Source organism: Oenanthe melanoleuca, chromosome 14, assembly GCF_029582105.1.
Source record: "Oenanthe melanoleuca isolate GR-GAL-2019-014 chromosome 14, OMel1.0, whole genome shotgun sequence".
Taxonomy (NCBI): domain Eukaryota; kingdom Metazoa; phylum Chordata; class Aves; order Passeriformes; family Muscicapidae; genus Oenanthe; species Oenanthe melanoleuca.
Window position 1 is genome coordinate 9,051,013 of NC_079348.1, and position 288,358 is coordinate 9,339,370.

The 288,358-nt window shown below is 39.0% G+C and overlaps 2 protein-coding genes across 6 annotated transcripts; one reads left to right on the top strand and one right to left on the bottom strand.

The window, feature by feature from the left end:
- Positions 1-775: 775 nt before the first annotated feature.
- CPPED1 (calcineurin like phosphoesterase domain containing 1) lies at positions 776-39,596 on the bottom strand. Of its 4 annotated transcripts, none has more exons than XM_056503612.1 (5): positions 39,456-39,554; positions 31,350-31,410; positions 29,677-29,895; positions 15,267-15,689; positions 776-2,064 (listed from the first exon to the last, which is right to left on the bottom strand). In XM_056503612.1, the coding sequence occupies exons 3-5, from the start codon at positions 29,828-29,830 to the stop codon at positions 1,832-1,834; spliced, it is 810 nt and encodes a 269-aa protein (XP_056359587.1). In that variant the 5' UTR covers positions 29,831-29,895; positions 31,350-31,410; positions 39,456-39,554; the 3' UTR covers positions 776-1,831. The 4 variants fall into 4 exon arrangements, with proteins under 4 accessions (XP_056359587.1, XP_056359588.1, XP_056359585.1 ...); XM_056503613.1 differs by lacking the exon at positions 39,456-39,554 and adding an exon at positions 31,753-31,901; XM_056503610.1 differs by lacking the exon at positions 31,350-31,410 and having other exon boundaries at positions 39,456-39,596.
- Positions 39,597-58,241: 18,645 nt separating this feature from the next.
- On the top strand, positions 58,242-230,649 carry SHISA9 (shisa family member 9). 2 transcript variants are annotated; one of them, XM_056503616.1, is made up of 5 exons: positions 58,242-58,259; positions 59,361-59,960; positions 67,100-67,227; positions 210,010-210,165; positions 227,954-230,649. In XM_056503616.1, exons 2-5 carry the CDS (start codon positions 59,437-59,439, stop codon positions 228,319-228,321), a joined length of 1,176 nt encoding a protein of 391 aa, XP_056359591.1. In that variant the 5' UTR covers positions 58,242-58,259; positions 59,361-59,436; the 3' UTR covers positions 228,322-230,649. The 2 variants fall into 2 exon arrangements, with proteins under 2 accessions (XP_056359591.1, XP_056359590.1); XM_056503615.1 differs by lacking the exon at positions 58,242-58,259 and having other exon boundaries at positions 59,176-59,960.
- Positions 230,650-288,358: the final 57,709 nt, after the last annotated feature.

Here is a 288,358-nt window from a genome sequence, read left to right on the forward strand (position 1 = left end):
TTCTTGACATAAACAAGATGGGGCATAGTCACAGCAAGGACCTCTGCCATTTCAAATTAGTTAAAGCATCAGTATTAATTCTACATTAGCTAATTACACTGAGAAAAGTGAGGAAACACAATTTGTCATTTATACTGGTAAAAAACCCAGATTCTCAGCTTATTTTTGTAACTTTCTACTACATACAGGATTGTCCAGCCACAAACTATGGTTAAATATCCTTCCCATGATTGTATTATATGACTATAATATGTTCTCTCATTTTCCACATTTTACTGAAAATAAGACTGTGAAAACATTCAGCTAAGCAAAGGCAGCTGGAGAATAAAAGTAAAATCACTTTCTTTCTCTCTGAATCCAACATTACCTCTGCTCAAGCTGCTGCCATGGGGCTGCAGTCCCCAGGTGGCCCTGTCCAGCTGCAGGTACAGCCACTTCACTGCTGCTACACAGGCAATGCTACAGAGGTGATTTTACAGTCTCAGCAGTTCTACAAATCAGGCTTGAAGGAGACTCCTTGATAAACTGTTGTGACTAAAATGTAATTAAACTGACTCTTCAGCACAGCATTTCATACCTCTCACCATATTTAAATACCTGTAATACCCTCTAGGGAACACTGTTGTATGTGAGTACATACATAAAACATGACAGAATGCATTAATGATGCTGTGTTCCTCCCTTGTCAGGTGCCAAAGCTGCACCAGCTCCAGTTCCAGATAACCCATGGTATGGATTGTACTGTGTTCAATTAGGCACTTAAAACTCCAACAGGTATGAGTTAATTACACAAAGACTTTATTTGAAACCAATTAGATACACTTAGTAAAAAAAGAGGTGGATTGCAGCATGTAAGCTATTTTATAAATTTGTTTTTAAAGACTTATTGCAGTGAAGAAAACATACTGTTTAAGGTTTTCAACAGTCTGTAGTATTCTGTACTGTCTTACAGTAAGGCACTCTACATTGCATTTGGAAATCAAAGCTCTCTGCTTGTCTAGGAATCAACAAAGTGACTTCTGATTGGAGTATTCTGTACAGAATTATTCTCCCCATGCAATTATTCCAACTTCTGTAGCTAGAGCCAGGATATATGCTAATTGAATGGTAGTGTAATTGCAAAATGGAAATAGTTGTTTCACCTTTAGTTTCTGTCAGTGACATTTATATCAGCCTCATTTACAGACTTTTCATTATATAAAACTATATAATGGAAACTATAAAACTATATAACATTATATAAAACTTTCTAACAGATATAACAGAACCCAAGCTGTAACTGCAAACCAGAATATGTCTGCTCTCCTATTGCTCCTGGCTCTGAAGAACTAAGAAAATAAAGTGTGGGAAATGGGAGAAAATATGACACCAAGGTAACAGGCTATGATCCAAAAGCTGCTAAAAGTCAGCAGAACTCTGATGATTTCAAATTTTTTGAGATTTGTTTCTGTAAAAATGTGCCCCGTTCATTGTCCAGGAGGCAACAGAAATTACTAAATTTATTGATCTTGAAATACCCTCTCAAGTTAAAGGGTTATACAGACACCAGTTTCTCTGTAATAAGTAAATATTATCTAGGAGCAAAGTGAAAATTCTCAAACTGTACTCTTCAATGACACATTACCATATTAGCTCTGCTCTTCTCCCATATTCCTCATAGGTCTCATTTTCAGAAAGAAAAACGCTGTCAACAACTTCCTTGTTATTTAGGACAACAACAAACTGAGAGCTGTTCTGGGACACTGCAGTCAGAAATCTGTAATTCTGCTTGGGGAAACTTTATGAAACTATTTATATTTATCTAATATGGAAAAACAGCTTTTGGTACAGCCTACTTTTGCTTAGCAAGCATATCCAGCAACTCCTTCTCTATGCCCTGGCTGCCCAGTTCAGTTAAGCTGTAATATCTGTGCACCACCTTCTCCTCTGTCACAACCACCACTCGAAGGCCGTGTGTATCCTGTCCCAGCTGACATCCTATGGCTGATGACACCACCATTTCCAGGCCTTTGTAGGACCCTCCAGCATTCCTATGGTAATGCCCAGAAAATACAGCTGTAATGCCTGTTAGGAAAACAAAACAGAGAGTATGTATTTATTTAGTTACACCTTACAGGTGTCACATTTGCCTTCCTTCTTTAATGGCTCATCGAGCATAAAGTTAAAACTAAACCATTTACCCAAACCTGCATTTTCAACAAACCATTAGTAAACAGTAGTAAATAATTCTAATACTAATAAATAATTAAACAAATTTTACTGTCTCCACCAGCTGTGTTTAGGGTAACTGGACTCTGAGTTCTTTATGCCCACTGCAAGGTGTGTTTGTTGTCTCCCCACTCCTTTGCCTAGAAAGAAGGGACAGTGCAGAAACAGCTGGTTAAAATCAGACACCTGCCTAGAGAATGATGGGACTGAAACACAGGTTGAAAGGCCAAGAGAGCAGAGCTGCATTTGTCAATTAGCGAGAAGAAAATTTACTAAGGGTAGCTTAAACTTGTACACCCAAGTCAGTGACCTTAAAAAGTAAAAGGGGCAAGACAAAAACATGCATGAGAAGGTAAACTGTAGTAATTTCACAACACATTGAGGGTATCACAGATGGAACAGAGCTAGGTATATCAAAGAAATCTAATAAAGCAGGAGAGGTTGTGAGTTTTTAAGAAGAGGGGAAGAAAAAGAAGCAGCCAGGAAAGGAAAGGTTGACACCTGCAAGAATGAGGCTTGGAATGACATGAATTAACATTTATCAGGTATGAGGACAAACAAAGCTTCCCTCTCTATTTTTCACGACTTAAAGCTGTTCTGTTTTTGGTTTTGTTTTGTTTGTTTATTTTTTTTTTAATAGATTACTAATTTTGGACTTTATTGGAGTAAAAAATATGGAGTTTTTACGGAAATTTTGAAACAATTTGAAATTAAATGAATTGTGTAATCCTTACCTCCAAACCAGTAATTTCTACTTTTTGTTTCTGCTGTCTTGCAAGTACATAAACAAACAAATGGGTAGAAGCTGTCCTTGTTACTCTGAATGGCCTTTTTTGATTATCTTTACAAGTCAGATTCATGCTGCCAAATAGATTATCTTCCCCTCCCAATATTTAATAAATTTTAACAAAATGTTTTTATTACTACAAAATGATTAAACCTCCTTGAGTATGAGTTTAAAAAAAGTAATCTTGTTACTTCTCTTTCCTGTCAAAGTTTGCAAACCTCACAAGAGAGCTGAGAATGCAGCTTCTTCTCCAAGAGAGAACGTTCTGAGCTAGACAAAGCTTTTCATTCACAGCTTATTCCACCCTCCTTTGCCATTTAGCCTTTCCATGCTTTGGCCATTGGTACAGCTGAGCACCACATTAAATAGCATTCAGAGTTTAGTAAAAAATATTCATCAGTTTTCTTGCTCATTTAAGGGAGTGCATGTTTTATTTTGAATGGGAACATGGAGTTAGTTTAAACAGCTAATTTTACTAACAGGATTTGGGATTATGTTTTGGCATGTTTAGCCTAAGGTCCTTGGACCTTTGTTCCAGACTCTTACAACTTCCTGAAGCTGCATCTAATGCTACTTTATACTGTTGTGAAACAAAAAAAATACTGGACCAGATAGCTAAAAATACTGAAAATTTTGTTGGCAGGCCAGATGACATTTAAAAAATAAAAATCTATCAACAACTGATTTTGCTTTCAGACAGCAGAAATCCTGGAAAACAGAGGCAATTTAAAGTCAGAGAGTTGCAATGAGGAACATGCTACAACTTCACATAGAAGTCCTTATTTCTCTAGCCAGAAAAAACCTTCCACATTTTCTCCTGCAGTAGATTTAGACTCTTTCACAGAGATAAAGTGAAAAGGGAGGTAGGTGAACCCATCTTAAGGTAGCTGGCTAACATCAATCCTTTGCTTTTGTGGGAGTGAATGATCTGAAGACTGATATAAAATACATAAACTTGGCTCAAAGTATAGTTAAAAATTAAGCAGCTTGGAAAGCAAAATATAAATTATTCTGCTGTGGTACGAGCTACATGAGCTTTCATATTTCAAATCTAAGCCCTCCTCAAACAGCAGATGAGGCAAGATAGAATACAGAGAAAGAAGCCACCTTGTCACTGAGCAATGGTACAAGGGCCTTGTCAGCTCCAACTTGTCTGTTCCCCTGGTTTAGTGTCTCAGGGCTGATTGTCCTGCTGCTGGAACCACTCCTCTGGCTGCTGCATGAGGTATACTGGTGAGTAAGACTGCAGAACAACTTTGCGAGCTTGCTTTGACTCAGGTACACAAACCCAGAAAAACTGGTGAAGTGTTTTTACATCTTTGGAGAAAAAAGTCCCTCAAAAGGCAGTGGTGGAATACAAAAGTCAGTGCTGCTGCTATTGTAATAAGGTAACAAGGCCTTTTCAGTATTTTCTGCTTTTTCTGTGGGTAAGCAGAACTACTTTAGTCTATGAAAAAATTAAGAACAAGTAAGAATCATAAACCCATAGTGAGGTGCAAACCCATGTGACACACTTTCAGTGATATAAATAAGTACTTTGGAAGGGAATTAAGTTCTCTCTTTTTACTGGAAGAATCTGTGTCCTAAAGCAGCATCTTCCCAACATCCAGAGAATTTAACATCTTGATTTAAAAGAGGAAAAGAAGCCAAGACTTTGTGTCATCATATATGTTAACCAAACCCTGACTTAAGTGTAATTAGGACAATGGATACAAAAGTCATAAAGGAACTGTAGTTATGCTAAAGAAAAGAACGTTCCACTTGTCTTATAATTCAAGGAAAGATTTTGATAAACCTATCCTAGACAGAGACAGAGATGAGTAAGAAATTTAGCCCAGACTTCAGTTTTCAGAAACTCTTTAGTGCTAGTATTAACTCTAGTTATTGCTGGGTTACAGGATGTTACACCTTGAACAAGGAAACAAACAGGTCACTGCTGGGTACTGACAGGAGGCTCACTGATGGGGTTTTTCTGCAGGAGTCCTTGCCTGTCCACTCAGCTGTACTGCACCCACTCTGTGAGTTAGCACAAGGAGGAAAGCTGAACCAATCACTGCAGTAACACCAAGATGACAAGCAGGCAATTTACTTTGCTCTTGCTTTTGATCTTTAACATAAAAAGGATCTTAGAGATGTGGGCACTCAAATTTAATTCATTAATTTCAGATGTTTTTCTGAAGTAATAATGTCAAGTTGCTACAAACTCCCCCACCCCTTCCCCCTCCCAAACTCTGTGAGGAATGAACAGTGTCCTGGCAGATGTCATTTTTATAGCCCACCTTAATGTATCCCCAAGTCAGTCAAATGCATCCAGATATACAGTAAAACATACAGTCCCTTCCCACTAAAACAGAAGAAAAAAAGGTAGAACATTGATTTGTTTTTTATCACTGGATTCTTAAACAGCAGCTGGAAGCAGCATTGATATAAAAGCTGTATGAAGTACTAAAAAATTCCTGTGTAAATAAATATACAAAGAACAGCACCTTCACAAGCATTCATTATTTCATTTTTTATGAAATACACTGTTACTTGAATTTAAATGTGACTGGAGGTTTCAAAGTATCCATTTACTAAGAAAAGCAGGATCCATTACTGCAAGACACTATTCATATCTAATGGATTATTCATTAAAGAAAAAATGGATTAAAATCAGAATAAAGTAAAAAACTGTGCAGACACGCTAAAAAAAAAAGCAAAACAATTCACACATCCTGTATCTGTGATCATCATCATCATCATGATCATCTGGTGTCAGACTGCATAACAACATTGACACAGATTACAGAGTATCTGCTAAGGAAAAAAGGTCTGAACTGCTGTGTTGGTTTCATGACAACTGCCAAATCAATTTTTGATCAGGACAGGACTGAAAGCCAGAGATACAGGGCAGGCTCCACCCAGTGCAGGGCACCAGGTCTTGTTCTGTCTGTACTAAAACTGTTCTTGGATCATGAAAACACCTAAACCCACTGAGCTTCATGCCTCCTACCAAACATGGTTTTATGAATCAGTCAACATGTGAAAAAAACACAGTATCTTTGTAAAAAAAGGTTTAGATACAGGAATTGTTTCTGATTTTTAGTAAACCAAAGCTGCTCCCCTGCCATGCTATTTACCATCATTTTCTGATCAAGCATGAAATGTCCTTTTTAGTTCTGATCTGAAAAAGCTGAATCTGAAAGACAGAAAGATTTTCCTTTTCCAAAGATCTGATGATAACTCTTTTTCCCTTCAGAATAATGCCTCCCTACTAAAGAATGAAATACCTATTTTGGTACAAGTTCTTTGAGCCCAGAGCAGCCTACTTAGCAAAAATAATTCATGATGTAACAAGAAACCCAAACAAGGATTGTTCAAGAGTAATGTCACAAGATGGAATACTTAAATATGTTGATAAGCCTTAGACTTTTCATCAGCTCAGCCAAACAAGCATATAAACACTTTGGTTTTATGCTAATTCACAGACTGCATTATGGCCCTTGGGGCTGTAAGGCCACACAGTGGCTGTGGCAAGGCAAGAGAGGAGTGCTGAGGAGGGGAATTACCAGCTCATGCAGTTCAGCCTTTGATGCTACCTGTTTCACATGTAGAATCTTTACAGCAGAACTCTATTTTAATAAAATTTCAAACTAAGATCATATTTTAATTTGGATACCTTTTCCCAAGTCAAAACCACATTATGAACACTTGACACATGGTTTCTATTGCAGACATTTTTTAAAAGGAAATTCAGAAGCGCCTCTGAAAACTTTCCTGCTCTCTCATTTGTTTCCTGTGTCTGTTCTAAAGCCACTTCATCAAACAAGCAGAGCTTCACCAAGCTCTTGTTGATTTCCATCTTCCTCACTTTAACAGCTCTGGAAAGTTCTACAATTTTTACCAGCATTTCCCATCTTCACTTTTTCTGTTGGTTCTCTCTTAAGGCTTTCTGATCCACACCAGCACAATGTATTAAAAGGTGCTTTTCTTACAGAGAGGGTGTAACAGGTACTGTTCCACTGCCTCACTGGCCTGACAGGGAAAGGTGTCTACACAAGTGTCTGAGACCTGCTCTGGACACTGCACAGAAAAGGCTGACACAGAAAAGGATCACGAGGCTCCAAGAGATCCAAGCAGGATCGGAAGCAGCTGCCTATGTACATCTATCACATCCTCACAGGCTGCAGCAGCTCTGATTTTACAGATTATTCTCTGTAACTGTGGCCATCTTACAGCACTTAGGAGCTCCCAAGTAATCCAAAGCAGACGAACATTATGAAAGAAACCAAGTCCTAACTGAAATGTTCACCACCTTTTTCAACCCTGGAGATACTGAAGAAAACGACAAGAAAACTTTAGCTATCCAGTGTTGTTAGCACACTGCTGATTATATTTTTGACAAGAAGGTGAGAAAATACTTCATTACACAAAAGGAAACTACAATTGAGTATCATGCAGGAGCCGGTTTGTTTGTTACCAGGAGAAGCTGAGGTTACTTTACAGAATTCTGAAAGTGCAGCAGACTCCTTCTACAAATTACCATTTATCACTCAGAAAAACTGTTCTGTGACACCAGGAAAGAAGGTCAGCATGATTTTGATGCAACTGCATTGTAAAAGAACAAAGGCATTTAGCTGTGTCTCATGGACAACTCCCCTGGGAGTGATAACATCCCTGTCCTAGCTTATTGTGCAGCTGCAGTCCTGTAATTCCCAGACTCCCAAGTTCCATTACTTGGGACTCTACTGCTGTCTTCTGTAGCTTAGAAAAGGACATGAAACACTGGGCATGATTTCAACTCCACTTGGGCAGGAAAGAAAGGGGACTCTGGTCTGCCTTCACTGTGTGGCCCAACAGCCACATCTTTTCTATTCAGTGTTTTGATCAGCCATTCTATTTCAAGAATAGTTACATCATGTTAATGTCTCCATTTTAAACAAGAAATACTAGCCAAATAATCTCTTTGCTTTGTTAAAAAAACAGGTGTATTCTGTAACCATGTAACAGTAAAATTTTGGGAAACAGGTACATCTCTTAACTTCTTCAAAAATTTACTGTTTTATAGTTTAATTCTAGAAATACAGACTGAGCCCCAGTCTCTAGGGAAACTGAGTTGCACATGACACAGGATGGAATACAATGCACCCACGTTTACCTTGAAATATAAAAAAACATCCAAAGAAACATGCACCTGGAAACAATTTTTTTCTAACATAATCAGATAATATTGGGTTGTAATTTAGACTTGAACTAGTTTAAATTCCAGGGGTGTCTGACTTCAATTTCTGTAATTACACTCACTTCTACAGCTTGATTCCAAAATCCCCTGAACTCAAAAGAAGCTGTTTTCCAACTCTAGTTCCAAATGTACAAACCCCATTTCTGAGACAGGTCTGCTGTGTCCAAAACGTGACCTGACCTCGCCTTAGCTGGAAATCAAACTGCTCAACCCAGCACTATGGACAGAGTGAAAATATAGGAAAAAATTGCCAACATAAAAATAAACCAAAGAAAAGCAAGCAGATTTTCCAAATTAGGAGGAGAATGCCTGGAATAATCAGCATAGGCAATCAGTAGCATGCTTTATTTAGACTGAGCCTTCAATTAAATAAATGCTTTTCTCAGCAAAAGCAAATGAGACTGTAAAAGAAGGAGAAGGCTAAATTAGTGCAATATGAATGACATAATAAATATGTAATGGGTACAGTACAGACCTTGCCTCTCTTCCCATGCTCTCTGTAGAGAATTTAGGGAAAATAAGGTGGTTCTGACTGAACAATGAAATTTATCACATGGTTCAGATTATCACCTTTTAAGTGCTGATTAATGAACTATTTTTTACAGTAACTGCAGACATGAATCAATGCTCACTGCATTTCAAGTACAGGTTGATGGCTCTCCACCCAGACTGCAGGTGAAGTTCAAAGCAAACAAAAGGAGACATTTCTTCACAGAGCTGTGAAATACGATATTCCCCCCTGCAGACCATTGTGAAAGCTGGCAGTTTTCACAAATCAACTGAACAAATCCAGAGAAGAATCACTAAATTGTATTATGTTAATAACACTAATATGACACAGTAAGTCCTTGAAACAAAAATTCTTGGAGGTGAGAAGAAGCCTGGAAAGAAATACTATTACGCACTTTTCTATCCTGTGCCCTTCACAAGAGTTTGGGGAGTAGAAGCAGCAGGAGACTGGGCTATTGAGACCCTCATTCTGGTCCCATTACTGTTCAAGTTTAATGATAAAATTAGATTTAAATAGAGTTATGTTTATCCAAAAATCTTTGTCACCACACAAATCTCTTTCTCAGTCAAGGACTGAAGAAAGAGGACAGACTAGAAAAAGCTGATCCTAGATACATTTGTCCCCAAAAGTGCAGGAGCTAGAGAGGAGCACCAGGAGAGAGCCAAAATGAAAGCAACAGGTCGAGATGCTGTTCTGTAAAGCCATTAAATTGTATTGGAAGATCTGAATGTTATCAACACTCTTGTACCCTGTCATAGTTTTTTCCAAGAGAGGAAAACCAAGTATCCAGGCCCAGGGAGATGCTACTTTGAGATGTGTGTGTACACCCCCAGATGTAAGAGTACATAGGTATTTTGTAAAATGCAGTGTTTCTGGCAAATACAACCATTTAAGTCATACAGATAAATTGATCTTGAACATTTTCCCTGGAGAATCAGGCACAAACTGGCTTTTCTTTCTTCCTTTCACTTACAGAGTACAGCTGCTGTCTGAAGTGCTGAACAATGTGGTCGGTTCAAGAGTAATATCTGTTCTCACAACAATTCTGCACTCCAAAACGACGTTCTTTCAGCTTCCCTACAAGAGCCACATTAACCATACACATTTTTTGTTGCACCTTTTTTTCTCCCCTTGGGCACATGGTGCACCTCATCTTTTCAAGACTCCAGTGCTACACAAGGAATGATAATATTTAGAAGTCTTTGAAAACAAAATCTCTTCAGTGGAATAGAATTGATTTTATCTCACTGCAATTTCAGAGTGTTCACATTGCCTCATCTGCTAAGCAGGTGTTACAGCAGCAAACAAAGATGTGAAAGCATCAGTCACAGCACTGTTAACTGCTCAGTGTTCTGGCAGTTCTCACACCCTGTTATCAAAAAAAGCCCCAATAACTTCCCAGCACCAGTAGAAGGAAACAGTCCTACTGGTAAGTATTTGGGATCAACATTCTTGCTTTCCTAAGCTCTTTGGTCAGCCCTCAGTAACATACAGAATTATTACATGTAGCCATTTTAAAGCTCTCTGTTATCCCTCCTCAGAAGAGCTGTATGAATAAAAGAGAACTGAGTAATTAGAATTTACATTGCACAGCTCTATAAGCATCTCAATAAAAATATCCCATGGATTCTTGTTTGCAAACATTATCCTGCAAATGTGCAGGAAACCTCTGCCTTATATTTGCTTTGTACCCTAAAGAATCAGGAGTTTCGTGTGGCTGGTGGTCAGTGGGTCTGTGTAAGTAGAAGACAAAATATAATTCTGAAAAATGTATTTATGTCAAAAGCTTCTTTCTATTAGACAATACTAAATAGAGCTATATAGAAAAGTATTTTAGTGTCACTTGTTTTTCCTATATAATTCCGAAAAGCAACTGGCACAGCCAAAGGGTGATTCCAGATCACCTAATTAGAGCACTGGTTTAAATAAGCCTTTAGAGGTCCCATCTTGAGAAGGTCACTCCAGCCTTCAAATTTCTTTTTGTGAATGCCTCTTGTGACCTTTCAGTGGAATTTACTTCCTGTTTTTGTTACTTTTTTTCCATTTGAAAGTGATGCTTTCTCAGAGAGCTGACAGAAACCTCAAAAAGTCCTGGACTGCTGTGTGCTCTAAGCATCAAGGAGTAGCTTTAGCCCAGTGGATAAAACTGATTTCAAAAACTTATTTGAGAACAAATATTACTTAATGTCCTTATAGACTATATGTATTTTGTACTTGCTACTGATACTCTGGAAAAAAAAATTTAAAATCTATGTCTATGTGTTATCTCCATGCAAGATTTACATTACCATACCTGGGGAACTGTTCTTACATAGAATATATCACATGTCGTCACTCTACCTGGGCCATAAGGGCATAATTACAACCTTGAAAGAGGTTACTCTAAATCACTGAAGTTGAAAGTATTTAAATTATCTTAAATACTGACACATAAGAACTGAGATTACTCACTCAATGTATGGGCTTTGCCAAAATCAAGGTCTCAATGGCAGGAAGATGAAAATATTACTCCCCTGTCAACTCTGATTACACAACAAAGAAAATAATGAAACATAGCATATGTTGTCTGGTAAATTTTAGAAACAACAGCTTTCAACACTCCATGCTTTAATTTTGTGCTCAAATATATCTCAGCTGTAGATGTTCTGAGAGCTTCTTCTTCCTTTAACACTGCTCTCCTGTCACAACATTTCTAAGAGGAGAACGTAGATATATCACACTCTTTTAATGAGTAAAGGTGTTAGAAGTTACAGCACCTCTAGTCACAAATATAATGAAAATAATACACCATTTAATGAAGTTAGTTATTTTTGCCCCTATGTGCATATTAAGTACTTTTAACCACATCTGAAAAATTGGTTTGAAGACATTTGGATGAATTTAAAACTTTTTAATTAAAAGAAGCTGAAGACTGTAGGGAATTTCTTTCTGTATATTTCTATCTCTGGTCTAGTTATTTTCTCTAAGATGCATCATCTCTCAGCTATATAGACCACTTATATTCTTAATCTAACTCTGAAACAAGATCTTTTTCCAACACTTTTGTGAAAAACCATTGTGGAAAACCATAAAACCAATTTAGGCTTTATTAAACAGAGCTTCTAAACAAGGAGCTCACTTAAATGCTTTAGCTGATTTGTGCCATTAAGAAACATTTATTACTATATTATATTAACTAATAAAAGTAATGCTCAGTGATGGTTCTAAGGACAAAAAGTCTGTCTACATATCACTAAAAATACCCCTACTTTTCAGTTCATAGAAAAAAAATATTTAATGCCCTAAGAAAATTTTACTGGAATGAGATATGTAAGAAAAAGTAGGTCTTCTATTACATAAACTGCCTAATTTGAAAACTAAATTTTCTGCTTATGTTTATCAAACACACATGACTTGCAGACCAGATTTTTGGCTAGACCATTACTACTTCTTTATTTTCCTTACAGTGCTATGAGGAAATCTATTTATATCAGCACTGTAAAATCCTTAAAAGCTGAATATGCATTTCATGCAGCAGAGTCGAGTGACTCCAGCAGATCTTACTGATGAGAACGTCAGGTCAGCTCTTTCACAGTTCTTGCACACAGTTTTTTTCTGTTCTTAACATCTGCATGTAGAAGAGACAGAGTTTTGACAACTTAGGCTTAACTTGAAGAAGTTGTAACAATATACCTGCAAAAAGGTATCTCTACTTAAATGCTAAACTCTGTTCTCAATTAAGTTGGTTTTCACTGCAACTGAAATCACATTTTCAAGGACAATAGTCATAATACATTTAAAAAAAACATGGTCTAGCAGGATTTCTTACACATGCAGCTTATAAGTATGGTTTAACTTTGCACAGTAGTAATACATATTTACAAGTGCCAGATTTTCAATTATAAATATTTATCATAAGGACATGATTTTATCTTTAATTAGCCCAACTGTTAAGGACACTTCTAATGTGAGAAATGTAATTCAGTATTTCATACCAGATGTAGCCTCTACAGCTAGTCTTTTATCTCTGCTTGTAATGAGCAGATACTTACACCAAAACCATTACGTAACAAGGGGTGATTAGAAAGGAATAACTACAGAAGATCTGGGCTTTGGAATTAAAATAAGAATTTTCTGAAGTTGCATACCTCAGTTTAAAGTACCTGTGAGCATGTGACCATATGACCAATATGACCATACTTTAAGTATGTGACTATTTCCTACACAATCCATATGAATTTCTTTGCTCTTGGAAGGACCTGAAGTACTAAATTATCTTTCCTTTCCTTTCCTGTATGACTCCATGTTTGACACTTCTAAAAAAGTTTAAACAAGAGAACTGGGGTAGTTCCAGGTTTGATCCTGGGTATAAACAACTGAAATATAGTGCCCTTCTAATAATGCCAAACACCCTAAACCATGCATGTTAGTGACATAATGACACAACAAACACGGTTACAAGCACTGAAAGCTGCAAGAGGCAGAAGGGAGGAAGGAAGGACTGGAGAGAGGTTTGGGAGAAGAATAGTGGCAGCCTGGTGGTCTCCTAAAAATGCAGACTGACTTTCTTTTTCCAGAATAAATAGTTATACCAAATTTCTATATTAAAAATAAAAGCAAAGTATGTTGGGATTTCATTAGCAATATTTTGTGTTTTAATCCTCCAAGAATGTATGAAGTGAACGGAGGGGAAAGCAATTTCATGTCTGATGATGTGCTAAACTTGATCATTCTTTGGCAAAGCAGAGGTTCAGAAAGCAAGTGGTGTCCTTGTATCTTTGTGCCTCTACCCCACCATGCCAACAGCCTCTATGCAACCCGCGGAGACCTCTGTGGTCTCACAAAGCCTGCTCTGATATGGAATAATAAAATGGAAACAGAATGCACCTGTTACTAAGGTAACTCTGAGCCAACTTTTGATTCAGCTCATTCTTCTCAGCAGTCTCAGTTACTGAGCTGTCTGTTCTCTGTATTCATTTCATTAGCAAAATGTTTGATTATTGACTTGCAAATGTTACCTATTGACTCAGTGTATACTAACGAGCATGCCACAGATCAGTGTTTAAACACACTCATTAAGGAACCAAACAACTTGTAAGAGATGGGAATGAGGGACACAAGAAAAAATGATGGAGGGAACAGAAAAGTGGCATAGAAATTGTTTGGGAATTTCTTCTCTAGAGTTGTATTGCTCACTTCCCACTCCATTCCTTTCCCCCATCATTTGAAGCCTTCCCAACTTCAGGTTAAACTCTGGATACCCTTCTAAGAAACATGACAATGCAACAACAATATTACAATGATAATGTTTCTTTTACCTCTTGATGAATCCCAGTGTTGAGCGTTGTCAAATGTTAGTAAAACAACTGGATGACAGAAAATCCTAGAACAGAACTGCTTTGGTTCCCACATTAACATAGGATACATCCATGAACTAGGATGTGCTGTAGTCCATGGTACACAGGCAGTCACAGCTGCCTAGCTCTTCAAGAGCAACACTTCCCACTGTATTAACACTGACACAAAAATGAAAAAAGATATAAGGTGCTCTCAGTGTGTCTCCTTATGGGGAAAAAAACCCCACTTGCAAATCTTGAATCTGCAGATATATCAGTGCCCTGGAGAGCCCTCAGATAGCTGTGAATTTTGGCCCCACTGATTTGAAACAGTAGGAGATTGAGAGCTTGGAAATTAGGCTGAATTAGATGAGGCCAGGCTTAACAATTAGATGGTAAATTAGGAACAAGATCATAAAAAATTTGCATTGTTCAGTAATCCAAATAATGTGCTCTCTTATAGATACAGAGAAAATGACATTCTGACGCAGTGATGGCAGGGTGGCAGGAAATTTTGAGGAACTGGCACACTCCAGGAACATGAAGGCAATTACCAGAAAACAATGGGAACAGCATGGAGGAGTAGCTGCATACTGTGTCTGTCTCCATGGTGCTCAAGTGGCATCACACAAAGCTGGGGGACTTGGTACAATTACTCATGTAGCACATGCTTCACCTGCCCTCCATCCCAGACATGGCCCCTATTAGAAACGGATGTGCAAAGGATTGATTTTAGCAGAGCAAGACTTGTTTTAACACTGAATAAATCTGGGGTGCATTACACTCTTGGTTAAAATTGGTTCAGTGTGGGAGAAAGCAACCTCCAAGGTAATTGTGAATTCTGTTTCCATGTTTTATGTAAAACATGAATTCTGTATTTTTCTCCTATGGCCATACCTGATCTTCCCCTCTGTAGGCAGGAAAAACTTAGGTTGTCTTGTATCTGTCAGTACTTGCAAAATAGAACCCTTGCTATTTATGTTAAAGAACTTTTCATGTTTAGCTTTTTACTTTTCACTCAGAGTTTTAAATTTTGTTTGGTACTTTTTACAGGTGAGTAGATTCAGTTGATAATTCTGATTCTCAGGAAACAATGAGGCTTATAAGCTGTATTCAAAAATTCCTTGGAAACAGTACCATTTCAGTTAAATGTATTTTGTCTGGCAGCAGAGCCATTAGCAATTTGAAACAAAAATTCAAGAGTAGGAAAGTTTGAGAAAATACCTGCTTTATGAAACTTTTCCATTATCTCCTGACGAACTGATTTATCCAAGTTGAAATAATCGTTGTCTTCATCAGGTTTTCTCAGAAACAGAGGAATGTGCTGAAATACAATTATATGCTTGCATTTCTGGTTTGCAGCAGCAGCAAGCTGCTCATCAAGCCAGGCATCCTGGGCTTGCCTTAACTCAGGGCACTTGGAAGAATCAGAGTATAGCTGAGAATTCAATACAAGAAAGAAAACACCTCCAACCCAAAAGCTGAAGTAGTCATCTCCCCAGTTCTTGCAATAATCATCTATGGTTTCTCTTGTTGGAGTGTTGCCAATATCATGATTCCCACTGACAAATACCAGTGGTATGTCCTGGTCAGTGTTTTTCAGAACATCCTTTAAATCTTGCTCTTGGTTTTTTTTCCATCGACTTCCTAAAGGAAAAAAACAAACCAAAACATTTGAGTATTTATGTTTTTTTTTTTTTTTTTTTTTTCTCACCTTCATAGTTGGCTTTTGTTTATGGAACTGTGCATAGTAAGAAAATATTGTGTATTAGATGTGATCATGAAAACATCTCCACTTTAGCCCTGTCCCTCCTTTAGCAAGGCCTCAACCATTTTCAGCAGCTGGCCCGAAGGCAGGCTCTGGACAGGACCTAGCAGAGAGCACAGCAGTAGCTGATGCCATGGTCACTGCTTTGCACTAGTAGGTTCAGCTGATTCTTTTCATCTACAGACTGATGATGTGGTGAAAAAATGCAGCAGCCTTGGATGGTGTAACAAGGGTAAAAACCAGGTCAACTTCTGGCTTATATTTTATGACTGTGCAACAAAACTAAGGGTTGTTGGGTTTGAGGTTTCATTTTCTTTATTCATTACATGAACTATTTTAACAGCAAAAATTTAATCAGTGTCTTGTGGTGACTTATTTATATGATGAGTCTCTTTTAATGATAAGCATGACATTAAATTTAAAAAAAATGTAGTTGTGTACTTTGCTAGTTTTCCCTGCATCTCTGCCTTTATATTAACATGCATATCCATGCAGGTACTCTTCTGGATGTCAGGAATTTGTCCCTGCCTAAGAAGATTTATCTTATTGACAGATTGATTTACAGTCACTGAAAAATTTAGAAAGGAAGTTTTAAAGGCCAGTTACTTTCTTCTAATGATTACAGAGGTTTTCCTATGTTTTCTCAAGACTAATCTTTAACTAGAGGCTACTGATATGATTATTATTATTGAATTAAATGAACATGTATACTACACACATGCCTTACACACAGAAATGCCTAAATGGGTTCCTGTATTGCAACTATGAGATAAAAGGAGTTTTTACAATTTCTTCAAAATACTTTGATGAATATGTTGAGAAACACTGACCCTTATTAACAAGTATTTTGTTTTACATACCCTGCAGTTACAGGCTTTAGTACCATCTTATAGCTATTACCAAAATCCTACAGCTTTTGAAAAATACTGAGAAAAAAACCAAACATATTAGGTATAAATTATGGCTAAATGTAAGGATATTGATATGAGGTGCATTAAGTCAGAATCCACAACTCTCTTGGGTTTAACTGCTGCAGAGGATGGAAAGCTATTGTAGGAAAATCTTTGAGTAACTTGACAAACAGTGGGCATATGATACCCAGGGGACTCTAGAAAGTAGTGGAGAGCAGATCACTTTTTGGGGTATATTAATGGTCAGTTTAGGCTGTTCTGGTTAATCTCAGAAAAAAACCAAGGCAAATAACATCTATATTACTTGGAGACTCAGAATTTTAAAAAATAATACCAAAAAGTCAAATAAACCTGGCACACTGCCGTCCACAGGGTAAGAAACCTGGCTGAGAGCGCTACTTTTACTGCAACTTCCCATTTTCCTATGGAAAGAGTTGGAAATTTCAAGCTCTAAATATGAAAATGTATGGGGAGGAGGGCAGGGAAATCCAAGAGGGGAAGGCTCTGTTCAGATCCATGTAAACACATTACACCATGTTAAACTCCACGCTATCACTTTGGGAAATTTAGCTAACAGCTGCAAAGTATAAAGACATTTATGCAGAAGTTACAGAAATAATTTGCAAAATTATGTATACCCCTTCCCAGCGGTGAAATTCAAGCTCTAGAGACTAACATTTAGATTAGATTTGTCGACAGCAGGGCACTGATTCCCTCATTTAATGAAATATTATTTCTATAGCAACAGAGAAACATACTCAGTGTTTATTGCAGAAAACAGATTGCTCAAAATGGAAAACAAGGTCTTTGCCCAAGAACCTAGGAAATCCTCCTAAGGAGAGACTGGCTGAGAACAACTGCATCTTGGCTTGACCTTTTCTTGGCAGAAGGTCAAAATAACTTCAAAAGAAGAGAATCCCATAGAGATAAAAGTGGGAAAAAGTAGATGAATTTCTCAGGACCCCTTAGTGCAGTGCTGGAGAGGAAGGGCTTGGATGTCCCACTGGCCCTGAGCTGCACGACCACAACATACAATGTGTGCCACAGGAGCTCTCCTGAGGCACCTCCCCCTGACTTTACAGCCCAGGTAACAGGTAAAGAAGATGAAGACAGGGGTAAAGAAGGAAGCCACTAGAAAATTAAAGTGGTCCTTGCCACAGTATAAAAAATTATCCTTTTAATCTCTCTCAGGCACAGAGCTATAATATCTAATTATTCCAATTTTTATGAAGAACATTTCTGTTTGATGGACATGCATTTCTTTGGCTTAGAGAGAGCTTTTTTGTAGGTGAGCAGGAAATAATATAGTGCCAAAAGGCAATACAAAAAAAAATTATTTGTGAGTGCCAGGGTAGATGCAATTGAAATAAATTTCTGTGATGTTTATCCTGGCATCATGTGCAGTGACATTTTTAAATCCCGGGCCACAATTTTCTGTCTTTATGTTAGGTTGTGTAAATAAAGACTTGCCCTGAGATAAATGGCTTCACAAATTAATAGCCCATAAAGGGCAGCTTGGCTTTTATGAAAAACATGAAAGTGAGAACTGTTGCTGGTGCAGTTGTATAAAATTTCCCACAGCTTCCAGTCTATCATTTTTGGAAGCTGAGTGATGTGAACAGGAGCATGAAGGTGCAATGTCACTGTGCCTGTTGTTTTCTGTTGTGTATCCCTGTTTGCCTTGCACTGGACAGTACTTTTACAGCATTTTTGCTGGAGCTGTCTTCAGTCAGCAGAATTACAGATTATTCTGCCAAAGAAATAATCCTTTATCTACTAATCCTTAGTTACAGTTTCCTTTGGTATACCACAGAAGGGTGCATCACTCTAAGATTGGACTGTTTAGTTTTTGTAAGGCACCAGCTATTAAAAACAACTTAAAAAATTGTTTCCCCCCAAGCTGTATCTGCAGTGCTGACGGCAATTTTTGTATAACACAATCCTTCCCATATAGTAACCTCCATCACCACTGTATCTTTTCCCCTAGAAGTATACAAATGAAAAATTATCAATTAATTAACAACAGCGCCAGTTTTTCTACTGATATGAATCAGGAGGGGGAAAGAGGGGTGGGATTATGATGGCATTATGAGGTGGTACCCCCAGGCATTCTTGGCTTGGTGTTAGGAGAAGTCTAAGTACTTCCCCCAAGACAGGAGAAGCCTTTAGCTCAGGCATCTTCAAATAATTTAACAACATGCAAAAAAGTGGCACAATCATTTCCGGGATTTCTCATTACTTGGTCTCAGTATTTTAATGTATCTTAAGTGTCCCAAAGGACACTCCTTAGAGGAGCTGCAAACACATTGTTTTTTAATGGAAAGAACAAATTTTCAGTTTGAAGAAGAAAAAAAGAGAAAAATTAAGTTTTATGCCAGCAACACTCTTGAAAGGCCCTGATATGACAACTGCAATCTGTTTAACATTTAACCCAAGAGACTGACTATCAAAGAACAAGAGCTACATTGCAGACAAAAATACTATACAAAATATCATATAGAAATAGTAACTACATTTGATAAAAGCAAAATAGAAAATGTCAGAACACCACCAATGAAAACCAGATTTAGAAAAACATTGGACCCATTCTTCTGTAATTTATGATACCATAAGTACTCTGACATCAAAAGACAACTAATTATTGTTGAAAACAATCACATGACTGTTAAAAAACAACAGGTAGATTGTTTTCCTGGGCCTTACAGTGCATCACAGTTGCTTAAATCAAAGAGTCTAACTATTTTGAGCACTTCCTGTTCTTGAGACATTTGTCCTATTTTGTGTGTTTTCACGACTGTCTGCAGTTGCCCTACTCCTCCACTGAGAGGACCTCCCCTAGCACTATTCCTTAAATTTCTAGGGAGGAGGAGAGTCCACGCCTCAAACAAGCTCTTTTTTAGCTACACTGGAGGAAATGTAACTGCTACCTCCATGTCTGTGGGAAAGCAGCCTCCTCCTGTCTATCCAGGACTGCCTTTCATCTCTGCTCTTGTCTTGGATACCTGGCTGTTGGCTCCAGATTAAGAGGGCTACAAGAAAGCTCCTACATCATCCCTGTCTGCTGACCCATCCCCAGGGACAGCCCCACTGCTGCCCCTGTCACTTGGACTTCACAGGTCCAAACCTAATGGTATCACCAACACCACATTGTACCTGCCAGGCTCCTTCTGCAATTGCATCTGATTGCTATGCACAACATGAACAAAAATCTGAGCTCTGATTTTGTCCCTTCTCAAAACACCAACCCACAGCATCCCTTCAGAGCACTGATGCAGATGAAGCTTCCCCACTCCAGAACTCTGACACCATTCCTCACTGTGCTGCCTTCTCTCCTGCCCTTCTCCATCTCATTAGTACAGGTGACTCCTCCTGACTGCCAGGGCCAGACTCTTCCCTCTGCTCATCTGTTCACAACTGATCATCCCATAAAAGCAGTGATTCACTCATGGGCCATGAATGGAATGAAACACGATGATCTTCACTTTTTTTTTTTGTCCTAGGATTCTACAAAAATGTGATAACGGACAGGGCACTGCATAGAACGGAAAGACCTCTCTGGCCACCCAGTTCAGTCTTACTGGTGCTCTTCATTGTTTCTTCCTTTAATCTTAAAGCTTTCCCTCTGGTGTCTGCTGTAATGAACTAATGCAACACACTGCGTCACTCCAAATTATTACATGCAAGAATAAGCTGATCCATTTTAATAAACCCATTATGGTCATGTTCTGAAATAGGTTTTTTGCTTTAATCTGCGCTGTAATAGCTAAAATGTCTCCTCTCTCTTCTTTAGACATATATATTTCTAATCTTCAAATAGCCTGAAGACAATTTTATGATGAACAAAAAATTATGCAGTTAAAAATAAATGTAAATATGACTGTATTCACTCCTGAACAAACTGACTGCTCAGTCTAACTTACAAAGAACCTCATTTCATTAGTTCCAGTGAAAAGCAGAATCTGGAATACTCATTTGTCTACAGCTGTAAGCGACTTTTTCAGTACATTCAAAACAAATAATAATCTGTTCTGAGACTCAAAAAGTGATCACACAAAAATCTCCCTACATGAAAACACAAATTAATTTTATTATATAACTTTGGGCATTAAAACAAGAAGAAATTTTAACTCTAGTTTAAGCTAACAATTATTACATTAAAGCAATGACAAAATCCCTAACTGAACAAGGAAACCTATTAGGGGATCAACTGCTCCTGGTTCCAGTGCATGACATTAGATATAATGACTGCAAATGCTGACATTTTTCTGAGTGCCAGCCACACAGGTGCCCACTTAACAACCTAATTCATGGCATTTACTGCTCCATGTTCTACTGTGAAAATAAGTATTATCCTTCACTTAAGCTCAACTCTGCTCTTATCCTTACTCATCTCCCAGCAACGCAGAGCTGTCACAGCAAGCACAGGCCACCACTGCTGTTGAGTCTGTGCTTCTGATGAAGTCATCACAAACAGGAAAAAAACCTCAAAGCTACAGTACCAAAAACAAACTTAATTAAAAAAAAAAACAACTTCATACCAAGATCTAGTACTCGTACTAGATTTTTAGTACTGTCTCTAGTACTTGTATTATAAAATATAAGATCTGAGAAAATTGTGTAACTAATTACGTCCCCAAGGTTTTAATATTCAGAGATACCGATCTGCCAGTCGGATTTCTAAATTCAACTGTAGACTAGACTAGAGAACGTGGTCTAAAATACAAATAAATATATACAAGCTGAAGAAGAAACATTTGTTTCTGACAGTCCAGTGTTTTCTCTGCAATATGTGAAGTATGTGAAGATCTCTGATGCTTCCCTACTCTGGGCTGATTAGAGCAAATTTAATTTCACAGTAAGCTGTTTGAGGCTTTGAACGCTCCATTAGGTTTTACTAGAATCAGACAATTACTACAAAATGTTTATTTATGCAACCACAGTGGCATTTCTTTAAACAGTTATTATTAGATATTTAACAAATAATGTGCTGCTTACCCAAATTCTTAGCTATTATTAATCAACACTGGCGTAAGAATTTGGAGAAGAAAATAGCCAAGAATCATTCTGGTTTGGATACCATCCTACCAAGCATATCAGAGTTAGGCTACAACAGCAGAAGAAATAGATGCAGTGAGTTTATTCAGATTAAGCTACCTTGTGGTCAGGAAATTAGGTCACACCTAAACACTGCCCTATTGATCAGGCAGTGCTATATTAATAGAAATGTTACTCTGCACTCAAACAAATACAAACTTTACCTATATCCTGATTCAGTTATAAACATTTTAAAGCCTCTGCTTTTCTGCCTTGCACCTAAAAAGTCGATCTGTGTCTTTTCTACTTCATGCTCTATTACAATTCTCCACTGACAAAGATTCAGGAATTGGGATTTAGCTGACAATTTTGCTGAAACTGCAAGTGACGCTGGAATACAGCTGCCTCCACCCCAGCTGTGCCACAGCTGCTGGGAGTTAAAAAAATACACAAACCTGCTTTTGTTAGTCAACCAAACAGCCAGTTCAAATGGCAAAAAAAGCAAATAAAGGTGAAATGCTTACAGTCATTTTTAAAGGTGGAACCATAATTTAACACTATTTTTTAAACCTGCTCATATACCCATTATAAGGACAAAACAAATCAAACATCAGCATTCATACTCTTGCCTTCTAGATGAGAAAGCGATTTTTTTAAGAAGTACTGTATTTTTAGTTAAAATTAAAACTTGACAAAATATCTCCTTACATACAAGCCTCACTTAAGGACTAGCAGTGCAGCCTAATTTTATCTGGGCATTTTTTATTTTAAATTAATGATCCTTCATTTCAGCAAAACTGGTTATTTAATGGTAGTTTAAAAGCAGTATTAAAAGCAGTTCATAGATTTTTTCCTTTGTGGAATGTCTTACCAGATCACTGTATATAGCATTAAGAACTTGAATTGGACCTGACATTTCTCTGTAATTTATTCAGTTCACAAATGTATAAATGGCAGCTTGTGCATTTGCATGTAGATTTCAGCATTACATTCCTATCTCATCCTGTGTGCAAAACCCACCAGCAGCAGATCTCCAGCTCCCAACACCTCGGTCCCTGCAGTGTGACCACGCCAGTCCCACGTGACGCAATAAAGCACGAGTGCTGCACCCGCCTCGCCAAGGACAGACTGCTCAGCTGGCTGCAAAGCAGCTGCAAATGCACAGCCCTGCACACGCTGGGCAACGCTTCCTAACGGAACAACACACATGGCCAAATGACCATGGACTTTATCAAGCGCAGTAAAACGGAACATTTCCTCAACACACCTTTCCAGTAGATCCTGGACCAAAAGACAGGTAGGATTTCCTGGGACGTAGCAACTTCAGCTCTTACACAAACCAAGTATTCACTGACCTTTCCTGGCCAGCACAAGATGGTTTTTTAAGTAAGGAAGTTCAGAACATTCACAAATAGGTTTTAAACAATAGTGGTTTGACTAGGAACATTTGCTATGGTGTGTGCTTTCCCCAGTTTAGAAAATTAGGCAAATTAAAAAGGGTTTTTTTTAGCTACTCTGTAAGGTATTTGCAATTATATGCTGCAGCCTGTGTCTCAAGATTTATTGTCTATATAAACTACACTTTTAGGAGGGAGTCACTCCATATTTAACAGAAATAAGAGACAAATATTTTGGACCACAGCAGTTGCACATCCAACTTGGGCAGGAGAAAGAAGCTCATGCTAATCCACTTGTGATTCTCCCAGGAGAGAGGATGCCTTCAAATGCTACAGTGATTATAAACAGAAATGAAGCCATCCTGCTGTCTGGCCACCAGAACCATCAGCTCTCATGTTCCTCAGCTCTGCAGCTTGCCCATTCTGAATGTAAATAACTTCACTCTCCTCTGCGGATGTGTCACAGTTCGTAAGAGGGACTAACTGTATAAAAGCCAGTATGCCCATATCATCTCATATTCTGATCATCAAATTGTCAAGCAGGAGTCAAAGTACTGATTTGAAAAACTGTCACTTAATTGCTGTCTAAATATGAACTCAGAATCCCAACATTTGGCACCTGTTTTTAAAATCTTGTTGCGCATCATTGCCTGTTTTATTATATGAAGAAACACTGCATGGGAAACAGGATAGGGTATACAATTTTGAGGAGACATGCAGCCAGCAGTTTCACTTTTCACAATAAGAACATACTGTTGCCCAAAATTGTAATTAGCTGAACTGAGCTGATGTGCCTTATTGAGGCTTTATGGAGGAGTTAAGAGCGTTAGCGGAACGTGTGAATTCTTGGGGGAAAACGCAAACTGGTGATGCACACACACAGAGATACACACAGCACAGCATGCAGGCAGGGGGAGCTGGCTGGCACCAGAAAACGTCCCAGAAGATTTGGGGCCCCTGGAAGCAGCAGCAGGACAGCCACAGATCCTGGCTGCAGGCAGGGGCCCTGGAGGCTTGAAGGAGAAAAAGCAGGGAGAGAAACAAAGGAAGGATACTGGGATAGGGAGAGCACTTGCATCTCCTGCAGTCCCACAGTGATTCTGTCAGTGACAATTCTTTCCCAAATTCCCTGCTTTTTACAGGATGCCAGATGTCGAAGGTAAGTCTGTACCTTTCACCAGCACAAGCTGCTGCAGCTCTGGGGCCTTGCCCAGCTGGTTTTCCCCCATTATACCAAGCAATCTTCTGGCAGCTCCCAAGGCTGCAGTGCCTCAATGACCACGAACACATCAGCAATGAGCTGTGTATAGTTTGGGCACCTCTGTTTCCAGCTTGTCTATTGTCAGGGCCTTTTCTGTCACCTCCTGTTTAAACTATTCACGGTAACAACACATGCCTGGGCTCAGAGCCTGAAACACACATTAGATGGCACAGTAAAAACATGAAAATATGTAACAGACACAGTCCTGGAAGATCTTACAATCCAAGAATGGCCCAACAAAGAGAGTGAGAGACACAGACAGCAAGCACACCAAGGAGCAGTAAGAAAACATTATTAAATAAGACTACAGCTCTGCAAAGCTGATTGAAACAATCAGATGTTTTAGCTCATTCCACTTAGAAAAGATGCATTTATAAAAGCACATATGGTGAAACAAATATAAAACAAAAGTAGAAAAAATTAGAAAAATGTCACTACTTGGGCTTAACTGACAGAAAAGGCTGATGTGAGATTACAGAGCACTGCATGATCTGGGTAGGGAATGTGTATATTAGAGCTTATTATACCTTTGCATTAACTAAAAGAATTAGTACAAGTATTCACAGTGTATTTCAAGTGCCATAATAGTAATTTCCAGTGATTTTGATTTCTTGTAATTAACATATATACACGAATGAATTTAAAACTGCAAGCATAAACATTACTTGCTCACTGATCCATTACCACACTGCTAACAGATAAAGCTTAATCAACTTCTATTAGGTTTTTTGTGATTATACACATTATTACACAAGTCTCATTTCATTTAGTCTCTGAACAGTTACATTTTATTACAGTCAGATCTAAGTAAGTTTGCAAGAGACTTGCTGTCTTGTTCTTTTACTCATGTAGCCGGAACAAAAAATTAAACACCTGGACTAAATACATCATATAAAAATCATACTAAATACATAAATAATTTTCCTGGCTAGAACTATCAAGTTACTGATAGCAGTAGCATCATTAAAATGCAGCTAAACAATTTCCTCTGAAGGAATTCGGCCACTTAAAAATAGTTGCTGGATTCTCAGCCTCACAGTCAGTGTTCCTCAGTGTCTTCAGCAGGGTGACCTTGGCTGCCAACAGCTGAATTCTCTGCTGCTGTAACAAAGGTGTTGAAATGCTGATGCTGTTTCCTGGACACCAATCTACACTTGAGGTATGGGATGGAGAAGGAAGCAGAATGTTCATGTTAAACTGGAACAGGAAGGACAGGCAAGAAAGAAGGTGGGGGAGTTTGCCCCATGTTTGGAGGGCACTATTCTATGGAACAGACACAAGCTTCATTGAAGAGCTCAGCCACTAAAAGTGGGATTTTGCTACAGATCACCCCACAAGGCCAAAAGAATGGATTAAGTCTCCTATGAGCAACTTGAAAAAGTCTTTAGACCACCCTGGCTCTTATGGGATACAAACCTCCCTAACACCTGCAGAGAGCAATCCAGATGTGGAACCCAGGAGGCAGTCTGGGACAATCCCTTGACACAGCCAGGGCCTGCTCTCCTGGTCCCAGTACTCGCAAATACAGCAGTGTTAATCCTGGCAGTTTTGGCTGTAGCAGCCTCCAAGGTGGAGTTCAAGATCCCGAGGGGAGCAGGAAAAGCAGAGAGCACATTTGGCGCCTCAGGACAGCACACTGGCTTATTCAGGGATCAGCTACAGGATCCTGCGTGTGGCTGTTCTGAAAGCAACAGTTTGAGAGGGTTGGCAAGTCTTCAAAGACAAGCTCCTATGAACACAAGAATGGTCCTTCTGGATACTCAGGGAAAGCAAGGGGAGAGAGAAAATGCAGTCTGTAATGAGAACGATCTGGCTAAATGAGGAACTCATGCCTGAGAACCAATGAAAAAAGGACACAAAAGGGAGCAGGAACTAAAGACATACTTGAAAGGAAGAATACTGATCTGGGTTGTAGGGCTGCTGTCGAAAAGCGCTCTGAGGGCTGCAACTAGCAGGAGGGCAGCAAAAGCTCCTACTGCTACTTTAGCAATAAAATAATAATTAAAAAAAAAAAAAAAAATACAGCCCACTGCTGTGTGAGGCAGTGCAAGGTATCCAGAGCCTCCTTTGCCTCCCTGCACTGAAATGTTCTCCCAGAGCTAAAGAAGCACAGGAAACACCAGGGATAGAACAAGTATCTCCTTGAAGGTTTCAACCCAGGCCACCCCACAGGACTGATGGGATGAATCCAAGAGTTCTCAGAGTGCTGGCTGATGTCACTGTGAGGTACTGCTCTATAACCACCAAAGGGCTGTGGAGGTGGGCTGGTGCAGCTTGGATGAGTGGAGAACAAGATGGGTGAGGAAATGGCTGTTGGACTAGAACTGGACTGTTGGGCTTGTGGTGTATTGGTAATGGAACAATATGGGAAGTTTTCATAAAATAAAATAGAAGGTTTCAACTTGATATAAGAACAGCACCATTTTTAGAAATAAATTTCCAGAGATTTAGAAAAATGAAGTCAAATAAACACATAACCTGATTGACAGTACTTTACAGATTACCAGTTTTATCATGCTAAATTATATTATATTTAATGCACACAAATGCCTTCAGAAGGAAGTCCTTCATTGTTATGGTGTATCCAAGTGTAAGCACTGAGTTCATAGAAATTATTTTCAGTGACATATTTGCACTATAAGGTATCGCTTAAAATTCTTGATGTGATTGTATCACAATATTAGTGTTACCAAGAATAGATATCCTATTCTTGATTATGTAATCAAGAAAAACTTCTGGAAATAATATTCAGAGTACAAACTACTTCTAATCAGCAGCTAAATACCAAGATGTGATTACTTCGTTGCTCTAATGACATCTGTAATGGATTCCAAGTACTGTGCCTGATTGCTTCCCAGCTGATCAGGATTCTGTTCATCACTTCTAGCTGCTGGAACTCTGAGATTTCTTGGAGTTCCTCTGCAAAAGGCTTCAATACTGGATCAGCTAAACGGCTACAGTGCATGCTTTAAAACAGTCCATCAAAAACTATACCCCTAGTACTCCATGATAAAATGTTTTAAGAGAAGAGAGGAAGATCTGTGTTGCCCACTAGCTTTGTACTGACAGGCATTGATTAAAAAGCTGTATAATCTCCCTGTCCTTTCAGGCAACAAGTCCAAGACTGCTAATCCACAGGTATCCGAACCATAGAGCAAGTTACTGTTAGTTTAGACAGAAAGACAAAGGGCTGTAAAATTGTACTTTTATGTACAACTTAATAGTTCAATTGTACTTGTATTTTTATCAACACACGGCAGAGCAAGCCATTTGTATAAACACAGTGGCAATAACGAAGTAATTGTTCCAGCTGAATATTCTACAATTCCTTTTAATAGTGCATTTCCTTAACCACTTTGTATAACTACATGATAACACAGGCTTGAAAAGTATTAACATAATTTCAATCACCAAGAAATGACTAGAGAAGTTAAAATATGGTGGCTCAAGTGAGGTAATCATAGAATCATTGAATCATTTAGCCTGGAAAAGACCTTAAGTTTACTGAGTAATGAACTGCTCTTTCTTGCAATTTCTTGGAAATTGCACGAAGCAGCTTCAAATATTTATACAAGACACGGCACATCCATCACACAACGTAGGTGATCTCACCAGTACAATCCACTCAGTTTCTTTCACGTCTGTTAGCAAAATGAATAATGCTAATGTTTCGCAAAGCCCTGACAGGTTTGTATTTAAAACATTACAAAGTCTGAGACACACACTGGCAAGAGGGACATAATGATTATAGAGAACTAGGGAAAAAAACCTCAACCAAATACAAGTAGTACCACACACAAGACTTACTGTATCCAGCCATTCAGTACCCAGGGTAAGTCAGAAGATTGCTGGCTCTCTAGTTCACACTTAAAACTCTACCAACAGAGAAGCATTAGAATAATGTTGTTTCAAGTCAAAAGAGACAAAAGAACTCAGAACTTTGGACTGTTTTATGAGTATTTGAGAAATATCCAAGTTAAAAGAAACTAACTTAACCTCCTGGATGACGAGTGAAAGATTATTTTCAACAGGATATGTAACACTTATTATTTGTCCTGACTTTTCTTGCTCTTCCAAGGGATACTGAAACCAAAATATTTGGAACACCTACACAAATTAGAAGTCCTAATAAAAAAATTTATTAAAACTCTGCTATAGGAAGATGATTCCAAAATTAATGGAAGCATGTAAGCCAATAAAACTGCATCTTTGCACACTTTATGATCAAGCTACTGAGGTGTTACACAGTAGATTCAATCAAGCTTAAATCTGTTGGTTTTTACACTTTCCCACTCTTTCAGCAAAACTGTGCTCTGATCAAAAGAAAGCCTATAAATACTGTCAATCAATTTGACAGCTAAAGTCTTAAAATTAACACTGTGGGACAGTGAAGGAATTAGTGAAAGGTCTCCAACGTGCTTGAAACCCTGCTGTGTGAGCAAGGGCTGGAAGCAGCTCCTCAGGTGCAGGTGGAGCGTGAAGCAGAGAGAGCACAAGGCACAGGATGTTTGCAGGCTCCCTGGGTAGATAGTGCTGCTGGCAGTGATAGAGCCAGGGCTGTCTGCAGCTCTGCTGCTTATCAGGGCTAACAAACGTGAGACACTGTGCTTAGATCTGCTTTCCAGACCACTTCTCAGCACATAACACCACTTCTAATTTCACTTCCAAGAAAAGTACTTCTCTTTCTTCTAACTCACCTTTCTGGGTGGTTTATTGTTCCTCCTCTCAGCGTACAAAGAAACCCACTGAGCTCAGAGTCCCACAGCCATAAAACAGAGCTAGAGCTTGAAGTCACTGACCTTTAGCATTTTCAAAACTTAAATACTTGCATTTATTAAGCACTAGAAATCTACAGAATTCTCTGAGCCTTACTCACTTTAGGTACCCAAAAAGCCATATCTAACTTATGCTATTAGTTTTCCCTAGTGGCTAGAGCCCCTCTTTGTCATCTCAAAGCAATTTGTTTAGGAGAAAGACTTTTATTTAAAAAAAAATTTCCTACCGAAAAGAAAGCAATTAATTAATCAACGTACAGCTTTAAGATGAATGCTACAGGAAGTCAGATGAAGAAATCAGAATAATACCTCAAGAATAATTCACAAATCACAGTTTTTTTTCCCCCCAAAACACCAAGACAGGACCTAATACTAATGGTACTTATGAAAGACTATTTTGAAGTCAAGTAAATCAGCCTTATTGCCAATATGAAATATATTTGAAAAATGGAGTTAGTACCTCAATTCTGCACTTTTAACTGCCTTACCTGGCATTCCATGGACAAGGTCTCCACACAGCACAAAAAACTTGGGTTTAGGGTTTAGTTTGTTAATGGCCTGTACTGCTTGCTCTGCTAATTTAATTTCTTCTCCCCATTCATCATCTCCATTCTCAGTGTCTCCATATGCCCAAGATTTCATCAGTCCAAACTGAGGATCTGCTCCCTGGATGAAGTAGAAGGGCCCCTTCCATTGGTACTCAGCATCTAAGAAGAAAAAAGAGGAAAAAACCCCAGTAGAGACACTTAAAAGAGAATGAAAGCTTCCATGCATCATTAAACTGATTGTTCTTCACCTCAGTAGGTTGACACTGCTTTAATGCAAGTACAGAATTCTGTACTCATTCATACAGGACGAATATAAAGGCAGAAGTACAAAATTCTCCTCTAATGTGTAGCTGTAATAAATGAAAGTATATTAATTTAATTATACCACATAGTAATTACAGACTGATTAGAGAAGAAGTATGTGAAGAATTCAGCAAATAGTGCTGGAAATTACAAGACTACAACACAGCACAAGTGCGTAACATTGGATTTCAGTTGGCTCTTTTAAGATTCCAATTATTGCTTCTTTAATTAACAAGTTAAAACATACACAAGTTTCACATTTTATGGTTCCAGTAGACTTTTCCTTAAATTATTAAGGAATTAGATGCTTTTTTTCTAATAGTTTTAGAGAAAAGTTGGATGCAGCACATTCTTTGGAGTCAGAACTGAAGCCACTCAACAGGACCAAGGTCAGTAAACACTAAACTCAGCAACATATCATCAGCAACAATCAGTTGAAATTTAAGTACAACATAAGTTCACTGTGGTTTCTCCAGCAGTTGCATTCATTTGCAACCTGAATATTTTAGTTGTGACAGCTCTATTTGGTTTAATACATTTACCATTATTTGAGGTTTTTAAATAGCATTTAAACTGTTAAAAACTCACTGACTACATCCATCTATAGCTGAATCTAAAAAGAAAAGACACAAATTATTCAAAATTAAAACATATTCCATCAATATACTCTCATGTCAGTCTGATCTGAATTCATTTTGAGCAAAACTGGTCATCTAGAACAGCAGAGAAATAGCATGTCCAACACATGAATGTACTTTTGATTTCCTTCCACAAGCTCTAGAACTGAAGCTTCACACTTCACAAGAAGGGGAGTGTGTTTCTTTCAAGCAAGGTGAAAAACAGAGCTCAGAATTCATCTCTTGCACCATGGATAGGCTGGAGTGAGGGATGAGGAATGCGGGCAACTCCCGGAAGCTGCTTGTAATTGTCATCTGTTGCTATGGCATCAGATCATTTTGCCAAATGAAAGCTTCTGCACTTTGGTTAAACTAACATTTAATTTCTAAACAAAATTATTTATATACCAGCACCGACTTACTCTTAAATACTGATCATGTATTTTATAGACAGAAACTTCTAGCTACTCATTGACTTTTAATTCTGAAATAAAATTCACTCTTCAAGTTACGCAACTGTTCAGAGAAGTGAAATTTATCCATGAGGTTGCAGTAGAAGCCTCATGGAAACAATTGAATGGCTCAAAGTAATTTGGATTTTTATTTTATAACTTGCATGAAAAAATACAACTGCCATAAAAGCAGCTTATATGATGCAGTAAAGGCACTGTTTGTGGAGAGAAATCAACTTACAGTTTTTATAGGTGGGAAAAAATCAGTTAAGGAAGCTTGCATCAGAAACCCTTTACGACCTCTACAAAACAAAAATGAAAAAAGGCAATGTCCAAAACAGGAACTTGGTTTGGAGGTGTGGCACAATTTATTCATTAAATGGGGAAAAAAGATCAAATTTTGTACAATATGGCAGGACTACTAATACCTGTCCCTTTTCCAGCAACTTGATAGACAATACTAATAAATCAATGCTGAGCAAAATTTACTTGTTTCATATTGTTTAATCTGAAGCCAGTATTTTTACCATAGGAGCCTAAGTAAAATATAGTTAGATTAATTTCTTTTTACAGAGACTACTTAGAAAAAAGAGCAAGCATTTGTTTTTAAAGACTGTGTTTCAAATATGGACAGACTGTGTTACCCTTTCAGAGCCCCAGCAATGGTGTGTGGTGGCCACAGGCAGCTGGAGCACCTGGAGCAGTCCTGGCTGGTGGCACAGCAGAGGGCTGGCCCAGCTCCCAGCGAGCATCAGATGGAACACTTGAACATACACAGGTCAGGCAAGCAGACAATGCACTGTCAAGGGAGTAGGTGGGAAAGCCAGACTAGGGGTTATTCTAATATATATTTCAGGGATATTTTATTTTCCTCACTTATAATCATGCCAATACAGCAACTCTCTAGGTTTTGAGTACCTGAATGTTTCTAAGACTGTGCACAGATGCTCTGGTTTGAGTGGGTGAGTGATGGTCATGTGAGGCAAAGAGAGAGACTGATAAGATGAATTTCAAAAGAGAAGTTTAGTACACAGACAGAATCAAGAAATGGCAGAAGAAAGGAGAAACAGAAGATGCAGGGGTGGAGGTGGTGAAGAGTGGGGAGAAAAGGAAGGAGATAGGAGGTGAAAAAAGAAAGGAACTGAAAATTATGCAAAGGTATATGCTATATTCGCCTCTAGGAAAGAAAAATAGAAAATGAAGAACGCGAAGCAGGGATATCAGAAGAGAGCCAGGAATCAGGGCTACATAAATAACATTTACTTAAAATGTTAGTTTAATTAACTGGTCTTAGTCAAATAATTCAGTCAATACCTATTTCTGTGGTAGTCAATAACTCATCAAAGAGTTATAAAAATAACAGTAAGGTTGAATAAGTATTTTCTACCTTTGTCTTGTTATTTGACCACTCCAACTGGAAACACTAGAAACACATAACCTTAGTACTTAAGTACTTAGTACTTAAACCCAATTCCATTAACTTATTACTTATCAATTGTTACTCACTGCTTTTGTTTCCTATGAAACAAGTATATGGGAACAGAATAATATAACAACTTAATTTTCTCCTTAAAATCAGCAATGTGCTTTAATTACTGCAAAGTACTATAAATATAAAAACAGAATATCATGATGAGAGTTGTATAAGTACAACACCACTGGCCTGAACTTGCACCTGGCACCAATCTTAAGCCAGTTCTGAATTTAGTTCATCCAGGAGGTAACTCTTGAGTGCCCTCACTGGTCTGTCTTCAGAGTTGTTTTTGCAAGTTTTTCCTCATCTGTGCAAGCCATGACACCAGTCCAGCTAAATTTTCAAGTGTTGCTACTAGTGCAATTTCACTAATTCTGGTGAAAACCCCAGGACTAGGTCTGCACAAGTGCTCTTCCAACAAACCAACATGGTAAGAGGGTGGCAATGAGAAACAGTTGGGAAAAGCATCTTCCACTACCACAGATGGATCCAGAAGTCTCCTGCCTTACAATGAAATGGTTTATCAACGGACCCTGTTCAGATCATTGTTCTGTACCCTCCTTTTCTCCCTCACCAGCTGCTTGTTGGCACCCACAGAACAGGTCCTGTGGGCAAGCAAACAAACCTTGTCTGCCCTGTAAGTCAGGCCCCATAAAGCTCCTGGTTGAACCCTTTCCCTGGCCTTTGCACTGGATCTCAAGAACAGTGCTCAAGGAGATCATTCTGCTCCCATGCTGGGGGTCTGCCCAAGTCTGACAGAGGGGAACTAACAAACACCACGGGGCACAAGTGGTGGGAGGGTCAACAGCTGCTTTTGCAGCAATCCTCTAGTCATGATACAGGTCCCAGCTGCTACTTATAAAGGTTTCAATTAAACAACACGTACAATGGCTATCATCCCTTCAAATGTAGCAAATGACTTCTGTAGGAACAACAATAAAGCCATCCTTCTCACCAGGAGATTGATTTTCAAGCCTTTAGATGAGCTATGCAGTTGTATTAGACGAAGTGCATGCTAGGTAAAGGAATAGAAAATCAGGATTCAATTAATAATTTCTTCTGTTTTCTCCCTTCCATCACAAAATTGAATGAAGTGAGAATGCCTGAATATTGGCTCTTCACCCTTATAGACATTGAAGCTGTTTGCCACTTTCAGAATTTACCGTAACAATAAGAAAACACAAATCCAGAACAAAGTTGACAGACTTCTCCAATAACTGATGCATATCTGGTTTCCATTTCTAAGGACAAACTATGTCTGTGTAGCTGCTCTTACACACCAAGCAACAGAAAACTCCTATTTCAAATCAGTTTTGGTTCCAGACCTCCTTAAAAGCACAGCTGACAGCCATAGAAGTCCAACTTCTGAACACATTGTTATGCCTCAGTTTCAATAGCTTCCTATTCTTTTTCTGCTCCCATGCATGCCAAGGTACAGATAGAGGATCAATGCTAAGTATTTTTAGTAGCATTGGCTGAAAAACAGTGCCAGCTTCTAATTTTATCTAAGGATTAATTCTGTGAAGGAGCGAAGAAGTCAGCAACTCACCAGAGAAAACCTCAGCCATGTATTGTAATCACAGGCAAAAAGACACTTCAAGGACTTAAGTGGGATTTCAGCTGAATCCCCCAACTTCTAAAGGACAACAGCTAATCTCTTGCTGTGCCTTCATTTCTTCCCCTTTCCCCATCTTCAAGGATCACAAACACATCTGTTGAGATTGCTCACAGAAACCACTGGCCTCTGACAGGCACACAGTACTGCTGAGATTTCCAGTATTTCCCTAGTGGGATTTTCTATACATTGGTTGGGTTCAACAGTATATCGGTATTCTTCTTCCTCTAAACTCTGCAGAATTTAATGGAAAAAATTAGTTATGAAAAGTTACTCCTGTCCATAAGCTCTCTTTAGACACTACTGTGTCAGAGCAGTTTGGATATGGACACATCTCCAGTGCCTGCTCAGTCCATCGTGGGCAGTAGCAAATACAAAAATGCCCTCATTGTCACGTTGTGTTTGACAGGAGAATCAATACCACTTCTCTGAAAATCAGATTACAGCAGAAATAGGAACATGGTTCCCTGCTCTGAGTTGTCTCAGCCTACAAAGCGTGCCTGTGAGGTTTTTTTCTTGGTAAAATTGAAAAGGAAGCACAACCTTGGTTTTCCAAAGAAGCTCTACACAGGAAGGAAAATGGAATCTCTTTAAGTGAAGTGAGTACGTATACATCGCAGACAACACAAAGAGTAACAATTTTTTTCCATTACTCTCAGTCCTGAAATAGCTGGAAAACTGATAAAGGAATTGCTCTACATTCTTAATAATTCCTTGTTATATATTAAAAATATTATCAATAGATACGCTTAGAAAACTCATCATTTTTGTATGTCTAAATACAAAATATCTCAGCCTAAAGAAATGTACATGTCTTTCAGCTGTTTTTTTTTCCATGTGTAGCCAGGAGTGTACCAATGATATGACTACTGAAGGTTCTGCTGAATGACCAAGGCAACCTGTCATGAATTATGCAATTTTAAGTACTAGGGGAAAAAAAATCTTCAAAAAAGGTATTAAAACACATTTTCACAGAAAAAATAAAACCTTTTAAAGAGCAATTATTCTAGAAGTTATGTACTATAAAAATACTGTCAGTAGAAACACTAAATGACAAAATATGGTTTCTCAAATAAATGAAACAGTGCTACTGTTATCAAAATACTTTTAAACTTCTTAGATAACCATCAAGGTAAAAAATGCCCTCTCAGACACAGTTTATTTGTACTGAGGGCTACAGAAGCTAAATTCTAGTCATGCCTTATGCCCACCCCCAAATTTAACATGTAAACTCATTACAAAAACTTTACAGCCCAGAACTGTAGGTGTGAAGGGGGGTGGCTTGCATAATGACAAGGTGGAGTCACAGAAAGTTTCTGAAAACCCACGTAAAAATTTCCTTAATCCATATGAGAGTTGGAGACAGTACTGGGAATGGAATTTGCAAGCTGGAATGCAGTTCTGATCAGTGCTCAAAAATATTACTCTTGAAGAGCTCTACAACAGTAATCATAATATGCCAAGATCCAACACTCTTCTGAAAGCAAGAAATCAACTATGGTTGTATTTAATTTCAAAGGAAGGCGAATTATATATAATTATGATGCCTTTAAAACGTGCAAAAATCCTTCAAGGCAGCACAGAAACTATTCAAAGACACTATCTTGGAGACTCAGACCATATGCACAGCATTTACTAAGGACTTCAGAAAGACCAAAAAGAATCCAGACTGTCTAAACTACTTAAGTAACAGCCATAAGGAAGCTAGTAAAAGAAGGACAGCATTCTTTGAAAAGTGAAAGCATTCAAATAAAAACAGGAAAGATTTTATATACTGAAAGAGTAGATACTAAAGTCCAAGAAGCCAAGCTAAAAAAAGTGAAGAACTGGAAACAGCATAAATCTGAGAACTAATAAAGCACTTTTAAGGGGAATTAGGAGCAGGTAGCTTGCCAGACACTAAGGTTAACAGATGTTCCAGACATGCAAGATGCACCCAGAAATAAAGGCTGAAAAGAAGAAAAACAAGATATATTTTTGTATGCACATGTATTGTGAGGAACTTGTGATCTAATGTGATAATTCCTCTTGACAGACAGCACATCAGATCTGTATCAAATCAACATACCACTAGATGATTCAACAAATTGACATAGGCACTAACAAACCACTCAGATTAGGTGGCACCCACAGAACTCCTCAAAAGTGAAAACTAGTGAACTTCTAGGGTGCTATCCCTAAAAAGTGCACTTACACCAAAGAACAGGGAGGTGGCCACTACTGCATCTACATTTAAAGAGGTCTTCTGAGCAATCTCGTAACAACTGACTGCAAAAGTGACATCTTTACAGAATAGTGATGGAAACACTAACCAAGACAGCAGCTCTTGTGTTTACTGATTCTTCAGAAAGAGTAATCAACAGCTTTTACAGGGACATTTGATCCCATTTCCAAGGGGCATCTAACAGTTACTCATCAAAGACTCTTAAGGAAGCCAAGCTGTCTGGAAATATGAAATGAAGTCCTTGCATGCATAGAAAACTGGTAAAAAAACCAGAAATGAACAAGAAGACATCCAGATCCTACCTGGATCTGTACTGGGACCTATACACTGTTCAACAAACTCAAAACAATCTGTCACAGCAACACAGCAAGGAAGTGGAATTTGGTAAAATTAAGCAACTTGGTAGCATGAGAATCAGACCTGGTTGCCAAGAGCTGAGGAGAGACTTCCTATGCAGTGGCAGTTCAAAAAAGGATGAACTTGGTGCAAAAAAGAGCAGCATAGTTCACATGGGAAAAATACCACCAACTTCATATGGGTTTTACCAAGTTCTAACAAGAAGGCACCCCAACACTCAAAAATGGAAAAAACCCAGAGATTGGAAAGGAACAGAAAACAGAGCAAAATTAAAATATGAGAAGTAATTGAATAAACTTTGAGAGTATGTAAAAGATTGGTGAGGGAGGCATGACAGAAGAACACAAAACCACATGAGGAACTGAGACTGTGAGGATGCAATACTGGTTATTTGCATATTCCAAAACCATCAACTAAAACTAGAAAAAGACAGGTTCAAGACACTACTCAACCAGTTAAAATGACAGGACTATCACTTGTTTAGTTACTTGAAAAAAAGTGTTCCACCACTTTCACAGAAATTCTTTGCACAGCATGCTACTGACATACTTGGGACCAAAAAAAAAACAACCAACCAACCAACCAAAAAAAATAAAAACCAACCCCAAAAAATCCCCAAAATCAAACCAAACCAAAATAACCCCCTGACTTCTGGAGAGAAGTGGTAAAGACAGCACTTACCCAAACATATGGTCCTGTTTTTTCACTCAAATACTAATAGAAGGAGTAGACAGCTGAAGCAAAATTTCACATGGGTAGAAAAGAGATAATTTATTTTAGAAAGTAAAGCCAAACCATACAAAGGTCTCTTGCCAATAAGGTGGGGTATTTATACACTGTTTACTACTATGCCTCATTGATTATATGGATCACTTCAATCCCTTACCTCAAGTTCCTCATTCATGTCCCACACCAAGGGCAGATTTAGAATAGGTTACAGGCATAACCTCCACATTATGTAAAAGCAGACTGAACAAATTACCAGTATGGAAGAGGAAGTTTGCAAAAAGGGTAGGAAGGAAAAAAGGAAATTTAGGTCTCAATAGTGGCTTTCAAATTTTAAAAGGAAACAGTGCGCCAAGCCATAGCAGTGGCAGTAAATGCTTTATGGGTAGTGGAACCTTAAGACTGAGAAAAGCAACAAAACAGAGATAACTGATTTTTGTCTTACGCTGTTTGAAAATTTTCAACAGTTTTAACAGCCCTTGGTTCTCCTTTTTTCTAATCATTGTTATTAAAACATTGTGTTGACCTTTAGCCTCTTAAGAAAGATGCAAGTAAATTATTTACAAGAAATATTGCACCCGAAGATGGTAGCTGGACTATGATAGCCTAACAAATTTTGAACAAGATTAAAACCAACTGGTAAGAAAAGTCATAAAGAATTCCAAACAAGGACATTTCAGGAGAAAGAAGCACACCTGGAAAACAGATTCCCAAATAATTTTCTTCCATGTTTAAAGAAATTTTCAAGGAGTTAGATACAGTCTTTATTCAGAAATTTTTACACTGCTGTTGAACACTCCTTTTGTCAAAATTTCACTATACAGTTGATTTAACTAGATGGTTTGTCTGCCATCTGTCCCCTCAGCAAATGTTAGGCATTCTGTTTCAAACCAACCAGACCATCTGCAATTAATAGGTTGCCAGAATAGCAGTATACATATACTTCACATGCTCTGAGTTGGTGATTTTTCTTTATTTGGCAACAAGCAAAGCCAAATATTTCCAGTGCAACCCAAGAAAAGATCACAAAATTGTTGGGATAGAACAGCCTTGCTGACCTCACCAAACCAATACAATTTGAAATTCATAAACACAGAGAAATAGGAGACCATCTATGTGTTGCCTTAGGAAATGATTTCTTAACAGAACTGTGTCCCTGCAAAACCCCAGCACACTGTAGAACCTCCGTCCTTGGGAGAGTTTTACAAACAGGTGCGTACAGTGAGCTGTTCAGTGCGCTCCTCTGTGTCCCGCCACAAGCAAGAACCAGCAGTCACAGGTGGCTGCCACCTTCGGCTGGGCCTCGTCCCCTTTCCCAGCTGGCAGGTGTGGGCGCACGGCTGCCTCGGCTGGCTCCAGCCCAGGCTCGCAGCTGCTTCTGCACAGCGGGGAAGGGCCAGGGGAGCACCTGCGCTGCTGACCCCCACCCTGAGGCACACTGAGCACCCCAGGGAAAGCAGCATCTCACCAAGCTGTGAACCACCCTACGGCCGCCCTTCGTTTGAGCACCACCAACAGCGACCCAGAGGTAACCTGCTAGGTCACCCCTACAGGTACAAACAGGGCAGCACAGGGCTGGCACCAACAGTTTCACAAGCTATGGAGACGGGGTCAGCAGCACGGACAAGCATTTTAAAACGAATCCAGTGCTGGTCACTGCTGTCCACTGCTGGACATGGGAGCCGGAGCGCGGGGACAAACTTGGGTGGCTCCGGGCGCGTCCCGGCACAGCTGGGCGGGGGGGGGCACAGCTGTCCGTGTACCCCGCGTCCGTCGCTCCCCGCCACGGGCTCGCCGGCAGACGGCCCAGGCCCGGTGCTCCACGCCTCCCTGTCCCCGGCAGCAGCTCCTCCCGCCGCGGGGAAGCCCGGGGCCTCCCTCCGCACGCCCCTCCTGCCCGGAGGGAAAGGGCCCGCAGGCGATGGCGCGGCTCGGCCGGCGCTCCCCGTACCTGGGCGGAAGGCGGTCAGAGTCCTGCCGCGGGCTCTCAGGAACGCATTCGTCGCCGCCGCCGCTGCCATCGCGCCGACCCGCGCGGCCGCTGCCACCGCCGAGCCCGGCCGCCGAGGGGGCGGCACCGCCTCCGCCGGGGGCGGCGCCTGGCGCTGGCTGCCGACCCCGGGAGGCCCCGCGGGCCCGGGCGCCGCGGCCGCGCTGGAGGCTCCGGGCGCTGGCGTGAGGGCGGCGGAGAGCGCTGGTCGGGCGGCTCTGGGGCGAGCCTGGGGTAGCCCTGGGAGCGGCGGGTGCTGCGGGGCGGCTGCCGGCCCCGCCGTGTGCGGGGGGGCTTCGGGTGGAACCTGCCCCGAAGATGCGCTGGCTTCTAAATGAATTATAATAAAGTAATAGATGGCATCATTTTCAGCTTGTTCCTAACCTGCGAACTGAAGTAACCCCGTGTCTAAAAGCATTGGCAGCCTTCCTTTGTTCCTTCATGGTTTGTTCTTCTCGTCAGGTTTCCTCAGTATTTAAACGTGCTCCCGAATTTAGGTGTCACCAGCAACTACTCTCTGAAAAAGAAAAGAGGAGTTAGGCTAAAAAAAGGCTCAGTGTCTCCCCGCTGTCAGTGGCCCCCACTCGGCCTGCCCTGCCCATGGCTGTGGGCACTGTGGGGGGCACGGACCAGGCCCCACGAGGTTCCCGTTTCTGTCAGAACCAAGCTACACAGTGAGGTAATGACTGAAATATATGGGTGACCCTCACAAGGCAATGCTTTCTTCATCTCTTCTGACCTAGAATCCCTTTTTGACCCAGCCATAAAGGAACAACAATACGGTTGCAGTTTCCCAGATGAACAGCTGAGACCCCATTATTCTGTGTGGTTCAACATGCAGAGTTCTGAGTGCCTCTATTCATCGTGTGAAATTTGCAGCAATGTGCTGGTAAGGTTAATGTTGTCAACTAAAATACATTTCTATGGCTAGATGGCTTTTCCATCTGTAAAATGTGGGTATTATTATCCACAAGTAAAAACAGCTTCTTCAGTCCTACTTGTAAACTGCTTGATGATCATTAGATGGAAAGCGCTAGGGGAAGTCTTTTTTATTACGTAGTTTTTGTCAATTCCCCTCTTCATGAGGCAGCATGTGGTATATTAAGCAAATAAAAACGAATGTGCATTTTTAAGTCTCAGGTGCAGCCTATCTAAATATCCCAACACCATCACAGGAAGAGGTGATCACTGTCTCATGGTAGAACTGCTAATGCTAATAGAAGAGCAGTTGGCTCAGTCATGCAAAGAAATTTTTTACCTTTTCTGTTTCTTTTCTATTTTCTTCTCATCTGCTTAATAGGGCTGAGCAGCTATAAACCAGAATATATGACTGCTGTATGACTTCAGCTAAACTCAAGATTAATTTTGCAAGTGAAATAATATCAAGATCAGGCCAAAAACTGTAGGTTGTTTTGGCAAGGCAGTATAGTGTGGTTCTGGAGCACAAGGACATAAGATTGTGATCAACACCTGCATTACCTTTGTCTTACTTAACCTGGATGTGTTGCTAAAGGCAACCATGTTTCTTGTCAAGTTATGCATGTCTGAAAGATTGAATCACACCTGGCAGAAATGGGGATTGTAAAATCTTCTAGATTTATCTAAGTGTGTAATTTCCCACCTCTTTTTCTCTAGACATGTATAGGGTGCTCTCCTCTACAAAATTCTGTTGTCAATACTGTGTTTGATGTATTTGCAGGATGGGTGGTGGATGAGCCTCAGGATGCTCAGCTCTTTCTAGATGATGATGATGGTGAGTGTGCAGCCTGCCTATGTTGCCTCCTCTTCAAATGGAATCCTTTGATCTTAGATCACCTTGAGCATTACTTATGGCCACGAGATATTTTAATTTTGTAATTTAAACACATTTTCTTGTGATTTTACAGCCTAAGTGCAGAAGTGTTTTCAACTGCAGAAATAAAGGAACATTTGCTTATAAACATGAGAGCTGAGAATCAGAACTGTGTGTGCAGGAGGGGGATTTCAGCTCTCTCCTGCTTCCTTTACTCTGCCAAAATTGAAGTATGCATTTTTGAAGCCAAGCAAGCTCATGGACCAAATGCTATGCAGTTAAACTCTTTTTACTATGACTAAGTCATTTAAAGTTACTACTGATCTATGTTGGTTTAATTATAGATTTTCATGGACTCATTCCAGATGGGGCCTAGATAAAGAATCAGAATTTTGTCATAGGACTTGATTTGTTATACAAAGTGTCATGAATATAACGGCACTGAATAAATAATTTACAGTAGCACGTGTCTTCTTTTATTTATAGAGTATAAATTGAGAGTTTTACTAATTTTATAAAGTCAGTGTGAACATACAGAGGGAAATGTACCATTCTGGGAGGGCATGCAGTACATTGAAAAGAGGAGATTAAAAGTGGGAAATGTAGGCATTGAAAATAAAATTCTTACATAAGGTTTATCTTAGTAAGGACAGTGAATAGAATAGTGCAGATCTGTGGAGTCCAGATCTTGTAAGACTGACTTGAGCGTGCTTTAGATCATGCTGCCAACATTTACAGTTCTTGGAAGTTCTGAAAAATCCAGTGAAGACATGCTACCTTATTTTTTACTGCAGTTTAAAGTAAGACTATGCACCTTGGGAGACCTAGATAAAGTACTAATAAAACAAGTAAATGATTCTAAAAATTACTATCTCTATTGAGAAATTCAAATAATGAGCAAAATAGTCAAGGCAGTACTTGAAGAAGGGGAATCTTTCTTCTAATCTCAGCAAATGACAAGATGACAAAGAACAAAACTGGAAGAGTAAGGATGAAAAGGACATAACAACGTTGGTCTAGACATTGGAATTAAAATTGCAAAGCACAGACAGATATGCAGGTTTGAAACTAAACCATTTTAATCTTATATATAGAATAGAATGACTATGTGCCATCTGGAATTCAGGGAATCCAGTGAAAGTTGGAGGTGTAAACAACACACACAGCAATATCAACATCTGTTTTCAGTGCCTGCTGATATGTATGAGTCCTTGAGGGATAAGTTGGAGAAAATAATGGAAATTGATAAAATCTGATGATAGAAAAAGGATCACACATAATTATATTTGTTTAGAAAGAATATGGATTTACTCATGCTAAAAATAAATAGTGCAAACAATGTATTGCCTGTTTTTTAAAGAATCTCTTCTTCCTGTAAGTCCTTGAACAGGACAGCATTCATAGCAGATGCAACATTTTGGAAGATTTGGCATAGGATACAGCTCCTCTCCTTCTTCAAGAAGAGCTAATGGATAAAAATCAATAAATTCTGAAAACTTACAATAGAATCTGTTACAAGTTAACTCCTATGTCCTGCTCCATTGCTGAGACTCAAGGATGGCTAATGCCATTACAAGTAAATTTAGCAATCTGTACCTGAAACATTACAGAATATGATAAAATGTAAGGTCTGATGTTCAATACAAACAAAAATGAATTACTACACTAAAAATTACTTACTGCACTGAAGAGTGCTAGCAATGTTAAAAAAAAGGCTCTGTTAATATTTGGCCTTGATACCAAACCAAATGGCCTTCCATTTTCAAAGGGCCTAAAAAATAATGTCAAAAATATTAAAAATGTTTTGCACAAACCAGCTTAGAAGGGATTGGTTAAACAGGACCAATATTTTGTTGCTAGGAAGGGAACAATGATGACATTGATTATTTCCACAGCTAAAAATCCACAATGTAATTGATTTTTATCTGACTCATTTAGTGTGGGCAGGCTCCATTTGTTCAAGAAACCTGTAATATATTCCTTGAATCACTGTAACTATGAGAGATATAAAAGTTGACGTAACAAGTTAAACACACTATTTAACTCAATTTGTTTTGCCCACTGAATTCCAATTTCTGACACAGATACAGGTTCTATCTAGAGGTACTGCTCATTTTTCAAGATGTCTTGTTAATTTTCTGTGCTCCCAAATACTCAAGTTCTACTTTATCAGGGTGCCTCTGATTTTAGAATTCTCTGTGCTGATATTTCATGTTCAAGTACACTGAGAACTTGTGTGATTGATTGACATCTGGGCTTCCAGCAAATTTGAAAGTCCTGACTAGTAAAGACTCCAGTGAATGAGAGAGCCAGACTAGGAGGAATTATTTGATCTGGTGCATATCTTTGACACATTCGGTGTCTACTCCTGAAAAGTCATGGATATTTGGGTCATGGAATTGTATTGAAACTGCTAGACACATAAAAATTGCATAGGAGTCCAGCAGAGCTAGAGCTGAGTGAAAAAAAAAAAAAAAATATCAAGGTTTTAGATGAAGTACCCATTTCCAAAGTTATGCAGAGTATTTGTGATTGACTGCCACTTCATCCTGAACTAAGAACTTTCTGACTTGACTAATCTCTAGAATTTTTGCTGTCAGAAAAATGGGGAGCATTTGCCCACTATCTAAAGTTTATGATTTCTGCTGCTCATCAAGACCTGTCCAGTCACAAATGGAAGGGAATTAGGAATATAAATAGATTTGAAAAAACAATTTATTATATATATACACATACATATCTGTGTGTTTTTATACTACTACAGGTTTCAGGTATATACTATTTGACTTGGTCTAAGAAGAAAATCTAGGTTTAAAACCTTTTATATCACAACTTGGTCTCAAATTTGGACTTGTCGGACTTTTCTTATTTTAAATAAATAGATTTTCTATTAATCTACAAGCAAAACCAGAAAACTGGAAGAAAAATAGTATTTAGTTTATGTACCTGTATGCATGTTGAGAGTGCTTTCTCTTTCTTTGCTGAAAAATGACATTTTATAAAAAAAAAATAAAATCCCTGGTGATCATTAACCACAGTTGCTATTTCTGCCAAAAAAAGAAATCATTTCAAAGAAGCAGCAGTCTTTCAATTATTAAAATTCAATAAACAATCAGAGCACTTTGATATTTTTCTACTAGGCATACAACAAAGGCATTAGTCTTTTCCTATTACATTGGTTAATCCAAAATGTGTTGTAAATGTACTGGATGAATTTCTTTGTTTCCTTGCTCAAAGCATTTTTTTTTCAGACTGAAAAAACCTATTTGTACATTACAGGTGACATACAAGCAATTTGGATGTTTTGCAAAAACTGATACCCCATTTTTCTTTCCTTCTATAAAGATTTCATCCTCTGTCAGAAAAGGGGAATTTTTTTTACCAAATTTTACCCAAATATATTTCTCAGAAGCACGTGTACATCACCATCTGACAGGATATAACAAACTGGATATAAAGAAACAGTGACATCAGATGACTCTGAGAAGAAAAAAGAGTGACTACAAAAAAACTGTGGAAGAGAACCTATTGTCATACCACTTTGCAAAGATGCAGCTTCTGCTAGAGATTGAAGTTTGACATCACAGAAATGTCCTCTAGGTGGACAAAGTTCCAGTTAGGTTTTTTCAAGTGGAAAAGATGGATGTACATCTATCAGGCAAATAAATCCTCTTGTTGATTTGCCTTCCTGAGTCCCTTTCTGCCACTACTCTCCCTTCAAAAAACAGCCTAATAAATTGCATCAGTGGGTCAGAGAATCTTTGCTGCTTTGAAGAATGATTTATTATTCCCTAAATTTTTCATAGAACTCTTATACACATTAGTATTCACTCATATTGTGTGCCAGGTTTTGCATGTGAAGTAGATCTTAAAATTGACTTTACCATCTGTGATGTCACTAATATAGCAGTCATGAACTTCCTGAAATAGGATGACTATGAAGGATGCATCTATTTTGCCACAGATTTCTATAAAACAAAACGTTTCTCAGTAATTAAAGCTGGAGGTGAACAAAGGAGGTACTCTGGGAAAAGCACAGATTAATTTAACCATAAATGACCCATTTAAGTTTGTTTTTCACTCAAGTAATGACTGAAGAAAATGAGTTCAGAGACTGATGAAGGATGCTGAATAGGTAATTATCGCTATTACAAACCTCTTATTTTAATTTGTAGGAAATGTGATTTGAAAATTAAGTAGTACTTGATTTTTTTTAGGTTTCAGTGTGGACTCTCAGCTGTGTCTAGCACTTTTGTTTCTCAGAATTTCAAGGACCTTTCTTTTCCCTTTAATGATTGTATTAGATAACCAGAAGGATCCATTTTTCAGCAGTATTATCTCAGCAATAAATTACATTTTCCACTTCCCTCAGATTCCTGGTCTAAATACCTGTAGGTGTTTTACAGGCCTTGGGTAAAGAGTGATAACAGAAAATTTGGATACAGGTAGAGGCAGACAGAGGCTGATTTATGAGTGAAGACATAACTTGCACCACAAAGCTTCTACTTTTAAAATTAATAATAGATGAGGACAAGATTGCATGCCCTACAAGGCAGATGTAATCCACCTGTTTTGTACTACCCTTCACTTCAACTACCAGCCTCCTTCCCCATGTTTGGAATGATTTTTTTCAGATTTCTTCCAGTTATACTTATTCATAACAACTAAGTCAATGACAGCAAACACTGTCTGTATTCCCAGAGTGTTCTTTCAAATTTTTAACGCTCCAGTATTTTTCAAATCTCTGTTACAAATATAACAGAGTCCAACGTCCAAGCATAAAAATCCAGACTAATTGACACTAGAAAAGTGGCTTTCCCACTCTTTGAATTTCTTCTGGTTTTGAAACAAGGGAGAAGTAAAATTTTATTCACAGAAATATTGCTTAGTCTTATTGATCTATTTCTACATTTGCTGAAGGATGTTCACAATAAAGATATGTCCCCTGGACATCAGGCAAAATGTAGGAATTAACTGAAGTGCCTCTTCTGCAGATGACTTGGAACTCTTAAAGATCATTTTGAGGTAGACAGTAAGGAATTGCAGAAGGCTGTGTAAACAGTAGGCTAAAAATAAGAAGATGCTACATCCAACCCTTTCAAATGTACTCTATGGCAAATAAACCCAGGGTCCTTGCAAAACGAACTGTGCCACACATCTCTGCTTCAGACACTCTGGCTTTAAAATTAGACAGAGCTAAGACCTTCCTGCTGTGAAGCATAGTCAGGCTCATTCAAAAAGCATGGTGGCCATTGCAAACTGTCCCAGAGTGGGCCTGAGAGTGAGCAAATGGCACAATGCCAATCCTCTCAGTAGGGACAATGGAGGCTGTTTGCCTGTAGGGATGTCCTCACCACAGAGATGTAACAAACCCTCTCTAGCCATGACATCCTGACATGACTCAGCTGACAACACAGAGTGTGGCCACAAACCTGTGGTCATGAACTTAAACTGTGGACTTACTTTATAGACCATGGTACTGGAACGAACGGTAAACTAGAAACAGCTTAAAAATAGTGGAAGTGTGATTAGCACTTTTTTTTAAGGCAGTTGGATGGATTCATCAACCATAACAATTAAAAAAAATAATTAACTGTGATGAATTTTTCATTAAAATAATTCATATGGAGTAATTACTGCAGTGTGAAATGTTTGAATTAGAACAAGACAACTTTGTCATTGGGTAGGTAAATTCATAGTGTCAGGAAATGTTCTCCTCCCAGGTTCTAGGAATCATGTTCCTAAAAGTCTCCTGCTGCACACAGTACAAGCTACTATTAATAATATATCTAGAGCTGAACATAAGGTATGGAGGGAGTTTTTAAAATATTTAATTATTCAAATGAAGGAATTAATTGACTGTGCCTTTTTTTTGCAGTTCACAATATTTCTAAACATCTTAAGAACTCAGCATGCAAAGAAGAGTATAATAATGTATCTGAATCTGCACTTCAGTTTATTTTCCAAGACAAGCACTATGGAAAAACATTTTAAAATCAGACATTTGGAACAGAGCAACTGACTTTGAGGAAAAAGCATATCTATGTATATATATTGTATATATGCAAGAATATGTATACAATATATAAAAACTGTGATGAATTGGATTCAATGGATGAAGACCTTACCATGCCTATTTGATGTACAAAATATGATGTAATACTGTAACACTGAAGCTACACTTCACTACAACATTTATGACAGTTCCTTTTAAACTCATCAGTTCTCAAGCAATTCTAATCTAACCTAGTCTTATCTATAATCATTTCTGCAAAAAGTATTAAAAGAATTCTGAGCTGGTGAGAATTTGCCAGTGCTGAACTTCTAGCAAAAGAACATTCATTATTGTACTTTCAAGCTTACCTAGATGGAGATCATTGAATTCCTTGCTGGAACAGGCAGGTGGGAAAGCAAATATTCCATTTGCTTCTCTAAAAACCTTCAAGACTAATTTGTCTCCAAAGAAGGTCAAAACCAGGTTGATTTAAATATTTATTTTCAGCCTAACTATAGTAAACTGTAACTTCTCCTTGCCCTAAGCTTTCTCCGACAAATATTTTTTGGGCTGAACAAAGTGTTTAACACTGAATTTCTTTCCTGTGCAGGTGCTATTTTGTAAGCCAGTATTGTTAAACTGTTGTAGGGACCTTCCCACTATGCATTTTAAAGGATTGAGAGATCTGCACGTAGGCTGTTCATGCCCTTGATGTGCCACAAGAATTGAAGTCCAGCTAGTGTGAAAAAGGATGGAAAGCTTGCCTAAGAACAGGTTGGGCAGCCCTGACCTGAAGAAGCATCTGTTTCCTTGCTGTCAGCCAGAAATAATTATATTATATGCAAGCTTGCACTAGAATTTCTGTTTCTCTTGGCCTCCAGAGCCAGAAGAAATCTGTGTAGTTCTGGTGTTACACTCTCTTTTTCTCCTTTAGCTCCTCATTTCTACTAAGAAAGAGGGATCAATTCTTTACTAGCAACCAGCAGGGAATACTTACTATTAAGGTTTCTGCCAGGTTTGCTTAATTGGACTCTTTGAATAAAAAAAGCCAGCATAGGGCTATGATACTAAATCTCAAAGCTCTGTTTTTCACACTTCAGCACTGATTTGCTTCTGGATAAACTTTGGTTAATCAAATTTCTGCAACTCAAACAAATTAAGAGTGAAATTCACCCTGGCTGAAAGGAGCCCTGTCTCATTAGATCCATTAGAATTTAACCTACTAATATTCTCCCAGTACCCAGTGCTTCATCTTTTGAAATGTAACTGGTTTGAAAGCATGCAGGTATGCAAACAGATAAAACATTTCAGTAGCTAAAGTAATTTCAAAGTAAATTTCTCAGTGAAAAACGTTTAATGTTTAATTTTAATACACTCAATAACAGATTTATAAACCTTGGTTTATAAATGCCTGCTTTCCTTGCAACAACAGTTCTTCCACTTAGTCCTAAGAATACTTGGCAGCTGAAAGATTTGCATCTTGTCCATACCCACTTAGCCTTTGACTTATAATGAAGCTGGCAGCAAGGACAAAAAGTAGTGTCAAGCACAATGGCATTCTTGTACAGTGCAACTGGAATAAACTGTAAATTTAAAATAGCAGTGTTTACTATTTAAAACTTAGAGTTAGTAAATATCTTGAGAAAGATTTAGTGAATCAATGAGACTGCTATTATTTTTCACACTTTTCCTGTAAGAAAAGAGAATTGTAATATTTCTGGGTTATTACATAACTTGGTCTAGCAAGTATTTATCTCATCTTCTGTATAAAAAATCAAACCTCCTCATCCTTAAATAAATCCGATGTAAACAGAAAAAGTACAAGGTAGAAGTTAACTTAGAGGACTTTCTGTATGAGCTTCTGAACAATAAATCTCACCTGATCAAATATAATAATACCATCCTGGGTAAAATGTTCCTAAACTGACTGAGCAGACAGGTATATAATGGTTTTTCCCAAGAAGGAGAATTCACATTTATTTATCAGGTAGGGTTTTAGAGCAGGTTTTTTTTTCAAGAGAATGGTATGGGTGTCAGTTCTGAAAGAAATCATGTACCTCTCATACAGTCTAGACTAAATCAAAGTGAAGAGAGCATTTTGTGATTTTTGCAAGTAAATTCATAAATACCAACAGGACTCAACAGATTTTTAGGACAAAATCCTAAAGTTGTTGTGGTGAATACCATGATGTGTGGGGGAGGAGGGAGAGGTGCCAGCTGGATCCATCTTCTATCTTGGCATTTGTGCTGTGTTCATCACCATGGTATCAAAACACCTTTACAAGTTCTAAGTGTAACCACAGTAAAGGATCTGTAGTTTCTCCTTGAGTCCTAGGAGGGATGGCTTTGTTGTAGTTGCTATAGTTATTATTACTGAACAAGAAGGTGAAAATAAGGGATTTTACATTTTATTCTTAAGAAGCTGAGATTCCTCAGGGAATCAACTCCACAGCTGTATGCCAGTTGCCAAGACAATTGTATCTGTACATGATACAGAGATTACTCTTCTCTTGTCCCAGAAAATTCCAGCTGGAGTGAAAGGTCATGAAGGGAGTGAGAAGGAGCCCTCATCCTCTTACACAGGGCACAGAGAAGATGCTCAGGATGGACAGAGGCAGGGAGGTGGAAATAAGAGTTGTTGAATACACTGCTGATTTTTCTTGGTTTCCCCAGCAGTGCAGGCAGCTTCCCTGAGCGTATGTGCCAGAGAGCTCTCCTTATCCCTGTGCCAGCAGAACGTGCCTCCCTTGGGCTTCCATGGATTGATGCACAGAGACACCTGAGAGCTGGCTGAATACATTTTCAGGAATGTACAGCAGGTGCACTGGAGCTTAAAGCTGTATTGTATCTGGAAATATTATTTCCTTAAATATTTCTACATTTTCTCACATAATAAGCATCAGACTGTGGCCTTTGTATTTTTGTCTTTATCTTCTCCTGTATGTTATTTTTCTGTAGCCTTTAATGTTAGATTCTGGGTTTGCTTTCATTATGAAGAACTCTAGCATTACAAAATAATCCCATTGAAACAAATAGAATATTATGTCCTGTAAAGACCATGTCAATGAGAATAAACTTATAAACTCTTGTACCTTAGGGTGAAATCTTCACTCAATTGAATTTAATGGTAATATTCCTGTTAATAATAATGAGTCAAAACTCTGCATACAGCTATCAATAATTAATTATTGATAGTCAACAGACCTAATATTAAAAACATCCTGTGCAATGAAACAAAAAGATTGAAAACTGGACCCAGGCTGAGGCTTTACATGGCAGATCTATTTCTGATCTTGTTGTGCAAGTGTTTTAGTGTTGTTTTTTGTTTTTTGTTTTTTTGTTTTGTTAGCTGAGCTAAACATTATGATAGAAACAAGTGGGAAAATTGGATATTATGAGATATCTGCTCTTTTTCACTTATGGTCATTTTATGTGTTGAAATATTTTCATTGTTTAAGTAGCAAAGTATCCTATTGTTCAGCCATCTAAATTATCTCTTTGTTATCATATTATCAAGGATCATGTCAACTGTTCTAGTTTGCATAGAAATTACAAGAAATTTCCTTTTAAATTTTGGGGTTTATTTGTGTTTTTTTTTAAGTAGATCAATCTAAATTCACAGGGAGAATTTGTTAAGCTGGAAAATCCTATTTATGGGTTCAAAGTGTATAGAGATTACAAAATTGCCTTTCAAAAGGCCAGCTTTCTGTCAGGTGTGTAGGAATGAATGACACTAATTCCTGCACACATCCAAGAAAACTGAGAGTTGTCCTCTTGCCTTATTAACTATTCTGTTACAACTGGCCCTATAGATGTGCCTCTGTGTGTGTATATATATATATGTACCTACATATAAGTATAGACATATATATATTATTTCCATAGCAGACTGAAATATTCCTTTTACGGCTTCTTTACATTTTATACCTGAGTTACTTGCCTATATTGATCACAGATTAAACAATCCATTCTGAAACTGTACTCTCAGATACCAGTGTTTTGTGATGTGTTTAACCTTATTGTACTCTGGAATAATCTCCAAAATATATGTATTAGGGAACAGATATCCTAAATATGTTATTAACATTAGATTATATTTAGCAGGTTAGATATAATCTGCTGATTTAAGTAAACACTACAACAAAATGATATCACAAGATTCTGCTGTCAGCATCTTTTTGCAGCACTTCTTAAGACTCCCTTATGTGCATTTCACATTGCAGTTAAAATCCTTTTATTTGTCCTATTATTTATCCAGCTGTGAGATCGCTGCACTTTCACAATAATAAAAAAAACCCTCTAGGCAAATCTGTGTTATAAAACCACAAAAAATTATTTAAAATGTTCTGCTACACATTATTTACTCTAAGCATTAAATTTTCAGTTTAATATTGGCTTTATGCAAAGAGCAAGGAAATTAGATTGATGATTTTCATTCAAGATAGTACAACAGAATACCTAGACAGATGTTCTAGATAGATATTGCATTTATGTAGGTGTAACAGAGTTGTGCTGTGCTCAGAAATATCAATGATGAATACTGTTAGCATTATCAGAATGCTGTCTAGAAAGAAAACATAAGGAATGGCATTTACTCTTCCACCTTGAAATCTTCCTGGGTTTTTGACCCATCTGTCAGTATACCTGGTTTGTAGGTTATTTCTCTCACTGGCTATCATGCTAAAGGACAGAGAAGCAAATCCCTTTGGAGCCAGCTTTAGCACTGCTCTTTACAGTTGGCTGTCAAATGGAGTCAAGAAGGGACAGTTGCTACCATCTGCCTGAAAGCATGGTCTGGAACCTGTGTGTGTATTTGTGCATGTCAACAGCTTTCCAACATAAGGGCCTAAATTTAACTTCTGAGTTCATTATTGGGCTTTCAAATATGTGACCTGGTTTTCAGATGTACTGACCACTCAGACATCTGGTGGTTTCATGTAAACTGTGATTATTCAGCATCTCTTGAGCAAAACCACTCAGTGCAGTGTAGTTTCCATTTTAAATTAGTGAGAAGACAGTTGTTGGATTTAGTAGATAGTGAGTTGGTCCATGGATGTTTAACCTATAGCAACCTCTTGGCCAGGCCTACAGTCACATAAGTAAATCTGACAGTCACCTAAAAACTGGTGATAGCATCATCTGACACTGATAACTGTGTCATAGAATTAAAGGTATCACAGAACTCTGACCATTATTACTTTGTGCCACTTATTTCATCTGTCTCGTGACTTAGCATTTTAAAATCCTGAGCATCTTTTGAACAGTTAGCATCCTCTAAAAATGGAACTGTCAAGAGAAATTTTCTTATTCATAAATCTGAAAGTTCCTGCATCTATATATTAGTACTATATGTAAGACTCAAAATACATCAAGCTGCTGATGGGCATGTTGTGACAGTGATACAGGGAGACATCATTAAAGCCTATTATCAGGGAAGCACACTAAAAAGGTCTAATTTTCAGTAAGAATTTTTGATTTTGGTTGCTTGACAGAACATTTTGGAAGACATGCAAAATATATGGTGGCTAAAATATTTTGTTAGTTAAGTGATACAGCAACTTCACATTTCTGTGAACAGCAAGTTCTTCACTTCTGAGGTTTACAGCTCACTTCTATAGCCCTTGAGGGTTATTAGTGCTGAAACTGGCAGACTTTAACTGACTCATCGATTTGACTTCTTGTTCTGCCTTCCATCCATGGGTGTTCCAGGCCTGAAGAATGCACATTGTAGACTAAACTTGTCTACCTCCTTATCTCAGTTGCTGAGGAGTTTCAGAAGAGGTATTGGTTAGATCAGCTCCTCAGCTGGTCTAACATATTCCAGAGTCAAACAGCAGAGGATCAGAAAATTTTCTCTCCTATGTGTCCTGTTTTATATCCAAGCACAGCTTCTCTATACTCAGGCACAGTATACAGCCTATTATACTCCCTTTAACCTTGACAATTTTTAATGCTATTTTAGGCCTGTTTAGAAAGGCTTTCTTTCTGCCTTGAAAAATTGAGCTCAGGGGAACAAAGGTGATTTGCTTTTCAGTTGGAAAGATACAAAAGCAGTTCCAATTTTTTGATCCTATGTAACCTTTTTTTTCAACTTTTTTTTTTTCTTTTTTTTTTTTTTCTCTATTTTTTTGTTAACAAGATAAAGATTTTGTTGGCAGGAGTTTGCAATGATCTGCAGAGCCTTCTTTGTCAGCTGCAGTAATCCTCAAACACCCGGTCAATCATTCCGGATCTAAATTCCATGTCAGTCTAATTTAAAACAAGCAGAAACGTACCTTGTTCACAGGTACTTGCAAAACTGCTACAATTCAAAAGTAACATCAGTTTTACCAAAGAGAGAAACTGGCTGTCAGCTTTCCTTGCTCAGGATCAGAGGAATAGCTGTGCAACAGGCAAACCCGAGGGCACAGCTCATTTTCTAGCTACACTGCTGCAAGCTGCTTTAGACATGTCGGCACTTTTTTCCCACTGCCGTATACTGAAGACATTTGCACTTACATGTATTTCCTCTTGTATGTTTATTTGCAAGTACTCTATTTACCTTCTACATTTATCTGATTTTTATCTAATTTCTGAATTGACTTTGAATTAGCTACAAGAACTCTTGGGATTTCATAAAGTCCACTCCGAATGTGGTTGATGTTACTGCCTCAAATCCAACCCATGTCATTGCTACAGTTTAGGTTTTACAAGAACGCTGAAGAGAAAAATGTTAGGTTATAAAGGTAATTTCTACATTATAAATTGCAATAAATTATATTCCTCCTCAGTAAGCCATAAAACCAAGTCTCTCATGGTTATTCATTCATGCAGCGCCTCTTAGCTTATTGATGGTGAAAATCTCTTGATGGTGATCCCTTTGCTACGTGCAAAGTTTATTTTTTGAGATCTGATGACAATAACAAAGAAATGCTCAATGTTTATGAGATGTTCCTGTTAAAATTGCTGTAAATCCATGAAATTATAAGAACAAGCTGCTTCTGTCCTGGCCTGTATGTGTATCTTTTTAAATGAAAAGTTAAAGGTTAGTTAGAAGATATGTGCTCACTATTTATAAAAACAGAAGTATATTTAGTGTCAACACAATACAGGTTGGGATTTCACCCATTGCTGTACTGATACACTAATGATTGCAGTTATTGGTAAAAAGAGCAAAGGCTTATGAAACCAAATGGATTTTAACCACCCAGCAAAACTAATATCACTGGGGAAGGACACTGCTCATTGAGGACTAACAGAATTTGGTAGAAACAAATGGGGCTGTCTGATCTACACAAATTCATGAATGTAGAGCTGTTGAAAACAAACTTCTGTGTTGTGTGATTCAGGGTGTTTACAGTATTTGTGAATCATAGGACTTTTTTCAGTATCTATAAACATTATGTCACTTGTAACTTCCCTGGTAAAACACACTTCTTCAACTCTTTCTTGAAAGAGTTCATTAACTCATGTCTGCTAAGACACTTCTTCCAGGTCTAAGCTTCCCTGGTGCTGGCCAGCAGACATCTTCCACCACTGAACTAACTGTTCTTTTAAAGACAGTGACTGCAAGCCTGGTGCCACTTGGTCTGGCACAGGAGAATCATCACTTCTGTTGTCCAGCCAGAAAACATTTTGTATCTACATCCAGACACCCCACTACAGCATGAAATGACTACCAAGGAAACAGACGTTGACTGCTTCATTCCAGTTTCCACATGACATTTCTTATCACAAAATACCTTTCACATCAATATTGCCTGAGATCAGGCCTGTCTAGCTGCTTTGTTTTGACAGATATTCACAGCTCTGGAATGTCTGTTAATAATAATGATTGAGCTATAGGGATTTTATGGGAATTAATGGTTGGCTAGAAAGCTCCATTGACTCAGTGCTCAGCAAAGGACTATTCTCTCTGTAATCGAAAGGACTATTACTCTCAGGTAATCAATCCTAGGGAAAGACTCAAAGGTTGCATTGACACTGTTATTATCAACAAAAATGAAATACAGAATTTTGAACATAATAATTGCAGCTGCTCCATGTGTGTGGAAACTGGGGTGGACAGGGATCTGGCTTCATCTGCAGATGCAGAGAGCTTCAGCTTCAAACCCTGGGAGACACCTAGCTAGGAGAAAGGACATCCTTTACATCATGGTAAGAGAACAGAGAGAAGGGTTGTCTCATGGAAGCTAACATGTTAACCAGTTTGCTACAAATGGGGTGTTGTTCTTGGTTTTGATATATGGTTGGTTAATTGCCAGCTACATCTATGGTTCTGTTCCTTATCCTCATTATTGATTGGATCCTGTACCCTCCATCCCATCTGTACCTCTGTCCTTACTGGGTTTCCAGGTCTTTGGAAGTTGTCCCTTGCAGTTTCTATGTTTGTTATTTTTACATTAAATGTTCTTTGCTTCGAGACAACTCCATGGTTCCTGACTCTCTATATATTACACCACAGACTCCCTGACTGGCCTGGTCCTGTTGTGGCCACCTGCAGCACCCATACATATGGTCTATTTGTTCTGTACTTTTCATATTTGATACCACCCCAACATAATTTTACTCTTTCAAACTCTCTTATTTACATTAAAAACCCTGCAAGAATCAGTTCTGTGTACAATTCCACACAGAATTCAATAAACAGAGTATATGCAGCTTCCATGTGACATGAATTTACTGAATTTACATTGCTACTGAATTTACCAGAAGAGAAGCCTATTTTGTAGATTAAAGTTGAACCACAAGCACTGCCATTGATTCACATCATCTTGGTGAAAACAAGTCAAAGAAATTAAGGGGAAAATATAACAAGAATTTTGTATACAACTGGTGTTGTCTAAAATAAGAATTGCACTTAATTAAATGGATATTCACTTGAGTAAAGAGAACTCTGTAAGTTCAGGTTGAAACATTCATCCTCTTAGTTATTTCAGAGGTAAAGAGCATTCCTTATGGGATAAATCTGTAGAAAATAGGTAATTATTACTTGCCTTAAAGCAATGTCAAAAAGAGAAGTCTCAAAATTCTTGAAGTCTTGAAAGTGGAAGGTGATGGTGCGAAACGGGGAAATCTTTCATGTTTCTCCACTTGTTAAGTATAACTGAAATAAATGAGACATTTGTTGACTGATTTTATAATGAAAAGCTTTATAAAATCACACAATGACCCAAAACATGCCTCAGTGTGTAATACTCACTTCTCTCACTAGTTTTATTTCTGGTATTGCAACTAATGGGTTTATATTTTGGTTATGCAGGTGTTTTTAGAAATATAATGCTATGAAGCCATTAGAGCACACTGCCACAGGTCTAGTAAAAAGGGTTTGTGCCCCAGTCTAGAACAACTCCAGTTCACTATTAGAATTCTAAGACATGGTACAGCTAAAATAACTTCACTACTAATACAACTAACTGGCAGAGAGAGCATAACAATTGAAGTAACTTATAATTAATTAAGGATGGCATGATTTATGGGTTCTGGGTTCCATGGGTCTGATCCAAAATCTCCTTGTGCTATAGAAAATGTTTTAATGTTTTGCTTTTTTTTTTTTTTTTTTTTTTTTTTAAGGAGGTTTGATCTCCCTCCTGTTTTTTCCCAAGCACATGCCACTCAGGGTTGAGTTCTGATCTCATGGACCTGAATCCCACAGATGTCAGGTTCTAGCCTAAATCCTTCAGGCTTCTTTTTTGTAGGGAAATTCTCAAGGAAAACCCTAGGAACTCAGCAAAACAAGAAACTTGTACCATATTTAGTCAGGATTAATAACCCATAAAATAAATCGGTTTTGGATGTTATTATTTCTGCACATGTATAGCACTAATCATGCAAAATATTTAAGCAGCTTTTTAGCCGTCAAATCAACAGGGAAACTTGCATAATCTTAAGTGCTTGACAGACTGGACCTTAAATGTCTCTAGATGCAATAAGAAGTATGGAAAAGATTCATTTTGTGCAGTATTTTCAGCACAAACTGCATCACAAAGTGTTAAATAATAAATAATAGCAGAGAGAAGTATGCACAAGGGAGGAATGATATGATTTCAGAGGAGACTTGAAAGGGGATGTTGATGAGGTGGAGGTTTTAAGAATTAAATATTAAAACCCAGAAAGGCTGTTTTTTGGCTGGGACTGATTGTTTTTCTCTGCTGAGAAATAAAGGGGCTTTCTAACCTACCTCCTGGACAAAGATGCCAGGCTTACTGTCAAACCGTTCAGTGGAATCATCACTGTACTTAGTGTCTATTTTTAAGAGAAGGCAAAGGATTGCAATTAGCTAACTACAGCCCTCTCCGATTCCAAACGTCTGCTTTGTCCTCTGCCTCACCTTTCTGTTTATTTACCGCGTAACAACTGCACACAGGCTTGGCCCAAGTTCCTGAAGAGCGCCAGGGATGCAGAGGGAGAGGGAGGGCAGGCTGGCATGGCAGAGCCCCAGCACAGCCCCAGCCTTCCCCAGAGCCAAGAGCAGCCCACGAGGCCACGGCAAGGCGCTCACAGAGTGCCCCGAGGAGAAGGGAAGCGGCACCAGCCCACACTGTTAAATCACGCCATAGTGGGTTTATTTCCTACATTTGGTGGCAGCATAGTATTCAGGATAATATTATTGCTACTTGCACAGGTTACTGCTGAACCAAATGACAGAGATGAGAGAGTTAAGTAACAGGGATGAAGAGTGAATCACTAAAAAGTCTTTTCCAGAGTCAGTTCTCCGTTTGGGGGAAGTTATTTCAGTTCTGTGTCTCGCAAACAACCCGCTGCTTCACCGTGTCCTCTGGAGCCAACTGATTGACATTATAAGGAGATTTTTAAATAAATTATGTGCAGGAGCAGCTCATGTTTAGCAGACAAAGCCGTGCTCGGCAGCGCGCACTGCGAGCCCCTGTACCTGTGCTGGGCACGCCGGGGCCAGGGCAGCGCCCGCTCCCGCCCGGCCTTGGCAGAGGCGCGGCCAATGGACGCCGCTCCGCCCGCGGCACCTGCCCTTGCCTCGCAGGTGAGTGCGTCTCCGGAGAGCGCTCGGAGAGGAGTTCCCGGGAGAAGGAGCGCTCTACTTATCGGCAGAGGAGCTCTCCTGCCGCGGAGCTGCCCCCGGCTCACCCAGCCCAGCCCGGCCCGGCCGCCCCCGACTCCGCTCGGCGCGGGCTGAGGGCTGAGGGAGGCAGGGCGGGGAGGCGCTCCCGTGCTTTAGGAGACGCACCTGTGGGGAGCGCCCGCCGAGGCGGGAAGTCTCTTATGTAAGGGATGGCGAGGAGCGGGTGAGGGGGGCGAGGCGGGGGTCGGTTCTGCGGCGGGGCTGATGCGAGGAGGGAGAGCCCCACAAAAAGGCTGGAAGGGAGAAAAAGAGAGAGGGAGCGAGGGAGAAAGGAAGGGAGAAGTCGCCGGCCCCTCAGCGGGGCTGCCGGAGGGGACAGGCGGGCGGGCAGCCCCGTGTCGGGCACGCAGCTCCCCGCGGCCGCCTCACAGGACGGGCTGGGCTCTCCGCGCTGGCACCGCGCTCGCCCGCCAGCCACGGCGCATCCTTCCTTCCCCGGCGGCCGCATGCCGCGGCGGGTCCGTCCAGCCTCCCGCAGCCTGCCCCGGCAGCCCGGCCTCGGGCGGGGCTCGGCGGGCCCCGCGGGCGTCTGAGGGAGTTGTGCGAGAGACCGCGGCGGGCTCCGCGGGGGAGCGGAAGGTGGGTGCCCCGGCGCCCCACGCTGGCACCAGGCTGCGCGGGAAGGCTCCTCGCTCGCCCTCTCCTCCTCCTGCCCCTGCAGCGCCCTCGCCTCAGCCCTCCCGCTTGGCGGCCCCTCCACGCCCCCCTCTCCAGCCCGGCGCGGTGCCCCGCACGCCGCCGCCACCTCCACCCCTCGGTCCTCCTCTTCCTCCTCCCCCTCCTCCTCCTCCTCCTCCTCCCGCGCTCCCTCTCACGCGCACTCTGTTCCACAAGTGCCGCGCGCTCGCTGCTCCGGAGCGGAGCGGAGTGGAGCGGGGCCGGGCTGCGGACCCGGAGCGGGGCTGCGGACCCTGCCCGGCCCGTTCGGGGCTGTCCGTGGTGCTGGAGGCGAGCGCGGGCTGAGCGGGCGCCCGGCCCCTGACGGAGCCCCTTTATGTTCAGCTCCTGGCGCAGCGCAGCATCCAGCAGCTCGAGCGGCGGCGGCAGCAGCATCGCTGAGCCGGGGCTGGGAGGCAGAATGGAAGGCTTTATTCGGCTGCTCTTCGGCTACTTGGTGGCAGACCTTCTCACGCTGGTGTGTCGGGCTCAGGAGAAAGCTGGCCAGCAGCTGGGGAGCTTTGTGGTGCTCTCGGGAGGAAACCACTCCAGCCTCGGGGAACAGATAGACCCCTCCGAGCCACCTCCCACACCAGACTTCTGCAGGGGCTACTTTGACGTGATGGGGCAGTGGGATCCCCCCTTTAACTGCAGCTCGGGAGAGTTCATCTTCTGCTGTGGCACTTGTGGCTTCAGGTTTTGCTGCAAGTTCAAGAAGACAAGGCTGGATCAAAGCACCTGCACAAACTATGAGACGCCGTTGTGGATGAACACTGGGAAGCCTCCTTCCCGCATAGACGACCCTCTGCATGACCCTACCCGGGATAAAACCAACCTTATTGTCTACATCATCTGTGGGGTTGTAGCAGTCATGGTACTGGTGGGGATCTTCACCAAACTAGGGCTGGAGAAGGCGCACAGACCCCAGCGGGAGCACATGTCCAGGTAAGGCTGAGTGCCGGGCAGCAGGGTCCCTCTCCCCCCTACCTCCTGCCCAGCCCCTAGAGAGGAGAGAGGAGCCGTGTCCCCGCCAAACAAACAACTCCTGCCAGGCAGGTTGTATTCCCCTGCAAGGCGACTGAGAGAGACCAACTTTGCTGAGCAGAGTTCCTGAGGTGCCCCCAGCCTGGGTTATTACAGAACATGAATATTGAGGAAGACTAGGGATAATTGTGGAGTCTGCACAGACAGTAGTCCATTTTTATCTGCAGTGCCTGACCCTCTCCTTAACAAGATCCAGCAAGTGTTCCCAGATATACAGAGCATAAATAGAAAAAAAAAAAAAAATGAAACCAGCAACACTGAATTATAGAAAGCCTGATGCGTTCCCTCTTCCAACAGTTTCAAAGACTGGAAAATGTTTTTACTTCTCAACAGAAGGATGTAAACAAATACCATCTCACCCTCCCTCTCCAGCTGCAAAATGGTTTTGGCAGGACCTTCCCTACTCCCCCAGCCCTTGCAAGTGTGTGAGCTATTTGTAAAATTTCTAAGCTGTGAAAATGAGTCAGGGTGGAAGGGAAGAGGAAGGCATAAAAAGGAAAAGCTATTGTAGAATTTCTTAACATTTTTTCAGTTACTGTTGAGAGGTAAAAAATGGAATATAAAAGTCTTGCCTCATCCATGTATGTGTGTGTTCTAACTCTGTCTCCACAGTGTAATGGCTGAGTTAAATCAAAGAGAACCTCCCCCACCTAGAGTTAAGCATGCTGTGTACCATCTACTCCAGATCCTGGCTGCCTAGTGGTGGATAGGCAGGTGGGCAACTCGGGACAGAGCCTAGTGTCTTTAACAACAAATTCCAAACCCAGATTGTCACAGCAGTTCAAAACCAAGGCATAACACATTTGTCAAGTTTTCAGTCTGTCTGATTTTTTATGCTAATCCCAGGCACATGAAAGTAAAGCAGATGGAGGAAAGGAATTAAAAAAGGCAAACAGATCCATTAAAGAGTCTAAATAGATCCCAGCATATTGGGAAACTTAAGTGATGAAATGCAATGAAAGGATACCTTCTACTGGATGTGCAGTGTGGCAGAAAACTTCCTCTTGCCCTGTCTGCTAATGGTGTAGCTCACAATCTTTAAGCTTAGATGAAGAGTCATCCTTTGAAAGACAGTACAAGAGATCATCTCAACATCTGGAGCCTCCTTTTTACTGAAGTTTCTGCATGACTTTCTGATTAACTCCTTATCCTGAAATGAACAGAGAAAGTCACAGAAATACTCCTGAAAATGCATCACCAGTCCATGAGCTATTTGCTATTTATAAACTGGCTGATATGGATATGCTTTACTACTGAGGAAAAAAGCACATTGCAGAAATTTTAGTCAAGAGCATGTGTCAGTGATACCTCTGCAAAGATGGTTTTTGTTGAGGAAGGTATGATAATCCTTTAGACATTTTGAATATAAATGGAGAAAAACAATACATGAGTCCCAAATTGTTTTTAAAATTTTAATCTACAGAGCTTGTCTGCAAAAAGCTCTCCCTTGCTTCAATCTCTCTCTGTAGAGTCTTTGTGCAGGCAAAAAAAGAGGGCTCGTAATAGTCACAAAGCCCAGAACAGAGTGAAGAAGCTATAAGCCATCCCTGCAAATTATGGCTTAAATAGGTCCTGCTTCTTTGAGTAGAAATATTTGCTATCTGAAGTACAGGTGGGAAGTATTATGAAAGGATATTCTGTCTCAGTTTATGGAAGTAGAATTACAGGGGATTGGAAAATCATTCTGATATCCTTGAGTCATATATGCATAAAGATTAGGTTTCTGAAGTGGGTCTTAGCAAAGGTCGTCTGTTACCTTGATTACTTAACAGCATCTGTGATCTTGTACATGAAAATGTTCAAGGCAGGATTATATAGAAACTTGGAAAGTCATGATCACATGGAAAAACAGTCACCCACTCAGTACACATAATAGCTAGTCATGTTCTGAAAAAGAAGATCTATAGCTTTTATTTTTTTTTTAATGTTCTCTCTTATTCCAGTTGTGGGATGGGTTTAACATTAATTTGAAAAGGAATTAGATTTGTAAATCCCTTTGGAAATCTATAAATATATTCATTGAGTGAAGAATTGAAGTAACCTCTTAGTCCTCAAGTGAGTGTTTAACTAAAATATTCCATTCTAACTCACTTTACACTACTAATGCTCTGAAAAAAGGCTACAATGTTCAAAAATAATTTATCTGTTCAAACAGTTAATAGTACCAACAATTGACAGAATATATAGGCTGTGTTCATAGTCACCTTCTTTTGTAACATTTATCACAACAATATCAGAAAAACAAAACAAAAAAGAACACCTCCTACGTTGTTTTTTTTTTTTTTTTTTTGTACTGAACCTTATTAATAAGCACAAGTTTAATGCATCAAGAGTGTGAGGTAGGCCAAAGCAAAAGTACTAAGTGTTACTCCATTTTGGCTGGCAGCAAGAAACACACAGAGAATGATTTGTCATCTGCTTTCTTAGCTAAGATTGTCTCATTTCCCTTGCCCATCCAATGGCTACATGAAACATTTGAATGCCCCTCATTTCTGTGAACAAATTCACCTAGGAATGGGATAGCTTATCCAAAAAGATAATGCATAATGGAAACTGTTTTTTTTTTTCTAATGGGGGGCTGATTTTTTAAGAAAAATGAACAACTGGTACAACTGGTGTAAATGATACATTTCCATTTTCAATTTACTAAAAATATTTCAAAATATGAACAGAGACCTGACACATAGGAATAAGAACATTGACTTCTAAATAGGAAGCAAAACTCTGCCACACTTTTAAATTCCTTGCATTACTTTATCTTGCAGTCAGTAGATCTGCTGTTGAAGTAAGACACTGGTGTGTGTAAGTGGTACAGTGTTAATAAAGAAAACTTTCTTTATTAACTGAGCATAGTTTCCATACATACTGCCTTTCATTAAATTTTGTTTACTACTATACCAAAACAAACCAAGAACACTCCATTAACTTCACTGAATTTTCCTGAAATATTTGACAATGATAAAAGCATTGTGGAAATGTATTTAATTAGTGAAAAACATATATAGGAAAAGGTCTCTATTGAGCAAGTCCCTTTAGAATAAAAGTCAAGACTTGTCCTTTTTTAGAGAGCTTGTTCCTTTTGTTTTGAGGAAACAGGCCAGGTATGGCACTGTTGATGTTTTTTTTTCTGTTGACATGGAGCTGTAAATCTGGAAGATGAACATAGAGAGGGGAGTACAGAATTAGCTCTGCATGGTATATTTCATTTTAGACCTTGCATGTTTTGCTTCTCTTCACTTTAAAATTTGTTCCTTAATGTTAAAAGGAGACGTGTATTCCCTTCAGCTACAGTGTCTGAGACTAATCAGTAATAGTAGTATCCAGAGTAGCTCTTCCTTTCCCCTTCTTTTTCTCCTATTTTTGAGTAGAATAAGGAAATCAGATGGTGTAGGAGGGAGCTATGGCAGAGGGAGGGAATGTGGCAGTGTTGTGCCTGAGAGGACACAGACTTGATCTGCCTGCTGAAGCAGACCAGGAGCTTCATTAGGCATATGAGGGCAGCACATTCTTGTGCTTGAGACTACACCAATAGGCCTGCCAGGCTCCATCAGTTCAACAGGAGAATTTTCTCTCAAAAATGAGTAGAAAATGAAAAAGCTTTACCTCTGTTGCATGGAGGAGATTATTCTGTAAATACAACTGTGCCTTTGCACCTTCCTTAATCCTTGTAGAGAATGTGCAAACAAACCAAGAACTGAAAGAACAATGTTTACAGTCATGCTCTCATGCTATAACTCCTGTTTTTTAAAACAGTGCTTCTGACAGTGTGTTAGCAGTCTTCCAAATATTGTGAACAATCTGAGCTCTTCTATCTTCCTTCACAAGGAAGAAAGTGCCCAGTGCTGAGCTCGGGAGTGAAGTAGTTTATTGATCATTTAAAAGATGTAATTTGGGCCAAAAATAGCCTGACTTGCCAAAATCCTGAATCCTATGTGTGAAATTATTTCTCTTATGGGTTTTGACTCTATTTTGGAGGCAAAATATGACAAGTGACTTTTCATGAAATAACCTGTGTTTCAGCTTCTTTCAGCTTGTACCCATAAGGTATGGGTACAATGCCTGCCTCCACACACTTTATAACATCCCAAACCAGTATTACATATCCAAAAAGAAAAATCTTATGGCAAGATAAATGCTGAAGTTTTGTGATACTTGGATAGTTCTAGGCCATGAACTCCTATGTAGGTAACACTTCTCCACTTTTGTAATACTGCAATTGATATCACTGCACAGGTCTTAATGATACTGCTCCCTGATTAGAAGGTTATCTCGCTCTTGCATTTCCTTAAAAAATCATCCAGTATATCATAGGTGCAGGTAAAGACCCTCTGTATAGGTTTAACTTTTCAATGGGACTTACTATAAAAATTTCTTCAGATAATGAACAGAATCTATATGACTATATTTAGGTGAGATAAATGCATGAAGGTTTTTTAAAAGTCTCCTGGCCTATGTGGAATTTTTCAAAGCAAACATCTGTTCAAGGATTTTGTCATGTACTGGGGAACAAGCCTTCCTTTATCCATTTCATTATATGGGCAAATCCCTAAAAGAACAAAATGCAGGTACAGCATTTCTTTTGTACTTCAGTAATACTGAAGCTGCTACACATTTTTAACTCTCTCTGACATCGTGGGGAATAAGGACTTGCTCTCAGTTTTGCGAGCTATTCTGCCAGAAAAGATTGTACAACTTTGGCTAACACGGTATAGGTGCTGTGTTTTTAAAAACAGAACTTGATGGTGAGTAGTTTATCTTTTCCTAATACTGAAGGAATTGGACAGGTAATGCCTTGAAAACCATTTGAAAAAAACAGCCCTGAATTAGTAGAAAATGTAGCATTTTCACAGACAGGCAGTAGTTCATCTGCCATCATACAGGGTCTTATTTAAAGTCTACAGAAAACAATATTTACCATCAGATTAAGAGCAATGAGGAAAGGATTTCTAGAAACCCACTCTGACAGAGTTGGGAAATACTTAGATCTCACAGTTTTACCTCCCATACTGGAGTTAGGGACTTTCATTTACTTTTTTCCCTTCCGAAAAGTGTGTCCAGATGCTTCTGGAATTAGAATTAATATTGATGTCAATAATTTCCTCTGTATAGAGACATATTTGCATAAATTGACAAGATATTAATGGTTTTGGTCCCCGTTTATTTTAAATTGTTTTTGCAATATAATGCTTTCCTTTTGCATCATTTCCACATGTCTTTGTGAGATCTCTTCTGTTGAATTTTTATTATTCTGCTATGTAGGCCAGCTCTGCTATTTCTGCTGCATAAGCACTGCTTCAAATGGGAGCATTACTCTGATACCATTAATCATATGGTTACTGTCTTCTGACCTTTTCCAGGATCAACAGAGTATTCTCTTAACATGTTGATCACAACTGTAACTAATATTTTAATAACATAATGTTAGCCATAGACACAATAAAATATCAGTATTGTTCAGCTGTATGTCCAAGCAATGTTTCAGCAATCTGAAAGCAAAATCCAGCTCAGAATTTCTGTCTGTAACTTAAATGAAGCTACCTACTTTTTAATATTTTAAAAGTATAGTGCTGCTTAATTGAGAAATCATAGTATCACAGAAGCAAAGTAGAGAAGCTAGATGGCACTTGCCATGGTTTTCATCAAGAAATTTGCTTTTTAAAAAAAATTATTGTTATTGTTTTGTTTATTTGTTTATTGTTATTTGTCTATGAGCTAATATTTCTTGATACGGTATCTGGGACATGGTGTATAATTTTGCAGAAAATTAACCTAAACTGGGCATAATGCCCAGAAAATGTGTCCACACCCTTAAAAAATTGCTTAAGAGGACTAAATTTTAAAAACAATAAACCAAAAAGGAGGTAAATTATGGCCCATGATACATTGACCTGAAAAGAAAATATTTGCACTGAACCCTGAAGACACTGGTAACACATACTAAGCTTTCCTTTGCCTAAGGCAACAGCTTCTGCAGGTGGGCCAATTATTTCCTGGTGCACAGCAGTTCAGCAGGTAGCTCTGGCACATAGCTAAGGGCTAATCCTGCTCCTGTGGAACTCTGGCAAAATAGCACAGACTCACAGACACAGTTAGATGTTGCCATGCTGGGAGTTTCAGAGCTTAGCACTTGGTCAGTAACTCTGGCTCCACAGGGCTGATGCAGGTGTGTGTGTTTACCCGTGTGCCTAAGGTGGACTTGTGCTCAGCAGCACCCTGGGCAGTGGAACTGGTCCTTACAAGTGCCCAGAGCACGAGAGTGTGTCAGAGTGCCTGGAGCTCTGCAGGGCAAGCCCACAGCCAGCAGCAGGCTGGGCCTGGCCTAACTCAGGAACCTTTTGCTTACTCCCTCTTTGCTAGCACAGAGCTTTCATCCTGTTTCCGAACTGCCTTCAAAGGAGCAGGGAGTGTTCCTGTGCAAGCTTTGCTCTATGTTAAAGACTAGGACACTCACAGAAGTTAGAAAAAGACCTTTTTGATCTCCCCATCTGGATGAGAAATCCTTAAATCCCTGCTTACTGGACTTCTGCGTGGAAGTTACATGACTTCTCAACTTGAGTGACGGTTTTGAATGAAAACTGTGAAGACCACTGTGTTGTGTGTGCTAATTGCAAATGCATATGTGAGAATTTCTTTCGAAATTAGTACTCTAGGTGTGAAGATAAGCAGTTTGTGAAAGGTGTAGCCATTGGCTAGGTGCTGAGGTGCTCAGTTTCACCAAGATGGCAATAATGTTACTGAGCACATGCAGTGGCAGAACTCTACAAGGCTCCAGGAGCTTAAATTATGTTCCTCCAAAGCCAAGATGCCTAAAGAACTTAATGTGTTTGTGTATTTTACTTCTAGCACAGTAAGACAACCTAAAAAGAGCCTTAGGTGTGCAGTCTCACAATGAATTTACTTCCCTGCGTTTACTGTGAAGGGAGCTGGTTTCTCCAGCAGATGTTATGATTGACTGCGTTGCAAACTGAAATAGATCTTGGAAAATATTGTTAATGCCTTACAGATTTTGCAGATTCATTCTGGTTTTGTTTGGTTTTCAGGGCTCTTGCTGATGTTATGCGACCTCAAGGTCCTTGTACAACAGATCATATGGAAAGAGATCTAAACATTGTAGTACATGTGCAGCATTATGAAAACATGGAGACAAGACCTCCTCCAAATAACTTACGTAAGTTGCATTTTAACTTTATCAATAGCTGGAATGCTGGCACTGAAAAGATCATTTTGAAACTAATATTGCTGAATGTCAAGTGAGGATCAACAGTTCATGGGTTCTTGCAAATTAGAAATAGTCATTTTCTTAGAGTCAGAAAAATTTAGTTTCCTAGTGCAGATTAGTGCAACAGTGGGAGAAATAAATTTAGAATAGGAAAATTAGTTCATTTTTTAGTTAGTTTTAAATATTTAAATATTAAGTTAGTTTTAAATATTTAGTTTTAATTAGTTTTCTTGGTTGACTTATATTGGTTTTGTATCTTTGTATCTTCAACCTGCTGTTTTTGCTCATATTGCTTTTGCCTTATTCTGTGTTTTGTTATACCAAAATAGAAATTGTTGTGGTTACAGCCGAATTTAGCAATGTGTTTCATAGGGCTGTAACATCCAGTAGCAAAGTGGTCTCATTAGGCTGTTAGATCATATGCACTAGTATATTAATTAAACACTCCCCTGGATAGCATCAAGTTGTATGTGGTTTTCATTTTCTCAAGGGGAAGATGAGAAGAATCTTGCTCTAAACACTAATTTTCAGATAATATTTTTATTCTGTATTTGCTATTACATGTTTATGTTATTGAAGGCAAGAAAAAAGTGCACCTTGGAGCTTCAAGTGAGATATGGTGACATATCAAGTGGTTCTGAAGTCCTGCACAATTTATTTTCCCAGTCTGTATTAGAGTACAGTACAGATCTTTCTTATGCTCAGATACATGTTCCTCTTGTGATAGACAATGCTACTGCAAATTTAATTCGAATACTTATTTATGTAACTTATATCCAGTCATATCTTAAATATATATATACTTAAATTATGGATATGTTTACCAAATCAGGTTCAATATATTTATAAAATAAAAAGGTATCAGGAAAGGTGTTTCAGGAAAGTTTAGATTGTTAGCCAGTGGGTGTCTATATTCTGTGCTGTAGATCAGTGCAGATGTGCATTTTACTGCAAATATACTTCTACTGCATTGGTATTTGCATTTTGAAACATTTAAAGTATGTGCACTCATCTTTTTCTTGACTATAGAAAAAAAGTTTGCTTATATTTGGGAGTTTTATTTGGTACTGCATTGTGCATTTATTGGTGCTTTTTGTGTGGAAGGGTGTAAAGACAATGGGAGAAAGAGCAGCTCCACGTGCTGCCTGTGCTGCTGGTGCCTGCTTTGTGAGAAAGGCTGATGGTCATTCCTTATGCATCCCTGCAGAGTAAAGGGAGGGAATTAAAGCTGTGCCCTCGAGTAAAGGTGTCACATACAGAGAGAGGGGACACCTCATCAGGTGACATTTCATCTGTCTGCCCTGCTCTCCAGCAAAAAGCTTCCACCTGGGGCTCTGCAGATGGGCAGTGCAGAGAGGAAAGCACACACCCTCCCTGTGTAAAAACACCATCTCTTTAGGGGAACCTAGGCTGCTCCCTCAGTCAGAGGTGCTCTAACACTCTGCAGCTTGACTTCTGAAGGGTTAAGGAAGATGGGAATGTGCATTGCATCTCTTTGTCTGAGCAAAGCTCCTTGCTGATGTCTGATCCTTCCCATGACCATGTTTGCAGGAACAGTACCAAATAGTAATGAAGTTTGGGTCTATTATCTTATCTCACATGTGAAGTGTTCAGAATCACAGTTAATGAAGGACCCAGAAAGTAAAGAGGTTCTTACTGCATTGATTTTATCTAGAAGTTTGTAATGATCACACTGAGATATTTTGCTTAAAACTCTTTGTATATACTGCAATATACAACATAACACAGCAAGCCTTTAAACTCATTGTTTCTGAGATTTGAATTCAGATTTAAGCCTTGCTTCTAGGAGCTCTTGTATATAAATGCAGGGGCCACATAGGTAGTGGATCAAGAAAGAAAAAAGATACACATTTAATGGGATGTTGATTTATGCTGACCCCAGACATCCATACCACCTGTGTCTCAGAATATGGCCCTCTGGCACAGAGGGAAGAATTATATGTGAAGCAGCTTTTGTACCACTGCAATTTACTACACAGATGCACTGCTGCTACTTTGGAGCTGTCCTAATCCTTTGGGTCATGTATATGGGCAGTCCCAACAATGCTTCTTATACATCTCAGGCATTCCTGCTACAGAAGGAAACCTCAGAAGCCAGCAGCTCTGATGGTAGTTGTTTCAGTCTTTAATCAACTTTATGCATTGAGTCAATAATTTTGATTGTTAAGTGCAAAGCTTCAAGTGGTGAAATTACTCAAGGCATTCTATAACCAATATTGCATACATTTTCTTCATAGCAAGTAGGTTGTTGTTCTGTATTTGTTGCCATTTTATTCTCACAAAAATAATGTGAAACATGATTAAATGAACTATTAGAATTAGCCAGAACATCACAAATGATTGCAATCTGTTGAAAATGTGGAAAAAATCTTTATAAAAAGACAAAATTATTATGACAAATTTTTGAAGGTCAGTATCTTAGTAAATCAGAATTTTATAGTGAAGTTCTGAAATACTGCAATAGTGGATATCACAGGCAGAAACTTTGTCAGTGAAGCATTACCTACTACCAATGCTGGAAAAGTGACAGACTTTTTGGAGTACTCTTAAATAAGCAAATAAACCACAGTGAATCACACCTTTCATAGAAATTCTATTCCAGTTTTACACAGAAAATAAAATTGTGTAAAATTATTGCATCATAAACTTTAATACATATTTTTAAAGTTTTCTAAGTTACCACTTTCTATCTACTTGCCATCTCATAATGAGACTTAAATATTTGAGGCTGATGTACTTTTCACATTGATACATAAATGTGAAGAGGACAGGAGGAATTTCTTAGTCATTACACATCTTTTCCATACTGTGTCTTTCCGACAAGCTGTAGAAGGCCAAACATTATTAAAAATATTCTAATTTGAATGTTCATTTGCTCTTTCTGTCCTCTTGAAAACATTTTGCTGATGTTGCCAACATGTTCGGAAAGTGTTTTGTGAAGGGAAGCTCTTTTGTCAAAATGACAAACTTTACATTATCCCTGACACTGAAAATTAGTGTATTTCTGTTTCTGGACTGTTTTTTATCAGAGAACAAGGATTTTCTCTGATGCCTGCAGCTATTTGCCAGAACTTGCAGGCTAGTGGAAGGCCAAAAGCTCTTTTCAGAGTCTTGCAATTTACTCAGTTTCTTGTACTTGCTTTTTGATATTCAAGAAGGAGCAGACATTTTGGAAGTTCCCAAAAAACACAGGTTTTTCTTTGCTCATGTGAATCCAGATTTTTAGTAAAAGTTATTTTATCCTTAGTGGTTGTTGTCATAATTTCCTTAGGACAGCTTCTCTGTTATCCCATTCATTCATACACATTAGAATGTGGTGGTGCTTTGTAAACAAGCAGAAGCTATCTATGAAGAAGTGTCGCATTCAAGTCTTCTACCATGAGATGTTAAATAAAAGAAAGTAAAGAAGTTATGTTAACATAAACCAAAAGCAAACCTTTCTGCAGAATTAGAGTTGTTGTGTTTATCTGTGACTTTAAGGAATCTTAAGAAAGCAGCAGCATTCAATGTATTCTCTTCTCTTCTTGTTTTGGTTTTCTTTTTTTTTTTCTTTATTTTTTTTTTTCTACTTATTGTGTTAGAAGTAAGGGATTTATTTAACTTGTTGGGATTATAACACTGATGGAGTGGGAGTTAGGAGGCTTCAGAGCTACATCCTCATTTTTGAAACGTGATTACTGCTATTATTTCTGATTCATGATCTATGATAGCAGTGTGAAAAAATACTTTAGTTGGTGCAATTCAGTCACTTTTCCTAATGATCAGTAAAAGCTCTGTTACTCTTTTCCAAGAACCAGCCTTGCACTAGTAAATTTAAACAATTTATGCAGGCTTCCAAGATAAAGGTGGTTTTAAAAGGAAGCCAATTATAGATTAAGGAGCTTTTTAACATGAAAAATGCTTTCAGTTAGTTTGACATGCATGAATGTCTTTATTTTGAATTTAACTTTAAAAAAGTGGATTTTAAACACGATTCAAAGAAGGAAATGTTGCACTGTTTCAAATGGCTAGTTTTAATACTGCCTAAAGATTTACAGCACATGTGATTAAAATGACCTTTTAAAAAGATATTCAGCATTGTGTTTACTGCTGCATTTGATTGTCATTTGTCCTGGATACTTACTGACAACAAATGCTAATGCTGAAAACAAAGCTATGCCATCTCTATAACTGGTGCCTTATGATAAGTTAACTTTTGTTTTTTCTTTATTTCTGTGTTGAGGCAGTAGGCATTTAAATAGGAGGATTTTTTTGAAGTCCTTGTATATTAGAACAAAAATTCTGTATTGCATCTCCCTGTTCTTCTCCCCATTTCTGCACATAGAAGCTCAGCCTGTGTTTTCCAGTGGCAGGAACTGTCACTGGTTTGACACTGTGAAAATAGAATTCACAAGAATATTTTTCAGTCTTTCATCACTAATGAATAAGCTTTTTTTTGTTGCTATCTTTGGCAAATTAATTATGTTACATATGTAACATGTTTAAATCAGATGATTCATTGTCTTGCATTGCCTGAATGTAATTCCTACCATTGGTCATTGGAAATAAGCTGGGAGGGTTACTAAGAAACTTCAGTAAAGGGAAGTCCTGCTGTTCAAACTGTAAAGCTCATGGAGCATATCAAACATGAGAACTGATTTGCTTGCACAGTAACTCTTGGACAGCTGCAGGCAGGATACTGAAGAGGTGGTTGTTGAGGATGTGCAGCATTACTATAACATTGTGCTTCTGGTGGCAGGGGCTTGCAGCTCCACCAAACCCATTGTTTGCAAAATGCAAAGGACTGAGCAAATAACAGTGTTGGGCTTCTTTGGTGTCTGGCTTGTTTGGTTACAGTGAAATGATTTTTTAGGCCTGGCTTTGTGCATGGGTCTAGCCCACAGGAATTGCACTATTTTCTTCATAAACTTTAATTGGCTGTTAACTGGCTCACTTAAAAGGACAAGAGACTGAGAAGTTGAGCTGTGTAGACAGGGCCATGTCCTATGAGTAGGAAGATGGACAACACTAATAAGTTTTCAGCCAAAAAAAAGATAGTTTGAGCAGATTGACAGGAGGGGTGAAGAAGTATTGCTGGTGGAGTGCTCCAAGACAGTGAAGAATGAGGGAGAATAAACTGGCCAGCTTAACTGGAGGATGTCCTTAGTGCACAGAGTCTACAGTGCTGTGACAGAGGGGACTGTAGTCAGCACTACTGGGAACTTGCTTACATTTAAAGCCTTATTCTTTGCTGCCACTGTGCAAAAATTAATTTTACTGAGGTTTCTGTGATCTATACAAGAAAAACCTTAACACTAAAAAAATGTGATCATTTAGATTAAATTCCTGAGCTAAACACAAGTTTAGCTTTCAGTTAACCCTGGGAGAGAGCTGCTTATGGCATTCTGATTGTAAAATACAGCTAGGAGGACAAAGTCCACATTTAAATGATGCTAATCATCCAAGTAAAAGCCCACACTACTACCATCAGCCATGTCAAAAGAAATATTGTATATTTAATATAAGTTCTGTTTGAGGTCAGAAGCTGCAAGCTGCTTTGTCACAGCTATCTTGAGACTATTTTAAACCTTTAAATTTATTTCTACTTACTGACTTAAACTGAAATCTTGCTACAAGTACAATTGCAAAGCATGAACAAATTAGTGATAGAATTTTTGTTGATATAAATACAACTATAGCACTGCCTTCCAGATATCCAGAGCTACCATGCTGGAAACTAAATTTCCCATATAAATATAGAGACTGAAAATCCATTCCTCTTGCAACTCAGTCACTGGAAAACAGTAATGTTTAATCAGTTCTGAATGTGTGTTTAGCCTCATAGTCATTAATATAAAACGTTTCCAATTTACATTCAGGTTTTAATTCAGATGCATGGTGCTGATTTATGAGAAGACGTTCTGATGAAACTTTTTGAAACACCAGTGAATATTTTCAAGGAAGTTAATTACAACCTGAGAATGAGAGATTCAGGGATTGTTTAGGAAAGACAAAAAGTAAAACAAATAAAATACCTTATTTGTCATTGGCTGTTGGTAGATTCCATCAATTAATTTTTTTAAAAAACAGGATGATATTGAAAATGTTACTATATATCACAGACAATATCTATTTATTTAAAACTACACCAATCTTCACGAACTGTACTATGTCAGAGCTCTGGCATTGCTCTGACCAAGCAGCTAATTCCATGCCTTTCGAATCATCCTGTTTGCTTCATCTGCCAAAAGAAAAGAATGGAAAGCAAAAGCAAGAGTAAATATAAAATTTTTCCATGAACAGGACTGAGGAATTGGGTTCGTAATCGAATCAAACTGTGAACTTAACATCATTCCCTATGTTCAGTAGGTCTCTTCTTTGTTCTAAAATATTTCTTGTTAGATTTTATTGGAAACTCTATGAGACTGTTACGGATCCTACATGCAGTTTTAGGTTTGAGTTGTATTGGGTAGGTCTGCATAAGCTTTGCTACATATAAGGATTTCCATTAGAACTGCACAGTGAAGTTTCTGCTGGTTCTTCATTTATTGTACAATAAGAACAATGAGATTTGATTACTGCCTTGCATTCTATAATTTACTTCTATTCAACTTTTATTTCAGAGAAATCATTTGACATATCTTAATACAGTGTAAAATGGATTTGGGAGAAATACAGTCAATCACTGACATTATCCTTTAGTGCAAGAATTAACATTATGGCAATAAAAATATTAAGAAAATAATTTTGCATTTTATACTGCAGTTAACAGGTGGAATTGGTATGACAGAAGAGACATTGCTGTACTAGACTATTATATAGCAGATTTGAGTCACACACCAACAGACTTCAATAACACCTCTGAAGGATGAGACTCATTTTGCTTTCATTGGGGTGCAGAGTTGTGCTTTGAAATGTTGTCCATGGTGCAGGGATGTATTTACTATCTACAAAAGGAAAAGTTCAATATCTTTGGAAAACAGTGTCGTGTTTCCCTTGTGATTTCACTTGCACTTTGCAATCTAAATTTTACTTAAAAAATCTGATTAATGAGGTGCTATTCCTATTATATGCTAATGAATTTAATATGTAAAATTGTAATTTGTCATTAGACAGACACACCAAATAACAGTATTTTCATTGCTGAATTTCCAGGGCCAAATATTCCCACTACTAACCACAATTGTCAGCAATATCAATCATCAGTGCTTCATGCCTGTTGTAATCTTTCATGTCACTGGGATTCTTGATGTCAAAAACTAGTACAGAAAACACTGCTAAACTAGTAGGAATCATGTTTTGAAAAAAAACCACAAAACATCAACACAAACTTTTTAAAGATTATATTGTGCTCATCAAAATGAAGACGAATAGAGAGTGATACACCTTATTTTTTAATATGGTAAGAGTTACCTCACTGAAAGACAAACAAAACCTACCTTTTGCTTTCATAGCTGCTCTGCCTTCACACAAACTATGCTTGTTTTTTTTATGCCAAAAACAATATTGTTTTTAACTGTTGACTTAGAGCTTAATCATCTCTCTAAATCCTTGAACTCCCACCCTCATATTTTGTCTCAAATTTATAGATTTGTAACAAAAACAACAAAAATGTAAATTCACAAATAGATCCGTTCTGTCTGCATAGGCAAGTGCAAGCATTAAACTGGTATTTTCACAGCTATAAAGATAACTTTTTATCATTTTGGCTATGCAAAACTTTGATACTCTATTTTAGATGTTAAAATGCTCTCATCAGAAATTTAAAATTATGTAAAATCAATTCCTTCCTAATTTTTCAATCAGTCATCCCAACTTTCCCAAGCAGAATCAGTGCAGTGGTTACACAATAAAGAAGAAGAGGTTGGCTGCATACATTAAAAAGCTTATGAATACAAATCCTGATATTATGAGGCAATTGTGAGATGCTACTCAGGGAGAGATTTGCACCAACTTCAATCTACACTTTCAATCATAAATGATTTTCAGTACTTTGTTCTATGTTCTCTTCTTTACATTATAAATCTTCTTGAAATGTACATATTGGCTCTGATTCCAGTTTTATTATCATAAGATAAAGTCAAGAAGAGAAAGGAGTGTGTTGAATATTTATGAACTCACTTTTTATTGATTTTTTAATGGGAAAAAAGTTGGGAAAAAATCTCTGGAACCATGCTACAAAACTGCATGGGTAATCATTCCCAGATGATTACAACGCAGATTTGAATTTAATCTTGAATTTTTAGTTACCACATCTAAATAGCTTTTAAGATTCCTTCAGTAACATAATTTTGGTTTTAGCTCATACATTTAAGCAACATGTCTGTTCACCCAAGCTTAAGGCTATAACTATACTTCTGAAGCTGTAATGAATTTGCAACACATCCAAAATAATCCAATTGCTCTTTACCATTTGCTCCTTGTCAATTAGAGGAAATGCATATTTGATAAATAGCTATCTGTACCATATATCTATCTATATCTATATCTATATCTATATCTATATCTATATCTATATCTATATCTATATCATGTATGCCCTGAGCATACACAAAAGAGTATGTACATAACAAAGTCTGGACATTATTTGAGTTAGCACTTGTTAAGATGAAGTGTTCACAATAGACTCTCAAAAGCAGAGAAGCTTTTTTTTCCCTGAAAATTTTGTTTTCATTGTGTTCGTTCACCCTTTACACTCCTCAACACCAGCCAAGAGAAAAAACCCCAGACTTTGCCACATAGACCCTTGCTCTTCAAGGGCTAATCTGATGATTTTTGAAGTACTCTGTTATTTTCTCTCACCACATTCTCCACATCTGAACCTTGTGCTGCCTATTGCTGTCCCTTCTGCTGGCTGTGAGGAGCTGCTCCTCTGTGCCTACAAACCTGGTTTGATGATGCTGGATGGATTGTTTCAGGAAGCCTGCAGTCAGCTGTTCTGGCCAGCACAGCAAAGAATGCCACAACACAGAAAGTGCAGCAAATGCCTGCCAGCATTTATCAGCAGGGCACTGCAAACCAGTGATTCCAGCCCTGGAGTACAGAATGGTTGTGGGTGTGACTCTGATGTGGGGGTAGGAACAGTCTCTGAAACTTGCAACAAATCCAGGACTTTGGCAGTGCTTAGAGGAATGGCCGGGTTATGCCAATTAGATGAAATTCTGTTCGGTCAAAAGTCCTAGTAAAGCTCACATCCTCTTTAAGGGCTCAAGGATTTTACCCAAGGGCACTACAATTCACTTAGGACTTCAAATATACTTTATTGAGGGGAATTGTGTTTTTGTTGTTAATCTGGAGTAAGGAGAGGGATAAAGGGATATGCAGGAAGTTTATCTTACTGTTCTGTACACACACACACACACACACACAGAGAAAAAAAACCCAAACCCACAAAGAAACCCGAAAAACCCCAAAAACAAAGAAAACCAAAACAAAACAGAAAAGGACACAGCTTAAACAGTTCAGTGTTGGAAAAGGAAAATTGTTCACTGCCAAGTGCAATAGAAGCTAGTTAGGAAAAGTGCAGTGAAAGCTACCAAATAATTTACCAACCTGGAATGGACTTACCTGAGAAGTGTTTTGAGAAGCCAGGAGGGTACAAGGAGTTTTCAGCTAGATGTACTTGCCATTTTTGTTCTGATTTTAGGGAAATTTGTGCCTATGCAAATGAGGAAAAAGTCCATGCCCTTGCACACAGGGGCAAGGGAACTTCTTGTGCTGCCCTGTCATGCTCGTGGCCTTTGGCAGCACAGCTGCTGTGGTTGAACAACTATTGTCACCCCCCGTGGGCAGAACAGCCCCTTGGAGGGTTTGTGCTGATACTGAATCCCCAACCACTGAACCCTGGCACAAAATAGAATCACAGGTGGCAGCTTTCCCTTATGTAAACGGTAGGAAATTTTTCTGGGATGTTGTGTGAGCACTGTGGATTTGTTTCTCCATTGAGGGGTCCAAGTGAACATGTTTGCAATGGGGTGTTTGCCAAGAACTGGTTCTGCTGCTCTGGCATTGGGGGTTTGGCCATGTGAAACAATGTGCTCATACCTTCGGAAGCAAATTAGTAGATGAATTCCTGTGTTAAAAAAAATGAGATGGTATTTTATAAAGCTTCTAAAAAAGAAATGTGTTTTTTTCCTCTACCTCATCAAATGACTAACTCTAGTTTAAAGAATATAATTTGCATTTATAACAGTGGTTTAAACTATTTCTCATTTTTTCAAAGCTCCAAGGTTGGAAAACTGCATTCCTCCTATAGTAATGCAGATTCTTGTTAAAGTCTCAAATTAATTTCTGAACAGCCATTGATTTCATAAGGAAGCATTCCTTATCATTTGTGAAAAAACAAACCTGGCCACTTTGGTCACTTTCAAGTTTCTAGTCATAGCTCTGTAATGAAATTGCCATTAAATGGTTTACTTAGTTAAATGAACTCCTATAAGGATTTTTGAATCAAAATTATTTACATTAATGATTAATAACCTCTTTCCCACAATTTTAACACTTATTTTTCTTGGATTCTTGTTTTTCCTCCTTGCTAAAGGGCTTCTACTTAAGAAAAGAGGTCTGTGAAAATGAATAATTTCTCTCACAAACAATTAACCCCAGAAAAGATCCTCAAGAATCCATAGAAAATCAGAAGGGATATTTGCTGAGGACTTTTCCTAAATGTTTAACTAGAATAAAGGTCTTTTTAAGACCTATAATGACAAAATTCACTGATAAAGCCATCTCTTCACTATGTTTCTGGGATTAATCTTGTGTCTACAGGTTTTTGCATCAAAGTCAGTAATCTCAAATTTTACCTTAGCCATGCAAAGGTATTATTATGGTGATAGAGGCACTAAGTCTGGATAAAAATGTTTGTAGCAAAACCAGTAACAAAGACCAGGAACTTTTGAATCTTTAAGAATATTAAAAGTAAAATTGCTTATGCTTCTTTGAAAATGTCCAAATTTTAGCAGATATAGAGGATAAGCATATAAATTTCAATTTATACAATTAAGGTCTTTCTACAATTTGTACATTATATTAATAATTTTATGCACTAATCTAATAATTCACTAACTTTTTTTTTCTGACTGTGATCCTATGCCTCTTATAACAAGGTCTAAATAACTTTATGCAAATATATTAGGTTTATTTCCTCTCAGAGTAAGAAAATTACAGTGAGAAACAGCAGTGCTGCAAGGTTCCTTTCAAACACATACAAATGACACACTTCATAATATGATGATCTTGTATTGTCATAGTCTAGCATTTTAGAGCCATTAACATTTCCTTGTGAAATTCTGCTTTGAAATATTTATTTGCAAGCTATACTTTATTTCCTAGGTGACACCTTTTCCATCATTTCTACAAACATAGGGAGATAGATGAAGATGTTTCTGGAACCAGAAACACAGAACTAGAGCTATGTTGCAAAGTGTGAATCACCTATCTGCCCTATGCATAAGGAAAGATTTCAGATTTTATAAGCATCAAAATCACCCAAACATTTTTAGAAAGGAAGACAAGTGGTCCATGAAAATCTGGTCTCTGTTACTTAGTGCTTTACTCTGCAGAAATTGTCCACTGGAATAACGCTAAAGTTTTCTTTTCCTCTTTACCACCTCTCATGTCTGTTCATCAGGAGGGGAGAGGACTGTGCCTCTCCCCTCAGTCCCTCTGCATCTCAATAATCCACATACAGTACCTCAGGTTCCTCCTGTGTTCCTTGATTTTGCTTGGCCAGAGAATAACCATTGAATTTTTCAGAGTTGCCCATCCTGGGATACATATCCTGACTGATCATCAAGCAGAAGAAGCCAAACAAACAACTATAAAGATTGTGGTTCAGCCTTTTGTCTCCATTCAGCCATTTGTTTTCCTAACAGCTGTAGAAACATCTCATCCTTGAGATCTCAATAATACGAAAAAGGGCAAAGGAGTTAAAAGCTACTAGAGGGAGTAACAGAAAGCTAGACAAAATAAAAATTACATTACCCTTGTTCTCTTTTAAGAACGATAAACCTTGAGTTATTTAGTGAGCACAATAAAATGCTGCAGGGCATTGTTAGCACAAAGTTTGGATCCATAAATCACATAAGTATTGAGATGCTGCTCTGAGAGTCTGTAATCATCAAACAGTGAGATCTAGTCATCAAAGTCTGGGAATGCCAGGAAAGCAAGAAAAGAAGGATAGAATAATCTATGGTACATTCTTTTCCGTGTGGATCAAAGAACCTTATCATGTCCGTTCTCAGGGACATGTCTGCCTGCTTTGTAGTGTCTAAATTAATTGTCCAGGAAAGTGTGGAAGAAGTCAGAATATGTCAGAAGGTCAGATCATGGAGGAAAATACAAGCTCAAAACTTGGCAGATGGTTTATTAGCTGCTAATTATTCGTATTTCTACTTTACATGATATTAAGTGTGTGCTAGAATCTTCCAAGTAGAAAATCCTCACAATAGTAAATGGAGTTCATAAGCTGCATTAATCCTCCTTTATGGCTTGTGACACTCTTGGGAAGAGAGGTACTGCACAGCTTCAACGATGCAAATATGTAAAGCAACCTGAGACTAACTAGCAAATTACAAAGGGCAAAGTCCTAAGTGCATATTTCCCCATGGGAAATCTCTGTACGTAGAAATGGATTAACTTCCCCCATATACCTGTGGCTTATTTAGAGTTTGAAATCAGTGCACCCTGCAAGTTGGTGACCATGAGCTGGTAGAAGAAAACACTTCTCATATAGATCCTGACAAGTCTTGTCAGTTTCGGAAGGAATTAACAGAACAGGAATAATTTAATCTAAATTATCACCCTAGTAAATTAAACCTGGAACATATGCATGTCATAGTCCAACATCACATGCATGACTGAATCCTGGCAGTCAGGAGGTCATGATAAATACTCCATCATCTGAAGAATCCTTTTGAATTATTCTCATGGTAACTTGCAGCCCTGGATTTCCCTAGACTTGACTTGTGTGAGAACTGTGAGCAGCTTGCTCCATCCTGTGGGTTTGCTATCAGGGAAAACTCCTAACTCTCATTCTCACCCTGTTTAAGATGTGGAGAGCTTTTTTACATTGTGCACAGGACAAAACATGTACATTGTTCTTATGTTAAAACAGTTCCTGACACCCCCTCCATATCAGAAATGACGAGGCCGCACAGCTGGAGCTGTGGCCATTTAAGCAAACCTGAGCTTTTTTCCAGTCTGCCTGCCTGCAAGCTGAATACCTCTGAGCATCAGATTATCTTTATGCTTCATATTGTAGAACAGTGTTGCAGAAGCCAGAGCAGAGCTGGCTGTGGTCCAGCACTACAGCATTATCATATCTATGTTCAGATACCTACAACTGGCTCGCATAGATTGCTGCTGCCACTGCTGCCTGAAGTGGTGTGCACTGCTATCACCAGCAGTCAGAGCAAACGAGGGCTGGCAAACTGCAGGATCCAATATCAGCAAGCCTGGCAGATCCAATTCACGAATGAAGATCAGCATAGCCTTAACATAAAGAAATGCCAGATGAAAAGGTAAATTGCTCAGAGCGGATGTATTGAACATACGAGATGAGAGAAGCTGTCAAAGGAAAATGACAATGAACAGCCACGTTTCACAAAGAAGATGTCAGAAGGCATACAGAGACAGTCAGTTCTGTTTAAGATGTTCCAGAGATTGTTTTTTCAAAAAGCATTCAAAATTTCAGAGCTAGGTAGCGTGGTACACCTGAAGCAGCCTGCATAGCCCACTGAATTTTCAGAACAGAGAGCTGTGTCTGCAGAACACTCATTATCCACATGGGTAAAATTACCTGGACTGGATTTTGACCCTGTATCCACTTAACTTGTTCAGTAGAGGTTAGGATAATAACTATATTATATTTTTCTTTTGAAGCTATAGTTCAATAATATCAGAAAATGAGTAAGCAAAAATAAGCCTAAAAACCAGTGTCATCATATATACAATGCAATAATAACATAATGACTGAGCCAGCAGGCCAGGCAGTCTCATGCTCCATACTCCACAGAGTATCTTGTGGATGATTGTTTGTTTCAGCATTCTCTGTCCCAGTCTCTTTCTTGCCCATCAAAGCTTTTCTTGCCTTCGTGTTTGTGATTCTGCCTTTCTGTGCCTGACAGTTGTAATGAAGATATGTCACAGTTTTGGTAACAAGGCAAGTATTCTAGAGAAATCCTGGCAGAAGACATGAAATGAAATAGTTAAAACCTGACATTGGGTTCTGGAAGTGATCACCTATATATAAATTTATATAATGGTCTTTAAATTCGCAGAAAAAGAATCATACATGTTTAGAGGTCACCATTAATTTAAAAATCAATGAAAACACTTAAAAATGCATGGAAGAAAACAACTTCCTATTTAAATGTCATTGCAGCATAAGGATCCATAAAGGTGATATGGGAAAAGACAGCATATGTTTGTCTCAGCTTCAACACCAATTCTAGTGAAAAAGCATTATGAATTTTTAAAAGCTTGAAGTTGTGCTACTTGTCTTAGAATAACAAATATGGGGTTTTTAAACAAATTGTGTTTTCTTACATACTTTAATGCTCTCATCACTTCAGGATACCTGAAGTCTATATGTATTCTACAATGAAATATGCCATTCCACTTCAAATTTCTGAATTTAGGCCTCTTACACACAAAGTGTGTTTATGCTGCTACAGTTTACATAGCAACATACATTGATCTATATCCCCACCTGTGCTGTGCAATATGTAACACACATAGCATGTTATATTCTCAGTGCAGCGCTGACACTGAAGGATTTTTCCTCAGCTATGGAAGCAATCCTAGTCTTGCTATCAACTTGCCTTAAAGTGTTAGTGGGGAAAGAACCTTTTTATGACTATATAAAAAAAAAGTGCCTTCTGAGAGATAAATTTTCTTTTTATTCTGCAGCTACAATCACAAGAGACCCTGGCTGAACTCATTGGACATTTTGAAGCAAAAAAATATATTTTAGCAGCAGCAGCATGATTTTTCACCCATTATTTACAATTTTTTATAATTATGGTAACTATTAACTCTACAGGCACAGAAAAGTCAAGAAATTTGTACTTCTGATTTTAGGATTTAGTGCAGCATAATGTGAAGGTGACAATAGCATTCTCATCCTGATACAAAACCGAGGACAGTCAGGTATTGTCTTTCCTTGCCTTTGACAGTCTTTGAATTTCATTCTCTATATCTTAAAAAATAGGCTTGACGTGCAGCAGTGGTAATTTGTTTCAGCATAATACTACAATAATTTCAGAACTATAATACAATAAACACTATAATTGTTTAGAAAGTCAAGATATTCCCATCTCATAATCCAAGGATGCTTGTAACAATCTGTTGTATCACTCACATTAACATCATCACCTACCCTGGAGACGCTGAGATGTAATTTAAAACAGAGACAACAGAGTATTGGGGATAAGGAAATGCTGATCAAAATCTTAAGGATTTCTAGAGGTCATGAACATCCTGGCAGTCTGCCACAATCATGGCTGCTGACTAGAGAACACTTTACAGTTTCCTTGCAACTCCAGGTTAACAGAGTTGTTAAAATAAATGCTTGAAAAAATTAGGAATTGGTACTAATCAGGAGCTTATTTTAGGGTGAGAATGGGAGAACCTTAAGTTTTCAAATATCCATAAACTTCAAATAAGAGTGTTATAATATTTTAAAAATGTAAAATTATTTTCAAGGCTAATTTATTAATTTTGATGCAATTTGCTGAAGAAATCAGCTCACTTAGCATTGGTGGTTCAAAAATCAGGTATAAAATCTGACTGTATGAAAAAACTCCTGCTACTGAAATGGATGTAGGCATTGACAATGGATGTAGGCCTTGCCTTACTGCTGTCAGGGACAAAAAAAAGCCTTAAGAGACTGAATGATGAAATAGAATGTGGTGGTTGTGGATCCCCAGTTTAAATAGTCATAGTGAATATAACAGTGGCCAGTTTGTAAAACTGCAGCCTAAACTATGTGTCACTAGATTTCCAATCCTTTGAGTATTAAGTAATCTGGAAAGAAACGAGTTTCCCAGTTTCTTAATAGTGTCAGTAACCTGTTCTCTTAAGCAGACAGACTTGCAAAAACAGGGATGAGAGTGTTTATTAGCAAATGTTTAATTTATTAATACACTCAGTCTTCCTGAAGAAAATAGAGGTTTTTTAAACAGAAGTATGTTATCTTTACTGATGGACTGCATTTCAGGTGGAGTTGTTACTTGGGGGAAGTGGTCCTGTGGCAGGCTGAGAGTCCCCTGGGCTCTTGAGGAAGGTGGAGTCCTGGTGCTTTCTCTTCTCTCTGTTGTTACAATGGGCTTCAGGTAAAGCAATCTCAGTGCTAAATTCTCTTGTCGGGGAGAAGGAAAGGGAAAAGTGAATGGGTAGACTGTGATCCATGGAAATGTGTTCACACTGGCCAACCTCCATCACTGACTACCTCCTAGTGGCATGGACTGGGTGGGTTCATAGCTTTAAAGGAGAAATTAGTTCTGTTAGATCTGTGATCTGTCCAGATACTCTCTGTAATATCCAAGTCCTGCAATTTTACCCAGCAGCTCCTATAATAGGCATGTGGGCTGTGAAGCCAAACTGCTGCTGTGTTTCTGTACGAGAAGTCAGATTTTAGTGACAATTTTTTTTTTCAGAAATACTTGTTTAATTTTTTTCTTCACTTCCTTTGGTATCATATAATAATACAAACTCAAAGAGTAAAATATACTTATAATCCTGAGAGTTCTGTTAAACCCTAAGTGATATTAGGAAAAGGAGAATACTAATGGAAAGAGCATATACTGAAGATTTTGCTTTCATGTGAATGCAATTAGAGCTTTTCCCTTAAGCTAATAGGATAAGTAACTATATGAGGAAATCCACAGACACTGCAAATGTGCAGGAGGGAGAGAGTAGTGTTTGCTTGGTGTTCAATGGTCCATGGGTAATAAGCTGGCAGTTCCATCTAGTTCCTACTGGACAAATGTGTACATCAGAAATTCCTGCTTCTCCTTCCCCCAGCTGCACATTTGAAAGTTTCAGCGGTGAAGCCAAGACCTGAATTAAGAGAGACATGGCTACATTTTCAAAGCTATTTTATTTTTCTCTATTTCTTTTTTCATAGGTAAATGTATGCACACAACAAAGATATTCCTATTGCATATATGGCTGTGAGATTCAGGATATCAGTTGATTTCCTGAACATCTGTTCATGACTGATAAACTCACATGCCTTTGTTAAATTATTCTAGGAGATCTATTCTGATATTCCCAAACTTTGAGGTTTTCTTAAAAGCATTTGCCAGCTTGATTTGCCAGATTAATACTCTGTCTCTTAAGAATAAAATAATGTTCTAGAGTTTTCAGCAGTTACTCTGATTCCTGGAAGATACAGAATAAATGGTATACAGATTGGATCACAGAACTAATCGATTTTTTAAAAAAATGTTGAAATGATTCCTTAATGCTGGTAGTTCCACAGAAAATAGCACATATATAGCATAACACAAACAGTGAGTCTGTGATTGTTTGGTATGGCACAATTTTTGTTGGCCTTAATTTGGGGTGCCTTATATTTGGATTTTATCTACACAAATGTACTTCTAAAACCATGTTGACATAGCAGCACAGCAAACCACTTACATGGGGCTCTCACAACTCTATATTCAACCAGCAGGAGACTGGCAATTTTACTTTGCTCTGTAATATTGCTCCTGGCCAGGATCTGGATGGGTTTTTGGTAGTGCATGGTATCCAAACTTTGGAAAAGATTGTCAGGCCCATTCCTGCATGGCTTGGGGTAAGAAGGTCCAGGAATACAGGTGCAGTTAGCCAGAAGTTCCCTTAAATAGCTAGAGCTGTGCCACCCTTTTAGGAACTCTAGTGAGCACCTGGGATTGCAGCCCTTTTGCAAAGAAAAACAACAGGGCATCAAGGACACTGTCCTTGGAACAGCAACCCCAGGGAGTGCTTTACCTCTAGAAGACAGGGTGGAATAACTTTGGGGCTGCTATAAAGCACATTGTGAAAATACAAAAGTCTCTTCAGCTTTTCCTTTACTTATGGACAGTTGTTAATGACAAGGAATGGTAAATATTTCATACACAGGATAGGGATATGCAACTCAGCCAAAAAAAAAGCTATCAACAGTCTTTAATGCCTTTAAAAAAATCTTGACATACTGGTAAAACCATAAGTTTAAAAAAAATTCTTAATGGAAAGATTATTTTCCTGTAAAAATGTTTCAAGCACAACATATCAAGCACTCTTTCTCATGAGACAGTGGCTGCTGACTCTCCAATGCCTTGTGCTGCTCCAAAAGATTCACAATTCTCTATTCAATCTGTAAATAGCTTCATGCTTGTTATATCATTTTTTGTCCTCCAATATTCTTTTTAGTGCCTACACGAGATCCCTGTGTGCATCTGACATTACTGCTCTAGCCCAGAATTTATATTTTTCACCCTCAGGACTTGCAGGTTTGAAACAACATTTGGCATCGTTGGAATGGGGGACATTAATATCACTGACCTTTTGTTAATGGGTTATTGGCCCTATAAATGATTCCTACCCTACGGTATGTGTTTTAATTTGCAGTCAGTATCTTGCTAACTTGACTCCCACTTTCCTATGGAATTTCAAAAAAACCTGAACACCATTTTGTGGAATCTCTCTAATTGTTTAGATGCAGAGTGACTTATCACTTGCATCCCATAAAAACTACAATTAAACAATGTCACATGGCTTCATCATACTTCCCCCAAAATACCTTTGCCATCAACATTTCTCAGAGTGGCAATTCTCCTGAGCTTTCCAGAATTTATAGGTCACAGGTAAAACAGCATGTTCTCTGCAAATGTTAATGAGTTTACAAACTGCTGAGTATTATAATGATAAATTTGATCATATTTCTCTACTGACTTTGCATGGTCTTGGTGCTGCAATATTTTTAGCTTATATCTGCTCTCAAAGGGCCCAATCCAAAGCTCATTGAAGTCAAGGAAAAGAGGTGTATTAAGATTAGCAGCTTTTGATCAAGCCTGAGACAGTCAGTGCCATAAAAACATTATCTGTGCACATCCCTTATATGCCACTGACATCTCCTTGCACTACTGTGAGTTACTGAATCTCATTTTCTTTGCAGTTTTCTGCCTGATCAGGGAATCTATTAAGTCCAGGCAGTAAAGGCAGCTGTCTTGAGTCAGATAATTTTCAGCTTTCTACATAAAGGGAACTAATACAATATCTACTTTATGCCCACATCACTGTCACAACTCACGTGGTACTGTGGAGAGCTCCCAGGGAGAAAGGCAGAATGCAAGCACTGATTTCTAAAGCCCTGGCACTGGTCAATCCTCTGCTTCTGCAACAGACTCCCTGTCCTGCTTTTACAGGTACTTTCACCAACCTTCTTGGGCACAAAGTAATTGCTGCAGCTCTCAAAAGCATCCTTTCACACCTGAAAGGTTATGGTGCAGACTGGGAACAAGGTTGCATTTCTGTTTAATGTCTCTTCCAATACAGGTACGGACAGAGAGCTGCAGTCTGATGTCCTCCCTGGGCATTTTAATAACTTTACAGATAGAAAATGACCTGTTTATTTTAGGAAGGTGCAGTGTTCTTGTTATGGTCTATGATGACATTAATATATATAATTTGAAGTTCTAGTAACCAGACCTAGTACTACTTTTAGGGAGAAACAAAACTGTTTACAGTGCTTTAGTAAACAATTTTCCACAACAAGTTCACTTAAAAATACCAATGACAAAACTAACATTTTTTGAGATGAGAATCTTCATGACATACAAACCAAATACTGAAAATGCCTAGTGGTAACATATCATCTATCCTTGTCAATGAAAAATGTGTCATAACACCCAGGCCCCTTAGGTTAGTCTTCCATCACAAGGCCAATAACAAAATCACTAAATCTGTAAAGAATTGTTCACTGTTGCTTGAAGCTATTAGTGCACATGTGTGGAAAAAAAAATTATTCAATAGTTCACACTGATGCTCTCAATTATGTCAAAATTTCAAATTCATGTGGCCTTTTATATAGAAAATGATTTAAAATATGTCTTGTCTCTGACATTTAAAAATGAGGAATCTATACCATTCATTTATTTACCAAGCTAAATACAGATTAATGGAAGATGAACAAAGTAAATCACACTCTTATGGGAACAAATCAAATCTTTGGAAAGGAATGAATATATAGGATTACTTCTGGATTAGTTTTTCTTTTCTTGTTTTTGCAAGTCATTAAGTTTACTTTTACATAGCTTGTGGATAATAAGTTGATACAAGTTGCTGGAAGTCACCCCTGCCAAAACTGTGCCCTCTTAATGAAATCGAATTTTGTGAGGGTTTCGGTGTTGTACTGCTGGGAGTCACCTGTGGAAAAGATCATTATCAAAAAAAATTATCACATAGACTAAGTCTTAAGCCAATATCAGAAACTTCCCTTCAGGTTGCCAAAGACCAAGATAGTTGATGTTTGGTTTGGGCACTAGATGGACTTCTTCAGAGGGCTATGGAGCATTTAAATAACAGATTTTATCTTTATGATGAAAATGGTTTTGAAGTACTTTAGTTTACAAGACCCAGGTGTATCTGATGTGCAATTCAATGAGTATTTTACAGTTTCATAAAAGCCTGCTCTCTTTGTAAGAGAAAGGCAAGAGCATGACTGTTTCCATTTTCTGTTTTCCAATTTTACCAACACTCTTGGTATAAAGGGTAACACAAGCAATAGTCTTTTCTATGCAAAAATAATAAAAGACTCTCTTCAAAGGACAATGTTAATCCTTCCCTCTTCCATTCCACTTAGTTACAGTGAAAAAAATACAAAATTAAACAAGTCCTCAATAATGGAAAAAAATTAAAATTCCATTTTCTGATCTCTTGTATTTTCTTTTCTCTGTGCTCTTGTCAGAGTAATATATTGTGTGAAAATACAATGTACACACTCCACATACTTTCTAAATATCTGGAGAAATTACTTTTTTATTTTTTCAGGGCACAGGATAAGTGTGCAGTGAATTCACAGGAAAAGCTCTATATAGGATCTCTTGATAGGTGTAACTTATTTTTTATTTACAATTTCTGTGGCTTCTAATTTTTATTTTGTCCTCTTCCCTGCTGTCTGAATTCAATATCAAATAAATTTGCAATCCCACAATGTTGCTTCAAGCTTTAAAATAATGGACTGCAGCCAGTGCCAGTTTTGGGCAACTATCCAAAATTATACACCAGCCATATAGTGCAAAGCAGTTTTTGTTACCTTTGTATCATGTAGCCACAAATTTCTTTATATTCTCTCCATTCCCTGGAGGAATGACCTCCTTGTCTGGGTTGCCCCCACCTAGGAAATGTGGTAATTATTATTACTTAGTTTCCTGACATGGATTGTGTTTAATTCTGTGCCTGTTGAAGGCCTGAACAGCAGTTTCATGCACATCACGTAATGTTTGGAAATGTAAAGTATAAGGGCTGATCTAGGTGGCATATGGCTCATGGTCCTTTTAGTTCTGTGTTTTGATGGTGAACTTTAGGAGAATGGTATTCATTATTTTCTATTTCAGTGTATTAGAAACTTCTTTCCTAGTTCTGGAGAGCTACTAGAACTTCCACAGTTCTGACATCTTTAAACACAATTTCATCAGGGAACTAAACAAGTCAGCAACACACACAGCAACAGCAATGCTGCTGTTTCAGTAACAATAGAAAGTGTGTTTGGAGTCTATACCAATCTTGACTTTGTAAACACAAAAAAATACAACAAAGATAGATAGTCTATTATTCCAACATATACTTAAAATGTACTGTATTGTATAATCTATTGTTTGAGTTAAAAAGAGCAAATAATTGCATTTAATTAATGATCACAGGGTTTAAAAATATTTTGAATACAATATTTTTTTAATACCAACTTTATATAGCAGGGTAATTGCAGAAGTGGGAACACCAAATAATCAGTTTATGGTCATATATCATATACTTCTGAGCAGTTTTATGGCTCTAGTTTACTACATCTGCAACATTACTATCAGCCTGCTGCTGCCACTGGGTCTTTCCACTTTTATTCTGGATCACAAGGCTTTGCAGTCACCTGTTTCTATCATCCTGTCATGAGCCTGCAGCAGTGTGGGGTGCCATGGGTCTCTGACAGCTCCCCCAAAGCTGCCCTCTCATACATCCTGCAGTCCCATTGCATTTTGGACAGGAAAAACTCCAGACTTCCCCACCTGCTCCCACTGTCTCCTGATTGCCATGCCTCCCTACAGTACACTCTCCTCTCCAGCCCTGTGACTACAACAATCCACAGTAGTTCCTCTGTCACAATGCACTATCCCTTAACACAGAGAAAGAGAGAAAACTGTCAAAAAAATTAAAATTATGTGTGCCTCATTCTTAAGAGCTCAGGGACTGCTATGCCTCAGGTACATGCCAGGAAGCCTGTGATTTGGGCAAATTGTATCCTGTTCTTCATGGCTGTAGTATCACCAGGCTGCATTTTCAGCAGTGGCACCACTCAGACTGTGCCCATTTCAAGCCCTGGCCCCATTTGCCTTTTCCTGCCTCTCTATTTAGGAGTGTCACCCTCCTCTTTCCACACTGCAATCTCATCACTGCTTCACGGCTCCCTTTAGAGTCAGACTGTAATGACTTTAAAATAACTGCAATCCTGCCATGTCTGAATTTGAGCCAGATCTGTTCCCCTCACCGAGTCCTCAGTGTAGCTTCCCAAAGTGGGGCTGGAAGACCACTGGGGCAGCAGGCTACAGCCTGGGGCCATGAACCAGCTTGTTTGTTGGCATCCCTTCACTGTTAGCTGCAGGCAGCTCATATTTCTTCTGTAGACACAAGCTTTGTTTCAACAATTTAATGTCCGTCTGAGTTTGAAATATGAGAGAAATAAGCTTGCTAATATATTTGAGGCACCCCTAAAGTAATGGCTATTTTCTAAAAGACTCTTAATTCCTTTAAGGACCTCTGATTTCCTTTCTTACTGATTTCTCAATAGCTCAGAATTAACCCAAAGCAAATCCATTCACATATTTCAATATACCAACAGAAGTTGCATAGGAATAAAGAAATTGTACATTAATCTTGTGTTCTTCAAGTATGTTCTTCAAAACGTAATAGACTAAGCAAGTAATTCCTCCTAGAAGAGATAATCAAAGGTTCTAATTTAAACAGTTCATTTTACAATCATCTTTTCTGTTTTGTCAGCCTAATACACCTATTAAAAATTTAATCTCTTCATTGTTTTAGTAATGTGAACCAGTGTTTTACAAGTACTTGATTGATGGACATAGTCAAATGAAACAACATGTTTACTTGCCCTCACAGGGATTTAAAATAACTGTTTTCATTCTATGCCTTGAATAAAATAGTTTCTTTTTCTCAACAAAACAAGGGACAAACAAGAGAAATGTGATTCCTGTGCTTTTTTCCTCCCTTAATTTTCTGATATTGGCTTAGAAACCTTTCAATAGAAATAACTCCCAGTATATGCATAAATTGTTTACCGTGCAGTGGTTTTGTTGAGTCTCGTAGGAGCTCTGCAAGGCAGGTTTGGGAAAAGCAGTGCTATAAACCTCGTAAATTACCCTGTTTTTGTAACTGAAAAACATGAACAATCACCCAAACAGTGGTCAATAGAAATAAGGTTTCAATCCAAAAGGCATAAAAGACTGAGCAGGAAACAAAGTGATGTTTCTTTCACGGCCAATGAGCTTTTATTTATGGCCAGCAGAGCACCAGCAATAGTGATACAGGCCCGAGGAAGGACTGTGAGGGCTGCACACTCCAGAGTGACAACACTTTGTCCATCAGCAGCTTTCACAGAACACACTGAAAAGAAGCAAATAGTGCCCTTGCTGTGGTGGGCACATAAAGAGAACTGTTAGCCTTACTTCCCTTTATCTGGGAAGATGCACACTTGATCTTTTGGATTATTTCTGTCTTTTCTTTCAGCCTTGCAGGCAATCAGGCAATCATGGAAGGAACTGAGTATCTCAATGACCACACTGTGGAAAGCAGATATTCAGTCTTTCCTGTATAATGATTTGCGCAATGGTGTTTTCTAAACAAAATACAGTAGGTTGCTTTCTCCTCTTTTTTTTCTTTTTCTTTTTTTCCTGTCAGACAAGCCTTTCTAATGACATTTTTAGGAGTGTTGGTAACTTTTGAACTTAGTGTATACCAGCATTCACAGTATGGCCATTATTACCATTACTTGTGACAAAGGATCTTCTTTCCATGATATTTTTCTAGTAGCAAATTTTGTAAAGATATTAATTAATTGAGAAGATCAATAGTAGGGCATTAAACACAGTCATCTGATGAATGGAGAAAGCCCAATAAGCCATTCATGACTTAGGCCAGGGTTCGAACCAATTTAAAGACCCAGAGAACTGAAATTCCCCTTTGTTCTGCACTCTCAGGCTACAAGATGCATCACCTTGACAAAACCAAAATTGCAGATATGCAGCATTTGCTGTAAAAAAGCTGCCTGCAAAGGTCTTTTGGCACCAACAGTGACAATAAAGTAGAAACAGGAATATGACCATGAAATGTAGTCAGGTATAATTTCCCCTCACATTTTATACATTAGTATAAAAGAATTAGATCAGCTTCTCTCAAGAAAAGTTCCTGAATATTATACTATTCTTTAATATTATATGTGGCTATTTGATACTATTTTCATCAGCTGTCCAAAATATATTAAATCGCTAAATACTGAATTTTAGTATGTGTACATAGACAGATAAATTTATATGAAAATAATCCTACTTAGACTTCAATAGATGATCTTAACTTGATTTCAGAAAGTTAGCAATCCATGGTCAAAACACGCATTTTAACAAAGATTTTTAACAGTGTGAAAAGTGCACATTGAAAGTAAATATATATTTAAAAGTAAGACACTTCCGTTATTAGTGCTAATAGAGTCTCTGTTATCTTTTAGTGGTGATGTAACATTACACACCTGTCCTGTAAATACGAAATTCTATCTTTTGCAATATTCCTAAAGTCATTGTAACTAAACCAAATCAGTTTTAAGACATATTTTCAATTCTCCATTTTTCACAGGCTCTCCTTGTTGCAGAAAATACCCATAATAGCAGTAAAAAATCCAATTCAGGCCCATTAGGTAGCTGAGCAGACCAAAACCACTGATTGTTATTTAACAACTTTGCAGAGCTGGCGCGTAAAATTAATAAATGATTTAATAGCTTATAGGAAAAAGTTAGAATGGTTGATTTCAGTTCCTAAAATTTTTATAACTGACTTTATGCTTTCTAGTAATGCTGAGCTTGTAATCCTATTAGTCAGCTCTCTTTTTCAAGGTACAGTAATTTGACTGCTTTCATTATTTTTCCTTGTGGATTCTGTGGGCACAGTTTCAGGTCTGTTCTCTTGGTTTGTGTCCCTGTGCTCCTGCAGCTGGAGATGGCATTTCTGGGAAAGCAGGTATGTGGCCAGAACATCCCCGAGACTCAGTAATCCCTGGCTGCCAGAACCACTTCCTAGGACTCCTGGCTTCCAGTTGGCATTATATTTAAATCCACTATTTCTCTGTGAGGAAAAGACCAAAACCTTTCCAGGCTGGGCTGAAGATACACTTGGATGAGCAGATCATATTTGCACAGCACCTAGAAGGGAAGTGATGTTGGCTGTATTAGAAAAGTTGCTCAGTATCAATTTAGGATATTCACAGGCGAGTTTCAAAAACCACTGCAAATGGGGATCAAATATTACCAGAGATGAAAGGAGAGTAGTGAACAATTTGCTACAGGTCACTTGTTTCAACAAGACCTTTACTTCTACATGGTGGTACAGAGTAACACCTGGAGGGTCATAGCACCAACCCTTGCTGTGAACTCAGTTATTTCAAGATTTCATTACTTATTATTTTAAAGGAGGAACTTTAAATTGATATAGCTCAATTTTTTGATATAGCTTCTTTAAAATGAGAAGACCATTTTTAAGGGCTGTGGCCTTTAGAGCCTTTCCATATTTCTTTCACATACTTCTCATACAGTTATCTTGCCTTTTTATTGCATAGAAGATGCACAAAAGCACTGATCAGTATTTTAGTGAGAAATTAGAGAAATTATAAAAAATGTTTGTGCCACTACCCTAGAGATAAAGTCAGTTAAATGGTCTTTTTTCAGAGTGGGAAAAGATTTCTAACTCACAAAAAAAAAAAAAAAAAAAAAAAAAAAAAAAAAAAAAGACATTGTAGTAGCCATACTATAGATCTGCACATAATAACTACCTAAACTAAAATAAACTTTTAAAATGCTGAATTCTTCAAAGTCCTCATGCATAGAAAATGTCCTATACAACAATCAATACAGAGTCATAGAACCAAAATTTATTGTGAAAGGGATCTTTAGAGGATATCTGGTTTGTTTCTTTGCTCAAAACAAGTCTAAATAGATCAGGTTGCAAAGAGCCATGTCCAGCTGTCTTGGGCACCTCAGGGGACTGAGATTCTCTAACTTTGGTGGGAACCCTGTCTCAATATTTCACACTTTTCTGCAGAGCAGCATCTGCAGCTTGCACTGCTGCATGAGATCCCTTCAGAGATGGAAGATATACTTGCTCTTGCTGAATTTAATGAGGTTCTGCTCAACACATTTCTCCAGCCTGTACAGGTGTCTGAAGGGCAGCCCCTTTCTCCAGTGTGCTCACTGCTGCTCCCAGTTTGGGGCCATTCACATCCTTGCTGAGAGGGCACTCCATCCCCTTCTGCTCACTGCTGAAGGCGTTAAATGATATTGATCCCACTGCCAATCCCTGAGGGATTGGTCACAGTGTTTCAGTTCTAGTACTGCCAGTTGCAGTTTTGGTTGCAGCTACTTTTTCACCCATCACTATCTCATCTCATGAATTTGGTTTTAAGGACACCATGACAGACTGGGTCAAAGGTATTGCTGGAAAACAGATTATATAACATCCATTGTCTTCCCCTTCTCTACATGGTTGACAACCTCATCTGAGGAAGAGCCAATCCCCTTAAAAGCTGTAACTTTACCAAGATGAAGAAATTCATTATTTTATTGCAAGAAGTTGAGTTGTTACTGTTTCACTTGCATTCAGTAAAAAGGAAAAAATTAAATCTGACACAGAATAAATTCCTAGTAAGTTGAATGTACTTTAGTACTACACATCAGTGGCTTCGAGTATAAAAAAAAAGCTACAGACAAGTTTGTAGCAAGAAACACCTCCCTGACTGAAGAGAGACAGAAGCAGCATTTTAACAAATATACAAGATAACCATGAGTCAGTTAATTTCACAGACTGTTATAAAGGAGGTATTTTGCTACTAGTGTGCAAAAATTATTGAGTACTTTATTAAAAGACAGATAAATAACATCTCATTTCTTTTCTGAGGATATTCAAATAGGAAGCTGAGTAAAAAAACCCAACCTAAATCACTGTTTGTCTTTGGGACTCATACTGTAAAGTGCTGAGCAAACACTTACCAAATGAAATGTGCCTCAGTGAATAAAATTCTAATTAGAGTAATTGAGCTTTGATAACTGCTATGTCATTAAAGATAGATTGGCTTTAAACTAATTGTATTTGCATTGTATTATGATTTCTATTAATTAATGCATTAATGTTTATATTCTGCAAACTCTTTTGAAGTAAATCATTAAAGTCTGTACCACTTAATCTAAAGTGAAATGCACTTTGAATACAAACCTGGCATGATAGCAGAAATGGTTGTTTAAAGGAATATGGTGCAGATTTTCCCTGTCAGGAGTTAAGAACAGTTGAGGACAGGTGGCTGTGGGCTTTTTGGACTCCCTCCCTCCTGGAGCTCTCTGCAGCACAAGGCAAGGCTGGGAGTTTGTGCCAGCTGCAGCAGTCCTGCAGTGCCCCCTAAGCTGCCTTCTGTCACTACAGCAGAGCTGCCTGCCAGCCCAAAGCAGTCCCAAAAAGGTGAGAGACCTGCAGAGGTGCTGAGCACATCCTGAGCAGCTCCTGATGTTCCTTTTGGGGCACTGGGGGTGCATGCTGTGCAGTCAGTGCTGACACAGAACCCTCCTATGCACAAGTCAGGAATGCTCCATTCCTCAGTGACACCAGTTCCCACTGCCCTTGGCTAGGCTAAAACCCCTAACCAATAAACAGACAGAACACTGAACCCCAAAGGAGCCTAATGCAGTTTTAACCTGACAGGGAACCTGAGGCTGTGCACATTGGAGTGTTCAGAATGGCTGTCAGCAACTGTTGGCTGTGAGAATTCCACTTTACACAGAAAACCTTCTTTTGTAGAATTGTTCTGGCCTCATTTCATTTTAGTTCTATCAACAGACAGTAGTCAACAAATAATATTCTAAAGCCTGCTTTCAGGAGTTGGCATTTCAAAACTGAAGTAGACTAAAATAAAATAATTATGTGTCAGCTGACCATTAATTTTATTTAATAAACCAAATAATCCAGTCTTCTGATTCATTTACATCGAATATTCAGTAGCTTCCTATAATTCTAGAATGGAAGGCAAGGATATGAAGATTAATTTTTTCCTAAATAATTCTTAGCAGCTGGAATATCTGAAACTCCATTTGCCAGACAGCAACACATGTCCAAGAGCCTGCAATACCTCACATACTGCAGAACAGGTCTCACTGCTTCTGTACTGAACACTTGCTGGTGTTCAAGTATTTCTATTAAGCCTTTCAGGACAATTCTAATTCAATTCACTAACTGATACCATGCTAGTACTGATATTTGAACTTCTAGAAATCTGGAGTCTCTCTTTTTGCCTAGATATCTGCTGCATATGTTCTATACAATGTGAATAGTGCTCTGTAAACTCAGACCAAAAATAATCCTCTGGGGAGGTGAGTTTTATCTCCAGGGTTTGAGATCAAAGCTGAACGTGAACTTCTCTGGAACTCGGGCCTTGCAGGGAGATTTTGATTTATATTCACCTGATATTCTCAACCATGTGTGAGGAGATAAGGTTGGTTATTACTGTCACAAATGAGAAAACCAAAGGGAAGGGATTCACTTGAAAAAATCGGTGCTGTACATTTTTAACTTTTAGATGGGAAAAAAATCCCAAACAATTAACATATTTTATTTATTTGCTATACTCATTTTACTTGCATAGTTTTTTTTGCTGTCTCGATATTTTTGACTTTGGAGGTTTTTTATATTTTCATAGTGAAGTTTCACATACTCATTCATTGCATAAAATGGTGAAGAACTCAGGGGCGCCTGTACCCCAGCTCCCTGTAACTGATGCATTCCACTATATTCCATAGGAATGCAGGGAGGTGTCTTGGAAACCTCAGGGGAAGAGGCAGACATTCTGCTTAGCAGGTCTGAGCCTTTAAGTCACAGTGCAATTTACTGCTCTGTGCTTGCACCTGTGTTTCTTTCAGCATGAGTTGGACATACTGTAGACTTGACTTCCTACTTGACTTCCAAAGATCTGAAAATCTAAGATGATAGAATAAACCCCTCTTTTTCTTAGGTAATATTTGCCTGCATCTCTAGGAACCTCACTGGGTGAATTGCCGGATGGATATTTGTGTATAGATGGAGTTAAAGTGGTGGGACCTTCCAGTATCCCAGTATTTTAAAAATTACATGTCCAGTCATATAAGAATGGCTTTCATTCCTACTGAAAACTCAGGTTGCCTTCATAACAAGGACTCCTCTTCAAGAATTATGCTCTACATTCCACTAGATAGCTTTGGATAATAGTGTCTTATTGGCTATTTTAATTGTAAAGCAACATAACCAAACATCATAGTATAGTTTGAATGTAATGATTTACTTTTACTTTTCATACTTTTGACATCTGGCAATTTTTTAGGTGCTATTTGTCTAAGACAGTGCCAAGAAGTTCTTTTTCAAATGAATATCTCTTCTATGCCAGAAACATAAAGTGTTTATTTATTTCATTATAGTATGGAGGTCTATCTAAGTGATCCTTCATATTCTTCAAATATGCAAATAGTAATACTCCTTACACTTAAAGAAATGTCTACATATCCTATTTAAAATAGAAATGTATTCTTACTGTGGCCTCATGAAAAAATCAGGACTCCCTACAGTGTTCAGAATAACAACTCTGTTGTTTTTACACAATTGAAGTTGCGATTAAAGCAGTGCAGGAAAAACTGTGACAGAGCTTGCACACCATAGATGTCAGAATTTATCACTTTTTCATCGGGAACAAGGCTAAGCACTACATAGATTTCACACCTGATAACAGAGACAGAACTAGTTATTGCCATTTGCAAAGTGGCTGCAGTAGGGCAAAGAATTTTTAAAATTTACAAGTGGATCAGCTGAATGAAGGAATTCTGGGTGAAAAATGTGCTGTAAACAGAACTCTAGGGATGAGAGAGTGCAGGTGGAAAAGTGCTGCCTTGGTGTCCTGTTAGCCATCTCATTTCACAGTCTCTTCTACAGCCCTTATGCAAAACCACAGGAATTCTGCTTTCCATGATGTATAAGTATCTATTAGCTAGATGACCCAAATTCTTCATAACAAATAAAACCCTTCTACTTTGAATGATAGTTTTAACAACAAAATGGGAAATGTAAATGGTCGATACAATATTATACAGAGATTAAAGATGACAGAAATATATTCAAGTTCAACAGATTTTCTTATAGTGAAAAAAAAACAAAACTGTACAATACTTTAAGTGCTGAATAAAATGTTTTGTGACAGAAATTTCCTACCAACGAAAAATTGGAGGAGGCATGTTTCCAGTGTAGGGTGCATATATTTGACATACTGTAAAATTCACAAGTATTTAATTGTGTTAGTAAAATATATTCAGTGAGCTCCCTGGCTTTCAGCCAGTGTCTTGTCTGATTAGGCTATTTTGAGGTAAATGTTTCAAAGTCACAGGCAGCCTTTGCTAAATGGTTATAATCAGCCATACCTGGTGATTCTCAGTGATTTCCCTGGCTGGAGCACTGGATGGCTTTGAATTTATGGAGCCCTTTGGGCTTTGCTCACACTGTATTACCTCATTGCAAAGGACATGAGGATCCCACAACTCTGGGGACTCTCAACTCTTGCCTCACTTGACTTTTGGCATTAATTAGGGAGGGGAAACTACAGCTTGTCAAAGCAAGCTAATTAGAGAGTAATTTGGTTCACAAGCTGGATCATCTGGTAAAAGCTAAATTTCATCTAACCTTTGGGCATTGCACTTACTCTGCACGTCTGGGAGGAAACCATAACACGACAGTTTATAAAGACAGTAGTGTTCCTGCCCATAGATTTTTTGTCTTTTATTAAATGTGTTTTGAGTGGTGGATTCAGATAGATTGCTTTGTAAATGTAATTATTTTTTCCTACCAGTACTAGAAAGAAAAGTAAGCAGGATTTATGAGACACTTTAGAAGAGGATCTGAAGCAGACTGATTAGTGTATCAGTCTTAATTATAATGTAAACTAAATACTCTGAAATATTAATCTCTTGTTTTCAGATCAAATAATCAATACACAGGCTGGATGTTAATTTTTTTCCCTGCACTTATGTCAAGAAATGAAGGTAGTTTTATGTAATTTTAGAATAGTTCTGGAATTTGTCAATTAAATCAAAACAACCAAAGTAGTATTCTTCCAAAATAAAAGCATGAAATTTCAGAATTAAGCACTTGACTTTTTTTAATTGAATTTTTAAATATAATATATTTTCCCCTTGCTTCTTGCAATGGTAAATAGAAAGCATAAATAATTTAATTGTAAAATTAAATTAAGGTGAATCAATTTGTGACAGATTTATGAAAGCATATAATAGCACTTAACGAAATATTGAGCAACCATACTTAAACCATAAATAACCATAAATAAACCATACATAAACCATACTTAAAACCGAGATTTACTACATGATCAAAATGGAACATTCCAGAAATATTATTTGGTGGTTTTCACTTCTCTCATCCTGGATTCCCTTTTCTTATTGACATCATGAAACCATATCCAGAAATCTCAGCCCTGCAGAAGATTCTGATTCAAATAGGGAACTTGATGCACAAAGAAGGTATTCTCTGCACCTTAGCTCTTAGACTTGCAGCTGATTTTTTCCTCTAAGTTCAGGAATGAAACTCTTTTCACTGGCGTTTCTCTTGGGCACTGAATGCAAGTTGCAGTCCTTCGTCTCTAGGATTATAAGACTTGAAACTATGCCCCAAGTATGTGGAACCAGTGGAACAGGGAGGATCCCCCTGCCTGTGCCACAGAGTGCTTGTTCTTAATGTGCAGCAGAATTTTCCACAAAGAGAGCTCAGTGTTCAGGTTTCTAAAAGAGAATGTGGACCAGGAACTGATGTACAGGATTTAGCTGTGGTTTGCAGTGGCAGAAAAAGTGAGGCAGAATAACGCAGGTGAGCTGCCAAATAGGAAAGCAAATTTTCAGCATAGACAAAACCCTTAAGCCTACAACTCTGCCAGTAAGCAGAATGAAATGAGGATAATTTTCTGCCTTGAGGTCAACGGGATGGCCAAACCCACACCCACAAAGCTCAATATTGTCACATCCAGAGTGGCACCATCCAAAGGGCTGGTGGGGGCCGAGTGTGGCCTGTGCTGTCCCCCACAGACGTGAGGGTTGGTGCTGCTGCCCAAGGCAGGTCTGTGCAGGCTGTGACCACTATGGACAGAGGATTCACACTAAAGCAGAAAGAAGTCCAAGCAGATTTTCACAACAAAATATAACTATACTAGCCTAATATTATCCCAAGTGAATTTTAATCTCTTCATAATTTTGTGTGGAAATTTTGTGGTAAATGTTGTCTCAGGGTGTGCACACCCAGGGATCCAAATTAACAAGAGCCAGGGCCAGCACAGGTCCTGCTTGGGAGCAGCTGGTGCAGGTAGATTATCCTACCAACACCAGAAGGTTGTGTGGCTCCCACTGCCCTCTGGGGCTCAGGACAGGACAGACAGACCACAGCACTGAGGGTGCCTCCTGCATCCTGCTCCAGCCCTTCCCTCCTCCACCCCGGTGGTGCAGCACAGCCTCCAGCCTCCAGAGCACTAAGGTTGTGTGACTAGGATTTGGCATTTAAATAGCTTTTATTTTATTTTCAAGGCAACACTTTTTGCTTTTTCTCTTTAAGGATCAGTTCCTTGAAAATGTCAGAGACAATATCCAAGCAAAAATATAATCTTTTTTTCCTCTCCCTGTCTCTCTGTATACATGGTCAGAGAACCATTTTTCTCTGTATTCTTTTTTTATACAGGTTGGGGTTATTGGTTCATTTGTTCAGCCAATTTAGTAGAACTGTCCTTGGCATTCAGGAACAAATGGTTCTCTCCAATCAGCAAAAGAAGAAATAAAAAGATAATCCAATACAGCATTAGATTTGCAAGCAGTTCAAGGTCTTACGAGGCTTAAAGATCTTTTTGGGTTTTTTCTGAGGCATGTAGAGGTTTCTCAAAGAATTATATAGAACATTCTAAATTTGAAATAATAAGAAATGTGGAGACAGCAAAGCAGAGGCAGTATATTATTTCCTTTCAGATTCTGATGACCTTGTCACTGTAATTATGAGCAAACAGTCCATTATTGTTATGTACTTAAAAAGACAAAAATTACCTCTACATTTTTTGAGTGCCAAAGGGAGGTCAATATTCTTTTATAAAGTACTTGGAAACACCTGTACTTGGATACAGCTCCAAAGTCTGAGTTGAAGTTGCTGAAAGAAAAAATACCAGTAAATTTTCAAGCTGCCATCCTTGGGCCAAGATACGTCTTAGGAAAAAAAAATTCCATAACACAAACAAACATGTAGATGCCAATATATGTACATCAGTAGATACAGTCTACTTTTTTCTTTTTTTTTTTTTTTTTTTTTCTTTCATAGCAAAGAATTTCCCTCAATTAAGAGTGAAATACACCACTGAGTTAACATGAAAAACAGGAAGGAATTGCTTAGGAAAATATACAGGGAGTAGGCCTGAAAGTGTCAACCCTCCTTTCTTTCCATTGGCTTTTGGGTTTCAGCATTTCACAAGGTTTGATCAGGACTAAATTAATCCCTGACATGCAAATGCCTGCATTATGAAGGAAAGCCTGAAATACAATAGCCTAGTATCATGTAGAGTAAGAGTGAAAAAAGTAGCTTAAACCCCAATCAGATCTTGAAATTAAATACTTTCTCCTTCTCCTGCCTGCCTGTTAGTATCTGCAAAACTTTCTTTGAACTTCTAAACATAGAGATCAATTTAAAAGCAACATAAACAGAGGTGGCAGTGAAGCCTGATCCAGTGCCTATTGCTTCCTTACGGCTTCCTTACAGCTACATTTCTAAACCTAAAGAGTAAAACTCTCTCCAATGAGCAGTAAACCCTTAAAAGAGTGCATTAAAATTGTCTTTCTGAGCAGATTTGTGTTGGTGTGCATTCCTTTCATTTGGAGACATCTGGATCCAGCAGGATTTGTCTGTTGTATGAAATCCAGTTTTGATCTCAAGAGCCCCAGAGGTTTATCAGAGCATGTAATACTAAACTGTATCTTTTATTAGGCAAATCTAGAGTGAAAATCCCAAGCTTTAGCACCTTCAACATTTTGTTGGACCATCCAGGATCATGCCTAGGCTTTTAGCAGGCTCTTTGTTTCATCTGCTGATCCTGGAAGTTGCTACTTCCTTCAATGAAATTGTTTGTTTTCACCAAAATCCAAGTTTGGCAGTTACATTATATCACAAAGTTCCATTTAGTTCTTCATAAAAGGAATAAGTAACATAAGTTCTGATGATGATCTGATTCTTCCTGGTTTTTTTATCACAGGCAGCTGGTTGTGACTGTGGGCAGCTCAGGGAGGCCACCTGCCTCAAGGCTTCCAAAACTTTTGCCTCCCCTGGGCAGCAAGGTACAGTTTGTGTTAATGGTTCCAGATGGTTACTAGAGATTAGTGTTGCTCAGCTATATTGCATTGATGATAATTCTCAGAGCAGGCAAGCATTAATTAATTGATTCCATCTGTATCTACTTTGGGGCAGAAAGTGATTTATAATGACCATTCCTAGAGAGAAGCAGAGGGCATAGGATTAACAAGTCAGCCCTGATGGGCCACACGGATGTGGAGAGACTGACACAAATTTCCACGAGAACATTCATATGTACAAGTTAGGCTACTGCAGAGAACTTGCTTGAAGTTTGAATCCAGAACACACATGTAACCTTGCTGTGCTATTCAATTGTAAGAATCGCTTCATGACAACATTTGTCCATACACAGAGTCACTGAAAATAGTATCTGAAACTGCTCTTGAGTAATTTTTGGTTAGGAGGTCATATCCCCTCTGAGAAGTGAAGCACTTTCTATCAAGATTTATCATTTAATATTGTGACCTATTTTAGGAAACACAGTAAAAGTATTACAGTGCATATACTGATGATATATTTCATTACTATTTTTGAAGTACTTATTATTCTGATAGGTTATTACAATTACATATTCATGAAAGAACAAGGTAACTTTTTCTGACTGCTACAAAAGTTCTAGTATTTACAGTAAGTAAGGAAGTTCTAGAGATCAGAATTCAGACTGTTCTCATAACTGTCACTATTGATGGTGAGAGTTATGATCCATATCAAATAATGTTATTTTGAATCATGCAGGTGATTTAAGGGCTCTATGCAATTTACAGAGTTTTGATGCATTTCATCCTTTGTTTCCAGAGGACGAATGCAGAACTGTTCTCATTACTGATGACAATTTTTCCTCAAAGAAAAATTTGCTGGGATTAGTATTTTTGTACAGTCAGTGATTCTAGACTGAAGGGTGAATTTTTCCCTTCTGAAGGTTGAAATTTATAATTTTAAAAATATATTTTTCTTGAAGAGTCTGTAAATTTTGAGAAGTCTAATTGATTCTGTTTATGAATTCACCTGAGCAGAAATCTGCTAAGAGCCACGGGACAATTTGATGTTTCAACACTAGTTACCTTTGTGAAGGCTCTATCTTTTACACAGGCAACAGGGTCCATTCTATTATTTGCCACTATTTTGCAGTCCTGGTACAAGATAGACGACTGTAGTATTTCAATGTAGACCTATCTATAATTAAAATAAACTTGCAAGTAATCTACTCTGACTGTGCTGTAGTAACAGCTGTCAGATTGAGCAGCACTTTGTAAATCACCTTCTGTTTAACGTGCAAGTGTTAGAGTTATTTATAACTACTCCATATAAACGTCACAAAGGATGTTTGGTGATTCACAGATGATAACAAAGAACATACTGTGGGACAGACAGAGAAGAGAAAGCAGCTTTTTTTTTTTTTTTTTTTTTTTTTTAGACAGAACCATTTGGAGTTCTTCACGCTATTCCAGGGCAGTCCCTTAGGGTATCACCATCACCACTGGATTGGATTTCTACTCACTTTGCATGAAAACCCAGCTCTGCTGAAGCCAGCAAGAATTTTGCCCTTGTTTTTCCAAGGGCCAAACTTTCACTCATAGCTTCATGAGACAATTAATACATATTAATATGCAGAACAATAGAGTGAAAATTTAAGTCTGGTGGGTTTGCATCAAGTGCAGAAATTCCCCGGGTTTTATCTACCTCTGAACCATCAGCATTGCTCATACAAATGACTATGTGACACAGATGCTATTTCGTTAAATACGTTCTAGATAACAGCAGAAAACTGGCTCAGGGTTTCCACCAGCCTGAGGGAAAAAGGAAGGTTCTGACAAACGCACCTGCAACTGTGCAAAGAAATATTTCTAATTTGACACCTGGGATCTCCTTAATGTCAGGATTTTTACAAAGTTAGCAAATATTTAAAAAAATAGAAAAGTCTGTCAGAATATTCTAGGAAAGAAAGTCCCACATTGTTCAAAGCTTGATAAAGCCCAGCTTTCCTCCTTTCAGGTTTTTAACCAGGGAAAGTATTTGCTCTATGACATTAACCCCACTACCTAGAGAGTCAGCCTTTAAATATATAGGATAATACAGGACAGGTGTTTCCTCAGACTTTCAAAATGTTATGTCACTGGCTTCATGATTATATGTTGCTGGTTGTCAGGGAAGGGAATTTATAAGTATATTTAGGTTTTAATCTAAAAGCCTTTGGTTATGATCAGGTTAAGTTCAGCTTATTGGTCAGTTTTATGCAATTGATCATAGAAACATCATTTTAGTCTCCAGGATCCTTTTTATGCTTTAGTCTTGTATAGCCTACATAATTCAATATGTAAAGCAGGACTACAGAGAGGGATAAGGTAGTATAGCAAATGCAAAAGAAACAGAAAAAAAATTTTGTTTAAAAAAGTAAGTATTTACCAATTAAAATTATTTTTAACCAGTTGCACATGAATATTTGCACTACTTTAAACTCAGTCAAGCTATAATATTTTGTCACGAGCATTGGAAACAATGCAATTGAATGAACTTAATTCTCTGTGGTTGACAGTGGTATTTTGACTGTAGTTACTCAAGATCATACTGTGGAAGATTCCAAAAAGATATGGTCAAAAATTGTGTAAAACAAACTTGCTATTAGACCTACAATTCATTGATAGACATTAAAGTTGTCTTTATGATTGTTATGTAACAGGAAATCTGCTGCGTCCAGACCTTTTTTTTAAATTCCTTTTCAACTTCAGGGGATTTTTTTTTCCATTTACCCTTCTGGTTTACTCCTGTTATGTAGTAGCTTTCAGAGAATCATATTACAATAAATTCATCTTTTCAGAGTATCCCTAAAATGTTGTACTCATACCTTACAAATCTATTCAGTTCATGTGGCAGAAGTTTTAATTGCTTGTTGAGATAATAGCTTGTCGTTGGCTTTGACCAGCATAACTACTGCCTAAAAACTGCATGCTCAAAAACCACTCATAAAACAAGTAAAAATCCCATAGGCTTTATAAAGGCAGAAAAAGTCAATCAGATCCTCATAAATCAGACCATCTAAATGTTATGTTTATTTAAATTCTTCACACTCTTTCTTTGAAATGAAGAGACAGTGTCCACATATCCTTCTCAGTTCATTAATCTTACCAGGATCCAGTGGCATATTAATCAAGGCTCCTGAAAGGAATTCTGTCTGCAGCTGACTCTACTATACACAAGTTTTCTCATTGCATTTCTTTGGAGAAGCACATTTATCCAGCACAGAATCCTTATGGATTTAATTGCTAACTTAGGCATCCTCCACATTTTCCAAAATAAAAACACAAAGGGTCCTTTGTCAAGAATGCTTTTGTTTATTGAAGGTAATTTTGTTCTTGAAGAAGAAAACCAAAACAAACCAAAAGTAAAATTCTCTGTTGCATTTCTTTAAATTTCACCCAGGAGTTAATTTATACCTTTAGTGGAATGGTGAAAAGGAGATGAGCTGGAGACACCTGCTGATTAGGTGTCTCACAATTAAAGAAAACAAAAATTACTTAGAAAACAAAGCTATTTGTACAGCTTGATAATGGAAGAGTGTCTATTAAAATATGCAGCTTTGGAGTGTACCCTGGTGTTGACAGACTATGATATGGAGGTTCAGGAAGAATAATGATAACAGATGCTTTGGCTTTGCTTTCAGCACTTTGACTGATGGCTGGAAATCAATACCACAGCTGCTATAGGAGGTAATGCCATTGACTGGGTGCTCACTGCTTTTACCATCTTCTGGAAACAGACTTTTGAAGTTGTATGTTATCAATCATACTTTAATCATTGTTTTGTGTTCTATCAAGCAACAGATATTGACATTGGAGGTTCTGAATTTTTATTGGAGTTTTAATTCCTGAGAGCTCTCTGCACTCATCATAATAACAATACTTAGAACTGGACTTTAAAGAAACCATATGCACACGTTTAATTCTTGCAACAGCATACTCCAGACTGCACCTACTTTACTGTATTTCTTTGTTTCAGAAGTGTCCCTTTCTTGTCTCCTCTCCCCATTTTAAAGTTTCACTTTGCTGCTGTATGTATCTTTCCCAGGACACCACACCAGCAGTCTTGAGGAAGTCCTGATTCCAGGCATTCCTCAAACTGGTTTTCTGTACATTAAGAGCACAGTTATAGTGCTTATGTTAATAACGCTTTTCCAGTGTCTTATAAATCCCAAACAACCAGTATAAGAAGTACTTTAGTTTTCTAGACTTTCCAGAATTAAATATAGGTAAATATATAAATATATAAAATTCACAATCCACTTGGATAGAGGGGTAGTGTGTTGGAACAGGTGTTGCAGTAATAAAGTAAAAACAAATGCAGAATAAGAAAATACCCCACCATAGGTAAATTATGATGAGAGCTGCTTCTCTGACTTTGACCTTCCCTAAACTGCTACAGCCTGAGGAAGCCCTGCACCCAGACCCTGCAAAAAGTGCCCTCCTCACCCTCCCCTCATGCTTCAGCTGGGGCCATGGCTTTGAACTAGACTCAGCCAAAACCCCTTGAATGGGAGGACAGTGAAGCCTATAGGCAGTAATTAAATCAAAATAGCATTGGGCTTCTCTTCCTCTTCCTTTATTGAGATTTGAGAGATACTGGAAATGAGTAATGTCACAAAACTGAGATACAACAGGATAAAGAGCAGTATAAAAGCTACATGAAAAAACTGCAGTGTAGAAATAAGGTAATATCCAAGGTGTTTGGGCTCTTTTGTCTGATTTTTAGAGTCTTTATTCAAAGAACATTTTTCAATCACCAAAGGCTCCACACCCATATTCTGAGTAATGGGAGTATTTGGAAACTGAGAATTTATGCTTAAAACATGCAATTCTTTTATAATTTCTCAAATTTTTAAAGAATTTTAAAGAATTTTCTCAATTTTTAAAGAATCTCTAGATTGATATCTACATTGATATGTTATATTTTATTTTTTTTTGTGATTTTTCCCTTTAAGAATAAAAACAAAAAGGGAAAAATGTTTTTAATTTTAGTTCCTGTGTTGTTTGGATTGAAGTTTAATTGGTTCAAAGGATGTACAGGCCAAAGAAAACTGGTTTATGGTAGGAATAACTGAACAAGTTTCCATGTTTAATCTAACTGAAGAACAACTCCCTCTTAGGGCAGCTCTTGCTGAAAAACTGTTTTTAAATCCAGTTCCACTGGAAGAAGAATTAGTAGAGCAGGAGGATGCAGCTGTTCTGAAAGGCAGCTCCTGGGCTGCATTACACTGGATTTGCTTGCAAAAAGACAAGTAATAGGATCCCTTACACTTTTCCCCACTCTGCTGCTTTGCATCTTTAGCACAATAATGGGTGTATATATCCTCTTGTAGATTTTGTAAGTACCAGGGAGTGCTATTCAGTAAATGCAATAAAGCACGAGTGCAGACAATGTGGACAAGATCAACTCATCTTTTAGTCACATGAATGAATCATTGTTTTCTTGGTACAGAATTGTTAATCAGAATTGTATTACTGAATTGTTTGGTGTTAATCTGCATTGGTAAAGAAACAGACTTGTTTTACCTGCGGGACAGAAGAAGGGATGGGGTCAAGTAACCCTTACCTTGCCTAGCTTGTGTCTTTGAGGAACTCTTACAGCTCTGCTGCTTCTCACACTCATGCTCAGGATTCTTCCTCCTCCAGCCTGGCAGATGAGGCAGACAGGAGAGGTGTCTGGCACCGAGGGAGGACATGCTGTGCCCTTTCTCAGTGTCCCTGAGCCACAAGTGAACCAGGGCATTTCTGCCTCCCCAGCTCAGCCCTGTGCTGTGTCCCCTCGCTGGGGCTGAGCTGGGGGAGCCCCTGCAGTGACCACAGGGGTTTGGGTCCTGCCGGTTCTGGCTTCACTCCTCTGCCTAAAGAAAGGCTGGAAAACCTGGGAGCAGCACCATGGCTTTGAAATATTTATCCATTACATTTTCATAGAAGGGATTCTGTCAGCCAAACACTGTGTGGTATAAGGAAAGAAGACACTATTTTCCAACTCATTAATCATCTAGTGAGTGTTGGCATTTAACTACTGGGAAATAACCAATCCCCCAATCAACAAAACAGGTAGATAAATAGCAAATATTATTTAAAAACCACATTAAATTTAGACATGTTGAACGAAGAAATCTGTGTGTATATGCTACTCTAAGTATTTTGTTTACCTGTGTTGTTACATTTCTTTAGCATATGTTTTTCTATTTACATGGCAATGCATTTGTAAACCAGAACACAGATTTTATCCAACAGCTGTGTAGAGATTCCCATTAATTAATGCTATTTTTTTTTAAAATCTGTATTTCAATAGGATGAATTCTTGATATGGCTAGCAGTGGATTCTCTCATATAACATTTTTTTTTTTTTTCATTCATTACCTCTAGAGTTTTCTGCCTTTCAAGCCTGCGGTTTATTTGTAGTTACTAATTTTATCTGCTATAAAACTTACCCTTAGGTCTTCTGCACAACAAATGTCTTGGGGTAATAATAAAAAATAACCTGATTCCCTTATCTGAATTATAAAATATTGATGTTGCTCTACTGTTGCCCACAAAAAAAAAAAAGAAAGAAAAATGAAGGTCAGTCTCATGGAAACAAATATTCAAAAGAGATAAGTGCTATGTTATGCTAAGGATTTAATCACTGACAAATTCCAGCTGCTAACTTTTAAAAGTAAAAATGACTAAGAAGTATTCTAATATGTTAGCAGTGAAGTTTTACTCTTTTTCTTCCCAATTCTAAGAAAATAATTTTGCTGGTTTTAAGTTAGTCCCTTTGCATTGAAATATCAGACAAATGAAATGCAGCCACATAGAACCCCACACTCTGAAACAAACATCATTATAGAGGCCTGGAGATAGTAAATGCCTGTTTAGGAATTAGGACACCAGAAACTACTTGCCAGAGGTAAAATCATCTGCCACAGACAAGGGACATTTAAACATGAGTTTAAAATACTGACAGAGAAGGCCTTGGATTCTTGTTTCTGACTCTTGTGTTGTCCAAACATGAACACTGGAACTCAAATGAGAGTTGGTCTCGACTCAACCTTGTACTTCCAGATTTTTTTATTGTATCCTTACTGGCTTTTTCCCCCCTGTTTATCCAAGAAAAATGTCTAGAAAGATTAAATTAGAAACACCTTCATTTCTCTATTGAAATTATAAAAATATTCTTTCCTCCTCAAAGAATCCTCTAGAACCTGACCTCGGCATATTTTGGCCAAGGTATCCTTTCAGCTGGTACAAAGAATAGGAGGAAGGATCTGCTCTTCCTCACAAGCAGGCTGACGTTTCACAAAATGAAAGCTGAACATGCACACAACTCAAACATTCCAGATCTTAGTCAGTATTGAATTTTTTCTGTTTTTTAATTTAAGGTGAAGAATGTTTTAGAAAATCGGAAGAAGTTGCCTGGATATCTATTCAGGAAGCTTTTCATCAGAGCTTGCTTTTAGGTGGTTCTCCCATGGAGCAGCCAAAGCCGGCAGCTGCCCAAGGCAGCAAACTGGGACAAGACAAGAGCTGTGTCCCTCCTGTTCGCTTTCCTCCCCCAGAGCTCTGGCAGCCAGGCAGGCTCTGCTCGTAAGGATGTGATAAGGATTTGACAAACTGATGTATAGGCCACAGCAGCTATGCACAGAGAGCCTCTCCCTTCTCAGGGTAAAGGATTAATGCCATTAGAAGGAGGCAATGGTGGGGTTTGAAAGAGAATTTCCTGCTGGACAGACTGGAGCTTGCATGGGGAGAGGCACTCTATGTGCTCCTGGGCTTGGTGGGAGCAGTGGGCACTGAAAGGAAAGACCACGGGCTCTTTCTGGCAGGGGATTCCAAACGTGTGGAGGGAGGCATGGGGTTCATGGAGGCCACGTGCATCTCTCCAGAGGCAGGACTTTGGGATGTGAGTGAGGGCAGGGGCTGAAGGAGGAGATGTTTCCAGCAGCCCAGTGCAGTTCCCAGGAGAGGGGACTGGGAACCTGTTGGGGACATTTGTTCACAGCTGGTGCTATTAACTCAGCCTCCCAGCAGAGCCTTGCTGGCTCCCTCTCTGGTACCAGACGCCACAGAGTAGGAGCAGACGTATTTCCTCCTGATGTCATTTCCAATTCTAATTTCATAGAGCTGTGAAGGGAGAATGTATCAGAGGAAGGCTCCTCCTGTTACCTCCCACCCCAATGTGTGGGTTGGTACATCACCCTTCAGTTTCTTGGGAAGGAAAGAGGAGCATGCTGGAGATGTGCAAAACTGGCTTTTGTATTTTAATTTTCTTTTCCATGTTATGCCTCTGTATGTCTCCTGGGATCACCAAGTGATTAGCCACAAACTCTGGTTGATGATCCCTTTAAAAGCAGATTGCTGTGTTCCTCCAGAAAACCAGACTATCCTTCAGGCAAAAGCAGCATATACAAAATACGATGTATTTGCAAAAAAATATGCTTTTCCCTCTTTGAAGCTGCCTGTAATTACATATCCAGGGAATAGTTTGATGTTTACATTTTCAAGTATACGACTGCTTGTATTTAGCATAATATTTTTCATCTTTTCCCTTTCTTGTTTCATTTTCTGTGGTCATAAATTAAATTACATTATGTTGCAAAAAGAATGAGGATTGAGAGCGAGTCACAGCAGCCCTGAAACAAGAGGCCACTAACCAGAAAGGCACTGGTGGTGGCCGTGTCCCCTGAGCCTTCCAAAGGAGATGCCAGCTGGCTTGCTCTAGCAGCTCCCATTCAGAAGAGAGCCTGGCTTTTCCCATGATGTCTGATGCCCAAAGGGATCCACTGACTAGTCTGACATCACTTCTTGGGGAGAAAAACTGGCCAGCTGCCACAGCCTGTTCCCCTGCAGCCAGACCAAATGTCTCTTGCTCAATAAAACTGGCTTTGGGCCCTTGGGTTAAATTCTTCTCTTGGATTTAGGAGCATGGGCTCTGAAAACCTTAGTTGGTTTCAAAGGAGATATTATGGATTTACACCAGTTTCCTTGTGATCAGAAGCCAAAGTGAAGTCTAGAGTACATAAAATAAATCCAGGCTTTTGGTCTAAATTTATAAGGTTGCTTTAGAAAGCCTTCAAACAAGATATATCCTCTGAGCCAAAATACATTTCAGTTGACTTCACCCTTGCCAGTCGTTGAACAACATCCTAAAAATCTTATTTTGCCCCTAACACAACATTTATTATTTACATAATATATGTGTATACGTGTAAACAGTACGATGGAAATAATTTCTACTATAAATTTACTGTCTTCTTTAAAAAATGTGTTGTGGCTTTCTGACTATTCTTGAACTCATTTACTGCTCTCACAAACACTTTGTAAAAATTTTAATAGAGCAATTTATACTCTTTAGGTTGGGAGTTAATTTTCTTCACACAAATAAACTGTTAATGCAACTTCATGGTTGCAGACATGAGCCCCAAATAATGGACTCTAGGAATAATGCACTGACATCAGTGGGATTTGTGTGTTTCTGCAGACAGAATTATATTGTTAATTTTGGAGCAATATTTGTTTGTACATTTTGGTTGTTGATATCTTGGACATTAGAATTAGAGAAACTTAATGATGCTTATTATAATTAGAGCCTTTGAACACTTAAAATATTCTTTAACTATCTTCATGTATTGTCTGGAACAAATCCCACTTCTTAAATCAGATGCTTTAATAGATGGTCAGTACATGTGCTGTCTTGTGCTATGGTGGGAATCAGCTTCTTGGGACAACATTTAGGACTCCTGAACATTTTTGAAAAGATGCTCTTGGTGTGTTAGTGGGTTTATTTCTTGTTAGGGTTATTTAATTCTGCTTTGTGAGTCTGCTCTCAACTGCAAAAACTGAGAAACTTCAACCACCTGAGTTGTTTTCCCTACTTTACTACAGGAGCCTTATTTTTAGCTAGAGAAGGCTTTAGACAGAGTCTAGCTCAGCAAAAAAGGTGGGAGAAAGGCACAGGAAGTGGGGATGGGGAAAGGTGGGAACTTAAGGGAACGAAATGGATTTGGGAGACATTACTGGGCAGGGGAAAGGCAGCCCAGAGGAATATGAAGGAAGGTGTTATACTGACCAGTGAAGTCCGTGTTAAAGTGAAGGACTTTAAATTGGAATCCTGGAAAGTGAGCTGACAGAAATAGAATAGAACTGAATAAGGAAGCAGAACCCATGAAAACAAGTTTTTGGAGGGATAGGGCAAGCCTTGGAAGTGGTTTCTAGGAGGTCTTGCTGCAATACCTTTCCCTGGATTGCAGTGAGCCTGACTTGCCTGTAATACCCTGGATCATCCTGCTTGAAGAGAGAAAGGTCTCAGTGTCTGGGGAGCTCTCCTGTCCACCAGAGTGTTTCCAGGCTGGCAGGCAGTGCCCTGCAGTGCCCCCGTGCTCCCTCAGCACCCGTGGGCACAGCCTGTCCTGTCCCCTGTCCCCTGTGCATGTCCTGTTTGCTTCAGTGCTCCCTAACCTGGCCTTCTCCCACCAAGGGCAGTCTTGCTCCCAGTGTTCCCAGTGGTCTCAGAATGGGATTCCTGAGGGAAGGTCTCAGCAGTAAAGGTAAGAAATAAAGAAGGTTACTGACACAGCAGGCTTTGCCATTTAGTCATCCAGCCCCATTCAGTGCTGGTACTGTTTTCTCCTGTTCCATGCTGATGTACTTGTAGAAGCCTTTCTGGTTACACTTCATGTAGCTCAGCAGGCTGAGCTCTAGGTGAGCTTTGGCTTTCCTAACCCCAGCCCTGCAAGCTTGGACAGAATTTCTTTGGGTCAGCTGTCTCTGCTTCCATTTTTTGCATGCCTCTCCTTTATGGTTGTGTTCATCAGGAGCTCCTTGACCATCGATGCAGGCCTCCTGCTGCCTTTGCTTGATTTTCTGCTCAAAGAAATGGATGATTCTTGAATTTGGAGGTGGTGATCTTTGAAAATGAGGCAGAGGAGTTACTGGAAAAAAAAAATAGATCTAAAATGTTAAATGCTGCCTCAGAAAAATCACATTTTATAGCTCTGCACCTGTCAAAAGTTCCCTGTCCTCCTCTCATTAAGTGAGGCTCTTTAACCAAATTTTTCATTGCCATTAATTTATTTTCTAGGTGTCTGTCCTGAGTTTAAGTTCTGATTGACAGAAATGCTGAGCACTACTTATTGCAACCAAACTGAATATTTGGTAATTTGGACATTAAAAAAAATATTGTTTAAAGCACCCTATTCAGAGTATCTCAGCAGCACCTCCACATTAAAGGATACTTTTGACCTTCATCTCTGTGTACCTCAAATGCCATTCCTTATCTCACAAGACTTTTTGAAGTTTAATTAGTCATTGTGAAGCCCTCAGAGACAGCAGTGATAAATGAGACAGAAAAGTCTATGCAGGAACTATTGCTCTTCTGAGATGGTTTGAACAGTGAGAAACAAACAGGACTGGTGCCACACACAGCATAGGAAGTGTGTCAGAAGGTGCTGAGGAGCTCTCTGTGAAGGAATACAAATACAGCTATGCAGATAATCTTAAATTTCAGCATTTCCAATTTTTTAAATTATTATTTTTCAAACTTTGAAGAATTTCTACACATAGTTTTGGCGGTGTATTCAATACCTCAGCAGAACAGGTGGTGACATCAGAAGGGCTTGTTGTATGTCACAGCCCTTCAGTTTTTCTTTTATTTGTGACTCTTATTTCATTAGTATGCTCTCATAACTAACACTCAGAAGGTTTTTCACTAATGAAACGACAAGAGTGTCTCTGTTGGAATAAGAAATGGTCTCATTAGGAATAGCACATTTCTTAGACACAATACTGAGCTCGCTATGTAGTTAATTATCTGTGTTTGCTCTGAAGTGAAATACATATCTTAAATGGTCTGTAATCACACATTTCACTCACTGCATATCTCAATTACTGACAAAAAACATGATGGAAAACATATATTCCTATTTCCTAATGAAAATTCCTATTTTCATTAACATAATTGAACAGGTTTTCTATAAAATTATGATTGTCAAACCACTGCACCTTTGTCACATATTTTGTTATGTTCCTTTATTTTCACAAGTTTTGAGCTTGGCTATAAGCCTAAACTATTAAAATGTGAACACTCTCTCCTGTTACCTTTCCAAAAATCAGATTATCTGGTGCCAACTTTTGAAGTTCCAACCTTCACAAAGTTTTCTTCTTTCTAAAAGATGGAACATGCCCTTCTGATCTAGTACTTGCCATTCAGACAGCAAAGAATTTTTGCTTCTATTCACTTCAAGGAGATTTAAAATTAATGAACTTCACAACTGAGAATACAAGTATTTGAAATTTTGCTGGGGTTAAAACCCAGCTGAAACTATGGAGTCAGCATGTTTTTACAGAAATCTGAGGCTGAAACAAGTGAGATGAGACAGTGCTCACATGGTGCTGGACCTTTGGCACTTCTCATGTCCATTGAAATGTGTCTGACACTTCTGTGAGCTTGTTCCACAACCAACCTGCTCTGCAAAGTAGGAAACTGCCTCTAATCTATCTGTTGCCATAACTGCTTTAATGCTGTCTCTTCTTCCTCTGTGCTATTTCCGTTGTGGTGTATTTTCTAAGAATAATTGTACCAACTCTCAGCTTTCTTTTGTGGAGCTGAAACTGTTAAACTCTTAGAGTCTTGACTGTTCAAGAACAGTCAAGAACTTGAACAGTGTGCCTGATCTTTTGGGAATGCCCTCTCTGCATGGCCCCTGTTTTGAATTCAAGATTTTGACATGGATTTCCACAACAATAGTGTGGTGAAAGTCTTTCAAATACTTCTCATAGCAACACTGATATTTCCCCTTTTCCAGCTGCAAAACACTTCATCTGTACTTGCAAACACTCTACTACCTAGTAAAAGGTGTGTTTTCAACAACAGTGGCATGTGAAGGTTTACAAGTATCCTAAATTTGACACATCTTTTTGCTCATCTGCAACTCCAGCAGATAAGAGGATACTGGGACAGTACCTTAAAGCAAAGCTTTCAGGAACACAAACTGTATGCAGTGAAACTCTGAACTAGACCTAAATTCTTCTCACCAAGGTCAAAGTAACTCATTCTTTACTGCAAAAAGAGCAGGAAAGAAGACATAATCAGATAACCTACAGGAATGTGTTTTAATATTTAAAATCACTCTGAAAATTTATGCTTAGTGCCTAGTAATGGTAAGGGAAAAATCTTAGAAATGAGCCTATAGAAAGCCAGGCTATCACTGCCAAATGCATTGGAGGGATGGGGAATGCTGGGGATGGGAGCAGGATTCACATTCCATTACTTCTGTTAAATTTTGGGACATCAGAAACACGCTTAGCACAGCTCCCCAGGCAGCCTGGCCGTGGTCCAGCTGCCACTGCCTCCAGCACTGCCCCCTGCCCTGCTGGCAGCAGCCCTGGGTGGGGGCTCTGTGAACTCCTTGTGCCTGAGGATGCTGCACAACCGACTGCACCCTTCCCTGCGACCCTGCAGTCACCACCATGGGAGGTTTACACTTTCCTGTCATTTACACACTGAAAACTCTTACTCGGAATTATGACAACTGTCAATTCCCACATAATTAAAGAGGGCTTGATGTAGCAGAAAAAAATGAATGTTTGCACTTGTGTTCGCTCATCTCTGCCCCCTCCTGAGAAGCGAATATTTAATTTCACCAGATTCTTTATGAGAGAAAAAGTGGTACTCGGAGACAGCTGGAATCTGAACCTTCAAGTTTAGCATGACAGCATGAAAAATAATTTTTCATTAAAGACAATAAGTATCTGGTTGATATGTCGGGCACTTTATAGTCATAGTCTGAAATATTGTTAAAAATCTAACCAACCATGGGAGGTTTCAAGAGGAATTTGTATGTATGGTGTGCTTCAGTTGATGACAGAAATAAATCTTTTACATACAATGTCAAAGGCAGAACTCTGCAGCCTACACAGACACAATGAAAAGCAGGATGATCCTAGATGATATTTTTAAGTCTGTACCACTGTTCAGGATTACACAATCATTCATTTGACTTACGAATTACTGAGGTGCAGAGATGAGAACACCAAAGAAAGGGATGAGGTCTTCATAGCTGTCTGGTTTATTAGAAGTAACCAAATATTGTCTGAAAAGGCCATATAAGTAAGAGAACCAGAGGACAGTGAATTTATTGAAAAATTTCATTGGTTTTTACAGGCCTCATAGGTCCCTTTTAACAGTTGTGTGAAACAATTTTCTTTTGTGGGGGCTTTTAAGAATTTTTAATGACTGGTTACCATTATTTTTATTCATGACAAAACCTATGTATCTTGTGGGCAGCAAGGGCACAGTCCTGTCTGCAGGAAAGAATTCTAAATGTTCACACGTTTCTTCTATAGAAAAAATCGATCCTCCTTCGCAAGAATATTTTTAAAACAGGTTTTAATGAACTTTGTTGAAGTCAGTGATGATTTTGTAGCAGTACTTTTTAGTTTAGTCAGTGCCATCTCTCCAGGAGTGATGGGCAGCTGTGGATGCTGGAGAACATGGATTGAACACTGCTGCATGGTGTGGGGGTGGCCTCATGGCAGCCCAAGAAAAACACACCTTGCCTGGCACCCAGGGGTGCAGAAGGAGGATTTCGTTGTGTGAGATGATCAGAGGGAAGGTTTGTTTTGTTGTCTTGACCCAGTGCTAAAGTGCAGGGCTATCCCAGATGGTGCCAGTCCTGTGGTTTTTCCTTTTTCATTTCCCAGTCTTTTTACCTTTTTACCTACTTCCTCTGCCCTAGTCTCCTCTACAACAGTCACCTAATCACTTCTTACCCCATTGCTCCCAGTTTTGCTACATCCATCCCAAATTTCTCAGTTCTGATATCATTACTTATGTCTTTTGTGGTCTTAGTGATGCAGTTACCTTGGTGCCTTGTAAGATGTTACTCCCCCAAAGGTCTGCAGAACACTTCCCTGATTATCTGTGAAGTTGGGCCTTCTGTTCCATTTCTCACAAAACTCCCCCTTCACACCTGTGAAACCCAGCCCTCCTGCATAGTGCTATCTGTAACTTTAGTCATTTTCTCACTTTCTTATCAATCATGCTCAGTATTTTCTCATGTAATGTCCAGTAATTTTCCACATCTTGTTCCCTCACCTAACATCAGGCCAGAGCTTAGTCAGTGACCCAGTTATTTGATCTAATTTTGATACCCCAAAATAGGTTTTCCATATTCCTTTTTTCAATCCTTCACTCAATCCAGATTGATCGTCTTCATTTTTAAATCCCATTGCATTATTTACCTACAAACGTCTTCCTTACTTATCTTTCCTCCTGCTCAGCTGATTGACTTGTTCCATTGATGAGGGATGTTACCAGGATGAATATTTCTTTCTCTTTACCTCCTCCTATCAGTCTATTATAATCTAAAGACACCTGCTGGCCTGAAAGAAATGGAATTAACCACAAAGATCCAGCAAAGAGAGGAGTTAGGAGGAAACAAATGCACGTGCTGATCTAGAGAACAGTGACACAGCCCTAGCTCGTCCTAGTGCCCTTGCTCTCTGTTGCTGAGGACAAAAGTACAGACTCTGAGGTCAGAGGAACAGATAATATTGATTTAAGATTAAAATTCAGGTGTCAATCACCTGAAAGCACTTTGAATCCCCCTTTTTTTCCCCCTACAAATTTCTAAATTTCATGTCTCTTCAGAGTACTTTGAGTTAGGAAAGCAAAAATGGATCTATCCAAAACAACTTGGGCTTTAAAGATTTTGCTGATAACAGGGAAGTATTAAAGACTATTCTCATGTACTCCCAGCACAGTGCAGGACTGGGACACCACTGCACTCCATGGTCCAGCTTTTTGTGGCTTTGTATTTACTGTTGAAGCTGGATCCAACCAGAGCTGCGTGCCTGTGCTGTGCTGAGCTGAACACAGCACTCCAGCAGCAAGGAGAGGATCTGCAGAGTAGGAGGAGGCAGCACAATGTGCTTGGAAGTAGATGTCATCCTGATGGGATTACTTGGGTAATTAAAGTGAGCAGGGAAGCTGAAGTGATAATATAGGCATCAGGATGACTTCAGTGAATCTGAGATTGTTATATTGTGTTGGGATCCATCTTGCAATTTTCTCCTTTTCAGTGCTCCCTCTCCAATTTATACAGTGTAACAAAGATTTGAGAAATTAATAATTCAGTTTTCATTAATTTCTTTGGCTAAAAGTGCACAGCTTGAAAGAAAAAAATAGCAACTTTTGGATGGCCTGTAATGTTGTGGGTTTTGATGATTCATAACTTTGAGTTGGTTCCATAAAATTAAATCTCAACATTTCATGCACAACCACATATTTTATTCCTTCACCCTGCACAAATATTATTTTCATTGGTTTTTAGGAACCAGTGCATTTTTCTTCCATTAGGTGTGGATTTACCACTGCAGCACATACTTCCTTGTGTCATGTCAAAGAGGAGTAGCCATGGGACGGTTCATGCTTCTTTTTCAGAGGCGGCTGCATCCTACTCTGTCATTAACTATCCAGAGCTACGAGAACATCCCCTTTTTAACTGCAGTGTTAAATTTTGTTATATTTTGAACAAAACTGCATGAAAACCTCACTCAAAATGCAGAGTAATGATGCTGTCTCTTAAATGTTCTTGGAATTTCACTACCATGAACTTTGTATCAGTTAGGATCTCTTATTACTATCCTTTATTTACATTGGGGTGGGTGATAAAAATGGAATTGAAAAAGAAGAATAAAATAATTTGTATCACCCTATTTTCAGATTCACCAGCCCAAATCTGCCTCTCAGTTCTTTCAGCCTGCACAAGAGAACGTCGCTGGTACACAGGAAGGGAAATTTCCTGAACAGGAGGCCTGTTAGGTACATAAACAAATCCAGAGGCACATAAGACTTTCAAACTTCATGACAGCACAGTGTTCTGAGGCACCTTGCATGGGGGTAACCACAGCAGGGTAATGGGGATGGCTGTAACTTTGCCTGCAGCAATCCTGTTTCTTGTCTGAAGTCAGCTGAAAGCTAGATCAGGAAACTCCAAGAAGTGGTTCATTGGTGGGCGGGAAAACCGACATCAGCATTGAGTTAGGGGCCTTGGATGAAACAATCTGCCACCAGAGGTTAGAGCGGCCAGGAAGCTTTGATGTAGCTGGAGCAGGGATCCTTTGTTTTCTGTTTGTAAAAAGCTCCCCTGTGGAGTTTTTGTTTGGGTTGTTAAAATCTGTTTAACTCAAAGAGCTGACAATAAGCACTTGGGAGCAAAACTGTCTCTTTGAAAGTCCTTTTGCTGTTCGGCTGCATTGGCCAGCCCTGCCAATTTATGGCTCTGCTGGCTCCCATGGCTATGAAGGCTGCTTAAGCAAACAATTAAGCTTAGCTGAACACTCTGAGCACCCCAGTGGCAAAGTGTGCACTTTTTCTATAGGCCTAGAAGATACTCAGAAAAAAAACATTTTTTATAGTCGCTGTTTTCCAAGCCATGGCATTAGGCAGCTGGAGGTTCCTGGGTTTGGTAGTCAAGGGCAACCTGTACTTAGCAAGGCTTAATTTCAGGTGTAGCAGGGCCCTGAACTAAGAGCAAAGCAATTATAGCAAGTATTAAATATGGGTGTCATTTTACACTTGGTGTTCCTTGAGGAAGGCCATGTCTGCTCAATGCCTAATACAGTCTGTTTTGATCTCTGATCAAGGTTGTTACACCCCCACAGCAAGTGATTTGATCAGCATTACTCATTATTTCCAAAATAAACCCTGAGGTCCCTGCCTCATGCTCGCAGGCAATGAAGGCTGCCTCTTTCTTTTGCCAGGGCCTGTATGATGGGCACAGATGAGTGGGTCACCACTGGCTGCATCTTGTGTCCTTAAACCTGAAGCAGGAGAAAGGTTTAGATGCAGCACAGCAGCCAGAGATTATGTGAGAAAGGGTCAGTGCAATCCAGGTGCCCTGGGACACCTGCCTGCCATGCCAGCTCTCACACTGGACACCTCCAGCACTGGACTCAACCTACGAGCACATGCCTGTCCCATCCCCTTCCTGCCTAAGGCAGCCTTAGAGAATAAGATTTGGATGTCTGTGCAAAAATAAAAATTTGCTCCAAGGTGTATGCCATAATGTGTATTATCCAAATTTACTAGATTGAAATAGTCCACAGTTGTTCTAGGTTCAAGATAACAATACTAACGATACAGAATTCAGAGATGGTCTCAAGAGTTTACTGTTTGTTCTATTCTGGAAAGCCTTCTAGGAACTGGTGAAAATTTACCCCTGTAAAACCCAAACAAGATAAGGTCTATGAGAGCACCTGATTTTACATGGGAAAACATCTTTGGAAGAAAAACAAGCCAAATTTGAAAAGTTTTCCAATCATTTCTAAACAACATGAATTTAATAAATTCAGTCTCTGTTAGATTTTAGGTTGGCTTTTTCTCTTAGTCTCTTCTATTATCTCAGAAATAGTACTATGGCAGCCTCTTCTCCACACACTTCCCTTCTCCAATTTACTCAGGGTGCCATGGCTAGAAAAAATGTAAAGAATGAGTAGCATCTCCTGCTTGCCGTGGTACTAGGGCCACTTTTCCTCTCCAAAAAGAAAGACATGATTGAGAGTGAACCTTCTATGCTGTAATTCTCATGGAAACATGCAAAGGGGCCCTTAGACTTTGTCTGTGCTCAAGTTCCTGTAGAGATTTGTAAGCAGCACTGACTGCTTTTACTCTCCTCATGGTTAAAGAACCTATTCCCACTGCAGCAGACACTGGATGGAAAGTCACTACATAGCAGTTGTTTGAAAAAGAAATAAAGAAGGAATTTTGCTTAATAATTTTATACTGCTTTTATCTACCAAGAATGGAAGCACTCTTTAGAACATTTGGAGAAGGCAGGAGGTGTTTTGTGGGAAGTAGTAATGAAAAATTCATGAAGGATTAAAAATAGTTGGATTTTTTTGGGTTTAATTCAGAATCTCTTTATATTTCCCTTAGTTTCCTTCCTTATTTTTATTGAATATAAACAAAGAACTTGTTCTAAAAAAGTTAGATGAATGGGAATGAACTAGAGTGAGATAAGATATAAATCCAATAATTCCTGAAGTAGGTGGTTAAACTCTAGACCCTATATCTGTGTTGAAGTGGTATGGTTTGTTCAGATGTTCAGACCATCCACAGATTTATCCACAGTTACAAGGAATTTGTAGGTGACAAATTCCCTGACAATCTGTCTATTTTCACTTTTTACCTGAGGAATGATGGCCTAAGACACTGCAGTTGCATTTAGCTTTATCTGAGCCTTTCACCAAGCCTACACACCCTCTCTTTCACACTGCTCAAATAAAATGTTCCTAAAACACAGGCTGTGGTGACTATAGGAGAGGGATGGAGAAATTCTAGAACAGAGATAATTGATGTTATTGAATCATGTTATCTGGAAGAGCTCTTCAACTATAGCCCACTAGATGATACCAAGAGGAGCACTTAAAGTGCCATCCTCTAGTGCAGGCACTCTGACACACAATTATTCCTCCCAAATTACTCAGACAATTCCAAGCCTTCAGCAAAACTGCAGAAATGAGGTAGCAAGGGAATGGAGAACACATTGCAACTCCTTAGAGGCATATAAAGCCCCTGTGAGAAGAGTGTCTATCCCTGCTGAGCCAGGTTTAGATAATGCAAGAGCACAGGGTGACAGGAAGGTGTTGAGGAGTAATTTCCAAACTGGAACTTCTTTCTATGACCATGCCTGGGTTTCTGCATCATGCCCACTGTGGTGAAGTTTCAGAGGTAAGCAAATATGCCATGTTTTTTCTAGTTTTCTTCTACTAAAATTCCGTTATACTGGGTCACACTGACCCAAACAAAAACTGGGTATTTGATAATTTCATATAAAGCTGAGGTTAAAAGCCCACCTTCAATTACTATTTCCCTGGTAACATGTTCAAGGATTTTTACAGAAAGCTACAATCCCCTTCCCCCAACTTAGGTTACTCTTTCAATCTCTAGATCTCAGAAAGGTTTCAGGGTTAATAATATTTTTGCTTGTTTTCTTTTTCTTACTATAAATATGATGAGCAGAAAGATGTTGCCATGGTGAGATTTTATAACGTACTTAAAAGCACTTGTTGCAGTTATGTACCACAGAGCCACCTTCACTTATGTGTGAATTGTAAAGACACGTGACAAACTACCCCAAAGAAGTAGATCCTACTATCTCAGATGTTTGCAATACGTACTTAAAGCAAAGATGTCACAAACATTTTAGCAGCCACTATATAATTTAGAAACCTATTCCTTTACAGAGAGAAATGGGGAAAATGGTTGAACCAAATGAATACACCTTACACTTAAATTGTCATCATTATCTGTAGTCCATTTTTGTAGTAAGCTAAATGAGAAATTACAAATTAAAATTAACACAGAGGTTTTTGCAATCTAAGTTGCCCATTCCTAAACTATGTGCTGGAGGAATGTTTGCACAGGGCCATGTGAGATGCTTTGAGCACTATTTTGCCACTGCAAAAGGCAGAGCTCTGACAAATTCCTGAGGTATAGCATCATAGATCCTTCTCCCAGCAAAGTAGGAGCCTGGGGGCCTGGGCTGCACTTCAGCTAGGTCTGTGCTGCTCTGAAAATAGCAGGCTCTGGAGGCTCTGCCTCCTGCCCATTTGACTTTCTTACTGACATCTGGAAGCAAACCTGTGGGCACTTTGCCCAGGCACTGCTGGTGGCTCCCTTGTTCTCCTCGCATGCTCAAGATTTCCCTTGAGTCTGAACTTGAAGGTTCACTGTCTGCTTAGCTTTCAAGTCTGAGAAAACTCTGGGGCTCATCTTAAACAGATAACATGGGCTTGTGCTCTGGAATTTCTCCAAGAATTTTAGAGCATTTAAACCTCTGGCATACCTGCAGCATGTCCATACTTCCACTTTGTCTGGTATAGAGCTGAATGGCTCCCATCAGAGAAGATAAACTTTAATTAACATCTCTTTTAAACAAGCATTTTAAGCAGACACAGGAATGCTTTCTCACTAACTCCAGAAAGAAATCCTGAGCATATCACTAGCTAAAATTGAATGATTACTGGTGGTAACACCAGTCTGAATTCAGCTGGGGAAGGGGAAACAAAGCTCAAAACAGTTTTTGCAGAGCTGGATACAGCTGTAGTCTGAAGAAGGCCATGCAATTGCTTGCTTGTTATGTGTGTGCTAATGTGTGCCAAGCAGTGCTATGGAAAGATTTAATTCCCTGAATTTCCAAACAAGTGCCTCTTCTAAGGTTATGGACTCAGCTGTGCATCCATGTGAGTGGGGCAGCAGCAGAAAGCAGCAGTTCTTGCAAGAGTACCTTCACCTGGGACTTTGCATAGGCCAGATCAAAAGGATTACATTGATTCCCATCCTTTCACCAGCACTAACTCTTGGCTCCACACTGTCAACAAGTTAGCCAGCTCAAAATGTCCAAGTACTGAAGGAAAAATCCTGCAGAACTCACAGACATTCACTGTCAGACTCAGGGGCTTCAAAATCTCCAGCAGAATTCTGGACATTTGTACAGTATTTGTGGATGATGCATGGTGGCCTCCTGTATCAAACTAAAATAATATATACACACCTGTAATACATTGCTATCTACTTTATGGTCTATCACATTACATATATATTTCTGGAATTTACTCAGTTTTCAAAAGGTTTCATTGATTTTTGAAGCCAGCATTTCAAATGTAAGCACTGCTTTGGAAAAGGGAGAGAAGTGCTAAACAGACGTAGAATACCAACCTAAAACTATAGCACTTTGCTGATAACATTTCTTAGGTGGCCTGGTCTATAATAGTTGAATTAAAGAAAAAATAAATCAAATCACTGGTTACATTCACTTTCAATACTTATGAATAATTTAGTTCAAAAGCAGGCACTCATTTAATGACTGTATGTGATATACCTCCTGTGAAGATAAAACCTAAACACCAATTGCTGTTAATAAGTGGTGTTGCACAGTAAGGTTAAATATCCACCAAAGGCTTACAAGCAGGTGTAAACACTCCTGGATGCCTATGCTCAGGTCTGGTTCCAGTCTGAGAACGACAGGGATTGTACTGTTACTACAGCCCAGTGACACGAGACAAAATGTGCCCAAAAGTTAATAGCAGGAAAGAAAATGATCATTTTAGAGGTAGGGATTGTTTTACTTGCAGTGCTGACTCTGTGCAGATGCAATAAAGTCATCACATGGGTGCATCCATCCAAAGACTGCTGCAGCTCCAGCCACAGGGAATGCAGCTCTGCTGCTGCAGTTCACTGGCTCTCCCACATACGGGGAGTGCTTCTTTGCTTGGGCAGAACTTTGGATTTGACTTGCTATGTAGCATTTGGAATCTGGGAAATTACAAAATACTTCTATAATGACACACCACGGCCTTTCACCTTCTTTCTACTGGAATCAGGGAGACTTGTGTGGAACAGTCTGAAGAGATGAGGGCAGAAGATGAGGTTGTAAAAGATCAGTTCAGATTCTACTACCAGACAAATATGAAACATTACATTTAATAACAGTATTCTTCTGACAAAAATGAGAGTGCCAAATGTGCCTAGAAAAATGAGAGTTACAACTCCTTTTAGCTTTCAGAACACATTAACACACCAAATGTGTTTCAAAATATTGCCAGGACATGCTCAATTTGAGACAAACTATTATCTTCTGTCTATTTACTGATGATAATGGAGTGGCAATTTCTGCATAGTGAGTGAAAGACATTACCTATAGCAGATGTGTATAGCAAGTATTTGTTAAAATCTTGCACATATCCAGATAAAATCTTTTGAACATTTAGTATAAAAATGGAGTATAAAAATTTTGAGGAATAAAGGAGTTTCCTGTCAAACCAAAGTCAAGAGTAGTATCTTACAACGTGCAAAGAGACCATAATAGGAAGGATATCAATAGCACTTCCCTCAATTGTCCAACTTCACCCAAATCTACTCTGATTCTGATAAAAAAATAAAAAAGTTGAGGAAATCTGGCTTATAGTTGTGCATTGTTGAGTAGTATTTTCAGATCCAAAACCCTGTTATATGACTATCTGCAACTCTTTCTGATTATGTACAATCTATGTTTGGTCTAAATAAGTCAATTTCTACAATGTTATAGTAAAAACAATAGAAAATTGGATCATGTGTTTTGAAAGAAGAATTAAAATAATTTTAAAATTCTATTTGAACATATAAATGCCAGCTAACAAAATGGAAAAAAACCCCACAGATTAATAAATTTAAAAAAATAGGAAAGATTGGGACAGCAATGGTTGTGTAGAAGAAAACTATGCATAGGAGGATAGGAAGTTTTCAAAAGTTCAGAACTTTGTATTTCTTTATGAAATATGCATAAGTTGTAACAGCTCCTTCCCAGCTACATGCAGCTGTATTTGAAGTATTAAACCAAGGACACTTCTATTCTCTACAGCAGAACAAAAACTGAACAAATCTTCAAAAATGTGAGGTGATGGATTTTATTTATGGCCATGATTCTCAGGAATGACTGCACTGATTTTTTATTTCCCCAAACTTTTAAAATGAGTCACTTTTGAAAGGGAGCCTTCCATCCAGCAGCAGAATTGAGCAGTCCCAGCAGGCTGAAGGAGGGTTATGTCCTCCTGCCACGTCCCAGCTGCACTGGGGGGGCTCCTGCTGCTGCAGATTTGCATGGTGGGGCAGTGTAAAACTGGCTCTCCTTTACAAACCACCTGCAAATTATGCTTTTGTGTTCAGAGGTGGAATTCAGTTATAGGTTGGGATTTAAATAGTCTGTAGTTTTTGTCTTCCATTTCCAACTTCCCACATAATCCCTCCAAAACATACTTGGCAATGTATCTTTGTCAAACTGGCCTTGTGTCCAGCTTCTTGGGAAGAGAAATCTTGGCACATCTGACAATAGATGAAAGGACATCTCCCTCTGCTTTGCTCAACAGACCCTATTTTTCATCAATGCCCTTAGTCCTTCTGGCAGAGCCATGAATGTGATACTTCTTAGTTCATTCACGGTCCTAGAATCATAGAATCATGGAATTGGTAGGATTGGAAGGGTGCTCTGGAGGTCATCCAGTCCAACCCCGTGCCAAGGCCAGGCTACCTGAAGCAGGTGATACAGGAACATGTCCAGGTGGGTTTGGAATATCTCCAGAGAGGGAGACTCCACAACCTCCCTGGGCATCTCTGCCACCCTCAGTGGAAGTTCTTCCTTACTAATCCACTGTCTATGAAAGCCTTCCTTTCTGCCCTGAGCAATGGACTCTTTAATTTCCCTTTTTCCTTTGTTGGGGAAGAACAGCTCCTATACAAGGACATGAATACAAGGAATAGCCTTGTGGAACTAATAATAATAATTAAAAAAAAAAAAAACCAAACAAACAAAAAAAAACAAAAAACAAAAAACAAAAAACTACAACAATGATGATGATAATAATAATAATAATAGCAAAATGGAATATAAATATGTCCTCCACTGCAAAATGCAAATCATATTTTAAGGTTACTGTCCTGTTGTTTTAAATCAATAACCTCTTTCAAGCAGACCAGTGAAATAAGCACATACAGACATGCATTCAAACAGATGCAGAAACAGACAGAAACAAGAAACACAATATATGTAAAGAAAGAAACCACTGTCTTACGCATTCACTTCTGCCAATTGCTCAGGCTAAATTGAAAGCATGAGACCAGGCATGTTATACACCAGCATTTATGGATGCACTATCTAGTCTCAGTGTGACGTACATGCACACTTTTGTACTCGTAATTTCAACACATGCATTAGATGCGTGTCCTATTTTTATCCTGTCGTACAAGCAAAGGAAAGGAATAAACACGGAGCCGTTTCCCTGACAAACCAAACAGTGGAGACAGGACCATTATCTCTGCGCCATCCATCTCCAGCGCTGTTTGGCACAAATGGCAATGGCTTTCAATATTGCCTTTTTTGCTTCTCTGCTCCCCGTGTTTTAGCAATTTTAAAGTATTTTCACAAGTGGAAGAGTGGCACTGTTTCCCGGCCCCCTGGTTTCCATGGATGCGCTCTGTGCGGTTGCCGTGGGGACGCGGCGCTGGGGGGGTTCGATCCCGCTTGGGGGGCGGAGCGGGGGGGGTCTGGCACTTGGAATGGGTGAGAAGTTTAATTGAAAATTAAGTGGGTGCTTCTTTTGAAGTGAGTTACTTGCTAGTGGATTTATTTTGCTGGAGCAGAAGAGTCCTGACCGCAGGGAGCAGGAGGGATGGGGAGATGAATTGCTCAGAAGTGTTGTGATGATTCAGACTCGGTGCAGGTTTCTTTGTTGAAAGCCTTGCCCGTTTCTGTAGTAGTGCTTGAAAGGATTACAATGGGATGCTGCTTCCAGAATTGGGCAAGTGAGCAGAAGCGTGTTGAAAAGCATATCAAAAAGCAATACTAGAGCGTAGGTTGCACTGCAGCAGCCCTGGGAAACAAAAAGGCTGTGGCTCATGCTCTGCCACTTCTGCAGAACTCATCGGGATTAATCTGCAAGGCAGCAATGCTCCCCCTGAGATCACCTCCAGAAGTGCACCAGGCAGTTTAGCTGTGCTTTTGTACGTTGTTGTACAATGCACTAAATATTTGGGATCGTCAAGAAATATCATCTTATCAAACAGCTGCATTGAGGGTCATGTGATCCTTTGCCCTGAGGTTTCTCTGTGAGCAGTTCCATTGCTTCCACTAAGTTTTAGTGGATAATAAAGTGTCACTGGATGGCAAATTCTTGGGGAAGACATACAAAATCAAATGCAATGAGCCATCAAAATGGCTTGGGACTCCTAATTGCTCTGACGATACTTTTTCTGGCATCAGGATAAGTAAAACCAAAAAATTAGAAATGCTTTTGAGCAGAGCAAGGTAAGATAACTTCTGCAAAAGAAATGGATAATGAGGGCTGCCCTTAGAGGGAATATCTCAGCTGCCACTTCCTGAATTGAAAAAAAAAAAATTATACAATTTTTCCTTCTTACCCAAATAGATTGATTCAAATAAGAATTTGCATTGACTGACAAAAGTAAACAGTGTTTTTTAGGTGTTCCAGAGTAAATTGGGTAGTTTTTAACTATCCAATTTATCTAAATTTAGATAATTTTAGACAATATAAATTTAGCTCTTACTAAGACTTACAAAAAAAATCCATGAGATCATTGCAAGTCATTATCAAATAGGATTTTGCCAGCCTTCCAGTCAACTCCACTAAGCCAACCCTGAGTCCTGGCACAGCTGCATGCTGTTGGAAAAGATAATATTTAACTACTTTTTAATTCTTGCAAGCACCTCCTCAGTGAAATTTCTGGGATCTTCTCAATAATCTTATAATTTCCACTTTGAATTCAAACTGCTCCCTAGGTTGTTTCCAAAACACACAAAAAGACTGTCCCTATTTGTGGAACCTGCAAGACAGATCATTAATCAATTTTAGGAGAATCAACACTGAACAGTTTATGTACAATTTGAGTTTAATATAATCCAGTGTGAAATAAGAGTCAAATGAATTCCTCATCAATAAAATCCAGCACTACCATGTCAGTGTTCTAAAGCTGGAGGCTTGTTCTTTTCATACCTCATATTTTGGTTTGACAAGCCAGCCCAGCCCTTAGAGCAATATTGCAGGTGTGCATTGTGCAGCACGAGCAGCCTCCAACCCTTGCACTGCCTTTGGCAGTCAACAGGGAAATAAATGCACTCATGTGACTCAGTATTGTACCAGTGCCTCACGCTAACCTCACTCACACTGTCTGTCTGTCTCTTAGAAGTATTTCTAGGGCATCACACTATGGGAATGCTAAAAATTGCCATTGACAGGAGCCGAACCCACACATGCTCTGTTTCTGAAGGAGCAGTGTAATTTCTGGTACCAGAATGCCACTTCTAATTCTGGAAGAATGAATCCTGCTAGATAAAGTAATTGACCAGCATGGTAGCCCCACACTTGAAGTGGACTTAAGCCAACACTCTGTTCCAGTCTTCAAATTTTGGTAGTTGATCCAAATTTTTTTATTTTTCTTCTCACCCCCACAAATCATTTTTCCACTTTAGGATCAGGGAAGGGATCTAAAATACCACCAAATACACATTTCTCAGGAGTAGTGGGCTGCAACTCAGATCCTCTAAATTTTACATAACACTGCACAAAACTGGGTATATCTCTGGACATTTTTTAGATTCTCATATTAGTATTTCTTAGCAGTATATGCTTAGAAGCCTATCCGAGAATAGCAACGACAGGAAAATAAAGCAAGTACCACACATTGCAATAAAAATTATTGGCACTTTATCTACCTTACTCCCCTGAGTTCAGATAAGTTCATATTTTGATGATAATGGAAATATGAATGGGAAATGAACAGAGGCTTGTGTTCTTATAATTTTAATCTAAAAACAGTTATGTGAGTGTCATTACAGAGAAAAATGACTTGGCTTCATAGACCTTATTTTTTTATTGCAGGGGTAACAAATTAAGAATTTTATGCCTTATAACATTTCTAGAGAAGCAGGCATTCCAAGCCACTTGAAGGAAAGCTAATCCTTGTGGTTTACAATTTAAAACCACTGCACAGATTCCAATCCCCAGATGGACTGAAAGTATGGGCTCTTTCCCTATACAACAGAGAGGGATGGAATCCTTAAAACTCTGATTGGGAACTGTGCTACATTTTACATTTCTGTGAACAGTAATGGAAAACATAGAAATGAAATACATTTAGCAATTCTGATATGTGTACACACCATATTATGCATGGCTATGAAGTCTGGATGCTACAGGAAGAGCAGGTAAGTTATGTTGCTGTGTTAGTCTGGCCTATCCCACCCAGGTCTCCAGGCAGATCAGAGGCAGTAGCTCATGCAAATGTTGCATTTCCAAAGAGGCTGCATAGATAGTAAAATGAAAATCACTTGAAACAATGACAACATTATAATATATATATATATAGTATTACAGGTCCCATTCTTTCAATTGCAGTTAAAAAGCAATCTGTGCAAGAATGAGCAATAATGTAGCCAGTATTTTCTTCTGCTGGAAGCAATTGCTTCATGTGGCTCTGAGTCCCTTTCAGCACTTCTGCTCCATATATTTAAAACTTATTTTTAAAAAAACTCTGCAGCTTCCCCTGCCCTTTGCCAATGGAGACTAAATGAAGAATAAAATAATTGCTGAATAAAATAATTGCTAATAGAACAGCCTCAGCTATTACTTAATTAGTAGAAATTTGCTGATGTTGTTCTCTACTTGCATATCCATCACATAAATACAAAGGACTTCTGATTTTCTCCTTCTAAAAATTTATTTTCAATTTGCCTAAAATCTGTATAAATGTAGCATCTTGAAATTGAAACAACAGGAAATGAGGAGGTGAAGGATATAGATAGGTAAAATGGTCAGAGAAAGGTAGAAAGATAACTTTATGAAAATACTGCTCAAAGGAAAAAGGAGATCACACAAAATTACTAAGCAAGGTGCTTCCACATTTGAATGATGTACAGAGAATTAGCAACAATGCCCTTAATTTTTATGCCCATTACTTTCTGAGCAATAAGGTTTTTTCAGAGGGCTCAGTCTCCAGTCAATATTTATTCCAGATGATGTTCGACAGATCTACTTAACAGTGAATGACATGGTAGATCAAAGGAAAGGATAAAAACCCCAAGATAACCAGACTAAATCAACCTCCCACTGATCAAAGAACAGTTGTGGCAATAGAAAGTATCTTGCACCAGGCTGTCAGGAAGGGATGCAGCCAAATCCTGCCTAAGCACAGCAGAGGTGTGGGTTCAAACTGCCCCAGGCTGGACACAGGGCTGCCCTGGGCTGGGACTAAGTGAGCACTGGTTTGTGAACCCAGGGACATCCTGCAGGCACAGCCTGGCTGCAGTTCTTGCATGGAACTCAGCAGCCTCCTGGACTGAAGAGGGGGTTGAGTGTTGGGGTCTTTCATTTGCCTGTTGGTGAGGAATGACTCCTCTAAGGATGTAACCCCTGCAGGGAATTCTGCCACAGCAGCTGAGCAATAGATGGAATGGAAATTTTCCAGTGTTCAAATGAGAAGATCTGAAGTGAACACTCTTCTTCGGGTGAAATAATGATCTGTTTTTCAGTTCATGCAGAAGGTTTTGAAACAATAGTAATGAAACTTAGAGAAGGGATAGATTAAGTAACATAGAGCAACATCTAACTAAGCTGTTCTCAGAACTTCCCCATGCCACAATACCTGCTTTGTAAAGAATCATATTGTATTTTACAAACAAAGAACCCTCTTAGGCATGGGAAAGGAAGAAAAATGCATGTTTTTACTACAGAAACACTTGTTTTTTTTCTATGAAAGCATCAAAAATCTCTTAGAATTAGCCACACATCTGGCGCTGACACACCAGGTTAGAAGAGACTGCTAAAAGGAGCTGGCTGGCGTTCCAATGAACAATAACCAGACACGGGGCTGACAAAAAGATAGAAGGTGACTTCCTGAGCTGCATCTCTTGAGATGCACCCACAGCAGCAGTGGCTGAAACTGAGCAGCAGCCACGGCAGTTGTGAGAGCCCATCCGGCCCCAGCAGCCTGGGGAGGCTGGAGAGAGCAGCAGCTGGCGGGGCTTGGTGGAGCCTGGACAGCAGCAGCCTCCAGCTTTTGGGTCACTGCTCTGCACAGGGATCCACAGGGAGCACCAGCAAACAAGGGAATGGGAAGTTGAGAAGACTGGAAGCTGAATCTTTGAGGCAATTGGCATATTATAGACAAGTTATTGTGGAGGGAGAATCTGTGTGGCGGAAGGGAAGGACAAGAATTCCTCAGATTAAGTCTTGGTGGAACAGCCCTCGATGATTTTCCTGTGGTGGGTGGTGGGTCAGGCCTCCAGTGAGCTCTGTGTGTGGCATTCCCACAGGGCTGACTTTATACAATCCCTTTTCTCCCAGTGGCAATGTCACAGGTCTTCTCTCAAATGTACACTTTACAAAAATGAGCATGAATCTCATAGTTCATAATTGATTACAATTCCATTAGGAAACAGCAATATCTGCAAGTCTTATATAATCTAAAGATGAATCAATTCTAAGTATATTAATGCTTTTAACAATTCCAAATTCTGAGTTAAATGCCTTACTTATTATGAAATCTTCATTTAATTACTTTAATAAATCTTGTTTACAGATTACTGTGAAAATCAGTGAAAACTAATTCATTTTGACTGTTCTGTGTGCAGTGCTGACAAAAATAGAACAATTTTTCTTTTTACTATGGTCTGGAAAGTGGAGACAAAAGCTTTAATTGAATATAATCACAATATGCTAGCAGCACATGTTGTTTTCCCACTATTATAACTGGATATTTTTAAGTTTGAGGAAGTAATGCTTTTTATGGGAAAGGACTTCAGTCTCATTTATTATGGGAAACAAACATTGAATATAAACCTGGTAACATATTTTATTTTAGCTTAAAAGATTTGACTTTTGAACACTCTTATCTGTCTTAACAGATATCAATGTCCAAGACATTTACTGCATGAGTTCATCTGTTGTAGTCATTTGTTGATTGTTAGTGATCAAAATACAGAAGGATTTGGTCTTGTGTGTTTACAAAGCTCTGGCAGCCCCCCCATACAAACTATTTAAACATTTGAACCTGGCTCTCCAGAACCAATCTAGCATGAAGACAAGGATGCTACTGAAGCGTAGAGAAAACACAGTACGTGATTGTGAGTTGTTAATGAAATCAGGAAGTTCCCAATTCACCATTTCTGTCTTGTCCATATTCCTAATTGCCAACAGGCTTCTGAGAAAATAATCAATTTCTATACTTTTAATTAAACAAACATGCTGGAGAGGAGGCTTCTTCTTCATGGGAATATGACAGTCTTTGGGTGAGATTTTCTTCCATTTTAGAGTTTCAAGTGGAACTCACTCTATACACCTCACTCTATACAAGGACTCTCACTGACATTTCTGAAAGGAATACAACTATGTAATCCTTAGAGTATTACAGCACCAGGTTAAATGTTGGTTATAAAGCACGAGGACTGTTTTCCACTTTGGCTCACTAGTGATTTTCCTTCTGGAACCCAGTTAAGCTGAAACAAACCACACATGGCAGAGCACAGGGGCAATAACAAGAGAGTTGGACCCCATGCACATCCACAAATCACAAGGATCAAACTAAGAAAAATCAAACACCATTAGCATTCTTTTCAACTTCCTTCCTGATACATGAATTAACAACTTGCCCAGGAACCCAAAGGATACCAAGCCCCTCTCAATTGGATAGAAAACAGGCTTAATCAAAACTAACATGCACTACTTCTCCACTAAATACCAGTACAAATCTCTTGGGATGTGAGGTATGCCTGACAGGGATCTCAGTCATCTGTTTATACTGACACCCATCCAGAAAATACCTTCCAAACCTCTCTCTCAAAGGGTATAATTTCTGTTGTTATATCCTTCAGAAAGGAGGATCTCCACTGTAATAGCCTTTGTCATTTCATAGTCACGTAGACACTCTTAGAGTGCATAGATTCAGAAGGCTGAACCTTTCAATTATTGTCTTCTGATTTGAAGTATTCAATTATTTCAACTATCGACTTATAATTTCTTTCTGACCTAGTTCCACCTGAAGCAGATCTGGTGCCAGCACTGTCTTTATCAGAAGTGCTCCTTTGGAGAGCTTAATAAGAATAGTTAAGAATACTGTTGTTTTATTTCAATGTATTTGGAGATTATTTCAGCACCAGAAGATTGTTTCCATAAATGAAAACAGTATTCAGTTAATAGCTGACACCTTTTTGTATGTAGTAGGGCACAACATACACACATAATAGGTTTCCTAATTGCTGCACAGTACTATTATCATCATATTAGCATGCACAGTATTACAATTCAAAAGCATTTTAAGCAGTATCATTTTCTTCAGGCTTGGCACAGCTCTTTTCTTTTGATTCCTGAAATCTGAACCCTGATGTGAGGAAGTGAGGGCTGTGGACATTTCCATTGTTCAGCAGCAGGAACAGGATTTGCATTCAAATGAACCAAAAAAAGGAAGAGAAGAGGTCTGTAATTAAGACAGTGCATACAGAGTTTCGTTGATAAAAGCTCTAAAACCTGATGATATTTTAAAGGAATATGTAGCCAAAGATAGGGTTTAAGCACACTAGAGCCTTTCCAGTGAAGCATTTGACAGGATGACCATCTTAAGTGACCCAGCTGGAACCAGCAGCCCTGACCAGGCTGACTCACGTGGTGTAGATGAGGACAAGAGCTGGATTCAGTTAATGTTGTACAAAAAGTACCTGCACTGACCTGACAGCAGCCTCAGTGAGAGCTGCCCCTGGTGCTGCTGAAAAATTTGCCTCTGCAAATTAAGCAGTATTCTGGTATTTAAAACACCTGGCAATGATAAGTATCTGTATAGAGGAAGGGAAGTTGGAGCTTTGTGAAATAAAGGAAATGAAGTTCTGAAACTTGATGTAAAAGGTCATTCTTATAAAAAAATGTTAAGTCTGAGAAAAAAACTCCATGAGGACTCTAAAGCAGGAGGACTCATTATCACAAGCCTGGGTGATCAAAATTGTCCACAAAACTATATTTCTTGGATATGATATATAAAACCCTCATAATTTATGGGAACAAACAGTTTGTTCCAGCAGAATTCCTGCCAGTCACACTGAGGAGAGGAGACTATTATTTTTAAAACTGAAATTTGTCCTGAGGAACTGTAAGTCTTCTTTGCATCTGGGAGGAGGAAGAGTTGCTACTGGTCTGCAATCAGTCATATATCAACATATTACCTGGTGCTGTGAAGAGCATTGTGCCAAGCTAAGACTCACATTCAAGAAATTAAGAAATAATGGAAAGAATGACAAGAGCATTGGTATTTAAGTGTTGCTATTTTATAACTTTTTAGTCCTTTTCTTTCCTAGGAAGACACTGCTTTCTGCAACAGGCAGTGGGGTGGCTGTTTACATGTGATGTTTTGGTGTAAGTTTGTGAGAATGATTTTTATTGCATCAGCCAGAGGCTATTAAACTGTCATGACAGAAAATTGAAGCATTATATTTTAAAAAACATTTTTTCAACCATTACTCAGGTATTTTCCTCTCCTTGCATCACCAGAAACACAGGTTTCTCACATTTAATCAGTGATTTCCTGTTGAGTGGACCTGAGTAACTAAAATGCCCTGATTATTTTCAATGATGGGCTACAAGATTTTTGAAAGCAATAATATCCTCCTGTTATTCATGGATTACGTTGGCTTGTTTGATCTTCTCATGGAGGCAGAATTGAAATGCTTTAGATATTAAGAAACATTATGTCTAATTTCAGAATCTGCAATACACATAATACTGGCTGTATTTCTTAGTGATTCCTCATTTTGTGCACTGGGTCTCTGAGCTTATTTTGTCCTTGTATGGTGGATGAGAATTTGGTATTTTATTCCTCAAATAAAATCCTCCAGACCTGTGAATTTCATATATTGCTAGTTGGAAGCCCAGGGGGTAGAGCCCAGTTCCCACCAGGTTTTGTGAAGCCTAACAAAAAGTTGGAGTGTCTTCCAAGACGTTTGGAAGTGCAGGGATATTGATCACCATGGTTTGCACAGAGATGTTCTGTCATCTGCTTGAGGGCAGGCCTGACCCCACTGACTGAAGCCCACAGGCCACAGTCCTGCCTTTATCTTGGTCTACCTAATAAATAAAAAATACTGCTTTGAAGAGAAATGTGTGAAGAAAATGATTAAACACATTCTTTGGCAACCTCAGAAGTTCTCAGTCCTCCAACAATCTCACTTGGGAATTATAGAAATGCTCCTGTATTTCAACTGGATCAGATTATCCTATTCCCAGTCTATAATTTCCCAAAACAATAGCACATGTGTGCTTTTTCTTCACTTTGAGACTCTGCATGAAAATATTGCAGTGTTATAAATTACATGTTTGCAGTTTGAGAAAAGCATTATTTGCACCCCGTGTATAAGCCAAAGAATTACTCCATCCAACTAAATCTCAATTATCAGTGTTTCCTGAAAAACACTATTGGGGAGCTCTGTGTGAATTGTTTCTATGGTCTCCTAATTTCAGTTACAAGCTGGTTTTCTATCTTTCTGTGCTTTAAATTCAGGCTATGATGTGTCTGTTAGGTTTTTTAACTTGATCCAGACTTTAGAAGAAAAAAGTTGCTTTAAACATAACATACTGTTTCTACTGAAAATGCATTAGCCAAAATAGCACTCAGTTCTTTCTTACAGAGACATGTTATTCTGCTAGGACTGAAACAAATAACATGTGGAAACAAATCTGTTTGAAAAGTTCACAGCTTTGCTTGGTTATTCAGCTATCTTTGACTGTGCTCTAAATTCCTGGAGTTTTAGATAAAAACTGATCTGCAGAAAATTTGAATTCAGGTGAACCTGTGTACATTGAGACATCAGAGTTCCTGCTTTCTTCAGAGTACACTGGAATGTGGCTCAGCCCAGGTCTGGTCAGAACCACCAGCGAAACAAGGACCATGACAAAGCTTTTGTCTGAGCGACATGTTTGCAGTGTGCAGGAGAGGAAAAGGACATCTGTGTTAGGTAAATGCTTCTGCTAAAGATTAATATTCCCTTGTCTGAATTGAAGGAGCAGTTCTGGCTGCTTTGTGCTGCTCTGTAAGTAGCTCAGGTGCTCTCCAGCCTGGGCACCAGCTTGGGCACCAACTCAACCCCTCATAGCCAGACTGGTGTTTGTCCTGCCCACCTACAGCACATACTTGGGTTACATTTGAGAATGCTGAATATATCAATATATACATATTCAATATATTAAATAAGCCTGTAATCGTTTCCACTTTCTAAAGAAACAAGTGCTATCAAGCAAATGTTATTTGCAAATTAGTGCTGGGAAATCTGGATATAGGAACACTAAGTGAATAGTCTGTTCCCATTAAGTGTACAGCAAAGACAGCAAAGAAAGTGGTCTGATGTTTTGATCACAAAACCACAAAACCATCCATCTGTTCTCATAGAAAGCCATGACTTACTCATCTAAATTTGGCTATCATTGTTAAGAAAGAGTAACTCCTGAACTTCGAATTCTTCTTCCTGACCTCAAACCTAACCCCCCATTAAAGAGCAGTGGAAAACACTGAGACAGTTTGTTCCTTTAAATCCTTTCCTAATACATGCTTATATCTGAATTATCCTACTTTTCATTTCATTCAGCAGCTCTCATAGATACTACCTGTTGGTGGATTTATGATAATCCCATACATTATTAACAACTCCAGAATTTTTCAGCAAAGGAAATAGTAAGTACTGTGATCTTTGAAATTGCACAGTGCAGTGAGTTAAACAGCCATGTCTTAGGAGCTGTTGGTCTTTCAAAGTGACATTGTTTATTCCATTGATATTGGACAAGTGGTCCACAGACATTATCTGCATTTAGTTACTATGAACACATTTCAATAGCACAGTGACACTCAATCCACCCAGATAAGGAACACAGAAGGAATTAGCAGGAGTCCTGTGCATTTTGCACCCTGTTACTCAACTCATCATAAGCAAGTGCACAGAATGTGCATCCTACAGATTCCCTAAAAATTGAGCAGATCTTCATCTTTATCTCTGTCATCATTCCCTCTTGCTTGGTGTCCTGGTGGTTTATATCACTAAGTTTATTTGTGCATTTTCTCCACATTGTGGAATATTTCCTAAATGGCTATGAGACAGTTCTTAGCAAATAATTGCAGTTGTACTTTTAAAGGGCAAGGGGATTATTTTTCTCACTAAAAACATGGAGCTGAAGGTAATGTATCAGCTCATGTAAATCAGTCAAGCTTCATTAATCTCAAAGAAATTGCATCAAACTGGTCAGGCTGAGGACCAGACCCTTAATTATTCTCTCAGTAATAGACTTTGACCCTCTACCTTAAAACTACAGCCACCAGACACTTTTTAAACCTCAGCTTTTCATAAGCAACTGGGATTTCCCTCAGAGGAACTCAGATGTTAAATTAAAATTATAATGTGTATTTAGGATTCTCAGTGTACATTTATGTACACTTAAAAGCATTTCATGCAGCATTTACACTTTTCATTCTTACTTAGTTGAAAATAATTTCTTTTCTTAGCTGTATATTTTCATTGAGGTTGCTTCTTTGACCTTATTATTGAAAGCAACAGTAACAGTTTTGGTGTACATAGATTTAAAATACCTATTTACAAAGAAACAAATGCTTTACTCTGAAATTTAAAATAAATTATCACAGTCCTGTTTGCTTTTCAGAAAAAAAATGTCTTATTGTATTCCTTAGGGGAAATACCCAATGCAGAAAATGTAGGTAGCTGGCAGTGGACAAAAGACTAAGTAGCTCCCAAGGGATTATATTTTAGATTTTTTCAAGATCTAAAAGCTGTAATGGAATCAGATCAGCTTCCAGAACACCAAGCTGGTTTGGTTTTATCAAATTAGAGATTACAGAGTGTTCAAGTATTCCAGACATCATCTGTGTGGGACATGTATGTGGGAAATGGTGCAGGCACTGTCCCCTCTGCACTGCCAGGCTCCTTCCTTGAGCCAGGACCAGGTCCCTGAGCACCCACACCACCCTCATGGTAATTCACTCCCAGCTTCCTTTCTGAAGTCACCAACTGGTTTTCTCTCAGAGGACTCCCCAGCACAGCTGCTATAGTATTTTTCTCCATCCTCCACCAAACAGGCACTGTGGATACTAATCCTGCCCTGTTCTGTTCAGTCCTCCACAGACAAATTCCTAGGAACAGCCCTTGAGCCCTTGTGTGTCCTCACAGAGAGTGAGCCCATAATACACACCTGCCATCATACAATAAGAGCACAATCTTAAGAGCTGTTTAGGCACTTTGAATGCAAAAGACATATTAAACAGTAATTATGTTCTCAGGTCTTAAGGGAACTTGCACAGCAAGCACTTGATCTGCTTCTGCTGAATAAATGAGGTCTGAGGACTGATCCCTGGAGCCAGAGCTGGCAGCACTCAGCAGCTCCTGGCTATGCTGTGGGGAGCAGAGGAATCAGAGAAAACTATCTGGGATGGAATGGCCTCTGAACCACGAGCAACATGATTGCTAGGAAATGGAGCCATCATGGGTTAATGCCTGACTGTTTTCAAGTGCTCTCCAGGGTAGATAGTGTTAGTTTAACCCAGTGCTTACTGGTGCTGAGCACGGGGATATAATTCAGCAATCCCAAAGGAAAATCCAGGAACAGCTTGTAAAGGATCAGAGATGTGACACATCTCCTAGAACCACGATTTACACTAATTTAGGGCACATAAGCCATGAGCTTCTACTCTGCCCATGAAAGCAGTTACTCACTCTTCCAAGAGTGGTGTGCACTCAAAACTAATTAGTGGCATGACGCATTTTAAAGCAAAGTCGTCTTTGATGTTATGGAGGAGCACAGGACAGCTGTTTCTTTTGCAAGTTATAAACATGATTTGTCTCTTTTTCAGTTTGGTAAGGCAAAAAATAAAACTGAAAAATTTTTCCAAATTTGCCTGCTAAATTCAACTAACATTTCTAAGACAGGGTAATTAATGTTTTAGAAAAAGGAAACTGGACTTCAGCAGGACAAAGCAAAGTTTCTGTATTTGCAAATACTATTTAGGATGGACAAGTCAGGATCTGTTAGAAATGTGGAATGGACAAGAGCTGCTGGTCATCCTAAAAGCAACTATTGGGCTGCAGGGACTTTACATGGGCAATTCCTCAAGAACCCATGTGAAGGCTGACTTTATTTGATCTTCTCATTACAAAAATATAAAAAGTCTATGGGTGCTAATTGAATCTGCAGATGACAAAAGGTGAGAAATAGATGCCATATGGGAGAGAGCACTATCATGCAAGAAGCATGATCTTCAGGTTTGAAATTATAAAAATCAGACAGATTCTGCCAGTATTAAGTAGAATGCCAGTACCTGGGGACTTACATAAAATTCTGCTGGAATCTAGGAGCTAATAATGACACATGATGTATTCATGCTGTGGCCCAAGGCACTAAAAGGTTTCTTGGTTACTTCTGATGCAGCTCTGGTCATGAGCAAGGAAGACACATCAATATAAAGTGCAGCAATGAGGAGGAGGACTATGAGAGAGGTCAAGGAAAACAAAAATCTTCTTTACAGAATAAGATTTTAGAGAGGTGTGGCAACCCAAGCAAGAGGACAGCTGAACAAGAGACAAAGCTGCTTTTGGCATGGGAGTATTGGAAGCAAACCTCAAGCAGAAGTGCTGTTTGGGCTAATGAACAAAACTGGTGCAAGTACAAATGGTACAGACTGGCTTTGCATATACAGAGGTTGCAAATAATAGTTTTCTAATCAGTAAAGGAGAGAGTTGCCAAAATAATTTATCTATCAGAGTAAGGAAAGCAATTGGCTTCAAAGCAAATGTCAGCCATTTATCCCACAGTTGCCCTAGAAAGTAAACAAAAGAATTTGATAATCCAGAAAGTCCTTTCCAATCCTACTTTCATTTTCCTGCCATGGTAATGCAGTGATGAGAAAGATGGTTTCATTTCAATGCCATAGAGTAGTTGTGATAGATAAAAGTTCATGTCTAAGGATTTGGTCACAGGAAACACGTCCAGTTAAAAGCTGGAGCTCTCTTATAGATACACTTGGATCGATACAAGGATATTTTACCCTAAACTGAACTGAACATCAGCAAATTGTTGTCAGGACAAATTAAACAGTGACAAAGATCTTCTAGTTTGTGCATCAGCTGTATACGTGTTTCTTATTGACTCTACACTTACTAAAAGCTAAAATAGCCCAACGTGAAACAGAAACTGTCAGGTGGTTTATGCCCAAAATTCAAACCAACATTAAAGTTTGTACAGAATGTCCTTCACATTTAAGCTCTATGTATTTTAAGTTCATAGCCTGCTTGGTGAGGGAGAACACCAGTTGGCAATAAACACTTCTTGTATTTTTTATTCTACTACTGCAATTGCTGCAGAAGGTACCATGATTAACTATCAGAAACAGCCCTGACATCATCAGTGTAAACAGGAAAGCAAAGAGCAATTACATGCACTTCTAAACAGCATCTGACACCACCAATTCTCTGTATGGGAAGAAAGCCCAAGGGATGTCTGTGGCACAAAGGTCTTGAATCAGTAGTGATGACACAAGCCCTGGGACTAGCAGGAGTTGTGGCCAACTGACTTTGTGAGCCAATTCTGCACAAAAGCAGACAGAATTATACATCTCTGCACAGTGCCACACTAATAGAGTCACACAGGGTTAGGGTGAGCTGATACTCAGAGGTGCCTCTGAAGATGGGGGACCTGAGCATCAGTAGGTGAGGGAAATGTGCTTACTAAGTTCCAAAAAAGGAAGTTCTGCACTTGGATTCACTTTCTGTTCTTCGTTTGAAATGTGTAGTCCAAATTCCATCCATGGATCTAGTTGTCTGATTAGGAAAAATTATTTTTTTAAATATTGCTCAATCATTGTCTACAATAGAGAAAATGGAAGTATCATTGGTGACTCACCAGTCAAACCAGTCCCTTTTTTGTACTGCAAATGGTTCTTAGGAAAGTTGTTACCATCAGACTTCTATTTTACCTTCCTTATGCTGAAAAAGCAATTTCCTGTACCTGCTTTGGGAGCTTTGGAAAGTATGGATTCAGTTAAACTGTTAGTGAGAAGCAGGAAGAAATTCCTGCTGTCCCTACAGCAAGAAGTCCTAGGTCAGGGCAGAGGCAGACTGCAAATAAAATTTCTAGCATAGTATTATTTATGTTGTGTTTAAAACAGCAATTTTACTTCCTCTCTTGCTTCAAACTTGCTGAGGAAACAGTGAGGAAAAGAGTGAGAATGCAAAATAAAACAACCAACCTCCCAAAGTTTTAACCATCCTTGACAAATAAATTTAGGGACAAACTAAAAGAAGAACAGAGGTATCTAGAGAGGAACTTTGGCACATTTTCAGCAATTAAAGCTAAAGGAAAGAGCAGAAAATAAAAACAGAAGAAATTAGCATTTTTCAAATGGAAATATTTTTTTATCACCCATATTCTGTGACAAATTAACAGACATTTGGTTTCTACTTCATTGCAATGCTGAATTAATCAACTGTACCTAAGTCACCTTCAGCAATTCAGAGAACACAGATCAGGAGAGGGACACTTGTTCTCCTTCCTCTTGGAACTGTGCACTGTAAATAGGAAGTGCAGACTCAGAGGGAAATCACAACAGTCATTAAATGTGTAAGTTCCACACTTTGCAGTAGGGAGCTGTTGATCTAAATGGTGTTGGGAGCAATGCTGGATTTCCTATCCAAAAGGCTCAGTGCAGATGTCCATGTGTGAAGTTAAACCAGAACAGGTTCTGCACTGCCTGTTCACAGTGTAAGGAAACATTCACTGAACAGGCCAGCATCAAGAATAGCAAGAATAAGGAAGCATTAACAGTCTTAATAATCCAATTTACAACTATTTAAAAGACATTTTCTGTTAACAGAGCAGTCCAAGGGGCCTTTAATGTATTTCGCTATTTCAGCTCATGCATCTGTACAATAATAAATACTTAATTACATCCAGGGTTGTTTTGGGGCCTAATTAATAATGTGAGTAAAGTGCTCTGAGATCCCTTGGATGAAAGATAGCACAGAAGAGCAAAGTACAAAATATGTGGTGTGAAACATAATGTTTCAGAAACCAAAATAAAGCAAAGCCAAGGATGCCAAACCAGCCATTACTTCCTTGCTGATCTTCATATCTTGTTCTTTCTGCATTCCTCTGTTCACTCAGACTTACATGGATGAACAACCATGTCTAGCACAGCTGGACACTGTCACCTGAGAGGACACAGCAGCAGAGGAGTGGCCAAGCCTGCAAGCACTGCATGGGAAGTTCACCCTTCAGCATTGCACAAGGCTTTTACTCTGCATGTTCTCACAAACTCGTGCACACAGTCTGCAAGAGAAAGAGCCAAGTGCCCTGGGCTGGCTCCTGCCTTGGCACTCCTGCCTTGGCACTCCTGCTGCACTCAGAGGAGAAGAGATGCGTTCTCTTTCCACTGGAATCTGTTGGAGAGGAAGTGCCCTCCCTAACCTCTAGTGGGAGCAGAAAGTCTCCCTTTGATATCCAAGTATGGTTTGCTTTCCTGTCCCTCAGTTTCTTTGCTGCTGTTCTCACAATTTGAATTAATAACTATTTATATGACCTGTTTTCTCATAAATGTAGCAACCTTAAGATATTTTCCAAACATTCTTAAAATTAAAAGATGATTTAATTTTAAGGAACAAACTATATCATAGTAATATAGGAGGACAGACAATTCTGGATCACTCCGGCCAGGATGGCTATCTATCTAGAAATCCACCCATCTAAAAATTACAGTTCCATAGAAGACTGAATAGTAAATGAAAAAAGCCACAAAACAACAAAACAAACAAAAACTCCAAAACCAACAAAAAAATCCCCCACCTTTTCTTTTTTTGTATTTTAATAAATGTACCTATCTTATAGTGTAATGTGTATAAAACCAGTCCCAGTTATAAATGATCCCTATCAGCTCCTGTTACAAAGCACATCACTGTGATTCAGCAGAGGTGAAGGGAACAGGGAGTACCAAGCAAGAGACTGTGCAGAGAGGTTTTACATCACACTGCCAAGGTCAGCCCTGCTGGGTGCTGTTCTAGCAGCACTGATGCCATGTCTACATCGGGAAAGATAAGCAGGAAAGCAAACCAGAACTAATTAAAGAGAGTAATTTTAAAGTGTCCTCCATATAGCCTGCAGTTCACGTGGATACTGTAATTCAGGAATAAAACTAGTTTAAGTAAAGTGAAATGAAATTTACTTAAAGATAATTCGTTTCTTTTGAGAATATCCTAGAAAGATAAAATTAATGTATGAATAATCCAGTAAATTAATTTGACTTAGTTTTGCTTATGTGTCTCTGTCTAGACATGGTTTTAACTTACACTCCTCCAGTAAACTTGTAGAATGTCTTTTAAAATATTTCTGTTTATTTCTTTACCTTTGAATAAAAGCAGGAAAATTCAGAAGTACAGTCATGCTCAATGACCATTGAGGAGGCCAGATTTTTAACAGAGGACTGTAATTTTGTAGCTGAAATTCTCTGTTGCCAATTGTATTAAAGTAAATCAACATTTTAACTTTTCAACTAAGTGTGGATTTAACTAACCAAAAAAAAACCCCAGCTGCCCAGAAAGTAACACCTGAGTCACAGAAAAAGGCAGCTTGTGAGTCCCCTCTGTGAATCAGAATAACTGCAGCACTTCTGTTAACAAGGTGCTCTTTTGTGAGAATGGACAGAACTCTCCAGCCAGCAACACGACTGCACATCATGAGATAAGGTTGTGTTAAAGATTTAACACTGGGCTGCTGCTTAAATTGTATGGGCTTGGCCACTTAATGGCTTTGTGACCCTTTCTGTAGGGAAAATCTACTTTCTTGCCAGTAAGTATTCATTTGTGGTGGTATAAAGTAAGGCGGGAGCACGGAAGGGTGAAGGGTGAGAAGGGTGGAGGAGCAGGACTCGCAGGGGCAGAGCCCCCGGCACACCCAGGAACCCCCTGGAGGCAAAGGCTGCTGCCAGATTGATGATGCCACACATTTAGGGCCAGCCTCAGGCAGACACACCTTTTGGAAGGTGACACAATAAAGAGAAACTTTTTGGAACCATTCCTGAGTTTTGAAGAAACTATTTCACAATGCAGAGCAGGTGCAGGATACTCCAAGAAGCAATGATGTTAGCCTTAAAAGATGAAGCATTCTTAAATTTTTTCGGATGGGCTGAGTATGAAAGCTTTTCTCTTGCCAGCAGTCTGATCTCACACTTAGTGAGGCTCACTGGGCATTTTATATATTCATAGGGAATGATCCTTTATAAAGAAAAACTCTTGTGTTCTCATTTACATCGATTTGAATGAGAAATAAATGTATCGTGAAGTCAATGCAGAACTCTGGACAAGTGTGTGGAATAGAATTTCTTTTCTTTTATTATGAAAAAAAATGTTTAAGACATGTGGTGCTAGGGGACTGAATCTCAATGTAATATACTGTATGTTGGCTAGACAACCAAAGAAAAAATGGAAGGAAAGGAATAAAGAGAATGATCCTTGTGGAAGCAAGGTCATTATGTATGATCAGTGTCCAGCTGGATAACTCACAGATGCTCCAGTGCTCATATAAATTATTCTGAGTGGTTTAAAAGACAGTTAAAAATCAATACCTGAACACTATGTTAAGTGCTTAAGTGGATGTAAGGAGTGTGCACTGTTCTCAAGCATTTGACATGGTAAACAGGCAAAAAAATTGCTTCATTAATGTCACCAGGAAGTGGTGGACAGTAATTTCACATGTGGTTTCTTTTGGTTATTGAGTGAAAACGATTAAACCTGTAAAATCTGTGATGAAGAAATGGCACAGTGCTACATCACCTGCTACAGAGGGTGTTAAATTATTGAGCAGTGGAGTTGTCAGAGAGGTTTTGTGTTAACTACATGGGAGCCATGCTATTACTATTTTGTGGAAGATTTGGAGTAAAACCGCTCTATTTATTTACCTTAGGCTATTTCTCTCACTTACCATAACTGCAATGACTTGCATTTTCTTTTCATCAGGAAAGAAAAGCAAACTCACAACATGGCAATTTTTGGCAAGCTTAACCAACTACAAGAGAGGCTTTTTTTGTCACATTTCCAGGTCTTTCCATAGAGTTATCTGTATAGTAGATGTTAGCAGTGTGCCACATACAGCTGAACCATACAAAAAAATGTATTTTTTTAACAGGAACTGTATGCTGAAAATTTTTGGTGGAAACCTCTTTCTATGCAGTTAGGCTGTGACAAAGAAGATGTTTGCATTTTCAGCTTCACAGTGGTATAACTGTAATATCTGTAGAGATCTGAACTAAATATATAGTGTGGATCATTACCTGTAACATATCTCTTAGGCACCATTGATTCTTGTTGCAGCAAGGCTGTCTTTAACTCTCTTTGTTATATGTAAGTATTAAACAAATTGCAATGGAATCCCCAAGTTATTTCTTTTGGTAACAGAAAAATAAATATGTTTGCCAGTCAGTGCACAGGCTCTTGAGTTTAGCTTGGCTGCAGTACTTCTTGAAGAAGTGTAAGTCAAATGATGAACAAGAATTTTCTCTTGCAGTTGTAATTTAGATACGAATGTGCCTGGATAAGGATGAAGGCAAGGCTTTCACTGCCCACCACACAGCCCTGCACAGTGAAATTTTGGTATTTCAGGTGCTGCTAGTCCTGAGTGCTGGTTCTACTGGGTGTTGTGGTGGCTGCTTGTAAGACACAGATAAAGGAGAAAAAACTAAAAATCCTAAACCTTATGCTCCCAGAAAAATTCAGACTTATAGTATTATAAACATTTACAAAAAATAAAATCAACAGTATCTTCTTAGGATGACTGTTTAATTCCACATAAACAAAAATGAAGAAGTCTCATCTGTCATACAAAGAAGACACCAAAAGGAACTGATTCCATGCAAGGTTAACTGAGGGGGCTTGAGGATTCTGTGGGCATTAAGCACAAGAAAGTGAACTTATGCAAGCATTTACTGTACAAAAATTAACTGACAGACTAATGCAAAAGATTCCCAAGGGCACAGAAGGGCTCTCAGAACTGGGCTGTATATCATGATCACTTCCATAATTCAGTATGAAGCTGCATCATGTTTCTCTCCATTTTTTGTAGGCTATTGTAGATGGTCCCTGCAAGTGTCAAACAGAGCTCCACTCCATTGCCAGCTTCCATGTATACAGCATGCCACTTCTGCCACTTGATTCATTTTCATATTCCTAAAAGTAAATGCATTTCTGTACTTCAAATTCTATAGCAGAAGATAATATTTTAAAGGATGGCTGTCCTAGTTATTTGCAGTTACTAAAAGCATTGATCTTTATTTTTAAGGAAGGATTGAAATTTAATAATGGTGCATAGTGGGAACTGAGAGATGTATTTACTAGATTAGAAATGATTTATGAAAGTCTTGTTATGGGAGAGAAACTGAGTGCAGCTGAAGGTGAATTATTGTTCACAGTTTAATCACATAACATCTTAAGCACCTGTTAAAATATAAATGACAGCTTTAAGGTTCTGATGGAAGGAAACATAGTTGGGGTTGTCAAACCAGCTGGGAACATGTCAGTATTTTAAGTCTCTCCTGAAGCTCAGACTAAAGCAAAACTTTTCTTTAGCATTAATTCAATGACTATTCTTCCTATTCTCCATCTGTTATAAAATGGAAATCTTCTCTTCTAAGTTTCTAACCAGGACTTTAGGACAGATATATTCAGATGAAATATTTCAAAAGAATGCTATATCCATGGTCACTGGAGCAAGCCAGCACTTGAGGAGTGCTGAAATTCAGACCCAATGAGATTATTTCTGGGGCTAGCTTCTATACAACTCGAGGAGTGAAGACAGATCTGTTACCGTTTCTTATTAATTGGAGACTGAAACAGGAGCAACTCATAAAGCTGGAATGCACACAAACAGAGCACAATGTCAAAGGTAGCAGGTATCTAAGAATATCCCAAGCACCAGCAGTTCCCAAGCCTGGAAATCTGTACCTCGGGGAGGTGAGCACTAGGGTTGCCAGTGAGGTGAGGAGACAAAGAGGAATCTCCTGGATTGAGATTGGGAAGAGCTGGAGCAGATCACAGTGGGACAGCTGTGGGCTGTTATGCAACAGGAGAAGAGAAGAATGGTGCAATGCAGACACTGCTGAGCAAAGCAGTAATCTGGGAATTTACAGTCCCAAGGATTTCACTTGTTTCCTGGCATTTGCTGATAGAACTTCATGTTGCTTCCTGATTAATTAAGGTCTTAAATAATTAATTAAGTTTCCATGTAATTTATAATAGTATCTCATTTATGCTTTTGAGTGAGCACAGGTAGAAAGTCCAGGAATCTTCATTCTTGCTATTTGCAGCTGAAAACAGCAGTGCTCATCCTGCTGAGGAGCACACAGCAATCACACCAATAGCTTGGTGCCATCCATGACCACTCTTGAAAGGAATATTCCCACCTGCCATTTCCTTCTTTCAATGGGAAATGGGAACTGATTGCAACACAGTGTTTTCTAGCAATGTGCCAGGTAAAGCTGGGCTCCACATAGCACATGAGCATTTGCTTCTGTTCTTTTACATATAGAGGTTGTTTTCGGGTGCTGAAGACCAGCAGGGAGGCAGAGGTTTGTTGCCGTTATAGTTCAATGACTTGGAAAGGACAGCAGAGGGAGTTTTGTCATCTTAAAGTGTACTTGTACTCCCGTCCTCGTGCTGATACGTGTTTTACCCTAGCTGCTTGTAAGGGTGAAGAAATTCTTAACGAAACATTTTTTCAAGGAATAGAAGTATTAAGAGATGTAGGTGCTGGAACAGAGAAAGAAAAAAATCCAGACGAGCTTCTGTAATATATGTGAAGTTTGCAAGTCAAGAGCACAGATTGTGTTTTGAATAATGCATTTTGCATAGAAAGTGCTCTAAATAACTCAGCGGAGAACACAATGTGTAAGTAAGACAATTAAGCAATTTTACCAGTTAGCTATGGTCTACCTAAAGATGAGAGTCATTATTTACAGCTGAGATTGAACACTGTTTCACTGAACAATATTCACTGAACACTGAACAATATTTCAAAAACAAGTTTAAGGGGACTGGAAGAAATCTACTTCCTTTAGTTCATGTAAAAAGTAGACCAGCCTTGGTTATGAAATAAACAATAGGCCAAAATAGTCTAACCTAGAAAAATACAATGTGTTCACATCAAGGATCCTACAGTGTGAGTGGCCTAATTGCAATTCATGGATCCCAGGGAAATAAAACAGGAGCTGCACTCAGCCTCTTTGAAAATCGTATCGTTTTTATTTAGGGTGCCTAAAATATTTCTACACTATAACGAGAGCTTCAGGACTGGCATCTGGAGGGAGTGGGGTCAGGCTAACCAATAGTGATGGAGCTGGGACAGGACTTCAGAAAGACACTATTTCTGTCCTCTTGTGACTGCAAAGGTGTGATTTGGAACTCAAAGATACCTTCTACTTTTATTGCTAAATATAGACCCACAGAGTAGAAAGCTTAGAGAGATGAAGTCTCAGGTGTTTATTAACTTAAGTCATAATCAGAAGGGGTAAACATGCTCTGGCAGAGTTCAGCCAGAGTAAAAGGGAATGGCAAGACAGAACTGCAAGGCAGAGCCCAGGAATTCTTAATGAGGCAGAGAGAGTGGGGAGTCTGCATCTTATAACTTTAGATGGGGAAGAAACAGTGCTGAAGACAGGTTAGGTGAAAACCCTGAGATATTTCATCAGTCAGTACTAGGTATCTACTGGTATTGGTTTACAAACATAACTTGATATTTAATTGTCATATAACTATCATATGACTGCATATAGCTGGTCACATGAATACTCCACACCACTGCTATTAACATGTCTTTAAATAGAGAAGATGGAGCATTGAACAATTCATATAAAACCTAAAATTATGAAATTAAATAATGAATTCTCACTTTTCAAAGTATATTCTTTAAAATTTGCTGGACTTCTTTCCTTTCCTATTTTGTTTTCTTGTCAAAGCTAACTATTTTGGAGATCTTTGGATTTTGACACAAAACTCTCTTAAAGAAAAAAATTCCAACCAAGTTCATAACCAGGATTCCAGAAAGACAGATGAAATTCACCAAATACTGAGATTTAGAGAGCTGTACAATTTCAGAAAATTTTAACTATTATATGCCCAGACTACCTTTCATGGTTTACACAGTAGCAAAAACTAGAGATAAACTAGTGAAAACAAACTAGTTGGAAATGCTTGAGAACACACTGTCCTGGGACTCTTCCTGAGCTCTAATTATTGCTTTGAGATTGATTAACTTGAACTAGATTCCCAGATATAGGAGTCCTTATTGTCTTACTGATCTTTTGTCCTATTCTGCCAATCCTGGATAGAAAATCCATGTAACCAAATGGAGAAAGATTTTTTCTGCTGAGAAATTATTGCTTATTTCTTCCTGTGGCTGTGGAGGAATATAGTGGAAGAAGAAAAGGCATATCCACACTGTCCCTGTGGCCTATGGATTACAGACTGCCTTTCAAAGGATGATGACAGAAACTTCAAGTTATAATTACTCTCAGGTTGCCAAGACACTGAAGGGTTTCACTGGCAGTAGCAAACTTCTGTTTGCATGATCCTAAATTTCAGTGGAATTAAGAAAATCATATTCTCAATATCAGAATGGGGCAAGTCCCTCTTTCCTTCGGATCCTTGTTTTATAGAGTTTTTGGTAAATATTTACTTTCCATATATTAATAGCTAGCTTACTAAAACATACCTCTTTGTTAAAGAGGAATACAGGAATCTTTTGTACAGTGAATATCTTATCACAGAATCATGGAATGGTTTGGGCTGGGACCCTCCAAATTGCAAGTGCTCTGCAGTGAGGGATCTTTCATTCTTGGTGGAGGGACACAGGTGAAATACAAAAAATGTATTCCAGTGGAATTTACTTAAACACTCCTTGAATGGAGGATGTAAATCCTTTTAGCCAGCTCACAATTTAAGAGACTTCAAAAGGTAGTCTTTGAAGTTCAGAAAAGACCTTTGAAGTGGCTGCATATGCAAAAAAGAAATTAGTGTATAGCACAAAGTACCCAACTTCATTAAGTGCTTTTGTCAATTAGAAAATACAGCAGATTTTGCATAGTAAAAGAAGAAAATTAGGGCATCCTGTTAACAAAGGCTTTGGCTATGCCCTGACAGAGGCTCTGAAGTTACCTAATGGCTACAAACTACCAGGTAGCCCCGTGGGGCATTCACGGGCTGGCCACATCTCCTCCCTTTGGCTCTCAGATAAGGACAACGATTTGTGTTCTTAGGAACCAGTGTGGGATGTGCTCCTGCCCAAGGGACAGAGATACGGCTCTGCAGAGCCCTGTGCTTCCCTTTTCTGCATTTGCTTAGATCAGGGGAGCATCTGCAGCATCTGGCACAAACACTAAGCCATGAACTGTATCTGTGGTCATGCTCTGATAAATGTGGAAGCCTGAGCTGATTTCACTTTTGTTAACTCCCTATTTAGGCAGGAGATGTGCCTGGAGGTGCATTATGTTTTGCATTTCATTATATACATCTTTTCTATCATTTGTAAATAATCACCAATAGGCTGAATAGCCCCTTATCCTTTAGGTTCCACATGCATTGGTGAAGGATTGCTGGCCACATCTGAGATGAAAACTGCCCCCTGCCATGTACAGATACAAAGAAAGCAGGAGTGGGTGCCTCAAGGAGCAATCCTAGGGATTTGTGCACAGACTTATCCCAAGCTACTGGGATATGTCTGTGCACAAACATGTTCCATCTGCTCATTCTGGTCAGCAAAGTCACTGTCAGCTCTCAGGACCTGAGGGACATTGCCCTGCCTGACAGAGGTGTAGTGAAAGCTCAAGCCCCAGTAAATCCTCTTCCAGTGAGCTTTACATCTCTTGCAGAGGGCACCTGACAGTCCTTGCTCATCCCACTCCTTCAGTCATAATAATTTTGGGGAAAAAGGCAGAACAACCTTCCTTCAGGAAACCTTTAAAACAGAACCCAATTTACATCAACAGTTTCTGTCTATACCTCATTGGTAGCTATGAATACACAAGTCACTGGTGAATATGTTATGTTGAGCTGGGGAACTTTCCAATCCTGGTGTTTCTGTCTGCTTGGCCAAAGCACTAGTTTCATGTTTGGGATGCTTTGGTCTGCTGGTTTTACAGCTTCTAATCCTTTTCCTCTTAAGACAGATTAACTAAAAAGGCAGGTTTTTTGATGAAACTGCTTCTATCAAAAAAGAGAGATAAGAATGTTGTTATTGTTGATGTCTACATTGTATTCTTGTAGCACCTATGTAATCATGGTCAGGAACTGTCACAGGGAATATCACCCAGGCAGAAGAAAGAGGCAACAGATGGATTCAGGAAATAAACTGGGAGTCAAATACCACAGAGAGACAATATTTGGTGAAAAGAAAAGGAGAGGTCAAAGCATACCAGCTGCATAATCACTCAAAATTTTCTGTCATCATACGGGAAAATGGCTCTAGGAAGGGATATGAAGGCAGGCAACAATTAGGTCTGTGAATGCTGATAGGAAGCTCATGTTAAGCATGAAGGTCTGTGTTTGAAAACATAACAGATGAGTTATCAGGCTGATGTCACTGGAACAGGAGAGATTGGGAGCTGATGTATTAAGAACATCAGCACTGACAGGTGAGACAAGGATACAGCATAAAAATTATGTGATACATGTTGGAACATTTTAAGGTTTTCCCAGGTGGGATTCCATGATAAATAAAGAAAAAGGTGTGAAACATGAATTCTAAAAGGGGGGAAATGACAACATAGACAGGGATAATACCTTGTTCTAGCACTGAAATAGGGAAAATGCCCCTAATAAAATGAATACAGATACTTCAAATTAATTTCTTGCCCAGATAAGAATATCTTTTAGAGGGCGGCCAACATCTATGGAACACTTGTTTTGTCTGTCATAATACTTTAGGCTACAGCTAAGAATAGAATTGGCAGCCTGAAAGGAAACAATAAAACAAATGGTGTATTTTAATGGTATTTTAGTTTAGACAAGAGCAAAAGGCACTAAATGCTCACAATAAAAAACCATGCCAACAATTTCAAACTGATAGCTCAGATTAGTTCCTGCAGATTTGAGTCCATGACAGAACCAGAACTTGGAAAGGTCAGATACAGAGGTCTAAAAATCTGAAGCTGGAAACTGAGATGTCAGAGGGTCCTCTCATCATAGGCACATCTGCTAGTTGGAGATGAAACCCAAAACTGATGAAATCATCAAGCTACGAGGTCGTGCAACAGCCAGCAGAGGCTTTTAGGCCATTGTCTACCACTTAAGCTTTAACATCACCACACCACCTACAGTTAAACATGGTCTTATAAAGCTAAATAAAGATCAGATAAAGAAGATATTTGAAAGTAAAAATCAAAACAAAACAAAACAAAAAACCCAAAAAACTACTACCAACCACCACCACCCCTAACAAAAAAAGGCTATGGCATATAAATTTTGACTTATAGGGCCAGAATTTAATTTAATGTAAACAGTTTCAGCTTTGGTGACTTCATACATCCTATGTTCTTTTGCCAATGGAGCAAAAATGAGTTACACTTGCTGAAGATCTCACCTGAACTGTTCCAAACTATTTGGAGGAGCCAGAAGTGTAAATGTCCAGCATTTAAATTTGCCCAGTGGCAGCAAATGGGTATTTAGATCTTTCCAGGCACTTGGATCACAGAGAACATCATTTGAAGGACATGGATGATATGTTTTCAGTAATTGTCATCTAATTTCAGTCTGTCTCTCTCCATTTAGTTCTTTTTTATTACTTCCTCCTCCTCCTGTCAATCCCACCCTCAGCCTCAGGGACCTTTATATTTCTTTCCTTGGCTGGCCTCCTTTAATAAGGCCATGCCTTGTTATTTTATTACTCCCTAAGTGGTCCCCTGTGTTTGGGCGCATTTTCTCTGCAAATCTGACTGCATTCAAAGCTGAAATATGCAAGTCTTTGGGCAGGATTTGTTCTGAAGAAGGTTAAGAGGCACAGTTGGACTGATCATCAGCTGACTGTCTGAAAAGCAGCCACTCCTAATGTCACACAGTGGCAACCAGAAAGGATTTTCTGCACAAAAACCTCCATTTTCATCCTGTGGATTTTTATAAGCTTGTGCTTGTAGATATATCAGTTGTAGCTGTTTATAGTATTCAACATTCAGATTGTTATAAGAAGTTAGAGTCAAGTCCTACTTGCATTTAAGTTATAGCATAAGTTATGTCAGTGACTTTAATAACTGCAATATCAGACCCTGGAATATTATTTTTGGTCAACCTGTATGCACTTTTTTGTAAATGTACACAATGCATAACAGTTTCACTGAAACTGCTTTATGTTTTATGCAGTTAAATTATTATCTCTGCTCAGTGTCTCCAATTTTCAAGTCAGCTATGTCTACTTTTTGACTTTCTATGCCTGCTGAATCATTGCAATGCCTGAGTCACGCTGACATTACTGTATTTATATTGTCAGATGTGATAAAAGAAAAATAATATAATTTATCATAAACATTTATCATAGACATCGATTTTTAAATCTATCATATGCAAGCAATGGTTATATGTTCTCAGTAATATTGCTTTAGACAATAATCAGTCACAAAAAGATTTACTGACTTGTGTAAACTCAAATAAAATAATTGATACATTTGTAGGCATTAATCCCCCATTTATCTTTTCACATCTTAAACAGGAGCATTTGAGGTCCCATGTGCTTTTTGAGGAACTGAGAGTGTGACTTAGTATCCTGGGGCACACTTTTTCCAGCTCTTATAGATTTATGTTTGTTAAACTTTATCCTTTTCCTAAAGGTGACTGCTGAACGTAGTGAGGGGAGTGTGACACCTCTACAAACCCAAATAATTAATGGGATTGTTTTACACAATTGTCATACCTAAAATCTAGCATTTCCTTTTGACAGGACAGAAAAAGCAGCCCTTTGGAGAGAAAAGGGAAACAGAAAAAACTTACTATGCACTGGTGGTTCCTATGTCTTTAATTCCTTCCTGTTCAACTTTGATTTGAATCCCTTGTTACTTTTTTGAAATTTGTTGATTCAGACTGATATACAAATCTGGTATAAATCAAGCCAGTTCTCTAATTCACATTAGAGTCACAACAACTCTTGTAGAATTTAAAATTCCCACTGAAGAAATATATTCATCTATTTCTAAGAAAGAGAGACAGAAAAACTGCTTTCATCCTAAGGGAAGTCCAGTAGGGGAGTGAGATATTACTATGTTTTAGGAGGAACCCTGGATTATGTAAAGTGTCCCAGCCCCATGTGTATTTCTCAGCCATGTTTCCCCAGCCATGAGCACTGCTGATCTGCACAGCCTGTGCCACAGCCCTGCAGTGCCAGCAGGTCAGGGGTCCCTGCCCAACCTCACCCTCCCCACAGGCACCTCAGACTTCTCCCACCCTTTCCCCTCCCAGCCTTCAGCAGTCTGCTGCAGTTCTCAGCATTACATATGACAAAAGAAGGGTGAAAAGAATCTGTCTAATGAGATTCCTCAAGAGCAAGAGGAAAAAAGAATTTGCTTCCCTCCCAGCATTCAGGTAGGTTAAACTCAGGCTTATGGGGACAACACAGCACTGAATGAGTTAAAAGTTTCCTTCCTGCACCCTCAGAGTCTCTGCTATTGAATTAGCAGATGTATTACACACCCTCACCTGAAAGCTGAATTAATTGTTAGCACTAGGAAAACACAGAAAACACAATGTGTTTGTGTGATTAAATATTATCTTCTAATGCCTTCAATGAGCTAACTAGATAAACGGTTCTTCTTCATTTTCTTCATGCTTGGTTTTTCACCCTTAATAATCTTTCAACATCTTCGCCTGTAGTCTTTTCTGAAGCAGAAAATGTTCTATTGAGTGATAATTTTCAAAGTGAGGATGGTATTATAAACATTTATAAGGTAAGCTTACAGGAGTGTGTCCTATACTTGCTGGTCACAGTCAGTGCATCCCTATTATGCCTAAACCAGCTTGATATTTATGCTATTCCTAAATTGTTCTTGCCTTTCACCAATAGACAACCAATTATTATGAACCAGGAGAATCTTTTCAGCCTCATGCTTCTAAGAAGTATTTCCAAGAAAGACATTTAGTCACAGCCTTGTGTGCAGCCCCGAGTGATGGCTGTAGCAGAAATCCTGAGCAAGCTTCTCAGACTTTGACTAATTGCTGACTGCTGACTGCTCACTTTGTGAAGCCGGAGCTGAGCTACAAACACACACAGCTCTGCAGGGATATGAATCAGAGCAGGAGCAATTAGTTGAAAAAAAAAAAAAAAATCAGAAGTGGTTAAAAATAAAACACGTGATATTTTTTGAACTTAATGGTCCAAAATTATGCATCTTCAATCTTTGCCCTGTATTTAGTCACTAGTGGAATGAAACATGCATCAATTTTCTTTATGGTAATAGGCACTTGTGTCTAGAGTCTTGATTTGCACGTGTTAGTGAAGGTTTGTATGTAGAAAATAGAAAATGTCACGTGAACACTTGGGGTACAGACTGTGATTTTTAGCTCCCATTATGATTATAAATTACTGAAGTTGAACATAAGATGTGATAAAGAGCACAGAAATAAACACCAAGATACCCATGAAAAAAATATCCATCTCTATTAGAAAAGAGAGAGGATAAGGACACAAGGAATCCATGTGACACCTCACTACACAATCACAAAAAAAACCAGAACACCTCATCAACTGAAACAAAGCCTGTTTAAAATGTCAGCTGAACCCTTCGCTGCTACACAGAAACCCAAATAATATTAACAAGGCCCCAGAAGACATTTGTTCTGTGCAGTTAGGGAAACCCTTTCAGAGTAATAATGTGAAGTGAGGCTGCCCGAGGCAGGGCAGAGGATTGGGATGGAGCAGAGACCCAGCACGGACCCAGGTGAAGCCTTGCACTGCAGCCAAGGCTCCTGGAGCTGTGCTGGGAAGATCTGGGGGTGCTGGGGACAGGAGGCACAGGGGGAGCAGCAGGCTGGCCCCAGTGCCCAGCCCTATGGCAGTGGGTCCAGAGCTGTGACTTTGTCCTTGGCTCAGCACTTGGCAGCCCCCAATGAGAACAGCATCCTCCCAATGTACCAAACACTCTGCACTATGGCAAACAAATCTGCTACACCCAGAACAAAAAAAGAAAACAAAACAAAAAAAAGAAAACAAACCAGAAAGCTTGAAAGCTGCAAAATATGAAAGTGTTATTTGAGACACGAACATTAATCCCTCAAGGTATTTTCCTACTTCATCCTCCTTTCCCCTACTTTTCCTCAGACTTTCGGATGCTTTATGAAAAGGATGAAAAAAATCTTAGAAGTTCTATTTTGGACTGAAAACTCCTTTCTTTCTCACTGCCCCAGGATATATTTGATTCCAATAAACTACATGAAAAATCTGTTTGGGATTTTCTGATATTCTCTCTGTCCTGACCTATTATTGTATCCTCTTTCAACACTTTGTGAGGACAGCAGTGTAAAAAGTGGATGTTTAGAGGCTCCCTGCATACATGGAGCTCAGCTGCAGCTGCTTGCTAACCAGCAAATATCACGTTGTTGCCTGCAGCGAGGGATGAAGGTTTTTTGGTGGGTTTTTTTGGGTGGTTTTTTTTGTTTTTTTGGGTTGTGTTTTTAGTTACATAAGGAGTATTCATACAAGGATAAAAATTGTTTAACAAACATCAAGACTTCAAGATCTATAGATCGAGAGCTTGTCGGATTGGGGGACAGAACAGAGGCAGCCAGAAATTCTGGCTGGAAGTTGGAAATAAACCCATTGCTTGGATTCTCATCCCAAGGCTTGCTCTAGGCTCTTGTCAGGGAATCTTGCTGTTAATTCTTTGGGATTTTTTTCCTCACAGTATTATTCCCACAATGCCTCTTCCCAGCTGAAGGTCAGGAGTTAGTTTTGTTATTTTCCAAAAGTGTTTGTCCTCAAACAAATACTCTTTGCCACCATCTCCAGTTATCATGAATAAAGATAAATGAAGCTGGCATGAGAGTGTAAGGAAGGACAAAAGTAATAAATAATAGAGCAGAAAATAAATATATTTAAGCACTGCAGTATGCAATAGATTAGCAAGGATTTATAGCATTTTCTTAAAAGATATGCAGCTTTCAAAAAATAGTGGGGTGGCTACTGTCATCTGATGTTTCTAAACATTTTCAAATTAAGAAATACTAGTTTTGTGTCACTTGATACAAAAAACCTTAAAATTCCCTTTTAAAAATGTTTGTTTATTTAAATTGACTTTTCTAGCTCATTCTGTTGAAGTTTTCAAAACTTCAAAATAAAAAAAAAATAAGTGAACAAAAGATATTTATTCTCCAAAGATCAACATTTGGAATGAAAGTGCTTTGTATACAGATAAAACTGTTTTGCTGCATTTAGTTCTCCCAGCTAAGTGCAGATCTGTCTGTGGCTCCTGCACTTCATTTCTCAGTGGCAGAGCTCTGCAGAAAGTCCATCCAAATCTCTCTAGAGGAAATTCCCTGACCACGCTGGAGCACCACAGGAATTCTATGTATAAATGTTTTAAAGTTCACATTATGGCTATGTTTTCCAATTAATTTTTTTTTTTGAGATCTATTCAAAGTCTTTGGAAGGCTAAATATGAAGCAGTCATCATTAACATCTTGATTATTATAGATCAGCTCATTCAGTTCTTGTCATATACATGCATGTATAATCTGTATTGCATAAACATGCATATACACCCATTCATGCAAATCCTTTCTAGAAGTACTTCTGGAGAAAAAACAGATTTCTTTAAGTCTTAACCCCTTTAAATTTCCTTTGCATTTTCATAGGCATCTGAAATGTTCCATTTTTAAAACCCCCTCTTTGAACTTACACAAGGGGATTAGCTCTTTAAATTGAAATCACACATTAGGTGCATGTGAATTAATTAGCAATGAAGGGAGCACCTTTCAAAGGGAATTAATTCCTTCCAACAGAAATCAAGCTCCTTTAGAACAGGGTTGGGGTTTTTTACTTCTTCATATTTTTCTCTTCTTGGCTTTTGCAAGTACTGAGCTACAACTTTCTGTAGTCAGCACACCCCAGTGGGGCAGGAAAGTCCTTTGCAGAGAGACTTGATAATTTATAACACTGCATCAAGCCAAGCTTCTGTTTGCAGAGGTGTTACACATCTCCATGTAAGAGTCCCACAATTTTGAAAATATGGCTATATAGGTATACAGATTTTAGCTTATATTTTGAAGAAAACATTGTGGCTTAATGTACTTTGAAAACCCTCTTATTTCTGAAATTTGCAATAAAGATTAATGGGTTCAATTAAAAACTCAATTATTTTCTTATAAGTATTCAATTCTCAGTACATTATTACTTGGAAAATGAAGTATTTCATGTAAAGGGAGTCACAGAATGTGCAGGCACCAACTGCTGAGAATGTAATTATTAAGAGGCTTGATCTGTAACTTGTACAATTCAAAAACCTTTTTCCTTTCCCTCAAAACACCGATTTTGGTTTCCACTGAAAACAGAGCCCTAAGTCCATGTTCCCCTGCATTTCTTTCTCCTTCAACTGCCCACAGAGACTCACTGACCAGAGAGAAGGGCTTTGCCTTCTATAAACTTCTAATCCATTCCACACTTCTGATTTCACTGGAGACCTGGAGGAAAGCAGTTTATCTAGACAGTGACATAATAGTCTACCCAGACTAGCTCATACTAATTTACATTAAAATGCACATATGTATTTTAAATTACTTTTGACTAATCTCTCATGTCCTCAAATATTATTCTTATTTTTATTATTCATTTAGATATAAAACTTTTATGGACTTTTATTCACAAAGAGGTTGTACTCAGAACATCTCTTCTCAGGTAAGGCATGACAGTAAGAGAAAAATGTTAGTTCTAATTTACTGAGCCTGAGGAGGTTTACAGGTCAAAGCAAGCACTTTTAAACTCAATTAGAGACAGAGATTTTTAGGATCCCTGACTGCTGCTATGCTATAAACTCAGGAAAAGACTGACTTTACTTCCACCATTTCTGTGTAGCTGCTTCTTTAACTCACTCTAGGTCCCCTGATCTCTGCTAAGCAGGACATTGGGGAGCTCACCCCAATATTTACTGAACAGTGTCTGAGTTTTCTCACCAGTCTCTGTCAGTGCTGACCAGCTGAAGTGAAATCTTCATGGCACAGCTTCCCACCACTTTTCCAGCTGAGTTTGCTTCCCAGCACTTCTCCATCTGGGAGCAAAACCTGGGTGTACAAGGCAGGTCCATCCTGACCACACCCAGGCTATGCCACTGCAGGTGGGCTCCTGATACAATAATGTACCAGGAGGGTTGAAAATCCTCCCTCCCTCCAAAACCCCACAGGAGGAATGAAAAATTGCATCAGTCAGAAAGCTTTTTGAAAAGAAAAGTATGAAAATATTCCATAAACCCCCTTCAGGTCAGATGAGAAATTGACATTCCAAAAATGGGTGAAAGAAAAGGCATTTGTGTGGGGAGTTTGCCAGATAAAACAAACTGTTGAGAAAGATGACATGGCATTATTACCAAAGTTCTGATCTAAGTTGGAGCATAAATAAAACTAACCTGACCTGCTTTTCTCCTAACCTTGTTCTTGTAAGTTTGCTTACCACTAAGAGGTTCCTGGTTTGAGAGAAAGCCCTGTTTTGACACTTCATCCTCGATTAATGTCACTTTGCCAATCAGTCATATTGTTTCTATGGCGTGCTGTGATAAAATGTGTTGGGAAGACATGAATTTTTAAAATAGACATCTTCCAAAACTAGTCCCCTTCAAATTCTGAGGAATCCCGAATAGCAAGAAACTTGACTTTTTCTGAGAGGGATGACTTATACTGGCTTTGCTGATATGGGATTTAGAAGATTTATGTTTGATTTGTGGCAGATGCAGGTCCCTGCTACGGTTCAGTAGAAGTTATTTAATGCCCTCAGCCTCAGTGCCTAATCTCATGGAAGGGAACCCTCACTCAGGCAAGTTTAGAAACTGCACTGAGTGGAGTGCAGCACTCAGATAAATGAGGCTGCAAACCAAACAGCCTCCTACTCAGTCTTGCCCTGATTTGGTAGCACTGCTTTTGACCTAAATATAAAAATGTTTCAAAGTCTAATGTTGTACAGAAGATAATTCTGAACTGTCTTGGTAACGACTTTTGTGGGAGCAAATCAAACCTGTGCCATGGATAACCTGCCTTAGTGTACTGGAAATATTGCAGACAGAAATATCTGACTCTTTGTCAGAACAGGACTTTATATTAGAGAAGAGGCTTTTTTCTTGTGTGGAAGCAGCTGTCAAGCTCCAGGATGTGGTGAAATATCCACAGCCCCAAAATAAACCAGATTTAAGGTAGAGGGGTAACATACAACCCTTCTATATATAGCCATGGTATATAGCCTTGAACAAGTAAGGGTTGAGTGCAAATGCAGCAATTTTTTATTAGCCAGATTAATGTTCTGAAGAGCAAGGTGAGTAAATGCATTTCCACAGTGGAAGGATTCCATGGACATTGCTTTGAGGACAGTGGTGACAGGAATGCCACCACTCTCAGTGGATCCCTACTGATTAAAAATTCAAACAAAAATCTGAAGCAGAAGGAAGCACTGAAAAGTTACAACATTTCGGATAAAAAGAAGACATTCAGGAAAAGTTGGTGTCCTGCTTAATTCAGGGACAGTAAGTCCACTCATGTTTATAACAAGAGAAGATGTTCAGAAAAGGAATGGATAAAGTAGGACTATATGCACAAAAGGATAAAAGTAAAAGGGAAATTGAGAAATAATGGTGATGGCCCCAGTGACCTTTGCTATTCCAGTAATTACAGTTATTATGTTCCTAAGTTATGCAATTCTCTCATGGTTGTGGCTTGGATTCTATGAATAGGACCCTTAGTGTTAAAGTAAATGAGGACTTGCACTATTTTTGGTTCTAAGCTAATAATTAAACAAACTAAAATAAACCCCCAACATTCTACATTTAAATCCTGCCCCCATGCTTGAATAATAGAATGAGATGCAGGCTGCCAAAAATGGAGATACTCAGACATGAAGCTGCTACTTTGTGCTAAAATCTTCCCCTGTCTGTGTATACCTCAGCAGGAGGGTAATGACTGAGCCCTGGTATTTATTTAAGAGCAAAGACAAGGTTTCAAAAATTAGTTAAACCTCAAAAAATCCAAAGAATGGCACTAGATCAATTTAAAATAAGAATTTTTTTTAAAGCATACATTTTTAGGGGATTTTTCCTATTTATATTTTTAATCTTTAGGATATACTTTCTGTAACACTTGCAGTCTCTTTGTGTAAGTAAGACCAAAACATCTGTGCAACTGATCCCTCCTCTTCCTCACTCCTCTTTAGAGGAGTTTCTTCTGGACAAGAATTGGAATTCTAATAGAAGTGAAATTTCATAAACTGAAGCTTTGGAGTTGAGATTTTTAAAGATAATTAGCACCTTAATACAAAGCCCAACATGTAGTGTGATTTTCTGCTTCTCTGAGCACTTTGATACTTTAAAAACCTGTCCCTGCTGCCTGTTGCTCTTATCAGGGATGCTGCAGCTACAGTGAAAAGACAAGGGCACGTCAGACCAGAGCAAATAACTCCTGATGCAAAAGAGTGAGCAGCAGCAGGTGGTATCTGCATTCAGCAGAAGGCTGAAATGCTAGGGCAGTCATCTGTCTTCTGGATTCCAGTCAGTCCATGTTGGAAACAATCCATGCTGGAGCCCACTGTGAGGCCAGGCTGCCACAGCCAGGGTTGGGAACTTGTGCTAAAGGGCAGCAGGGGCAGGACAGCACCTCTGGCACCATGTTGGGAAGGACCAACTGACCGTGCAGGATCAGGAGAGGCTGGAAGGGACATCACTCAAATGGAAAGAAGAAATTTGGATATTTTAGTTGAAGACAAGACAGATGGGCAGGTACCTCTCCTGCTCAGCTTGCTGCCTCTCTCTGCTCCACACAATAGACAACAGAAAACATTTTAGTACATACACTTTATCCCTGAGTGGATCACTTATTATTCTTTCTTGACATTGGTTAATGCAGCAAAGTTAGATTCCTGGGATTAGGCTACATAACACAAAATTAATTTTAAATGACAATAAAGTCAATTATTGATTTTAATCTGTATCATAGCATTGCAACTCCTGCTTTATTTCACCCTTGTAGAAAGCTGTAGGTTTCCCATTGCACCATTCCCACCTCAAACATATGGCAAGGTGCCTGAGGCCAAGACTTTACTGGGAGAAGGATTAATTGCCAAGCAGCTTTGTACAGTTACAAAATATGGGCTCTGCTGAGTCATATGTAACCTACAAGCAGCCTATTTTCCTTACTACAGTGTCTTTCTACTATTAATATATATTCTTCCTGTTTTGTAAAAGGTTTTGGAATCAATGGTGCAGAAGCTCTATTCATTTCAATGGGAATGAGTTAAAGATTGAAAGCACTATTTAGAGTGATAGGTTCTCATGGTAGGGTTGAAGAATCTTTCCACTGAAGGAAGATTATCCCATGATATCCATCAGTACCACCATTAGGTTTTCAGGCCAAGTTCTTATCATAGTTTCCTTGATATATATTGATAGATACATTCCTTGTAACTGTAACACAGGTTCTCATTGAGTACCTCCAAAGGCTTTTCTTTAACACAACCACCTGTTACTTAATATTTACTTCTACTAGTTATTTGCAAGTGGAGTTCTGATTCCTACAGAAGTTCACAAACCTGATCCCACCAATATCTTTCTCCCTTCCTATCAGCAAATGCAGCACTTGCTAAAAGCACAGCAGATGCTTTGTCTGTAGAAATTGGATTAGTTAAGGGAATTGACAGTCTGGAGAATTTCCATGTTGACAGAGCTTTTTAGTTTCACATGAATGACAAGGGTCTGTGGAACAGGGCTTGTGCATTTGGGTGAGTTGAGATGAAGAGAGAAAATGGAACAAGCACTTCATATCTTCTGTTTCCATGCAGCTTAAAAGCATTTGGACTGTTTTCAGGGCCTGTATAACCCATACTGAGAACTCTTTTAGGCAGAAAGTTTAAAATGCAAACAATAAGCTGTATAGTGTGTATTACTATTACGCAAAATCCTACTGAAAAGCAGCAAACTTTCCATTAATTTCAATTACAGCTTTCCATTTACTACCAAGCATTTAGAAAGCCGCTGTGCCAAGGTGTCTTGTACAGTCACAGAAGCTGGCAATTATATAATGTTACACATGAAACCCATTTCATTAAATACACGGAGTCTTTCAGGTGACAGAAAGAGGCACAGATAGACTGTGAGATAGACTGAAACAGCAATTGTAAAAGCACCATGCTCCTCTGAAGTATTACAGTTCATTTTGCAAAGTTCTTTGGTGTTACTGGAACACATTCCAAAACCCAGGAAGGCAAAACTCACCTCCCCTGGTAACCATCTCACACAACATAATTAGTTATTGCTTTGATTTTAGCTTATCTAGAAGGCACAAAGCATTCCTGAGAATTCTGTGTTGAAATCAAGTAGTACATCAAAAAGTGATTGCTTTAACATTTCTGTTAAAAGTTGGATGCAAATTGCATTACAATGACAAGCTGCACAAAAATTTCAAGCTGTCATGAGATACTCCAGCTATGATATTATTCTACTTCCATTGTCAGAAGAAATACCATACAATATAATGCCATATTAACTGACTCCTTAGTAAAGCAGCAGCATTTACAATGGGTGGCACTGTAAAAAAAAAGGTTGTAAACTTTATACCATGGCATTTTTAAATTGACAGAAGTGATGATTTAAAAGAACTGTTACAAATATTACAGTTGTCCAAAGACGTCACAGTCAGGGAAACATTAATACTGGAAGATTGTTTATCTGGATAAAGCTTGACATTAACTTCCTCTGGCTGGAAAAACCAAAATCTCTTGAGATGCTTTTCTTCAAATCAGGATCCAGGCTTTCCAGACAGCTCAGCTTTTATCTAGACTTTCAAATAAACTAACCAGATAACAAGAACTCATTGAGGAGAAAGTAGGCAGGTTGCAAAACAAGACAAGGTCCTTCCCCTCAAAAGACCCTTTAGTCTGCATTAGGAAAACTTAGGAATCAAGAATAGAAGAGGATCAGATCTTTGTGAAAAAAACGTTTATAATGACATTGAAAACTTTCCTACTATTGGTTTTTTTCAACTCATATTGTTTATTGGATTCAGGTTGGATTCAAAAACACATTTTGGTATTGCAGATGAGCTGCACTGTGCAGCTGCTAAAGACTCTGGGATGAAAACTAGGCCCTGATTTCTTTTTTTCCAACAGCCAAAGGAAAAAAAAAAAAAAAGGAAAGTAGTAAAGGTCAGCAAAAACTTATCATGTGTCATGAATGAAATTTTTCCATAATTTCTTAATTTTGTGAGCCCTGATTATGGAACAGCATGAGAGATGAAAGGAGAGGCAAGAGTTGAAAGAGGCAGCAGTTCTGCCAAGAACAGCAAGCCCACCCATGTTTGGAAAAGTAGGGTAATATTCCAATTATGCCAATTTATTTTCTAACTGAACATTACACTGAGCATGAGGAGGTTTAGCTCAGGTGCACACAGTAGATGTAATCTCATTCCTAAACTCACAGCTACAGAAAATAACCATGACCCACAACTGCACATTGCAAAACATTCTTCCCCATCATTTTTTTACTTCTATAGGACATCTCTGGATCACCTATCAAACCATCACATAAACTAAACAGATGAAGCCTTTACCTTTAATAATATATTCTGCTGTTCTGTAAGAGTGCATTGGTAATAAGAGGAAAGCAGCTGGGAATTGTCAGTTCCTGCCAATTCAGAATTCATCAAGATTTCAGCTTTGTTTTCCAGAAGACTTCTCAAAGACTCTGCACTGCTCTGTGTCAGAGACTCTCCAGGATAAAGCAGAGCTTTGAGAAGATGCTGATGTACTGAAGGAGTTTAGAAGCAAGAAATCAAAACATTACAATAACTGTAGCACAGTGATTCCTGTGTGAGAATAAATAATTAAAATATTGAAGCCAGCATTTCCCAAGCCAGAGGAGCTGATCAGCTCCTTTTCTTTCCTTAGAGCTGGAAGGGATCCAAGAAAGAGCAAGTATATTACTTCCATATTCTACACTGGAGCATCCTATTTGAGATTCAGAGAGTGGGAAAGAGGAGTGGATTTATTCTGGAAATTGGCATAGGAGAAAAATACTTTGGAGAAGTTCAGTGTCTGTCAGTTCAGTGACCATATCACCTTCTTGAGCTTAATGACCAACATGTAATCAAAACTCCTTCTTTATCCTCTGCCTCCCATTCAAATAAACAACTTCTTCCTCCATAAAGCTTGGACAGAAGTGCCTCTGAGCTGATGAGCTGCACATAACTCCAAGACTGGTTCAGCCAAAACTTGAAACCCATACCCCAAATTCCCAGAATCACAGAATGGAAGGGACCACAGTGGGTCATCTGGTCCCACTTCCTGCTCAAATGGGGCACAAAAAAAGGTACATAAAGTGTGAGTTGAAATTACCAGTTAATTTTAAAAGGAAGATGCTTGAAATACCAATGTGGGCACAATCTGCTCTGGAAAGTTAGTGGTGTGATCGATTTCTGTTGCATTATAAGATTTTATTTTCATCATTTACTGTATTTATCCTATAGGACATCTACAGGACTTAATATTATTGCTTGTTCAGCTACAGTAAGTGGTGGCACAAGATTTATTTCAAAATACACTTGTACCACTTAAAGTGCCTCAATAATTTCTGCAACATGAGCTGAGTTGGCCATGCCAGTGAAACTCATAACGGAAAAGTATCAGCAGTTTGTTTTATGTGGTGTGATGACAGCTGAAGTTAAACCAGAACTGTCTGAGCTGGTCCTGGGGACTTTGAAATTAAGCTGGCCATCACAACACATGGATATTTATGTCCTTTGAAGACTAGCTGGTATTGCTGTCTTGAATGTCTTCTACTCAAAAAAAGAAGCTTTTTCTGGGACCAGATCAAAATGTTGCCATGAAATGATGAACGGTTGAAATGATGGCATTTTTCCCAGAGAGTGATTATTCATGGATTTGTCCAAGCAAAGGACAAATAAATTATTTCCAAATCTCTGTGAAAAACTCAGTCTGATCAGAAATCTTAGGATTCAATTTTTCCTTTGTGAATGACACATTTTAAAATGAGAAGCAAAGCTCTGTTTTTCAAAAACTGAGTGACTACACTTAAAATGTTTTAAAAATGTAAAAATGTGGAGGCAATCTAGCTAATGAACCATGCAAAAGCATTTGACAGATCTCAGTTACTTACTGCTGTTTCTTTTGAAGAAAAAAGAGAGGTGTTGTCAGGACTCATATATTTGAATAATAGTGGTATTTGTATAGATTTCCTTTTGCATTTCTCAAGTGGTGTTTTATTTTTAAATCTAATATTATAGAAAAATGATCAGATTTTCTGGGTTTATGTCAAATTTGGTACAGTGGAGAAAACCACTGACTGGACATTATTTCATATAAATAATGTAGCCAACTCATCCCATGCACTGTGGAATTATGGCCTCATACTATTTATGTGACTTGAAAAATTACCCTCACAATTGTGAATTCAAGATTAGAGCTTTTAAGAGGTTGTGTAAATTTTCCTTAAAATTAAATACTATCAAAGGTACTTGTTAAAAATATTTCTGAATAAGAACAATGAGGGAAAATTAAGATTTTGCCTAGATAGGGTTAAAGCAATGGTATAAGAAAACAAGTAGGAGTGTTTCTTGACAACATCCACCAAGGAAATGAGCAAAAACATCCCACCCTTATAAAATTTGAATTGAGTTTGATTTGAAACTGCAGTTTATAACACTTGGGATAGGAACAGTGCAAGATCACTGTAATGGGGAAATGCTGAACTTCAACAATTACACAAAGCATTTTTGCTCTTAGTTCTTTAGGATTTTAACTGAAACAGAAGTGTTTTTGTTGAACTGCATCGTGAACAAGACAGGACTAAACTGCATTAAACACAAATATTCATTAAAACTTCATGGAAACATTGCAAAAAGCATAGCACACACCCATGGAAAGACAGCAGCTGCACTAAAACTGTGAAGTCCACTAAATGCAAGTCCTGATGTTTGTATTACTGATTCACCCCAAAATTTTGAGTCCAAAGATCACACATGAAGGGACTACATGACATAATGCCCCTCTGAGAGTCTCTGAAAGAATCACAATAGATTTATTGGACCAATACACATGTCACAGTTACTTAATTTCCCAAGTGAGCTTGAGCAGAGGCTTCTTATTTGAACACACAGATAACTTGGAGCTCTAAAAGCTCGAGTTCTCAGTGGTTTACCTGGGAAATTCAGTCAAAGAATGATTGCAATTTATAGGCAAAACAGTCCTGCACCAGTTCTGATAGATCCTGAAGGTGTATTGAATTGTGTTTGGGGGCTTAGATTTGATAAAAAAAAAGGAAGTGTGCTCACAGGCCTATTCTTATTCAGGTCAGTGATTAGAATTCAGGTTAGAATGACCTTGAGAGCTCAAATCCTGTGCTCAAAACAGGGTGAACTTGAATCCCATTGCTCAAGACCTTGTCCAGTCAAATTCTGAGCTACCTCCAATGACAGAGATTCCATAGTTTCTCTGGAAATCCTCCTACACTACATCACTCACAGTGATTTTTTTTTTCATAACCAGAATATCTCATGTTGCCAATTGTGCTCATTACCTCCTGCTCTGTTTCTCCATTGAAGAGTCTTCACCTTCTCTCCCCGTCAGGGAGCTGAACGCCTCCTCTTGGACTCCTCAATCTGAACAATCCTGTGCATGCCCGCAGGGTCTCCTCAGAGCCCTGTGCTCTGCTCAGCCTGCTGGCCCCCACTGCATCCACTGGCATCTCTTGTGTACTGGGGAACCACAAATTCTACATGGTAGTCCAGCTATGCTTTACAAAGTGTGAAAAAGAGGAGAAATAACTGCTTTTAAAACCCATTTAAGTCACAGTCACCTGTCACAGATTTGCAGGAATTCGCAGATTTTTAAGCCTGGCCTGTGGTGCATCCTGAACAGCAGAGTGGGTGCAGCAGATTTTGCATTTTGTCAGAGAGCAACAGAAGGATAAAACTCTGCAATAAGAGTAAAAAGGCTCAAGGTGTGACTTCTGAAATGGATTCCTTTACAGGAAAACTGGTAGGTCGGAGCTACAACTACTCCCCAGCTGTGTGGCTGCCACACCTTTATGAGCCTGGCAGGGAGACAAAGGCTTACAAAGACCTTGATGTTTTTAAGGAGGGAGCTGGAGGCAAGGCAGGAAACCATAACATCAGAGATGGTGCCTGCAGTTAGCAGCTGTGGAGGCAGTGGCCACACAGCCCTCAGTGAGGACCTCTGCTTGTACCAGCTGCACAGCTGCTCCCAGGCACGGCTGCCTTTGGCACAGCCACAGTCTTGGAGCTGGTGGGGAACAGCAGCACATGGCAGGCAGTAACCCCAGGTTCTGATATGTGAGAAACACCACAGCTGAATAAACAACATCAGATGCACAACCCCAAAATACCCTGGTCACAATAAATATCACAGCTACTCAACAGAAGAGGGAAAAAGGAGGGGAATGGCTCAGTCCTAAGATACCTGTTTGGCTTCTTTCCTGTTGCCTTGGAGGGGCTGGTGTAATAGGGATACTGTCAGCTTGGGAATTCACTTATCTGAGCTGCCTTTACACACCAAGCCAAACCTCTGTGTCCTGCACGTTCAGCCACTGCTCCAGAATCACATCCTGAAGACAGCAGCTCATAAGCACCTTTGACATTTGCTTTTCACAGCAATGTGAGTACTCTGACTGTTTGAGTTGCTGCTTTTTATGCTGCTTTAAATGACAGTAGTATCAGAACTGTGCTCTGAATATATCCATTTACAAGAGAATGTTACCTCAGTAGAATGAGGACTTTCAAAGGGCTTACAGCAGTCTAAAAATATTATTTATTCTGTGTAACTTATTGTTTATGCTGAGTTCAAGAAACAGTTTAGAAATGGTGACTCATACTAAGTAGTTCAGACAATATGATGTCTCAGTCTACACACTCCTGAGTAAAGTCCCACCAATTGAAAAGGTAAGCAATGAGTATAAACTCAGAGACAAAAAAATAAAAGCCCACCTCTTTTCTTCTATCTCCAACCAGGTGGTTATACCTGAGAAACTGCTCTGCAACTGGGGAATGGAATACAGAAGTCACAAGCTGAGAAAACAAACAGTATTTCACAGACTTATCTGATTGCCACATGAATAACATTTTCATGAGTGCATCTCAAGGAAAGCATTTGCACTTTTAAAGTCTTAATTCATTTTAAAAGTGTACAAAACCTACACCAATCTTGTTGTGTTTTCAATTACACAAAAAAAGCAATTATTTATAAGCATTTTAATTTCAGAGTTTTAGTCCCTTTGAAAAAGATTTTTAATCAGTGTAAGTCACGTCCAGAATATGTTTTGAGGAGAGTAAAAATGAGCAGAAAGGTGTGTGACAGAGCAGAAGACAGAAATGTGATCATAAGCAATTTCCAGAATCAACCAGGCAGCCTATAGAGGGCATTGAATGACTCCAGTGCCCTGTCCCTCCTGGAGGGACACACTGGTTGAATTCTAAAGGCAGTGAATTCTAGATGGTTCTATACAAATATTGGAATTCTGGTAGGCCTGATGTTTTCTTCTTACTCCAGCATTCCTGCAGTGAAAATCTTTCACTAGTCAATGACTCTCTCCAGAAGGGATTAGTTAGAAATAGTGATTTTTCCCTTAACTAGGAACACTTGCTAAGTGTAACTCTCTTTAGGTATATCTTCAAACACTTTGGTTTCCCTGTCAGGATCATACTTACAGTCATCATATTTTTAAAACAAAACATTAAATGAACCAAACATGAAGGCTATGACACCATTTAAAAAAGACAAGGATCAATGAAACTCCTGAGAGTTTTGCTCACTCCACTTCACTTACAAAGTGAATAAGTTTATTAAAAACTCTCCCATCTGAACATTTGTCTCTCTGAGGTTTTTAGTAATTACTGAGTCACTTCATATTAGAGTTTACAAAATTCTTAGGAAGGGATTTTAAAACTTTATTAATCTCCTGGTCCCATCTCTGCCATATAACAGATGTTTAAGGGCTGGCAGCCTCCTATAAAATAAGGAACTCTGAAACAAGGTGCAGTTGCTAAATCTTGTCCTGCACATTTTGTAACATGCTGGAACACAATAGTGAAAAAGCTGTTAGAGAAATTACATTTAACCTAATGACCATCCCATCCACTTCAACCCTTCAGGAAATTCAGTGGGATGCACTGGTAGAGCTGCTTTCCAGGACACATGAATACCAGCCAAAGAGAAAAAGGAGTTCTTAAGCTCAGACTTGGGTCTGGGACCAAGCTGCTATCACAGCAGTGAAAAATAATAGGAGGCATTTCTCCTGGCTTTGCTTCTTCATGTCTCAACCGTTTGTTCCCTTCATCAACAAAATGCCTCTAACATATTCAAGTGGTGCATATAGAGAAGCACATGGACACAAAAAGTGCAAAGACTCCTTTCTCCCTCTTCCTGTCTGTCACTGGAGAACTAATATCAGCAATAAATCCAGCAAATCTTTGTCTGCTTATATGTCTCTTGAACTACTGGGCAAGAATGCTTTTTCTTTTTTCCTTTTCTTCTAATCCATATCTGAGGTTCAGATAATATGCAGCCTTGTGTTTTCAAATACTGTGTGAAAGCTCACAACACAAAGCAAAATGCATGAGCTTTTCTTTTCCTAGCCCCATGTCTTATTCCAAATCCTAACATTTTTCTTCTCTTTTCCCCACATAAGATGGACATAATCAACTTTTAGCTGTGAATGGGTTATAAATAGTGAACAGGCCGATCAGGCTGCTATTCTCTAAACACATGCACTTTGAAACTCTGCTGACCTTTGACAGGGAAATGGATTTTGCTAAGCCACCAGTTTGCTGCACTGCTTGTGCTCAGTGACACAGTGAAGCTGCAATTTGCCTCCTAGAGTTCTGTCAGGAGCTGTTGCAGAAATTGTAGCTGCAGGGCTGTGGTCAATGAACTCGAGCCCATCCTCCCCTTGCTTTGTTACAGGAGCTGTGAAACTTGCTGTATGGAGCTTGAGGAAATGCATGTTGTTGAACCTAAATAGTGGGAGGTTATTCAAGCACATAATGCCTCCCAAACAGTGCAGTGACTATCACAGCAGTAGTGCTAAGGAAACACAAAGCGATTCCAGGCAAGGAAAGTGGAAGTTTGCTCAAACCACAGCAAGTTGGAATGACTGCTGGCACCAACTGCAAAGGCATGAAAAATGTGCACAGAAATTTTTTTACCTGCTTAAAAAACCTTCAGTTTTCATAGCAAACACAGAATGGTTTGGACTTCACTGCTACTTGAGCAGCTTTTTTTACGTCTTTGATGCTCATTCAGTTAAATACTGGCCAAAAGAAGAGTAAGAGAAAAGCAGAAGGCTAAGTGTTAAACAGACTTGGTACAGGGGTGCTTGATCTCTCCTGCCTTATGGCTATGTCATTTTGCTTAATGCCACCCCACACCTCTCTTGGATCACTTTGCGTCTTCCCAGTATTTCCAGTGATCCCACAGATATTCCCACTTGTCAATCCTGATCTCAAACTCAGACCACTTTTCAGTGACAGTTAGTTCCAGTTCCGCTGCCAACTTTTCTGTTGCCTCCTTAAGCCTTGCAACTATTTTTAACATTCAAGAAATAGAAGAACATGGGAGGAACAGTGGTTAAGTTTGCTAGTCCCAGAAGAGACCTGTTGTTAGTTACATCTGTTTTACTTTTTCCTGTAGGTTTCTCATCCTATTATTTAAACATTGCAGAGACAAATTAGCTCTGCACAGTGAACTTGGGGCTCTCGGCTTCCTGTGCCTTTTTGTTCTTCAATTCATCTTCCTCAGAGTTCTCCACCAGCACCCGTCACCATAGAAACTGAGCACGTTTCAGTAATTATGTTGGGAGTGTTATATAAACTTCAGATATAGAAAGAGAGCTTTTTGAAAGGGTTGTAAGTGGGCCTCAAAGGCAACCAGCATGTGAAAGTCCCCAGTGAGCCCAACTGTCTGTGTCCTGCCACCTCTGGCTTGGCAGCCGCAGGGGCTGGCTCAGGCCTGGCTGAGGTGGTAAAGTGAGATCTGCTGCTTAACCTGCTGGTCACTGACAAGATGAATATCAGACAGGAGAAGTGGCTGGGAGCCAGGAGCTGGATCAGAACTCAAAGTGGGATGCATGTGGAAAATATCTTAAGAGAGATCAGGCCCCTACCAGCTCTTGAAAACACTGTAGCATCAGCACAAAGGGCTTTGTTGAAGTGAGTAGTGCTGTGACTGTCATCAGCATGTTGACAATCCTAAAAAAAGGTGTTTTCTTTGTGGACATGGGGGAAAGCAGCCACCCAAGCAGCATTTCTGCTGTTACTGGTGTCCCCATGGCTCTCAGTGTGAAAAAGTGCTGTATTCAATTGACTCAGATCCTGTCTCAGTTATCAGCCCCTCGTTGTTGCTAATACAGAAGCTGTCCAAAGGTCAGGCAGGCTGTGCTGGTATTCAGACTCTTATCTGTAGCCAGGAGGATTTTACGGTGGTATCCATGCCACAGCTTCAGTTTAGCAACATGCTTGACTAAGCAGGTGATTAATACCACCAACTTCAGGCTCTTCAATGACAAAAATGCCCCAAAGGACCCAGCTCTGCTAGTCCTACAACCTTTACAAAGCATTTGCTAGCAATATAACAGTGGAACAATAAAAAAAAAATACTAATGTGAATATTAATTGTGCAGTCAGGCCCCAGGCAGGCGAAAGAACTGCATGGAAGAGCAACTGAGTCTGCTCTCACAGGACCCTGATGCTGCACATAGGTGCTGCGTTCCTGCAACTTGCCAAAAGCTGTAGGAGTAACACAGCTGCTCATATATTTCAGCTTAACAAAACAGATAATCTCAAGACTATTATTAAAGTAATTTGAAGTGGATGTAAAAGCAATCCTTAATTAATGAGAATGATTCAGTGTGTACTTTTGTGGAATACCAGTCTATACTTATTTTTTAACCATAAGAAGAAAAATTTCAGCGTTGAGGAGTATGTTGCTCAATTCATCTTGTATGGAATATATTACTTAGGACAAAAGAAAGGAGACAGAAAAATATAAATAGAAATGCATGGCACTGTTTTCTGGCCAAGCACATGAAACTCTCCTGGTGTAGAAAAACAGGTGTAGGAACACAAAGCTGATGTGCTCCAAATTTTTTATTTGGGACATTTTAACATTTTCACTTAACAATTTTATATTGTACTAGCAGCTTTGATATTTTTATTATAATTTCTACATAGACAGTTTTCCTGAGGCCACTATAGAATGAGCCAAGAAAATGCTTCATAAGCATCAAGTAAAACCAATGGAAATAAAATTATTTTTTTTCTCAACTACTAATTTCCAATAAGTTACATAGAAGTTTCATTTCTCGTGGGATGATAATCATATCATCAGCATTTATGTTATTCTGTGGGCCAGAATCTGACTGGCTGCAAGTGGGAAATAGGAATCTTAGTGCCGTACTGAAAGAACTAAACAGAGTGGAAACACAGTATTTTAGTGCAGAATCTAAATTATACTAAGGTAAACAAACCTCTTTGTGACCATTAAACACGCATCTGAAATTTCAAAGGTAATTAGTAACATTATGCACACATTAACCATTTCTCAAAATAAAATATCTCAAGCAGTTACACGTTTTGGTCATTTGTATTAGTGAAAGAAGTTAATGTTCTCAGCAGTTGAATTAAAACATCTGTCTCCAGGGAAGAAGGTACTTTAGACATAAGCTGATAAATTGTCCCACCACGCAATAAAACAACAAGCCCTGGGTGCAAAACACTGCCACATCAGTATGTGAGGTATGTTCTGTCCTGGCAGACTTCACAGGACTTAGGGCAAGGACAAAAGAAGTGCCCCAGCAGCCCCTGGTCATCAGGACACCCCACAGCAGGCAGCACACTCAGCGCTGGGATGGCTCAGCCTGGGCTGACTGTTCTGCTGGCAGTCAGAACACCCCACAGCCACGGGCCAGCACAGCCCTGCCACGGCTGCCTCGGCCAGGGAGAGCCTGGGCTCAGGGCAGCAGCCCTGCTCTGGAAGAGGCAGTGCTGGGACAGGCCAGGGCAGGGGAAAGGCCTCCCCAGTGCAGGGAACCCCCCTGGCTCACTGCAGGGAAGCTCCTGCACTGCTGCGCAGTCCTGGCCATGGCTGCGCCTGCCCCGTGCTGGAACGGTGTGGTGTCCAGAGTTAGAGCTGTGTGAGCTGATCCTTTTGGCTGCTTTTCCTAATGAGAGGTGAAACAATAGCTGGGGACTGCCTACCTTTCCTTCTAAAGATGGAGGAAACAGAAGGAAACCTCTCCTTTTTTGCTTTCCTTGCATCCCTCATTCTCCAGTTTGTGACATGGGGTGAGGGTGAAGCCGTTCAACTTAAATTGGACCTTAGACTGAAGCCCAATGCAATTGTCAGTGAACATGAAACTAAATTCCTTCTAACAGAATAAGTAGGCTTCAGATGCCTGTTTGAGTGCAATAAGCCCCCAAACCTGCCTGCAGGAGTTAGCACTGCAGGAGTTACAGTGACGTGGACTCCAGTCTGCCACAACAAACTACTGCAACCATTGAGGCAGATAAAACTAGCTTGTTTACAGTTTGTAGAGGTCTAGTGGATAAAAAACCCCAACAACTTCTGATTCATACTGCAAGTTGGATACCACATATTTGATAGAAAAACTGAGGCAAAAATATTGGATGTTATAGCATCGCCTTTCCAAATACAACCAGCTATGAAGTACCTTTAGTAATTCAGTAAAGAATTCAGAACAACAGACATAGACATTCACAGCAAATCTGTATGTCAGAGTGCTATTGCTGTTGTCACCTTAAAAAACTTACAGGGCCCGAAAAAGGATCAAGAGAAAGTAAAAAATCAAAGCAGGATGAAGACTAAATAGTAGAGAGCTGCAATCTCTTCTCTGAGCAAAGGAAGATGTAGGTCACTACACACAACTCAGGTAGAAAATGAGCCCCCTGCCTTCTGAAAAAGAGGAATAAAAAGAATGGAGTTGCAAGGCACTGAGACTGGGTGCTGGCAATGCAAATCACCTGTGAATTAAATGAAGTTGGATTTCCTGTAACAGCCCAGAGAGTCTTCTGCATTATGCATTGGGAGACAGAGGGAAGCACAGGACATAATTCAATTGTACAGTCCAAAGCAGACTGAAGCAACTAGAGTGAGTTTATTGATCTAAAGAGAAAGATAAAAACAATAAGGTTAGATAGGAACATTTCTTTTTGTTGGTGTCATGAATCCAACACATTTAGTGACTTAAAGACTCTTCATTATCTCCCTAACACCATTCTACTCACACTCCTTATTCACTTTGATGCAATGCACTCTAGATGCACAAAACACAAGGAAATATAAATATCCCTTCCATGCAGCCATTTCATTTGACTGCCTAATGGAAGGGACAGATTCTCCATTCTTGCTGACTGAGGAATGGAACAGTAAATGCATAGCAGTAAATTTGGCACTGTTGTTAAAAGTCTGGATGCAATAGGGGGTACTGATGAGTCCCCTTTTAGAACCCCCCGTTTTTGGGTGTAACAGCTTAAAAGCTGATGTAGTCACTAACCAAGACATTTTATCAGCATTTAAGAGCAAGTCCACCTGTGACAGCATTTTGTCTGCCAAGAGCGCTTGCATCATATGATTCACTAGACAGAAGACAAAAGAAAGTTATTCAAAGGAAAGTGTCAGTATTTTCTGAGCAATAAAGCTCAGTGTCCTCAATAACCTGCACCCAGAGCTCCCAAAACTCTTCCAGGAAACAAATAAAAAATCATTGGCAGTTAAATCAAAGCTTGATGGGATTGCCAGAGAGAGCACTGCAAAGTAGAGAAGCTAAAGAAAATCAGAAGTTCACAATTCCAAGGATGAACAGAACTCACTGGGGTTGGGCTGAATTTGCTGCTGTCTTCTTTATAGGAGGATTCTCACCACAAAAAATAACCTCATTAGAAAGCACTCTGTGAAAGAAAAAAAATTAAAGCAATATTCTATTTTTAAAAAGGGAAATGACTCAAAGCTGAATGAATCAATGACACACAGCATGATAGACTCTGTCCTGCAGGTATTTTGTGAGAACTTGTGATGGTATGCAGTACATAAAGCACCCCTGGGAACATGCAGTATTTACATATACTGGAAAGTGAGAAAGAAAATAAAATAACAGGAATGAAAGACAGGAAGCAGAGCTGGAAGGGGCAGTTCTTGTGGTCACCTTGTGGTTGGAGCTCCCCATGAGGCCAATGCCAGGCCCAAAGTTAGTCTGTCATCCCCAGTCTCGTTTTCCCCTGGGCTGTACAACTGCAGGGGCTCTTCCCTGATAAAGTGGGGGTTCAGTTTCTGCCACTAAAAGGTACCTGCTTAGCACAGGGATGAAACCTAACAGAGAGCTGATGCTCCCCTAAGCGCTGGATCTTTGGAGTTCAAATATGCACCAAATAGCAAGTGCTTAGTTGGGAGCTCTCAGGAAGGAGTGACTCTACCATCAATACACAGGATTTTGTTGTGCCATTATTGTATGACACTGTATCAGCCTTTATGGCACTGTCTGTACTGTGGAGCACAAGAGGAGGGTTATAACTGATAAGAATGGAACTTCATAAATAATTTTGCCCTCAGAAGCACAGACAACCTGCCCTCATCACTTTCTCCTCTTTCTGCTATTACTCTTTAAAAAACAAAGCAAAGCAAAACAAAATCAAACCCAAAAAAATCCAAACAAACCTAGAATGTCTTGACTCATTTTACTGAGTGCACCCATAAACAGTTGCATCTTTGCTGATGCTTTGAGTGGCTGATGAGCTGCACCATACCAGGACAAATAAGGGACTGGCAAAGAGTAGAAGAATTTGAAATAGGCTTTGGTGGCAATAAGAGTTGCAAGAAAACATAGTAAATACTACAGAATTTTACTTTTTTTTCCTTTCTACTGAAATTAATTATAATAGAAGTGAAAAGATGAATAGATGAGAACTTCCAACTATGCCAAAGTGCAAGTATTTGAAATCTGAACCACGGAAAACAGGTAATTACAGTCCTTGTGTATGGGCTGTGACAGCATGGTAAATCCTAACACACAGCTCAGGGGGAATAAACAAGTACAGAGAACCCAGATATAAACATTGCTATATGAAGAAATCCTTAAGAAACTGAAAATGTATCAGTTCATTATTTGCTCAGAACAGATATAGGAGAAAACTTGCTTTCTCAGAAGGTATTGAGAAACTGGAACAGTTTGTTTCATAAGTTCTGTGAAAGCTAAACAAACTTCTCTGACTGATAATGAGGACCACTACTAGAATTGTTACACATGCTGAAGTTTCTGTTTGCTGAGATGCACTGACCTCTCAGTGAGCACATTGATTATCTGATGTATCTTCCAGAAAACCACAGCTCTTTGGAAATTAATATACAGTTCCTCCAGTGAAGAAGTTTCAGACTGAAGAGGTTATAGCCCAGTAGGTAAATGTCTTTCTCAAATGGGCATCAAAAACAAATCTGAGAAGATGTACCATTTATTTCTTTTGCTGAACAAATACATGGCCTTGGTAATTTATGTTGATTATAAGTTTTCTACCACCACTTACGATTGCTGTGCTTGGAAACTAACAGCATTTGGGGAGCAGTCTGTGCACATTCTGTAGCAATGTTATGAAATTTGTAAAGCAGATGGACTCTCTCTGCTGCTGCAGCTTCAACACCCCTGTGGCCCTTATTTGTCAAAGACATACATTGCACAAATATTTTGATTGCCTCTGCCATCAAGGAAATCAATAATATCCTGAGTGCTCAGCCAGAGCCCTCCTCAGTCTCATTTCTGTGATGGAGGCACATGAGCAGGAGATGCTTACAGGAACACAGGCCAGGTGCTCCAGCATCCTATGGATGAACAAATCTGCTCAACAGATTTGTCAAGGAACATTTTCAGTAACAAGATAATATGAACAAAGAGAAGAAACACTGTGGCTCTACTGTAAATTTGGGTAGCTGAGCAAATGAGATGAAGGTCCTATAGGTAAGGGTATTGCCATCTTATATGGCAATATATGGCAATATTTTATATGGCAATATGCACAGCTCTGTTGCTTTTTAATGGCTCTGCCCTCCACAGCAGGGCTTAAGATTTCCTGGTTGACTTTATTGCTATATTTATCCTACTAAATATAGAGAATGCTTGACTCAGATTAGTAGACTGCCAGTGCACTACTTCTCACAAGACATCCGTGCTAGCAAATACAATTTATGCCCTGGAGTAAAGCCATGCAAAGTGTCTGGGGATGTAACCCTGGGAATGCCCTTGTGGTTCTCCCAGCAAGTTTTAAGGGACACAGAAGCATGGACAAGGCATTTCCCTGCCCATCCAGACACTCCCAGCCTCCCATCACCAGGGACACTCTTATTCTATTAAGTGAAATTTCCCTAATTTAATTCTGGTAGTGACATTTCCAACATTTCTTACTGTATAATTATCCACTAGACTGGTGACAGGGGAGGGTTATTTTTAATTGGATGGTAGCTTTTGGTGTATTTATTTAATTCTGTTTAATATTTCTCACTATAGTAAATACAGGTTTACTGAAGCAGTTGTTTTTTCCTTCCTTCCTTGCAGAGCTGAGGGTTCTGCCTCCCTACTTCCAACTCCTAGAGATCTCTAGTAGATATTTGTTCTTTTAGGATGGAACACCAGGCCAGCTGCTCTTTACACACCCGTTTTGGGATGGAGCAAAACAGATTTGGCCAAGAAGGCAATTTCTGCTCCTTGGTAATATTGAAGAGAGTTTGTTCCTTTGCCTTGCTTGGGTTGGAGTAGCACAGGAAGGAGTAGCACTGCAATTATTCTCTTTGATATAGATTTCCTAGAAGAAGCCCTAATTGTGGTAAAGTGATATGCATAGGAAGTATCCTAAGCAACAAGAATTTGGATTACAAATTTGCTTTCAAAATCAGGCACTTGAACTCTGGCCTGCTTCATGTCTTTGGACGTATGCAGCCAGTAAAATTCCTCTAGAACTGTGAGAATTAAATGCAATTCTTCCTTGAAATAAATTTTGTCTTTCAAAAAAGAAAAAATAATTGTTAAAAGCACTTAAGACCTGTCACAGTATTCCCTTGATTATAAATTCAGGTTTTCTTTTCCTTTTTTTTTTTACTAGGGAACTTAGAATGGAAAAGGCATTTTTTTACTATTCATCTGTGGTAGTTTCTAAAAAATTGAGGTATCTTTAACAAGTCGCAATACCTTGCTGTTCTTTACTTTTCTTTAAAATGAAATAAAAAAAGAAAATATTAATGTCTTATCTGAAGTATGTACTATACATTAACATTAGCACAATTGCAAAGCTTAACACACCCTTAGGGAGGGCACATGCTTAACAAGGTAGAGACTTTTCACGCTCAGGCTCTGTAGAAGAGTGTTGATTCTTTTAGCTAGAAAAAGACTACATCTGTCTACAGATATATGGCAAAAATTACAGCAACATACAAGAGACACCCATAAAGTCCTATATGTGATGTTTTTGTGGTTTTCCTAACTCAACTGATAAAATGAGAGGCAGTCATAAAATACCATTAAGCCATTAATTCAAGCACATGAGCATAAAACTCTGCAAGCACTTACACTTAAAAATTCTGAGAAAAAAGCTTTAGCTCTTACAATACTGTCCCTCCTGTCCATCCATTTGTCCAGTAAAGAAGGGAAAGTGCTTTATAATTTGAGAAACAACTACCATATTGTAGGCTGTTACATTAATCATCATTTCTTTGTTAAAGTCCAGGTACTTGAGGGCACTTGTAGAGTTAATTTATACACCAAAGGATAACGTGAACATAACTCACAATATAAGTTCTGCTAGGAATTGCAAGTGCCAATATTTACTTAGCTACCAAAACATCACTGTGTGGTTCAGAGCGGGATCTTTACTCATAGGAGCTCAGAACCTGAGGGATTGATTCCAGGACATTCAGAGGGAAAGGTGACAGAGCCATGCTGGAGTTGAAGGAGAGCTCAGGAGGGCAAACACACTGCAGAAAAATTCCTCTGCCACAGAATCACTGCCTTATCAAAACTGGAAACCAGCATCTGAACACTGGCACACCATTTCTTGAGTGTTCCTAGCTCCTTTTTCTATTCAGCTTAGGGAAACTGATAACATATCTCCCCACATGTGACACAAGGTAATTCTTCTAAAAATAATGCAAACTCCACAAAAATCCTTTCCCTAACTCAGGGAACTAATCCTCAATGCCCACCTGTGGCTGCTTTGATACTAAGATACACCTCTCCAATATAAAATATGTTTCTCAAGAACAGATTATGCAAGAATAGCAAGAGTTTTCCTCTCAACCTGTACCACTATGGTAATTTCTAGTCAGCTGCAGAATTAGGTGGGGATGGCTCACCATTTCCTGGTCTGGTCAAGTACTTTCTAAGTACTTAGGAATTATTTAGCAGTGGTTTAAAAATTAAAACATCTTTACTTTTTTAGAATAGCAGATACCTGAGTGTAGTGTGCCACTTATAAGCAGGAATTGGAGCAGAGCTGAAGTGGCTGCACTGCTGGAGGAGATCACAACTTTCACAGCGGCTGCCAAGTGGGAGAACGGCACCAGCTGGGAGGACCTGAGCACAACCCACTGGTGACTGCAGCACTTTGTGTCCCCTGTGCTTTCATCTTCACAGCTTCCCTCACCCTCTCTAGAGATCAGCAGTAATGGCTGGGAAGTTTGCAAAACTAACACACTTTTCTCCTCTCCTGGTAGGAACAGAAAAGATTCACCAGGAGCAAAGGTCAGTCGTGGGGCCATTTCTTGCTTTTAAGCAGCAAGTGTTTTCACATCTTTCCATCTGAGTACATAAAACAGCAGCCAGACTTAAGCAATTAAGCTTCATTTCAGAAGTAGTTATGTGGTTCAGAAGGAAAGAGCTTTTCTGAAGGAGCTCATGTGGACCTGCCTTAGGACAATGCCCACAGACTGTCACACAAAGGAGAATGGTCACAATCCAGATACTTCTGACACAGAATCTCCCTTTTGACATATAGTAAAGGGAAATTAGGTAAATAGATTACAAAGAACAAATTTAAGAAAAATCAATAGAAGAAAAAAGAATTTTAAAAATGCTCTGTCCCCTCATAGTCCATCCTATGCCTAAAAGATAATGAATCAGATAGTAGGATAAGCAAAAGAGAGGGAGTTATTCCAAGGGAGAGAGACAGTTATCCAGACAGTGTAGCTGCCTGTCTCTGTAAAGGTGTTAACTTCAAGAAATTCTAAGGAATCTCTAATAAGGATATTACATAAATTTCAATATTTACTGTGGCAAAAAAATGTCAAGTGTTGATATAAAAGAGCAGTTATAGGGCAAGTTTCAGTGTTTCTGGACTGTGTCTTTCACATGCAATTGTTTGGTATTTATTTATCCTCTGAGACAGCTGTCCCACTCTCTTAGAGACATGCCAAGCCCCATGTAATGCTCTTCTGCTGTGTGTCAATTCATACAAAGATGTGAAGTTAACCTCAGTTCACTGTGCCCCTTTATAGATGCTGTAATTCCCCTTTTGGATATTTTTCTTGGCTTGCTACATCACATATACCTATACCTATACCTATCAACTCCTATCAAAGAAGTGTAAGGGCTGCATGTACCACTGAGGAAAGGGTATACAGAAATAACAGAGAATACAGATAAAGGATTTTATATATATATATATATACATTTATAGGTATTAACCACCTTTAACAAAATGTTATTCTTTTTGCAGCATTTCAAAGCTGCAAACAACAGTAGAAAACAGGGTTATCTTATCAAGAACTCCATTTTTTAATCAGGTTATGGTCCTGCACATAGATGCAGAACTCTCTTATGTTTCCAGTTACAAGGATTTAGTATTCTACGTGAAACTTCTCCTTAGATGGACTACTCAGAGATTATATTCTGCTGTCATTAGAATAATTATCAATAAATTCAAATTTTAGATGAAATGTGGGTTTTACACAACATGTATTAATTGGGATGGGAAAGGCTGGTCTCACATTGACATGCCAAGTTTTGTAACCACTGATCTGAAGGGATGCTGTGCTAGAACACACTCACAGAACTCCAGAGAATATATCTTTTCAGTTTGGCTAAGACCATGAGATGCATACAAGTATAATGATGTGAGCCTAAGAGCCTTTCCCAATGGAAAAAGTCATGGAACACCTCCCCCACGTACCCACTCCTCCTGATTGAGCACATCCTTTTCGTCATTCTGCAATATTTCTGTACATAGTATCAAGACTCAAAGTTGCTATTTTTTCCTTTACGACGCCACCAGCTCAGAAACTCCTGTGCTCAAGTTAACACTCGCGGCAATGTGCATAAGCGACTCCTCTCGGGTGACACAGCAGATCCCAGCAGTGACAAAGAACCTGTTCAAGCTGTTACTGAGGAATTGGTACCTAGCTGTGCCAAAAGAAGAGCAGCATGGTCCAGAATGAATGTGGGAACAGAATGTGAAATCCCCAGGGCCTCTGCCCGTGTGCTGAGCCCACTGCGTGTGAGCAGCGGGCAGGCTGTGTCAGGAGAGCCCTGGCTGCAGGCTCGGGTGGAAAAGGGAAATTGCACACCATTGACCCAGCACAAATGCAGCAAACCAAACCTTGCACTCTGGATCCTTTGTGAGGGAGCACTATTCAGAGAGCCTTTTTAATACTGAAAAACATTTCTTTCCTGGAATAATTTCTCATTAATGGTTTTGTTTTTCAGTTTATGCAGTAGCAAGCTTCCTATTTCCTTTGAGACCCAAACTTTTCATAATCTGCTGTGGGCCAGGCAATGCAAAAATAAAAAGGGCAAAGCTTTTTGTGTTGCTTTAGGTACAGGTATGTATAGGGCAGAAGATTACGTTTTTCCCCAAAATGACTTTCTGCTCTAAGACAAGGAATCCATTCCAACTCCATGTCCAGTGGCGGCAATGGTGGGGCAGTCAGACCATTTATCAAAGGATTAAAGCCAGTTAAAACTTCCAGGCACATCCATATGCTCGCTATCATTGTTTGCCCTCTTTTAACTTTAGCAAATTATAGGTGTTATGGGGGAATGTTTTCCAAGGCGCAAGCGAGTTGTGCTGATGAATCTCATTTATTTGCTAATGAGATGTGTAATTCCTAAGTACCATTTTGCAAATGTATCTCATGTTTAAAAGTATCTGTGTTCTGTAAGGATAAGGCAGTTCCCCTGAACCTTGAAATGAGCTGGTAGAAGAAATCAGGACTTCATGCTTTCTGGGAAAACCTAAATCACACAGAACTGTATCAAAGTAACAACTAGTGTAGGCAGGGAATGATTATAATAGTGTGAGGCTGAGAACTTTATTTCAGACTCCTGAGTAATTGCAAAAAAAAAAAAAAGTCTCCCTGACATGAGGCTGAGAAAAGGCAAAAGTGGATAGGCTGCCATTTATATATTTTTAAATGGAACAGACAGTTCAGAGATTGAATGGTTGTGCACAGCTGGCAAAGTGTGTGCAGAAAAATAATCAAAGAGAAGAGGAAAGGGAGGGAAAGTGAGGGACAGAGAAAGAGAGGAAGATTACAAGTAAAATCACCATAATGGAAATACAGGGGAACTAATCCGGAAGATGCATGACCTCATAAAAGGTAACTAAAGGAGCTGGAAATAGAAGCAAACAAAAATAAAGTAATATTATTAATAATCTGACAGTAGTTATTACTTTGCTTATTGGTTAAGTGGATTTGCATAGTAAATATAATTTAATAATTATAAAACACAAACAAATTGAAACATTTGGCTTGGTAGTACAAGAAAAAGACAGTAACACCTGAAAGCTGAATTTGACATGTGCACTATACACTTCATTCAAAGTGTCTTCTCTCCTGATGTGCCACTGTTGCTAAAACAGCTTGCCCAAAAATGGCAGCAGTCACAGGAGAAGTGATAATAATTAATAGCACTGATGTAATTACATGATGTCTGTTTCTTTAGTAAGAACTAAAATGTCAGGAGGAACAAAGGCTTTACAAGAGCTGTTTAAACGAGTTAAATAAGTTGAATTAAGAATGCCTAGAAAGAAACTTCTGAGTATGAGTATTATGGGTAATTATATGTGGCTTGAGCGACTTCTTCAGTTCCTGCATCACCCCAACGATTCAACCCTCTGAGCATGACTTCTCCTGGAGACCTCCAGCTGGCTTTGGAGGTTGCCCTGGAAAACCATCCAGAGAGATTCCAGAACAATCAAGAGAGATTTTGGGAACTGGAGATCAAGTATCAGCAGATTTGAAGCTATTTTGGGGATGAGACCAAGACACCTGAAGGAATCTGTCTCTGAAATCACAGCTTCCTTTCAGACTCTGGTATCATCATCATCATCATCATCATCATCATCATCATCATCATCATCATGTCAGTCTTACTTGAGTTCCCCTTACAGAATTAGTCTTGAGCATTGTAACAATTTTAGAGAAACAGAATTGCTGAGACAGTTTTCTCCTCTAATTCACATTAGTCCAAGTCTGCCCACACAGTAAAATTAAGTAATGATATGTTTTTAAATTGCATAAAAGATAAAAAAATCAAAGTTATATGTGTGAATTTGGAAATGATAAATGCAGCAGATTGAAGTGAAAATATGTTTATCACCTTCTATTTGCTGACTGTTATACACATAACTTACCCTGATGGAAATCTGCAAAACCAAAGTCAGATGTGTTGTCTCACAGCACACTTTTTAAAAACAAGGAACTGTTGGAGGGTTAGTCCTTCCCAAGGGCTAATTAAGAGTTAAATTATGCTGAGAAGTTAGCTTTGTAAATTATAGCTATTGTATGCTATTAAATACCAATTACTAGGGTAAGATGATTCCTACCACATATTTATTAAGGTTAATTTACAAGGTGTATTGCAGAAATTACTGAACATTTAAAAAAATGGAGCAGTTACGATTATTAATAAATGATCCTGACAACAAAGAAATCCCTTCTGTTCTTCATTAAGATCATGAAGTTCATTAAATCTTCCCAAGAAGATTGGGACTGTTCTGGCAGAGACAGCAATAGTGTTTTTCAGCTGTTGCCTTGGCACAGAAGGGTCTCAATTGCAAATGGATGCTGGACAGTGGCAGTGGGGAAGTTTTTCCTATACAGTGTGTGGAAAGGTCTCTTCCCTCTCTCTGGCTGTCACTTCTGCCTTCATTTGGTGATATTTTGCTGCCTTCAAAAGTTCATATTTCTGCAACAGGAAGGGCCAGTTTGAAGAAAATGCCCCTAGAAGTTAGCTGACAAATAAGGGCTTAGGAAATTCCATGTCAAAGATAGAACCTTATGTCCAAAGTCCATTTTCAGAGCAGATTTTCAGTATTGATTCAATTTACACATCATGATTTGAGGACACCGATGACTTTGCCATTTTGTCATTTACAAGCTGCTCCCAACACCTACCATAGCTGTTCACAAGAAAACACAATTTCAGGGAGGTAATTTTTAAGTTTTCTTGTTAATTTTATTCTTCTTTTGTTGTTATGACCTTTAAAAAATACTATTTGTGTGGTTTTCATTTGCTCCTTATGAGGTGTCCTCTCATTTGCTTTTCTTTCCTTCCTACACCCTTCTCAGTCTGTACACAACATTGTCAGTGGGTACATTCCTCTCATTTTTTTGTTGGCCTTCCTTGAAACATATTTTCCTAACATTTGGTTTTCTATTAGCCTATGTCCCTGAAAACACCAGCAACATGATTAATCAGCTACTGATCTTTTTCTCCTGCTCCCTTTACTAAAACATTTGGAAGACTATTCTCTTCTGCTCTGGCGACTCCTCTACAGCTTGGAGCTGGCAGCTTGAGTTGTTTTTCCAAGGGTAATTCATCTCCTTGCTTTCTATGCACAGTTACTAACAAATCAATCAAACTCCTGCCTCTGAACTGAAGAGAGGCCTGGGACACTATTTCAACTAGTATCAAAAAGGGACATGCAAAAAAGAGACAGAACTGCTGTCTCATTTTGTTTGAAAGGAAAGAGCTATTTATGAAAGTCTACAACTTCCTGGAAATCTGACACATACTTAATAAAAATACCACCATTTCTTTCGTGTAGTAATACCTAAATTTACCACTACATTTTTGGAGGGCCTGGGCAGAAAGATGAATCCCTGGGATGAAAGCTTGGTTATGATAAACTTGTTAAACAACTGGTTATAAACATCAGTATAATTAGGGAGCATGTAGTCTACCTGCACATTATGTAGATACGGAAAAATAATTACATTTTAGGTGGGATGATTACTGTAGGTGACAGAATATGTTTCTTTTTTGACATCAATCAAGTCAAAATTGCAGGGAACTTAATATATTTCACTATAATATTAGTACTCTAGCATTAAGAAAACATTAAATAAAAACACATCTCTGAGGTATTAATTAGAGAGGCTTTGATTTATTCTCCTAGACCCTTTTATAGTTTTTTATAAAGGTCATTTGTTAAGAACTGAATATTTTCAATTCTGGGTATAAAAACCTGCAGCTAAGTGGAGAAAGAAACTAAATTTTTAAAAAATAAAAAAATAAAAAGGTATTTTCCAGCAACCTTTATACAATGCTTCTTTAAATATACAGCACCTGGGACAAATATATACTATTCTTCCCTGCCTCCTATCAGCTATTTGTAAGGGCAAAAAATATGATCTCTGACAAACTCAGGAGCCTTTTGTTCGTTACAGGCATTCCAGTGCCCCAGCAGGCCTGGAAAATCTGCATTTGCCTCCTCACTGCAGCAGCCACTGGAGCTGGGCAGGCAGGCAGGGCCACGGGCAGGAGAATGGGCAGGAGAAGGGGCAGGAGAAGGGGCCAGGAGAATGGGCAGGAGAAGGGGCAGGAGAAGGGGCAGGAGAATGGACAGGAGAAGGGGCAGGAGAAGGGGCCAGGAGAATGGGCAGGAGAATGGGCAGGAGAATGGACAGGAGAAGGGGCAGGAGAAGGGGCAGGAGAAGGGGCAGGAGAATGGGCAGGAGAATGGACAGGAGAAGGGGCCAGGAGAATGGGCAGGAGAATGGGCAGGAGAAGGGGCAGGAGAATGGGCAGGAGAATGGGCAGGAGAAGGGGCAGGAGAAGGGGCAGGAGAAGGGGCAGGAGAAGGGGCCAGCAGCCCCAGAGGGCTGGGCACCTCTGCTGCATGCAGAAGCCCTGCTGGGGTCCCTCCACACCAGTGCCAAGTGTGGCCATGGTGCTTCAGGGCTTTTTGTCCTTCAACTCCTATTATTCCTTCCAGAGAGAACTGGAGGGAGGAAATTGGGCAGAACGTAGCTCCATCTCTCTGCAACAGGCAGAATACTTGTTCCTGTGCCTGTGACCTCATGGAAATCACTCACACTCATGTTCTGGTGCATGCCAGTTGAAGAAAGAGCCCAGCTGGCTCCCTTCCCACCCAGCCTCTGCAGCAGGGAACGCTTTCCCCAGGAATGAGTCACCCTTCAATGCTCCCCAGCCCGGACGGGGCTGCTGCCACTGCTGGTCTAGGGCTGCACACGGGACCAGGTGGCTCTGGAGCCATGCAGCCCAGGGCTCGGGGAACCTGGAATCCCCTCCTCTGCTCCCTGAGCTCTGGGGTGCAGAGTTCTGCCAAAACACAATACAAACCCCACGGGCTGCCCTGGGCGTGAGGACTGAGCTCACATGCAGCCGTCCATCCAAACAGCCACACTGCAAAGTGCATGTGAGCCCGTGTCTCAACAAGGTTCCTGGGAGCCTGGCAGGAAAAGCTGCTCTGGTTTAGGGCATGCCAGGCAAAATATACTGAGAACTTTTAAACAATGTATACATAAAGCCCATTGCCATAGATGCTACCTGTTTGCTCCATTCAGAAGAGAGAATCTCACCCCTGGTGCACAGCCTTTGGTGCATGAGGAGAGAGAGGAGCTTTTACTGATCTGCCTACATTGCAGCATTTGGGAGTCAGTACCACTCCTGTGCCTCAGCTTGCCCCACCTCTGAGTGGAACAGCACATTTCAGAATAGCAGGTTTCAGAGGAGCAGGCTTAAGAACAGCGCATTTCAGAGCAGCTGCCTGCAGGATGTGTAAGTCCAGCTGTAAACAACCACTGCAGGGTGGCACCACAAGAAGAGCTCTACATTAGCTCCAGAAAAGTAATGAAGTTTAATGGTCCAATTATGCCTTTACCTTTAAGGAAATATAGAAACAGGGGTTTTATACTTTCTCACCTATATAAACATTCTTTAGAAAAGAACTGGTAATAAATAGAACTAGAAAATTAGTTCTAGAAATTCAGTTCTGTTCAGAAAGGCAGTTACTAGTTTAGAATACTCTCCATGACACTTTTTCTGCTGATTATTGTCATTATTCGTTTATAATAACAACAGGGTCCTTACATGCCCTTTCACACGTTTTCAGTAAAATTTGATTTGAAATATTTACTTTCTTTCATATTTATCTTTGTCATTCTCTGCTTGGAGGAGGCCTGGCTGGTCTGAGGGCTTATGGTATCAGACAGTCTGTCACTCCTCATGTTTCCTTTCTCTGTCACAACTTAATGTATTTTGTCCTGCTAGATGTTATGAAGCAGGAGCTCAATTTGATTCGAAAGGAGTCCAAATGGGTGAGCAAGTGGCATTACATAATGACCAGCTACAGTTGGAGTCTGGGTTGCTGTTGCTACTGAGCTCTCTGGGTCATAAATGTTTGCTCACTATGTCTCATACCATGGCTGTGCAGCAGCACTCTGCTCTGCTGCTCCCTATTAGCACATGGATCAAAGGCATCCCTCTCCCTCCTGGATCTATGGAATATGCATGTGAGCAACATTCTGGATCCTTCTCCTTCACCCACCAGCTTGGCACTGTGGGATTCCTGGAAAAGAGACAGGGTCTGCTTTTTGGTGTGTAAGCACAAGAATTGCTAAGATTACTTTTCATTATCATCTTCATTATCTCAGTCACAATACATAGTTTTTTCAAGCAGCCTTTTGTTTGTGAGGAAATAGATAGATGGGATCAGGCAGCTGAGAACTATGGGAGACAGCATAAGACCAAACTTGGTGCTTGTGAAAAATCAAAATGAAGCCTCGGCTCATGAAACAGATCAAGCACATTCTAGTGCCTGCTTGTGACAACTGAATTAGAGACATTTTTCAAACAGTTCATTCCTATATAAAGGCTAAACTTGTAAAGGTCAGCAGAATACTGACTTATTTCCTATTAAAACGTCGGTTGCTGAAGGATGCTTTTCTAGTGTAACTAGATTTTCAAGAGATTTTGCAACTTTGCTGATAGGATTTTTTTTTTCTGCTTATGCATTTTCCAGAATATGTTCTGCACTTTGATTTGTTTTGGAGACAGTAGTTTCAGGACAGAGAAATCCCAGATATGTATTATTGCTCATTAACAACCAAATATGCTTTCTTTTATTTTTTTGTTAACTACCACAGGAAAACACTATTATTGGTACAACCTAGAGCAATGAAGTAAGGGGAGCAGATTGTGCTTTGTGCTTTAAAGGGTTTTGAAATTTCAGAATTTGGTTTGTTTTTGGTCTGAATGAAAATGAAGTGTTTTAGCGGTCCCTGCAAAAGGCCAGTCCAGCACTGGCTGTCCTGTATCTCATGGACACAGCTGTGCAGCTGCACAGCCAAGTCCTGAGGAGCTGCAGACTGGAAAGCCAAAATGCCAGTGCCACATGGGTGCCCTGCCCGCAGCCAGGAGCTGGAGCAGTTACTAGTTACAGTCTCCCCAGCAGCTCCTCAGATGAGTGGCAGAGGCTGAGGGAGCTGAAAGCAGCTCTGAGCGCTGGGCAGGGAGCAGAGCCAGACAGAGCCTCCCAGCCATGGCCATTCTTCATTAGCCTTTGGTTAAAACCACGCTTTGATCTGTGCAAATCAGCACTCTCCCTCCAAAGCTCTGACCAGCTTTAGCTGAGGCTCCAAATCACAGATTCCACGAAAGCTGGATACCTGTCTCCATCAAGCTCCTCTGCAAATCCACTCTTCTGAGAGCAGCCCATTGTTGGGATGCAGGCCTGATGCCACAGGCTGTCATGTGTTTGGGATCAGAGCCCAAGGGATTTCACACTAAGAACAACCAAGAGATAAACAACATTCTGTGAGACTTGTGAAGTAGTCTGTTTCTGAAGACTTGGGACAGGAGAAAAACATTATATTTACACAAATTTACAATATTTAAATTTGTAGACCTCATTTTACTCTTCCTAAAGAACAAAAAAATACTCATAGTTCTATGCTATTTAGAAGTGTGGAAAAAACACATGAATAATAAATGTCATTAATGCCAGCAGCAATTATAATTTAATTGCCCACATTTATTTATTTCTGCTTATTTTTCCTTTTACTGATACCACCACAGGAAAACATGAACTCACAACTGAATTTTATATAATTTTACATAGCTAGAATTAAGACTCAATAATTTTTCTTATATGAGGATTATGATACTTGTAGTTATTCGACTATTTCAAAAGGCTGTTCTAGTTGTACTTTGTTTTGAAATCAGAACTATTCATTCAAGACTCATTAGAGTTAAGGCATGGGCCTTAACTTTTACCACAGGGCTTCAGGTCTCTGCACAGACTCCTTTAACTTCAAGTGTTTTGGGGAATGAAAGTGAATTCATAATTTAACAAAACATAGATTATAGTTCTTTATATTTTCTCTGAATTATTACATTTTATTAACACATTCTATTTTACATTTTAAATTTTATTCTAGCCTTGGTGCTTTCAAAAAACAAAAAATGTACGCCTCAATGCAATCACTGGCTGCAGTATAACACACTTATGCCTTACACAGCTCCAAGTGTTAGGATGTCCTGGCTCACATGGAACTGCTGCTGACATTTAATAATTGCCCAAACTTTCAAGCTTTAGCACATCTCTCTCCATTCTGTTCTTGGAAACAATCACAAGAGTGATAGAATTATTTAGGTTATTAACAGGTACTGTTTCTTATGGCTGCATGCAGCTATATCATTCTGTGCTGCTCATATTGGCTCTGATAATGCTTAGTTGAATTCTCCCTAAAAATAGGTATGAACGAAAGCTATTTGGAGGAGGATATATTAAAATTTTATAACATGTTTTCCAGTGCCTCATGCAAATCTTGGCTATTTCCCTGCATAATCAGCTTGCGTGGTTGAAGGTTGAACTGCAAAGGGCTGAATCTTGAAAACAGCAGTTCCTGTGAACCATATTGCTGGAACCTGGGGTTTTCTCCAAACCCCCCACACAATGAAAATGATCCACCATCAGGGACTACACTGAGGATATGTGGTCCTTAGCCAGAAAAAGACTAAGGTACCTGCAGAGTAGTGTGGGATGGCTTTAGATATTTAATAGGTTGTGCTCAAGCACTTTTATCAGATGGGTCCCATATGGAAAATAAAATAATACAGGTTAAAGCCTACTCTTGTGCCTTCTTGCCCTCAGCTGGTCTAAGAGTCCTCATGAGTGATGTGTCTAAAGGCACAGGTGATTATGTGTAGTACCTGGTCCAGCTGGGAACAGGCTGGTTTGGCTTTGGAAGCACCAGAGCTGGGCTGCCCCAGACACAGCTGTCCTGCTGAGATACCTGAGTGCAGAGATGCTTCTCACTCAAATGTGCTCCTGCTGAGCTGGGATTTTACAGGTTCAGATTTAAAATGCAAAGCAGTGCTCTTCTCCCTCCTTTACACTGTTTGTGTTATTGTTTCACACACAATATGACATCAGAGGCTGAGCAATGTGGCTCCCCAAGCAAACTGGTATAAAATGAAACAAAAGTCAGCAACCTGCTGCTGGCAGAATAGCTCACTCATTCCAAACCACAGCACCTGTTTGCATCTTTGCTCCCCAGAAAAGCCTCTTATTTTAATACCCTGAAGCATACAGCACGTGGTTTACTTACAGAAGAAAAATACTTCTGAAAAAACAGAATTTAACTGTTTAATTCATTGTCTCTTTCTCAACTTTTGGCACAAAATAATAGAACAGAATATAGGCTGTTCCAGTTATAGGTGCAGTGCTCACTGCACTGCCTGACCAAGTTAAAGCAGGTTAAAGGCATGTCCACATGCCCTCAAAGAGTTACAGCCCTGGGGCATTGCCTGCCCCCCTAAGGAGCTTGTTCCAGTGTCCAACCACCCTGTTGGTAAAGAAATACTTCCTAATGACCTGCCTAAACCTCCCCTGGTGCAGCGCTGAATCATTCCCACTCATCCTGTCACTGGATACCAGGGAGAAGGGATCAGCATCTCTCTCCATGTCTCCTCCTCGGGACCCTCCCTCATTCCTCTCTCCTCCAAAGCACACCCGCTCCGAGTCCTTATCTGCTTGTCACAGGGCTCTCCCCAGCCCTTTGGCAGCTTTGTTGCTCTCCCCTGGGCAGGTTTAAGCAGAACTGTCTTTAGCTAAGCAAATCTCTCAAGCCTTTGTTTTAAATGCACAGTAGGAAGTCCAAGTATCAAGTGTGAGCAAGGATTATTCTATATGGAAACCTTGCCAGGAAGTGACAATAGTTATCATTCTAAAACAAATACATGCTTATGTACACCTACAAGACAGACTGCATACGACATCAAAATTGTTCCTCACTTATATTCCCTTTATCATGATAAAGGTCAGGTTCTTTCACCAATCTCTAGTCAAGTGGACTGATGCATGTATAATAAATTACAGAAATGCCCTTTGAGCCTCTATTATTTTGTGAAAAGAAATAGCTAAGCAAAGGGTGCTCATCCACTCATAAGGAAAAAAAAAAAGAAAACATAATAGAAAAATCTTTCTTCTTTTCTTACTGGATTTCAGAGAGACAGAAAAGTCATATTACATTTTTTAGTCCTTCCAAGGCCAAACAGATTCATAATTGGCAGTTAAGCACATATTTATCTGCCTTCTGGGTCTGTCTCCAATCTGAAGAGAGAAAGATCTGACAATCTATTTCAATCAATGCAACAGCTGTTGACACACAAGGAGGAATTCTGGCAGTATTCATCTGTGGGACAAGTCTCAGAGTGGTACAGCTTTCTCTAGCTTATGGTGAGAGCAGGCAAACCACAGAATTTTGCTACGGCTTGGAAACACACCTGAGTTGCAAACATGTAAACAAAACCTAATAAAAACATGGGGTGAAGCTGGACACTTCCAATTTCCATGTTCTGCATAGAATGTGAAAATATTTCATCATTAATACTCAGAGCAAACAGTGAAATATGTACAGCATATTAGTAAATCCTTTTTCTCCTATAATTTTCTGAAAGAAATTAGGACAGCTGAGCATTTGTTAACCCAAACGTAAGTCAGAAGAGGGATCAGAAGAGAAGCTGTTCTGACTCCTGATCCTGTGTCTGTGTATGTAATGCTCTCTACCTTTTATACTCAGTTACTCACTCTGAACTGTAAGGACAACTGGTGTTTAACTAAAGACAAATTCTGTTTCAAATTTTTTTTCCATTTATTTGGGGCTTTTTGATGTGAATTCTTGTAAGCACTAGAGGAAATAACAAAACATTAGTGGTTCTTTGTGGATATAAGTGATTCTGCCAGATACAGAATTTAATCAAAAAGATCTTGTCTATGTGTCCATGTGCTTTCTGTGCATTAATATCACAAGTTCTAATACAGGCATCTGAGTTTCTGGCTCCCATATTACATTTTGTGTGGATTGTACTGGATGTGGCAAGACCCCACACTGGATGTGCTGGCATAGAATGGCAGATCCATCTCTCTTGGAGACATTATTGCTATTGCCTTGATTATTATGTTTTGTCTAACTTCATTTTTATTTCCAACTATTTGGTAAAACAAGGCTGTAGGATATCACCATACATATTTCAAAGTTTTTTTTCCTGTTGAAAACAAAACCATTCCTACTTAGCTGCCTCATACTTATACTTAGTTTTCCAGCCATAGAGGAAACTTTTCTGCCAGGCCAGTGCAATGAGCAAACAAAAACTCCCAGAAAGTCTGTACAGACCAGTTTAAATGAAAAAAACCTCTTTTTTTCTGTTATAACAATTCTCTAACAAAAATACAAAATCAAATCAAAACTACAAAAAAATCCCTGCTGGCAGAAGTAGGTGAAGTATGTGATAATCTTGGTATACTGTTAACACTGCAAGTCTTTTGGTAACTTCACCATGAGCACACAAAGTCACTGTGGTGGAGTTGGGAACTGAGGGAATGGACTCTGAGTTCACTACTACTGTTTAAATAAACATCTACTTGTTTCCTCCTAGGAAAGATGGAGAAAGACAGGCAGGTTACTCTCCCAGTCAAGCAAAGGGATCACATCACAAGAACCACCCTGAGTGAAACACGGCTTTTGTTTAATAGGGCATAGACATTCCATGTAAAAGATTAAAACATGGTCTAAAAATCCATAGATACAGAAGAGAAAACTAAATGATTGCTATATGATGTATCTTTTATTATACTGGAAATGAACTATTAACCACAGTATTTCTGGCTGTAAATATATAATGCAAAGAGAATTTTTCTGAGGTAGCATTGATTAACATTGGAGGTAAATCATAATAAATACAAAGGGAAAGCCACTTACAGCATATTGAATTTCTGTGGGAAGTTTGAGTAATGATCCATTATTGTAAACAGAAATTATTTACAGTACCATGCTGTGAGAAGCAATAGTTCTGACAGAATTAATACATTAATACAAGGACATTGCCTTTGGTCACAGAGGAAGTTCACAGGCATGCAAATATTAGAACTTCCAGCAGGCTTCCCTTAGGGCAAGGACTGTGCCTTTTTCTGCCTGGCAAATTCTTAGCACATCAGGAATAAATAAATAAAAAGAAGACTGCATGGAAAAGCATTCCTAATAATCTCTGTAACATTGAAAGAGTTCATTGCTTCAGTCAGCTGAGCAGGAAGGTTCTTCCCCAGAAGCAAAAGCCCTTCAGGCAGGGATGAAAACCTGACCCCATGCTAAGCCCCTGTTGATAAGGTTGTGCCCCAAATTTCAGTTTTCAGGGACTCATAATTTAATCTGTCATAAGTGCAAGTTCCCAGAAAACAGGGCCCTGAGCACCTGCCTGGATTTGACACTAAGGCAGAGAAGGTTGAGACTTTGGCTTCTATGAGTTCTAGAGCAAGACAAGAGTAGCAAAGCTGCTGCCAAGACAGTTTTGCTCCCAACAATAAAAGAAAAGGACAGCATACAAATCATATGTGTGTGTGCCTGGCAGGAGTCCACAAAGCCTTGTTCTTGGAAGACATTCTGAGAAAGCTAAAGAGGCATTCTGCAATCCATGAAAAATAATGTATGCAAAGTAATGGGTTATAACTAGAAATGCCTGAGAATAGAAGCATCAATTTTACTTTTCCTTTGGGCCTGTACTAAGTTTTTGAGATGAAGAACTGCACTGTGAAAGACCAGTGAGTGACAACAGTCCAGCTAATAAGGAGACAGACATGACAGAAGAGATTGTGTTATAAAAGGCTATGAACTGTCCCCTATTCAGCCTGACTTCAGACACATTTTACTTCAGGCAGGTACTGTTGGGCAGACACTCAAAATCTGTCCTGGGTGTTGTTCTCCTGCCAAGAAGCACTTGGGTTCAAAAGCACTGTTAATTAGCATCATTAGCAGTCCCCATTCATCATTTTCTATCAGCTAATCATGGTTCTTAGAGGAACTTAAATTTGATGTAATGGCACTGTAACAAATTATTGACAATCAACACCCAGTATTTCTGTTTGAGTATCAATTCATCAGGAGGGAAAAGGTGCAATTTTGAAAGGTTCCTCACATTCTGTAAATCCATCCAGCTTACCCTGCTGAGAGGTAAAGGACTGTAAGACATCAGCTTCCAATTTGGATTGTAACTAAATAAAAGAAAAAAAACCCCAAGACAGTGAAGTCAGTCCTTAGTACATTGTCTCATTTAGGAACAATAATACTGCATTAATACAGACACCAGTGAGAGTGTCTATTCCAGACTGGAAATAAGTTCCTGTGGCTTAATAAAAGACAGCTGAGGGAAATGTCATAGGATAACAACCACCCCACCTTCAAGGTTTCAGGGCAAAAGCAACCCATGTTCATTTGCAAGGGACTAAGAGTTAATTTAACAACTCATCTTTATTCAGTGGCTTTTGTGAAAAGGGTTGTTGATCTCAGTGATGTTTTAAAACTCAGTTCTGAAAGCGAAACAGATAAGTTGGTCTTGTCAGGAAGGTCAAGGAGGTGGATGGGATGAGATGTGCTCACTGGGGTACTGGGTTTCTGTGTGAAGTGGGGCACACTGGTCATGAAAAATGCAAGTAAACACAGGCAGTGCACTGTGCTGAAGAGGGAAAAGGTTCTGTGAATTTAATTCGGTAGCAGCACATTTGTTAATTGAGCAGCGCTGAGGTACCACTGCTGAAGATGTGCTGAACTACTGAAATTCAGTTTATAAATATTGGCCTAACTCCATTAAAGTAGGTGTTCATAAAACACTTTCAGACAAGAGCTTCAGAAATGTTCTACATTTCTCTAATTCTGCCATCCTCAAAATGTGTCAGTTCCACCAAGAGCAAAGTAAAGCTTGAGAACTGATCAAAACTTGACTCTAAATAATATAGTTTTCAAAATATCAGATCAACAGTTTTATACTTTTGCCTCATCTTACCAATTATTCAATACTCAAGTTTGTAAAGAAGTAGAGAAAAGAATAAAGATAATACTAAGAAAATAAAGGCCATAAAAGGAATAACCTACTAGCAGAGAGACTTCAGGAATGAGTACTTTTGATTCCAGAAAAAAAAGAGAAGAAACTATCCAACAAGGAGTTTATGAAAGCAACTTTCTTTGCTGTAGGCACACACCAAAGTGGAAGACAAAATGTTAGGCTGGAGTTACTTTCCTAGAGATGTGTATCCTGCTTCTGCCTCCCTGAGACAGCACAGACACCTGAATGCAGATGTGTCTGAGGGCAGTGGAGCACAGCCAGCCACCAACTCCAGAGAAGACAGGGCTGAAGATGCCCCACAGCCACAGCCATTCCCAGCACACATCTTGGGGAAGAGGAAGACACAGGAAAAGGTCTAACTTAGACCAGTGTAGAACAGAAATAAAGCATAAAGAAAAGGCTCTGAGAGAAACCTGACAGCAGCACAGTTCCCTGGCAGGAGGAGCTGTGTGTGTCAGGGCTCCTCTGGCATGGCAGGATGACAGAGAGGGGAGCCCAAGGCAGGGACACCCTGGGACAGTGACCCAGCAGAGCTGTGCTGGCTGCAGTCTGTGCAGCCCTGCAGTGCTCTGCACACCCCCAAAGGACACCTGTGGCACCCCACAGCTCACAGCCTAACAGGGCTAATCCATCCTCATTCTGCACAGGGAAGGCTTTTCCAGCCTCCTGTCAGCTCCATCCTGTTCTTGCCTGTGCAACGTGCCCATGACCATGTAGTCCATTAAACCTCATTCCCACAGGAACAGGGGCCAGTGCTTGGCCTACTGCAGTTTTTTTGATAACTGTTTTCAGTAAAGACTGCTTAGAAGAAAATATTTGCATTTTGGGAAAAAGATTGCAATTGGGTGGACAGTTTCAATGTGCGTTCAGATGAGGGAAGTCTTTTAAAAATCTCTGAAATTTGCTTCTCCAAAGCAGTAAGGTTGTGTCATTTATTGAGACATATATTCACCATTGTTCTTTAAGAGTAGAGGTGTCACTGTGCAAAAGGCCATTAAAATGCAGAAATAGAACTAGGCCATCTTTATGCTGCACGTCAGGGTATGTGCAGGGATGTTATTGATCACAGAAATTACACATAAGAGGTTCCTAAAATAACATGAGGGGAGAGGCAGCAGGTCTTACGGTTGTCTTTTAAGTCTGGAGGTTCAAAATAAAATGGGATCATTATTGAAATGTTAAATAGGAATATAAAGTTCCTGTTGATACAGGATTGCCTGTGTCCTAATTATGGAAAGATTTTCTGTCCTCCTTTTCTTCCAGTCTCCTATCTACTTGGCACTTCCTTCAAAAGGATATGTACATTATCAGTAGAGAAAAATCAAACAATATGAGGGCTGAAGTCACTTACACTTTTGAATGATCCTTAAGATTATTTGTAATATTAAAATTAAATGGTAGCTTGAACTATTATATTATTTCCTTTAAAAATTGCAATATAAACTCAAATAAAAAATTAAGTAAGTCCCCTCTCCTAGTTAATTTCTGGGTGGTAATTTCAAGTATTTGTCCCCTGTTCCTGAGGACAGGTTGTGAAATCCACAATTTTAGGTGAAAAAGAAAAGCGTATCTTACAATCAGTTTCTTCATTTTCTAGAACTTCTTGTCTCAAGCGCCTAAGCATGAAACAGAGTTATTTTACCTCTTGCTGAAATGTCATCAGTTGCTTCACCAGGAAACTTTTGAGAATAAATGAGTGACAGAGCAGAGAGCTGCTGTGTGCTGAGTTCCCAGCAGGAGCTCTGGGCTAAGCACTGGCACCCCCAGCACCAGCTGGGCTGGAGGGAGCAGGATTTACTTTTACAAACAGGAGCTGGACACTGCTCAGCTCTGTATTTACTCACACAGGACATACCCACCCTGCTTTGCTTGCAGTATGAGATTTGAAGATTCACCCCAGCGGCCAAAAGCAAATGAGATGGGCTAAGCCTCAGAGAGACGTCAGGAATACACCATTCCCCCAGCAAAGACTTCATTTTCTTTCTCAAAAGGAGTTATTTTATTTGTCTGATGCTGTCTTGCCTAATTATTTTCCCCTGAAACTCTTGTGCATATATTTGAATAAAACAACATTATGTAAATAGAAAGTAATTCAACTCTAGAAATTATTGCAATAACAATGTGGAACACATCATAACTAAGCAGCTAAATGTTAGGATATTATTCTACATAAAGGGCCAATCCAAATTACTGTGGCTCATATAAATACCTGCTTAGATAGGGTTTGGTGTTGATTAAAATACAACCATACATAGGCCTCCAAAATACTATTTTTAAAATTTTTATTTATTTTTAGTTATAAGTTAACATCTAAAGATTCAGAGATTTAAATTGGCCCTTTTGGAAGACAATTTAATACAAATACAAATTATATCCTATTTCTGTTTGATGGCCCAGAAGGATTCATCTGCACACTGGGAAAAAGGATTTGGGCCCACCATGTATCATTATCTTTGAGAATTTACCCAATGGATGAAATTCTGTAAAACACTCAAAAACAAGGTGTGCTGTCAAGCCTTAGAAAAGAACACAAAATAATTTAGTATTCATTTAATTCATTAATTAAGGGACAAGGGAAAGGAAGGGAGACAGGAATGGAAATGGATGTGGTCATGAATAAACACTAATGCAGATTTCTCAGGAATAAATGGAGCTTAACCTGAGCAATTCCCCTTCATGTCAATGTAACAGGCCCTTTGGATGGGGTAATTCTGTACATATAAAAAAATCCTGATTTTTAATAGGCTTTCAGAAGCTGTTTCCAAAAGGTTGGTGCAAAATTGTCTGAAAACTGCTTCCAGAGAATAATCCCAAATGATTCCTATTTTTAATGGGAGAATGTGAAAGGAGTTCTGTAGTGATTTATTCTGCCTCCAATATTTTCAGTAATGAGGAGGACAATGGGGCAGTGTACATATTAAATTCGTGAACAGCATCAAGCTGGAAGGTGTTTCAAAGATTTTGAAGGACAGAATTGGAATTCAAAAGATTGTAAAAAGCTGAAGCATGTGGTAAAAAACAGGGTGTGTTCCTATTAAGTGTGTTTAAAAATAATCATTGTGAAGAGCAGTCTGACATAAAAGGATTTCTGGGCTTTAGGGGATTGAAGGCAAAAAATGGATCAACAAACCTCTGCTGATGCCAGGGAAGAAACTGCATATTAGGGGACATAATTAAGTAGACATCCTGCAAGATAGGAGACATATGAGAAGACATGAAATGCCAAACCTCAAGAAAGATGTGTTCAGAAAGGCTGGATTTCTGAAACCTCTAATCATTCTATGTGACAAGAATTAAAACATATTCTGTGATGCCGAGACTTCAAAATACATAAAATGCTGCAGCACAAGGAATAGTCATCATCCTTTGAAAATCTAGTCATTTGTATTTCCTGTGAGTCTGTGCAACAGGAGAACATGCAACCTACTTCATAAGCAATAAATTTTGTTCTCTGCGGTTTTAAAAGATAACAAATTATGACTATTTATCTGAAAACAGATCTCTAATTCTTCCCTGACTTTCTGTCTTTTTTTCTATGAGCTTTTGGTTGCTTACTACAAACTAACAACCTGACATTAACAAGACTGCACATGTGGGTTGGGAAAGGAGAGATCCATACATGGATGTTATAGCTTCACTGTAGTCCTGACAGAATTTCCTCTTTAGAGAGACTCTGAAAGAATAAATTAGATTATGCCAGAAAGTAAAAAGCACACTCATCTCCATTGCTGGGCCAGGTATGTCAGGACAGAAGACACCACTGGGATGTGCTTCAGGAGATAAATATTGAAGCAAAATATTTCTTAAGCCTCACATTAACTTCATATGATTCACTAGAGAAATTTTCCTCCACTTTTGTTGGCTGAATGGAAACAACAGTGAGCAACTTCCTCCCTATTTTACATCTTTCTTAAATTTTACTAATTGCTTTTACCTTTGAATGGTGTGAGACTCCTGCAGGGAATTTGTTACCCAAAAACTACAGGCAATGGATTGCTAACTTACTGCTTAGAAAAATCAGTAAATAACAAAGGCATGAAGTTGGCTTCTATAATTTTATACTGTCTGGTCTTTTCCTTCTAAATTGTTACTACATGGTATATGTATAGGTAATAGACAAATTAGCAGGATGCCTGAAGCAAGGAAATTTTTTATGTATTCAAACCATTACAGTTAAAACAATAAACAAGGCATACAAATATTTAGAATAACATTATAATGACAGGCACATTCCCATTGTGTCAAAGTATACTAATTGCCACAAAGAAAGTAAGTTCATTGAAAGACAAAGTGTCAAAACAACAAATCTGAGCTGGCTAGTACATCTTAGCAGTGTCTTTACTTCTGGGGAAATTTACAGGAGTGTTTGATTTGTAAAACAACTTCCACCTTCTGGGAAAAGAAATTCTGTTGTGTAAGTCAAATTTGCTGAATTTATCTTTTCTTAATTTGCGTAGCTAAGGTTATTTGCAGCACTCAAAGTGTGTATAACTGGTGGGTTTAATTAATTTCTCAACTCTGCTACGTGAGGCAAAAGAAGATGAAGAAAACCAGAAATGTGGGCAGGAGTGAGAACACAGCACTGCCTGTGCCCTGCCCTCCCACAACTCAAGCACTGGAAATTGATATAAAAGCAGGGTCCTGGTATCTCCAGAGTTCATCTGCTTATTGCCTCCTTAGAGGTTATAATCCTCTGTTTGTGAAGCCACAATGGGTAGCTGTAGAGAAGATTACAATGTCACAAATCCTATCAGAGGATTATAATTCTGTCAGGCTGTGAGTAATTATGATGGAAAAGCAAACCTCCAGAGGACATAAAAATAACCTTCATAAAAGGAGATCCCGTGCCACATAATAAAAGTCTATATGGAAAACCAACCTCAGACTGCAGCTCTTTTGCAAAGCAAGAGCCCAGAAAATATTACAAGGATGTGAATGGCACAGCACGGAGCCCAGGGGAAATGAAAAGCAGAAGAGAGAGGCTTCCAGCCAGTTTAGTCACAAGGCCAGTGATATTCCACTCCCACCCTCCTCGGATGGCAGTAAAACAGCCAACTGATTTCACAGAACTCTGCTCCTACACTCTTGGAGCCGAGCCAGAAACAAGGAATCCAAACCTGAAACATGATGAAGGCCCCATTTCCTAAATGCCTGTGACCACAGAGAATTCAGCACCCCACAGCATCGCAGACTTCATCTAGAAGACAGTGGGAAGCTTCTGTCTACAGGTCTTGTTTTTAACTGATATACAAAGATGCAGTTGTCTCTTTCCCCATTTGCAACTTGTCACAAAGAGTTCAGAAGAGCTCCCAGGCATAAGATTCATATATATGTATAATTCCCATAGATTTAATCATAAAGTGATAGAAGCACATTTAGCAAGAAAAAGGAACCTTGGCTGGACACAGACAGCAGTGGAGCCTCACACCTCTTTGGCCACACTGCTATTGATTTTCCTTCTTTTATGCTTCGACTCCACTACCACCCATTCACCCACCACTGATATCATTATTAAAAGAAATAAAGTCTCTGACTTTCACATAGGTAGTGCCTGAAGGATGTAGATAGCAAATGAAAAAGGTGGGGGGTGGAGGATTTGTATTGTAAAATTAGTGGCGTTCTCATCTTCACTTCAGATAAAAATAGTCCGAATGAAGAGGTCATCTGGTTTTGAGTGTGTGTAGACAGCATTGCCTTCATCTGGCAGAAATTCCACAGCACTGGGAGGAAACTTGGTAATTTTGACAGTTAGAAACAGACATAGGGCATTGTTTGAGCAACAGCAGCATTGTCACTACACAGCTCTGTGCTGCCAGCACAGCCCCAGCACCACGAGGCCAGAGGGAGTTCAGTGCAGCCACCCTGACAGTGGAACTGGAGCTGTTCCTGCATCTCCTGCATGGGGCAGGAAGCACAGGTTATCTGCGTGTGAAGGATCACACAACCTTTACCATGGGAGACAGCACAGCAAGAGGTTAAGTGTGCAGGAGGTGAATATAAAATATAAAGCATCAGTGGTAAGTCTGCACATCTTAAGGGACTAAGATATATAGGGATGACTGACAACAGCATTACATACAGAACAACACAGCTGTGTGGGTTACTGAGGGTACAACCTCATCCCAGAAGTTGCATTGCAAGGCCACAAGAAGTTGCATTGCAAGGCCTGAGAAAAGGCAGCAGCAATGATCAAAGATTGGAAAGATTGAAAGTAGTGAAATTATTATTTCAGGGAAGAGACAAATATTTGAAAAGTGGTAAAAAAGCATTTAAAATAATGAATGATAAAGAAGTTGGATTGCAAGAATCTGTTCTTGCAAAAATACAAAATCACTTAAATTGCAAGGCAGAGAAATTAAGATTGGATGAGAGGAATACTTTTCAGTTTAGGACTTGTACTACACTGTGGAAAATGTTGCAGCAGAATGCCATTAATTTGTTAAGAGCTGAAATACCGTTTTTCAACTGTGTGGAGAATAAGGGATATTTGTAACAGCAAATACAAACAAAAGGGTTCAAGTTCATAAATTTTTAATTTGTTTTGCTGTTTCTGGGAATAATCCCTAGAGTAAGGGATAAGCACACACCTCTCAGAGACTGTTTTGCATATCAGCACAGGCTCCTGCAGCCTCCTGTCACACATTCGGTGTGGGCAGAGAGTGGCTGTTCAGCTGCAGGGACCACACACGTCAGGAGTGTCTGTAAGTGCATAAACAGGGCACTGTCTCATGGGCATGGCACTCTGGTTTTGATGCATCACCTTCTGCAGAACAATCCCTTGTATGGGCTGGGCGTGAATAAGAATATCCTTTAAAATACAGCATTTAATGCAAATCTGAAGGAAGGGGTAAAGAATGTAAATAAGGACAATGGTATTGCAATACCTACAAAGACACAAAATACTAAAGTTATAAAGGTGTAAAAAAATGCACAAACACAAAGCCTCTGGGAGGGTCAGTTCAATTGCAGTGGGATAAACTACAGAAAGGAAAGAGAAAATACATAGGGCAAAAGTAGGAGTGTCACTCCAACAGTGAGTCCTAAATGGACAAGTCTTAGCATCCAGGATGAATCTGAAAGGAATTACTTTACAGCCATAGTCAAGTTGTTGAAATCCTAGTTGAAATCATATGTGGGATTTTTCAGAAACAGCACCTGCATTCTCTTGGTGAAGCTTGTAGGAACACAAGTATGGATTTTCAATGTTGGATGAGCTGGTCTTATAATTCAGTATATTACATTCAAGAACAAAAAGGCAAATATGCTTCTTGTGTCAGTGTAGTTATGGATGGGAGGGGGAGCAATTTTATACTGATATTCTTTAATCATCCAGCTCCCTCCTGTTTTCATAGCTGTTATTTTCAATTTTAGTTAGTTCAGAGCATCTTTTTCTCCTGAGTATCTGAAAATGCTCAGCTATTATTATATTTTGCTCTGAATTTTCTCTTTTTTCACCTTTGACGTCCCAGACTTCTTTTGTCTGTCTTGTTCTCATTTCTTTTGTATGTGTGGCTGCAGGTGGCTTTTACGGCAAAATCTCATTCTGCTTTTCTGGCCTCCCCCCACCCTCTCCTGTTCTGTTACTGCATTGCCTTTCTCATTTGTGCTTTTCCTGATGCCTGTAACCACTCATTTCCTAATAGATTCCATTCTGTGCCTATGGAGTTTGTTCATTTTCCCTGTCCCCAAGCACTGAATCATTGACTTCATTGTACAGAAAGGAATGAATACCCAGGCCACTCTGCAGAGCAGGTTTCACTCTCCCCTTGCTGAAAAGGAGGAGGGAAGTGGCTGAGCTCAAGGGATGCCCATGGCAGGCTCTTGGCTCTGAAGCAGTGAACAAGCTTATTATTGCTGCAGCCTCCTCACAGCCCTTCCTCTAACCCTGAGTTTCCCATAGGTCTGGCAGCTTCTTGTCAAGATTAATCAAACTAGGTGAACACACAATGCATGCTATAGAAAATGCAGAAATCAAACCATTCAGCTTTGAGGCTTTTGCCTTGTCTTACCCTGTTTGTACCTGGGACTATGATTGGTTTTACAGTGAATTCTTATTTGTATTTAATAGTTGCTGACATGCCCATTGCTTGGTTCCTGAATGAAGTGCATACATGAGATATAACACCATCTTAGTTGGACAGAGTGCAGAATAATTACAGTGACCAATAACACTATTGCCACATGATTCACACTAAACTAACTCCAAAATTCACAATTAGAGAGGGGTGCCAAAAAGCACTTTCACTTGAAAAATGCAGTAAACAGTTAATTGTAGTAACTTCAATTGCTGAGATATAGGTCAAGGTAGCAAAGAGATAAGGTAGTGATCAATATTTGTCAACTACTGGGAATGTGACCAGAAGCCAATGCCTCTGACATTTCCAAAGGCTCACTGTTGGTGACCACTGTTTTGGCGCAGCTTCCTTCCAGTTATTTTCTTTTCCACATCTCCCAGCAGCTTTTCTATACCTAGAGCCCTTAAGGGAATTACAATCAAAAACATTCCAGCATAAAGAGAACTTTTTCATTTTTCCTTTTCTTTCTGTCTCATTTTCTGCCCATCAGACATCTAGCTTGTGTGTGGTGAGCTCCAGCATATTTCAAACTCTTCCTTTTGTCCTGGTAGCAGGAAGACAGAGAGCAAACCACAAACACTTCATCCACAATAACCCCTCAAAGTCTCGGAAGGTTAGAGAGCAGGCTGGCATTGCATTTCCTCGCTTCAGCAGAAAATAAGATAGGTTGGGAATATTGCAGGTTTTTTACAATGTCACCATTGCTAATCAGGTCTAATTATTCATGCTAGAAGCTGTGGCTCAAACAGTTTTTTGAGACTTTGTGATGTTCATACTCTCTGCTTTTTAAAAATAAATACATAACTTGGCAGGGGCACAGTGCAGCTGGTAGTATGGAATACTGGGGTGGACAATACCAGTGTCACATTGCCAGAAATAAACCATGAGCACAGCCACAGCTTTTGGTGTCCCCACTCAATGAAGCAGCTATTTGCAAACACCAATCACAGAATACTAGGTTTGTAAGTATAAAGGACTTCACTTGGTATAAGGGGTCACTGGTAAAGCTTGTAGGAATTTTTCTGGTTAAAATTTCTTCCAGTTGAAACCAATCCTTTGTATCACAAAATATTTTGAAGGATTCAAATTATTATTTCATCCCTGAAATGTAACACTGTTTTTCCAACTTCAGGGAAAAAAATTTAAAAATCTCAGATTTCACATGAACATCTTGTGAAGTAGTTGTAGACAAATGTCTGCAATTTCCTGGGAGAATCCCTATTCAGTATTGCTGAGACTGAAGGAGTGTTAAGTGTGATGACAGGCCAAACCCTTTTTTAGTTATGAATTACTGGGCTCCTGCAGTGCTTGGACTGACACTGCCCATTGCCCACACTGCTACAGGATTTACTTTGCACCACATCTGCTTCAGTTAATGTAGCTGCCCCCAAATGAATTTACTTACCCACACCGCCATGTTAACTATATGGGGAGAAAATGAAACAAGTGTCCTGTTTGCTCACTTATTTCTAGAAAACCAAAGGTAAGGAATCAGATCACACACTTTAGTGAGCTTGTGAACATGTGCAACATTCACCAACAGTGGCCAGACAGACTAAAATTTAGTTCAATTTGGGTTTAGACAGATGTGTATATCAAGCTGAGATTTCTCTTATAGGCCCTAGGAGTTCATTCCAATGGGAGCCTCTTTATGAATAGGAATCATACTTCAATGTGGCTTAATGCACTTTGCCAGAGGTGGCCTTTTGCTTAATACACTTTGTGCAAATGACCTACTGAATGAGAAATTTGAGCTGTGTCTTCTATGTGATGACTGAGTGCCAGCATCTGGCAGTGAGTGAGGGGCACTGTGTTTGTTAGTATGGCAGTGTAAGAATGACTGTCTTTGATTCGCTTGAAATTCATAATTTAGAAGAGTTCTGGGCTTTTAACAAGACAGGAGAGAAGTCAAAGAAGATCAAGAAATTGAAAACATAATTCTTTACATCTTTATAAACACTGAGAGGAGCAAACCCCAGCACCATCAGTAACCCAGCAACCGAGAAGCAACAGAGTCTGTCACTAAACACCAGACAAAGCCCAAGTTCATCTCATTCATCTTCCCCATTTCATTCCTGGGGTAACTTTCTCCACTGTATTTAGAGAGATGACTGAATAAAACTGATACTTCTAAGTAAGAAACATACAGAAACCAGTTCCAGTTAGCTATACCTTATTTACATTGTTTATTGCCACAATGGAACTTCCTAATAGTAGCACCCAAGTACTGATTTAGCTCTACTCAGAAGAAAAATTAATGAGTGTAGGGTTGAAAGGTAGACACTTTCTGTACAGTGAAGGTCCCACCCATGCTGGTACCTTCAGTGCTGCCCTTTACTGAAATACAGCTGTGCTGGTTTTCCTGCTCTAAGTGCACTCACAGAGGCAGCCACAGAAGAGAGATATTTGGAAGGTATGGATGGTTTGGAAAGAGTGGTCAGCTGTTCATTGGTTCAAAGCATTCTATTAAGAGGCTTTCCTCAGCTGTACTTTAGAGGTGGAATGGGAATTGTATAGGATTGCAGAAACTCCTGCTTTAAGAGTCACTCAGTTGCCTCAGACATGCCAGTACTAGAACTGAACAGAAACATACTGAGAATTTTTACTTACTACATTATAACCATTCCTTAAAATAACAATGGTTTCTGTGAAATTGCTGACTTAACCAACTTATCCTTTCAAGGTAAACTATCAAAGAAAAAATTCAAAAGGTGTTCCAATAGTTTTTGGGAATTCTAAAACAGAAAAGTTTCTCATTTTCAGTTCTTTTTTATTAAGAAGCAGTAACAGCAAGAAGACTTATCCTTTTATTAGATGATAGCACTGGTTACATTTTTCTCCCGTTACCTCAGGGTCCTGTCCCAACTTAGGCACAGGTATATGGGATGGACAGAGCTCTGCATGGGCAGGGGCAGCCCCAGTGAGAAGAGCAGAGGCTGCACCAGGCACCAAAGATGGGGAGAAGTTAAAAGCCACCTTTGGTTTCTTTTCTCTCCCAGCAGTAAATCTGTTAACTGACTTCAGAGCTCCTGCTTATTAATGAGCTGTGGAAAGCCAGGTGGCTCAATTCCCTTAAAATCCTGGCAAACTGCAGGGATATTTGGCTCATGCCAGATCCTGTGGGCACTTGGAGGATGGTCCAATCCATCCATCACAATAAACTGCCTTTCCCATAACTGACCAGCTTTCTGTCTACATGGTCTCTACACTGTGCTTGATGCTGTGGGAGTTACTGTATTGTCACTGAGACAGCACCGTGGTCTCATTGCAGGAGAAAAATATGCTTGTCTGTGATTGCAGAAGCCATGAGAAGGTTCTATAATTGCCAATCAGCTCCAAATATCTCAAAATACATAGCCCAGAGAAAGACTCAGCAAAAAAGATACCCTGACCATGTTGAAATCCGTTGAAATTTAGGTTTGCAAACTAAGTGCAGCATACAATTATGATCAAATGTTTCAGAGGCTGGAATTGAACTCTAGAAACAACTAATAAATTTTATATTAGAAAGAAAAGTATACAGGCTGTATTCTCTACTATAAAGGAACAAATCAATTTCAGAAGGCATATAGGGTGAGTGGTGGTATAAAGCAGTACATAAGCAGTGATTAGTTCCTGCTTTTATGTATGTCTGCTACAGAAAACATGATCTTGGTATGATATTACAATACCCAGCGTCAGGGGAGAGGAGAAAACATAAGGATGAAGTGTGTGCTTTGAAAAAAACACCTAATGATAGTCATGAGGCAAAATACCACATTTTACACTGTGATGCTTGTCTATGGAACACAGCATAATGCTGTGCAAATAATGAAGCTGCTCCTGGTTTTAAAAGCAGTGTAACTGTGAATGTGCAGCAGCCTGAGCCAATTTAAATGAGTCTGGCTCTTTTACTGCAGAGAACTCTACTGCCCTGTATTCAGTCTAACTTGGAACAAAGTCTATGTTTGCTTTGTATCTTAATGCTGCACCAAATTCAGTATTGTCGGTGTTCAATTGTTTTGAAAACCTATTTTTTAGTTCAAAGATCTTTTTATACAAAAATTATTGTCTTTGCCATAATTACTTGTCAGCTTTTAATCATATCATTAACTGTTCAAAGTACAGGTCTCCTGTATTCAAACTCCCACTTTGTAATAAACACTGTTTTGTTACATTAAATCTCAGGGCATAGTCTGTCTAATCTTTCCTCAGTAACAACAAAAAAACCTTAAGACTAATTTACTTTTTACTTAACGCTTGTCGATTTTCTTTGATACAGATCCACCACAGATGAATAATGTCATGCCAACATCTCCCCTCCTTCCTCAGATGGCACATCAACATTCATATCCCAGCCTGGGACAGATCACAAACCCATACGAGCAGCAGCCCCCAGGCAAAGAGCTGAACAAGTACGCGTCTCTAAAGGCAGTCGGTAAGTGAGCGACGCGACGCACGACTTCTCCCTTAGCTCAGCACGCTGCACTTGCTGCTGGCAGCTGACATTCTGCCTCAAAGTTGAAAACAAGGTCTTGCTCATCTGGACTATTTCATGACAGTACTTCATATTGAATATCCCGTGGTAGAATTTAACATGGAATATCATGTTAGTCGGAAATGCAACAAAAATTAAGATAAGGACTGCAATTAAGGGATAAGGAAACTACATGCAAGAACTGGTGATGATATGATGTGAGCTCATACATGCACACAAAACCACCCCATGCTCCTGCAAGACATTTTTCAGCAGGTTTCATCTGCTGTGTTGTACACACAGGATTCAGCCCCAGTTCTTTATGCCCCAAACCTGCGAGGAGCAGGGAGCTGGACTTGACGGTCCCTGTGGGTCCCTTCCAACCTGAGATATCCTAGAATATGCCTACATATGCATTGTGATGTGTATTTCCTACAGCTTTCTACACAAATGAGAGAGAAAAACATCAGCTTATGATTTAGACACCTGCTAAATAGTTCCAAAAAGAGAAGGCAGTCACACAGTTCTGAAGTAAGAGTTTTCACATTTCCTGCAAGATGTACATTAGTAGGTCACTGGAAGAATGTTCTGAGATCTTGTGATTTCAAACAATTAGTGCATGATAAAACTCCTAATAAAGATCCCAGTGGTGGCTTGTTTCTGTGCCTGATTAATATTATTTCAAGTAAATGAAAGAACATCCTCAAAGAAACAGTTGTGGGGAAGGAAAAGGACAATAGTGAGTAAAAAATTCAAAATAATTTTCATATTGAATGTCTAAGCTTATAATAGCTTTCAGGGGCTGTAAATACCTGCTGCACACCCTGTGATGACAGAAAGCCCCTTCTAGCCAATAATACATTAAGAACAGGGGGGTCTTTTCCCACTAACCCTTCCTTAGCTTTCACAAATGGATGTTAATATCATTTCCCCATAAATTCAGAGTAACACCACTCTCCCTATTTCCTGGGATACATATCTAGAAAAAGAGCAGAACATCTCAGAGCTTTCTGACTTGAGAATCAAGTATTCACTATCCCAGAAAAAATTTTTCATCACAAATGGACATTCCTTTATCTGCACTTCAGGATACCAAAACTCTAACAAAATGTATGTCTCAAGTTTTTACTTTAGCTGGTTGGTTTTGTATCTTACAAGTGGCATTTATAATCTGTTTATAAAAACAAGGGTTAATAGCTTTCTGCTGGGTTTTGAATACCAAGCAGCTTCAAAATTCCTTCTTCAAAAGGTGCTACTGTGTAATGATGTAGTGATTATCACAGATTTATGCACTGATATTGAGCTTCTTTTTCAGATGTCAATTTAGGTCAAGCCAGTCATCAGAGCTGAAAGGTATTTAAGCATAACAAAATGAAGGATGAAACACTCCAAGAAACTTCTCTCATCTGCCCAAGAGACACTGAATGTACCTTTCAAAAAATTATGAAATTAGAACTTAGATATTTCTTGTGTGTCTGAGTACAAGTTTTTAAAGCAGCTAGATTATAACCATACCGTTAAATCAACCTTGAAAGATTGTGCACTTCAGCTCCAGAAGTTGTATAAGGCCTCTCATAATCTTAAACTAAATTAAACATAACTTTCAGGGACATTATCTTTCAGAGGGATTGCACCATCTTCCCATGCTTTCCTCCTCTTCTTCCTATCCCTTCTCTCTTTTTTGCCCTCACAAATCTACTAGTCCCAGACCACATTAGCCAAATTTTAGATGCAGGTGAATTTTCACAAGTACAAAAGTGCTGCATTGTGATCCAAACTTCTCAGCAGAAAACAAGAGAGGTTTTGAAACTTACAGGTTCACACCTTCTGTCTGGAGTTATGGAAGGAAAACTAAATACCCTGAGTTTTCAACCATTTTCAGACTCACAAGGCCCTGATTCTTCCCAAGAGTACCTCCTGAGTACATCCCAAGGTCACACAGAGGTTTTTCCATGATGCCAGCCAGACCCAGGTCTGTGACCACACTGACACCCACACTGACATCCAGCTCTCCAGACTGCAGGGTTCATGTTGGTTTTTGGAGAGCTCTGGCAGGAAAGAGGAGCTGGCCAACATCAAGCCCACCAATACAAATTTAACTTGACAACATCCTTTGAACAACCAGACACAGACTGAGTTCACCCTGACCTCATGTCACAGGGCAAAGGCATTTTTTGCCTGCCAACATTCAGACTTCTATTTATGGATCCCCTCAGCAGGTTAACAAGTGTGTGTAGTCCATTCTCTTTTGCATTCATTGATAGTGGCTTGGGGGTGAATTCATTTGCCACAAGAGAAACTTAACAAGGGATGTGTTCTGTGTTTTTCTGTGCATTTGAGGCAAACCCTATTCATTTAAACCCTTACTCTGCATGGTCCCATTGTTTGGATGTAGTCCACTGTGCTTAACCCTTTTATTTAATAAGGGATAGGAGGAAGAAGCATTTCTAATGTTTCGTAGCAACTGTAACTAGAGTACATTTATATCCCTCATCAAAACATGGCCATAAGTGGTAAGAAGTTTGGATAACTGAAAAAATGAACCTTTACCAGAGGCACTATAAAATTAATTTCTACACAGCTGCTTTCTTCTGAACTACAGATGTCCTAAAAAAATTGGCTAATTTTAGAAGTGAGCTACTCATTCCTCAGTGGCTGTCTGCTGTGAAAATTCAGTTTATGGAAAAGTAGTGAGTCACATTAATCTCTCTTTTGATCACGTTCAGGTTCTCCATTAACTTCAGTAAAGATTCAAGCACTTGTGAAAACAAGAGACAACAGTGCCCTTGCTATTAATTTGCTTTGTGCTACTGAGTAAGAATGACCCAAAGCTTGGTAGTGAGAGCAACCTGATCCCCAGGAAGCAACTTTAAAGCTACACCTCATACTCCAAGTGACAGAGCTTAGCAGAGTGTGGTTGGACGCTGGACTGTTCATGCATGTGTGCAGTGCAATGTGGGCACTGCAGTGTCTGATTCAGCACCACAGGGGAGAAGAGAGTTGAAAAGGCTGCTGTGGATGTATTTTATTTAAAAAACTAAATATTTTTGCTTGAAGAAGCTCAAAGTGCACAACTAAACCCTTTTACAATCAATGGAAGAGGATGTTTTCCTCATTTCTTGTTAGGAATTCCTATATTTGTTGCAGCCTCCAGAACATTTTATTTTATATTCTTAGACGAGTGCCTGGAGTACAGCAATGTACTCCAGAGTTGAGATGTGCTTACTGTTTTCCTCACAGCACTAGAATTTTACTCTCCTTCTACTTTGGCACACACACCACCAGGGAATAATCAGCAGAAGGCAGAGGACCACTTGGAAATGAGATAGAGTGCACACGTTTCCTGAACAAATAGATGTTTACCTCCTAGCATCTCTAGCCTACCTGGCTGACTGATCTGACTTATGTTAGGTACACTCTGTTCATCCATTATTTTTTTCCATTTCCAAGCCACAGAATCTCTTTTCAACAGTGCTAAATTTTTTCCCACCTCAGAATGTGAGAGACTGTCTGAGGGAAAAGACTCGAGCTCCAAGGCCAGTCCCAGCAGAAATGGCCATTGAATGTCCTGTCCCAATAAACATCCAGTGTTTAGAAATTCCAATTTTTTTATCACCTGAGACTACATGATCCTGGTTTCCTTCAGTGATTTTAAAGTATTTGATTATTTATGTGAAAAGTGCAGAAAGAGCTTTTTCTGCATAAATTATTCTTATTTCCAGTTCATCAACCATGTTTTTACTCCATGCTTAAATGGTTATTGCTCACTTAAGCAATACTGACATGCCCAAAGCTACAAGTGGATGGAGATCTTGTAGCTGAACACCTTTATGAAATTCAAGTCCCAGGATATGCAAAGGTAGCTCATCACAAATTTTTATGCACATCATTTGGACATTCATTTGGAAAGCATGAACAATCCAACCTCAAATTACACTCTGCTAAGCTGTAAGAGTTGTAGTCCATCCTGTTGCTTGAAACAACTCTTGAAAGAGTTTCCAAGAGCTCAAACTGGCCTCATTATTCTGAGTTATTAGCTATTTATCTAGTCACAGTGTGCTGCAAGCCTGGCTCAGTAACAGTTAATTTTCTTTCCTGAGTTTCAGGGAGAGCAAAGTCTCTAAATATCTTTAGACCTTCTTGCAGGAATGAAAAAATACTCCAAATCCAACTTCCCTCAGGGGACTGGGAAAATGATCATTCAGCTGCTGGAGAGGTACACAGACATGCAAGTAAAAACTGAGAATGCAAATATTTCTATAGTTAAACATGATTTTCTATTTCTTTCATACATTTTCTTCTTCCCTTCTCACTCAGACAGACAAACATTTGAGGAACTGACTGGACATTGTCAAGAAAAAAGAAACAAAAATAGGACAGAATTCCTTCCTGAAACAAAGACCCAGAAAGCCTTCCCTGACGCTGGGGGTTGTTAGTCTCCTGTGGGATTAAATCAGATCTAATTGATTTGATACAGGGAAGCTAGGAGGATATAATTGGCAGCAGACCCACCATCACATCTCTGAGTCTACAGCTCCCAGCAGTTCTTGAAGCTGCACAGTTCTTTGATCCCAGGGGAAACGTTCGACAGCGATCCAGCTCTGCTTGTGAGATCCTGTAAATATGACACTCACAGAATAAATATCTCCTGGTTAGGCCCCTGCAGAAAGTAGTGCAGCCACAAGTGTGCCAAGGCACCAGGCAACAACTCCCCCAGAAAGGTGAAGCATATGAGCAAACTGACCTGCTGCTGTGTCCTCTGCACAGGGAGAGGGATCCAAAGGGAAAATCACCCTAAGGTCAGCTCTGGGCTGTTATCTTTGAACTGTCCTCTTGTCTGATGGGAAATTTGTTACTGCTTTCTCCCGAGTTTCAGACCTTCAATTTCCATAGAAATGACTTCAACTTTGTGCCAGTACAAGATCTGTCTCTCACCTTGAGACTCTGCACCATTCTCTGTTGTTCATTGTGCTCTGGCCTGGAAAGAAACACTGTAATTGGAAAAATGGAAACACACAACATGCCTGCCCATGCATTCAAAGTGTTGATACAGTCCACTTTTAGAAAAAGTAGAACTAGAACTTTATTGGACACAATATATTTATATTAATTTACTTTCCTATACCAACCACACCGTTACACTGAGTTGTAAATATTCACGTTTCTTTGGAAGGCTTAAAAAAGAATTGTGCTTTCTTTTCAAAGACAAAAGCAATTTTCAGTTACCACTTCCATAAGCAGTTACACAAAGATGGATCAAAAGAAATCTGGGACATAGGAGTATCTCACTGGATTTAACATCTCGAAAAACTGATAGGGAAGCACAGATTAAAGCATCACTTGTAATATCCTGAGTGTGACTCAGATGATTTCATATATCCAGAGGCATGTGCTGTATCATAAATAAGGCTGGTCTAGGCTATCTGCCCAACTCAACACTGGAACTACAGATCTGGCTCAAGGAAATGTGACATAAAAGCTAGGTATCTTTTTATTATTATCATTTACTCAGCCCAGTGTGATTGAAGAATTTGAAGCTTGTGAGTGTTCATTTGTTAGGGAAGTCTTTCAGATTTTCATCCTCGCTTCTAGTTCAGGCACAAGAGAAAAGCTGAGCAGCACTCAGGAGCAAGCCTTGCTTTACCAACCCCCTGCCAGCACTCTCCCTCAGCCTTCCCATTCCCCAGCCAGAGGAAGTGGAGCATCACTTGTTCCACTCACATCTTCTGATGAGACCCAGCAAATTCCAGAGACTGCCCAGTGCATGCAGATGAAATTATAAGACCTTTTCTTGCTTCCACTAAATATTTTAATTATTTTCTCTGTTATTTACCCAGTTGGCTTCTGATACCCACAGTCATAGGTAAATATAAAATGCTTGGAGAGTCTTGATCAAAATATTTTCCTGTTTCATCATCCAGAACACTCATTTCTTCTTCCAGTGAAATACACATATTTTGATTATAAATATGGTGTTTGTGCAGAGCCTCAGTATCTTGAGCTAAATCATCTCCTTTACTGAAATTCTTTTTTGCTTTTTAAAAATATTTTACTGTACAAAATCCACAGGAGGATATTCTTTCTGAGGATGGGGAATTGTGCTCTAAGCAATCAGACTTCCAAGCAGCCACTGTCCATTCTATTCCTTAGCAAACAGATGGATTTGTGAGCTTTGGGAATATGTTGGTCTTGGCAGCAGTGACATCATAGCAGGTGGAAGGAAACATCAAATAGTCCTTTTACAAGAAACAGTTTTAGCACCAAAACAGGATTTTCTTAAACACTGCCATCTATGTTGGCTCATTTCTTAGACTTTAGCAACACACTGGGAAATAAAGGAAACCTGACCTTGAGGTGTATTTACTTCAGGTTTAAACTTTAAACTTTTAGTTCTGTGGGCTGGACTCACACTTAGTGAATTTGGTTTTTCTGAACTTGGTCCACTCCCTGGTTTTGTAATGGCTAAAGAATATTCATAAGAATTTATTAAATCTTAATTTATTTTTCATGGCAAAAGAAAAAATTTATATCTATGCATCCTAATTCTTGTTCTTGACATTGACAATTCTTTACACCTATGCTCTCTACCACAGAGAAACAGCCTCTCTTTTTATCATCACGTTAAAATAGTGAAAACTGTATCATTCATAGAAGTTCAACTTACGAGCACCACTCCACATTCCATTAGTTAGGCACCACAGAGAACTCACACCCTTTCACTGAAAATTGGTAGGTTCTCTGGAAATGAATTGATTGAATCCTTATTATGTGATAATGAATCAGAATGAAACAAACAAGTTATTTTCGCATTTTTATGAGACATAATGGAGAGATCTAAAATAAAGAGTACCAGAAACCCAGCTGACTGCTAGGGTATGGGGGCTTTGCTCTCTTTTGCTTGTCCCTTGGTCTTGAAGACAGAGCCTTCAGAGGAAACAAGCTTATGGTAACCAGGTTTATTTCCATCCATTGAGATCAGTGGTGGCCCCAGGAAGAAAACAAGTAAATCTAAATCAAGCATGGGTTATTCCAACCTATTTCTATGAAATGCTGATGAATTATGCATGAGAATTTTTTACACATTAAGTGATGTGAAGACATGAGTGGATCTTTATGCTCAGGCAATAAAAGCAAGCCAATAAAAACAAGGCCCAGCTCACGCGATGACAAAGCCTAACAATGCTGAGCATTTTCACTTGCAGCCCTTCCTAAACATCCCTCTCTGTAACTGCTTTATTTTGCAATGTAAATATACTTTTCATTCCACAATGCAACTTATTTATCAATTATTTAAGCGCAGAGATTGATCCTAAAGATATGAAAATAACTCTGAATACTTGCAGATAAATAGCAACACAGTGGGATCCCAACTCAAATGTAGATTTAATCTGAAGTGTGGCTTTTAACAGTTCCCACCATGGAGCCTACACATTGCAATGCTTGCTCTTAAAATACTCCATCCATTTTCCCCTCTGGACTATTATCTTTGTAAGTAATGCATGGCAGTAATTTTGCAGGAAGAGTTTCATATCTGTGTTCAACATGTGATATCATGTTCTGTGACTTTTCGGCTTTGTACATGGATGTATGTCAAAAGCAGACTGCAATGTTCTTCAGGATTACCCATGAACACAAACACAGTAAGACAACTGATAGGAATGAATCCCTTATTAAAAATATCATATAAATAGCAGTTATTATCTGTCTGCTATTTTGGTTCTGCACAGGGGGCTCTAAAGAGAGTGAATGTGTTTTTAAGAAATTGCACAGATAAAAGTCACAGAGATAATTACCTTATTCCTACATATTCATACTATAATAACAAAGGGCTTGAGGCATGGAGGGAGTAGCATGATGTGCAATGCACAGTTAATTTCTCCAAAAGCCCTTCCCTAACAGCTTATTTGAAGAAGATAAGGGGAAAAGAGAAGCTGAAAAAAAAATCTGATAGTGGCAGATACAATACTACAGCATTAAAAAAAAAAAAAAAGAAAAAAAAAGAAAGTCACCACAAAGATATAATTTGGTTCCATTCTAAGGAAAATCTGAAGTACAACAGGCAGTTTTTGTAGTGGGAAGGTTTGAAAAATTTTCTAGGCTATGGAAGGTGCTGCTGTGGAGAGCAGCCAGGGCTCTGCCACAGGGGAGGAGGGAGCGCTGCAGCTCAGCACTGCTGCTGCTCATTTTCCCCAGCAATTGGTATGATTGCAATTCCTGGGGAGAAGGGAGAGAGGAGCTGTGCACTCCTCGGTGGCTGCAGTCTGGTGTGTCACTATGAACTATTCATGGCAGGAGCTGCGTGCCCAATTCCTCCTGGGCTGGCTGTCAGTCACTGATGCTCTGCTCAGAGCAGGCTCCACTTCTGCTCTGCCTTGCACTTGTCCCAAGCTGCAGGAAAACCTAAGGAAACTCATTTCCTTCTGACAGGGCAATTTGGGAATTGCCAGGGAACACAAATTCCTTTCAGTTTGACACACCTCTGCTTTGGAAACCTCTGGCAATCATGCTCACGAGTTTAGTGATACAAATGCCATAGAGTCTAAAAGGGAGGGAGACAGGAAAAGAAGAAAAGGAGAAGAAAAATCCAGAACTCAATATGTATAAGTATAGCTATGAAATTACTTCATTCTTCCTTTTTTTTTTTCTTCCTCCTGAGAAAAGAGTAGAAAAAGATAGCTTTCTAATAGAAACAACTCATGCCAGAACTATCTTGGAAAAGAAATCAATTTTAATCCAAAACTACTAAAATTACTAAAAATCCTTTCAAATTAAAGCAGTTAAAAACCAGATCAAATGAAAATAATTTAGGCAAAAAAACAGCTATTACATCACTGGGACCTTTTTTTTTAGTTTAACCAGTGCAATTCAAAAAGTCTGTAGGCCTTTCTCATGTTGAGAAATAATAGTGTAAATCTAGTATGATAGCAGTTGAAAGGCATAAAATGCAAGTTTATTTCAGCACTAAAACCACATCTTAATTATATGTTCAGCCTCTGAATTGGGTTCTCTATGCCATCACATCTGGTATTTGCAGCTCATCTGTAGCTGATTCAGACATATGTGTGAGAGTTATAACCAGCAGTACACTAAAAGGAACAAAAATATCAATCAAAAGTATTAAAATTGAAAACAAAATTGAGCATACGAAAAAATGCCAACAGCGATGTGTGAAAAGAAAATTCAATTATGTTCATGCTAAGAACAGTTATTACAAATAAATGTGGTCAGGAACAGCAGAGCTTTTTCAGTCAATGTTAGATAAGGTAAATTGACACCTGAAGGAAGGCCAAACAGGTTTTTTGAGATGCTAAACCCCCTGCAGAGCAGGGTGCACTCTGTTCTGCAGCAGCCAGGGCAGCCCTGGCTGCTCACTGCACCCTGCTCCTGCAAAAACACACAGAGCAACCCCTGCAATCCTGGGGAGGCTCTGCCCTTCAACAGACAGAAGGTCCTCACCAGCCAAAATGGTTACAAACAATTTCATATTATTGTTGATGTATGGAAGCATTGCAAAACTGCTGTCACAATCAGATTTATCTTGAGAAGCATTAAAAACCACCCAGTGAAAAAGCAAGCAAGATTACTGGAGGAAGAAGTGGAAGAAGCCTTTTAAGCAAATCTCCTAAGTGTAACCTCTTTGGCTTTGGACAGCATTTTTAGAAAGCAAGCCAAACCCTCCTTTCCTAAATCAGTTTATGCTGCAGTCATGCTTTATTCAGAAGTTAAGCATGACAGCATGACTCCTTAGGTAGTTTCTATTTCAAAAGACAAGTTTTCATACCATATATAAGGTTTCCAGTAAAAAAATGGATAAATATGCTTAAATGAGATAAAATGAAATAAATATTTCACAGTAGAAGTTTTCATATTTATTTGCCATTGTAGATGCCATGAAAGCCACAAGCTTAGAGCCGTTTAGGAAAAAATAATGAAAAAACAGATTTATAGTTGCAGTTCAGCCACTGGTTGCATTTTCAAAGAAAAGTCAGAGATTTTAATACACAATTCTCTTAGACTTCTCTCAAATCTCATCCCTTGGATCAAGAATAGAATTTGTGCTCTTACTTCCTTCTAAAATTTATCATTCATTGTACAGTACTTAACCAGCAGTTTAGCATGTTGGTGCTTGAATTTAAAATGTTAAATCACTTGATGATACAACCAAGCAGTGTGAGCTTTGTCTATCTGTATGCAACAGATTTCAGGTTTCTTAAAAACATTTACAATTCTAATGTTAATTTAACAGGAATCAGCTACCATTTGTTTTTGGGTTAACACAGCCTATATTCTGGTTAGTCAGAAAACGCCTTATTTTTATCACACTGGTTAGATTCAAGTATCTGCATACCACTGGTCCCTAGGTTAGGCAGAATCTGTGTGTGTGTGTGTCTGGGGTATTTTGATCAAAACCAAATCACAATATCACTGCAGCTCTTTGCAAAATTGAATCATAAATATTGCAATTTAATACTATGTAAATCAATGCAGGCAAGCATACAAAGCCCAGCTGGAAAATCTGTTCTACATGTCCAAAGGGAAACCTACCTAAACTCACACAATAAATAAACATTTGGAAAAAGAGAAAGAAAAACCAGACTTTGCAGTGCTGTGCTATCGGGATATTGATATCATGAGAGACGGGGCAACTGAGAGACATTGTAAAAGATCGTTTATTGCTTTATGATTATCAGTCTCTCAGAAGGGTGAGATATTAAAGGTGTTGGCTCCAGCATCATTACATCAGAAGCTGCTTCATTCTCTGTTACAATGCCTTAAGTTAGTTTTTTAGCCAATCAAATACTTCTGTGAAGTTTGCTAGTGACTTTTCTCACCACTCATTCATTGCTTTGCTTCCCATGGCTTTACCACAATATTTTTCAACCAATCACAAGACACTTCACAAACCCACATTGATACATCTTAAACTTCTAACTAACTTTACAACAGGTTCTATTGCTAAATTTTAAAATATTTTTCTATTTTACTTAACATACTGCTTTGCTTACATAATACATATTTCTGATTGCTTAAAACACATTTCTTAAATGATAAATTTATATTCTTGTTTTATGTCTATTTCACTTTAATTCTCCAAGCCTTCTCCAAGGCCTTAGGTCAAACCTTGTACCCATCTCTGTCTCTGAGCCTGGATGTGCTCTGTGCCTGCATTTCCCACACTGTGCTTTTTGGCACTGTGTCAGAAGAGGGGCACTTCTGCTCCCAGACATGTGGTTACTCTTGTGTTCCAGGGAGTGGCAGCCCTGCTTCTGGTGAACCATACATCCTGTCTGATGCCTGAGGAGTTCATCAAAATCTGTCTCAGTGTTTCCAGCCAGGCAGCAGACGTTGCTGTGGGGGTTAAAGAGCATTGCTGAGACTGGAGCCTTCACTCACCCAATCTAACTACATTCCTATCCTAAACCATTCCTAATGTGTCTCAAAACCTGTTTAAAACTAACTGCTCAGCCTTTCATAAACTGTCATGAAAATAATCAAAATAAGAGAAGAACTATTTGGGCCTTCATATTTATCTTTTTTCATGTCTCATATCTTGAAATAATTTTATTTCACTGGGAAAACAAAATGTAGTCTTGTGTCTGGAGGTGGACAAGCTCTTTTCAAACAATGTCTGAGAAGAAAAGGTTGATATGGTTTGTCTTTTCGTGCTTGGTCTCTCTCCAGATCACTTTAAGAAATCAGTAAATAGATGAAGTGGTAAAAGAGAGGAATAACAGCCACAAAAAGTAGGTTCTACAAAACTTATGTGGGATTCTGTGCATTATGTGCTTTTCTTTACTTCTGTCACTATTAGGAAATAAAAACCATGGGAAAGAATGCAAAGATATAAAATAGTCTTCATTTTCAAAATGTCTTGAATAAAGGCAAAATGGTATTAGAAGAAAACCAGGTTTCAGGATAGAAATCAATGCAGGCTACAGGCTGAATTCTGAGTTTTCAAAACTCAATACAAGAATGACAAGGAGGACTGCAAAAATTATTTTAAATGGCATTTGCTCTTTCTTGAAATTTAGTATGGTTTAAAATTGCCCCAGCTTTATAGAACAGCCCCAGTGCCTGTGAGATGAGAACCGTGATCAGCCATGAAATAACCACACTCCCTCCTCTTGGGCACAGACAGATCTCTCACATCATCCTGCCCCTTCCCCATTCTACCAACTGAATCCTGTCTAGCTGAAACTTCCCCATGCAGTCTGTTTTCCAACCAGCTTCAAAAGATGCAGAGCAAATTCTTCTATGGTCCAAGATAGTCCATGAGCCCCTTAATTCAAAACAGATGATTAGTTATTTGTTTTACTGTATGAAACACCTTTTTCTGTGAATTTATTGGATCCGATTCATACCTAGGGCCAGCTAATAAAACCTCTGAGCTTTTCCCCCTTACCCAAGAGTAAACTTGTGCTGGTGTACAAATGATACCTCTTTGATTTTCAGATGAAATCCTGCAAGAACTCTCACACAGAGCTGGTTTATGTCCCAGAAGCCTGTGAACATATTGTGTTAGATGCTAGCTTGGAAAGGTAAATGAATAAGCAATCACACATTCAGAAAGGATCAACAGCACCACCAGAGGCAGCAGCCCTGTATTTCCCTGAGCACAATTCTCATGTTGTCTCTGAGTCAGGATTCATTACTCTTCTGTCTTTCCTTGAGTTTTCATTTCCATTACTTAGAGAAATATGTTTCCCACAGCTTCAGGTAACTCCACCATCATCTCAGCAAACTCATGGCTGTGGAAGCAGAGCCTTGTTACAAACTGCTGTATATTACACAGGGACAGCCTCCCAGAGAAACTCCCCACAAACAGGCACTCACTTCATTTCAGCTCTAATCTGGTGTGCCACTGTAGCAATTCCATTGCTATCCTCTCCTCAGCACTTTCCTCTGGCTTGTTTTCTGCATCTCTATTCCTTCATTTGAAATACAGTCTTTTTGGCTAGAATAAAGCTCTGCATTTCACGAAGTAGTTCTTAAAATACATTCAGATAACAAACAATTCTGTAAACATCTAGTGAGAAAAAGTGTCCCTACATATTTTTATAGCTTCTGACTGTGCCTGTAAGCTCACACAGAAGTTTTGATTTGGGGTTTTTGCTTTGTGTTTTTAGTGTCTTTAGAGCTTTTATAGGGGCTCACTCCTATGTGGATTCTCTTCTCTCACTTCAGAGACTTCTTCTCACTCCTAGGTGCCTACTTTCACAAAAACTGCAGGGCAGAATTGTCTTTCAGGATTCTACATTCTCCCACAGCTGTAAGAAGTGGTGTGAGAATTCAGAGCCATGTTATAGACCCATAGAGATAAGAGCATTGTCAGTAAGAAAAAGAGTTAAAACCCTCTGTAATATTTTAAGATAAAAAGAAAGCATTCACAATGAAAAGGCATGGCTACATGACTCTGTGCCACAAGTGCTTACACAGTGACCTTGAAGACTACTTACACTGTGGAACAGAACATTACACAGCTTCATGGTCACCTCTCAAATACAGCTTATTCAAATAATCTCACTTAGAAATTCTGGCCCTCTGGCAGCCACTGATATTCAAGAAAACACATTTTCATTCACAGTATTTACTTGGTAAGAGACTCACTGGTTTCCATGCTTTTGTTACACAACTATGGATTATGAAAAAATATATGAAATTTCCACATCATGCCAGGCTCACACTTAAGGTTAGAAAAAAAATTCATATTTCAACTTTTTTTTTTCCAGATAAACAGTAAAACAGTAATTAAATTTATGGGTGCAGTACGTTCAAGAAGTAAAAGCCTTACAGGAATATTGAAACTGAGAACATTTTTATAATTAGCTACCAAGAAGAAGGAACACAATAACACTCGGAATTAAAGCCCCTCTTCTATTATTATTTGGCAGTGTTGCAATTGTATTTCTTTACTCCTTTTTCAAACACAACAGTGATATCTTTAAATCATATTTTTTTCTGATCACAATAGAGAAGCCAATGCAAAAGGCACTATAGCACCTTTAATCCAAAATCTCAGAATACTCTACAAATACCAATTCAACTTCCTAACACAAGTACCTCCTCCAATGTGCAAACAGCTCATTTTACAGCAGGTGAAACCGAGGCAGAGGGAAGTTGAGTCATGTACCTAAGGTCATTTAACAACTCCATCATCTAACTAACTCCAAAATATCTCTTTGGATGTTTAAAGTCCCCAAAATATTTATAGGGTCTACTTTAAGAAGAAAAACAAACTCCCTCAGATTCACAGTTGATTTTTAAAGTAATTGGCTTCAGGATACTATTAATATACTTCTCTTGGTAAAACATTTGTTACAAAACTGTGCTCAATATTACTGTTCTGAATCTTTTCTTCTTTGAAAAGGAAAAGTAAAAAAAACCTGTTTCTACACTGTAGTAGCATCAGGCTGCTCACACAGGGCACAGCCCAGTGCTATTATAAAAGCTGCATGAAAGAACAAGGACAGCACTGAGAATTGCCAAAAGTCCACTTGAACGACTGAATAATTCAGTTTTATCACTGCTGATTTTGCTCATATTTGCTACAAGGGTGTCTCCCACTTCCCCCCCGCCAACATCCATTTTTGGTACCTGTACACACCTGCAGGTGCAAGCAGAAAGAGAATAGGATTAAGGGTGGTTAAAATATTCAGTGCAGGGCTCAGGCAAAGCCTGCAAAGTGTTACTTGATCAGGACAAACACAAACAGCAGCTCTCCCACCCTGCCACTGCCACACAAAACACTAAATCAGCCACTTGGCAGCTGTTTGCCAGCTTTCTGCCTGACTTTGCTGATGAGAAATTACAGTTCTGGTTTGTTCTCTTCAAGCCCAGTTTCCAGAGAACAGTTGAGAAGTCCCTAGAAAGGTTCCATGGACTATATTAGTTAAAGCAACTTTAATGGAACCAAATTTACAGAATTAATAGTTTCACTTTCTGTGTGGTTTTCCATAAGAAACAAAGTTAAAAATCTGACATTATAACATGGCATAAACAAGAGCAAAACCAACTTCAGGCATGCCAAGGCAGAGTCCTTGTGAGGCTGATTTCTTTCTCCCTGTTTCAACAGTAAAGGTCTTCTTTATATACAACAGAAATACAATTTACTCTTCTTTAGGACATCATCCTCAGTGTGATTAGAGATCTGAGTAGCATATCTAATGTCTGATAAAAGTCAGAGACCCAGGATCATTGTAGTGGGAAAAGGTGCGAGTGAGAAAAAATTAGAAACTAGCCTGAGTTTGTGGTGGCCTCAAAGAGAAAAATGGCAGGAGAAGCAAGGCAATAAAAATATCTGCAATTCTTGGTCATTATTTACATAGCTGCATCACCACTGCTATTTCTAGAAAGAGAAGTCATTATTTACCTTGCAGCTGATTAAAGATCTTGGCTACAGAAGGCAAATTGCTGAGCTTAACTAAGATAAAATTAAAACTAAAAAATTACACGTTTACTCTAGTCTTATGTTAGATTAGCTAAAATGTTAATTTTTGTATGCAAATTAAACTAACTTAAATGTGAAACAGGCATATAAATGTATCTCTATTAAAAGCTGGACATAATTAACTGTGGTGAATTTAAGTTATATAAGCTAGTGTGACTTTTCATAAATAGCCAAGGTCTAAGTCATACGACATGGAAACTCACTCCCCAAACAGCTGGCCTGCAGTGCCTTTGATGTAAAAATTTATAAAAATGAAGGCTCGTGTGAATATTCACAGGGCCTTTTCTGCAATAATTTTTTTCAATTATTGATAACAGATTAATGAGATAATACTAATGCAAATGCATTTCCACCCCATTTTTATTCATAATGGTTCTGTGACATTCAGAGAATATTAACAAATTAAAAGGACAAGCCACATGTAGAACTGGAAATAGATCTTTCAGGGAGAAATAGATACAACTCCTTGATTATTCAGATTACAGCTCTCTAAATGAAACAACTCACTCCAAAAGCAAAGCAGAACTTTACAGACTCTCTTTGTAACACATGACAGGTCTATCAACAATAGCAGCTTCACCTTGGGCTGAAATGAGAGCAGGCCATTATCTACATTCTGTGATTTCTTTCAAGCAGAAGACACCTGTATGCTATAGAAAAACATTCACTCAATGACTGAAAAAGGAAACAGATGGAGTTGGGTAAAACACACAAAGCCCAATCTGACAGCATAGAAAGGAGCAATTTCAGTCCATTGGAGAGGAAACACCTCTTTAATGACAAAATTAAGGATTTAGGAGCAGAGTCCAGTTGCACAGTCATTTATACAAAAAATGTCATGAGATAATAAATAGCAACTGCCTTTGGTAATATTCCTCCCTGTTGAGAGTCTGGGACAAGGAAGATGCACAACTGAAGCTGATCTTGAAGATTAATATGATACTCCTGGGAATATCCCTGTCTTGCATAAAGATCCAGTTCAGAACTAGAGACAAGGAGAAAATTCAAAGTGCAACAAAAGCCTCCCAGGAATACTGAGAGCAAAACAGGGAAGCTACACAAAAAACAGTGCAGGGAATTAAAAACATCATGAAGGCAAGAGGAGATGAGCTGTACAGACAGCTACATGTACCAGACTTTTGCAGAGAAGCCTTACATGGCATGGCTTCAAGGAAAAAGGATGGATCCAGCCAGGGTAGAGCAGAAGTCAAATCTAGGCTGACACAATATATATTCCAAGCACACCACTGCTGATTAACACAGTGCTGGTTGATCTATGTATCTGGCACTATCTTAAATGAACATCTAAATTTTTGAAGGGGGAAAATAAGCACTCTTTACATAAAAGGAAAGATCTTAAAAAATGTAATTCAGTTAAGCTTCCCTCAAACCTCAGTCTCAAAATTGAAATGAGTTGCTAGATGGCTGCAGAATGCCTTTGGCTTCCTAAGCATGGTTCATACTTTCAAGCAAGGCCAAATATATGCCAGCAATAACAACAAACTTGAGCATGCACTGGAAGACACTTGTCTAGGAAATCATAGAGGGCAAAATCCTGATTTGAGAACTGCAATGCAGTATTTATTGGCAGGGCTGTTGCTATATTCATTAGTGCCACTGACCCTAGAAAATTATGTCAGAACCTGCAATTTAGGATTTTCATGGTCTGTAAAATGACAGGGTAAATACTCAGTCCTCAACAACCCAAAGTATTTTCAGCCCCATAAAGCATTAGTGAACTTCCAACCATTTAGGAGAACAGATCCCATTCTTAATATTGCTCTGAGGTATTATTGAACAAAAACGGGTCCACCTCATCACACACCACCAGACCTTACAGCTGGCTGGGTTAAACACCCACAAGTCACTTTGCATTCAAAGGGATGTGCTCTCAGACTGCAATGCAGCCCAAGATGCCGCAGTATTCCCAGGAAAAGCTGTCCACTTCTGTAGACTTCCCGAATTTCCTGTGCTATGTGACATAAACAGTGATGAGATTCATAGGACTTCTCCCCATGATGTAAATGTCAGCCCAACCTGAGTGATTTGGGGCAGGGACAGTCTCCTCTTCAAGGGCAACAGGGTTTTGTCTGCATGTATGAAAGTCTGGCACAACAACATCCAAAACTGTGCTCCAGAGCGAAAATAAGGGCTGGGAGGTGGTGTGGATTTCTCTTACTGATGTACCTGTAAATGTTCTGGTCTGCAGATGGAACTGTGTACGACTGATTATAAACTGCTCACCATTTTTCTTGTGTCCAACTGATTCTTTTTGTCCCCTGCCTCTTTTGACCCCAATAGCTGACAAAGTCAACGATGACTTCTACACCAAGCGCCGCCACCTGGCCGAGCTGGCTGCCAAGGGGAGCCTGCCCCTGCACCCGGTGCGCCTGGACGAGGAGAGGGCCTACACCATCGACAGCGGGCTCACCAGGCAGAACGGGAAATCCAGGATGGGCAAGATACACACACACCCCCTGGGCTACAACTCCCACTACAAGACCTGGGATCCCAACGACCCGTCCCTGAGGCGGCAAGCGTTCACCAACAAGGGCAAGCACGGCATGGGAGACCCGACGCTAAGTGACCCGCTGACCACCCGGAGCCAGCACTACTTGGGCCCACAGCCATACTTCATAACCAACAGCAAGACTGAAGTAACTGTTTGAGTTTGTTTTCTTTCTCTATTTTTTTTCTTTTCTAATGAAATCCTTTAAAAAAAACCCACATGCAAATCTATTCACAACACAAACACTCAACTGAAAGGCAAAAAAAAAAAAAAAACCCAAACAAAGAAAAATAAACAAACAAAAAAAACCCAAAAAATTAAAAAAAAAAAAAAAAAAAAAAAAAAAAGAAAAAAAAGAAAAAAAAAGAGGAAATGGAAGGAAGGAACTTCCACCTGGACACTCTTGGTATCTAGCCAGCTGTAGGCCGAAGAGTGGGTTAATACCATTCAGCAATACACACTGAAGGTTGAATTATAAACTCCATTTGTATTTCACAATGGAACACAAACCCTTGTGACTAAATTTTTTTACTTGAAACTAAAATCCATGATGAGAAGTAGCACAATTTAGAGAAACTTTATGTCTGCTTAAACATACACTATGTTCCTGCCTTGAGACAGAGGAAGAGAGAGAGAACAATATACTGTAATATATTATTTCAGAGAGGAATTTTGTATAAAACTTATTAATAATCACTAGACCTGTGAAAAACCGAGAGCAAACATCTTGGTATGATCCCTAACATCTATTATTGTACTTTCACATCATCCTATAGAGAACGCAAAAAAATATATATACAATAAGGGGCAAAGACACTTTCACATGGAATTTATGAAGACTGTTATGATTTAGTGCATATGAGACCTTTCTGGCTGGTAGAGAATTCTGCAGGATGATAACAGCAGAAGAATTCATTTCAGTTTACTTCGCTTGAGTTGAAATTTTTGGGAATCTCCAAAATAAGAAGAGAGACTTCATATGACACAGAAAGCTGCTGGGGGAAAAGGGCATCAGAATATTCCCTCTCAGTCCTCCTGTTTTCAGGCAGATGGTAACAATTCTCACTTTGCAGACTGTCAGGATTTTTTCTTCACCTAAATGTTTTGCCTATCTTCAACTGCTTCAGACTGAAGTTAAGCGTGGGTGGTGCCTTTACTGTATTACTATTGTTCAAATGACAGTCTTGTTCTTCAAAGTGACCCCTCTGTTCCTTTAAGCTAGTTCCTCATGTTTTGCTAAGGATGACAAGGGTTCTGCCCTGCTCAGCCTCCTCTGTTTGTTCCAAAAGGAAACTGGACTACATCTCCATGCAATGGTTGCACAGTCAAGACTATTTTAGTTAGCCCCTTCATTTACCCAGTTTCAACTTTTCCCCTCTAGTCTCTCATTTTGTATTTGCTTTTAGCCATGGTAGTTCTCTGTAGTTCAAGTAAATGTTATCTGGTATATTGTCTCTCTATCTGGTATATTGGCTTTCTCTAGTGGCATTCCCTCTTGGTGGGCTGTGTGGTGGAAGAGGCTGGTCCAGCATCAAGCATCAGAGATCTGGGGTTTAACTAAACAAACAATTGGACTCATGGTCTTGACTGTGGTTCTGATGAGCAGGATGCCTTGTTTGTGTGAGTAAAATCACTCCTGAACTGGGGACTGGTAACAAACTCACAGTCCTGGACCTGTAAATGCTTTGACACATCCACAAAGAGACAGAGTTGGGATGAGGTGGCAGGCAATGCATTCAGTCTTTCAGTAAATTCCTGCCCTTCCCCCAGCATAAGTCACTTGGCTAAATCCCAACTAGCTGTCCTACTACAGTTGCATTCTCACCAGCTGTCAATTTTTCAGGAGATTAGTTTTGGAAGAGTATTCAGGGAGGAGTGAGAACTGTTACGTTGTAAGAAGAATTGCAAGTGGCATTCTTACTGTACTCAACTGACTGTCAGTGCTTCTGCTTAGTCAAGGATGCAAGGGCTAAGATTTTGAAATCTAGCTAAATGGAGATACCATTTTTTTTTAGCTATATCAAGATTGATTTGCATCCTGAGAGCATCGGTATCTCTCCATAAGCGTGCTGCTAAATTTTCTGATCATATGTTTTAAGACTATCAGAAGTGGACAAAGCCCACAAGACAAATACTTTGCACACAACCCAGACTCTCCACTATCTTACTTTTATTCCCTTAATCTTTATTGCCTTCACAACTGGCTGACTTAATTTGACCCTTTATGGAATGTTGCTGTTAATCCATATGCTTTAGATACACATTACAGCTGCACTCTAATTCACACAGGTTTCGTGTAACTTGAGCATATTTTATGTGGAAATATTTTAGTAACTGTATGTTCTGTAAAGTAAACCCGTGTTAATACTTGTTAACTACAGAGTTTATGATACCAATAATACTTCCTACAATAAAATGTTTGTTTGTTTTTTAAGAATGTTTATTTGTAAACATATGTATTCACTATATTACTATGAATTTCTTACCTGGCAATAAAACTGATTCTAAGTGAATCCAACTTGCTGGCTCATTCCTAAACTTGTATAACTGTGCCAATTTCTGAAGTGAGCTTTTGGAGCAGCCAGTGGGGTTCATATCAGCACAAAGGATTGTTTCCCTCTGCCAGTGAGAACAAGGGGTTCTTTGGAAATCAACTGCATGTTATCTGCATTGCAGAGAAGCTGGGTGAATTTTGAGGCTCCTTCCAGGCCTAACCATTCTGTGATTTTATGACTGCCTGTTACATGCAATACAACACAAGTTACAGAGGGATTGCCAGCCTTGCAGAGCTTCATATGCTCTGTAAGCCCCCAGGCACCACACACACCTTCTGCCACTTGATCAGGTAATTAATGTTTTGAGGAACAACAAAAAGATAAGCATGCCCAAGGGCAGAGGCTGATCCTCATGAATGCTCAGGAGTTTTGCAATGAGCCTCAGACACATCCAAGGATTGCAGCTATCCAGCAAGAGCAAATGAAACACTGATGTATACTGCTTCAAAAATTTTCTATATTCATTAGAGAAGATCCTGTACACAAGACCTGTGTACCAAGTTTGCTGGAAAGGGAAGTCCTTACAGTCCATAGTAGTGCTAATGGCTCATAGAGCTGACAGAACCTTGGTAGAGGGTTTGGGTAGCTTCTTTCTTGGCTAAAATGATAATGAATAAATTTCAGAAGAAGAAACAGGGAGTCAGGAAACCCAGCTTCAGAATCCACTTACTGCATGACCTGGTGCAAATTCTTTAGACAGTTTATGAGCCTTTGGAAGCCATGACATATTATCAGAGGGAAAACATCAATTCAAAAGTATTCAGAGTTAATCTTTTTATACAGCAGAAAAAACTAATTTTCAATATAAACCTTTACGGGTGGCCGAAAATAGCTCATAAAAGCCCCATTTTCTGTTACAGGAGCATTTCCCTGCCTCAGGCACAACTACAGAAAGAACCCCTTTCTGCCAGAGGGCTTAGGAGAGACATACAGAGTTCGGTCAGTACCAGGAAAATTCTGGGGAGCCCAGTGGAACACAAGCCTAACCTGCAGTAGACACAACTTCCTGTTACAGCTCCACCACCAGCCCATCTATGCACATGTTTCCAGTAGCAAATTCCTGACTGGAATCACAGAAGGCAAAAGGGCCAACTGCTTTGCTAGTCAAGTGTGTCAGTATAGCTTGTGTTCTGTCAGGTACATGAAAACCTCCAAAAATCTCCCACTGGAACATGTTTTTGTGTTGCCACATGTTTTTTTTTTCTCTTATGATGGCCTGACCCCTTTGACACCACTAGCAAGAACTGCACTGGGCTCCCATCAGCATTTCTTCCATAAAGCTTATTGATCATAGCACAGATGCACTGACTACAAACAGAAAAGTGCACTGTCAAGAAAGGATGATGACCCTGTACAGAACTAAGGAGTATAAAAACCCAAAGGCTTAGAGCCCTTTACCCTGGAAACATATGTTCTCATGACTAAATCTTTAGAGCATGAGCCTTAGCTTACACAAACTGAAGATGTGATGGCTTATATAAATAGAGGATCAGGTCTCATGAGATTTCACACTACAAGGTGTCTCCACGACTCACAACTTTAGATTTTAATAGATCTGGGAAAAGATTCATGCTTTGCTCTGTTCTTATAGAATGGTTATTGAATTTTGGGTACTAAATAAATAACTCTAGTCTACAAATCCCTTTTGCACACAATCCTGAGCACTTTATTTAATCCTGGTCTCTATACTTGAATACATGAAGGACTTCCAGTGATAAATATAGTCTTCACTGTAATTATATCATCTTTCTATTTGGCATAGATAATTTTATTTTGCTAAAAACAGTTATGACAGGCAATATTATTGTATTAAACTATATAATCTCATATATCATCTGCAGCTGAAAATGTGATCATAGGATGAGTACCACATTAGCAAAAAGTGAACATTGTTATTTTTATCAGTGGGAAAGTCATACAGCTCTATTTTGAAAAGTGTCTGTAAAAACAATCTTGGAATTCATGCTTCATACTTTAGACATTTCTAGACTCAAATTTTGCTCAGCCTGCAAGCCAGGTGAGTCCTCATTGAGTCCTCATACCTGCCAACTTAATCAGTAACATTAGCATGAAACCAGGCCTTTCCTCCCCCACCCAAGTGCACTAATGAAAGCCAGGACCAAATTAGGGTCCTGGTTATACCCCACATCTGCACAAAAGCAGCTGTTGCACAAATACAACTATGGATGAAGGAAACATTCCTGCAGAAGATGCACCATGAAGAGTATGACACACTTCGTTCAGCTGTGCAGGCCCTATCATATTAGCAAAGCATGAGAGATGTAGTTGTCCCCAATAATAGCCCTTTGTGACAGCCTGACCCCAGTTCTGGGCATTTCTTCCTATGTCAGAATCTGCCAAATAAACAATCCTGAACAGCCATGCTCCCTGAAAAGCCATTCTCATCCCACAGCCAATCTCCTAACAAGATAATGGTGTTGTTCAACAGCAAGGTGTTCTCCTTTAAATTTCATTTTTCACCTTCAGGGCTAAGGGACCCATTCAGGGAAGGGGAAGTTTTGGATTCAAACTAGCCTGAGGATAAGATAAGTTCAGAACCCCAAACTGTTACTGCTGCTCCCATTTCACATAACAAAAGAATAAGATGCAATTTGTACCTAAGTTCATGAAGCACTGCTGTACTAAGTCAGGTCTTTCAGGGATGCATGAAGAGGCTCTGTACATCTCTTTCTCTGCAGGGAACTTGAAGCTAATTTTTCATCTCCAAGCAATCATTCCATGAAAAGTTTTATTTTTTACTAGCAAAGCTAGAATTCAGAGTTAGAATTCAGGTTTTGCCTATGCATTCTGTAATACACTGCTACACACAGTTGCATCTTGTCTATTTAAGTCAACTCTCGCTGCCTTCACTTGGCAACTTTTCCTGCATTTACATGGTAAGAGGCATCGTTGCTCTGAATCTGCACACCAAGCCTTGTGTGCATCCCTCACAATTAATAAGTCTGGGAGAACAATATGTTATCAAAAGTGATGTTTTCAAAGCAAGAGAGAACATCAGGTAGTGTTGCTGTTGTTTAATCTGAGGTTGAGCTACAAACAAGAACTGAAAGCCAGTAATAATCACAAGCCTTTCAGTGGTCATTGGCATTGTTTGATAAGGAACCAAGTTCTCCCCAGCAGTAGGTGTGCCAGTGAAACCACTGACTCTCCCTGAGCAGAAGCACTTCATTTTTACTGCATGCAGCTGTTGGCCTCAAGATCACCCTCTGGGATTTGGGCTTACACTGACATTTTGATCACAGTAGTTGTTATTAGAGAGACTTTGGCCAATTTCAATGAGTATATTCCTGGAAGTAATTGATCCCCAGAGGAAAAAGTGCTTTACCTGCTACTTCTTATTTCTTTAAGCAACAGAAACATTGCAAAAACTTGGATAGGGAGTTGGAACTAGATGATCCTTAAGGTCCCTTCCAATCCAAACCATTTTATGGTTTTTCTATGATTAATTCTGTGGTTTTTTTCTCTGCCACAGGTGAAGAGAAGCTAGGCTTTGCTTTTTCCTTACAGGGGTAAGAGAGCTCAAGGATGACTGCTTTTCTTCCTCTTTTCAGGCAGAGTTACAATTCAGCAGGAGTTTTTCATACACATCCTGCAGGAGACTGCACTGGCTACTGAGCACAGATGCAGCCTTTTGACTCCCTCATGCACTAGGAGTAAAAAAATCATGCAGTTGAAAAACAAAGGAATCACTGGACTACTGTGGCATCAGTACTGGCTTTGCAGGTTGGCAGTTACTTTCCACCACCCCTGTGAAGAGGTCAGGAGAACTGTGTGGTATTTCCACAACTGATGCTCTCCAGGGAACTCCTGCAGCCTTCCTGAGCACCCCCTCACACACAGCACCTCACCTGGGCTCTCACCTTCCATGCCAAAGTAGCAGTCCTGGGGAACAACCCCATTTTGTGAACACCTGTATGCACAGATACATTTTACATCACTTGAGCATTGGAGCTTGACTCCCTAAATAATTTGTGTTTGAAATGCCATCAAAAGGTAACACTGATTTGGAAAATCCACCTAACTGTCTCACTACATTTTAGAGGCCTTATTTCAGTTTTGAAGATGGGGTCTATATCCCTAATTTACTTTACTGCTTTCGAAAATTAAATAGTAAAGAATGTGACATGCCAAAGAAGACCCCTAAAGTTTAGGGCTGAAAAGTGTCCTTTAGAGCTGTAATGTATTTTGCCATTACTGCTTGGGGAATAATACTAAGGATGATAGAGAGCAACTTGACAGGATTCATTAAGGCAGAGACAGCATGTGTATGCTGTGATGCACAGGACTCTGCACAAGTCTCCCTATGCACAGCAAACTGTTCTGGTTTTTATTAACAGTGATTTATGAGTTTGTTTTTGTGGTTGTCTTTTTTTTTTCTGTTCTAAAAGATGAATCTAAAAAGCACAATGCTGAGAGTGCTCATAACAAAGGTGCCCTGTTGAACACAGCAAGCGGCACAAAATTGTACAGCACGACTGTGACAGCAAAGGCCCCGAGCCTGCACTGCTGAGTTAGTGGAAGGATTGTCAGTGTATGGAAAACCAAAACCACAGACAACACACATCCACTCTTTGATATGCAGAACTTTTAGACTCCACTACAAGTGATTTTTCTAAAGCTGACATCAACTAAATGGTATAGAAAAGGAAGTGCTGCAGATACACCACAGGATTGCACAGATCTTCTAGACTGAGTTACAGCTGAGACTGCAGTTCAACAAAATAATGGCTGCAGCATTGCTTGTTGCAAACCACAGTTATCCTGCCAGCATCTCATCCCATCTCCCTGGATGTCTCGTAGCTTTGACACAGCTCATAATGAGTGGGGAAGACTCCACTCTCAGACTGTTGCTTGGCTTCAATGTGCACATTCAAAGTCCTTGTGAAAGACAGCTAATCCAGCCACTAGGATACTGAAGTCTGCATAAATCTACAAACAGCAGCAAAATACATTGAATTTTGAGTCCCAGATACAATTCCCTTATAAATTTCTGCCTAGCTTCTTCACACATTACACTGTTTAGCTTCTTTGACTTTTAGTTAATATTTAGCTGCTTACCTACTGAGATGCTTTTCATGTTTCTACACAAAATGAGCATCACAAATACTGGTATTCTACAGGATGTTACTTCACTGTGTAAAATGTATTTTATTATTAAATGATAATTTTATTAGGTGAAATATTCTCCAAAGACAGCAGTATTGGAGGAGAATTAGCAGGAAATTTCCCTATCACCCCCAGATCTACTGATGAGCACTGTTCAGTTATTCTTTGAGGCTACGCTTTGTTGACAGGTGAGTAATATAAAAATTTACTTTTTTAAAAGAGCCTACATACACTGTAAAATCTATTTTCCCATTTTAAACATGTTTCCTTTCAAAATAGGAAGACAATGCACATATATTTTGAAAAGAGATTGTGTGTCTTTATAGACTGTGAGTAAACAAAAGAGAGGAGATGCTACAGTTCAGTAAAGAGAAAATACTGAGTGTTTCACTAGCTCAAATCCCAGTCCCCATATCTATAATATTCCAGCCACACCACTGTGTAATAATACTTTCTCATACAAGAATACTACAGAGGTTGAAGTTTAGCCAATGCATTTAAACAACTTCAGGGAAAGATAAAGTTGACTTTCTAATAATGATTTCCAGTATGTTCTATTATCTTTGTTCACACTTCAACTGTGACCTTTGAGGATGGGTCAACCTTCTGAAAAAAAAGAGAGCTACAAAACTGCATAGCTATTCTGTGCAAAATATTACAGTAATTAACAGCCTTTAAAACTCCTTTCTATTGTTTAATCTGACAACAGGAGAAATATGTGTTGCATCCCATATATATTATATATACACACACACAAGGAAAGAACAAGCAAAAAAAAAAAGGGGAAAACATGAGAAAGACATCCCAGTGTGCAACTCCTCCTGTTAACACTGTCAGCATCATAGAACACTCCCCAGGGAGCAGCTTACCAACACCAGCAGAAGTAAACTTGCATTGATATGGTTAAGCAGCCAGAGGACATTACTTCATAAAGATGTACTGTTTTTTCCTTTCTCCCCTGCACTGCCTCTGGGAATTGGCTGGTTGATTCTGTTTGGCTGGTAAATTTTGGGTTTGTTAATGTCAGAATGGGCATATTCTTGTCATCAAGCAAAGTAGAGGGGAAAACAGATTAGGAAAAAAAAAAAAAAAACCCAAAAAAAAAAAACCCCACTAGATCAAGAGAAAGATTACAAAACTTCAGAAGTGACTTGGCTGCAGTAAGGAAAAACATATAGGCTTGATAGTGCTGCCGCTAATAACTTGAGAAGTTTTACACCATCTGCTAATTTCCCCTTTGTCAGCTGCACACATGAGAGACACCATAATAAACAGAGGTATTTTTTCTCCCTTGGAGATCATAAGTCTCCAGAACCTGTGGCATATATGTTCACTTACACCCAAGCTGTTAATATATACAAGTGGGAAGAGAACCAGTATTTTTATCAATGTGGAATAGCAGCTGAGACAGACAACACAACCTCCGCAGAGGGACATATCCATATGTTACACAAGAATAGATGCCAGAAAAATAATAGTGGTTGGGGCTTTTTTTGGAAAAAGGCATTTTAACTAGAGGTCAAAAACTACTGTCCATAAAGACTCTGGAAAAACAGACATAGCATGAAATCTTAAGAAAACCCTCAAAACCCAAGACATCTGGCAAGTTCCTGCTTTACATTAAGCCCCTACTTCTATTATCCAGTTAGGACATACCCTTGGTTCAGGCAAAAGCCTTGCTATGCATATACTATATTTCTTGATCTTTTCTGTTGCCTAGTAAAGGTTTTCGAATTTGCTGCCAATTCAACCCCTGAAGCACAGATGGAAATAAAAAGCACCTTATCTCCTAGCATATGATTCCATATCATGTTTTCTACTATTTTCAAGCTGTACAATCTCTCAAGCTGCATGACATGCAGCCTGTTTCCCTTGGGAGACTATCTCATATACACCCAGAATCCCAACTCCTCTGTGCATATCCCTGTATGTAAGGCTTGAAGTTGTAATACAGAGGAACTCTATGCTCTCACCTCTTTTTGTCTTCTTCTTTCAGCAACAGGAGAATTGCCAGAAAGCTGTTTCATAAGGCTCTCATCCAAAACTTCAGACTAACGGGAATGTTAGCAGGGAAGGCACTTCTGGGGTTTTGCTGGTAAGCAGAGAAAATTTCTCCAGAGCATCCTGATAGAGGTGCAGATTTCTGCCCTGAGTTCACCCAGTGACATCTTAAATGTGGATGGCTCATTTCTAATGGTAAGGTCTCCAATCCAAAAGATGGCAAGTAACAGTAGATATCATACACATTATCAAGATTTCTTATTCTGGCTTGTGTCATTCTCATAGTAAATTAGGGAAGTGTGGGTTAAATTAGCCTACTGTAAAATATGACCCTAATGGAAGAACTTAATGATTAGTAACCTTCTAATAAACCACACAGAGGATTCAGGCAACATTCTTTAAAAATTTGCTTTAGACTATCAAAATACATTTGTGTTTCATTGTCTAAGCCAGTGAGGAAAAGTATTAAATTTATATGTAACTCCTGCCAGCTTAAAAAAAGGGAAAACAGCACAGGAATCAAAAAGTGTTCACCACATAGCATGAGGGCATGAACTAAACAGGCTGGAGCAGTGAGGATATTGCACTGTATCACAGACACACACCGTAATTCTACATGATGGGTAGGAATGAGAGCATAGACAAACAAGTTTCAGAATAACAGTTCAGACAGCAGAACTGCAAAACACATGGCTTGGAACTCTAACACTGTGAAAGCTGCCTACGAGTCAAGAAATGCAGACAGGTCAAATAGCAAAATCACATAATCTTCCCACTCTGCTCATATGTAATAAATCCTCAGCTATAATATTGTGCCAAGCCTGGCCATCATTATTCCAGAGATGCAAGGGTCAGCTGGAAAGTACCAGGGAAGAAAAAAATCAGTAAGCTTATTATGATCAGTTATTACTTAATCAGTATGAATAAGCAAAGGTGTAGACAAAACAAACTGTGAGGAAAACAATGGAAAAAACTGCAGTTGTTTATGCTGCAGAACAGATAACTGAAGAGCAGTATTATGTACAGGTTACATATTTTGTAATCGAGTCACTGAAAAGAAGATAAAACCATTCATGTCTAGAATATGGAAAGAGGTCTCATCCTAACCTCCCCTGAGAAGGAAAGGCTCATGAAGAACTTCATCATATTATTCCAGTACATTTAAGGGTGACTAAAAAGAGATGAATGCTCTCTTCTCACAAGGAGCCACATGGAGAAGACAAGATGCAGCTGGGTGCAAGTTGATTGGGAGAGATTTCATCTCATTAAAAGAAACAATTTTTTTTTTTTTTTTTTACAGTGAGAACACTACAGCAACCTTACCAGGGATGTGGCAGAGTTCCCATCACTGGATTTTCAAGACCTTGATGAACAGGGTGCTGATCATATCATCTAGGCTCCCTTTCCCATTAAAGGTTGGACTAGATGTCCACTCAAGATCCCTTCCAGCCTGGGTTATTCTGAGAGTTTTCAGCTTCTCCACTTTTACCACTGGCAGTGCAGGTAAGGAGTGATATATATAAGCATTGAGGCTGACACTGATCCCTTGGTATTTAAAAAAACACAGAGGATTTTTTTTTTTTAAGAAGAAAAATTATAGTCAGAAAACAACAATAAATCATGTTTTAGATGACATTATTATATATATGCAAAAAGCTGCCGAAAAGAAGAAAATAATGTATACCACTAGAGACAGAAAAATCCTCTCGTTGGTGTAGCACAATTTAATCAAGTATTAGAAGAAAACCCTTTTGAATGGTGTGGAATGACAAGCAATGAAATGCATTATATACAGAGGCCGTGGAAGTTCCATTGCTAAACGATTTTAAAGAAACATTGAACTGATTCTGTCAAGAATGATTAGCTGTTTTTGAACCTTCTTGAAGAAAGATGGACCAGTCAATGGCCACTACAGCTCTCCTATTATTTTCTCTTCAAGGCCCAAAGCAAAGATGGGGCAGAAAGTCTTTTTCCCTAGGAACGAGTTTTTCTCACATCCTTTATCTGTTAGCAGCAGATGAAAGCTGTAATTAGAAGCATAAAGGTATCTGCTGTTTCCCCCAAATTCAGTGTTGTTACACTGCAATTGCAAATCAGTGCATAATGTTGCCTAGACAGATTTACACAGCAGCTAAAAGCACATATATTCAGACATGCTACAGACTGTCTGGGAACAAAAAATCCTGAAGCACAAACTACTCCAACTGTCTTATTATACATTACCAATATCAACTTCATTTTTACCTTTAACAGTAGCTCTTTCATTGCATGTCCTTCCCTGGCAGCCAGCCACAGTTTTTAAAAGGTCAAAATCCTGATCTTCAATATAACATCCCACACAGATGACGTGATCTCAGAGGTAAGGAAAGAACCTGCCTCTGCAAGTCAGCTTAGAGCTACAATCTGAATAAATCATGACTCTGAATTCCATGAAAGCATTTGAAAGGGCAGAAGAATAGAAAAGGGAGCTAGGACAGGCTTCCAAGAAGCAAGCCAGGGCTTCCAAAAACCACAGGTTCCATTTCCTGGCCTGAAATGGCCTTCCTTCTTTTCATTCAGGATGAAATAGTTAATTTTCTGTGCTATCAGTTCAGTTAAAAAGGAAATTAGTGCTGTTGAAAAGACCAGTTATTTGTATAAAACAACCTGTCATCTGACTCTCAGTTTCCTGGGACAAATAATCTAGCCCATACTATTTATGAAGAAAAGGTAAGGAAAGAAATACATCCCCAGCTGCTCCCAGCAGAGTTCATAGGACTGTGTGTGCAGTTCTATGATGCACACACAGGGTTAAAGCTCCAAACAGATAAATTCACTGAGAATTTAGGCAATGATATCACCATGACCAGAAGTTGGCCTTGAGATAAATAAATGGGCTTTCACTATTCCCTTCAGGCATTTGCTGTCCCTTGGCACCAAGATGAAATCATAATGCTTTGTAATTACAGATAAAAGGGATTTGACATGAGAGCTCTCCAAACAAGCCAAACATCCTGAAAAGTGGAAAAAAACCCAACAAAAAACCCCCAACAACTTGCTTGCATGCTCATTCTCCATAGTCAAGAATAACCATCAAGACAATTTTCTTATTATTAGCAGCTGTTCAGAAATCAGTGCTGGATTCATTAGTTAAATCAGTGGGCTTTCCCAGGGGGGAAAAAAAAAAAAAAAAAGAAAATTTTGGAAAGAGGAGGATTTGAGAATAAATTAGTCAGACTGCAACAATGTCAAAAACATTAAAATCTATAGTTCTGGCATGCAGAAATTACACAAACCCAAGTCCCACTAACAAAAGATAGATTCTAAACATAACTGAATAACTTAAAATATAATCACACATTTTTTAGTCAGCACAGAGGATGGACTCATCTACAAAAATCCTCTGAGAAAGATTACAGGGATAAGGAAAAAGTGTAAGGAAAAAACAGGAAATGTTATGCACTGCTGTGTGTGTAACTTGAAAACAACTCTAAACTGTACTTGAGGAAATGTTGCCATCACCCTAAAAAGGACAGAAAGAAAAAGTCTTTCTATTTTCCTACAACAAGATTATAAGGCATGTGAATAAATTCTTTAAAATTACCTCTGTAAGCACTGGTACAAGAGTGCATGTCAATAATATATTTAAAACTCCTGCTATGGCATTTGTCAGCTGTCCATGTGCTCTGTGGGGAATCCCCTGGGGGTTAATTCTGCAAGAATTCACTTTTTTGACCTGGTTTGGAGCCGTGGGCTGCTGTCAATATCAGACTCTCAGCTGCACAGAGGCATTTCTAAAAGCCAGTGACACTCTTCTCTCCCCTGTCAGGAAACTCAACTATCCAGGTTATTGGTATTAACACACTTAAGAGAAAAAGCACTATAAAATAAATGCAAGTTGAATTTATGTCAACAATACAGATGTGAATGTAAAGAGCATAGCCCAAAGCCACACTTACAAAGCTGTACACACTTTTATTGATCAAGTAGAAAAACTGTTTAAAAATTTAATTGCAAGGATCTCACATTTGTAACAGGAAAAACCCCAAGGATGTTAATTCTTTTCTCAGTGAGTTTACCATTAGCAAATGAAGACCATGCTAGGAAACTCAAAGTAGCAGAAACAGTGATTATTTTAATGTTATCTACTCAGGCTGAATTGTTTCCTCCAAGGTATTTTATCATTAGAATGTAAAGCACTTTGGCCTAAATAACAGAAACTATAGATGTGACTGCAAACGTGCATCTAAAAAAAAGTAATTATCTAGTATAGAACTTTGGATAAGTCTGGACCACTAATTTTCTACCTGTTCTCAATACTTGCTTTGCTACTGTTTTGCCCTGCTAGTTCTGTTTGTATAGGAATCATTGTCTTCCATTTTGTAAACCCATATCATGGTCTTTATTAGTAAAATGTGAGGTATGTTGAAAGAAGGACATTAAAAAGGATTTTTATTTTCACTTTTCCTGGCAAGGATCCCTCTCCCTTGACAGACAGTGCCAAAAAAATGCCACGTATCATTTTATTTTGTGCTAGTATCACCATCCACAGACAACCCGACTCTGTAAACACTCTAGACCTGGTTGAATAAAATTATATATAAAATATATAAATAACACCCCTACAAATCAGTCTGCAATGTAGAGATAGCTTGCTGATCTCATTAAACTATGGAATAGGTCATTTAGTATTTATAAATGTAAATGCAAAACAATTATTCAGCTACTTCACAGGGAAATTGGTGATATTTGTTGAATATTGCTTAAAATCATAATTTGAAAAGTTTGTATACACAAACTTGAATCTTGAAGAGAAACAAACTGCTAAAAGTATAAATTGGATCAATAGTATAAAAATCATTGTAAATTCTAGAAGGAACTAGTCAAATACTTCAGCACAGGTAGCAGCAGGATCCCTTCAGAGGGATTAAATTCCAAGGAAGGCAGCATTATGGCCAAATGTAATCCTGCCAGGCACTGCCTCCCTGAGCTGCCCAGGGCAGCCCCTGCCCAGCAGGGCACTGGAGATGCTCTGTCCATGCCTGACCTCCCTGACACCTGGGGGGGCTCTGGGCTGGCAGCTGAGCTTGCTCTGAGCATCTTATGGCACAGAGCTCTGGGCTCAAATATCCCCACGAGTTCCGTGGGGTATCTAAATCCAAAGGATAACACCTGAACCTGCTGCACTACCCAGCCCAACCCCACAACCTGCTGAGCTCTTTCTGCTCCAGTTGCTCTGCCCAATATTGACTTCTGTAGCAAGTTTCTTCTCTTGCAGTAATAGTTCTCACCTAAACAAAAACATGAATTATCCAAAATCTTTTATTCAGTAGACTAACAACAACATACTATCTGCTGTTGTTTTAGTTTTATTCATTATTTACATAAATTCACATAGATGTATATATTTATATTCTAAAGTAGCATATAGTAGAAAATCCTAGCATGCAGATTAAGTTCTTAATTTTTAATGTGCCATTTCCCTTTTCCAATGCACTCTATCTCCCAAGCAAATGAAGTTACCAAGTTGTAGGACAGTTGCAGACTTATTATAAAATATTTTTAAAATATTTTCCTTTTTTTTTTTTAATAAAATGCCACTCCTCAAACATTCTGAAAAGCTAAAACAAAACAACAACAAAAAACCCAAAACAAAATTAACCAAACAAGAAAAGGGAAAGCAAGTCTCTAACTGAAAAAGCAGAGAGCAAAGTGAAGAACTTTTTTTCAAGCTCTAGCAATAGCTAATGCCAGTTTTTGGAACAAAACAGTCACTGGTAGCAAGTGGCAGCAAGCAACTGAAAGGCGTGAGCAACTTGAGGTGACTTGGGATCCCATAGTAGATCTCAATAGATTTTCATAATTTGTTAACATTTTGTTCCTGTTTCTATATAATTTTCAATTTGTACGAAGTTTTCATTTTGGTAGTAGCAATTCAATCTAAACAAATTTATTTTCAGATTGGAAGTGCAAACTTATTTAATGGAGAAAATTGTCACTATAGTATTAATTATTCTCTTCATTCTCTGTTAAACTGCTGCATAGTAAAGGGCTTATTGCTAAAAATTATGTAAGGAAGGGAGTTTCATTTCAGCATGAGATCTTTCTAAAATCGTTTTTTGGCTACTGAACTGAAAGAAAACCTGTAGTCTACTGCTGGAGGAAGCTCCCTCAACTGAAAGTCACGAAATCATGTTCACTCAGGTCATTAAAAAAATTGTTTCCTTTTCCTCTGTAACTAATAATGAAGGTAAACAGCTTGTTTTAACAATCCCCTAAGAATGACTTAGAGCCATCTGAATTTTGTGAGCTTTTGGATATGAGATTCCTCTTGATTTCAGTATTGGTTCTATGTTTTAAAAGGAGGAAAGGTTGCCTTTAAAAACCTGTTTTCACTTCCATGCTTTATCTATAGATGAGCTCTTCATGATTTTCTCTCCATACTTCAGTTTTCTGTAAGTGACTTTGTGCACCTTGCATGCACCTTCAGCTTTGTAAGCAGTGCCAGAATACATGAGTGGATAAAAGATCTCCAGTTAATGGAAAGTTGCAATGAAGACAGATATTTCATAAATGTCTAAAAAGATGGATAGCAAGTCAGACAGAATTTTTTAAAAAATAGGCAGTATCAATCTACATAATATCATTCCCTGTCAAGGAATGGGTGATCTTAAGTGTGTGTAAACAGCAATATTATTCATGGTTACACCACAGTGTAATTGCTTGCTGGATTTGAATGAGGTTTCTCTGAATATAAATGAAGAGACTAAGTGAAGATAAAGGAAGCATCTGAAGCTGGAAACAAAAAACCCTAAAATTAAAATGATGAAGTCAGATGCACTTCCTTTTATTGTGTGTATGAATACGAATGATTATTAAACCAGCATATTTATAACAGTAGCCAGAGTGGAGCACAATGCAGGGAGGAAAGAGTTTCCCAGTTCCATTCTGCCAGCGTGCCTCAGCCTTGACACCCAGCTTTATTGCCAGTGGAACCCTAAGCCTCTTTTAAACAGAGGCTTGAAATTGCATCAAACCGTATCAGAAAAACTGGTGATTTTTAGGACGATAAATGATTGCAGAACTCTCACAAATCCATATCCCTTTGTGCCAAGGGAAATCTAATACCGAGGTCACCAGTGCTAAGAGGCATCAACCAGGCCTGCCACATCTTCAGCATGTTGATTATTAACTGAAAATTGTAACAAGGAACAGAAGGCAATTTAATCTGCCATTGTCAGTGTGTTGCCGTGACTTGGAGCAAACCCAAGTGAGCAACAACATTCAATGTGCAATTCCCTGGTGCCAGAACCAGAGCCAGAGGATCAGGCCTAAACCCAGTGAGATATCAGCTGCTGAAAATGCCAAATACCAATAGGTATTTGAACTCCAGCCCCACTTCAGACTGGGACCTGATCCACCACACTGGCATGGCAGGCAGGAACAGGACAGAACTGAACACAGGAAACATGGCCTGAGGCAGCTTGGGGTGAGGGGGAACCTGTGCCCCCAGATCCAGTGCACAGGGGAAGGGAGGCTCAACGTGACAAAAACAACAGAGCAGCCCAGAAGAGGTGGAGTAAACACCACCAACAAAAACAAACCACAAAAGGACTCTGTCTCCTTCCAAACAGGCATCTCTGTATGGAGCAGGCAGAGTTTGGATTCCCGGGCTAATCCAGGCTGTCTGCCTCCAACACCATTAGAACAATGTCAATAACAAAAGACAGCAGCTAAGTCTAAGGTGCAGGAGCCAGAAAGATTTTGCTCCATCCCTGGAAAACTATAACAGAATCTGCAGTGGCAGGCCCAGAACAGTGGATGGATATATTGGCAACCTTATCAGTCCACATCACAGCCACATTTCTAGAGATTAGCTGAGCTGGACACAGTTTTCCCTCTACTCTCCCACCTCCACCAAAGAGCAGAATCCAGATTTTAAGAAAAGGCAGACCTTAACATTTGCTTATGAAATATAATTACTTATGATTCAATATGTTGGAAAACTTTTAAAATAATTTTGAAATATTTCTGATCTAGGCATTTAAACTTTTAGAAGTATTTTAATTTTCAAAATTTAAAAATGAAAATTTATCATATGATAAAATTAGTTGTTCCTTTCTCTGCTTAATTGAGACTGATGAATCTGAAATTTAAAAAAAAAATTAAGTTGAACAATTATTCTTAAACAGCATTTCCCCATGAATGTTCTGATATCCAGGCAACATTTGGCTATAGTTTTTTCTTGATAAATGTACAATTAACTCTAGCTCCTGACACAACAATATTAATATCTGAACCTGTCTCCACGGGCACACTTAGTACCTGAGCAGGGTACTCATTTCATAAAGAGTAAAGCAGCTCATACCCATCCAGCCTTCTTTCAACTCTTCTGAAATACAAGAAAACTTTTCAGAAGAATCAAAAATTTTAAGTTTTCATTTACAGTATGACACACAAAGGGCTCAACTTAAAATTTTGTTTTGCCAATTTTTTAACTCCAGCTGTAGTTGTTTCCCTGTTTATTTGTATGGCAATCTACTTCATACTGTTAGATGTCAGCTGAGGTGACATTTTTTATTATTTAAAACTCGTTCTGCAATGACAAAGATACTTATTTAGAAGATTCTGAGAACCTGTTTCACAAGATGCTCAAATATAGTGGGGGAAAAGGAAGCCAAAAACTTTTAATATCAATATTTGCAGGAATTATTCAGTGTATTTCAGACTCTCTATCTTATTTTGATCACACCAGATTAGTTGCATAATGTCATCTTCCAAAAGTATAAATACAGCTACAATTGGAGCTTAAAAACATCTGAGATTAGTAAAAGAAAAGAAAGGAATTGACACCAGTCTTATGGAGCAGAGTCATAATTTTGGCATTTCAATACTTTCAAAATTTGCTGTGCTTGAAAAAAATTTTATGGCAGATGGGATTCCCAAACTTAGTTTTCAAATGCTGAAGTTAATTTTAATTTTATTCACTCAAATGCTAAATCTTGGACAAACATTGTTAAAAAGATTAAATCAAATCAGGCATAAAAATTTCATCAGAAACACCTGTGCCATCTAGAGTACTAACGTTTGAATGAATGCATCCAGAGTAAAACCTATTAAAGCATTATAGATGGCAAATGTTTAACCAAGGAGATAATCCAGAAGCAGTCCAACAGAAAGCCAGGGTCAAAGACAAAAAGCACTCAAATAGGAAAATAAGCATAGTACAGGATCACCCTGAATCCTGTCTGTCATAATGGGTAAAAATCTCAGAAGTAGGAGCCAGCCTGAGAACAGAAACAGAACAGGTAAAATTAACTTGTACTCCCCTAGCTTCCAGCAGTTTACAGTTCAGGCTCTTCTGAGCCAGGTATGGCATCTTCCTATTAAAAGATCCCCACTGGATTATTTTTCCTTCATTGCATTTCCCAGTCACTTTTTAAACATGTAAAGTTTTAGAACCCTCAATACCCTCAGACAGACATTCTCTACCATTTTATATTGTATGAAGAACAAGCTCCTTTGCATCTAGCTCCTGCTAATTCCATTTGATGCCCTCTGAGTATTTTTAAAAGATCAGTTGGATCAGGCTAAAATGAAGCAGTGAACCCAAGATTAACTGTTCTTCAGTTTTACATACATTTATTCATGTGTTATCCTAACATTTAACAGTCAGTAAATGAAAATTTGTGGATTTTGTAGGGTAATTTAATTAAAGCTTCAGGTTACAGAAAGAGGAGTAAACACTAGTAGAGAACTGCTGAAGAAAGCCATAGAGAAATGGAGACAGACAGGGACATGCTGGCTCCTAAACTACTCCTGTAGGATCCTAGTCCAGCACTTTTCCTCTCATGGCTTGAAGATATCTAAGGGCCCGTACGGTGCTTCTACAGCCTCAGAAAGAGTTAATTAAGAGCAGCAAGTCTCATCAAGAGTTTTAAATCTATTATGCAGAGGTCCTTTTCTCTTAGAAAATCTAACCTACGACTTGAAAAAGACTAAAAACCCTATTGCAGTCAAAGCAGAGCAGACAACTGTGTAGAGGAAATAGACAATGATCTGTTGAGCTACCGGGCACTAATGAAATATATTGTACACCATGGTTTTAAAATAATCATAATAGCTAAAAGACTTTTTTTCTTTTTTTTTTTTTTCTTTTTTTTTTTTTTTAATACAGAAGGAGACAAACTTCAACAAATCAGGCTGTACAATGGATCTTCCCCAATGTCAGGAGACTCACAGAGTTGGTAATGATTTCCTCTTCATTTTGCTGCAGGTTCCCTTCTGCTCTAACAGATGGTCAGCCCCTGGACAGTATTTGAAAACCAATGTGAATTTCAGCTTCAAAGCAAGGTATGCAGAGCAAGACAAACAAGTTTAAGGCTAAAGGTATTGCCAGTTCCCCTGGATACCTTCCTTACCTTCACCATTACAAGCAGAGTAAAGTGGTTCTTTTAGAAAAGCTTCTTTTGCAAAGCAACACTAACATGAATGAAAGGAGAAATAAGAATATCCGAGTCAATCTTAAGTTAATCATCTTTTAAAGAGCTTCAGGATATTTAAACCATTAAGATAAATTTTATCATTTTTCATTAAAAATAAAAATCGAATGTCCTTGTTTCCAAGGATCTCTGATGGGAATGGGAGCTTGGCAGTAGTTCTGTAGCTGTTAGCCAAATCATCAGGCATAGAACGTTGCTTTAATAAAGGATAAATGGCAACAGATTTAAAGTCAGCAGGTATGTAACCTGGGGACAGAGAGGCATTAACTAAATCAGTAAAGGCAGGCAGAAGCTCAAGAGGAAAAACCTAAACAAGAATTTGGGAAGCACTGATAAGACTTGATTTTCCCTCTGCATAGCTTTTGCCTCCAGCAATTCAACCCTTGAGATGCACAAAAGCTGTGAAACGAGCTATCAGAACCCTTGTCAATCACTGGCCAAGGTCTATCGTGGTGAAAAGGTACTTCTAAGGCCTGCAGGAAAATAATGGAATTATTACTGTGTTTATCAGTAACTAACTGTAGATTTGATTATTGCAGCAAAGAAGCTTAAACAGAAGGGGGAGAGTGATAATGGATCAGTTAAGGATTATAATTCTTACTCTCTTTCAAAGACAATTTTATTGTTTCAATTGCATTTGCTATTTTGCATGTTACAGGAGACATTCTGTGTTATAAGGAAAAGGGAGACAATTCAGCAAATTGTTTATTGAAACCATATCAGGTGGAGCTGTTCTTAATTTCGAGTTCAGGGGCTTGAACATTCCACTGGCAGAGGTACACATTTAACCCTAGAGATGCCTGTTCCTCTTTGAGGAAGATGCAATACACAATGAGAGAATTATAGCCTAGACTCAAAAGAAATTTGATAATTGTACATTTTATTAAATTTTAGTAAAAAGAAATTTGAAGTCTTAGGAGTACACAAAGTGTATAAATACATAAATGTGTATATATGGATATACACATAGAAATAACATTTATGCACTTTGTGTGGAAACTACTTGTTTTACCCGTGGAAATAATATTTAAAATCCACCAAACAAATGTAGCATTAAAGAAGTTGAGATTTATAACACAGCAGCTGAAAATGTAGTCTGGTTTTCAAAGGGTCATTATATCATATTTGTTTGATTACCAGTAATAGATAAAATATGCAGCCAGTTTTCAAAACATTGTGTCTGATGTTGTCAGGAGGTGACCACATCCTAATCTGCATTCTTGGTGAAATGAAGCCAGTCCAGATCCATAATCGAGAACGGGGTCCTGTTCCCTGTTTCTTTTGAAGAGCTGGAACAGGGTGTAATGGGCAGAGCAGCAAAGGAAAGAGCTGCCTCAGAGTGGCTACTGCAACCACTTCAAAATACCAGAAACAGATGACAGATTTCCACCAGGAACATTTTCCAAGATGTTTGCAGCTGTTAAATTACAGATATTTTCCATTTGCTTCTCCTTATCTTAATGTGTGGCGAAAAGAGGATTCCTTTCAGCGTGTCACTTTTCTCTAAAGCCTTCAAACTGAGGGAGAAGTTCCTTCCTCACTAAATGTCATATGTGCAGAACCAGCACAGTTATTTCTTTATAAAATATTTTCCACTTCATAACTTCCTTCCCCCCAGATTAACCCAAGCAGAATCTACATAAAGAGTGGTGTTTGGAAAGGTATTTCAAATTATCTGCACTGCACTGAAAACCTAGCTGAATAATGACATTCACTTAGTTAGGCTTTGATTCCAGGAGTCTTAAAAGAGTTTTCTCACCAGTAGAAACCTTCTATTAGTGAAGAGTTTACCTAGAGAAAACTAGATCAAAACAATTCCAAGTGCTAATTATGTTCTGCATATGAAGGTGCTCCACCTTCATAAGCACAAATAATGAACAGACAGATTTTTTAATAAACAACTTCTCTAACAGGAAATTAGAAAGGTACATCCCTACTGAAGAGAAAATAGCAGCAGGGCTCCTTTTAAGTTCACTGAAAACAATGAGGCAGTTTAGTCAGAATGGAAGGACAGATCACTTACAGAGGACATGTGCATTAGTGGCATAACTAATCTGCATAAGCTTGGACAGATCTCTCCAGAGCCCTAGTCAGAGGAAACAAGATGTGACAAAATGGAAGGGCTGCAAAGGAAAAAAATGAAAAGATTTGTGAAAAGGCTCAGTACTCCTGCAGCAGACTAATCAATCACCCAGTAAGTACGTGATCAACACACATGGGAATTCCCAGTGCAATAATAATAACAACAGGTAGATAAATTGTGTGATGCTATTTTGCCAGTTCTGCTGCTACCAGTGGGAAGCAGCCATTCATTCTGTGGATGACAGTTATACCCTCTGGCCATCATCACTAATTAAATCCCTATCTTTCCTATTCCATTTTTCCCCAGATATAGATGCGATCAAAGATAGAACAATAAAAGGAAGGAACAGGAAACTAGATTTAGGTAATTATTTTAAAAGCAAAATGAGATAGCCTGAGATATTACTCACTCCCCCTGGAAAACAAAGCATGCTTCTGGCAGGAAGGCAGGTGCAACCGTGTGTGAGGTGATGTGTGTATGACCATAATGTTGAAATCAAAATCTTGTGCCTCTCGCAACTCCTAAAACTGTTGGAAACACACAGAGCACACCTGTGTGCTTACCACACAAATGGGGATAGTTCACGGATATGCTCCGGTTTTCTACAATGTGGTTACAGCACCTGATGTCATCTACCTGGACTTGTGCCAAGCATTTGTCACTGTCCCCCAGTGACAGCTTTGTCCCTGGAGTGGACAGACATGGATTTGGTGGGGGGGGTCACTCAGATAAGGAAGTGGCTGGATAGTCTCGCTCAGAGTTGAGGGCAGCTGCTCACTGTCCACGTGCAGGGTAGGGACAGGCAGCATTTCTCAGGGATCAGCCCCAGGGCTGTGTGACACAGACAGTGCACCCTCAGGGGAAGGTGTCAGAAGGAAAAGTTGGAAGGGCTTGGAACAAGATAATTTTTAAGTTCCCTTCCTACCTAGACCATTCTATGAACCAGCAGTTGTGGCATTTCTCTATGATTTACTAATTTTTTTGGAAGATACTTCAGATTTTACCTCCTTATTAATGAACTCTGCCAAACCAGTGGCTCAGCAGATCTTTGTGTCAGGGTCCAACAGGAAGTCTGTCCATCATGAAGGCAATCTGTTTGCTTCATCCTCATGGGTCTAATCCAGTACAATTAGTGAGGCTTCAAGAAAAGGGGCAGTCTTCAACTCCTGCAGCATTTTATGACTCATTATCTGTCATAACCTGCAATACTACATCTTATGCTTTAACATGGAGATTTATCTTGCTGCCTGCTCCTTTGAGGAAGTAAATGATGGCTTCTATCCATGCTTACCCCATTTTTTTCTTTACAAACAAAATAAAGAAAAACATGGAAAAGCTCCTCACTGCACAAGCATGCAAAATCTAGAAAATTAATATAAGGAACCAGAGGTCCAAATTAAAAGTGGGACTGCAGATCACCAGTGCAACTTAAAAAGGAAAATAAAAAATCCAGTTCTCAGAGAGTAATTGAATCCCGCATTTTAGTCATACTAACTAGCAACCTGATGTCCTGGCAAGGACATTGTTGGGCTAGATCCTTGGAGCCCAGACTTAGCAGAATACAGTTCCTTGAGCTCAAGCAAAAGGAAGAAGGCACATTCTAACTGCAAATGCTTGTTTGCTGTGCTGGGTGCCAAAAAGCAGGGTCTGAAAAATAAGAATAGGCCTTCCTTACACAACAGTCCTCTGACTGCAGCTCTTTGATCAGTCATATCTTTCTCTGCTCATTCTCTAAGTACTGACATATCCTTGGAGGAATTTTGCAGCCTAAGACATTACTGCCCCAAGCTGTCAACCTCGACCTTCCACAGAGGTCGCTCACAGGCACAGCTTAACAGGAGATGCCAAGCTGTCACCAGAGAGAGGCGAGATGTGCACACACGCCCTGCCCTGTCAGCGCTGGCACAGGCACGTTAACCCATGGCACAGGAGATGGGGCACACTGCCAGAAACTGCTGCAGCTACTTTGCTCAGAGCATCTCTGCATTCTGAACAGCAGCCTTGTCACAAAAGGGGATTTAAAGCATTTTAGCTTCAGTACAGCAAGTTATTATATCTATGAGCAACATGGCTGAAATGAGAGTGACTGCACATATATAGAAAAGAAGATGTTTGCTTAAGTATTTTGCTGGATTGGGTTTTAAAATTTCCATATTGGTATTCTGCAGCAAACAATGAAAAAAAGCTAGAACATACCAGCACAGCTCCCCTGGGAGCCAGCATTAACTGAAACAATCATGGAGTTGACATATGGTCTGTGTTTCTAACGAGACATGCCAACTAAGCAGAGAATAAAGGGATACAAACCCTGACACTTCCAGATACAAAATAATCATTCTCAGGACTGAAAGCAGTATTACCCTGAGAGTGGAATACCCAATGGCTCTCAAGAGATGTCTTGTTCTTGATGACAGCTGTGGCCACGGGACACACGAACATCAGGTCTGACCCTCTACAGCAGGTCCTGTGTTCTGTTTCTTTAAGGGACGTGTTTAATAATGGCTCCACAATTCCTAGTAAAGTGATTAATGTTGGGGGGAGTTCAGACTGCTGGAAGACAGAAGGTTTGTCTAGGTGCAGCTATTAGTCATCACCCTTTGTTAACATGGTGCAACACTCCCAGGGCATTAATGCACACGAAAAAAGAGCTCAGGAGCTGGCCAGAGACATTCCTGCAGGACGGGCAAGCACTGGGCAGGTAACTGTGGCACTGGCACAGGGAGCCATCCCAGACTCAATTCCCTGCTGCAAGAGAATACATTCTCGTATTTCCAGGAGTAGGTACAATACCAATAGCTTTTAAGACATCCATTTAGTATTTTTTATTACCCTGCAGTGACAGCAGCAATAATTAATTCTGAAAGAAATAATGCCTGAGGAGCTGTAAAACTACGCTGAGGTTTCACTGATCCTCAGTATGTGTGTTATGATACATATCTATATAGGTACATATCTATGCATATATTCAAAAAGATATCAATCTGCAATGCAGATTTCAGAAAATGCAGAACTGAAAGACAAATTAAAGTGCACCTAAATTTACTCCCATCCTGAAAGAAGTAAAATGTAAACATATTATTAAAGGATGGATTAGCATGTCTAATTCCATGAAAATTAGAATATAGATAAAAATTTAAAACTGTAATTAAAAGAATGAAGAGAGAACATTAATAGGATGAATTATACACTCTAGTGCAAAATGGTATGTAAAATTGTAGGCCTGTTTTCAAAATTAGGAAGTGAGGAAAAAAAACACAGTCTGTTCCTGGGAAAAGATTGGTAATAAGCAGTTAAGAGTTATCATATAAGAACTGTTGATAGGTTCTAAAACTTGTTAGATGTCTTTATTATTCACAGATATGCAGAAGGTGGTTTTTCATTCTGTGTTTTACAAAAAGAATGAAAGGGAGTAAATTTTTTTGTTACAAATTCTGTTGAATAGATTGAAAATTATGGTTTTTGTAGTTCCCTGGCTACAGATTAAAACCACAGCTTTATATTACCTATTTTAGTCAAAGCCTCTCAGAGAATTTCCATCTCTAACTATAAAAGAAAACAGTTTTCAGTTTCAAGTTAGAAGTACAGACATTTCTCTGTTTCTTCATGCAGTACTTTTTGGCTGAATTTCAATTTCAGTTTAGAGTATGATAAAATATTGTCATGTTATAGAAGAGTTTGGTTAAGAGCCGTCCAAATCAATCAATAATGAATAAAAAATACCAAAGGCTTTTCTGTTCCTGATGCTGAGGTAGAAGGGCACCTCCCGGAGCAGAATCATCAGCTACAGTCCTAAAATAATGAAATCTTTTTGTCTTAAACTGATGTATAAACTCATTTCCATGGTAACTTTATTTGCCATTCCACAAAGCTCTAGCCCCAGAATTTCTATGTTGTACCCAACATATAATGATAATCTGCCACTGAAGTCACTGTCTACATGAGCTGCAAGAGTTGTATTTTGTGTATTTACAGGTGCAAGAACTATGGGAAGATTTACATGCTCTCTCGACTTTGCAATTCCCTGCTTACTTCAGTTTTGTTTCTCTGCTGATTGCTTTTAATCAAGATTTCATTTTTAACTAAACACAGACATGTATTCAAGTGATACCCACAGTAATTGAACTCTCTGCAGTACAATAAAATTCCTTCTGTGTGTCAGGTCGGTTTTCTTGCTGCAGAGAAAAGCAAACAGGTTTTGATCATTATCTAGTTAACTCCATTTAACTCTAGCTAAAAGATCACCTTGCTCATATAGACAGGTATATTCACAGCATTGTCTACAATCTCAGTTTTAGAATCACTTTTGGGAATCATCAGAAAATACAAACCCATCAGAAATGCACATGTGCTTACAAACCAAACCCACAGCCACACAGGAGGAAGGTGGAAAACAAGCTATGATTTCAACCACTGCAGCCAAACCATATTCACCTGCAATGCTCAGGAAGCAGAAGCCATTATGTGTGGATAACTATTTACTTTATGAAGAAAAAATGACTGCTTTACTGTACAAACTAAAAATACAGTGTTTGGCTTATTTTTTAACCCACTGAAGGAATAACTTTTGGGTTGTTGGGTTTTTTTTTGTTTTGTTTTTTTTTTTGTTGTTTACTACATTGTTCCTAATAGATTTTTCTAGCAATAACAGTTTACATGGATGATTCACAAAGAGATTTCAAAGATGAAATACAGCAGATACCTCATAATTTAGAGGTCATAACTAGATCCCATCAACTAGAATTGAAGTTTTTATCACTGAACGTTCACTGTTCTCCAAGCCACATTATTTAAGCAGCAATTTCCTAGGTGCAACTTCTTCCAGGAGACTGTGGAAACCACAATTTGTGACCCCAAAACTTGAGTAATTGTTCTAACTGTAAGACAGCTTTGGGTGAGGTGTCCTGACACGCACCCCAGTAGCGGTGAAACCCTCCAGAACAGCCCCAGGGTCAGAGAGCAGCTCCGGGCGAAGGGAGGGCGCAGCTCCCACGCTGGGAGCGGCATTGCCCTGGGGCAGGGGGACTGGAGCCGCTTAGAGAAGCTCAGGGATGAGACCTCAGCACAGGAGCTGCAGGATCAAAGCTGTGCCTTCGGGCCAGGACCCATGAACCCATTTCATGGATGACTTGAGTCAAACTTTGATGCAGAAGTGACTCATTAACTCAGTCTCCCTGTGGCACCAGGATTTGTAAGCCACCTCACATACACCACAGGCTAATTCAGGCTCGGACCTTGAGAGGATCTAGTCCAGCTTCCTGTTCCAAACTTTCTTTTCCTCCTATTTCCATGCCTTGTATAAATATATATATGAAACATACAAACACATTTCATAACCATATGTTTAAGCAAAACCAAGTCAAAAAGGAGATTACATTTAAGGACACTATTTTGCTCTGAGATAAGGAAAAAGCAAAATCTGCTGTCTTATGTAAAACAATAAAACAACCAAATCTCTGAGGCAAAATAACATGGAGCATAAAACATTAACTTTAAAGCCATGATGGCTTTTCTGCTAGTAATAAAAATCCACAAAAGAGTTAACATTAAAAATCAAAATGAAATAAATATGCTCTCTAATGAACTAATATACGTGGGTAAGGTAACATCTGCTACTTTGTTTATAACAAATGTGTCAAACATTAGATATGCCAGCACTCATGCACATGTTCTAATGGAAGTTGGAGAATTTGCTTTATTTGCCCAGCAGAAAATGGAAGATTTTAGGTCATGGCAAAGTGTAATAATCTATCATAATATCACATTTACTTCTTATTGAAGCACTTCTATATGAAAATACAGTGCTAAAATATGCAAGTATGCTAAAATATAGAGTATTAAAATTGCTGTGCCTATAGCATATTCCAAGGCTACTGAAAGCTCTTCGGTAGCAGGAGGATGAGGAGGTCACAGGCACTAAAAATTGCTATTTAGAAAGTTTCTTATACCAGCTCTGAATATTACCTGGAAGAGGTGATTTCCATTCATCACTATTCTCACTTCTTGGGAACTTGACCCTCCATGGCTTTACTGACAGTCTTTTCAAGTTACTATTGGAAATGCCTACAAGCTCCCAGTCATTATGCTGTACTTCAGCTCAGCTTCTTCAGGGAATTTTGTAATCAGTGGTGTTTTCAGAACACCAAATAAAAATTTTTCTGACAAAATATACCTAAGGAAAGATTACTCAAATTATTTCAAATATGCTGACAGTACTAGAATACATGCTTTCCTCTACATCTAAGCTGCACATGGAAATTATTTTACTATGAAAATATGTTTTCTTATTAAGGTTTAACTAGTTTTTTATTTTCCAAGCTCTATTTTGACACCAGAAAATAATAGTGATAGTCCAGATAAAAAATTACTTCAATTTCACATAGTATATACATTATTTTATGTTCTTAATTATTATTGTAGATTACAGTGGTTAAAAATGCATTACCCTTCTTTTTCCTCATACTTCCCCTACATGATGCTTTTAGTACTTAAATCCTCCAATTTTTCTTCCTTTTGACTTCAAGATTTCTGACAGGCAATGGGATGTAACAGAGCACCACATTCCTTCCCCTGTCCTGCTAATTTGAAAGAAGCACCCTGTGAGTTGTACCCTTCTGTACAAGTACATCCCTATTGTAAAAGCTTTTCTTCATTTTATGAGTATTTTCAGATATGAACAACTCTTTCATTTTAAATATCTGGGTTTGGAAGGTTTGTTCATTTCTTCTGAGTTTTGTTTGTGTTTATTGGAACTTCCCATAGGATTCACAGGAATCATCACCAACTTAAAATTTTCAATGTCAATACATATATTAGAGGATGGTTTCTGAATTCTTTCACGTATTCATTACCAAGGTCAGTGAACAGGAGTTAAAGGGACAAGGCTAAATTGCACAAATATCAGAATAATTTGATGAATCTTTCAAAATGCAGGTGGAATGGCTATGAAACTGTCACCTTCCCTCTCTTTCTGCACAACAAAATGGAAACTAAGTCCTAAAATCTTTTTCAGCCCTACAGATCACACACAGACAGAACTTGGTTCACAAACTATTTCAAAGGAGAAACACAACATGTCTCAGGCATCCCAGATGCAAACACTGCATCAACACTCAAGAAAGCTACCAGAAAGTTGCTCAAAAGTTTATGTGTTATCATTTAGCATAAGAAATTTACATGTTAAAATGAAATTGTACTGCTGTGAATTATCTATAAGATGTAATTTGAAAATACTAGAACAGAATGAATTAAAATATTATTGCATATAGTGAAAATGAGATAATAAGTAATACTTTTATAGTCATATGTTATAGTTTTAGAAATTATCCATTAATTTTTTTTTTCTCCTCCCTCAACTTGAAAAGCAGACTATCAATGAGAAAATTATAGAAGTGAGACTATGGCTTCAAAACAATTATCTAACTATAGATGTCAGCACAGACTCTCATTGTTATTATAAAACGATTCAAAAAGACATTTTAAGCTCTGATTCAGAAAAATTCTCTGATATTCAGCATATAATTTCATGGGTCCCAAATATTTTATAAGGACACCTTTTCCAATCCTCTGCTGCATTTTCACTTAAATTCTCAGAATAACATGCTTAATCCGTATTTTCTGTGAATGTCTCCATCAATCTCCGATAGGCTTGGGTGATCTGCAGCTGGTTGGCCAAACAAGTTTTAATTGCCATATGGGAGAAACAGAAATTTTCTGGTTTATGCCAGGGCTGCTGTGTTAAAATAATTTTTAGACTCACTTTGATGATCATTTGAAAGACTGAAAAATATCAAAGCCCTGTGGGGAACATCCATGTTTGTATCTACTGAATTATTTTATAAAATCTGGAGGGGATGGAGGGGTGGAACTCAGGTTGTCACTGGAATGAATGATCCTTGAACAGTTCTGAGGACACCTGCAAATAATCAAATACACTGGACTGCAGGCTAGACTGTATTTGTTTAATTTGTACTGCCTCAAAGCTCACAAGTGTAATCTGGCATTGTAACTGCAGATTCAACACAGACACTAAAGTTTACTACAACACAACGCTTGTGAAATGTTAGGTAAAAACACACAGAAAAAAAAATGCATAGAAGCACATCACAGACTCAACTGGCAGTCAAGTCTGGCAGAAGTCTATCACCTAGTGACAGCTTCCTTTTCTCTCAGCTGTTAGGATGGTATAAAGAGAAATCAGAAAAACTTCCTAGGCTTCATTACTGTAGGAAGAAAATGGTTCCCAATAGAAAAACGATCCGCACATTCAAGTATTTTGATATAATGATAAAAAATTCAAACCCTTTACAATGTTTTGAGGCTGTTCAAATCAGTTGTGTCCATATTTGATTAAAAAACAAACTTGCTGATATAGATAAAAACCACTCATTACTAGAGACAGAGATTATTTACTGGAAGTGTAAAAGAAAGGACTGAAATCTAACACCTACCGCTTAATCAACCACTGCCAGATTAGAGGAAGTGAGATTTGTCTGGTGTAAAAGGACTGTAATTGTAGCATCCTCCTTTGAGCTAGGTGTTTTTGTCCCTAAAAGTCGTGCTTGGCTATCTTAGTCACTGGGTATTTGGGAACACTGCACATGTCAAAAGAAAATATCACTGGTAGGAACACCATAGGCAGCATATGAACAGCATTACTTGGAGGTAACACGCACAGTGGGAAATCTTAACTCAACTATTGGGAATCAGAACTCTGCAGACTTGAGAAATGAATCACTGTTTTCAATGCTTTCTCTTGTCTAGGAAAAAAAAAACCAAAAAAACACCCTCATATCTCTGTTCTTTACAGTTTAATTTCTCTTTTGTTTATTTCCACTTGCTGATGCAACTGGAAAAACTACACAGACCAGTGGCTGAACACCTTCACTGTAGAGTGTTTGCTAAGTAAGGAAACCAGAACCAAGAAGCCCTGTCTGACCAGTTAGCAGGTAATATCTTCTGGTAGGAGATGCCCTTACAAGAGATCTGGTGGCTTTTATAAACCAGCCAGGCAGCTGCACACTGTGGGCCCATTAAGACTGTATAATGATGTTTAGTGAGCTACAGTATGGAGAGCTCAAGATTGTTTTGAATTTATTTCCAACATCAGATGGGTGAAACAAGCCAAAAAGGGAAAAAGATTGCACAGAACATAGTGGGTTTGCTGTTTAATTCATGAAGTAATTCCTTCTAAGAAAAAACATGTAAGCACTGAAGAAGTCTGTTCTCTTCTTGGTTTTGTAATGACTGAAATCTAGTGTGAAAAACGAGTATGAACTCTAGCTTACCATACAGTGATGTAAACAGTCTGCAGGTGTAAAACTTCTGAAAGGTTTCTATTTGAAGCTTACAGTTCAGATAACATCTCAAAACAAAGGGCTTTGGAAAATACTTTTTCAAAAGGAATTTCTCACTTGGGAAAAGGGCAAACATTTTCACAAAATAAAGTGAAGTAGAACTGCTGTGAGATAACAGTCTACAAAGATTCAGTTATTAGTCACTGGTTTGAGCAAATCCTTGCTTAAAAAACCCAATGTCTCCACACATTTTATTACTCACAGGGACATTGTGAGGACACTTTGGGACTGATACTCAAAAATACATATTTCCAGTTTGTAGTTCCATCTAAGTGAGATTTCTGTACACTGGGAGTGATTTCAGATGTTACTGACTACCCACATGTGCCCTACTCCAACGCTCCAGCAGGAAACAAGGTGTCACAGTAAAAGAATTAAGTAATAACTTGGGTTTGAATCCTTTAAAATAACACTTGTCAAAAGCATTCAAGTTGTTTTTACCATAATTTACTGTGTTCTCGCATAAATTACCTTCCCTTGGTGTTTTCTAATAAAGACAGACATTCTAGTGACATTGTTGAGACCTTAGCAAGGTTCCCTCAAGCAAGAGGAACATGAGGAGAGAAATCAATTTAGTGCATGGGCAAATTCCTGCAGAGCCTCTGTGGAACCTTGCATAGACTTAATTCCATTTTTTCCCCTTCACCTTGTTAAGTACATGCCCTACAAGTGCTACAATACATTCAGAGGGAGAAAAGGAAAGAAAGAAGAAATTATGACAACGCAAAGGCAATTAGTTTCTGATTACCACATATAATAGGCAAGGGAAGGAGGCAAGGGTCAGGCAGACAATATTGGAAGTAATTTAAAATTTGCTATATTATAAAAAAGAAAAAATCAGAAGACCTATCTGGTTAAATCAAAGCCCTATATCAAAGGGAATCTATATAATAGCATACATTTAAAACAATTTTTTATTATAGCAGCCCTCCTGCTTCTGAAAACCAAGAGTACTCTGCGTTTCTTGAGGATATAATTAAATGACAGATCTTTCTTTTAAATCCAAAACTGAAGTGTATAATTCAGTTCAGTTCCAATGAAGGAATCAAAACATTTTTAATTTTTATACTTCATTATGTTGATCTCTTAGCCTTGCCCTGAAGCATTGCCAAAAAATATTCAGCCTTGGTAACAGAATTCTATTCACTCCAAACTATGATAAAATTCATCAGAAAGTTTTGCACTTGGTGTGGACACAAAAGCTTCCACTGATCATTTTCCCTGGATGCATAAAACCATTTTCTGTCAGCTCACCACACATTCATTCATGTCTTGTTCAATATGACATTTGTCTGTAAAGATAATATATGAACTATTTAAATTTAGCCAATATGATTTTAGATAGATATTACCTTTGTAGTCCCCAAATACTGCACCCCACAAGAGTTTTCAGACTCAAATTTCCAGCAGATCACTTGAAGATCTTAGAAAAGCTAACTACTTTAAGTGTCTGAATATGAAGGACATTGATTAAATTGCATAAAACGACATAGTTGGTTTAATTCAGAATTTAAATAACTCATTTCATGTGTCTTGATTCACCTTGACTGTAATTTAGATCAAACCAAATTGAGACCACTTTAATAATGGGTAAGGTTGTCCATACAGAGATTAAGCATTGTTTAAACTGCTGCAAAGAACTCAGTGCTTGCAATGCCATTCTTGCAGGATGTGCTGACACAGAAGATGCTCCCCAGTGGCAAAAGCACTAAGAAATGGCCACATCCCTCTGACATCTTTTGCCCCAGTCACTGTACTTGTCCCCCACGCTGCAGTTTGTCACACAGTTGAAGTGATTCAAAGTGAAAATAACTTTCTGGAGCAAAGTTGCTGCCAAGAGCAAGATGTAAAACAACCTCAGAGCTGGCAGTCACACAGCACAGCCAGACAAGCTCGGCTGACCATCCACTGCATTTCCTTCTCTGTGCTGGCTGGCTTTTTCTGCTTTATGTTATCCCCCTCCCTGCTGACACTTTTCTCATTCACTCAGCATACCCCTGAGACATATTGGGAAACAGAGGAAATGCTACTCTGTTGGGCTCACCTATGTTTAACCACAGTTACAACCACAAGCTGCTGTGCTGATGATTTGAGCCACTTTTAGTGCATGTGATCACTGGGAAAAGCATCCAGGGTGTGATGCACCTGAAACATATTGGATTGTCTGAACAAAATCACCCGTGGTTGCTGTTAGTATTACCATTCTTGTGTGCTTTCAAATCCACTCAGTTGAGGATCCTTTTACATACAAAGCAGTCATGACATTATAACCTGCAACTGCCAAAGATGCTTCAAAGGTCTGTTCAAACTAATTTTTCTTTGAATTGGGGTGCCTGCTAAAGTACATGCATATTTCACTGAAGTTCTGTGATTTTAGCTCACAGTTTCACATGGAGGGGGAAAAAAATATAAAAAGACATCATGCTTGCCAGATTATGGGCTCCTGACTAGAGCTAAAAGAGTCAGATCAAAAGCAGATGGGAAATACAAAATACTAAGCTTCAATTTCTGTTGGAATAAGAACAGGAACTAATCTACATTCATAGTAGCCTCTTCAGTTTCATCTCACAATATATTCTACTATGCAGGAAGATTCTATATTCTGCCTCATCGTGTTTTTATATTTGAAATCTGATTAGGAGCAGTGAGATTATCCTGATACTTCTGGTTCATGTTGGATGAACTTCAGGGATTTATTTGTTTTATATTTTGCTGGAGTTGCATTCACACCTAAATTGAGAAGATATTTTTATACAAACTTGGAGGCAAAAGTAACTCTAGTAATATTCAGAGTAATTCTAGTAATATACACATGAATGCCTGTTTATCCCACACAGTTCTAGACCAGACCAGGCATAAAAGTATTTTATGGGAAGCTACAAATTTGTATCGAGGCAAAGTGCTTTCTTTAGGTTTAAATAAGTGTCAAACTCTGCCTGTGCCATGCAGAGGCACATAAGTTGTTTATAAGCTGCTTTAAGGCCAGAGGCCCTTCACAGCTTATACTGCTATACAATTTTACAAATAGCCATAACTGATGGCAATATGTAATTAGAAATCAAATCACATCTCTCAAAGAGGAACTGCTCTGAGCTCATGATAATTCTGTTAATGCTAGTCCAAAACTTCAGGTAAAACATCACCACTGAATCTCCACCTAGCTCTCGTGCCATTTTCCCATGATGGATTCTTCCACACTCACTGTGACACTGGGGATGGTCCAGTGATGCAGGAGCTGTTTGTCCCACCATGCAAAGGGGGTTTCTCAGAGATAACAGTGTCAGACTGCAGAAATACAAGCATTTACAAGCACAAAGAGACAATCATCCAGTGTTGCTGTTTATGTTTCTCCTTGTGCATGCCTAGCATCAAAGGGTCAAACAGTGTACAAATAAAAGGAATCCTTAGTATGTTCTGTATCAAAATCACCATGATGCTGTAGCTATATTCCTTTATTTATAGCCTTTACAACAAAGTGGTTATTAAATCTGACACCCCACTTTGACACTCTGCTCATGGAAAAGGAATTTTTAACCAAGCCCCTTCCTCAGGTGGATTTATCCCTCAGCAAGTATGTGAAGATGGATACACAAGAGCTACACTCAGGCTGTAACACAAAAACCCAGTAAGATTGTCTAGTCTGAGTTTAGATATAGACACATGAAGAAGGCTCATTACATCTTTGGGGGGTTTTCAATATTTTTTGTGAGGTTTCTTGGGGGTTGGTTTGTTTCTTCTGGGGGGTGGGATTTTTTTTGCAGGCGTTGTCACATACATGTCCAAAGCTCACATTTTTCAGGGAAGTGGTTGCCTTTTCATTAGAACTTTTATTTTCTGGGAGAACACACCTAAGGATAAAAGGATGATCAGAAATTTGAGATTTTGACATCTCTGCAATACTGGTTCATTATGAAGTACTAATAGTGCTCTCTAGATACTTGTAATGTGTAATAAGCATCAGAGGAAGCATTAGGTTGCTCAAGTTTTCTAGGGTTTCCTCAGGTTTGGTTTTTTTTTTTTTTTTGCTATGTACTTCAGGCAAGTTGCACTTGAGAGTGTTTTCTAATCAAAAATCCAGATATCTTTACTACAAAATAATAACAAGGACAATACAACATAATTTAACTGGAAGAGAAAGACAATTCAGCTGAATTTTGAAATCTATTTAATGTTCTTTTCAAATGAGCTCATTTGCAAGCAATGGGGTGCCAGTTTTTCCTGCTTGTCCCTCATTTCTCTGTCATCCATCAGAGCAAAATCACTAACAGATCAAAATTTAATCACATGGAAATTAAGGTCACTAAGAGGCACACAAAAGGACCCACTCCTTCAAGCAAGTACAGAGGCTTTTTATTTGCTAGGTTACCATGTTTGAAAGAGCTTATCACTCGCTCACAGAAAAGTCATAATTTGCATGAAAGGAGGATCTCAACATGCAGTGCTGGTAGAAAAGTTCCACAGCTGATCTCTGCTACAAAGCTGCCACACGAGACCAGGATAAAGTTTGATTTGGCCAAGAGCTGGCTAACTGCAAACCGGAACATAATCTTCTTTTATAAGAGCACACAATTCATTAATACCAAGATTCAGCAAGTAACAGGAGACATTGCTTCCCTCCTTATACTGCAGAGCCTCAACAGCAACGGGTTTTCATCAGGAAAAACCCTGGATTCCCAAAGTGTGAGAAGTCCTGTGTGGCTGTAATGTTCTTCAATTACCACTACTGCACACCTAGAGTAGTTTCACTGCAGTAAAATGAGGGTTCCCATTACTAGCAAGGTACAATGCCTCGTGCTGATGTGTATGGCTACATAAGAGGCAGTGAAAAGAAGGGTCTGATAGTTAAGTTTAAAGTATTTTTAGTCAATTCAATAAAAATACTTTCCAATCATGGTACATTAAAAAAATAGCCTAGTTGGAAAGCAGAAATGGCAAACATCACACACAAAACTGGAAAAATTTCTAATTTAAATGCACTGATTTTTCCTTCTGAGCATGGCAGGTCACTAGAAGTTTTGTAGAAGTTTATAGGTCCATGCAAAAACCAGCTTGGTTTGTCACTCAAGGCACCTCAAACTGAGCTTCCTTACAGGAAACAGGAACAGACAAAACTGTATAGAACTGCATATTCTATAAAATATAATTAACAAAAGTGACATTTACTGAGTGAACTCATAAAAATCATAAAATTATGTCCCTTTCTGTCAGTTTTCTCTTTCCATCCCAAATAATGATTTGGAGATTAAGAAAGCTAGAAAATAAAGTTTCAATACACAGCATTCAAACACCAAAACTGACATCATCCAAAAGAAACCTCAGGAGACACTGCCCTCTCCACCTGCAGAAATGACTGTAGTGCAATTCAGGGTGTTTGCCAGTGTAGGCCATCATGAAATTGGCAGAGAAGTGGCAGATCCTGACATTTTAAATTAGTTGAAAACAAAGAATGAGACTAATGAAGAGGTGGAATGTGGGCAATAAAAATGTACCCACATCACATATGCCAAGTAAACAGAAGAATGCCTGGTACCTCAATCTTTGGTCCTGAGAATAAGGAAAATCTGCAAAAAATTAGCTGTTGTGTCCATTGCAATATGCAGCCTTAAGCTAGCAGCCAATTTCCTGGGATAATTCAGGGTTAGTTACTGCTAAACCTAATTTAAAATAAACCAAAACCTAGGAACAGAACTGGATAAGCATGCGAATGAGGGAGGTAGTTACAGAAGAAAAAGTGCAATATACTTGAATCTTACAAGGTAGAGTCCGAGCAAGAGAAACATCCCCAAGGAAACTCAGAGCATCCCTGGCTCAGGAATTTGATGCCGAGTTTAGCCAACCTCCTTAAAAATGGAGAAAATACAGTAGCAGGGCATCAGGGTATAAAAACAAACCAATCACTACCCAACTATCCCAAGCCACTGCCCCACCCCTTCCCTCCTGCCAAGCCCACATCAAATACATTATCTGTGAGGTCAGTCCTCTCAGTGATGAAAAAAAAATACAGGAAATACATCAGCGATTGTATCACTACTTAGGGAATGCAGAACACCTTAATAACAGATGTACAATCCCAACTTCACACCCTTTTTGCCCTAAGCAAAGATGCCCTTCACTAAACTGCTGGAGACTCGTCTGTCAGAGCACACTCACAGTCAAGAACCTTTCCTGAGCAGAGGAATTATTTTCTCTCACTCTAACCAGGGCTAAACTCCAGTCGTCCAAACAGGTGAGATCTGATCTTCATCCAGACTGCAAAACTCCTGTTCTCCTTGAGGGCAGTGATTGGACAGGAGCCCTCCTTATAGCAGAGTCCTGTTTACTGAACTTAGAGAAAACATTTACAAAGGAAAACAAGTGGGTTTGGGTTCTGGTGTATGTTTGGTCTAGTTTGGGGTTTTTTAATTGCTCCAGGTTCATCTGGCTGAATGTGAATTTATATTTTCAACTTCAGAAATGCACTGAACCTTCCTAGCAACTTCTGGCAAAATATGATACCTTATGACCTCTTGGAAACAGGATTTTTTTAAGGCACCTGATGGAGTTCTTTGGGGTTGTTTATTTCTTAAACTTGCACGCACGTACAAACTGCCAGAAAGTCACTATTGCTACTGAGCCTTACTTTCTTCTCTCTACCCTAAAGGGAATCAGGAAATTGCTTTCACATAGGGAGCTCCTATAAAACAGAATAGTCATTTTTTGCTGACCCAATTACATAAGATATTAACAGAAGGGAGGTTATTGCCTAACAACATCAACTTTGAGTTACAACCAAAGTTACATAGTTCTTGTTGATAACTTTTAGTACCCTGTATTAATTTGACCCATTTCTCTGAGATGCCTAAAATTCTTATGCATTAATTCACTCAAATAATCTAAAAAGTCTTCCATACAGAAGTCTTCACGTGAAAATTATTATTTGTGAGGTGTCAAGTGAACAGTATTACAGTTGTAAGAGACTATTTGGTAGAGACATGGGACAAATAAATTTTAAAAAACTGACACACCTTGTTAATTAGAAATGTCAACATTTGACATTTTTATTCCCAAGTAAATTGATTTATTATCTATTAATTTAGATTTTGAGAGAAAGTTGATGCTGGGAATTCTGATTCAAAGCAGATTTCCAAACACAGGTTTCAGATCACCTTCTGCAGCACAAATAGATATAAATGAATTGCACTGAGCCCCATTATCTAAAACTCTGAGTAAGCACTGCTGCGTCAAAGAACTGATTTCCATCCACTTTCTGATTCCTCATTTCCCACCGGGGACTGTGCAAAGCACCTTTTAAGCAGTCTTCCCTGTAACTGGAAGAAAATTAATGATTTCACTGCTCAGTAGAAAGAGCTATGCCAGTGACCAGCTGTGGCTTGAAGTGTGTTTCTTTTTGTCAAAGTAAAAAAAAGATGATACATGAATACAAACAGAACAGACACATTCCTGATTCTCAAAGTTATTTTTATACCTGGAAGTTCTATCTAATGAAGGCTGTTCATACACAGTGAGCAGATTCCCTTCTACAGCTGTGTAATACCATTCCAAATCTCCTGTCTTAGTTGTTTTTTTCCAGAAAATTCAGTATTTCCATATACTAGGGCACTTACATCATCAAACAAAACTGCCTTCAGCATCTCTGCACAGAACTGGAATTTGTTTTCTACGCTAACCAAGATATTTAACTGTGTCATGGGACCAACCTACAGCCTCCCTGTAAATCAGTCATAGCAGCTGATAAATTCACACAACACAGCATTTGAGCTGATAGTGCCTCACGTGTCAACATGGACTCACAATGGGGAGGAGACAGCAAGGTACACAACTTGTCACACCCCGCTCACACACTAGGAGTAAGAAGCTAAGTTTTTAACTTTTCAGGGCAGTATTTGGAGGGTTTCAGGCCAAAGCCCATCAGAAGTGATCCTTTTAGCCCAAGAAAAGCAAGTGCTGGTTTATCCACACAACTGTATCATAGCTCATACAAAACTTCATGTTAATTCACAGCAAGGTTGTGTGTTTGAGCTTCTTTGTTCCTCATGAGAAACATGAATCCTCCTGCAAAACCTATGTACCAAAGGGAATTCTCATTCTCAGCTCTTTGAAGCAGCTGGCTGAATTGAATAGGAAATTAGATTCCAGCACTCAGATGGCTGAGATTTACTGACTGTGAGAGGCAATGTTGCCCCCAGTAAAGGATGCAACATAAATAGCTCTAACTCAAGGGGTACCTTGGACCTGTTGACATTGGCTTCATGCAGTATCAGTATGCCAAGTTCTCCCTGTATGGAATGCGCAGGCAAACCTGCTGGGGTGGGGTTAATGTGCCAAGAGAGTCATGGAGAGGCTATATGAAGCATCTGGAGCACATCTCACTTTGAATAGAACACAAAAGAAGAAACTGTTCAAAGGAAAGATGAAGTAAGAAAGGAATTGCAAAAAAAAAAAAAAAAAAAAATCAAGGGAAAAAACCAAGCTTGAAGAACGTTCTAGAATTAGAGACAAAGAACTAGTCTACAACTATTTAAAATCCAAATCATTGTGGAGTATTCTATAAAGAAGTGCTGTGCTATGTCTCTGGCCAGGCTTTAGGTTTCACCTGTGTCCTGCAATATTTTTGCCCGGGTTACCTATAATCCATGAGTTTATTCTTCTAGGGATTGTCATCATTGGAAGGCAGGAGATATTAAGTGTCCTGTATTTGGAAGGAACATTCTCCCGTGGCTTCCCGAGGGCAAAAATAATCCTTGGACATTTGGCACAGAGAATGTTGCAATCCATCCAAAGAGACAGGCAAGAATAGCCCGACTGCCAGGGTGCCAGCAGGATGGGATCTGCTCAGAGCTCCTGCCAAGCCCATGGCCTAACTGTGCAGCAGACTTACCTTCAGCTGTATCCCCATGGTTGTTTCCCAACAGCTCATTTTGGAAGAGGTGCAGGGAAATGTTGCAAAAATAAAGCTTTACAAGACACCACTAGTATCAAAATCTGCTGAAGGTAAGTGGAAGATAAAGGCAACAAAGAACAAAAGGCTTAGCTTGTCTATTTTTCCTACTGATGTTGAGATGCCGTTTCAAAAGGGGTTATCCCAAAGAATATAGTCACATGCTGGGAGCTGGGCATAATTATTTAGACTGAGTGACTCACAGATGTCACCTTTAACTGGTTTGTCAGTTGTCATACACTGCCTAACAATCCTGCTCAGAGATGAAGTACAAGCAAGGCTGCACATGTACTAACAGAAGTGCTGCACATGGCACCAAAGGCACAGTCAAAGAGAAATCTAAAGAGCAGCTCTTGAGGCAGTAGTTACACATAACTCACCCATGAGATACTGGCCTTATGCTTTATGTACTGGGGTCCAAGATCAGAGACATGCAGGGCTGAGGTGCCAAGCTATGAGGTCATATCAAAGAAACTTTTGCACAAGTCTGACCTCAACAGTTAATCTAATCTTAACAATGTGGAGATTTCAAGTCATGATGCATTTATAAAGCTGTAGATGTCACTAATCTGAAAGAGTTTGAAGGCACTCTGAAGGGACAGAATAAAAATTGTTTTGAAAGCTCTTCACTGGAGAACTGTATTCTTTCCATGTGTTATATGACAAAAACAATCAAGACTGACAGACTGGAAAATCTCTGCCTTTACTGCAAAAAATATTGATGCTCTGTATCTGCTAAATTAAGCCCATCTCTGCAGGTGTTTGTTTTGCCCACTAGCAGGAGATAAAACAGTCAGTGACATGTTCTAGGCAGCACTGAACTGTATCTCAATATATGCAGGTTTAGTAAATACAAAGTAATTAACTAATTCTTTTCTTTTATAGTTGATATAGATTTTATAGTGACAAATCAGAGGCTTGTTCAGAAGCACAGCAATGAAGCATCACTACCTGTGACAACAAGGAGACTGGAATAGTGCAATATTCTTGGGTCCACGTAGTGACCTCAGTTGTTATGAAACAGCAAAGTATGGACACTTACACAGCTGTGTTTGGTCATGGTTTCTAGGCCACTTCAAAGAACTTCAGAACAAATACTTCAGTCAAAAAGACAAAGGAAAATCCTACCTATACAAATTATATTTACAATCAAGACTTGCACTGCTTCTGCCATTGTTCAGACTTGAAATGACAAGGAGTAGAATTAAATGAAGTTTTAAAGAACTCGCATGTAATCCAAATATAATTTCATGCTTCTCATATATTTCCTGAAAAAAGTTCTTGAAATTTTCCTACTCACTTTTTCAACACTGCAACTATGCCTCGTCACTATCATTAAGGGACATAAACATACTCAGAATAATTCAGCTCTACTAATTCCCCCGAAAAGGAAATGAAATGTGTGTATGTGTATATATATATATATATATATAAACAACTGCATTTTGAGTGCATCAGCCCCTAACATTTTAGAAATTAGGAAGTAATTACTGTTGCTTAAAATGGCTGAAATATTGGCTGAAATATTTTAATTTCTTTTAAGACTCCAAATAATCAAAACGAAATTCTCTGCTCAGAAAAACATAATTCAGTGTCTCTCCATGAAAACAAAGCTTGAAGGTGATAAAAAGGCACCCTTTTAGTTATGCTACTTAGAATTTTTTTTTTAAGAAAGAGAAGCTTCTGAAATTGTGGCTGAGATAGACATATCAAATTATCACAGCTAATTCTTTTTAAAGCTTTGAAATGTGTTGATTGAATCAAACTTGAACCTTTTTATTTGACGAGATTTTAGTTTTTCCTGTGTCAAATCAGGGAACAATTGTAAAAGCTACATTTTTCTTCCATAGACTGGTCTCTAATGCCTGAGATTTATACCTGCATGGAGGACAGACACAAGGCAGTACCACACAGAGGATTCCTGCAACCAGCCAAAGAAAACAACCACATTACTGGAGCTGATAGCAGAAAAGAAGGACACTGAGGTTCAAAACTAACAGTTTAAAAGTAGACATATCAAATGCACAAACAGAAGTATGGGAAGTCTTGGCACACCCCCAGATTAAATCCATGAGATACTACAGACACTTCAGATTATGCACCTGAAGGAGTACAATACATAAAACTGCTGTTCTATGGCACAAAATCACATTCCTTCAGACCATGACTGGATCAGGTGGAACCTTCGGATGAGAAGAAGAAAACTGTTCCTCCTCTGCAAGCTGCCTCATTTTCAGGTAGGGAAGCTTCAGTCTAGTGTACAGGCAGGCAGAGAAAGAGTTAGAGAACAAAAAGAACTCAGCAAGATCTGAGAGTCTGTAGTCTATTCAAAGACCAGGAGACAACTGAGAAAATAGTTATTAAGCGTAACAGCAGAATACCAGCTCTGAGATTGACCAGCAATAATGGATATCAAGAACTATGAAGGAAATTTGAAAATACCAACCCCTGTAACAAATCTGGAGAGAGATAACACAGAATTAAACCAGAAAGGATCCAAAAATACAATGGGATAGTGAGGTACCAAATTCTCACTGAAAATGTGTTTGAAACAGGTGTCTTAATCCAAAGGTTTCCCTAGAACAACCTTGTCAGCCTGTAGTTTCAAATTAACACTTAAATCAATTTCTTCTCAGGAAAATCTCAGAATAAATAGGGTCCATCCTATTTTAGATTGCTTCCCATTGCCACCTTCCTTCTAGTTATTCAAATGAATATTACCATATTTCTGATGTAACACAGTGGAGAAAGAAAAACAGAATTTGTAATTTGTAGCCTCATCTTTATTTTACTTCAGGCTAAAATTTCTCAGTCACAAGTGATTTCACCTGCTTTGCCCCAAAAAGTATTTACTGAAAGGGAAAAAGCCTTTCTGATAAGCCTTTCTGTCACATCTGTGACAATAAAACATTGGTATGCATTAAGGAAGCAACAGGACAGGCAGAACATCTGCCAGAGGCTGTTTCCCCCTCCCTGCCAGAGGTATCAGATATTCCTATTGCAGAGTTTAAGCCAGGCTACAACAGTACCAAGCTTTAAACACAGATGAATTCTTCCCAATATGTTTTTCAATGTAATTTCTAGACTTATTTTACATTTATATTGCAAATTCGATTCCCAGAGGAGCTCAAGCATTTTGGAAACTCTGTGAAGGGCTGAACTTCAACAGATGTTTGGAGTTAGAGGCAAGGAAATATTTATTAGTAGGTGGCTCCAGGTGTGGGTGAAGGTAACCTGGGAAAGGACTATACAGAGGGGACCCCAATAGATGCAATTTCATTAAAATGGTATTCAATACCACCAGGGTATAAGCCATGGATTTTTTTTTTTAATGTCATACTTCAGCACTATTTGTTAGACATTTTGTAACCCCACTGAAGTTTCACAGTAGGACTTGTGAAGTTTAATATGTTAAACACATCCTCAACATATATTACCTTACATTTCTACTCTGCCATATAAGCATGCCAGGTTCATAAGCAAATTTATTAAGAAATTTACCACATTTGGATATAATTACACATTCTAAAAAAATACTTAATACCTCCAGTCTCCTCATGTGTGACAGATCTTCCTCTAGCTTTCCAAGTAAAGATCTTAGCCAGCTGACACGATTGCTATTTTAATATGAGCTTTGGCCATTCTCTGCAGCAAGACTTTCAATGCACCCAGCCATGCTGGATGCACTATACAGATATTATTAACACTTGAATCATCACAAGGTATCTTTATATGGCTATATAAAGACACACTGCATGAAAATTCACCAGCTGTTTTCAAATTTTTAGGAGTAACAAAGTGTCCTGCAAAATAACAAGTTTAAACAAGCAGATTCTTCTAGTTGCATACTTAAAATAACAGTTCATCCTGTGAGTCTCATCCTAGTTGGAGAAATTTTTTTTAACATGGGAGTTCATTCTGTCTCATTCTGCCTTACTTCTAATGCCACTGCCTCTTGTGGGCTGCTTTTGTGTAAGAAACTGAGTACAAAGTCCTCATGATAAAAAAGTAAATAGCTTAAGCATTTTATTATTTAAGGTAATGAATTAATGCTATATTCTGATAATGTATTTACAAAGACCAATAGAAAAGTATCCTGGAGGGTACTTGAAATGTCATATCAAATTAAATCAAAGTGCAAAAATTCTCCTGCTTTCTAAACACAGAATGATTCTGTGCTAAAAGGAAAAAAAGCTGACACAGGAAACCTACATTAGGAACAGACAGAGAGAACAACAAATTAAAGACTTAGAGATTAGTCAAGACTGGGAAATTGGGTAATTTGGATGACTGAGTATCTTTGAACTTTTCACAAAAAGGAACATAATGAACATATGGAGAACCAGTGTCAGGTCAAGATCTACATGTGATGGGATCACTGAATACCCCTGTACCTTTCAAACAGTTTCATCACACCATGCCCACGAGGCACCTTCCCAATAATTCCTATAAGAGAATGAACTAATTAACTGAGCAGAAAGAGTCATAAACTCCTGTCAGTCTAAGCCAAGGATTAAACCTGGCAACATGGCTTTTAATGTTTTTGAAAAATAGTTAGGTACGATTTTCAATTAAGTATAGATCAAGTAGAGATTTACAGATTTCAAAGGCTTTCTAATGTTTCAACAACTGTTTCAAATCTTCAATGAAGCATTATTTGATAACAGATGTTAGTGTCCTTTGTTTCTAAATCCAAAGGCAAGGAATAATACCTTCTAAAATGTACTGGAAAAGTGTTCTAATAAAAAGCAATGGAATAAAAGAGCTTCCTATTCACAGGAGCTGACTGATGATGATGACTACACTGATCAAAAAAAAAAGAATGGGAAGAATAAAAAAAAGAAAGAAAAATCTAGAAACTACTCCCAGTAAAATGCAAATAGTAGCAGCAAGAGATAAATAAAAACCCAATAGAATTGCTTCTTGGAGACAGAGAAAGGAAAAAGAGCAGAAAAAGTTACTTTCCATTAACACAGAAATAGTATTATTGCAACTACTACTACAATCAAGAAATGAAGAAAATGTGTAACTAGGGGAGAGTGGCATAACCAGATTTTAGTGACACAGTGAGAAAAAGAAGATTAAAAAGCAGCAGAAAACATGGAAGCAAACAAGTATTTGTAAACAGCAGATAAAGAACAGCTGAAGGCAGTAAGTCAGGCTATAACATGGCTGATAAAGCCGCTGTGCAACTCTCTAATCACCTCAGTCCCAGAACTCCTGGTTTTGTGAGGAGCAAATAACTCATTGTTTTCATTGAGCAGTAAATTTCACGCATAATTTTGAAGTACTGAAACATGATGCATCCCTTAGGAAAGCAAGCAGTTTGCAACTGATTGAAAAATGGACACTGGAAATGGAATACCAGTGCAGTTTGGATAGAACAATTCCCATATGGATAGATTCCTGAAGAGTAGGATATCCTTATTATCAGACTCCTCCTGGTGCCCAGAAGCAGCATCACTTGTACCGTTGGACTGTGCACTGGGAATTTCTAATCATTCCACCTGTGCCAGGGAAGAGGGGATGTAACATCACCAAAGAGCAATACGGAAAAGGTTGTAAGAAAAGATGCCTCCTACAGCCATTTATGGATGCACAGAAACTTCAGCAGATGATTTCCAGAAGGGATTTTATCCACCTTTTGGTGTATAAAATATACATGTAAATACAACTTAAGACTAGTTTTACATCGACTGGATTCCCATCCATTTCCCTTGCCTAATAAGCCCCTCAAAAAACCATGAGGGCACATAGATCTGACTAATAAGAGTATGGCCAAAGCCCAGAATGAAATGTCAGTTCAGTGATATTAAAAACTGTCTGTATGTATTTTATTAATTGTGTTTAAGTGATCCTGAAATACAGGGAAATACCTGGAGGGACCTTAGGCCAGTATTAAATCCAACAGTAACGAAGCTTAAGAATGGAAATGGATGACAAATGTGTGGGAAACAAATTAGACACAATGGAGTAATTGAATATTATTCTTTGTCTAATTGATTTGTTGCTGACATTGATTGTACCTATCCTTTTGGATTTCCATGAAGCTATTCTTGATCACACAGTTTCTAATTTGCCTGAAGCCTTGTGAGGAAGCAGCATGTGCAGTAACACAGGGTAATACTTCCTGTAGTTCCCTGCTGTTACATTCTAAATGATTCCTCTTTGCACAGATTATCCCTGTTTTCTATACATCTCTATTAGAAACAGACTTGTTTCTTCAGACTTGCTAAAGGCTTTGGAAATCTACATAGTGTATATAGCAAAATCTACATAGTGTATATAGCAGGAAAGACTCAGATTTTAAAGCTTTGAGAAGACATTCTAGATTTTGCTGTACATAAAAATATCCCTGCATACTCCTATTAACAATAACAAAAAATACAAGTCTCCTCTTGATCCTTCAGCTCTAAGTTTGTCCCAGATTCTGACAAACAGCATGCAATTAAAGATCAGAACAGAAATCAGATATCTAAACATCTCTAGAGGGTGCCATATCTGCACACACGTTGATAGGACTATTCCCTTTACTTTGGTGATTATACTGCAAAACTGTTTATAACTCTGTCCTAGAGAGTAAAAGCCACACCTGAATAGGGCTTTCACCCACTGAGGTTTTTTATACGTAAACTTTCCCTTTCAAAAAACAGATTCCCATTTCCACTGGCCTGATTGACTGGGACCTTTTGTGGGTTGTTGCAGTGAGGGTGGCTGTGACAAATCTCTAAGGTTCCCTGACTTCAGGTGAGGGTAGCAAAAATAAAGGAGCAGGAACGCTAGAGCTGCTCAGAAAATGAACACTTTAATTGAAAACAAAACAGGGACAGTGCCCAGAAACCGAGTGCAGTGTAGGAATGAGCTCCAAAGACCAGGAAATGGGATAGGAACAACAATGTATAAGGCAGGTCTGGGGAGGGGCTGAGGGTAAGGGCTAAATCACAAACTGGGATTAGGAATATGTAAAACAATGAGGAAAATAACAAATCAGAGGAGAGAACTTGGGCTACTTAGCATAACAACCTCAAGACTTCTGGGAGGAAATCTCAAGCTCACCCTGACTTCAACAAATGTTTCCCAGGGCTTCAAGTTAATGCCTGGTTTATTACAGGTGGAGTCTTGTTGATTCTCAGTTCCAGCCAGGCCAATTGCTACAGTGGGTTTTCTGAAGTCATACATGACAGGAGTATCATTTAGTCTACATCTGACAAAAGCACATCGAATATTAAAGATGACATGATAGATGAAGTTTTTTTACCAGCTAAAGCTATATGGTATTTTGGTCACCCAAAAACTCTTTATAAATTGACTATCATGTATGAATTCCTTTTCACTCCCTTAGCTCTAATTAATTTTAAGAGAAGTAAACTAAAACAATTAGATGGCAAGAATTTTAGAGACTTTAAACTTTTTATTTGAATTTTGATTCTTGCCTACACCCAGGAAAACTGAGAAGAAAACCCAACCCATAGGGATGCAAATTTAGGTCTTTAGGCATTAATCACTTATAAGGAGAAGCTCTGAAATATAGCAGCAGAATTTCCTCATCTTGAACCATTTGGACTTGCAGAAAGACTTGAACATGGTATCTACTGTTCTTCAACAAGTATTAGTTTATAGGGTGCTTCATATGTGTTCTTTGTAACCTTAGGTATTTTTCTGTAAGATTTGTGCCAATTTGATGTAGTAGCAAATCTCCTGCAGCAACTGCAAATGGAAAAATATGCTTTTTCCTCACTGGTACTTGTTAGGCTCTAACAGAAGAGAAGACATGTGAGAGAACCTGTAACAACCCTCAAATTCAAAAGTCAAACCTGAAAATCTGGCAAATGTCAAGTCTTGATCTACTGAACCTTAGACTGCATGTTTTAAGGTAAAAGTGTGGGGGTAGAAACCTTCCCTAGTTCTTTTCGAAAACAATCCAATGCAAGTATTTCCACTTGTTATCCACCATTTGATCTGAATTTTTTTACTGTTTCCATTGAAATTACATTGTCTCTTGAGAAGTGAAGATTTGAACACTGCTGGAGCCACAAACCATTTAGTCTTAGTTACAGTTTAGCTGTGGCTTAATTTATGAAGGATTTATTAGAAAGACAGGTACACAGTAAATATTTCTATACCCATTGGACCTGGGTTCTGCCACAATGTTTGTCTTTGGCACATTCTTCAAGTACACACACAAAAATTTTAATAGGTTTACATACTTAATCTAGAATTGAGAGTCCAACTCAAACTTACCATATATTAAATGCTAGGTTACTTAATCTAGTACCTGTAAAACCTCCAGATCCTTCTTGATATCTAATCATCACAGCTTGAAAAAAACATATAGCAAAATAAACCACATATCACTTGTTTGATTAGCAAGCTAATTCACCACTGGATGCACATATTTCATCCTGTTTCAGAATACGCAGACCACAACAATATTGTTTTCCTATTGGTCTATTACAGGTCTAACCCATGTGGGTTTATTTCTAATGGCATTCTCTTAATCTTTATGAACAGCAATGTTGAAAGAGTATCTAAAGCAAAACAGAAAAAGGAACTTGAAGAAATAGGCTGAAATCACAGAAAAGGTTTTAATAAGCTTGATAAAAAACCAAAAACTCTGCTTTGACATCTGCTACAACTGCGAGCAAAAAGTCAAAAACCCCAAACTATGAAGTACTGGATGCTTTTGAGGTTACAGCACAGCTGAACACAAGACCACTGTTCTCCAATTGCACCTGAGGGTCTGTGTGGGGTTTCTCCTCACTGACTGCAGGTGTTCCACACCCTTGTAATGAAATTTGTTTTCGTCTTTTACCCCTACAGATTCTTGCGAAGTTAACAAACAGATACTAGTGAAGTTTATAACTATACTAAAATTTCACTTAGTATTAGGCTAGCAATATTTAAAAATTAATTGCTTGTAAAATACATTAATCTAAAAAATAAGCTTCTGACATTCATTCTCATCACCTGTGCTTCATAGGTTTTTAAAAATATGAAATCAAATTTTATCACAAGGACAGTACTGAAAAGAAAGAATTGTGATCATTGAGCTCCTAAATAAACGGTTGAATGTTTTCAGATACCTAGGCCTGAGTCACTTAACTATTTAATTCCTATTCATCTTAGAGCTCAGGCACCTTATACTCTCATGCATCTGAGACCTGAATTCTTAAAGCCTTTCAATCATGATGAAAAAATGTATCCTATCACTTGCTAAATAAGTTCACTCTAGGTTGTATTTATGTCAGCTTTCATATGGGCAAAGAGCACAGCAATCATTTTCACGTAGCTTGGGGCTTGAAACAAGCTCTCACTTATACAGGAGTAAATTCAGAGTAATTCCATTTACTTCATTTGATTGGATCTGGCCTCTTGCTTCTGACGCTGCCTGTGGTAAGGAAAATCTGTACTGTAACATTTTTTTCCCCTCCAAAACAAGATTGCATTTTAAGGAGAATGCTTACTAAGAGGAATGTCAAGGTTTTGCACCACTTACAGAGATTGCTGGCCTCTCTACATGGTTATTTGAGCTCAAGCAACCAAGATTATTTTTTGTAAAGTGAGATAGAGAAGACATGCACAGACAGCACCTGCTACAAAATACCTTCCCCTTACACACACAATTACTTTCCAATCCACTCAAAAATTAAAATGGAAGTCTAAACACACAAGTTATGGCACCACAGAGACTGCATTCAAAGGGCAGAAAGATGCATGCTTTGGATTAATGTTGGAATAGTTAAGAGAAGAAGATAAATCAGATACCTAAACTTCTTTTCTGGTAAATTATTTTTACTTTTTTTGTTTGTTCTGGCAGAGCTATTCCTAGCAGTCACCTGCCAGGCAGGAGCAGGTGTACAGCTGCTACTGTGCCAGGTAACACATCACTGAAAAAGGGAGCCAATTTCCAGCACTTGCAGAACATCTTCTATCAGGTCTGCAGCTGAGTTTCAGGTCTGGCAAATCTTTGCATCATTACTCTTGAAAATTTTGGCTTTTCTATTTAAATACATAAATAGTCCATAATAACCTACTTACAGTTCCCTGTGATCATTATTCTTTCCACTGAAAATTACGGCAACTGGAATCCTCTGCACCGCAGCACATACTGTGCACACCCAGAAAGAAATCAAAATGTGTCATCATTGTTGATAGAAGGATAAATATAGTTGAAGTCAGATTAATATTCCCAAGATTACTCATTTCTACTTCAAAAGAGAAGCAAAGATCATGTGCAAAATGACAGCTACCCATCTGGGACTGGAAAAGTCACCATATGGATGCCTTTTGCTAATTATAGATAAATTTTTGATTTAAGGGATTTAAAAGTAGGGATCTGTCAGTTCAAAAATATACTTCCTCTCCTCCCTCATTCAGGCAATGCTTTGGTGCTTGTTAATCAATTAAGCAGAGCACTGGATCACACAGATTTGCTTCACCTTTAAGAAGGCACTTTTCTCCCACTTCATGCAATATGCAGTCCCATTTGTAGCTCAACTAAAGAAATATGTTACAATAGTTCATTTTTTCCCCCAAAATGAGAGTAGCCTCTATAATTTTTTAGCCCAATAGCTCACATACTCAGAGGCCATGACACTGCCTTTTATTACTGCTCCACATTTGATAACTCTGCTTGAGCTACAGCATATACTCCTGAAAAGCATCCTAAGTGGACTACAAGATGTTTCAATAATATAATTATCACCCAAGGTAAGTTTCTTCCAAGAGCAATTAATTTACATAAATTATAAAGTATGTATTCCTAACTTTGTGCAAGCTGTTTCCTGTTAGACTGTAAAATTAATTTTTTCTTCTATTTTGTCTGCTGAATTGACTGATTAATTCTCTATCAAATTAGTTAACTGGCTGCATTTATTTATAGACTGCATTGTTCTTCAGCCTTTGCTTTGATACACTATTAGGGTGAGTCCTATTTTTTGTCCTTGGGACAAAAAATAATGGCTCTTCTAAACTCTCGAATTTTTGGCCTCCTAGAACTGCAAGCACTAGCTGATACTCCAATAGCAATTATATCACTATCAAATGCAGAGGCTGCAGAGTCTTTTCATGCCTGCTTAGCATTTTTTAGCATTTATACATGGACTGCATCAGCCTTTTTGTCACTACAGTAGAAATTCACTTCTGCATGTAAAAAAACCTGCATCCCTAATAACTGGGAGAAACAGGCTTTTCCATAAGAACCTTGAGAACACTCACATGCTTTCAATAAAGCCTCGTTATCCTCCCCTCTGCTGAGGTCAGTGAAGGTTAGATAGGGCACATGTGTTGGAGGTTACCCCTCTGCCTCAGAGGTGTTAGGGGTGGGGAAGAGCTAAAGCAGTGCAATTAAGTTGAATTCAGACCAACCATTGTGTTTTCACTCCTCTCCAGAGGAGTTTTTGACACATCATAGCATCTTCAGCTGTACCTTAGCCACACAAACCCAGTATGAGTTCATGCCACAGACATTTTTTCACACTCTCCCTCTCCTGCCCCTGTAGAGTCTCACATTCTAACCATAATGAATCCAAGCACTTGCCACTGTTATGCACAGAGTTAGTCCCTCAACCTGCCCTTGACACACCTGACTACTTCCTGAAGATCACCAACATCCCCCTATGGCGTGTACACACCGGTGAGACTGAAAAGGCAGATGGAAAGGGTAAAACCCGACCCACTTCGCCTTTAAACAAACTGAAGCTGCATCTGCCTCGGGCGCTCTCCTCACGCTGCTCGACAGCCAGCGGAGGTCACGAGCACCGCCTGCGCTCACACGGACGCCCATGGAAGGGAAGGGAACTTTTCCCTGTACTGACACCCGTGGAAGGGCTTTTCCCTGTACGGAGCAGCTCTGTGCTAACACGAGTCCCAGGGTGGACGCACTCGGTGTTTCGGGGTCCCCACAGTCACTCACCGCCAGCAGCAGCCGCCCCTCGAGCTGTGCCGGGGCAGCCGCAGGCGAGCCCGCACCGCAGCCCACGGACTCCTTGGAAATCCTCCTCCCGAGCCAGGCTCCTGCTTTTCTGGGCTGACTTGTTCCATGCCCTTGGACAATGTCCTCGCCCTGCTCTTCACCTCAGCTGCCCAAGGTGCACCCGGAGCCCCCTCACACGGACCCGCCCGCCTTCCCCTGCTCATCAGCATCATCCTGCTCAGCTGTGGCTGCTAACGGCTCCTTTTGAACACGCAGATTAAACGGAGGCCTCCCTCTTTGTACAAAGAGCTTCACTTTAACAAAAAGAAAAATATCCAAAACAAAGCCCCAAAACAAACCAAAAATAAAAAAGGGGTTGGGGGAAAGTGGATTCAGAAATTTTAACATTTCAACTTTCTAAGCTTCTAAATACACAGTTCTGAATTGGGTCTGGAAACTTTGTGAGAAACACAGAAAAGCACAAGGAGTCACAGGCCTCTCACAATATCCTTAACTTCTATGATCAAAGAGTTGCCTAAAGGCAGCATGAACAGAAATATTCAGAATAAGCTCCAGAAAAACTTACCTTTTGTGAGACTCAATAGTTTACATGCTACTGAAAGGCAGCATCTACTTCCACTTGAAGTTTGCAAGGCCAGACTTGAAAGAATGTAAAGGTTTGTTTTGGCTTTTAAAAAATCTGTGGCTGTGCCCTGTTGTGCTCAGGAGAGCACTAAGCTGGAAAAAGGGTGCCAAAGTCAAGTCCCTTGCTTATCTGAAGCACTAATAGCAAAAACTCCCTTTTGTCATATTTCTGAAGAACAAACTACTTTCACAACTAACCTAAGCCTTTCTTTGCCCCTTCCATCAAAGCCCTACCTCTCTACAGCAAGAAACAACTGATTTATGGGGCTGGAGAAAAGCAGAACTCAGCCCTAATGATGCAGAGCGTGTTCAAGGTTAGAGGGGATGGCGAGGCAAAAACTGCTTCAAACAGCTGAAACCTCTGGGTCCCCCACTCTGGGTTTTTGCTCTGCTAGGCTGGATTTTAAACCTGATGACAACACAGTGGGATCATGCTTTAAGAAATTACCTCCAAAATGTACAAGCATTTTAGTAATATATCTAATACTTTTGCCAGCTGGTGTATATTGTGAGCTGACGTGGGGGATGCTGAGGTCCCATGTATGTGTTTTCCAGAGGTGTCAATATGTTCAAGCAAGTTCAGTTCTTTGCTGCTTTCACAGGCTTGGCTTGCTTAGGATGGCTTCATTTGCATTTAGCTGAAGGAAAATTAGGACTAAGGAAAAAATTTCACATGTCATATCTACTAAAGATAATAATTCTCCTAATTCCCCAATGCAGTTCATTGTCTTAAGGGAAAGTTGGGAGAAGAAAGAAGGAAATCCCTTAGCAGAATGAACACCAAGAGAACATAGCCTGTCTGCTGATAAAAATATTAATATTAATGGACTTAAGGGATTGGCACAATCAGGTTGTTTATCTGATGAAAATATTAAGAACAATGTGAGTCACAACTATTTCAAGGAAAAGAAGACACATTTGAAAATGAATGAAAAGAAGATATGTTTGAAAATGAATAAAGCATATGTTTAGGCTTTCTTAAAAACAGCTTCAGGCCTTTTGTTAGTATCCCATGATAATACCAAGCATGAAACAACAGAAGAAAGTTTCTATATTTTAAGTTTCCTTTATAAATATCTAAAAGTACATGGGAATGCAGTGAGCACTGCTTGGGAGAAAAGATATACAAGGTTCTGTTCTACCAGAACTGCTTGTAACACATTAAGTAGAAGGTTTGGTGGATTAAATGTAGATCTTCCCCATGCAGGGAACAGGCAATGTGAATTTAGGTCCTTTTGATAAAGTGCTAACTTTCTAAATCAATACAGCTGCATCTAGGAGAAGCAGATGTAAGGTAATGATCCATTCAGAGAGTTTAACAAACAGGTACTTCAGAACAAATGAACATTTGTGTTGTGGGGGCTGGTTTTGTGTGTTAAAAGCCCACAAAATTTTAATCACAGAAAAATCATTAATTTTGATGTACTGGCCCAAACTAAAACAATCAACATATACCCTAACAGCATGTTATACTGCAGAGTTAATGTTATTAATATATCTACATCTAAGGCAAGAATTGTTTGTAAACAACTACACGCTGAAATCATCCAATCCTGAACAGAATGTTGGAATATCAGCCCTGATGAAAATCAGATTATGTTATCCAAAAATACTTTAATAAAATCATTAATGAATTCATGACGTGTTTCATTGCCTTAGCACAGACCAACTACTGTCAAAATACAGAGGCATTTGTTTCTCTGCTCACTATAACTAAGATTTTTGGTAAGTTTTACAAAGGGAATTTTCTCTTTTCCTTAGCTGGACATTTCTTCTCTAGGCAATATTCTCAAGTTTTATGTTTATACTAAGTGAAATAATTCTTATGTGACACCATAAATATCTCATGTGCTTTGCAGACCTGTAAAGTCACAAAACGGAAAGTAATGTCCGTAAGAGTACTGACTGAACAACAGGAATTACCTTCAGGTATTCTGACTCTGCTTAGCAAAGAAAAAACAATAAATTAGGGCAAGCTGGCAGCTCAGCAGCCCATTTATGCTCTGTGGGGACTCAGCTGGCACTGATCAAGAAAAGATGGCCTAAGACTTGTCCCTTGTGTAGAGCCAACAGAAGCAGAGCTGCTGAGGAGGTGATAAAACTTCCAAGGTGGCACTACCTGGAAATGCACTGACTGCAGCTGCCACAGGGAGTATCAGTCAGGAAGTGTAAGGTGGTGTAGGAGGGCTGGCAAATGAAGGCCTCTCATTAATCTCTTACAGAAGAATTATGTCTTCACTACAATCTCACACAAGTCTTTAAGGAGCCAACTTCTCTTAGGTTTATTATCCAGAGTACAAGGACCTACATAGGACTCAGAGAAGCTACCACTGGAGATGCACTCCCTCTCTTCTCAAGATGTTTTGATCTTCTCTAGCATAGCTAGAGGACAGAGGAAGCATCAAAGAGGGAACCTGCTTCTCCTATGCTGTATCTCAGAATTTTATCGTTCGAATAATCACACCAACTTTCTATATAAAAAAAAACAGATAAATGCTAGTGTCTGTATGTACTGATTAAGCTTATAAGAACTATGAGAGTTTTAATTTTGTGTGTGCAGATGTATTATTACAGCAATTAACAATAGCTTCAAGTCATGGCAGTGTACAGCAATTTCCCTGGCAACTCCATGCCAGAGCAGCAGTCTCCATGCTGCCCACTGAACAGAGGGACCACTTCTGGAGTAAGGTACTGCCAGGGCTTAGCCATGAGATCAGAAATTCTTCCTGCTCTTGCACTCATTAAAAAATATTTGGATGTATGTGTGTTTATTTATGATCTTTGCTTTCACCAAAACCTCATGATACTCATAACAGGTCAACACAGTTACAATGTATATCCATTGTGTATTACAACAATACATTTTGAAAAAAGCACTTGTGCTGCTTATTATTGTACCAAGCAACTAAGAAATACTGGCCCGGAGGGTGCCAGAAGTTGACCCTTTCAGTTTTCTTTGTAGTTGTTTCCTGCTACTATTTTACACAAATCAAAATGCAATTGCATCAGCAAATCAAGATTATGAAATCTTTAGAAATAAACATGTTTAAATATTTGTTAATATTTTAAATGAAAATAATTAAGGCTTTAAAAGTATTTTTTAATCTGCATACACAAATCTATCTGTGGGTGTATTGGTGTTGTTTCCTGGGAAATTGTTGGAAGTGATTTGTGCTCATGTAATGGAAACTTATCAGATGCACAATCTTGTGCAGCAGCAGCTCCAGACTATGGAACAATTTCTAGCCTGAGCTGGCACTATTATAGTCTGAGATGTTACTCCATAGTAACAGAGTTTAACCTGGAAAAAAACCTGATGTTTGACCTGGCACTTCTGTCCCTGCTGTGCATGGATTATGTCAAGGGGAGCTGCAGGCCTTTGTCCCTTTGTTTATGTGTATAGCCCAAGATTTTTACAAGAAGCTCAGAGGAAGCTCAGGACAGTTTTGCAGCTTCCTGGAGCCAAGGCTATAGTTCAGAAGACCTTTTTATTTTGACAATTTATTCAAAATGCATTCCGAAACCCTTAGTTTCATCGAGGGCAATGAAATGTTAAGGCGGCCATTCAAACACTTACACCTCACAGAACAGTCCCTATAAAATTATCCGCTTTTCCAACATCTATACAACATTTAACATCAGTGGGTTAAACCACAATTCCATTTTTTATGACAATTTTAATAAAGCATTATTCATGGATGTGTTTCTATGATGGTCTCAGAAAAAGAAGCCAAGGGCTGCTATTAAAAATGTAAAGCATGGTGACTGTGCTTTAATACACAATGCTTCAAGCTTCCCATGAAAATTTCATAATTTTTGATGTTTCAAAGAAACATCTGACTTAACAAGTGCTTGTGCCATTACTCACATGTATTTAAGTGTGTGACATTGTTGTCATCTCTTCTTCCGTTTCCATCCTCTGGAGAACATAGCAGAGAGAACAGGAAAATTCTCCAAAAACGTTTTCTAGTCCCTACAGGTTGAGGACAAAACAAAGATAAACACAGACTTCAAGATACGAAGTCATTCAAGAAAAGTTGTACTTAAACCTCCTTCTATCTCTTGCTGCTTCGCACAGCAGCCCAAGATCAGAAGCAAATGGGAGATCTCAGACCTAAATAACGTATAAAAAAATCTCGACACCCCAGAAAACGATCAGGGAACCAAGAAGCAGGTAATAGGATTGCTCTGTACATTCTGACAGTAGCCTTTTCTTGCAGGATATAAGAAATGAGCTTTTCTAGCAGATGGAGAGAAAGTAGGGGCACAATATGGTCTCTTGTTAAGAAACATTCTCCCAGAAAAGTAGTTTGACAGGTAGGTATAAGTTAACATAATTTGCACATTTCTATAGCTTGGATAAGTGTAGGCTATTAGTGCAGGCTATGTGAGAAGAGGCTGCAGACTGAGAAAAGATGAAAGAAGATTCAAGATGAAAGACCTACACTATATGATGTGCAATTGACACCATTATTTCTCTCACCTCTGTCCACCAGCTCTTATAGATTAGGAGTGAAACATGACCTGCATGTAAGTATGAATATATTGAAAGAGCCAGAGGCGGGAACCAGAGAAGCACTGAAATTGGACAAGTATCTGAAGGGCACTTCAAAGAGTTTTACCCTTCCTAAAGAAGAAAATTTGGCATTTTACAGCCTGATATTTTTCCTCTTATGTGCATTTGTACTATAATAAAGAATGATATAACCTTCCTTCTGTGCACTCACTTTATGAGGAACAAAAGCAGCAAATTTGGGAGATCAACTACTACATCTTGGGTTCTATTATTATAAAAAAAGTGAAATTCAAGATTTCATCCCCTTTTCCATCAAAAATCATTACAACCTGTTATTTTATTTTCCAATTCTCTTAGAATGACTGAATCATTCCATTGGCCTGAGTGGCTTTTTTATTCATCACCTTTAATGTAAGTGTGGTTCAAAGCTCTCCTTTCCAAAAGTGAGTTTAGACTAACTAAAAAATAGTAACACATACCCTACTGTAATTACACTATTTCTGTGTTTCTGTACCTGTACACTGGTATGTGCAGAAATCAGGACCCAGCACCATAAAAACTCCAATAAGTGCTTTTTCCCCCAGCCTCTGATACACGGTGCTTATCCCCTCTGCAATCCCCTCTCCTCTTGGTGCCTCAGTCTTGGCTCTGTTGGAAGCTCTTCATTCCTCAAACAAAGCCCCAGTGCTGTGAGAAGCTGTATAATGCCCTCCTTGTTTCTAAATATTTTTAAAGATCTCCAGGATCTTGTCACTGAACAGTTTAGGCACTCACAGAAAATCAGAGCCAACATCTTATGCCTCTACAGGAATCACTAACCTATAGCTTTTGAGAATACTACTTTGTTTTGAGGAACACTTTTAAAAACCTTTTCATAAGCTGTTCTGATTTTTTTCCCTGCATGCTACAATATTTAAAAGTTAAAACTTTTATAACAGTTGGTGTCTCATATCAAGGCAAAAATAATATATTTTCAGCTGTCTTGCTTTGCATGAAGATTTTAAAGAAGCTTTATTTTCTGCAAACAATAATTGACAACTCAAGACAAAATCACTACGTGTGATTTTTTTTCCCCAAAAAAGTAAACAGGTTTCTTTCTTTTGTTTTGTCATTCTTTTTTCTATCAGTATGTTTTGTCCTTCTCACTTGGGTAACTTCCAAAGCTCTGATTTTACATTCCCTTATGTACGTACTATGAAACCCACAGTTGAAATCAATAAAGTAATTCAGTTTGGAAAGGATCTCTGGAAGTTATCCCATCCAACCCCATTCACACCAAGGACAACTTCAAAGTTAGATCAAGTTGTTCAGGGCCTTGTTTGATTATCTCTCTGGAAGGAGATACCACAGCACCTCTGGGCATCTTGTGCCAGTGCTGGACTGCCCTCACCATGAAAAATCCTTCCCATTATAACTGGTTGGCATTGTCCTTGCTGCATCTTGCTTCTGTTGGCCCTATTCCTTTTGCTGTGCATCTCTGGCTCTGCCTTTGCTATTCTCTCCCACTAAGAGATTGAAGTCAGCAATTAGATGTTCTCCTCCCTGGCCTTCTCTTCCCGAGACTAAGCACGAGCATGTCTCAGCCTCCTGGTACATCATCCTCCAGCTCCCTTATCACCTCCACCCTTTTGGCCAGAGCAGCTCCAGTATCTCAACATCTGTCTGTACTGCAGGTCAAAAAGGACCCCTACTTGTACTCCACGTGTGAGTGAAAATTAGCTTTGCCTCCATTTCTTATTATTCAGCTGCATTTAGCAGTAAGCAGGGGTATAATTTACAGTTTCCCTTCAGTATCTGCAAGCCATGAGGAATTCTTCCCAGTTCTGTGACTAGATAGCTTTTAGGGAAAGGCCTCAGACAAGATGAGTTACATACACTTTGGAGTAAGAGTAGCAGTCATTTTCTGCAACTATCTCAAGAATCAAATAACAATCTTCTCCCAAATCTATCAAAAGTAGTACATGTAAAGCAGTATATTTTATTTGAGAAAAACACAGGTAATGAAGAAAAAAACTTCTTCTCTGAAGATGAGAAACTAATCTACCCTATGTCTCTGTTTCTACCAGAAGTTAAAGGGGCCTTGCAGCAAATCTATTTCCACAGCAGGCATTCCATCAAACTTGTGGATTACACATCTGAAGGCACTTTTGAGGATCACCAAATACAACTGTGGCTCAGAGCTGAGAGGACACCTCTAGTTAGTATTCTGTTTAGAAACTCTTCTTTGAGTACAGATTGATTTTAAAGAAATGAGAAAAAGCCCACATGAAAAACAGCAATGATTTCAAGCCTAATCAATTGAAAGTAAAGGCTGAAAAATTCCTTTACCAGTCTGTTCACATATTTGTTGTCTGAAACAGCTCTCAAAGGAAAGGGTCAAATAAATAACTTTCTACCATAGATTCAGGATTTCTATATAGAAAATAATGAGTACAAGAAACAGGGACAGAAATGTTGGTCACAGAGGGTCAAATATATCCCTGTTCTAATTCTAGTGGAACTATAACCTTGAATTAGATCCACAGAATATAAACTCGTATGTATATTTCAGTAATAATTTGATAGAAGATTCCATGAAAGAACA

Excerpts from the sequence above, each read along its gene's own strand:
- CPPED1 (XM_056503610.1), bottom strand. The coding sequence starts at position 39,525 with ATGGCAGCGGCGGCGGCGACGAATGCGTTCCTGAGAGCCCGCGGCAGG. Across the intron at positions 15,690-29,676 it reads CCTTGTCCATGGAATGCCAG|GAAGTCGATGGAAAAAAAAC; the intron begins GTAAGGCAGTTA and ends TTTTTCCTTTAG. Across the intron at positions 2,065-15,266 it reads GGAAAAGTTTCATAAAGCAG|GCATTACAGCTGTATTTTCT; the intron begins GTATTTTCTCAA and ends TTTTCCTAACAG.
- SHISA9 (XM_056503615.1), top strand. The coding sequence starts at position 59,353 with ATGTTCAGCTCCTGGCGCAGCGCAGCATCCAGCAGCTCGAGCGGCGGC. Across the intron at positions 67,228-210,009 it reads ACCTCCTCCAAATAACTTAC|ATCCACCACAGATGAATAAT; the intron begins GTAAGTTGCATT and ends TCTTTGATACAG. Across the intron at positions 210,166-227,953 it reads CGCGTCTCTAAAGGCAGTCG|CTGACAAAGTCAACGATGAC; the intron begins GTAAGTGAGCGA and ends TGACCCCAATAG.